The 288,358-nt window shown below is 49.8% G+C and overlaps 2 protein-coding genes across 2 annotated transcripts in view; one reads left to right on the top strand and one right to left on the bottom strand.

Moving 5' to 3' along the window:
- Positions 1–8,233, top strand: part of LOC138739709 (tripartite motif-containing protein 2-like) — a 43,107-nt gene extending 34,874 nt beyond the window's left edge. The window contains exons 10-11 of the mRNA XM_069892305.1: positions 1,621–1,761; positions 6,667–8,233. Coding sequence (XP_069748406.1) covers positions 1,621–1,761; positions 6,667–6,819 — 294 coding nt within the window. The 3' untranslated portion in view covers positions 6,820–8,233. The remainder of the gene's footprint in view (positions 1–1,620; positions 1,762–6,666) is intronic.
- Positions 8,234–95,928: 87,695 nt separating this feature from the next.
- Positions 95,929–273,843, bottom strand: LOC138740099 (protocadherin-16-like). Its single transcript, XM_069892515.1, has 32 exons — positions 273,696–273,843; positions 265,129–266,932; positions 174,939–175,127; positions 172,805–173,036; positions 167,959–168,195; positions 165,672–166,679; positions 162,440–162,627; positions 157,713–157,809; positions 153,431–153,588; positions 149,785–150,643; positions 148,552–148,791; positions 147,703–147,828; positions 146,779–146,988; positions 139,180–140,040; positions 114,115–114,228; positions 110,479–110,690; positions 109,419–109,570; positions 108,628–108,758; positions 108,153–108,430; positions 107,322–107,460; positions 106,721–106,868; positions 106,080–106,226; positions 105,463–105,650; positions 105,235–105,353; positions 104,883–105,173; positions 104,238–104,485; positions 103,801–103,996; positions 103,475–103,696; positions 102,667–102,789; positions 102,282–102,368; positions 99,650–101,216; positions 95,929–99,543 (listed from the first exon to the last, which is right to left on the bottom strand). Exons 2-32 carry the CDS (start codon positions 266,878–266,880, stop codon positions 97,058–97,060), a joined length of 13,005 nt encoding a protein of 4,334 aa, XP_069748616.1. The 5' UTR covers positions 266,881–266,932; positions 273,696–273,843; the 3' UTR covers positions 95,929–97,057.
- Positions 273,844–288,358: the final 14,515 nt, after the last annotated feature.

Genomic DNA, 288,358 nt, shown 5'->3' with positions numbered 1-288,358 from the left:
TCCTGACTGTCACCCTCTACCCTCCTCCTGCCTCCTCAGTGTAATAGTGTCCCTGTAACTCCTGTCAATCCCCTCCACCTGCCTCCAGAATGATCTGGAATTCATCCAACTCCAGCTCCGATTCCTTAATTCAGCTTGTCAGGAGCTGCAGCTGGATGCACATCTCACAGATTAAGTGGTCAGGGATCCTACTGGCTTCCTTGACGACCCACGTACTGAAAGAGGATCGTTCCCCTGCCTTGGCTGCCATTCTCACTGTTCATGACTAGAGGAACAAAATATATATCTAAAACCTGTCTTTACCTGTGCCTATCCGCTGATTCCTTTTTTTCCTCAAATAGTGTGTCCCTTTCTCACTTCAACTACTATTCCTCGCCTTTGACCTGCTCTTGCTGAAGCCTGTGAACCAAAGCCTTTCCTTCTGACAGACCCCTCTGACAATAACCACTCCCTCTTACATTCATATACCTGTTTAGGAGTCCCTATTGTACCAGCCTCCACCACCACTCTCTGTGTAAAAGATTTGCCTTTGACATCACCTTGAAACTCCTCCACTCATTTTAAACACCCCAGGATAAAGGTGCTGGCTGTCCACTCAATCTATGCCTCTCATAATCTAGTGTATCTCTATTAAGCATCACCTACCCTAAAAGCTCTCAACTCTTGAAGGCCCCTCATTTGTTTTTTTTAACCTTTTTTTTTTAACATTTTATTTATTTCTAATGAGGTAGAAACCATTTCCGGCCATTTAAACCTGTGCCACGCAATTAATTTACAATCCTGAATGTTTTGAAGGGTGGGAGGAAACTGGAACATCTGGAGGAAACCCACGTAGACACAAGGAGAACATACTAACTCCTCACAGACAGCACCAGATTTGAACCCGGGTCACTGACGCTGTAACAACACTGCACTAACCATGATGTCAACCATGACGTTCCGGTCTGTTGCACCTGCCTCCTTTCCGGACTGGCCCTCAAAGTTACCGTTGCTTGGATTTTCGTCCTTACGGGAAACAGGTGTGAAGTGTCAGAACTTCACCGTGGGACCCTGCAGATGGGGTCAAACACTAATCAAAATCAGCCAAGTCCTGTTCTAAGACATTGGAGTAGTCCAGATGCTAAATTTCTGAATCTCCCTTGACCCTTTCCGTGACTGCCATGAATCTCTCAGGCACAGTCGTTATCTTGGAGACTCTGACTGTGTGCCATCTACACCCCAAGCTTGGTCCAGCGCTGCCTGTGTCATAGTTGCTTCTGGGGCACCCTCACAGGCTGGAGCTAATCCTTGGTTCAACAGGGTGGGCACAAGGGTATCCAACCTTTCTGATGCTGCCAATGGTCATGGGCACCTGTATGCCAGCCATGCGTAGATCATTCCTCTCATGGGTTTGCTGTGCAGTGGAGTAGGTTTTCTCAATGTGAAGGATAACGACAGCTGGCTGATCCCAATCCCAGGCCACGTCCTCACTGCTCTGTAGGTCAGACCTAACCTTTTCCCAATGCACCTGAGCCTGATCTTGCAACCCATTCTCTGTCCCTGGGCTCTGCTTCACTGCCTATGTTGTGGAGTCTTCATACTGGTTAGCGCTGCTCAATGACCTTCTGTTCACCTCTGCAGGTGTATAATTCTGATGGAGAATTTCTCTTCAAGTTTGGGTCCCACGGTGAGGGGAATGGACAGTTCAATGCCCCAACAGGAGTGGCTGTGGATGGCAATGGTAACATCATCGTAGCTGACTGGGGCAACAGTCGAATACAGGTGGGTAATGTGGGCAGAAGGGTGAGCTTCACTGTGTGTGTGATGGGATGGTGTGGAGCGAGCTTCACTCTGTGTCTGACCCCGGGAGTGTGCGATGGGACAGTGCAGAGAGAGCTTCACTCTGTGTCTGACCCCGGGAGTGTATGATGGGATGGTTTGGTGGGAGCTTCACTCTGTCTGACCCCAGAAGTGTGTGATGGGATGGTGCAGAGAAAGCTTCACTCTGTGTCTGATCCCGGGATTGTGTGGAGGGTCTTCACTTTATGTCTGACCACCATGGCCTATCTGGCCGACAGACAAGGGCAAGGAAGTGTATGGTGTGTAGGACCAGTCAGTATATATCCTTCATCCCAGAATGACACGAAAGGCATCTTTTCGAGATGACTCATGCAGTGTGGGACTGGTTCCCGAGAAATAACTCTGGGCCTGGGCCCAATGAGTTCTTTCGGCCATGAGGGGGTTAGCACGGTAGGGACAACTCCACAACCATGAGCCTCTCCAACACCCTGAGGGGCAGGTTGGGTATCAGCTCCTCCACCTCCAGATCATTGTCTTCCTTCAACACAGGTACGCACACTCATCAGGGACTGACCACCATTTCTCAATGGGAAGACTCAGGACCACAGTAGGGACCCAATGTCTCCTGTTACCCCAGAAGTTTTTCAGCTTCCTCTGGATCCTCACAGCAAAGATAGGGTGTTGGATCTCAGTGACCAACTGGTACCACAACATGGAGGTGACCAGTTGATTGATAACCAGGACCCTGTCCCAATAGGAAAGTGCTCTGAGCAGACCAGACCAGATCAGTGTCCCAGCCTGACATCAACTTTTGTCTCCAACTCCTGCCAGTTCACCAGCCTCTCAGTTAGACTCAGGTGGGCTCCAAGGTAGAGGAGGTATGTGGTTCTCCATGTAAAAGATCTCATCTCCCCTGGCAGGGAGTCCACCCTCCATGGACCTACCAAAAGGCCTGAACATTTCCCCCTGTTGATTCGAGCAGAGGAAGCAGGCAAGAAAACCCTCTGGCAGTGTTGCACACTCCACAGGCCAACAAGGTCTGTGTCCATCAGGAGAACATCATCGGTGTAGGCCGAGAGGACCACCCACATGTCTGGCTCTCGCAAAACCAAGCCCCTCAGCCTCCTCCGAAGGAGACATAGGAATGGCTCTAGGCAGATGATATACAGCAGGCCAGACGTGGGGTAGCCTTGTCACACTCCTCCTGAAACTGAAGGAAACCGTTAAAGATCCATTGATCTTGACCAGTCACTCTACGGCAGCGTATAACAATCGAACCCTGGCCACAAAATGGGGTCCGAGTCCGAAAGCTTGTAAGGTGTCAAACATGGAGTCATGCCCAACCCTGTTGAATGCCTTCTTCTGGTCAAGGGAGAGAAAGGCAGCTAACAGGCCAGTCCTCTGGGTCAGGTGGACCAGGTTCCGAACCAGATGGATGTTCTCCTAGATGGATCGTCCTGGGAGCATGTAGGACTGGTCGGAGTGGATCATTTGTACTTGAACGGTTGGCTATTGCCCTGGCAAACACCTTGTAATCGGTACAGAGAAGAGAGAACGGATGCCAGTTCTTCAGTGATGGAGATCACCTTTGACTACAACAGCCCTGCGCCATGAGAGGGTCATCTCCGCTGTCACCAGCCTCTGTGTATAGTCAGTCGCTCCTCAAAATGTCCCAAAGCTCCGAGGAACTCCACCATGAGCCCATCCTCTCGAGCTGGTGAAGGGCCCCAGTCAGCTCCTCCAACGTCAGGGGAGCATCTAGATGCTCAGCCACCTCTGGGTGGATCTGAGTTAAGTCCTCCCACAAGTCATCACTCGTCTCCTTACTGGTCAGATCTGGTGAGAGTAGGTTTCCGTAGAAGGATCTACGTCATCTCAGAATTCCAGTTCTTGTTCGAACCTCTGGTGTATCTTTAGCAGAAGGATTGGATGTGGTTCTTACCCACATTCCAGCAGAGCTTGAAGGAGTGAAAGATCCCCCGTTTCCTTCTCCAAGTCCCGGAAGTGGTCATCCTCCAACAGCTGGTTATTAAAATGCCGTTGCGCAGATCCCCTCCCTCGTGCATGGTGGAGTGAGATCCATCCACACCAGGTGATGGTCTGAGCATGACTCTGGGTTCATGGAGTCTGCCTTGACACTGGGGAAGTAGGCCATTGAGATGTACAGGTGGTCGATGTGTGAGAGGGACAACTCCTCTGGGAATCCCCAGGGTCTGGCCTCGGGCTAGTATCTTCTCCCTTCCCCCTGACAAGTGTAGGTCCATTTTCATCACAGCCCTGGGCCTCTCCAACGAAGGTTGTACCTGCACCAAGGCACGAGGCCTCGACAGAGACAAAGGGTGGGGGTGCACCTCCCCAACCTTCCCCTCACATTGTCCCAATTCCCCAAGGCCATCGCCCAGTTCAAATGAGGGATATTGGTGACGTTTTAGCGTGGGGGCCCATTTAGGCTCAGAGTCCTCCATGTTGGACCATCTGGGGGTCTTTCTTCCAGGTGTTGTTTTTTTCTTTGCTTTCCTCTCCTTTGAATGATCCTCTCCACTTCCAACCCCCCCCCCCCCCCCCAATGCTTTGCCCCTGCGTCTCCTGCCACAGGAACTGGGGTATGGGGAGGAGGGTCAGCATCAGTGGTGGAACTTGCTTCCCGGAGCTTGAAACAGTCCTTCTGACCATGCCCCAGCCCCTTACAAAGATAACACCAAGGACGGTCCATGGACCAGTAGATCCGGTACACCTTCCCCTTGTACTGGACCTGGAAACACCCGTCAGTCTCATCCTCCTTTGCCAGCAACACAAATGGCTGACATCAAAAAGAATAAACTTGAACTAATAAGTTCCTGAAAACCCAACAGGAGTGGGGAGATCTCTGATTGTATCACCCCCAGAAGACGCAAGTGGGGTAGAAGGAGATCATTAGGAATCATGGGCAGGATATTGGACAGACTCATCCACTGCTTGGCAAAGTCAAAAGGGTCCACCTGCAGGATCATCCCACTCACCTCAACCCCCCCTACTGATGGCCAGGGTCACTGCCTTCCCGTCCATCTTCACAGTTTCCACTAGGGCTGAGGGGCCAACAACCCTCACCATCACCTTTATGCCGTCTCCAGCTTTGAGAGTTGTGGACAAGTAGATCTTCACCACATCTCCATCATCCAGCCATCTAAAAGGATTCTGAGTCCAAGGAAGAATCCAAGAGGAGACAAAGTTCTGTGTGGATTCAAGAGTTGGAGGGAAGTTCTCCGCCCGCTGTGTGAGCTGGCTCCCTGGTGGTCTTCCAACTCCTGCTGAAAACCCAAAGGTTAGGCCGAGACTTTCAGGCCTTTGAAATACTGCAAAGGTTAACAAACATAGGAGCAGATAGGGGAGTCGCCAACTTTGAGATGTTAATGAGCAAATTAGCCAAAAAATTTGATGTTTCTGGTGGAGGATGTCGACCCTGGAAGGCTGCCAGCCAATTCCTCAATCTGTGTCGTTCGAACACCAGGGTTAAACACCCAAAGCAGAAAACACTTCAGGAAAAGTCCTTCTGAGCCCTCCCACAACCCCAACACAAATCCTCCTTCCGTCTCCAAATTCCTTCCGGCAATGCAGACCGTGGCTTCACTCTGTGTCCGACCCTGGGAGTGTGATGAGACAGTGAGGAGGGAGCATCACTCTGTCTGTCCCCGGGAGTGTGTGATGGGATGGTGTGGAGGGAGCTTCAATCTGTCTGTCCCCGGGAGTGTGATGGGACATTGAGGAGGGAGCTTCACTCTGCCTGTTCCCGAGAGTGTGTGATGGGATGGTGTGGAGGGAGCTTTACTCTGTGTCTGACCCCAGGAGTGTGTGATGGGATGGTTGGGTGGGATCTTCACTCTGTGTCTGACCCTGGGAGTGTGTAATCGGACAGAGTGGAGGCAGCTTCACTCTGTGTCAAAGTCACGATGCCAGACACTAGTCGCTGGTAACTGGAGCAACGCACTCTCTGCTGCAGAAGCTCAGCCGGTCGAGCAATATTAGCGGGAGGAGAACGCCTGTGTTTTGGGCTGGAAACCATTATTGAGACTGGTTATGTGGAGAAGAGAGACCAGTATAAAGAGGACAGAGAGGCACAGGTGAAACAGTCCCCCATGTGGGATTGGTGAACAAATTCAGGCCGACGCAGTGTACTGGCATGTGCCAGGCATGGAGATAGGCAAGAAAAACTAAGTGTCAGGTTGAGGACAGTCAGTACCAGGGATGGACTGTGGGTTTGGCGATAAAGGCTGCCTGTGCTGGGTTCTCATGAGGTGTTATTAGTGATGAAGGGTTGGGGAGGGGGGAGATTGTGTGAGAGTTATGTGGGGACACAGTGGTGGATGGGATGGTGGAGGATGAAAACCTCTTTCTTGCCCCCTTCCTCTCTCTGTCTCTATCCTCACTCCCCTTCTCTGAACCCCACCCCTCTCTCCCCATCCCACCTCTTCCCTCTCCCCATCCCCTCTCTCTGCCTGTCCCCCTCAACCCTCCCCCCTTCCTCTGTCCCCGTCTCCTATCTCCCCTCCCTCTCCCTCCTACTCTCCCCTACCCCCTCTTTCCCCGACCACCTTTCCCCTCCTTCTTTCTCCATTTCCCTGTCCCCATGCCCCTCTCCCATGCCCTCCCACTATTCCCTCTCCCCTTCCACTTCCCATCCCCCTCTCCATCTCTTCCCTCCCTCTCTACTCCTCTCCCACCTCCCTCTCTCCCACTGTCCTCCTCACCCCTCTGTCCCTCTCTTCCACTGTTCCCCATCCCTCCTCTCCCTCCACCCTCCGCCCAGTCTCCTCCCTCTTTTCCCCGTCCTTCCTATATCCCACTTCCCTGTCCCCTAACCCCCCACTCCTCCACTTGAATGCCCACTCACCTTTGTGTTTCTGACTGCAGGTGTTTGACAGCGCTGGCTCCTTTCTGTCCTACATCAACACGGCGGCAGACCCCCTGTACGGACCGCAGGGCCTGGCCCTCACTTCAGACGGTCATGTGGCAGTGGCGGACTCAGGCAATCACTGCTTCAAGGTTTACCGCTACCTGCAGTGACCGATGGCAGCGACACAGACTTTGCCTCTGCATTCCAGTGGCGTCTGATCAGACGACTTCTGATTGTAAATACAACCAAGCCATGCCCAGGAGTGGGCACATCGAGAGAACGTCCGGGCTCACATTGCCCATCACCCACGTGCTGTCGTCATGGGCGGGGGGTGGCCAACCATCAACCCAAGATCAGTTGGATACCAGGCTCTTCCTTCATCCCGTAACATTTTAACACAACCAACTGCACAAAAAACACCGGGGGCTGACACAACAGAGGAGCGTGGTGTCACAGAGCTTCACTGTCCCCTTCCGAACGAGGGTCAGTGTGTGGTATCCGTCCCCCAGTGAGGGCCAGTGTGTGTGGGACCCGTCTCCCAATGAGGGGGTCCGTGTGTGGGACCCATCCCCAATGAGGGTCAGTGTGTGTGGGACCTGTCTCCCAGTGAGGGTCCGTGTGTGGGACCCATCCCCAATGAGGGTCAGTGTGTGTGGGACCCCCCCTAGTGACAGTGTGTGTGTGTGTGTGTGTCCGTCCTCCTGTAAGGGTCCTTGTGGGGGGGGGGTTCGGTTTGCTCTCAGCTCAGGCTTTCCTCGGGATAACATTTCAGAATTTATAATGATTGTCGACAAAACCTTCCTGCATTCCAGGATGAGCATTCCTGTACCTGCTGTATTTCCCTGGTACACAGTGGGAGGGGCAGTACTGGGGGTTATGGTCTTTGTGGAACGGGCAGTATGTAGGGAACTCTGCATTGTGGGAGGGGCAGTACTGAGGGAGTTCCACACCATGAGAAGGGCTTCCTTCAGCTCCCAGTGAAGTCTGTCCTCGGCCAGCCCCTTTGTCACAGTGAAGATGGGCAGTAAACCCTGACCCTTTGTGGGAACACAAACCCCTGTGAATGCTGCACCATCTCACTTTAGATAAAACACATCACTGGCCCTCTGTAGGACTGGATCTCCCAGCTTGTCCCTTTCTGGGGATTGGCTGGTCATTATTCCCCCTGCCTACCCCTCTCTTGGGCTAGAGGGAGTGGCCGATCTCCCCTCCCCCACTCATCTGGGGCATTGGAGGCTCTGATCTCCCCCTGTCTGCGCCCCCCCCCCCCCCCCACCAACTCCTCTGAGGCATTGGAGTGCCTGATCTCCCTCTGCTCCTTCTGGGGTCGGAGGGAGAGGTTCTGATCTCCCCATTTGCCTCTCACTGGGGTGTTGGAGGCTGTGAACTTCCCCCGTTTGCTCCTCTGGGGCTGGAGGGAGGGACTCTGAAAGGACTGTGATCTCCCCCCATGTGCCCTCTTGGGGATGATAGGGTCTGATCTACCCCTGCCTGTCCCACAGACATTGGAGGGAGGAACTTTGTGCTCTCAATCCTGGTGAAAACTTTGTGTAATATAAGGAATTAAAATGTTTGCGACTTTCAGCTCCCAGATTCTGGTGAAGTCAGAGGGAGGCTCCCTTGCCCACTTGCAACTCCCCTGCACACACTACCTGACCTCCCACACCACTCCATCCATTCTCTCCTTTGACCACTGACCCCTCACTCTCTCTTCTCCTTCACTCACCTGAGAGGGAAGGGGAAAGGCAGTGGTTGGTTTGGGTTTGCCCTGAGCAGCTATCCCGTCCACACACATTAGATTGTTGTCTAATAGTATATTAAAAATGTACATGTCCTGTACGGGAAAGAGTCGCTGTGAACATTGCTTGGCAGCCCTGGTAGGAAAGAGGAGTGAGCCAGTATTCGTGGATTTGGCTCCAGCACTCCTGCAGCCTTTGTCACCGCACAGATCCCTGTTCAATCCAAGGGCAGCATAAGCTCCAGATCCACACCTCCAACATGATCAGGAAACAGAGGCCCTTTGGGCACCCTCTGGATCCCAGTTCCAATACTTGTTCTGAGCCAGTCTCCAGCAGCCCCAACCTGTGGGGCTACCCCATTTATGGTGCCATGTGATGGTCCACTGCTCCCCTAGAGTCTGCATCCCTGCATCCCCTTGTGGTCCACCCTCTGGTTGCAGAATGTTGAATACTGTGGGCTTATCCAGGCAGTTTAAAGCAACTCTGTTAGCACTAGCATTTTTTTCATGACCCCCCCCCCCCCCCACCCAGACTCACAAGGGAAGTGTTTCATTTGGAAGGACTGTTTGGGGACCAAATGGTGGTGTGGGCCTCCTGTGGTCTCAGGGGAAGGTACGCGGGGCGGGGGGGGGGGGGGGAGAGAGAGAGAGACAATTGGTGGAGAAGGACGAGTGGAAGAGGGAGACATGGAGGCAGCAGTTGCTACGGAGGGGGGATGGAAGGGGAAGGCAAGATGTGTCCGGTGGTGGAAATTATGGAGGAGGCTGGTGGGGTGTTAAGGGAGGAAGAATCTGGTTGGACAACATGAGGACTTTAGTGTTCAGTTCTGGTCGCTCATTACAGGAAGGATGTGGAAGCTGTGAAAAGGGGCAGAGATTTCCCAGGATGTTGCCTGGATTAGGAAACTAGTCTATGAGGCAAGTTAGCAGAGCTGTGGTTTTCTGGAGTGAAGAGGGATGAGTGAAGTCTCATCAAGACTTGATAGAGGTCGACAAGATTCTTAGAGACCAGCACCTGTTTCCCAGGGAGGCAGTAACAAGTGCCAGAGGACGTGTACAAGGTGAGGAGAAAAGTTTGGGGGAGACGTCAGGGGTGTTTTATAAACAGTGATGGCTGTTTGGACTGCCTTGGCAGGGGTAGTAGTGGAGGCTGGAACAATAGGGGCATTTAAAAGATTCTTAGGCAGATGGATGCAAGAAAAGTGGAGGGTTATGGTGTGGCTGGGTTAGACAAGTAGTTCACATAGGTCAGCACAACATTGATGGCTGAAGTGCCCGTACTGTGCTGGAATCTGTTTAAATCTCATTCGGAACCAAGAGCAGAACTATGAAGGATTTTTTAAATGCTGTGAAAAATGTCCACTGGCTAATTAGCTATAGCCAATCGAAGGAGGGGAAACTCAAGTGGCATGGCCCAATGCAGGTGTGGGCGTGGCCAGGTGAAAGTATGGCCTGGTGTAGTAGAGTCCATTGAGGGTGTAGCCCAATGTGGGTGAAGCAGTAGGATTTTGAGGCTTTGACGACCAGAGGATCAAGTGGTGGTGCAGGAGTTGAACAAAAGGATTCAGCAAAGAGGTACGTCAGGACGTGTTTTTCTAACTTTTCATAGACAGTGGGAATGGCACCTAGGGCCAGGGAACACTCATCTTGCAGAATGTGGGTCATCGGGGAAGCCAGCAGGATCCCTGACCATTTCATCTGTGAGAGGTGCATCCAGCTACAGCTCCTGACAAACTGAGTTGGGGAATTAGAGCTGGGGTTGGATAAATTCCAGAACATTCACGGGACTTGATTGGGGAGCAGACAGGAGATTTTCCAGCAGCAAAAGTGATGCCAGGGTTTGTGAAACACAGAAATCTGGAGATGCAGTGATTGCACAACGCTGGAAAAACAGCAGGTCACGCAGTTTACCTTATATAGCAGAGTTAAAGATACAAAACCAACCTTTTGATCCTGCTCCCTTCATCAAGGTACAAGTAAAATGTAGGCAGGTGCCTGAACAAAATGGTGCAGGGGGAGAAGCACAAACAAGAGGTAACAGGTGGATAAAGGGCTCTTAAATGGAGGGAAAAGGGATGGAGACCTGGAGGAAAGGTGACAGGGAAGAGGGAGAACGGGGAGTGGGCAAGTAGAAACTGGGGAAGTTTGCCATCTGATTAGAGAATGCTCAGATGGAAAATTAGGTGTTGCTTCATAGGTTTGCAGGCCCATCAGTGCGGGAGTGGGGCCCAGAATTGAAATGGTTGGCCCTGCTATTGATGTGGACCGAGTGAAGGTGCTCAGTGGAGTGTTCTCCCAGTCTGCGACCAGTCTCTCCGAAATAGAGAAGGCCATTACAGGAGCATAGGATACAGTAGATGACTCCTACTGATTCACAAGTATTGCCTCACTGGAGCCCTGAATGGTGGGGAGGAAGGAGGTGTGGGGGCAAGTGTGTCACTTGCTGCAGTCACAGTGGAAGGTGCCAAGGGGGCAATTAGTGGGAAGGGATGAGGGAGTCGTGGAGGGAGGGTCCTTACGGAAGGCAGAGCAGAGCGGAGGGGAAGATATGCCTGATGGTGGGATCATGTAGGTGGATAATATCTTGGATATGGAGACTAATGGGGTGGTTGGTGAGGACGAGGAACCCTGTTGTTACACCTAGGAGCAGAGGGGGCCAAGACAGTTGTGTGGCAAATGGAAGAGATGCAGATAAAGGCTGAGTTGATGAGGACATCTTGGATGATCTGGACTGGAAAACCATCTTGGGAGCAGATGTAATGGAGAGAGGAATTGAATCTTGCTGGGGAACAAGGTGTGGGGCTAATTTTGGGAGTTGGTGGGGTTGTAGAAGATGTCTGTAGAATGCTTGTCCCTTGACATGGAGACTGAGAGATTAAGAAAGGAAGACTTGCTAGAGATGGACCTAGTGAATTTGAAGTTGGCAGCAAAGTGGATAAAGTTGACAAGCTCATCGTGGGTAGACAAGGCAGCACTAAAGTAGTCGTTAATGTAGAGGAGGAAGAGTCAGTGAGAGAGGTACTGTTGCATTCTCCTTGTCATGGGAGGTACAGAGTCAGTGGTTTCAAAGAGGAGGAACATCTTCACTGTCAAAAAAGGGAAGTTCTACATGTCCATTTGTAATGGTCACTTCATTTAACCTTTGCCTGGGTTGGCGAAATCATCGAGTGAAAATACAAGTTCCGAAACTTCCACACAAGAGGGGAATTAGTAACAAAGTCATTCGTATGAAGAAATATTTATCTGAAAGCAAATCTACAAGAATTCGTGAGTTTGAGAAGTTTTGAACAGCAGTTTTAAAGACAGTTTCAACACAAAAGATTTCTGAGACTGAATTTTAAAATCATTTCTTCAGATGTGCCTGAACTGTAATGGTTTGGGACCTGCACCCCTTCCCCCCCCCCCCACCCCACACACATGCACACACAGTCTTTCGCATTGTGGAATTAGGTTTTAAGTTAATTAAAAAATGTTATTAATAGTTAAGAATTTAAAAATATTGTTTTTGTTTAAATACCATTATCTTGATTAATTTCTTTTGTTGCTGGTCTAGGTTGTAACAAATTGGAGGATCAATCACGATTTAACCAAAATTGGAAGTTATTGATTGATTAATTTTCAATTTGTTGGGTTAAATTTTGAAAGTGAATTAAGAAACTTGTGTGTGTGGTTTTGGCATCGCCGACCCTTGCAGATTTGAAGGGGGTGACAAAGAATGAATTGTTGGTTGTCACTCAAGAGTTGGAACAGATTGAGTTAGAAAAATATAGATTTGAGAGAGAGAAAGAACAGTATGAGATCTTGGGGCAAAAGAAGAAGAGGTAAAATGGGAGGAAGTTGAAAGCAGAAGCAGTTTGAAAGAGAACAAAGACAGTTTTTTGATGGATCTAGAAAGACAAAACTGAGGAAGCCGAAAGACGAGGGGAGTTTGAAAGAGAAATGGAGACTTGGTAGGATTCTGCTAAATTTGGAGATGAGTATGCTCTCACCTACAGGGCTAAATTTGTACCAAGTAGAACTTTCCAAAAGGGTAATGTGGAATATCGAAATAAGTTAAAAAATAAATATGTATATAACAATTACAGCTCAGAAACAGGCAATTCAGCCCTTCTAGTCCATGCCAAACACCTCCCACTTGGTCCCATTAACCCTCATCTGGTCCATAATTTTCCATTCCTCTCCTCCTTCAATATTAAAATCGATCCTGCATCTACCACTTTGGCTGGAAGCTCATTCCACATTCTCACCATCCTCTGAGTGAATAAATTCCCCTTCATATTTCCCCTAAACTCTTCCCTCTTCAATTTCAATCCATGTCCTCTTATTTGAATCTCCCCCAATCTCAATGGAAAAAGCTTGTCCACGTTGACACTATCTGTCCCCCTCATAATTTTAAATACCTCTATCAAATCACCCCTCCGCCTTCTATGCTCCAGGGAATAAAGTCCCAGCCTGCTCAACCTTTCCTTGTAACTCAAACCCTGAAACCCGGGCAACATTCTTATAAATCTCCTCTGCACTCTCCATTTTGTTGATCTCCTTCCTGTAATTTGGCAACCAAAACTACACAATATTCCAAATTTAGCCTCACCAATGCCTTGTATAACTTCAACATGACAGCCCAATTCCTGTATTCAATTCTCTGATTTATGAAGGCCAAAATACCAAATGCTTTCTTCACCACCCGATCTACATGTGACTCAACTTTCAGGGAATTATGTCTTTGGCTTGGCTTCGCGGACGAAGATTTATGGAGGGGGTAAAAAGTCCACGTCAGCTGCAGGCTCGTTTGTGGCTGACAAGTCCGATGCGGGACAGGCAGACACGATTGCAGCGGTTGCAGGGGAAAATTGGTGGGTTGGGGTTGGGTGTTGGGTTTTTCCTCCTTTGCCTTTTGTCAGTGAGGTAGGCTCTGCGGTCTTCTTCAAAGGAGGTTGCTGCCCGCCAAACTGTGAGGCGCCAAGATGCACGGTTTGAGGCGATATCAGCCCACTGGCGGTGGTCAATGTGGCAGGCACCAAGAGATTTCTTTAGGCAGTCCTTGTACCTTTTCTTTGGTGCACCTCTGTCACGGTGGCCAGTGGAGAGCTCGCCATATAACACGATCTTGGGAAGGCGATGGTCCTCCATTCTGGAGACGTGACCCATCCAGCGCAGCTGGATCTTCAGCAGCGTGGACTCGATGCTGTCGACCTCTGCCATCTCGAGTACTTCGACGTTAGGGATGTAAGCGCTCCAATGGATGTTGAGGATGGAGCGGAGACAACGCTGGTGGAAGCGTTCTAGGAGCCGTAGGTGGTGCCGGTAGAGGACCCATGATTCGGAGCCGAACAGGAGTGTGGGTATGACAACGGCTCTGTATACGCTTATCTTTGTGAGGTTTTTCAGTTGGTTGTTTTTCCAGACTCTTTTGTGTAGTCTTCCAAAGGCGCTATTTGCCTTGGCGAGTCTGTTGTCTATCTCATTGTCGATCCTTGCATCTGATGAAATGGTGCAGCCGAGATAGGTAAACTGGTTGACCGTTTTGAGTTTTGTGTGCCCGATGGAGATGTGGGGGGGCTGGTAATCATGGTGGGGAGCTGGCTGATGGAGGACCTCAGTTTTCTTCAGGCTGACTTCCAGGCCAAACATTTTGGCAGTTTCCGCAAAGCAGGACGTCAAGCGCTGAAGAGCTGGCTCTGAATGGGCAACTAAAGCGGCATCGTCTGCAAAGAGTAGTTCACGGACAAGTTTCTCTTGTGTCTTGGTGTGAGCTTGCAGGCGCCTCAGATTGAAGAGACTGCCATCCGTGCGGTACCGGATGTAAACAGCGTCTTCATTGTTGGGGTCTTTCATGGCTTGGTTCAGCATCATGCTGAAGAAGATTGAAAAGAGGGTTGGTGCCAGAACACAGCCTTGCTTCACGCCATTGTTAATGGAGAAGGGTTCAGAGAGCTCATTGCTGTATCTGACCCGACCTTGTTGGTTTTCGTGCAGTTGGATAATCATGTTGAGGAACTATGTACCAGATTCCTAAATCCCTTTGTTCTACTGCACTCCTCGATTGTCCATCATTTCATGTGAATGACCTTTGCTGATCAGTTCTACCAAAATGTTGCTCCTCACATTTATCATATTAAACTCCATCTGTCAACTTTCAGCCCATCCTTCTAACCAGCCTATATCCCTCTGCAAGCTTTGAAAACCTTCTTCACTGTCTACAACACCACCAATCATCGTATCATCTGCATACTTACTAATCCAATTTACCACCCTACCATCTACATCATTAATATGTATGACAAACAACAATGGACCCAGTACCGATCCCTGAGGCACTCCACTAGTCACCACCCTCCAATTTGACAAACAACCTTCCACTCCTATTCTCTGGCATCTCCCATTCAACCACTGTTGAATCCATTTCACTGCTTCAACATTAATACCTAATGATTGAACCTTCCTAACTAGCCTCTTATGCAGAACCTTGTCAAAGTCCATATAGACAACATCCACAGCCTTCCATTTGTCACAGGCCTATAATTACCCAGTTTACTTTTGGAGCTTTTTTTAAAGAGTGGAAAAACATGAGCTACCCCCCCCCCACCCCCCCCCCCCACAATCGTTCAGCACCTCCCCCATGGCTAATGATATTTTAATTTTTTCTGTCAGAACCACCACTATGTGAAAACTAACCTCCCTCAGGGTCCTAGAGACTATCTTGTCAGGATCTAGAGATTTATCCACTTTTATTCTCTTTAAAATAGCCAGTAGAACCTCCTCATCAATCTGTATATTATCCATGACCTCTACTAGATTTTCCCACTTCACCTGACTCAATATCCCTTTCCTTAGTGAATACTAAAGAAAAAATCATTTAAAGTTTACCCCATCTCTTCCGACTCCTCACAGAGCCGACCCCTCTGATCTTCAAGGGGCCCAATTTTATCCCTCACTTGTAGTGACTGAACCACGCTAAACAGTGAACCAGTTTATGGAAGTTTGAATCAGTAAGAACAAGAAACCCTGAAGGACCAGGCTTGCTGCCAATCGGCAGGGACGACATCATTTCCAGGCCGAGCGTCGGGAGCGAGGGTGTTTTAAAAACGCGCTTCAGGGTTTAGTAAGGCCGTTAGTCTTAATTATGATGACTGGAGAGTTTAGTTCACCACTAAATGACTACAGAAGTGACCCTGACGGGCCCAAATGGTGATTTGACCCAAATGATGAAGAAAACATTCAGAGCGCGACAGTCCTTAAACTGCGCTCCTTTCAGATCTTGCAGCCTGTGGTCTGGTTTCATCAGCAAGAGGCCCAGTTCCACATTTGTAAGATCACAGTGGACTCCACCAAGTACTATTGTGAAAGAATATAGATATGTTTTTGGGAGATAAACTGGGGAAATTTTGTTAGAGTAGGTCACATACAAACACTTTAAAACAGATCTTATTTAAAATACTGGAGGTCTGCCCCATGCAAGACATGTCGGGGCCAACAATCTTTGCAAAAGCATTGGAGAGTGCCCAAGAGACTTCACTAATGGATTGTTGTTTACAAAAAGGCAACAGTTGAAAGAGCATGTCGGAGCTGCATTCTGTCTGCAGTGGAACTTGCTCTTCTAAGAGGACCATGTGGTTTTGCAAGCAGAGAGAGTAAAGGAGGCTTTTTCTCAGAGAAAGAGAGAGATCAGTTCTACAGTTTTACAGTCAGCAGCAGGAACTGGAACAGGACAAGCTGGCAAGCTTGTGGAAACCCCATTTCTGAGCTTAAACGGTTATATGGAAGACAGGTTTTGAGTGCTTAGTTCAGCCTGGTCAAAGCCCTTGTGGTTCATGCAAGAGGAGAGGACTGGCTGTCTAATGTTTCACTTGGAATAAGGGAAACAAAAAGGAACTCTGTGGTGACCTGAAAGAAAGGTTATCATCTGGAGAACCCTGATGGGGCAAGCTTCTTCGGCAAGACAATGAAGTGGCTGATTAAAAAAGGAATCAGTTGTGGGTGTTAGCATACAACGAATCTCTCTGAAAACCAACAAGAACCTTCCTGAGCGGTAATCGTTTACCTTTCAAGCACCAAAGCCTGGTGAACTTTATACATGTTCAATTCTGTGCACAGTATAGGAAATGCCTGCAATCAGTGAATTTGGAGGAATGAGAAGTGAGATTGGACAGTCCATGGGCATCTCCCTTCCACATGGTGCTGAAAGCTACCAAAGGATGAAGACCTTGTAGAGATTATCGCTGGTTAAACGACAAACCTGGATGGTGCCAAGATGTTTTCCAAAATTAACTTGGTGAGAGGATATCCTCAGATTCTGGTCCACCCGATGACATCTAGAAGACGGCGATCATCATGCCGTTCGGCCTTTTTGAATATCTGCATATGTCTTTCAGGTTGAGAAATGTTGCACTGACTTTCCAACGACTTATAGGCTCTGGGTTGTGGCCTCAATTTTCTATTTATTTACCTTGATGATATACTGATCACTGGCCGCTCTTATCAAGAGGACGACTATCACTTACAGCAACGATGCCAATGACTAAGTGACTATGGCCTGACTATCAATCCAGCTAAATGCCAGTTTGGCCTGTCTGCCATCAATTTTCTTGGCTACCGGATCGATCGTCATGGAGCGGTGCTGCTCCCCGCCAAGGTGGAGGCTGTAAGAAAGTTCTCCAGGCCAGATACAGTGGAAGGACTGCAAGGGTTTTTCAGCATGGTAGATTTTTACCATTAGTTTCAACCATCAGCGGCCCGATTAATGCGACCCCTTTTCCGATTTCTTTCCAGGCAACCCAAAGACCTGAACTGGGACAAGGAACTGCCAGCTGCTTTTGACAAAGCCAAGGAAGTGCTAGCCAATGCGACCACATTGGTTACCCTCAACTCAATGTGCCCACGACTCTCACAGTTGATGCATCCAGCCCGGCCATCAGAGGCTGCTGGAACAACCGATCAAGGGCTATTGGAAGCTGTTGGCCTTTTTCAACGAGCACCTGAGACCTCCTGAGCAAAAATACAATGCATTTGACAGGGAACTTCTGGCTCTTTATCTGGCCTCTCGGCCATTTCAGGTACTTTCTTGAAGGAAAAGATTTTGTCACATTCACAGACCACAAGCCCCTGACATTTGCCTTTGCTAAGGTTTCAGACCCATGGTCGTCAAGGCAACAGAGGCATCTCTCTTTTATTTCAGAATATACCACATCCATTTGGCATATTGTGGGGAAAAAGAATCATGTCACAGATGCACGATCAAGCACGTCAGGCCATTCTGTTCGTGCATGGTCTCTGGGTATAGACTATGCAACTTGCGCAGCAGCTCAGTGGGTGGGCGAGGACATTGTGGTTCACCGTACTGCAGTATCCGGACTTGTGCTGGAGGACTTGAGATTAGGACCTTCAGCGACGTGTCCACAGGGCAACCCTAACCTGTTGGTTGGAGACACCAAGTATTTGATGTGGTTCATGGCCTGGCGCACCCTTCCATTCAAGCCACCATGCAGCTAGTAGCAGGGAAATGTGTGTGCCATGGCCTTCAGAAACAGGTTGGACACTGGGCCAGAACTTGTGTCCAATGTCAGATCTCAAAAACACAGCAGCAGGTAAAAGTACCGGTCCAATCTTTTCCCCTAGTGCAAAAGCATTTTGACCACATACATTTAGACATTGTGGGACCACTCCCACCATCAAGAGGTGCCAGGTACATTCTGACAATGGCCAATAGGTTTAGAAGGTGACTGGAAGCTGTCCCACTCTCAGACACCTCCACCACATCATGTGCCAGAGTTTCTCACGAACTGGGAGGTTTGTTTTGGGTCAGACAGGGGGGCACAATTCACATCAACGTTGTGGATGGCACAATGGCCTTGTGGAGAGATTCTACTGCCATTTGAAATCGGCTCACATGACAGGCCTCAAAGGCCCCGATTGGATGGATGAGTTTCCTTGGCTGATGCTGGGCATTCAATTCGTACAGCACCTAAAGAGGATCTGGCCACATCTTCTGCTGAGCTGGTGTATGGCTCACTGTTCCAGGGGAGTTCATGACGGCAGCAAAAGGACAGACGGATTCATCTACTGCACTCCTAACAGCTGCATGAGAAGGCCAGCACGTTGGCACCTGATCCTACCTCAAGGTTTGCTTCAACCACTTTGTACATCCCAAAGGACCTCAAGGATTGCGAATATGTGTCTATACAACAAGGGAGGCATCATGCCCTTCTTCAGCTCTGATACAAGAGTCCGTTCATGACAGCGTAATGCGTGTAGTGAACATGGGAGGCAGGCTGATTGACCACCTCAAGCCAGCACACATGGACTTTCAGCATCCAGTGACGGTTACATGCCCACCACGGAGAGGCCACCCACCTAAGCAGGCAGATGGGGGCATATACAATGGGATCATCACCTTCTAACACTGGTTCTGGGGGGGGGGGGGTCCCTCTAGTGGGCTGAACTGCACCAAACAACGAACTGGTTCATGGAGGTTTGAGTCAGCAAGAACAGGAAGCCCTGAAGTACCGGGCTTGCTGCCAATTAGCAGGGATGACGTCATTTCTGGGCTGAATGTCGCAAAGAAATATTTCTCTGAAAGCAAATCTACAAGAATTTGTGAGTTTGAAAAGTTTTGAAGCAGTTTTAAAGACTCATTTTCAACACAAATGTTTTTGGGACTGAGCTTTAAAATAATTTAAAATGGTGCCTGAACTGTAATGGTTTTGGACCTACCCTCCCACTCCCACCCCCATACCTCCAACACAATCATGAGAGGAACTGGCCACAGTAGATTGGATGGGGGCACGAGTAGGGAAGGGGGCAGAGCAGTAATGGGTAAAGTTTCAGTAAGAAATGGGGAAAGTGCAGGATAAATACAGACCGAAAAGGGGGAATATTCAAATGGAAAAATGTCACCACGGTGGCTGATGAGGGAAGTTAAAACCAACGTGAAAGCAAAAGAGAGGGCAGACAAGGAAGCAAAAATGAGTGGGATGATCGAGGATTGGGAAGTTTTAAAAAACTTGCAGAAGGGAACGAAAAATCTCACAGGGAGGGACAAGATGAAACTAGGCTCACAAATAATATCAAGGATATACAAAAAGCTCCTTCAAGTATAAAAAGAGTAAACAAAAGGTGGGAGTGGATCTCGGGCTGCAAGAAAATGATGCTGGAGAAATAATAATGAGAGACAAGGAACTAAACAAATATTTGGCATCAGTCTTCACTGTGGAAGACACGAGCTGTGGGCCAGATTTGGAAGGGGATCAGGGAAGGGAAGTGAGTGCAGTGATTATTTCAAGGGAGAAGGTGCTCAGAAAGCTGGTGGTCTAAGGGTGGATTAGTCTCGGGGACAAGATGGATCGCACCCTCGGGTCATGTAATAGGGAGTGGTAGAGATTGTGGAGACATTGGGGATAATCTTTCAGAAATCAGTAGATTTTGGCATAGTCCCAGAGGACTGGAAAATCACAAATGTTACCGCACATTTCAAGAAGGGAGGAAATTATAGACCAATTAGCCTGACATCAGTCATTTGTCAGGGTTGAGGTTAGCGGGTATGTGGAGGCACATGAAAAGAATGGCCAAAGCCTGCATGGTTTCCTCAGGAGAAAATTTTGCTTGAAATGGGGTAGGGAGGGTTTAGTACTTTTTTTTTCTAAGGTACATGGGCAGGTAGAATATCAAGGGCCAAAGGGCCTGTACTGTGCTGTTCTAAATTCTTTGAGGAAGTGACAAGCAGGCTAGATAAAGGAGATACAGTGGATGTGTATTTGGATATTCAGACGGTCTTTGACACATGAAGCTACTGAACAAGATAAGAGCCAATGGTATAACAAGAAATGTACAAGTGTGGGTGGAGCATTTTCTCTGGAGGGTGGAAATGAAGGTTATCAAGTAGGGAGACGAGGGAAGTGCTGTGGATGTTGTCTACGTGGACTTTAGTCAGGCCGTTGACAAGGCCCCACATGGGAGGTTACTTCAGAAGGTTCAGACACGAGGTAGCCATTGTAAACTGGATTTGAAATTAGCTGTGCGGGAGAAAACCGAGAATGGTAGTGGATGATTGCTTCTCAGACTGGAGGCCTGTGACGAGTGCTGTACCTTAGGGATCTGTGTTGGGACCATTGTTGTTTGTTGTCTATATCAATGATCTGGAAGATAACGTTGTGAATTGGATCAGCAAGTTTGGAGGTGTTGTGGACAGTGAGAAGGGTTATCAAAGCTTGAAGAGGGTTCTGGACCAATTGGGAGAATGGGCCAGAAAATGGCAGATGTAGTTTAATGCAGACAAGTGTGAGGTGATACATTTTGGAAGGATAAACCAAGAAAGGACATACACGATAAGTGGTTGGGCACTGAGGAGTGCAGTAGAACAGATCTGGGAATACAGATACATAATTCCCTAAAAGAGGTGTCACAGGTGGACAGGGTTGTAAAGACATTTTTTAGAAAATTGGCCTTCATAAATCAAAGTATTGAGTACAGGAGCTGGGATGTTATGTTGAAGTTGTTTAAGACATTGGTGAGGCCAAATTTGGAATATTGGGTGCAGTTCTGGGTGCTGAAGTACAGGAAGGATATCAATAAGATTGAAAGAGTGCAGAGAAGATTTACTAGGATGTTGCTGGGTCTTCAGGAGTTGAGTTACAGGGAAATATTAAACAGGTTAGGACTTTATTCCTTGGAGCGAAGAAGAATGAGGGGAGATAGAGGTTTACAAGATTATGAGAAGTATAGACAGAGTGGATTTGAATAGACTTTTCATTTCAATTAGGGGAAATAAATATGAAAGGTCATAGTTTTAAGCTGCAAGGGGAAAGGTTTAGGGGGAACATTAGGGGAAAGTTCTTCACTCAGAGAGTGGTGGGAGTATGGAATGAGCTGCAATCTAAAGTGGTGATCTTGAGTTTTAAGAATAAATTGGATAGATACATGGATGGGAGAGGTCTGGAGGGTTATGGAATGGGAGTAGATCAGTGGGATTAGTGGAATAATGGATGCACTGGCTAGAAGGGCTAAATGGCCTGTTTTCTGTGCTGTAGTGATCTATGGTTCTATGGATCACATTCTGGTTGGCTGCCAGTTGCTAGTAATGTTCCACAGGAGTCAGGGTTGGGGCTGTTTCTTTTCATGTTGCCTATCAATGATTTGGATTGTGGAATGCGTGTCTTTGTGGCCAAGTTTGTAGATGATATAAAAGTCAATGGGGGAGCAGGTTGTGTCAAGGAAACAGGAAGGCTGCAGAAGGACTCGGACAGATTAGGAGAAGGGGCAGAGAAGTGGCAAATGAAAATGGACAGTCGTGTATTTTGGTTGAAAAAAATAAACGGGCAGATTATTTTCTAAATAGGGAGAAAATTGAAAATCTCCAGATGCAAAGGGCCCTGGGATCCTCGTGCAGGAGCCTGAAGGGAAACTTGCAGGTTGAGTCAGTGGTGAAGAAGGCACATGTGATGCTGGCGTTTATTTCAAGAGGAATAGAATATCGGAGCAGGGATGTGATATTGATGCTTGAAAAGGCCTCAACTATTGAACCACCCTTCCTGGGTAGAAATTGAATTTCTCTAAATGTTTATCGATGTTGGCTATTTTAGGTTCCTCTTTCCTCCTTTTCTAAATTGAGACATAATCCAATAATGAGAAATGAGTTGAGAATATGGACACAATTTAGGAAATGTTTTGATCTCAATAGTTTCTCTCTTGCCAGTCATATTATAGATAACCATCTTATTCAACCTTCTCTGTGGGATGCAGGATTTAAGAAATGCTTTAGATTAGGAATTAAAAGTTAAAGAGATCTTTTGTCTCTTTTGAACAATTGAAAGATAAATTCTAACTTCCGAATAGACATTTTTTAGATATTTATGAATTAGACATTTTGTTCAGTCTATTTCAGAATGAAAGCATCACTGAGAGACTCTTTGACTGGCCATTCTCCCAATTCTTTACAATAATGTATTAGACTTAAGAGCAGCTTCAATGACTGGGATGAAGGATAATTAGGTACACGATTTCAACAGATCTTTTTCGGACCAAAGTTGGTTTCCCACTCTTGATTTGATGAATGAATCTTCCTTTGGTGCATGACATGTTGGTTACAATTTGAGGTGGTGCATAGGATACACGTGCCCTAAGTTAAATTATCTTGATTTTACCCAGATGTTGATCCTTTATACAATAGAAGTTTCATTGATTCATATGTTTTGATAATGTCCTAATTTGGAAAGTTTTTGGAAAGACATCTATACCTTTGTTTGGCTTTTCTCAGGAAGAAGATACACTTATGACTTCAACTCTAGAAAATTCTTGCTTTTACCTCATTGATAGCTAGATGAGCAATTTTAATGAAATGCAAAGATTACTTCACCCACTCATGATGTGTGACCTGTTTAAGCTTGGAGAAAATTAGATCCAACATTAAAGATAGAAAATTTCATTTTGACAAGATGTGGGGCCCAGTCAGAGATTTACTATCATCATTCAAAGATAAATTTTGATGGGACTAATCAAAACGTGAAATGGTCGACAATCGAGGAGTGCAGTGGAACAAAGGGATTTAGGAGTCACGGTACATAATTCTCTGAAAGTTGAATCACACGAGGATAGGGTGTTGAAGAAGGCATTTAGTACGTTGGCTTTCATAAATCAGAGTATAGAACACAGGAGTTGGGATGTCAGGTTGAAATTGAACAAGGCATTGGTGAGGCCAAATTTGGAATTTTGTGTGCAGTTTTGGTGGCCGAATTACAGGAAGGATGTAACCAGTATAGAGAGGGCAGAGGAATTTTGCAAGAATCTTGCCGGGGTTTCAGGGTTTGAGTTACAGGGAACGGTTGAGCAGGCTGGGACTTTATTCCCTGGAGTGTAGAAGGTTGAGGGCGATTTGATAGAGGTTTTCAAAATTATAAGGAGGACGGATGGAGTTTGTGTGGACAAGCTTTTTCCACTGAAAGTGGGTGATATTCAAACAAGAAGGCATGGATTGAGAGTAAAAGGGGAAATGTTTAGGGGAAACATGAGGGGGAATTTCTTCATGCTGAGGGTGGAGGGGGTATGGAATAAACTTCAGGCAGTGATCGATGTTAATATTCAAGGATAGTTGGTTAGGTATATGGATGGGAGAGGTGTGGAGGGTTATGGGCCGGGTCAGTGGGACTGGGTGGGAGATAATGTTCAGCATGGACTAGTAGGGCCGAACTGGCCTGTTTCTGTGCTGCAAATGGGTACATGGTTCTATTATTTAAAAGGTTTGGATTATCTGTCTATTGTCTTTTTTTTTTGAAGACTTTATTTAAAATTTTATAACATGAATACAATAGAGAATTACATTTAAAGAAAAATGTAAAAAAAATAAAATGGTATGATTACAATATTACATCAGAAAACTACACAAAATAACTCCCCCCTGTTAATTGTAACACAATGTTAGTAATCTAACTTAAAATTAGTCCAGCCCTCCCCCCAAAATAAAGAGTGAAGAGTTAATAAAATTAACAATATTATATGAAAAAAACCCACTTACAAAAAAAGAGATAAAACTTAACCTAAAAAAAATTCTAACAACAAAATTTTTTTTTTATCAATACTAAAATATCACTTAAACATATATTTAAATCAAACTTAAATGCATATAATTAGCAAACGGAGTCCACTTTAACTTATAAAAAGACACCCTATCCTGAATTGAAAAAGATATCCATAGTCAAACAAAATTTCATCTCCAACTACCACTTATCTAAAGTTAATATATTTTTATCTTTCCAAGTAAGTGCTATACATTTCTTAGCCATGACTAAAGCTAAATAGATAAAGGAAATCTGATAATCCTCTAAACCTAAATCAATTAATGATTGCATGTTCTCTAATAAAAACATATCGGGATCTAATACAAGATGGATATTATATAAACTGTTAAAAATAGATTGAATACCTTTCCAAAACTGTTGCAATCGATCACAAAGCCAAACAGTATGCAAAAAAGTATTGGCCGTCTAATCATATCGAAAACAAGAATCCAACTTACTAAGATCAAATTTTTTAATTTCTCCGGCGTTAAATATAGCTTATGAATAAAATTATAATTAATAATCGCTAGTCTAGTGTTAATTAATTTCAGAATCTTTATCTGTCTATTGTCTGAAGGTCACTGCTTGTTTCATATTGTTACAATTGTTATAAGTAAATCTTGTTTAGAGTGAGGGGTTCAATTCATTCTGGTTTAGTTTTTTTGCCCTTTTTTTCTTTTTTCCTTTACAGTAATATGGACCATGGACTGCCCTTTTGGACTGTGGATTGTCATTATAAGGGATGGAGTTCTGCTAAGAATTCTGTGCAACTCGTGGTACAGCTGAGTGCTGACTCACCAATCTTTTGGAAATTTCGAGAACAAAGGGAGAATCTGGCTGTGAATCAGAGAGTGGCAGCTGGAGCCAAGTGAGGATTCGTAAGTTTACTGCAATGCAACATCAGCTATTTCTCTCTCCAACATTCAATACAGCGTCCTTTATTATCAGTTAAAGAACTGAACTTGGACATTGAAGTTTGAGATGGAATTCTGTGGAGTTTGTTTTTTTGACTGACTGACTGACCTGGGGTTTTGGGAATTTTCCTTTTTGAGTTTAGGGTACAGACAGTAATGGGTTGGGAGGTTCACACACACACACACACACACACACACACACACACACACACACACACACACACACACACACACACACACACACACACACACACACACACACAGAGTAAAGGTATGATATCTGTATATTTGCTACAGATATTTATAGTGGGTTCATTGTGTTAAGACATTATATTGTTAATAGTCATTAATAAATATAGAGTTAAAATTTAACCCTTTTGAATTGCGTCCTTCTAATGTTGCTGGTTTGAGATGTAACAACAGATAAACTGGTTAAATATGGGTTCAAGCATGGTTGTCAAGGACCACATCATCAATCAAGACAGAAATTACCCTTTGTTTAGATCAAGGGATGGTTAGTTCAGTCTCATTCAATATTATATCTGATTATGTTATGAGAAAGAGATAAATGGTTATTATCATATTGATACCATTTGGTGTTTTAAAGAAATATTATTAAATTTAGAAACTCTGAAGAGGTTTTTGATTTACGATTATATTTGAACTGTGTTTTATATAATGATATGGCCTGTTGTTTATTCTCTGAAATGACTTTGAATGTTGGATTTGTTATATTAAACTTAATAAAACATATTTTAAAAAGAAAGACAAGGCACTGACGGGTCCTCACGTGGAGTACGGGGAACAGTTGTAGGCTCCTCAGTTACGAAAAGAAGTGCTGATGTTGGAGGAGGTTCATGAGGATGATTTTGGGAATGAAAGGGTTACCAGACCGTGATGGATTGTGTTAGATTTTATATTGTATATAGATATGTTTTAAAGGAGGTCAATTGTGGCAGAGCTCTGCTCAAGCCAGACAGTCCAGGCTCCGGGTGCCTTTGCACAAACTTTGAAGGATGCCTACAGAGACTTCACAAGTGGGTGTTAATTGGACGTGCTGTGGAGTAATGGATTATTGTTTTGGAAAGCAACAGATGAACGTTTGGAAGATCAGGTCCAGAACCGCAGTATGTCTGAGTGCAGTTGGCTGTTCTAAGGTCATGTGGTTTTCTCTGAGTGAGAGAGAGAGAATTGAGGTCTATAGTCCAGCAGCAGCAGCTGGGACTGGAACAGGACAAGCTGGAAAGCTTGTGGAAAACCCCATTTTGAAGATGGGTTGTGAGTCCTTAGTTCAGCTTGGTCAAAGCCCTTGTGGTCCATACAAGAGGAGAGGACTGGCTGTCTAATGTTTCACTTGAAATAAAGGAAACAAAAAGGAACTCTGTGGTGACCTGAAAGAAAGAGGTTATCATCTGGAGAACCCTGATGGGGCAAGTTTCTTTGGCAAGACACTGAAGCGGCTGATTAAAAAGGATCAGTTTGTGTCCAACGAGCAACAAATCTCTCTCTGAAAACCAACAAGAACCTTCCTGAGCGGTAACCATTTACCTTTCAAGCACCAAAGCCGGGTGAACATTATAAATATTAGATTCTGTGCACAGTATAAGAATTGCCTTCATCCAGTAAACTTGGAGGAAGTGAGAAGTGAGAGTGTACTGTGAATTAAAGAACTTTTCTGAACTTACACACACATTACATGCATGTGCGCTTTGAATTAGAAGTGGGTTAAGTTAGGTTTGGCAGTGGCAGGGAGGACACCATCTCAACTAGGCACCAGCAGGATCATCCACCTCACCACACCATCCTCCAATCCAGGATGATGCTGATCGGCCATACACCCCTGTCCCCATGCAGCTATGGGGCATGCAGGGCCTCCTTGACCACCAGGGGCTCGCTTCAGCCTTAGGAGATGAACCCCCACCCCTCCACCCATCCAATATGACCTGCATACGTTGACCCCATCCCCCCTGGTCACCCCTCCATGCGGCACCACACCAGCCACACACACCCCTGCCGCCAGCACCCCCACTTTCCCTCTGACCAGTAACCAGGAGCCAGACCTAAGATGGTCACAGAGACCCCGGCGGCCGCCGAATCATCTCAACCTGTAAATATTGTGTGTACATAGTTGGTGCGATTCCTTGTTACTTGCCCCCTCCACCCCCGACTCCAGGACAGTTTTAAAGAAGGGGGTGAATGTGGTGGTCCACCACCAGCCTACTGCAGGGAGAAACCTCTGTACCTGCAGGAGAGTAAGGAGACAGGGCAACACCTGGCCGGTTGCCAATCAGTCGGCTGAATGGATCAAGTCCCACCCGGTCGGGTGTCAATCACCCTCTGGGATATAAGCCTGTGCCGGCCTCCCGAAGCCTTACTCAGAGTTGCTGCAGCTACAGCCAGCCTGGCTCTGTGGAAGTCTTTGTAGATTAAAGCCTGTTGTGCAGTCTTTACCTTGTGTGTGTCTGATTCTGTCTAACAGCGCACCACACAAGCGTTAGATATAAGAAACAGGAAGGGTTCAGGAGAAGGATATGGTAGCCAGGAAGGAACTTAAGAAAGGACTTAGGAGAGCTCAAAGGGGGTATGAGAAGGCCTTGGCATGTAGGATTAAGGAGAACCCCAAGGTGTTCTATGTGTATGTGAGGAACAGATGGGGTAAGGGATGAGTGTTAAGGCTGTGTGTTGTCAGGAGTGCCGGATGTGGGAGGTACTGGAGTCTTCCAGACTCCCGGATCTCCATATCTGCACTAGGTGTGTCGAGCTGCAGATTCTCAGGGACCGTGTTAGGGAACTAGAGCTGCAGCTCGATGACCTCAGGCTGGTTAGGGAAACAGAGGAAGTCATAGACAGGAGATACAGCCAGGTGGTCACGCCAGGGCCACGGGAGGATGAAAGGTGGGTAACAGTTAGGAGAGGGACAAAAAAAAGTAAGGTGCCAGAGAGGAGCCCTGTGAATGTCTTCTTTGGCTTGGCTTCGCGGACGAAGATTTATGGAGGGGGTAAAAGTCCACGTCAGCTGCAGGCTCGTTTGTGGCTGACAAGTCCGATGCGGGACAGGCAGACACGGTTGCAGCGGCTGCAGGGGAAAATTGGTTGGTTGGGGTTGGGTGTTGGGTTTTTCCTCCTCTGCCCCTTGTCAGTGAGGTGGGCTCTGTGGTCTTCTTCAAAGGAGGTTGCTGCCCGCCAAACTGTGAGGCGCCAAGATGCACGGTTTGAGGTGATATCAGCCCACTGGCGGTGGTCAATGTGGCAGGCACCAAGAGATTTCTTTAGGCAGTCCCCGTACCTTTTCTTTGGTGCACCTCTGTCACGGTGGCCAGTGGAGAGCTCGCCATACAACACGATCTTGGGAAGGCGATGGTCCTCCATTCTGGAGACGTGACCCACCCAGCGCAGCTGGATCTTCAGCAGCGTGAACTCGATGCTGTCGACCTCTGCCATCTCAAGTACTTCGACGTTAGGGATGAAAGCGCTCCAATGGATGTTGAGGATGGAGCGGAGACAACGCTGGTGGAAGCGTTCTAGGAGCCGTAGGTGATGCCGGTAGAGGACCCACGACCCGGAGCCGAACAGGAGTGTGGGCATGACGACGGCTCTGTATACGCTTATCTTTGTGAGGTTTTTCAGTTGGTTGTTTTTCCAGACTCTTTTGTGTAGTCTTCCAAAGGCGCTATTTGCCTTGGCGAGTCTGTTGTCTATCTCATTGTCGATCCTTGCATCTGATGAAATGGTGCAGCCGAGATAGGTAAACTGGTTGACTGTTTTGAGTTTTGTGTGCCCGATGGAGATGTGGGGGGGCTGGTAGTCATGGTGGGGAGCTGGCTGATGGAGGACCTCAGTTTTCTTCAGGCTGACTTCCAGGCCAAACATTTTGGCAGTTTCCGCAAAGCAGGACGTCAAGCGCTGAAGAGCTGGCTCTGAATGGGCAACTAAAGCGGCATCGTCTGCAAAGAGTAGTTCAAGGACAAGTTTCTCTTGTGTCTTGGTGTGAGCTTGCAGGCGCCTCAGATTGAAGAGACTGCCATCCGTGCGGTACCGGATGTAAACAGCGTCTTCATTGTTGGGGTCTTTCATGGCTTGGTTCAGCATCATGCTGAAGAAGATTGAAAAGAGGGTTGGTGCGAGAACACAGCCTTGCTTCACTCCATTGTTAATGGAGAAGGGTTCAGAGAGCTCATTGCTGTATCTGACCCGACCTTGTTGGTTTTCGTGCAGTTGGATAATCATGTTGAGGAACTTTGGGGGACATCCGATGCACTCTAGTATTTGCCAAAGCCCTTTCCTGCTCACGGTGTCGAAGGCTTTGGTGAGGTCAACAAAGGTGATGTTGAGTCCTTTGTTTTGTTCTCTGCACTTTTCTTGGAGCTGTCTGAGGGCAAAGACCATGTCAGTAGTTCCTCTGTTTGCGCGAAAGCCGCACTGTGATTCTGGGAGAATATTCTCGGCGACACTAGGTATTATTCTATTTAGTAGAATCCTAGCGAAGATTTTGCCTGCAATGGAGAGCAGCGTGATTCCCCTGTAGTTTGAGCAGTCTGATTTCTCGCCTTTGTTTTTGTACAGGGTGATGATGGTGGCATCACGAAGATCCTGAGGCAGTTTTCCTTGGTCCCAACAAAGCTTGAAAAACTCATGCAGTTTGGCATGCAGGGTTTTGCCGCCAGCCCTCCAGACCTCTGGGGGGATTCCATCCATACCTGCTGCTTTGCCACTTTTCAGTTGTTCGATTGCCTTATATGTCTCATCCAGGGTGAGGACCTCATCCAGCTCTAGCCTTAGGGGCTGTTGAGGGTGCTGGAGCAGGGCGGAATCTTGGACTGAGCGGTTGGCACTGAAAAGAGATTGGAAGTGTTCTGACCATCGGTTGAGGATGGAGATCTTGTTGCTGAGGAGGACTTTGCCGTCTGAGCTGCGCAGCAGGCTTTGGACGGGATGAGGGGCCGTACACAGCCTTTAGAGCCTCGTAGAAACCCCTGAAGTCGCCAATGTCCGCGCTGAGCTGGGTTCGTTTGGCAAGGCTAGTCCACCACTCATTTTGGATCTCCCGGAGTTTGCGCTGAAGATGGCTGCATGCGCGACCCTCAGCAATAAGTACGCCTCTTTGAGCACTGTTGAGGGGGACATCAAGGTTGGGGGAAGCGACAGTGGCTGTGCCTCTGGCATGAGGTCGGCCCCTGTAGCTCAGAAAGGGAGGGAAAGGAAGAGGAGGGCAATAGTGGTAGGGGACTCCATAGTTAAGAGGACAGATAGGGGATTCTGCGGACGCAGCAAGGAGAACCGGATGGTGGTTTGCCTCCCTGGTGCCAGGGTCCGAGATGTTGCTGCTCGTGTCCCGGATATCCTAAAGTGGGAGGGACAGGAGCCAGAGGTCGTGGTACATGTAGGTACCAATGACATAGGGAGAAATAGAGAAGAGGTCCTAAAAAGTGAGTACAGGCAGTTAGGTATGGAGTTAAAAAGAAGGACCGCAAAGGGGGTAATCTCTGGATTACTCCCTGTGCCACATGACAGTGTGAATAGAAATAGAATGAGGTGGAGGATTAACACGTGGCTGAAGGGGTGGAGTAAGGGGAAGGGTTTTAAGTTTCTGGATCACTGGGACCTTTTTTGGGGGAGATATGACCTGTACAGTAAGGACAGGTTACACTTAAATCCCAGGGGGACCAGAATCCTGGCAGAGGTATTTGCTAGGGCTACTCAGGATCCTTTAAACTAGAATGGTTGGGGGGAGGGAGCCCTTGGGTTTCGTTGTTTTAGGTGTGTTAGAGTCGGAGGGGCAAGAGGAGGTGGGGTTGCATTGCTTGTCATGGAAAATATTACAGCGGTGCCTAGGAAGGATAGATTAGAGGGCATATCCACGGAGGCTATTTGGGTAGAACTGAGGAGTAAGAAAGGAGAGGTTACACTTGTAGGGGTGTATTATAGACCACCCGGAGGGGACTGAGACCTAGAGGAGCAAATCTGTAGGGAGATAGTAGATATTTGTGATAAGCACAGGGTTGTAATTGTGGGAGATTTTAATTTTCCACATATAGATTGGGAAACACATTCTGTGAAAGGACTGGATGGGTTAGAGTTTGTGAAATGTGTGCAAGATAGTTTTTTACAACAATATGTAGAGGTGCCGACCAGAGGAGGAGCAGTGTTAGATCTACTGTTGGCAAATGGGATGGGTCAAGTGACGGAGGTTAGTGTTGGCGAGCACTTCGGGTCCAGTGATCATAATGCCATCAGCTTCAATGTCATTATGGAAAGAGAGAAATCAGGGCCAAGGATTGAGGTTTTTGATTGGGGAAAAGCTAGATTTGAGGAGATGTGAAAGATCAGATTTTGAGAGTGCAAAAGCTTTATGTTCCTGTTAGGTTAAAAGGAGGGGCAAAAGGTTTGAGAGAGCCGTGGTTTTCAAGGAATATTGGAAACTTGGTTCGAAGAAAAAGGGAGGCGTACATTAGATATAAGAAGCATGGAGTTAAGGGGATGTTTGAAAGATACACTGAATGTAAGAGGAATCTTAAGAGAGGAATTAGGAAAGCTAAAAGAAGGTACGAGGAAACTATGGCAAGCAGGGTGAAAACTAATCCAAAAGAGTTCTACAAATATGTTAATGGTAAGAGGAAAGCTAGAGACAAAATTGGTCCCTTAGAAAATCAGAGCGGAAAACTGTGTGTGGACCCTAGAGAAATGGGGGAGATATTGAACAGTTTCTTTTCTTCGGTATTCACTAAGGAGAAGGATTTTGGGAGATGTGAGATAAAAAAAGCAAATTGGGTAAATATGGGGAATATAGAGATTACAAAAGGTGTAGTTTTAAGGCTTTTGAAGAATATAAAGGTGGATAAGTCTCCGGGACCAGACGGGATCTTCCCCAGGACATTGAGAGAAGTGAAGGAGGAAATAGCAGAGGCTCTGGCGATAATTTTCCAAATGTCATTAGATATGGGGATAGTGCCGGAGGATTGGCGCATTGCGCAAGTGGTTCCGTTATTTAAAAAGGGTTCAAGGAGGAAGCCTGGCAACTATCGGCCTGTAAGTTTGACGTCTGTGGTAGGTAAATTAATGGAGAAAATTCTTAGAGATAGTACTTATAAACATCTGGTTAGACAGGGTCTGATCAGGAGCACTCAACATGAATTTGTGGGAGGAAGGTCATGTTTGACCAATCTGATTGAATTTTTTGAAGAGGTGACTAGGAATGTGGATGAGGGTAGCACAGTGGATGTTGTCTATATGGACTTCAGTAAGGCCTTCGATAAGGTACCACGTGGAAGGTTAGTTAGGAAGATGCAGTCTTTAGGTATAAATTTTGAGATAGTCAAATGGATTGAACATTGGCTGAAAGGGAGAGGCCAGAGAGTGGTAGTGGATAATTGTCTGTCAGGTTGGAGGCCGGTGACCAGTGGTGTGCCTCAAGGATCTGTATTGGGCCCATTGTTGTTCGTTATATACATTAATGATCTAGATGATGGGGTGGTGAATTGGATTAGTAAATAAGCAGACGATACTAAGATAGGTGGAATAGTGGATAATGAAGAAGGTTTTCAAGGATTGCAGAGGGATTTGGGCTGCTTAGAAAAGTGGGCTGAAAAATGGCAGATGGAATTTAATGCTGATAAGTGTGAGGTGCTTCATTTTGGTAAGAAGAATCAGAATAGGACATATGTGGTAAATGGGAGAGCATTGAGGAATACAGAAGAGCAGAAAGATTTAGGAGTAACGGTACATCGTTCCCTGAAGGTAGAAACTCACATGAATAGGGTGATGAAGAAGGCTTTTAGTATGCTGGCCTTTATCAATCATTGCATGGAATATAGGAGTTGGGAGGTGATGTTGAGATTGTATAAGACGTTGGTGCGGCCTAATTTGGAGTTCTGTGTGCAGTTCTGGTCGCCTAATTATAGGAAGGATATAAACAGAGTGGAGAGAGTGCAGAGAAGGTTTACCAGAATGTTACCTGGGTTTAAGCATCTAGAGTATAGGGAGAGATTGGACAGATTAGGTCTTTATTCTTTGGAGCTTAGAAGGTTGAGAGGGGATTTGATAGAAGTATTTAAGATTATGAAAGGGATAGACAGAGTGGATGTGGATAGACTATTTCCGTTAAGAGGAGGAAAGATTAAAACAAGAGGACATGAGTTAAGAATTAAGGGGCAGAGGTTTAGAGGTAACATGAGGGGGAACTTCTTTACTCAAAGAGTGGTAGCCGTGTGGAATGAGCTTCCGGGAGAAATAGTGGCGGCGGAGTCAATTGTATTATTTAAGAAAAGGTTGGACAGGTATATGGATGAGAAGAAGATGGAGGGTTATGGGCATTGTGCAGGGAGGTGGGACTAGAAAGGGGTGTTTGGTTCGGTGCGGACTAGAAGGGCCTAATGGCCTGTTTCCGTGCTGTAATTGTTATGTTATGTTAAGGTGGGGACACTAAAGGATAAAGGAGGCAACATGTACCTGGAAGCGGAGGAGGTTGGGGAGGTCCTAAATGAAAACTTTGCATCAGTATCACAAGAGAAAAGAATCTTGGTCAAGTTGAAGTCAGAATAGAACAGGCTTGTGTGCTGGAGAATGTGGAGATTAAGGAAGTGGAAGTGTTGGATCTCTTAAAAACATCAAGACTGTTGAGTCCCCCGGGGCCGGACGCGATGTAACTGGGGAGGCTGTGGGAAGTGAGGGAAGAGATTAGCTGGGGCAGTAGCTATGATCTTTGAATCCTCTTTGGCTGCAGGGGAAGTGCCAGAGGATTGGAGAATGGCAAATGTAGTCCCCTTGTTTAAAAAAGGTAGCAGGGAGAATTCAGGGAATTCTAGACCGGTTCAGTGGGGTGTAAAAACTAATGGAGATGATTCAGAAGGACAGGATCTATGAGCATTTGGAGAAGTTCAAATCATTCAAGGATAGTCAGCAGGGCTTTGTGAAGGGAAGGTCAGGCCTCACGAATCTAATTGAGTTTTTTGACGAGTTAACGAAAGGAATTGATGAGGGTCAGGAGGTAGATGTGGTTGACATGGATTTTAACAAGGCATTTGACAAGGTCCCCACAAGAGACTCATCCAGAAAGTCACAGGGTCAGTGGAACCTTGGTCGTGTGGATAAAAAGTTGGCTTGGAAGAAAGCAGAGAGTAGTAGTGGAATGAAAGTTTTCTGCCCGGAGGTCGGTGACTAGTGGAGGGGCCGCAGGGATCTGTTCTGGGAGCCCCGCTTTTTGTGATTTTTATAAATAATCTACATGAAGAGGCAGATGGATGGGTCAGTAAGTTTGTGGATGATATGAAGGTTGGAGAAGTTGTGGATAGAGCTGAAGGTTGTCAAAGGTTACAAACAAATATAGACAAGATGCAGAGATGGGCAGAAAAGTGGCAGATAAGTGTGAGGTGATGCATTTTGGAAGGACAAACCATAAGGCTGAATACAAGGTTAATGGTCGGTTACTTAGGAGTGTAGATGAACAGAGGGACCTTGGGGTCCAAATCCATACATTCTTCAAGGTCACCACACAGGTTGATAGTATGGTTAAGAAGACCTATGGGTCACTGGGCTTCATTAACAGGGGGATTGAGTTCAGGAGTAGAGAGGACATGTGGCAACTCTACAAATCTCTGGTGAGACCACACTTAGAGAATTGTGTTCAGTTCTGGTCACCTCATTACAGGAAGGATGTGGAATCTTTGGAGAGGGGGCAAAGGAGATTTACCAGGATGTTGCCTGGATCAGGAAACAAGTCTTATGGGGCAAGGTTAGCAGAGCTGGGGCTTTTCTCTTTGGAGTGTAGAAGGATGAGAGGAGACTTGATAGAGGTCGACAAGATTCTGGAAGGCATAGATAGGGTGGACGGTCAGCGCCTGTTTCCTTGACCAGGAATAGCAAACACCAGAGGACGTGTGTACAAAGTGAAGGGAGGGAAGGTTAGGGGAGATGTCAGGGGTAAGTTTTGTTTTTACAGAGAGTTGTGGGGGCCTGAAATGCCTTGCCAGGGATGATGATGGAGGCTGGGACATTGGGGACATTTAAGAGACTCTTAGACAGGCACATGGATTGAAGAAAAATAGAGGGTTACGGGTTAGGGAAGGTTTAGTATTTTTTAAGGAATATACAACAGTGAGGGCTGAAGGGCCTGTACTGTACTGTGCTGTAGTATTCTATGAGTAGATGTAGAAAGGTTGTTTCCCATGGTGGGAGAGTCTAGGACAAGAGGGTACAACTTCAGGATTGAAGGGCATCCACTTAGAACAGAGACATGGAGGAATTTCTTCAGCCAGTGGGTGGTGGATCTGTGGAATTTGTAGCCACAGGTGGTTGTGGAGGCCGGGTCATTGGGTGTATTTAAGGCAGTGATTGATGGGTTCTTGATAAAGTAGGTAGTGGGGCTGAGTGGGGAAATGGATCAGTGCATTATTGAATGGCAGGGCAGGCTCGATGGGCTGAATGGCCCTATTTCTGCTCCTATGTCTTATGGTCTGAACACAGGTCACTGAGTGACAGTGTAACCATGGGTATCATTTCACATAGGGATACAGAATAAAAGTGGGATCCAGGCCTTACTGGACTCTGGGTGATGGTGTACCCATGGGATACTGAGTCACATGGATACAGTATAACAGTGGGATAAGAACATAAAAAACAGGAGCTGGAGTTGGCCTTTCAGCCCATCGATCCTGCTTCGCCATTCAATAAGATCATGGCTGATCTCATTGACTCAACTCCACCCACCTGCCTTTTCCCCATATCCCTCCGTTCCTTTTTTATGTAAAAATCTATCTGAACCTTAAATATGTTTAATGAAGTCGCCTCAACCATTTCCCTGCGCAGAAAATTCCACAGATTCACGACTCTTGAAAAACAATTTTTCTTAATCTCCAACTTAAATTTATTCCCCTGAATCTTGAGGCTGTTTCCACTAGTTCTGGTTTCACCTACCAGTGAAAACAATTTTCCTGCCTCCTTCAATTTTCCTTCCTGATATCAATCTTATCGTTCCCTTTCATAAATTTATATGTTTTTATATGATCTCTTCTCATTTTTCTGAATTTGAGTGAGTATAATCCCAGGCGATTTAGCCTCTCCTTGTAGGTCAAGCCTCCTTTGGACTGCCTCCAAGGCCAGACTATCCTTCCTCCAGTATGGAGACCAGAACTGTACACTGTTCTCCAGGTGCAGCCTCACCAGCACCTTGTACAGTTGCAGCATGACCTCCCTGCTCTTCAATTCAGTTCCTCTAGCGATGAAGGCCGACATTCCATTTGCCTTCTTAATAACCTGTGGTACCTGTAACCCAACGTTTTGTGATTCATGCACGAGCCCTCCCAAGCCCTTCTCCATGACAGCAGGCTGCAGTTTTTCACCATTTAAATAATAATTTGCTCTTCTATTTTTCCTACCAAAATGCATGACCTCACATTGTCCTCCATCTGCCAGACCTTTGCCCACTCACCTAACTCAACTAGATCCTTCTGCAGCCTCTCTACATCCTCTGTACAATTTGCTTTTCCACTCAATTTAGTATCATCCACAAACTTGGCTACAAGACCCTCTGTCCCCTCTTCCAAATCATTGGGCTCAGTACCGACCCCCATGGCCCCCCACTTCCCACTGTCTGCCAATCAGAAAAACACCCATTTATCCCGACTCTCTGCCTTCTGTCCATGAACCAATCCTCAATCCCTGCCAATATGCTTCCCCCGACTCCATTCATCTGGATCTTATTGATAAGTCTCTTGTGTGCGGCACCTTATCAAACGCCTTCTGGAAATCCAAATATACAACATCAACCTGTTCCCCTCTATCTACTGCACCCATTATCTCCTCAAAGAAAGTTTCTCAAACAAGACCCTCCCTTTCTGAATCCATGCTGTGTCTGCCTGATGGAAACCCTTCGTTCTAAACGTCTCGCTATTTCCCTCAGTTTCCTGGGATGCATCCCATCAGGACCAGGGGATTTGTCCACTTTCAGTCCCGTTAATTTGCTCATCACCATCTCTTCTGTAACAATCATTTTATCGAGGCCCTCACCTCCCTTCACATCCCTATCACCACTCTTTCACATGTTGGACGTGTCTCCACCGTGAAAACTGACACAAAATATCTGTTCAATGCCTCGGCCATTTCCTCATGACTCAATATCAATCTCCCTTTCTCATCTTCCAAGGGACCTATATTGCGTCTAATCACCCTCTTCTGTTTTATATATTTCTAAAATTTTTTGCTATCTGTTTTTATATTTTGTGCTAATTTCCCTTCAGAATCCTTCTTCACTTCCTTATTTCCTCATTAGATGTCCTTTGTTGCCTTTAAAGTTTTCCAAATCCTTCAATTTCACACTACGCTTGGCTACTTTGTACATATGAACTTTTGATGGAGAGTCACACTGGGCTCTGGGAGACGGTGAACCCACAGGGTACAGAGTCACACTGGGTCTGGGAGACGGTGAACCTACGGGGTACAGAGTTACACTGGGCTCTGGGAGACGGTGAACCCATGGGGTACAGAGTCACACTGGGCTCTGGGAGACGGTGAACCTACGGGGTACAGAGTTACACTGGGCTCTGGGAAATGGTGAACCCATGGGGTACAGAGTCACACTGGGTCAGGGAGATGGTAAACTACGGGGTACAGAGTCACACTGGGTCTGGGAGACGGTGAACCCACGGGGTACAGTGTCACACTGGGCTCTGGGAGAAGGTGAACCCACAGGGTACAGCGTCACACTGGACTCTGGGAGATGGTGAACTCACAGGGTACAGAGTCACACTGGGCTCTGTGAGATGGTGAACCTATGGGGTACAGAGTCACACTGGGTCTGGGAGACGGTAAACCTATGGAGTACAGAGTCACACTGGGCTCTGGGAGACGGTGAACCTACGGGATACAGAGTCACACTGGGCTCTGGGAGACGGTGTACCCGCGGGGTACAGAGTCACGTAAGGACCTGCATTGCCATGTAGTACTGTGATCCACCACAAGGGGTCAGCCAATTCCCATGCCTGCTGGATTGACAGGAAGGGTTTGTGCCCCATGCAGCCAGGCTGAGAGCCGTGTGCCTGATCGGAGCGTGGGGCTGCCCCGTCTGTCCATGCTGGGACCCCCACAACCCGTTGGCTTCTCTGTGCTCTGACTGTGAAGCATTTCTCTTGTATGTGGCTCTGGGTCTCCCCGGCACTGTTGAACAAATGAACAGCCCTCCACAGCGGGAATCAGGCTGACACTCCGGGCAGCGAGCGCAACCAAGAGCCAGTGGACCATACAGCAGCACTGGCCCCAGCATGTGAACCAACTAAACCAGCGTAGGGGCCAGCAACCCCAACAGATAGGACAGTGTGTGGGGAAGAAGGGATTGTCATGTAAGAATGTACCCGTGCGTGGGAAACCTGCTATTGTTATGTAGGTGGTGACATCAGCAAATGGGGGCAAATGATGGGAACGCAAATGGCTTAAAAGTCGGGCTTCAGCCCCAATAAACCAGAGCTATACCTGACGACACTCATGTGTGTGTCTTTACTTTGAGTAGTGCACGGCTACAATTGGTGACCCCAACGGTTTAGATGGCATCTAAACCCAACGATGAGTGAACCGGCAACAGTCCATGCAGTCGCTCTCAAGCTGCCAACCTTCTAGATGAATCAACCACACTTGTGCTTTGACTAGGCTGAGGTACAGTTCCAGATCCGGCAGATCACAGCGGAGTCCACCTGGTACTACACGTGATGAGCACCCTGGACCAGGACACGGCAAGCTGGGTGGCCAATTTCATCCAGGAGCCCCTGTCGGAAGGTGTCTACACCGTCTTCAAAGATTTACTCATTGGGACCTTGGGGCTCTCATGGCACGAGAGAGGGGCACATCTGCTCCACTTGGACAGGCTGGGAACAGGCCGCCGTCAGCCTTGATGAATGATATGGTGGCCATCATTGGAAAGCATGAACCCTGCATAATGTTCAAGCAGGCATTCCTAGAGCAACTACCTGAGAATGTCCATCTGCACCTGGCGGACACTGACCAATGATTCCTGGAACGTCACAGCAAGAGCGGACATCCTACGGAAGGAGAAAAGAGAGGGCTCGGCAGCCCTGGGGCTTGTCGCAGCCAGACCTAGACCAGTCTGCTGAAGGAACACCAACCCCACAAGGGAGGTGATCCCAAAGACTAGTGGTGCTTCTATCACCAGTGATGGGGTTCCAGAGCCTACCGATACTGACCATCATGCACGTTCCAGGGAAATGCCAGGGTCAGCCCTCACTGATTACCATGACAGCTGGCCAATAAGACAGCCTCCTGTACATGGGGGACCGTCAATCCAGCAGCTTTTCCTCATGGACACAGAAGCAGAGGTCAGTGTCCTGCCCTGACCAGAAACAGGCAAGTAGGCCCCACACTGAGGGCTGACAACACGAGCATGATCAGGATCTATGGCACACGCAAGGTCCAACTGCAATTGGGAGGCAGACTCTTCATGTGGGTGTTCACACTGGTTGCAGTGGAACAGCTGCTCCTTGAGGCAGACCTCCTGTGCACCTAAAGCCTGTTCATGGATCTTAAGGATCAGAGACTGGTCCACGCAATGCCTTTCCCCCTCAAAGATGCCAGGCTCCCGGCTCCTTACCTGGACTCAGTTCAGTGATCCATGGATGAGTACACTAAGGTCCTGGCAGAGTTCCCGGCAGCGGTAACATCAGCAAATGGGGGCAAACGGTACAAAAGTTGAGCTTCGGCCCCAATAAACCAGAGCAAAACCTGACTACACTCACGGTTGTGTCTTTACTTCGAGTAGCGCGCGGCTACAATCCAATCCACCCCCTTCCCTGAGTTGCACACCTGAGAGCTGCTGCCTCCCCGCACTCGAGTCCCAGGTTTGATCCCAACCTCCGACGTTGCCTGTGTGAAGTTTGCATGTTCTCATTGACTGCATGGGTTTCCTCCCCCCATCCCGATGGGTGGTAGGGGCAAAGATTCATTGGGAATGGTTCTGGACTCTGCATTGAAGTGGCAAATGTTCAAGCTTCCTTTTACTGTAACGTAATAATAAGAACGTAAACTGCACGATCAACTTTAACTTCTGCTGACTGTAAGGCCATGACCATTAGTGTTGCCTGGTGCCCCTTACGGTATGAGAGTCGACAAATGTCCGTGGATTCACCTCCCGCAGCTTCTGCACCCACATAGACTCCTGTTCGATCCGTCGGCCGACAAGCTCCAGATCCAAACCTCCGACACAATCAGGAAGCCTTCAGCGCCCAAGGCTCTTCGGGACAGGGGAGCAGTAATAATTTTTGGATGCTGGAGCTCACCAAAAATGGCAACAAGGAGGTGCCAGAGCAGCCCCCGTGACCTCCAGCTCTGCACCCTGAGCATCATCTAGAATCCTGGCTCCGATACCTGGTTCCCATGAGCCAGTCTCCAGCACCCCATGCGGTTTCCCCAACCACAGGCCTCCGTGGGTCCTTCAGCCACTGAGCCCCTCGCTGGTGCACTGCCCATGGTCACAGTAAGGGTGTGGGTGAGAGAAGGCACTGCAAGAGCAGACATGGATCTGAATGTGTCTGGACTCTCTGTGGGGAAGGAAAGGTACTGGTTTGGCCAATTTTCCATGCAGTGACCTTTCAAGGAGTTTAAGTAACTTTTCCGCAACTCATCCAGGGAATGTTCCAGAGAAACGACCATTCAGTGGGCTCTGTGAAGGAGCAGAGGCATGGGAGAGGGTGCCCCGGGGTCATGTAAGAGTCCGCACTCCCACGACAGCCACAACAAAGAGGACAGAGTGTCAGAATCATCCGTCCTGAGCCGGGAGGCACACGGGGAGCAGTGAGAAGAGGTTGTGACCAGGGTGACGCAGGTCCTTTACGAGGTTGGCTGCCTTCCTGACCTGGATATCTGCAGTGGGACCAGGTCAGTAAACGCTCCACAGTGCAGAGAGTATTCGACGATACTCCTTAGAAAGAGTCTCCTTCTTGGTTACAATGTACTGCTGCTTTTGGGAGAGGCCTCTGAGATGTGAACTTGCAGGGACCTGACCCTCTCTCCGCCACTGCCCCCCACCCCCACCTCAATGCAACTAGTGCCGACAAATGCATGGTCCCTCAGACTCAGACTCAGACTCCCCTATCTCGGGAGAATGTCCGTGTCCAGCCACTTTATCCCAGCTTCCTATGCTCCAGGGACAGAAGTCCCAGCCTGCCTGGATTCTCATTGTAACTCGAGCTTTCCAGTCCTGGGAACGTCCTTGTGAATCTTTCCGGTGACACTCAGCAACATCCCTCCCTCAGCTGGGTAACCAGAATTGTGCCCAATACCCTGAATGGTCTCCCCAATGTCCTGTCCAGTTGTGACATGATGTCTTGCTCCTGTACTCAGGGCCTTGGCTGACAAAGGCCGGCGTGTCAAACACCTTCATCTCCCTGTGTGGCCACTTTTAGGGAATGGTGTCCCTGCACCCTTACCCCAAGTCTCTGTTCTCCAGCACTCCTCAGGGCCTCACCATTCACAGTGTAACTCCTATCCTGGTTTAACCTCCCAAAGTACACCTCGCACTTGTCCAAATGAAATTCCATCCACCATTCCTTGACCCACTTTTCCAGTTCATCCAGATCCTGCTGTCTCCTTAAACAACCCTCTATGCAATCCACACCACCATCGATAGAATATAGAACACTACAGCACAGAAAAGGCCATTCAGCCCTCAATGTTGTGTTGACCCATATATCCCTTTCTAAAAAAAAACTACTAAACCCTCCCTACCCTGTAACCTTTTATTTTTCTTCCATCCATGTGCCTGTCTAAGAGTCTCTTAAATGCCCCTAATGTTCCAGCCTCCACCACCATCCCCTGGCAAGGCATTCCAGGCACCCACAACTCACTGTGTAAAAACCTTACCCTGACATCTCCCCTAAACTTCCCTCCCATCACTTTGTACACATGTCCTCTGGTGTTTGCTGATTCTGCCCTGCGAAACACGTGCTGGCTCTTGTAAGGTAAAATATCATGATATGGGAATGTGTAGGGAGTTACCCTGTACAGGGCAGTAACAAGAAGGGGAGGTGTCCTTGTACTCCTGTTAGGTAAAACATCATGAGATGGGAATGTATAGGGCTGTAACAAGATGTGAATGCATCCTTGTACTTACAAGATAAGAGAGACATTGATGGATTGAGAGGCAGGAAGCTAGCAGGGAAAGGATAGCAACAGTTTTAGTCATTGGACAAGTAATGATATGATGATGTTCTAAGCACGTATCCAAGGGTATAAAAAATCACCATTTTGCTGATAACGGCAGAATGCATTCTCCGACTAACATGTTTAGTCGCAAGTGTTACAATCCGGTAATAAAGAACAAAGAACCCTGATTTCGACTCAGTCTGGTGTTTGTCTCACTCATTCATGAACAAAGCAGACCTAACACTCTCCACCCTACCAATGCCTCTCTTGTAGACTACAATCAATCTTTGTAACATCGACCAACTTTACCGACCACGTTAACTACATTTTCAGGGAGGAGTCCAGGTAAAACCTGCATAGTCTGCTTGTATGGAGGGGCTGGACCTCACTGACAGAGGGAGGAGAGGGGTGCAGAGTGAGGGGAAGGTGGGGCTCACGGTTCCAGTCCCCAGCTCATCATGGCCACAGCTGTGCTTGACAAACAGCATCTTCCATATCTGCCCTATATTTCCAGATGTGCTGAGGGCATCTCAACCCCAAAGAGACTCTGGTATTCGATGATATAGGGGCTGTTTCAGGGCATCTGGCAAATAAGATGCACCTCATCTTATTTGGGGTCTTAAAGAAGCCTCTATCTCAAAGACCCCACCACCCAGGCCACACCCTCTTCACTCTGTTACCATCGGGAAAAGGTACAGGAGCCTAAAGACGAGCACTCAGCGGCACGACAGCCTCCCCCCACTGCCATCAGATACCTGAATAATCAATGAACCACAGACACTGCCTGACTTTCTCCACAAATTTATTTTGTTCTAAATAATTTACAGCTTTAATTTTGCACAGTGAAACTGCCACAAAACAATGAATTTCATGTCATGTTCGTGAAAATAGATTCAGATCCCAACGATAGGGGCAAGTTCTGCAAAAAAACAATAACTCCACACCAATGAGACCTGGGATGGGAGGGCGTCTTACCCTGATGATCAATGCAGGAGCTGCCCCTCACCCTCTGGATTTAAGGGCTCTGGGTGGTCACAGGGGGATGAGGAGTGAGCAGCGGTGCTGGGTCAGACACTTCCAGAGGATTCGATCAGTAGGTGGAGTCGAAGACGGCACCAGGTCCCCCCGTTAGGGTCAGTATGTGTGAGACATGTCCCCCCCAGTGAGGGTCAGTGTGTGTAGGACCCATCCAGCAGTGAGGGTCCATGAGGGTGGGACTAGTGAGGATCAGTGTGTGGGACCCGTCCCCCAGTGAGGGTCAGTGTGTGGGACCCGACCCCCAGTGATGGTCAGTGAGCGGGGGACCCATTCCCCAGTAAAGGTCCATGTGTGTGTGGGACCCATCCACCAGTGAGGGTCAGTGTGTGTGGGATCTGTCCCCCAGTGATGGTCCTGTATGAGGGACTCATCCCCCAGTGAGGGTTAGTGTGTGGGACCCATCCCCCTGTGAGGGTCTGTGTGTGTGGGACCCATCTCCAGTGAGGGTCAGTGTGTCTGGGACCTGTACCCGTGAGGATCCGTATGTGTGGGATCCATCCCCCAGTGAGGGTCCATGTGTATGGGACCCATCCCCTAGTGAGGGTCCGTGTGTGGGATCTGTCCCCCAGTGAGGGTCTGTATGTGGGATCCATCCCCCAGTGGGGGTCAGTGTGTGTGTGATCTGTCCCCCAGTGATGGTCCGTGTGTATGGGACCCATCCCCTAGTGAGGGTCTGTGTGTAGGATCCATCCCCCATTGAGGGTCAGTGTACGTGGGACCGGTCCACCGGTTAGGCTCTGTGTGTCGGACCTGTCCCCCAGTGAGAGTCTGTGTGTGGGTCCCGTCCCCCAGTGAGGGTCAGTGTGTGTGTGTGTGGGACCCGTCCCCCAGTGAGGGTCAGTGTGTGTGTGTGTGGGACCCGTCCCCCAGTGAAGGTCTGTGTGTGTGTGTGGGACCCGTCCCCCAGTGAAGGTCTGTGTGTGGGAGCCGTCCCCCAGTGAGGGTCAGTGTGTGTGGGACCTGTCCCCCTGAGAAGATCCGTATGTGTGGGATCGGTCCCCCAGTGAGGGTCCATGTGTATGGGACCCATCCCCTAGTGAGGGTCAGTGTGTGTGGGACCTGTCCCCCAGTGAGGGACAGTGTGTGGGATCCATCCCCCAGTGAGGGTCAGTGTGTGTGGAACCTGTCCCCCAGTGAGGATATGTGTGTGGGACCCATCCCACTGTGAGGGTCTGTGTATGGGATCCATTCCCCAGTGGGGTTCAGTGTGTGTGGGACCCATCCTCCAATTAGGCTCTGTGTGTGGGATCTGTCCCCCAGTGAGGATATGTGTGTGGGACCCATCCCCCAGTGAGGGTCTGTGTGTGGGATCCGTCCCCCAGTGAGGGTCAGTGTGTGGGACCCGTCCCCCAGTGAGGGTCAGTGTGTGTGTGTGTGGGATCCGTTCCCCAGTGAGGGTCTGTTTGTATGGGACCCATCCCCTAGTGAGGGTCAGTGTGTGTGGGACCTGTCCCCCAGTGAGGGACTGTTTGTGGGATCCATCCCCCAGTGAGGGTCAGTGTGTGTGGAACCTGTCCACCAGTAAGGGTTGTGTGTGTGGGACCCATCCCCCAGTTAGGCTCTGTGTATGGGATCCGTCCCCCAGTTAGGGTCTGTGTGTGGGATCCATCCCCCAGTGGGGGTCAGTGTGTGTGGGACCTGTCCACCAGTAAGGGTCCATGTGTGGGACCCGTCCCCCAGTGAGGGTCCATGCATATGGGATCCATCCCCTAGTGAGGGTCTGTGTGTGTGGGATCTGTCCCCCAGTGAAGGTCAGTGTGTGTGGGTCCCATCCCCCAGTGAGGGTCTGTGTATGGGATCCATCCCCCAGTGAGGGTCAGTGTGTGTGGGACCCGTCCCCCAGTGACCATCCATGTGTGAGGGATCATCCCCCAGTGAGGGTCTGTGTGTGGGATCTGTCCCTCTGTGTGTGGGAGTCTCAATGGCTGGACTCATAAAACCTTTCTGAGTGTCTCAGGGTTGTTTGGAGAGGGGAGGATTCTGTCTGCTAGGAATGGGGCCTGAACTGTGATTGGTGTAGACACAGATGGTAGGGTGGGGGTGACCCTCTCTATTGTGTGGTGGGGGGCCCGAGGATGGAGGAGTCCTTGCACAGCCAGCTCTCGAACCTCAGGTTGATGGGTGAGGGTCCCTCCCCGAGCTGGTGCTGTGACAGGGTGTGACCAAGTCTTGGCTCCCAGACTGCATTCCCATCCTGGCTCTCTGTTCAACCACAGCCCCATTAACTGGCGTCAACTCGAATCTGTTTCAGCTCTGATCTCCTGCCTCAAATGTTTTCCATCATGTTTTGGAGATTCGGGAACATTGAAATGATGAGTGGGCAATAAACACACAGAAAGCAGGGCTTTGGAATGGGCGGCAGTGATCTTGTGGCCCCCTCCCCTCCCCTCCTCTCTCTGCATCCCCAGTCCCTGGTCTGGTTTATCAATCCCTGGACACAACCGCACCCTGCTCCCTTTCACACACGTAGATCAGCATGTTGGTCAGTGTTCTCTCCATCCCTGATATCTACTGGATTCATCAATGAGGAGGTGCTTGGCCACTGACACGTAGACTCAGACAGTGGGGAAATAGGCCCTTCAGCTGAACCTGCCCAAAATGTTCCACACACATCCATAACCATCCGGGGAGAAGTGGGGGGCAGAGAGGGAGAAAGAGAGGGGGGGTAGAGAGAGAGAGATGGGTAGAGGGAGAGGGGGAAGAGAGAGTGGGGGGGGGAGAGAGAGGGGGAAGGGAGAATGGGAGAGAGGGGTGGGAGAGAGGAGGGGTTAGAGATGAGAGGTGGAAAGAGATAGGATGAGAGAGGGGGCGAGACAGGGGGAGGGGAGACAGAGGAGGGGGGAGGGGGAGAGGGAAGGGGTAGAGAGAGGGGATAAAGAGAGAGAGGGGAAGAGAGAGATGAGCTGAAAAGAAAATGAGAGAGGGGAAAGAGGGGAGGGGAGAGAGGGGGAAGGGAGAGTGGGGGAAGGGAGAGTGGGAGAGAGGGGTGGGAGAGAGAGGAGGGGTTAGAGATGAGAGGTGGAAAGAGATAGGATGAGAGAGGGGGCGAGAGAGGCGGAGGGGAGACAGAGAGAGGAGGGGGGAGAGGGAAGGGGTAGAGAGAGGGGATAAAGAGAGAAGGGGAGAGAGATGAGAGGTGAAAAGAGAGGATGAGAGAGGGGAAAGAGGGGGAGGGGAGAGAGGGGAAAGAGGGAAGAGGGGAGGGAGAAAGAGAAAGTTAGGGGGAGAGGGGAAGAGGGGGGTGAGAGAGGGGGTAGAAGGGAGAGCGGGGAAGAGGTGGTGAGGGAGGGAAGAGCGGGAGAAGAGGAGAGTAAGAGGGGGTGGGAGAGGGGGAGATGGGGGAAAGGGGGTGATGGAGGGGGGGTTACTGGCTTGTCTTTCTTTTTCAATCATTTTTATTGGTTTTTGCAATAAGTACAGTTTGATGAAGAAAAGACAACAAAACTGAAAATACAAGATCATGTGAGTCTATAGTTATATAAAACTGAACTGTGTCAACTCTCCCCACCCCCTCCCCTCCCCCCTCTCCCCCTCCACTGCACTGGGCGATGACAGAAAAGTCATCAGAAATATTATATACATAGAAACCCCCTCCTAATCAACTCTATTAAAAAAAAGAAAACTAACCAAAAAATCCCATCTGAGCAGCTTATCCTGGTGGTTCCGTATATTTTGTAGCTTTGGTTCATATCGTAAATCCAGAAACAAAGATAAGTCGATCTCTCATTTGGAAAAGCGAGTTGCATCCACTCACAATCAAACCATTTACATCAACGGAAGATAAGGCATAAAAGGTCACTGTGTATCTTCAAATTTCACCAACGGCAGCTTTTCTTTGACAGAGGCACAACATTTGCCCCCCTCCAGTGTTCTGGCACCAACCCTGTACTGAATGCCAACTCGTACATCTCCCACAGTGAGCTCGGACCCATTGGCTCAGACCCAGGAGATTTGTCAACCTTCATGGGTGGCACAGATGGTGTAGCAGTTCGCATGACACTGTTACTTCGCCAGCGATCGGGACCGGACCGGGGTTCGAATCCCATACTGTCTGTAAGGAGTTTGTACGTTCTCCCTGTGTCCATGTGGGTTTTCCCCAGGGGCTCCAGTTTCCTCCCACTGCTCGAAATGTATGGGGGAGGAGTGGTAGGTGAATTGGGTGTAATTGGGCAGGCTGGGCTTGTGGGCCAAAAGGACCTGTCACCGTGCTGTACATCTACGTTAAATTCATACACCTCAGGACCTTCAACTATAACACTGACCATTCTCGAGACAGCCCCAAGTTCCCAGAATCAGAATCAGGATTTACTGTCATGAACAAGTCACTAAATCGATTGTTTCGTGGCAGCGCGAACATTCATATAAACCACCTTCCAACAATAAATAAAATAGTGTACGAAAAGTCAAAGTGAGACAGTGTCTGTGGTTCGTTGATAATTCAGGAATCTGATGGGGGCGGGGAAGAAGCTGTCTTTGTGCCGCTGAGTCCTCATCTTTAGGCTCCTCTACCTTTTCCCCAATGCAGAGTAAAGAGGGCATGGCCTGGGTGGTGGGGTTCTTTGAAGATAGAGGCTGCTTTTTTAAAACACCAATTCATGTCGATCTCCTCGATGGAGTGAAGTCTGGTGCCTGTGATATCACAGGCTGAGTTAACAATCCTCTGGAGTTTATTCTTGTCCTGAGAGTTGGTGCCTCCGTACCAGGCCGTGATGCAACCAACCAGAATGCTCTCCACAGTACACTTGTAGATGTTTACCAGAATCTTCGGTGACCTACTGAATCACCTCAGGCACCTGACAAAGTCTAGTCACTGACAAGGCTTCTTCATGATCGCCTCGATATGGAGGCTCCAGAACAGATCCTCAGAGATGTTGACACCCAGGAATTTGATGTTTTTGACCCTCTCCACTACTGCCCCTCGATGAGGACTGGGTCATGACATAGTTGAGGGGAGTTCTCTCTCGGAGTGATCACAGTGGGGTGGGAGGGAGGCAAAGTGGATCATTGAACATCTTTGTCCCAGGAAGGGGCTGAGGTTCCCCTGGTTCAGTGGAAGAGTCAAATCAGAAAGGGGGGTGTGCGTGTATGTGTTCATGCTAGAGTGTATGAGTGTGCGTGGGTGAATGTGGGTGTGTGTGGGTGTATGGCTGTGTGTGTGGGCGTGTGTATGTGTTCATGCTCGAGTGTGTGAGTGTGTGTGGGTGAATGTGGGTGTGTGTGGGTGTATAGGTGTGTGTGTGGGCGTGTGTATGTGTTCATGCTCGAGTGTGTGAGTGTGTGTGGGTGAATGTGGGTGTGTGTGGGTGTATGGGTGTGTGTGTGGGCGTGTGTATGTGTTCATGCTCGAGTGTATGAGTGTGCATGGGTGAATGTGGGTGTGTGTGGGTGTATGGGTGTGTGTGTGGGTGTGTGTATGTGTTCATGCTCGAGTGTGTGATTGTGTGTGTGTATGTGTGTGGGTGAATGTGGGTGTGTGTGGGTGTATGGGTGTGTGTGTGGGCGTGTGTATGTGTTCATTCTCGAGTGTGTGAGTGTGTGTGGGTGAATGTGGGTGTGTGTGGGTGTATGGGTGTGTGTGTGGGCGTGTGTATGTGTTCATGCTCGAGTGTGAGTGTGTGTGGGTGAATGTGGGTGTGTGTGGGTGTATGGGTGTGTGTGTGGGCGTGTGTATGTGTTCATGCTCGAGTGTATGAGTGTGTGTGGGTGAATGTGGGTGTGTGTGGGTGTATGGGTGTGTGTGTGGGCGTGTGTATGTGTTCATGCTCGAGTGTGTGAGTGTGTTTGTGTATGTGTGGGTGAATGTGGGTGTGTGTGGGTGTATGGGTGTGTGTGTGGGCGTGTGTATGTGTTCATGCTCGAGTGTGTGAGTGTGTGTGGGTGAATATGGGTGTGTGTGGGTGTATGGGTGTGTGTGTGGGCGTGTGTATGTGTTCATGCTCGAGTGTGTGAGTGTGTGTGGGTGAATGTGGGTGTGTGTGGGTGTATGGGTGTGTGTGGGCGTGTGTATGTGTTCATGCTCGAGTGTGTGAGTGTGTGTGTGTATGTGTGTGGGTGAATGTGGGTGTGTGTGGGTGTATGGGTGTGTGTGTGGGCGTGTGTATGTGTTCATGCTCGAGTGTGTGAGTGTGTGTGGGTGAATGTGGGTGTGTGTGGGTGTATGGGTGTGTGTGTGGGCGTGTGTATGTGTTCATGCTCGAGTGTATGAGTGTGTGTGGGTGAATGTGGGTGTGTGCGGGTGTATGGGAGTGTGTGTGGGCGTGTGTATGTGTTCATGCTCGAGTGTATGAGTGTGTGTGGGTGAATGTGGGTGTGTGTGGGTGTATGGGTGTGTGTGTGGGTGTGTGTATGTGTTCATGCTGGAGTGTATGAGTGTGTGTGGGTGAATGTGGGTGTGTGTGGGTGTATGGGGTGTTCATGCTCGAGTGTGTGAGTGTGTGTGTGTATGTGTGTGGGTGAATGTGGGTATGTGTGGGTGTATGGGTGTGTGTGTGGGCGTGTGTATGTGTTCATGCTCGAGTGTATGAGTGTGTGTGGGTGAATGTGGGTGTGTGTGGGTGTTTGGGTGTGTGTGTGGGCGTGTGTATGTGTTCATGCTCGAGTGTGTGAGTGTGTGTGTGTATGTGTGTGGGTGAATGTGGGTGTGTGTGGGTGAATGTGGGTGTGTGTGGGTGTATGGGTGTGTGTGTGGGCGTGTGTATGTGTTCATGCTTGAATGAATGAGTGTGTGTGGGTGAATGTGGGTGTGTGTGGGTGTATGGATGTGTGTGGGTGAATGTGGGTGTGTGTGGGTGTATGGGTGTGTGTGTGGGCGTGTGTATGTGTTCATGCTCGAGTGTATGAGTGTGTGTGGGTGAATGTGGGTGTGTGTGGGTGTATGGGTGTGTGTGTGGGCGTGTGTATGTGTTCATGCTCGAGTGTATGAGTGTGTGTGGGTGAATGTGGGTGTGTGTGGGTGTATGGGGTGTTCATGCTCGAGTGTGTGAGTGTGTGTGTGTATGTGTGTGGGTGAATGTGGGTATGTATGGGTGTGTGTGTGGGCGTGTGTATGTGTTCATGCTCGAGTGTATGAGTGTGTGTGGGTGAATGTGGGTGTGTGTGGGTGTTTGGGTGTGTGTGTGGGCGTGTGTATGTGTTCATGCTCGAGTGTGTGTGTGTATGTGTGTGGGTGAATGTGGGTGTGTGTGGGTGAATGTGGGTGTGTGTGGGTGTATGGGTGTGTGTGTGGGCGTGTGTATGTGTTCATGCTTGAATGTGTATGTATCTGTCTGTGGGTGAATGTGGGTGTGTGTGGGTGTACGGCTGTGTGTGTGGCCGTGTGTATGTGCTCATGCTCAAGTGTGTGTGTGTGGATAAGTGTGTGTGTGTATATACACAAGTGTACATGCAAGAGCCCACCTCACGAACAAAAGGCAAAGGAGGAAAAACCCAACACCCAACCCCAACCAACCAATTTTCCCTTGCAACCGCTGCAATCGTGTCTGCCTGTCCCGCATCGGACTTGTCAGCCACAAACGAGCCTGCAGCTGACGTGGACTTTTTACCCCCTCCATAAATCTTCGTCCGCGAAGCCAAGCCAAAGAAAGAAAAGAAGACATGCAAGTGTACTCTATGTATTCCAGTGAATGTGTGGTCTCCTATTTAGTAGTAAAACATGCTCAGACTCCTCCCCTCTCCACCCCACTCCTTCTTGTGCATTTCACAAGCCTGCCGTCTGCTGTTTCCTTCACCTCCCCCCCCCCCCCCACCCCCATGCTCCCACCATCCTTTGGATCACGTGTTGGGATTTTTCATAGACACTGATGCGGGTGGTCTCAAGTACAGGGAGCCTTTCAGATCCCCCCAGACATTCCGCCCCACACCCGACTGCCTGATCCAGACCTTTCCTGGACAACAGTCACTTTGACTACTTCCCTCCTGTCTCCCTCCCCAAACTTCCAGGATCCCTGATTCCAGAGTGAGGAACATCTGGGCCACACACAGCACTTGTGGACATGAGAGAGGCTTCCAGCCACATTCCTCCAGAGATGGAAACAGGATGGGCCCAGATGTGGTCTCAATGCATCAACATCAGGCTAAGTGCTTCAAGCTGTGCTCCAGCCCTGCACACCTTGATAAGACGAACCTTCACTCAATGTGCCAGCCAGATGGAGAGAGAGTTGGAGAAATGAACGGAGTCATCTGTCCCTCATCCTCCTTCAGAGAGTTACAGACCACAAAACTGTCCAGCACAGGCACAGGGACAGCGACAGGCCCAAGTGTCTGTGCTGACCACACTACTCAAATCAAACTCTTGTAGATCAGCTTTGTATGAAGCCAAAAGAGATGGGGGAGATCGTAAATGGGTTTTGTGCATCAGTATTAATTCAGAAAATGGGCAGAGGGTTGTGGGAAGGAAAGAAAACAAGCAGTGAGGTAATCGAACCTACACAGATTAAAGAGGAGGAAATGTTTGTTACCTTAAAGTGAATAAGGGTGGATTAATCCCCACGGCCTGACAAGATCTTCCCTCAGACCTTGAAGGAGGCTCATGTAGAAATTGCAAGGTCCCTGGCAGAAATATTTAAAATGTTAGATTGGAAAGTAGCTCATGTTGTTCTGACATGTGAAAAAGGCTCCAAAAGTAAACCGTGAGCCTGATGTCAATAGTAGGTTAATTATTGGAAGGTGTTCGAAGAGATTGGATATACAATTATTTAGATAGCCAGGGACTGATTAGGGATGGTCAACATGGCTTTGTGTGTGGTAGATCTTGTTTGACCAATCTTATACAGTTTTTCGAGGAGGTTACCAAGAAAGTTGATGAAAGAAAGGCTGTGGATATTGACTACATGGACTTTGACAAGGCCCCACATGGGAGGTTAGACAGGAAGGTTCAGATGTAGGGTATTCAAGGTGAAGTAGTGAACTGGATTCGACAATGGGTGGACAGGAGAAGCCAAAGAGAAGTGGTGGATGATGCTTCTCAGACTGGAGGCCTGTGACTAGTGGAGTCCCTCAGGGATCGGTGCTGGGACCATTGTTGTTTGTCATCTATATCAATGATCTGGATGATAACGTGGTAAATTGGATCAGCAAGTTTACAGATGACACTAAGATTGGAGACGTTGTGGACAGTGAGGAAGGGTTACAAAGCTTGCAGAGAGATCTGAACCAGCTGGAAAAATGGGCTGAAAAATGGCAGATGGAATTTAATGCAGACAAGTGTGAGGTGTTGCAGTTTGGGAGGACAAACCAAGGAAGGACATACACAGTAAATGGTCGGGCACTGAGGGGTGCAGTAGAACAGAGGGATCTGGGAATACAGATACATAATTCCCTGAAAGTGATGTCACAGGTGGACAAGGTTGTAAAGAGAGCTTTTGGCATATTGGCCTTCGTAAATCAAAGTATTGAGTACAGGAGTTGGGATGTTATGGCAAAGTTGTATAAGATAGTGGTGAGGCCAAATATGGAATATTTGTGTGCAGTTTTGGTCACCAATCTACAGGAAGGATATCAACAAGATAGAAAGAGTGCAGAGAAGGTTTACTAGGATGCTGTCCGGACTTCAGGAACTGAGTTACAGGAAAAGGTTTAACAGGCTAGATACTTTATTCCCTGGAGCATAGAAGAATGAGGCAGATTTGATCGAGTTATTTAAAATTATGAAGAGGATAGACAGTAAATGTAGGTCAGCTTTTTCCACTGAGGGGAGGTGAGATACAAACCAGAGGACTTGGGTTAAGGGTAAAAGGGGAAAAGTTTAGGGGGAAGGTGAGGGGGATCTTCTTCACAGAGAGTGGTGGGAGTGTGGAATGAGCTGCCAGCTGAAGAGGTGAATGTGAACTCAATTTTAACATTTAAGAAAAATGTGGACAGGTACATGAATGGGAGAGATATAGAGGGATATGGACTGGGTGCAGGGCAGTGGGACTAGGGAGAATAATAGTTTGGCATGGACTAGAAGGGCCTGTTTTCTGTGCTGGAATGTTCTATTACAGAGTCACCGAAAATGTCCTCCCAGAATCACAGTGCGGCTTTCGCGCAAACAGAGGAACTACTGACATGGTCTTTGCCCTCAGACAGCTCCAAGAAAAGTGCAGAGAACAAAACAAAGGACTCTACATCACCTTTGTTGACCTCACCAAAGCCTTTGACACCATGAGCAGGAAAGGACTTTGGCAAATACTAGAGCGCATCGGATGCCCCCCAAAGTTCCTCAACATGGTTATCCAACTGGGGAGGAGTCACGTGATGGAGTAGTGGCCGGACGGTGAACTCCAGCCCTCTCCAGAAAAGTCGGGAAAAACAAAGGAAAACACAAAGGCACAGAAATGAAAGTTACAGAAAAGTGAGTATAAAGGTGGAAAGAAGATGGCGACAAAAAAAGAAAAATCGAAAGCAACGGTAAGAAGAGAGGAAGAGAAGACAAAGGAGGAAAAAGGTGAAGGCCTTACCTGTCCGAAGAGGCCCGCTGCGGAGAGAGAAACCCGCTCCCTCAGGTCGGTAAATAATGGACTACAAAAATGGCTCGCTGAGCCGAGTAAAAGTGTGCAACCGCGCATGCGCGAGGAATCGCGCATGCGCGATGCGAATGAAAAAAAACACACCGACGGGAGGGGGGACCAGCTGGGGAGTCGATCTCCACAGCCGGCAACGACAGCTGCAGAACACCTGCAGCAAGAAGAGACCACAGAAGACAATGGAAACAAGAAAGAAGAGGAGGAAAGAAACAACAGATGGCCAACCCAGAGGAAGAGGAAGAGGAAGAGGGAGAGTACATTGAAATAGAAGAAGGGAAAGGCAAGATAAAGGATTTACTTTCTCTTATTAAAGGATACATGGAGTCATTTAAAGAATGGCAAACACAGGAATTTAAGGATTTAAGAAAAAGAATAAACAACACAGAGGAGAAAATAATTAAAATGGAGATGACCTTAACAGAAATGGGAAAAAAAATGGACAAGATGGAAGAGCGGGCAGTAGCAGCAGAAATGGAGGTAGAAGACTTAAAAAAGAAATTGGAGAAATCTAATAAAAAAACTAAAGAGACACAAGAACTACTAGCTCAAAAAATAGATACAATGGAAAACCATAACAGAAGAAATAACATAAAGATAGTGGGCCTTAAGGAAGATGAAGAAGGCAAGAATATGAGGGAGTTTATAAAAGAGTGGATCCCTAAGACCCTAGGATGTCCAGAACTACAGCATGAAATGGAAATAGAAAGGGCACATAGAGTATTGGCCTCTAAACCACAACCACAACAAAAACCAAGATCTATTGTAGTAAAATTCCTAAGATATACTACAAGAGAAAATGTACTGGAGAAGACAATGGAAAAAGTAAGAGAGGACAACAAACCACTGGAGTATAAAGGGCAAAAAATCTTCATTTATCCAGATATAAGTTTTGAACTCCTAAAGAAGAGAAAAGAGTTCAATGCAGCAAAGGCGATTTTATGGAAGAAAGGGTATAAATTTATACTAAAGCATCCAGCGGTATTGAAAATATTTATTCCAGGACAACAAAACAGACTATTCTCGGATCCAGAAGAAGCACGAAAATTTGCAGAACAATTACAAAAATAGACTGAGGGAGGAAGACGGGTAATGAGAGTAAAAATGATCACGATTGATATGTATGTGGGTAAAGACAAAAATAGACTGAGGGATGAAGACGGGTAATGAGAGTAAAAATGATCACGATTGATAGGTATGCGGGTAAAGAGGTATAAGAGTGAATAGATACAATGTGCATACGTGAATGTATCTGTACTTAGAGGAAAATATAGATAGTATAGACAAGAATTAATAAGGGAAGGTAATGGAATAGAGAGAATAAGGAGGGAATTAAAAGAGTGACCTTTGTGACATATGAAAAGTGAAATCTTTTCTGGGGGAGGCGGGGTGAGGGTAAATAGCGGTCACTGCAAAATCAGTTGACGCTTGCGAGTGGATTCGCAAACCCAAATGGAGAGGGGAGATGTGGTTGTCCGACAAGGGATAAAGGACAACTCAGGAGGGGAAGGGGAGATTGGGGATAAAGAAGATAGAAATAGGAGAATAAGGAAAATGTTGGATGTTGTAGGAATGTTGTCTGGTAAAGAGTTGAAAATAAGAAAACAGAAATGGAAAAGGAGGAAAGGTAATGATGGAAAAACGGAAAGAGAAGATAAACAAAATATAAAAGGGCTACGCTGAACTATATGACTTTAAATATTAATGGAATACATAACCAAATTAAAAGGATGAAACTACTAAATTTAAATGTATAAATGTATTCCATTAGAAAAAATAACATATAGGTTAAGAAATAATATTGAAATATTCGAACAAGTATAGGAGCCTTACATTAAATACAATAGCGAAAACCTACCGGGGACAAACATTACCTAAGTTGATGGAAGGAGAAGGAAAGAAAAGAATGGACTCAGTAGAATTTCTGGTGTATTTTTGTTGAATGACAACATTGTCTGACTGGCTTAATGCAACCTAGATTGTATACCTAAAATGGATGAGAGAGGGGGGGTGGGGGGGTGGCTTGGGAGGAGGGGGGGGGAGAAAAAGTCACTGTATATGTGTGAAAAAGAAATAGTGTATATCATGGCTAATGTGATTTATGGTGTGAAAAATAAAAAATTTAAAAAAAAAAAACATGGTTATCCAACTGCACGAAAACCAACAAGGTCGGGTCAGATACAGCAATGAGCTCTCCGACCCCTTCTCCATTGACAACAGCTTGAAGCAAGGCTGCGTCCTCGCACCAACCCTCTTTACTATCTTCTTCAGCATGATGCTGAACCAAGCCATGAAAGACCCCAACAATGAAGACGGTGTTTACATCCGGTACCGTACGGATGGCAGTCTCTTCAATCTGAGGCATCTGCAAGCTCACACCAAGACACAAGAGCAACTTGTCCGTGAACTACTCTTTGCAGACGATGCCGCTTTAGTTGCCCATTCAGAGCCAGCTCTCCAGCGCATGACGTCCTGTTTTGCGGAAACTGACAAAATGTTTGTCAGCCTGAAGAAAACTAAGGTCCTCCATCAGCCAGCTCCCCACCATGACCACCAGCCCCCCCACATCTCCATCGGGCACACAGAACTCAAAACGGTCAACCAGTTTACCTACCTCGGCTGCAGCATTTCATCAGATGCAAGGATCGACAAAGAGATAGACAACAGTCTCACCAAGGCAAATAGCGCCTTTGGAAGACTACACAAAAGAGTCTGGAAAAACAACCACCTGAAGAAACACACAAAGATCAGCGTGTACAGAGCCGTTGTCATACCCACGCTCCTGTTCGGCTCCGAATCATGGGTCCTCTACCGGCATCATCTACGGCTCCTAGAACGCTTCCATCAGCGATGTCTCCGCTCCAGCCTCAACATTCATTGGAATGACTTCATCACCAACATTGAAGTACTCGAGCTGGCAGAGTCCGCAAGCATTGAATCCATGCTGCTGAAGACCCAACTGCACTGGATGGGTCACATCTCCAGAATGGAGGACCATCGCCTTCCCAAGATCGTGTTATATGGTGAGCTCTCCACTGGCCACCGAGACAGAAGTGCACCAAAGAAGAGGTACAAGGACTGCTTAAAGAAATCTCTTGGTGCCTGCCACATTGACCACCGCCAGTGGGCTGATATTGCCTCCAACCGTACATCTTGGCGCCTCACAGTTCAGCGGGCAGCAACTTCCTTTGAAGAAGACCGCAGAGCCCACCTCACTGACAAAAGACAAAGGAGGAAACACCCAACACCAACCAACCAATTTTCCCTTGCAACTGTGCCTGCCTGTCCCGCATCAGACTTGTCAGTCACCAACGAGCCTGCAGCAGATGCGGACATAACCCTCCATAAATCATCGTCCGCGAAGCCAAGCCAAAGAAAGAATGTTCTATCATTTGTGTGAAAACACCAATCCCTGTGGAATACCACTGGTCACAGGTGTCCAGCTGGAGTAACGCCTGTCCACCACTACCCTATGTCTTCTCTGGGACAGCCAATTCCAAATCCAAGCAGTCCATTTACTGAGGAATTCCACACATCTGTACTTTCAGAATCAGCCAATTATGGGGGACCATGTCAAATGCCTTTACTAAAGTTCATGCAGACAGCATCCACTGTCCAACCTTCATCAACCATCTCAAAACTCAGTCAAATTGGGAAGATGTGAGCTGCCCCTCACAAAGCCACGTTACTGTCCCTAATCTGACCACATTTCCTGGACAAGCACTCTTCTTGAACAAAGAAATATTGATCACCCCCCCCACCCCAAGTCCTCCCATTGTAGGTGAGCCAGAGTGGGTTGAGGGATACTGGGGTTAACGTAAGCCATGGCCGACCTCTTGGAGCAGATGCGATGGACGTCAAAGCCACCAGTCGGAAGCTTAGACCCCATTATTATGTTTTCCTTCAGTACTGGGATAATGGAGACCTTTTTGAAGCTGGTCGACCCTCAGCGTTTTGGGGAGACAGAGAACACAGAACACTGCAGCACAGTACAGGGCCTTTGGCCCTCGATGTTGTGCCAACCCATATATTCCTTAAAAGTACTAAACCTTCCCTACCCTGTAACCCTCTATTTTTCTTCCATCTATGTGTCTGTCTAAGAGTCTCTTAATTTCCCCCAATGTTCCAGCCTGCACCACCATCCCTGGCAAGGCATTCTGGGCATCCGCAACTTTCTGTGTAAAAGCACTTTCCCCTGACGTCTCCCTTAAACTTCCCTCCCTTCACTTTGAATACACGTTCTCTGGTGTTTGCTGATCCTGCCCTGGGAAACAGGTACTGGCCGTCCATCCTATCAATGCGTCTCAGAATCTTGTCGACCTCTATAAAGTCTCCTCTCATCCTTCTCTCCAAAGTGAAAAGTCCCAGCTCTACTAACCTTGCCTCATAAGACTTATTTTCCAATCCAGGCAACATCCTGGTAAATCTCCTTGGCTCCCCCTCCACAGCTTCCACATCCTTCCTGTAATGAGGTGACCAGAAATGAACACAATTCTCAAAGTGTGAACCCACCAGAGATTTGTAGAGTTGCAATGTGACCTCTCTACTCCTGAACTCAATCCCCTTATTAATGAATCCCAGCGTCCCATAGGCCTACTTAACTCTCCTATCAGCCTGTGCGGTGATCTTGAGGAATGTATGGATCTGGACCCCAAGGTCCCTCTGTTCATCCACACTCTTAAGTAACTGACCATGAACCCTGTACTCAACATTGTGGTTTGTCCTTCCAAAATGTAACACCTCACACTTATCCAAACTGAACTCCTTCTGTCACTTTTCCGCCCAACTCTGCACCCTGAACAGGTAGAAATGTGTGTGAATTCTCTGCCTTTGGCAGCATGTCCCACAGAGATGAGGATTGGAGTGAATGGTTTCCCTGGGATGATCCAGCCTTGCTCCCATTTGATCCCATACTGATCCCAGAGTGATTCTGGTTCTGCTGCGGAATCCCCTGTCTTCAGGTGCCCAATGGGTCAGACCTCGAGAGCTGGCATCAGGCAGAAGACTGGCAGTGTTGGTGGAAGGAGAGGTTGGCACCAGGCCACCACCTCTGAGAGCACAGATTTATTACACAGGATGTTTCATGTCAAATTCGTACTTCCTGCCAAAGCTTTATTGAAGGAGAGAGCTCTGGCAGGGATGTGGGAACAATCCATCAAACCAGAACTTGACAGATAACCACTCTCTCAACTGGTCTAATCCAGTCTGGTGTGGGTTCATCAACCTATTGTGGTTCGTCCACTGCAGCCTGGTCCAGTGTGGCTCCACTCTGCTAGTTTCCAGATAAACACTGATGCAAAAAGATGATTTACGATCTCCCCAATCCCGTAAGGCTCCACATGTAGACGACCACTCTGACCCTCTAGGGGATCAATTTTGTCCCTTATTACTCTTAATGTATTGTAGAAACCTTTCAGATTTACCTACCAAAGCCCCCTCGTGCCTTCATTTTGCCTTCCTGATTTCCTCCTTGAGTATTCTCTTACATTTTCTATACTCTCCAAGTACCTCATTTGCCCCTTGCTGCCTATAACCGGTTTTACACCTCTCTCTTTTTAATCATATCACCAATATCCGTTTCAAACCAAGGTTCCCTACGCCTGTTGATTTTGCCTTTAATCCTGGTAGGAATGTGCAAACTCTGTACCCTCAATATTTCGCCCTTTAAAGGCCTCCACTTGCCGGACATGTCCTTGCCAGAAAACAGCTTATTCCAAATGACTTTTCCGAGATCCTTTCTAATTTCTCCAGAATTGGCTTTTCTCCAATTTAGAATTTCAGTTCGAGGACCAGACCTATCCTTCTCCATAATTCTTCTTTCTTTGGCTTGGCTTCGCGGACGAAGATTTATGGAGGGGGTAAAAGTCCACGTCAGCTGCAGGCTCGTTTGTGGCTGACAAGTCCGATGCGGGACAGGCAGACACGGTTGCAGCGGCTGCAGGGGAAAATTGGTTGGTTGGGGTTGGGTGTTGGGTTTTTCCTCCTTTGCCTTTTGTCAGTGAGGTGGGCTCTGCGGTCTTCTTCAAAGGAGGTTGCTGCCCGCCAAACTGTGAGGCGCCAAGATGCACGGTTTGAGGCGTTATCAGCCCACTGGCGGTGGTCAATGTGGCAGGCACCAAGAGATTTCTTTAGGCAGTCCTTGTACCTTTTCTTTGGTGCACCTCTGTCACGGTAGCCAGTGGAGAGCTCGCCATATAACACGATCTTGGGAAGGCGATGGTCCTCCATTCTGGAGACGTGACCCATCCAGCGCAGCTGGATCTTCAGCAGCGTGGACTCGATGCTGTCGACCTCTGCCATCTCGAGTACTTCGACGTTAGGGATGAAAGCGCTCCAATGGATGTTGAGGATGGAGCGGAGACAACGCTGGTGGAAGCGTTCTAGGAGCCGTAGGTGATGCCGGTAGAGGACCCATGATTCGGAGCCGAACAGGAGTGTGGGTATGACAATTAACTTGAAACTAATGACATTATGGTCACTGGACCCAAAATGCTCACCTACGCAGACTTATGCCACCTGACCTTCCTGGTTCTCTAATAGGAGATCCAGTATTGGATCCTCTCTCATTGGCACCTCTACATATTGATGTAGAAAACTTTCCTACACACATTTGACAAACGGCAAGCCATCCAGGCCTTTTACAGTGTGGGAGTCCCAGTCGATATATGTAAATACCACAACTTTGTGTTTCTTTCACTGGTCCACAATCTCTCTACAGATTTGCTCCTCCAATTCTCTCGGACTGTTGGGCGGTCTATAATACAACCCAATTAGTGCGATCATATCTCTCCTATTCCTCAGCTCCACCCATATGGCCTCTGTAGGTGAGTCCACAGTGCTGTCCTGTCTATGCACAGCTGTGATAATTCCCCTACTATGTAAAAATCTCTCCAACCTTGTCTTAAATAGATTTACTGAGGTCACCTCTACTTCTTCAATGGGCAGAAAATTCCACAGATTCACCACCCTCTGGGAAAAGCAGTTCCTCCTCATCTCTTTCCTAAGTCTACTGCCCTGAATCTTGAGGCCATGTCTCCCCCAGCAATGGAAACAACTTACCTCCCTCTATCTTATCGATGCCTTTCATAATTTTATATGTTTCTAAAAGATCCCCTCTCATTCTTCTAAATTCCAGCAAGTAAGGTCCCAGACAACTTAATCTCTCCTCATAGGCCAACCCCCTCATCTCTAGAATCAACCTGGTGAACCTCCTCTGCACCACATCCTTCCTCAAGGAGACCAGAACTGCATGCAGTCCTCCAGATGCAGCCTCACCAGTTGCAGCAGAAGTTCCGTGCTCTTAAATTCCATCCCTCCAGCAATGAAGGCCAACATTCCATTTCCCTTCTTGATAACCTGCTGCACCTGCAAACCAATTTTTTGTGATTCATGCACAAGCCCTCCCAAGTCCTTCTGCCCTGCACCACGCTGCAGTCGCTGGTCATTTAAATAATAACCTGATCTTCCATTTTTCCTTCCAGAGTGGATAACCTCACCTTTACCAACATCGTACTCCATCATCCAGACCCTTCCCACTCACTGAACCTATCTATATCTCTCCGTATCCTCTGCACAATTTGCTTTTCCACTCAATTTAGTGTCATCTGCAAACTTAGATACACTCCTCTCTGTCCCCCTTCCAGATCGTTTCTATACGTATATTGTGAACAGCTGCGGGCCCAGCACCAGCCCCTGCAACACCATGTTCACCCCCTATTGGCAACTAGAAAAACATCTCTGTACCCCATCTCTCTGCTTTCTATTGGTTCACCAATCCTCTCTCCGTGCCAATACGTCACCCCCCCCCAACTCTATGCATCCTTATCTTCTGTACATCTTTCATGTGGCACCTTATTGAATGCCTTCTGGAAATCCATAAACAACATCCACTTGCTCCCCTCTGTTTACCACACTCATTATATCCTCAAAGAACTCCAGTGAATTGTCAATCAGGACTCATCTTTGCTGAACCCATGCTCCGCCTGCCTGATGGATTCATTTCGCTCCAGGTGCCACACTGTTTCTTCTTTAATGACAGTTTGAGCATTTTCCCACCTATAGACGTTAAAGTATCTGGGCTGTAGTTCCCTGTCTTTGGCCTGCATCCTATTTTTAAATCATGGTGTGACATTCACCATTTTCTAGTCCACCGGGACCTGCCCAGGGAATTTTGACAAATTATCACCAAAGCCTATAAAGAACTATAACTTCTGCCATTTCTTTCGGTACTGTGGGATGCAATCCATCAGGGCCTAGGATGTGTTCCATTAGGGCCTGGGATGCGTTCCATCAGGGCCTAGGATGTGTTCCATCAGGGACTGGGATGTGTTCCATTAGGGCCTGGGATGCATTCCATCAGGGCCTGGGATGTGTTCCATCAGGGCCTGGAATGCGTTCCATCAGGGCCAGGCGATTTGTCTGTCTTTAGACTCTCAAGTTTCTGGAGTACGCTATTACATCCAGGTCCTCACCTCCTAACACATCCGTGTTAGATGTGTCTCCAACATGAAGATCAAACCAAAATAGTCATTCAAAGCCTCAGTCATTTCCTCATTACACAATATCAATTCCCCCTTCTCATCCTCCAAGGACCCGACCTTCACTTCAGCCACCTTTTGTGCTTTATATAATTATAAAATCTCCTACTGTCCATTTTTATATTTTGTGTTAATCTTTACTCAGAGTCTCTTTATCTCTTGCCTTGTGGTTCTTTGTTGCTACTTAAAGGTTTCCCAATCTTCTCATTTCCCACCACTCTTGGCAGCTTTGTATGACTTTCAACACAATTAATTTACCGTACACAACTGGTAGCATTTTTCACCCATTCCACCTCTCTGCTAGTCCCTCAGACTTACCCAGAACCATATAACCATATAACAATTACAGCACAGAAACAGGTCAGTTCAGCCCTTCTAGTCCATGCTGAACACCTCCTCCCATCTAATCCCATTGATCCACACCCAGCCCATAATCTTCCATATCTCCCTCGTCCATATACCTATCCAACTTTTCCTTAAATATTAAAATCGAACCTGCATCTACCACTTTGGCCGGAAGCTCATTCCACACTCCCACTACCCACAGAGTGAAGAAAATCCCCTAAACTTTTCCATCTTCAATCTCAATCCATGTCCTCTTGTTTGAATCACCCCCATTCTCAATGGAAAAAACCTGTCCACTTTGACTCTATCTGTCCCCCTCATAATTTTAAATACCTGTCAAATCACCCCTCAATCTTCTAGCTCCAAGGAATAAAATCCCAGCCTTTCCCTATAACTCAAACCATGAAACCCAGGCAACAAATCTCCTCTGCATTCTCTCTGTTCTGTTAATATCCTTCCTATAATTTGGTGACCAAAACTGCACACAATATTCCAAATTTGGCCTCACTGATGCCTTACACAACTTCAACATAACATCTAAACTGATAGAACATATAGAGATTAAGGAGGAGGAGGGACTTGCTGCCTTACAGCGAATGAAAGTAGATAAACCCCCCCCAGGGCCGGATATGATCTTCCCTTGGACATTGAGGGAGATAAGTATTGAAATTGCAGGGGCCCTGGCAGATATATTTAAAATGTCCTTATCCATGGGGGAGGTGCCAGAGGATTGGAGGGTAGCTCACGTTGTCCCATTGTTTAAGAAAGGCTTCAAAAATAAACCAGGTAATTATAGGCTGGAGCGCCTGACGTCAGTAGTAGGAAAATTATTGGAAGGAGTTCTGAGAGATATATAGGTATGTGGACAGTCAACATGGCTTTGTGTGTGGTAGGTTGTGTTTAACAAATCGTACAGTTTTTTGAGGAGGTTACCAGGAAGGTAGATGAAGGAAAGGCTGTGGCAGTTGTTGACATGGACTTTAATCAGGCCTTTGACAAGGTCTCACATGGAAGATTAGTTAACACACGAGGTATCCATGGAGAGGTTGTATACTAGATTTGAAATTGGCTGTGTGGGAGAAAACAGAGAGTGGTGGTGGATGATGCTTCTCCGACTGGAGGCCCGTGACGAGTGCTGTGCCTCAGGGATTGGTGCTGGGACCATTGTTGTTTGTTGTCTATATCAATGATCTGGATGATAATGTGGTCAATTGGATCAGCAAGATTTCTGATGATACAAAGATTGGAGACGTTGTGGACAGTGAGGAAGATTTTAAAAGCTTGCAGAGGGATCTGGACCAAATGGAAGAATGGGCCAAAAAATGACGGATGTAGTTTAATGCAGACAAGTATGAGGTGATGCATTTTGGAAGGGCAAACCAAGGTAGGACATACACAGTAAATGGTCGGGCATTGAAGAGCGTGGAGGAGCAGAGAGATCTGGGAATTCAGATACATAATTCCCTGAAGGTGGCATCGCAGGTGGACAGGGTTGTGCAGAGAGCTTTTGTAAATCCAAGTATTGAGTACAGGAGTTGGGATGTTATGTTGAAGTTGTTTAAGACATTGATGAGGCCAAATTTGGAATATTATGGGCAGTTTTGGTCACTGAACTACAGGAAAGATATCAATAAGATAGAAAGAGTGTGGAGACTTACTAGGATGTTGGCAGGTCTTCAGGAGTTGAGTTAAAGGGAAAGATTAAACAGGTCAGGAATTTATTCCTTGGAGCGAAGAAGAACGAGAGGAGTTTTGATCGAGGTTTACAAGATTATGAGAGGTATAGACAGAGTGGATGCGAGTAGGGTTTTTCCACTTAGATTGGGGGAGATAAATACGAGAGGTCATAGTTTTAAGCTGAAAGGGGAAAGGTTTAGGGGGAACATTAGGGGGAAAGTTTTTCACTCAGGGAGAGGTGGGAGTGTGGAACAAGCTGCCAGCTGATGTGGTTGGTGGGAACTCAATCTTGAGTTTTAAGAATAGATTGGATAGGTGTATGGATAGGAGAGGTCTGGAGAGTTATGGAATGGTAGCAGGTTATTGGGACTAGCAGTACAATGGTCAGCACAGACTAGAAGGGCCGAATAGCATGTTTTCTGTGCTGTAGCATTCTATGGTTCTAATTAAGGGATCTGGAGAAAAGGCAGGTAGGTGGAGATGAGCCAATCATTTGATCAGCTGTAATCTCATTGAATGATGGAGCAGGCTCGACAGGCCAAATGACCAACTCCTGCTCCTGTTGAAAGTTGATAGATCTCCAGGACCTGATAGTCTGCACCCCAAAGTTTTTAAGAAGGGGGCCCAAGAGATAGTAGATGCAATAGTGATTATTTTCCAACATTCTCCAAACTCTAGATCAATTCCTTTCGATCAGAGGGTTGCTAATGTGACATCACTTTGTTAGAAAGGGGGGGAGAGAGAAGCCAAGTAATTATCAACCAGTTCGCCTGACATCAGTGGTGGGGAAAATGCTGGAGCCACTTCTTAAAGATGTTATTGATGGGGATATGGAGAGGAATGACCGGATTTGTCCAAGTTCAGCATGGATTTATGAAATATTTGATAAAGCTTCCACAATATTTAGAGGATGTAACCAATAGTGGGTGGACAACAGTGACCCAGTTTATATGACGTATTTGGACATTCTAAAGGCCATTGCTATCCACTTGCAAAAGAGATTGTTGTGTCAAATTAGATGACGTGATACAGGAGATAATGTACTGATGTGGATGGAACATTGGTTAACAGGTCACTTTCAGATTGGCAGGCAGTTAGTAGTGGAACACCACAAAGCTGGGTGCTGGGACTCCAGATATTTATTGACGATCTCGACAAAGGAATTCAAAGTAATATCTTCTGCAAATGCAGAGAACTTAAATCTGTGTTTGCAGATGACACGAGGCTGGGAGGAAGATTCCAAGAGATTGCGGAGTGACAGACAGATTAGGAGAATGAACAAATGCTTGGCAGATGGAGATGAAATGGGGATAAATGTGAGGTTCTCCAGTTTGGTGATAGTAACAGGAGGCAGATTCTTAACTGAATGGTGGGAAATGAGGATGGGGGAGAGGGGATCCTGGGGATCACTGGGTGATGAGACCTTGGAGTCATGGAGCAATGAGACCTGGGGAGGGGTCATGGGGCAATGAAACCTGGGGTTCATGGAGCAATGAGACTTGGAGGGAGTCACAGAGTGACAATTCCTGGGGTTCTTGGGGTGATGAGATCTGAGGGGGGTCATGGGGCAATGAGACCTGGGGTTTGTGGGGTGATAAGACCTTGGGGGGGGTCATTGGGGTGACAAGGCTTGGGGTTTTTGGGGTGATGAGACCTGGGGGTCATGGAGCAATGAGACCTGAGGGTCATGGAGCAATGAGACCTGGAGATCACTGGGTGATGAAACCTGGGGGTCATGGGTCGACGAGATCTGAGGGTTGTGGGGTGACACAACCTGGGGGTCGAGAGGCGATGGGACCTGAGGATCACTGGGAATCAGTCAGTGAAGAGTGGAATGCAGGTACGGCAGGCGGTGAAGAAAGAAAATGTCACATGAGAGGCTTGAATATAAAAATAGGGAGGTCTGACTGCAGGTGTACATGACCTTGGTGAGGACACATCTCGAGTATTGTGACCAGTTTTGGTCTCCTGATCAGAGGAAGGATGTCCTTGCCATTGAGGGGGTTCAGTGAAGGTTCACCAGATTGATCCCTACAATGGCAAGATGGATGGATGTAGAAAGACTGGATAGACCAGGGATGTACTCACTGGGATTTAGAAGAATGAGAGGGGTTCTTATTGAAATATAGAGCACTCTGACAGGTCAGATGCAGGAAGAATGTTTCAGATGTTGTGGAAGCCCAGAACAAGAGGTCACTATCTAAGGGGAAGGGGGAAACACTTGAAACTGAGATGAGGAGAAACGTCTTCACTCAGAGAGTTGTGAACTTATGGAACTCTGTTCCTCAGAAAGCTGTTGAGGCTGGTTCATTGGATAGATTCAAAGGGGGGGGGGAGGGTGTTGGGGAACCAGAGGGAAGGAGCGGAGGAAGAGGTGGTTGGTTGACAATTGGGGACAGTTGGAGGGTAGTTTGTGTGGAAGGACAGGCAGAGAGGGCACCATTACAACCAGTGGGGTTGGGTTGTAATGCCACAGGGTCACAGTCTAATGTAACAAATACTGGGATAAAGGTTTATATTAAAATGCACATGGCAGAAGGAATAAAGTGGATGAGCTTGTGGTGCAGCTACAGATCAGCAGGTATGATGTGGTCATCACAGAGTCATGGCTAAAGGATGGATGTCATTGGGAACTGAATGTCCAAGGATACACAGGGTATTGAAAGGATAGGCAGGTAAGCAGAGGGGGCAGTGTGGCTCTGTGGGTAAGGGACACCGTTAAATCATTATAAAGAGGTGACATAGAAGACACTGAATATTTGTTGGTATGAAACAGCAGGTCTGAAGGACACTGTTGGTTTATAGACTTCCAATCAGTAACTGCAGATCGAAATGGCATGTCAGAAGGGAGGCAGCAGGAAGGAAATTATAGACCAGTTCACCTGATGTCAGTCGATTGTCAAGGATGAGGTGACCGGGTACATGGAGGGACATGACAGGAGAGGCCAAAACCAGCTTTGGATCCTCAAGGGAAAATCTTGCTGGACCAACCTGTTGGAATTCTTTGAGGAAGTGACCAACTGGCTGGATAAGGGAGATGCAGTAGATATTGTGTATTTGGATTTTCAGGCCTTTGACAAGGTGCCGCACATGAGGCTACTGAACAAGATAAGAGCCCAAGGTCTAACAGGAACCGTTCCAGTGTGGGGAGAGCATTGGCTGATTAGCAGGAAGCAGAGAGTCGGAATACAGGGATCATATTCTGGTCGGCTGCCTGTTGCTAGTGGTGTTCACAGGGGTCAGGGTTGGGGTCATTCCCTTTCATGTTGTATATTAATGATTTGGATTATGGAATGAATGGCTTTGTGGCCAAAATCTGAAGATGATACGAAGGGAGGTGGAGAAGCAGGAAGTGTGGAGGGAACAGGGAGGCAGCAGAAGGATTAGCCAGATTAGGAGATGGGTAGAGAAGTGGAAAATGTCAGAATTTGGATGGTCGTGCACTTTGGTGGAAAAAAATAAATAGGCAGATTATTTTCTAAATGGGGAGAAAATTGAAAATCCCCAGATGCAAAGGGCCCTGGGATCCTCGTGAAGGGAAACTTACAGGTTGAGTCGGTGGTGAAGAAGGCAAATGCGATGCTGGCGTTCACTTCAAGAGGAATGGAATCTAAGAGCAGGGATGTGAAGTTGAGGGTTTATAAGGCCCTGGTGGGACCTCACGTGGAGGATTGTGAGCAGTTTTGGGCTTCTCATTTAAGAAAGGATGTGTGGACATTGGAGAGGGTTCAGGGAAGGTTGGTATGAAACAGGGCTGATTCCGAGAATGAAAGGGTTATCGTATGAGAAATGTTTGACAGCTCTTGCCATGTACTTGTTGGAATTTGGAGAATAATGGGGGATCTCATTGAAACATTTTGAATGTTGAAAGGTCTGGACAGAGTAGATGGAGAAAGGTCATTTCCCACGGTGGGAGAGTCTAGGACAAGAGGGCACAACTTCAGGAGTGAAGGGCGTCCGCTTGGAACAGAGATGCTGGTGAATCTGTGGAATTTGTGGCCTCAGGTGGTGGTGGAGGCCGGGTCATTGGGTGTATTTCAGGCAGAAATTGACAGGTTCTTGATAAGCCAGGACATCAAAGGTTATGGGGAGAAGGTCGTGCCATGGGGGCTGAGTGGGGAAATGGATCAGCTCATGATTAAATGGTGGGGCAGACTCGATGGGCAAATTAGCCCATTTCTACCTCTATTTTTAAGGCTTGATCGACGTATTCACAAGGCAGTTGGATGTGTCCCTCAGGGCTAAAGTGGGGAAAGGGGTGAGGAGAAAAAGTAGAAATAGGGTATGAAGTCACATGATCAACCTTTATGGTGGAGCAGGTTTGATGGGCTGAATGGCCTTCTGCTCCTGTTTTCTATGTCTATTTGTTGAGGCAACAGCTCGACACCTCGAATCACTGTTGCAAACCCTTCTCATCTGGTGCCGTTACACAGATGTGTGGAAGGCAAGATTATCGGCAACAACGGAAACACAGGAGATGGTTTTCTACAAATTGGTGGATTTAATGAAACATCCGTTTATAATAACTATTGCGAGCTGGTGTGAAAACTCACCAGAGCTTGGTCCCGGTGTCTGCCACTGAGCAGCAGATTCCATTATTACAAACTCATGCCCTTGCATTACATCTGAATACAAAACAGCTCTTATATTACAAAGTGTAAAAATAAATATTGCCCTGGAGTCTCCTGCTCACCGCGGAACCAGTTCCTGGTGAAAACTGGCCCCCTTGCACTGGGGTCCATGCCCAGCCTACCCTCCCCCACCCAAGGTCAGCTACCCCTCGTGGGTGGGGGGAGCTGCAATCACCATATCATCCACCCCTCTGCTGGGAAATTAACCCCTGGATGTGGGTCACTTGCCTAGCAGAAAATATCTGATGGGGTGAGGGATGGGAGGAGGGGTACCAGTACCTTATGGGGGAAGGAGGGACAGTGAGAGAGAAAGAAGAGAAGAGAGTGATGGGGGGGAGGGGGTTTGGAGAGAAACACGTTTACCTGGTGAGGATCAGTGTGTGTGGTACCCGCCCCTCAGTGAGGTTCAGTGTGTGGTACCCAACCCCCTGTGAGGGTCAGTGTGTGTGGGTCCTGTCCACCAGTAAGGGTCAGTGTGTGTGGTACCCATCCCTCAGTGAGGGTCAGTGTGTGTGGGACCCGTCCCTCAGTGAGGGTCCGTGTGTGTGGGACCCGTCCCTCAGTGAGGGTCAGTGTGTGTGGGAGGGATCCATCCCCCCAGTGAGGGTGTGTATGTGTGTGTGGGATCAATCCCCCAGGTGAGGGTGTGTGTGTGAGGGACAGTGTGTGTGGGACCACACTCCCTTTTCATGGATGACCCTCCCTCCTCTCCACTGATGATCTCCCCTCTGCCCTGTCCCTCAACCCAGGGAGTTCAGGACCGTCTGCAGGAGCTGGCTGGCATGGTTACCGTGGAAATACAGTTGTTAACCAATCATCGTCCAACTTTTGGTAACAATTGAAACCCAGACACAGGTTGGCAGTGAGGAAGTCAAGCAGTGCCCAAGTTAGCGAAGTATTATCCGGCCAACCTGACTCGGTCTATCCCCAGGCGTGTCTGCTCTGTCAGTTTACACATCACTTGAAAGCACTATTTACACAATACTGTGCAAATTAACAAAAGTGAGTTCGGAATCTCATGTGTCCTTAGTTCTGAATTCCTGCAGTGAGCCAGGGCCTGAGTTAACCCTGGGCAGTGCGGGGTAAAGGTCCCATTGGGGTGTGAGTGCCCCACTCACTGTCTCCACTTTAGTTCATCGTGAGGAGTCCGTCACAGTCACATTCTCACTGGGGTCAGTAACGAGACCCCGCTCCACTGTCCCAACCATGCCTGTTCCTGACCAGGTCCACGTGGAGCTGGAACTCAGTCGCGCCGGACACTTTCCGTTTAACAAAAAACTTCAGTTCTTGCAGCAAAGTAATTCGATTCAGTCTGAGGTGGGCAGCAGGTTGCGGGCAGAGCCCACGGTTCAGAGGGAGTGGAGCCAATCTCAAGGGAGATGAGACCAATGACATGATAACCACCTCCATTCGACAAAACTGACCATGTCTTCCAATTCAAAGTTGTTGAGAGGACATCTTGAAGACAACTGCGTCGTACCACTGAGCCACACAAGTTCTGGATTTATCCTGGAGACCTCCCGATCACAGAAAAACCCAGCTCCTCAAACTCTTCCCAAGTTCTGGCCGGGTCCTACCTTGACTGGTTTACATTACACAACATGCATCCAAACAATTGTGTTGTCCATTAAATCACGTCACCACACATGCGGGGGACAGACACAGAACGAAGCTCCCTCCAAACCGTCCACTCACACACTCTCAGGGTCAGACACAGAACGAAGCTCCCTCCAAACTGTCCCATCACACACTCCCGGGGTCAGACCCAGAGGGAAACACCCTCCACTCCGTCCCATCACACACTCCCAGGGTCAGACACAGAGTGAATCTCCCTCCACACCGTCCCATCACACACTCCCAGGGTCAGACACAGAGTGAATCTCCCTCCATACTGTCCCATCACACACTCCCAGGGTCAGACACAGAGTGAATCTCCCTCCATACTGTCTCATCACACACTCCCAGGGTCAGATACAGAGTGAATCTCCCTCCACACCGTCCCATCACACACTCCCAGGGTCAGACACAGAGTGAATCTCCCTCCATACTGTCCCATCACACACTTCTGGGGTCAGACACAGAGTGAAGCTCCCTCTTTACCGTCCCATCACACACTTCTGGGGTCAGACACAGAGTGAAGCTCCCTCTTTACCGTCCCATCACACACTCCCAGGGTCAGACACAGAGTGAAGCTCCCTCTTTACCGACCCATCACACACTCCCGGGGTCAGACACAGAGTGAAGCTCCCTCCATACCATCCCATCACACATTTCCGGGGTCAGACACAGAGTGAAGCTCCCTCTTTACCGTCCCATCACACACTTCTAGGGTCAGACACAGAGTGAAGCTCCCTCTTTACCGTCCCATCACACACTCCCAGGGTCAGACACAGAGTGAAGGTCCCTCCATACCGTCCCATCACACACTCCCAGGGTCAGACACAGAGTGAATCTCCCTCCACACCGTCCCATCACTCAGTCCCAGGGTCAGACACAGAGTGAAGTTCCCTCCACACCGTCCCATCACACACTCCCAGGGTCAGACACAGAGTGAATCTCCCTCCAGACCGTCCCATCACACACTCCCAGGGTCAGACACAGAGTGAATCTCCCTACGCACCGTCCCATCACTCACTCCCAGGGTCAGACACAGAGTGAAGTTCCCTCCACACCGTCCCATCACACACTGCGAGGGTCAGACACAGAGTGAAGGTCCCTCCACACCGTCCCATCACTCACTCCCAGGGTCAGACACAGAGTGAATCTCCCTCCATACTGTCCCGTAACACACTCCCAGGGTCAGACACAGAGTGAATCTCCCACCACACCGTCCCATCACACACTCCCAGGGTCAGACACAGAGTGAATCTCCCTCCATACCGTCCCATCACACACTCCCAGGGTCAGACACAGAGTGAAACTCCCTCCACACCGTCCCATCACACACTCCCAGGGTCAGACACAGAGTGAAGCTCCCTCCACACCGTCCCATCACACACTCCCAGGGTCAGACACAGAGTGAATCTCCCTCCATACCGTCCCATCACACACTCCCAGGGTCAGACACAGAGTGAAGCTCCCTCTTTACCGTGCCATCACACACTTCTGGGGTCAGACACAGAGTGAAGCTCCCTCTTTACCGTCCCATCACACACTTCTGGGGTCAGACACAGAGTGAAGCTCCCTCTTTACCGTCCCATCACACACTCCCGGGGTCAGACACAGAGTGAAGCTCCCTCTTTAGCGTCCCAACACACACTCCCGGGGTCAGACACAGAGTGAAGCTCCCTCCATACCATCCCATCACACATTCCCGGGGTCAGACACAGAGTGAAGCTCCCTCTTTACCGTCCCATCACACACTTCTGGGATCAGACACAGAGTGAAGCTCCCTCTTTACCGTCCCATCACACACTCCCAGGGTCAGACACAGAGTGAAGGTCCCTCCACACCGTCCCATCACACATTCCCAGGGTCAGACACAGAGTGAATCTCCCTCCGCACCGTCCCATCACTCACTCCCAGGGTCAGACACAGAGTGAAGTTCCCTCCACACCGTCCCATCACACACTCCCAGGGTCAGACACAGAGTGAAGGTCCCTCCATACCGTCCCATCGCACACTCCCAGGGTCAGACACAGAGTGAAGGTCCCTCCACACCGTCCCATCACACACTCCCAGGGTCAGACACAGAGTGAATCTCCCTCCGCACCGTCCCATCACTCACTCCCAGGGTCAGACACAGAGTGAATCTCCCTCTGCCCCGTCCCATCACACACTCCCAGGGTCAGACACAGACTGAAGGTCCCTCCATACTGTCCCATCACACACTCCCAGGGTCAGACACAGAGTGAAGCTCCCTCCGCACTGTCCCATCACGCACTCCCAGGGTCAGACACAGAGTGAAGGTCCCTCCACACCGTCTCATCACACACTCCCAGGGTCAGACACAGAGTGAAGCACCCTCCGCACCGTCCCATCACTCACTCCCAGGGTCAGACACAGAGTGAATCTCCCTCCGCACCGTCCCATCACTCAGTCCCAGGGTCAGACACAGAGTGAAGTTCCCTCCACACCGTCCCATCACACACTCCCAGGGTCAGACACAGAGTGAATCTCCCTCCATACCGTCCCATCACACACTCCCAGGGTCAGAGAAAGAGTGAATCTCCCTCAGCACCGTCCCATCACTCACTCCCAGGGTCAGACACAGAGTGAAGTTCCCTCCACACCGTCCCATCACACACTCCCAGGGTCAGTCACAGTGAATCTCCCTCCATACTGTCCCATCACACACTCCCAGGGTGAGACACAGAGTGAAGGTCCCTCCACACCGTCCCATCACACACTGCGAGGGTAAGACACAGAGTGAAGGTCCCTCCACACCGTCCCATCACTCACTCCCAGGGTCAGACACAGAGTGAATCTCCCTCCATACTGTACCGTAACACACTCCCAGGGTCAGACACAGAGTGAATCTCCCACCACACCTTCCCATCACACACACCCAGGGTCAGACACAGAGTGAATCTCCCTCCATACCGTCCCATCACACACTCCCAGGGTCAGACACAGAGTGAAGCTCCCTCTTCACCGTCCTATCACACACTTCTGTGGTCAGACAGAGAATGAAGCTCCCTCTTTACCGTGCCATCACACACTTCTGGGGTCAGACACAGAGTGAAGCTCCCTCTTTACCGTCCCATCACACACTTCTGGGGTCAGACACAGAGTGAAGCTCCCTCTTTACCGTCCCATCACACATTCCCGGGGTCAGACACAGAGTGAAGCTCCCTCTTTACCGTCCCATCACACACTTCTGGGATCAGACACAGAGTGAAGCTCCCTCTTTACCGTCCCATCACACACTCCCAGGGTCAGACACAGAGTGAAGGTCCCTCCACACCGTCCCATCACTCACTCCCAGGGTCAGACACAGAGTGAATCTCCCTCCGCACCGTCCCATCACTCACTCCCAGGGTCAGACACAGAGTGAAGGTCCCTCCACACCGTCCCATCACACACTCCCAGGGTCAGACACAGAGTGAAACTCCCTCCACACCGTCCCATCACACACTCCCAGGGTCAGACACAGAGTGAATCTCCCTCCACACCGTCCCATCACACACTCCCAGGGTCAGACACAGAGTGAATCTCCCTCCATACTGTCCCATCACACACTTCTGGGGTCAGACACAGAGTGAAGCTCCCTCTTTACCGTCCCATCACACACTTCTGGGGTCAGACACAGAGTGAAGCTCCCTCTTTACCGTCCCATCACACACTCCCAGGGTCAGACACAGAGTGAAGGTCCCTCCACACCGTCCCATCACACACTGCGAGGGTCAGACACAGAGTGAAGGTCCCTCCACACCGTCCCATCACTCACTCCCAGGGTCAGACACAGAGTGAATCTCCCTCCATACTGTCCCGTAACACACTCCCAGGGTCAGACACAGAGTGAATCTCCCACCACACCGTCCCATCACACACTCCCAGGGTCAGACACAGAGTGAATCTCCCTCCATACCGTCCCATCACACACTCCCAGGGTCAGACACAGAGTGAAACTCCCTCCACACCGTCCCATCACACACTCCCAGGGTCAGACACAGAGTGAAGCTCCCTCCACACCGTCCCATCACACACTCCCAGGGTCAGACACAGAGTGAATCTCCCTCCATACCGTCCCATCACACACTCCCAGGGTCAGACACAGAGTGAAGCTCCCTCTTTACCGTGCCATCACACACTTCTGGGGTCAGACACAGAGTGAAGCTCCCTCTTTACCGTCCCATCACACACTTCTGGGGTCAGACACAGAGTGAAGCTCCCTCTTTACCGTCCCATCACACACTCCCGGGGTCAGACACAGAGTGAAGCTCCCTCTTTAGCGTCCCAACACACACTCCCGGGGTCAGACACAGAGTGAAGCTCCCTCCATACCATCCCATCACACATTCCCGGGGTCAGACACAGAGTGAAGCTCCCTCTTTACCGTCCCATCACACACTTCTGGGATCAGACACAGAGTGAAGCTCCCTATTTACCGTCCCATCACACACTCCCAGGGTCAGACACAGAGTGAAGGTCCCTCCACACCGTCCCATCACACACTCCCAGGGTCAGACACAGAGTGAATCTCCCTCCGCACCGTCCCATCACTCACTCCCAGGGTCAGACACAGAGTGAAGTTCCCTCCACACCGTCCCATCACACACTCCCAGGGTCAGACACAGAGTGAAGGTCCCTCCATACCGTCCCATCGCACACTCCCAGGGTCAGACACAGAGTGAAGGTCCCTCCACACCGTCCCATCACACACTCCCAGGGTCAGACACAGAGTGAATCTCCCTCCGCACCGTCCCATCACTCACTCCCAGGGTCAGACACAGAGTGAATCTCCCTCTGCCCCGTCCCATCACACACTCCCAGGGTCAGACACAGACTGAAGGTCCCTCCATACTGTCCCATCACACACTCCCAGGGTCAGACACAGAGTGAAGCTCCCTCCGCACTGTCCCATCACACACTCCCAGGGTCAGACACAGAGTGAAGGTCCCTCTTTACCGTGCCATCACACACTTCTGGGGTCAGACACAGAGTGAAGGTCCCTCCACACCGTCCCATCACACACTCCCAGGGTCAGACACAGAGTGAAGCTCCCTCTTCACCGTACTATCACACACTTCTGGGGTCAGACAGAGAATGAAGCTCCCTCTTTACCGTGCCATCACACACTTCTGGGGTCAGACACAGAGTGAAGGTCCCTCCACACCGTCCCATCACACACTCCCAGGGTCAGACACAGAGTGAAGTTCCCTCCACACCGTCCCATCACACACTCCCAGGGTCAGACACAGAGTGAATCTCCCTCCATACCGTCCCATCACACACTCCCAGGGTCAGACACAGAGTGAATCTCCCTCCATACTGTACCGTAACACACTCCCAGGGTCAGACACAGAGTGAATCTCCCTCCATACCGTCCCATCACACACTCCCAGGGTCAGACACAGAGTGAAGCTCCCTCTTCACCGTCCTATCACACACTTCTGGGGTCAGACAGAGAATGAAGCTCCCTCTTTACCGTGCCATCACACACTTCTGGGGTCAGACACAGAGTGAAGGTCCCTCCACACCGTCCCATCACACACTCCCAGGGTCAGACACAGAGTGAATCTCCCTCCATACCGTCCCATCACACACTCCCAGGGTCAGACACAGAGTGAAGCTCCCTCTTCACCGTCCTATCACACACTTCTGGGGTCAGACAGAGAATGAAGCTCCCTCTTTACCGTGCCATCACACACTTCTGGGGTCAGACACAGAGTGAAGGTCCCTCCACACCGTCCCATCACACACTCCCAGGGTCAGACACAGAGTGAAGTTCCCTCCACACCGTCCCATCACACACTCCCAGGGTCAGACACAGAGTGAATCTCCCTCCATACCGTCCCATCACACACTCCCAGGGTCAGACACAGAGTGAATCTCCCTCCGCACCGTCCCATCACTCACTCCCAGGGTCAGACACAGAGTGAAGTTCCCTCCACACCATCCCATCACACACTCCCAGGGTCAGTCACAGTGAATCTCCCTCCACACCGTCCCATCACACACTCCCAGGGTCAGACACAGAGTGAAGCTCCCTCCATACCGTCCCATCACACACTCCCAGGGTCAGACACAGAGTGAATCTCCCTCCGCACCGTCCCATCACTCACTCCCAGGGTCAGACACAGAGTGAAGTTCCCTCCACACCGTCCCATCACACACTCCCAGGGTGAGACACAGAGTGAAGGTCCCTCCACACCGTCCCATCACACACTCCCAGGGTCAGACACAGAGTGAAGCTCCCTCTTCACCGTCCTATCACACACTTCTGGGGTCAGACAGAGAATGAAGCTCCCTCTTTACCGTGCCATCACACACTTCTGGGGTCAGACACAGAGTGAAGGTCCCTCCACACCGTCCCATCACACACTCCCAGGGTCAGACACAGAATGAAGGTCCCTTCACACCGTCCCATCACACACTCCCAGGGTCAGACGCAGAGTGAAACTCCATCCGCACCGTCCATCACACACTCCCAGGGTCAGACACAGAGTGAATCTCCCTCTGCCCCGTCCCATCACACACTCCCAGGGTCAGACACAGACTGAAGGTCCCTCCATACTGTCCCATCACACACTCCCAGGGTCAGACACAGAGTGAAACTCCCTCCTCACCGTTCCATCACACACTCCCAGGGTCAGACACAGAGTGAAACTCCCTCCACACCGTCCCATCACACACTCCCAGGGTCAGACACAGAGTGAAACTCCATCCGCACCGTCCATCACACACTCCCAGGGTCAGACACAGAGTGAATCTCCCTCTGCCCCGTCCCATCACACACTCCCAGGGTCAGACACAGACTGAAGGTCCCTCCATACTGTCCCATCACACACTCCCAGGGTCAGACACAGAGTGAAACTCCCTCCTCACCGTCCCATCACACACTCCCAGGGTCAGACACAGAGTGAAACTCCCTCCACACCGTCCCATCACACAGTCCCAGGGTCAGACACAGAGTGAATCTCCCTCCGCACCGTCCCATCACACACTCCCAGGGTCAGACACAGAGTGAAACTCCCTCCACATCATCCCATCACACACTCCCAGGGTCAGACACAGAGTGAAACTCCCTCCACACCGTCCCATCACACACTCCCAGGGTCAGACACAGAGTGAAACTCCCTCCACACCGTCCCATCACACACTCCCAGGGTCAGACACAGAGTGAAGCTCCGTCCGCACCGTCCCATCACACACTCCCAGGGTCAGACACAGAGTGAAGCTCCCTCCACACCGTCCCATCACACACTCCCAGGGTCAGATACAGAGTGAAGATCCCACCACACCGTCCCATCACACACTCCCAGGGTCAGACACAGAGTGAAGCTCCGTCCGCACCGTCCATCACACACTCCCAGGGTCAGACACAGAGTGAAGATCCCACCACACCGTCCCATCACACACTCCCAGGGTCAGACACAGAGTGAAGCTCCGTCCGCACCGTCCATCACACACTCCCAGGGTCAGACACAGAGTGAAGCTCCGTCCGCACCGTCCATCACACACTCCCAGGGTCAGACACAGAGTGAAGATCCCACCACACCGTCCCATCACACACTCCCAGGGTCAGACACAGAGTGAAGCTCCGTCCGCACCGTCCATCACACACTCCCAGGGTCAGACACAGAGTGAAACTCCCTCCACACCGTCCCATCACACACTCCCAGGGTCAGACACAGAGTGAAGATCCCTCTTCACCGTCCTATCACACACTTCTGGGGTCAGACACAGAGTGAAACTCCCTCCACACCGTCCCATCACACACTCCCAGGGTCAGACACAGAGTGAAGATCCCTCTTCACCGTCCTATCACACACTTCTGGGGTCAGACACAGAGTGAAACTCCCTCCGCACCGTCCCATCACACACTCCCGGGGTCAGACACAGAGTGAAACTCCCTCCACATCATCCCATCACACACTCCCAGGGTCAGACACAGAGTGAAACTCCCTCCACATCATCCCATCACACACTCCCAGGGTCAGACACAGAGTGAAACTCCCTCCACATCATCCCATCACACACTCCCAGGGTCAGACACAGAGTGAAACTCCCTCCACATCATCCCATCACACACTCCCAGGGTCAGACACAGAGTGAAACTCCCTCCACATCATCCCATCACACACTCCCAGGGTCAGACACAGAGTGAAACTCCCTCCACACCGTCCCATCACACACTCCCAGGGTCAGACACAGAGTGAAACTCCCTCCACATCATCCCATCACACACTCCCAGGGTCAGACACAGAGTGAATCTCCCTCCATACTGTACCGTAACACACTCCCAGGGTCAGACACAGAGTGAATCTCCCACCACACCTTCCCATCACACACTCCCAGGGTCAGACACAGAGTGAATCTCCCTCCATACCGTCCCATCACACACTCCCAGGGTCAGACACAGAGTGAAGCTCCCTCTTCACCGTCCTATCACACACTTCTGGGGTCAGACAGAGAATGAAGCTCCCTCTTTACCGTGCCATCACACACTTCTGGGGTCAGACACAGAGTGAAGGTCCCTCCACACCGTCCCATCACACACTCCCAGGGTCAGACACAGAGTGAAGTTCCCTCCACACCGTCCCATCACACACTCCCAGGGTCAGACACAGAGTGAATCTCCCTCCGCACCGTCCCATCACTCACTCCCAGGGTCAGACACAGAGTGAAGTTCCTTCCACACCGTCCCATCACACACTACCAGGGTCAGTCACAGTGAATCTCCCTCCACACCGTCCCATCACACACTCCCAGAGTCAGACACAGAGTGAAGGTCCCTCCACACCGTCCCATCACACACTCCCAGGGTCAGACGCAGAGTGAAACTCCATCCGCACCGTCCATCACACACTCCCAGGGTCAGACACAGAGAGAATCTCCCTCTGCCCCGTCCCATCACACACTCCCAGGGTCAGACACAGACTGTAGGTCCCTCCATACTGTCCCATCACACACTCCCAGGGTCAGACACAGAGTGAAACTCCCTCCTCACCGTTCCATCACACACTCCCAGGGTCAGACACAGAGTGAAACTCCCTCCACACCGTCCCATCACACACTCCCAGGGTCAGACACAGAGTGAAGCTCCCTCCACACCGTCCCATCACACACTCCCAGGGTCAGACACAGAGTGAAGCTCCCTCCTCACCATCCCATCACACTCTCCCAGGGTCAGACACAGAGTGAAGATCCCACCACACCGTCCCATCACACACTCCCAGGGTCAGACACAGAGTGAAGATCCCACCACACCGTCCCATCACACACTCCCGTGGTCAGACACAGAGTGAAACTCCCTCCACACCGTCCCATCACACACTCCCAGGGTCAGACACAGAGTGAATCTCCCTCTGCCCCGTCCCATCACTCACTCCCAGGGTCAGACACAGAGTGAAACTCCCTCCACATCATCCCATCACACACTCCCAGGGTCAGACACAGAGTGAAACTCCCTCCACACCGTCCCATCACACACTCCCAGGGTCAGACACAGAGTGAAACTCCCTCCGCACCGTCCCATCACACACTCCCGGGGTCAGACACAGAGTGAAACTCCCTCCACATCATCCCATCACACACTCCCAGGGTCAGACACAGAGTGAAACTCCCTCCACATCATCCCATCACACACTCCCAGGGTCAGACACAGAGTGAAGATCCCACCACACCGTCCCATCACACACTCCCAGGGTCAGACACAGAGTGAATCTCCCTCCACACCGTCCCATCACTCAATCCCAGGGTCAGACACAGAGTGAAACTCCCTCCACACCGTCCCATCACTCAATCCCAGGGTCAGACACAGAGTGAAACTCCCTCCACACCGTCCCATCACACACTCCCAGGGTCAGACACAGAGTGAAGCTCCCTCCACATCATCCCATCACACACTCCCAGGGTCAGACACAGAGTGAAACTCCCTCCACATCATCCCATCACACACTCCCAGGGTCAGACACAGAGTGAAGCTCCCTCCACACCGTCCCATCACTCACTCCCAGGGTCAGACACAGAGTGAAACTCCCTCCACATCATCCCATCACACACTCCCAGGGTCAGACACAGAGTGAAACTCCCTCCACATCATCCCATCACACACTCCCAGGGTCAGACACAGAGTGAATCTCCCTCCACACCGTCCCATCACTCAGTCCCAGGGTCAGACACAGAGTGAAACTCCCTCCACACCGTCCCATCACACACTCCCAGGGTCAGACACAGAGTGAAGATCCCACCACACCGTCCCATCACACACTCCCAGGGTCAGACACAGAGTGAAGTTCCCTCCACACCGTCCCATCACATACTCCCAGGATCAGACACAGAGTGAAGCTCCCTCCACACCGTCCCATCACACACTCCCAGGGTCAGACACAGAGTGAAGCTCCCTCCTCACCATCCCATCACACTCTCCCAGTGTCAGACACAGAGTGAAAATCCCACCACACCGTCCCATCACACACTCCCAGGGTCAGACACAGAGTGAAGATCCCACCACACCGTCCCATCACACACTCCCGTGGTCAGACACAGAGTGAAACTCCCTCCACACCGTCCCATCACACACTCCCAGGGTCAGACACAGAGTGAATCTCCCTCTGCCCCGTCCCATCACTCACTCCCAGGGTCAGACACAGAGTGAAACTCCCTCCACATCATCCCATCACACACTCCCAGGGTCAGACACAGAGTGAAACTCCCTCCACACCGTCCCATCACACACTCCCAGGGTCAGACACAGAGTGAAACTCCCTCCGCACCGTCCCATCACACACTCCCGGGGTCAGACACAGAGTGAAACTCCCTCCACATCATCCCATCACACACTCCCAGGGTCAGACACAGAGTGAAACTCCCTCCACATCATCCCATCACACACTCCCAGGGTCAGACACAGAGTGAAACTCCCTCCACATCATCCCATCACACACTCCCAGGGTCAGACACAGAGTGAATCTCCCTCCACACCGTCCCATCACTCAGTCCCAGGGTCAGACACAGAGTGAAACTCCCTCCACACCGTCCCATCACTCAATCCCAGGGTCAGACACAGAGTGAAGCTCCCTCCACACCGTCCCATCACACACTCCCAGGGTCAGACACAGAGTGAATCTCCCTCCACACCGTCCCATCACACACTCCCAGGGTCAGACACAGAGTGAAGATCCCACCACACCGTCCCATCACACACTCCCAGGGTCAGACACAGAGTGAAGTTCCCTCCACACCGTCCCATCACACACTCCCAGGGTCAGACACAGAGTGAAGCTCCCTCCTCACCATCCCATCACACACTCCCGTGGTCAGACTCAGAGTGAAGCTCCTTCCACACTGTCCATCACACACTCCCAGGGTCAGACACAGAGTGAAGATCCCACCACACCGTCCCATCACACACTCCCAGGGTCAGACACAGAGTGAAGATCCCACCACACCGTCCCATCACTCACTCCCAGGGTCAGACACAGAGTGAAGGTCCCTCCACACCGTCCCATCACACACTCCCAGGGTCAGACACAGAGTGAAGGTCCCTCCACACCGTCCCATCACACACTCCCAGGGTCAGACACAGAGTGAATCTCCCTCCACACCGTCCCATCACACACTCCCAGGGTCAGACACAGAGTGAATCTCCCTCCGCACCGTCCCATCACTCACTCCCAGGGTCAGACACAGAGTGAAGGTCCCTCCACACCGTCCCATCACACACTCCCAGGGTCAGACACAGAGTGAATCTCCCTCCACACCGTCCCATCACACACTCCCAGGGTCAGACACAGAGTGAAGTTCCCTCCACACCGTCCCATCACACACTCCCAGGGTCAGACACAGAGTGAAACTCCATCCGCACCGTCCATCACACACTCCCAGGGTCAGACACAGAGTGAATCTCCCTCTGCCCCGTCCCATCACACACTCCCAGGGTCAGACACAGACTGAAGGTCCCTCTTTACCGTGCCATCACACACTTCTGGGGTCAGACACAGAGTGAAGGTCCCTCCACACCGTCCCATCACACACTCCCAGGGTCAGACACAGAATGAAGGTCCCTTCACACCGTCCCATCACACACTCCCAGGGTCAGACGCAGAGTGAAACTCCATCCGCACCGTCCATCACACACTCCCAGGGTCAGACACAGAGTGAATCTCCCTCTGCCCCGTCCCATCACACACTCCCAGGGTCAGACACAGACTGAAGGTCCCTCCATACTGTCCCATCACACACTCCCAGGGTCAGACACAGAGTGAAACTCCCTCCTCACCGTTCCATCACACACTCCCAGGGTCAGACACAGAGTGAAACTCCCTCCACACCGTCCCATCACACACTCCCAGGGTCAGACACAGAGTGAAACTCCATCCGCACCGTCCATCACACACTCCCAGGGTCAGACACAGAGTGAATCTCCCTCTGCCCCGTCCCATCACACACTCCCAGGGTCAGACACAGACTGAAGGTCCCTCCATACTGTCCCATCACACACTCCCAGGGTCAGACACAGAGTGAAACTCCCTCCTCACCGTCCCATCACACACTCCCAGGGTCAGACACAGAGTGAAACTCCCTCCACACCGTCCCATCACACAGTCCCAGGGTCAGACACAGAGTGAATCTCCCTCCGCACCGTCCCATCACACACTCCCAGGGTCAGACACAGAGTGAAACTCCCTCCACATCATCCCATCACACACTCCCAGGGTCAGACACAGAGTGAAACTCCCTCCACACCGTCCCATCACACACTCCCAGGGTCAGACACAGAGTGAAACTCCCTCCACACCGTCCCATCACACACTCCCAGGGTCAGACACAGAGTGAAGCTCCGTCCGCACCGTCCCATCACACACTCCCAGGGTCAGACACAGAGTGAAGCTCCCTCCACACCGTCCCATCACACACTCCCAGGGTCAGATACAGAGTGAAGATCCCACCACACCGTCCCATCACACACTCCCAGGGTCAGACACAGAGTGAAGCTCCGTCCGCACCGTCCATCACACACTCCCAGGGTCAGACACAGAGTGAAGATCCCACCACACCGTCCCATCACACACTCCCAGGGTCAGACACAGAGTGAAGCTCCGTCCGCACCGTCCATCACACACTCCCAGGGTCAGACACAGAGTGAAGCTCCGTCCGCACCGTCCATCACACACTCCCAGGGTCAGACACAGAGTGAAGATCCCACCACACCGTCCCATCACACACTCCCAGGGTCAGACACAGAGTGAAGCTCCGTCCGCACCGTCCATCACACACTCCCAGGGTCAGACACAGAGTGAAGATCCCACCACACCGTCCCATCACACACTCCCAGGGTCAGACACAGAGTGAAGCTCCGTCCGCACCGTCCATCACACACTCCCAGGGTCAGACACAGAGTGAAGATCCCACCACACCGTCCCATCACACACTCCCAGGGTCAGACACAGAGTGAAGCTCCGTCCGCACCGTCCATCACACACTCCCAGGGTCAGACACAGAGTGAAACTCCCTCCACACCGTCCCATCACACACTCCCAGGGTCAGACACAGAGTGAAGATCCCTCTTCACCGTCCTATCACACACTTCTGGAGTCAGACACAGAGTGAAACTCCCTCCACACCGTCCCATCACACACTCCCAGGGTCAGACACAGAGTGAAGATCCCTCTTCACCGTCCTATCACACACTTCTGGGGTCAGACACAGAGTGAAACTCCCTCCGCACCGTCCCATCACACACTCCCGGGGTCAGACACAGAGTGAAACTCCCTCCACATCATCCCATCACACACTCCCAGGGTCAGACACAGAGTGAAACTCCCTCCACATCATCCCATCACACACTCCCAGGGTCAGACACAGAGTGAAACTCCCTCCACATCATCCCATCACACACTCCCAGGGTCAGACACAGAGTGAAACTCCCTCCACATCATCCCATCACACACTCCCAGGGTCAGACACAGAGTGAAACTCCCTCCACATCATCCCATCACACACTCCCAGGGTCAGACACAGAGTGAAACTCCCTCCACACCGTCCCATCACACACTCCCAGGGTCAGACACAGAGTGAAACTCCCTCCACATCATCCCATCACACACTCCCAGGGTCAGACACAGAGTGAATCTCCCTCCATACTGTACCGTAACACACTCCCAGGGTCAGACACAGAGTGAATCTCCCACCACACCTTCCCATCACACACTCCCAGGGTCAGACACAGAGTGAATCTCCCTCCATACCGTCCCATCACACACTCCCAGGGTCAGACACAGAGTGAAGCTCCCTCTTCACCGTCCTATCACACACTTCTGGGGTCAGACAGAGAATGAAGCTCCCTCTTTACCGTGCCATCACACACTTCTGGGGTCAGACACAGAGTGAAGGTCCCTCCACACCGTCCCATCACACACTCCCAGGGTCAGACACAGAGTGAAGTTCCCTCCACACCGTCCCATCACACACTCCCAGGGTCAGACACAGAGTGAATCTCCCTCCATACCGTCCCATCACACACTCCCAGGGTCAGACACAGAGTGAATCTCCCTCCGCACCGTCCCATCACTCACTCCCAGGGTCAGACACAGAGTGAAGTTCCTTCCACACCGTCCCATCACACACTACCAGGGTCAGTCACAGTGAATCTCCCTCCACACCGTCCCATCACACACTCCCAGAGTCAGACACAGAGTGAAGGTCCCTCCACACCGTCCCATCACACACTCCCAGGGTCAGACGCAGAGTGAAACTCCATCCGCACCGTCCATCACACACTCCCAGGGTCAGACACAGAGAGAATCTCCCTCTGCCCCGTCCCATCACACACTCCCAGGGTCAGACACAGACTGTAGGTCCCTCCATACTGTCCCATCACACACTCCCAGGGTCAGACACAGAGTGAAACTCCCTCCTCACCGTTCCATCACACACTCCCAGGGTCAGACACAGAGTGAAACTCCCTCCACACCGTCCCATCACACACTCCCAGGGTCAGACACAGAGTGAAGCTCCCTCCACACCGTCCCATCACACACTCCCAGGGTCAGACACAGAGTGAAGCTCCCTCCTCACCATCCCATCACACTCTCCCAGGGTCAGACACAGAGTGAAGATCCCACCACACCGTCCCATCACACACTCCCAGGGTCAGACACAGAGTGAAGATCCCACCACACCGTCCCATCACACACTCCCGTGGTCAGACACAGAGTGAAACTCCCTCCACACCGTCCCATCACACACTCCCAGGGTCAGACACAGAGTGAATCTCCCTCTGCCCCGTCCCATCACTCACTCCCAGGGTCAGACACAGAGTGAAACTCCCTCCACATCATCCCATCACACACTCCCAGGGTCAGACACAGAGTGAAACTCCCTCCACACCGTCCCATCACACACTCCCAGGGTCAGACACAGAGTGAAACTCCCTCCGCACCGTCCCATCACACACTCCCGGGGTCAGACACAGAGTGAAACTCCCTCCACATCATCCCATCACACACTCCCAGGGTCAGACACAGAGTGAAACTCCCTCCACATCATCCCATCACACACTCCCAGGGTCAGACACAGAGTGAAGCTCCGTCCGCACCGTCCATCACACACTCCCATGGTCAGACACAGAGTGAAGATCCCACCACACCGTCCCATCACACACTCCCAGGGTCAGACACAGAGTGAAGCTCCGTCCGCACCGTCCATCACACACTCCCAGGGTCAGACACAGAGTGAAGATCCCACCACACCGTCCCATCACACACTCCCAGGGTCAGACACAGAGTGAAGCTCCGTCCGCACCGTCCATCACACACTCCCAGGGTCAGACACAGAGTGAAACTCCCTCCACACCGTCCCATCACACACTCCCAGGGTCAGACACAGAGTGAAGATCCCTCTTCACCGTCCTATCACACACTTCTGGGGTCAGACACAGAGTGAAACTCCCTCCACACCGTCCCATCACACACTCCCAGGGTCAGACACAGAGTGAAGATCCCTCTTCACCGTCCTATCACACACTTCTGGGGTCAGACACAGAGTGAAACTCCCTCCGCACCGTCCCATCACACACTCCCGGGGTCAGACACAGAGTGAAACTCCCTCCACATCATCCCATCACACACTCCCAGGGTCAGACACAGAGTGAAACTCCCTCCACATCATCCCATCACACACTCCCAGGGTCAGACACAGAGTGAAACTCCCTCCACATCATCCCATCACACACTCCCAGGGTCAGACACAGAGTGAAACTCCCTCCACATCATCCCATCACACACTCCCAGGGTCAGACACAGAGTGAAACTCCCTCCACATCATCCCATCACACACTCCCAGGGACAGACACAGAGTGAAACTCCCTCCACACCGTCCCATCACACACTCCCAGGGTCAGACACAGAGTGAAACTCCCTCCACATCATCCCATCACACACTCCCAGGGTCAGACACAGAGTGAATCTCCCTCCATACTGTACCGTAACACACTCCCAGGGTCAGACACAGAGTGAATCTCCCACCACACCTTCCCATCACACACTCCCAGGGTCAGACACAGAGTGAATCTCCCTCCATACCGTCCCATCACACACTCCCAGGGTCAGACACAGAGTGAAGCTCCCTCTTCACCGTCGTATCACACACTTCTGGGGTCAGACAGAGAATGAAGCTCCCTCTTTACCGTGCCATCACACACTTCTGGGGTCAGACACAGAGTGAAGGTCCCTCCACACCGTCCCATCACACACTCCCAGGGTCAGACACAGAGTGAAGTTCCCTCCACACCGTCCCATCACACACTCCCAGGGTCAGACACAGAGTGAATCTCCCTCCATACCGTCCCATCACACACTCCCAGGGTCAGACACAGAGTGAATCTCCCTCCGCACCGTCCCATCACTCACTCCCAGGGTCAGACACAGAGTGAAGTTCCTTCCACACCGTCCCATCACACACTACCAGGGTCAGTCACAGTGAATCTCCCTCCACACCGTCCCATCACACACTCCCAGAGTCAGACACAGAGTGAAGGTCCCTCCACACCGTCCCATCACACACTCCCAGGGTCAGACGCAGAGTGAAACTCCATCCGCACCGTCCATCACACACTCCCAGGGTCAGACACAGAGAGAATCTCCCTCTGCCCCGTCCCATCACACACTCCCAGGGTCAGACACAGACTGTAGGTCCCTCCATACTGTCCCATCACACACTCCCAGGGTCAGACACAGAGTGAAACTCCCTCCTCACCGTTCCATCACACACTCCCAGGGTCAGACACAGAGTGAAACTCCCTCCACACCGTCCCATCACACACTCCCAGGGTCAGACACAGAGTGAAGCTCCCTCCACACCGTCCCATCACACACTCCCAGGGTCAGACACAGAGTGAAGCTCCCTCCTCACCATCCCATCACACTCTCCCAGGGTCAGACACAGAGTGAAGATCCCACCACACCGTCCCATCACACACTCCCAGGGTCAGACACAGAGTGAAGATCCCACCACACCGTCCCATCACACACTCCCGTGGTCAGACACAGAGTGAAACTCCCTCCACACCGTCCCATCACACACTCCCAGGGTCAGACACAGAGTGAATCTCCCTCTGCCCAGTCCCATCACTCACTCCCAGGGTCAGACACAGAGTGAAACTCCCTCCACATCATCCCATCACACACTCCCAGGGTCAGACACAGAGTGAAACTCCCTCCACACCGTCCCATCACACACTCCCAGGGTCAGACACAGAGTGAAACTCCCTCCGCACCGTCCCATCACACACTCCCGTGGTCAGACACAGAGTGAAACTCCCTCCACATCATCCCATCACACACTCCCAGGGTCAGACACAGAGTGAAACTCCCTCCACATCATCCCATCACACACTCCCAGGGTCAGACACAGAGTGAAGATCCCACCACACCGTCCCATCACACACTCCCAGGGTCAGACACAGAGTGAATCTCCCTCCACACCGTCCCATCACTCAATCCCAGGGTCAGACACAGAGTGAAACTCCCTCCACACCGTCCCATCACTCAATCCCAGGGTCAGACACAGAGTGAAACTCCCTCCACACCGTCCCATCACACACTCCCAGGGTCAGACACAGAGTGAAGCTCCCTCCACATCATCCCATCACACACTCCCAGGGTCAGACACAGAGTGAAACTCCCTCCACATCATCCCATCACACACTCCCAGGGTCAGACACAGAGTGAAGCTCCCTCCACACCGTCCCATCACTCACTCCCAGGGTCAGACACAGAGTGAAACTCCCTCCACATCATCCCATCACACACTCCCAGGGTCAGACACAGAGTGAAACTCCCTCCACATCATCCCATCACACACTCCCAGGGTCAGACACAGAGTGAATCTCCCTCCACACCGTCCCATCACACACTCCCAGGGTCAGACACAGAGTGAAGGTCCCTCCACACCGTCCCATCACACACTCCCAGGGTCAGACACAGAGTGAATCTCCCTCCACACCGTCCCATCACACACTCCCAGGGTCAGACACAGAGTGAAGGTCCCTCCACACCGTCCCATCACACACTCCCAGGGTCAGACACAGAGTGAATCTCCCTCCACACCGTCCCATCACACACTCCCAGGGTCAGACACAGAGTGAATCTCCCTCCACATCATCCCATCACACACTCCCAGGGTCAGACACAGAGTGAAGGTCCCTCCACACCGTCCCATCACACACTCCCAGGGTCAGACACAGAGTGAATCTCCCTCCACACCGTCCCATCACACACTCCCAGGGTCAGACACAGAGTGAAACTCCCTCCATACTGTCCCATCACACACTCCCAGGGTCAGACACAGAGTGAATCTCCCTCCACATCATCCCATCACACACTCCCAGGGTCAGACACAGAGTGAAGGTCCCTCCGCACCGTCCCATCACACACTCCCAGGGTCAGACACAGAGTGAATCTCCCTCCACATCATCCCATCACACACTCCCAGGGTCAGACACAGAGTGAAACTCCCTCCACACCGTCCCATCACACACTCCCAGGGTCAGACACAGAGTGAATCTCCCTCCACACCGTCCCATCACACACTCCCAGGGTCAGACACAGAGTGAAGGTCCCTCCGCACCGTCCCATCACACACTCCCAGGGTCAGACACAGAGTGAATCTCCCTCCACATCATCCCATCACACACTCCCAGGGTCAGACAGAGTGAAACTCCCTCCACACCGTCCCATCACACACTCCCAGGGTCAGACACAGAGTGAATCTCCCTCCACACCGTCCCATCACACACTCCCAGGGTCAGACACAGAGTGAAGGTCCCTCCACACCGTCCCATCACACACTCCCAGGGTCAGACACAGAGTGAATCTCCCTCCACACCGTCCCATCACACACTCCCAGGGTCAGACACAGAGTGAATCTCCCTCCACATCATCCCATCACACACTCCCAGGGTCAGACACAGAGTGAAGGTCCCTCCACACCGTCCCATCACACACTCCCAGGGTCAGACACAGAGTGAATCTCCCTCCACACCGTCCCATCACACACTCCCAGGGTCAGACACAGAGTGAAACTCCCTCCATACTGTCCCATCACACACTCCCAGGGTCAGACACAGAGTGAATCTCCCTCCACATCATCCCATCACACACTCCCAGGGTCAGACACAGAGTGAAGGTCCCTCCGCACCGTCCCATCACACACTCCCAGGGTCAGACACAGAGTGAATCTCCCTCCACATCATCCCATCACACACTCCCAGGGTCAGACACAGAGTGAAACTCCCTCCACACCGTCCCATCACACACTCCCAGGGTCAGACACAGAGTGAATCTCCCTCCACACCGTCCCATCACACACTCCCAGGGTCAGACACAGAGTGAAGGTCCCTCCGCACCGTCCCATCACACACTCCCAGGGTCAGACACAGAGTGAATCTCCCTCCACATCATCCCATCACACACTCCCAGGGTCAGACACAGAGTGAAACTCCCTCCACACCGTCCCATCACACACTCCCAGGGTCAGACACAGAGTGAATCTCCCTCCACACCGTCCCATCACACACTCCCAGGGTCAGACACAGAGTGAAGGTCCCTCCGCACCGTCCCATCACACACTCCCAGGGTCAGACAGAGTGAAACTCCCTCCACACCGTCCCATCACACACTCCCAGGGTCAGACACAGAGTGAATCTCCCTCCACACCGTCCCATCACACACTCCCAGGGTCAGACACAGAGTGAAACTCCCTCCACATCATCCCATCACACACTCCCAGGGTCAGACACAGAGTGAATCTCCCTCCATACTGTACCGTAACACACTCCCAGGGTCAGACACAGAGTGAATCTCCCACCACACCTTCCCATCACACACTCCCAGGGTCAGACACAGAGTGAATCTCCCTCCATACCGTCCCATCACACACTCCCAGGGTCAGACACAGAGTGAAGCTCCCTCTTCACCGTCCTATCACACACTTCTGGGGTCAGACAGAGAATGAAGCTCCCTCTTTACCGTGCCATCACACACTTCTGGGGTCAGACACAGAGTGAAGGTCCCTCCACACCGTCCCATCACACACTCCCAGGGTCAGACACAGAGTGAAGTTCCCTCCACACCGTCCCATCACACACTCCCAGGGTCAGACACAGAGTGAATCTCCCTCCATACCGTCCCATCACACACTCCCAGGGTCAGACACAGAGTGAATCTCCCTCCGCACCGTCCCATCACTCACTCCCAGGGTCAGACACAGAGTGAAGTTCCTTCCACACCGTCCCATCACACACTACCAGGGTCAGTCACAGTGAATCTCCCTCCACACCGTCCCATCACACACTCCCAGAGTCAGACACAGAGTGAAGGTCCCTCCACACCGTCCCATCACACACTCCCAGGGTCAGACGCAGAGTGAAACTCCATCCGCACCGTCCATCACACACTCCCAGGGTCAGACACAGAGAGAATCTCCCTCTGCCCCGTCCCATCACACACTCCCAGGGTCAGACACAGACTGTAGGTCCCTCCATACTGTCCCATCACACACTCCCAGGGTCAGACACAGAGTGAAACTCCCTCCTCACCGTTCCATCACACACTCCCAGGGTCAGACACAGAGTGAAACTCCCTCCACACCGTCCCATCACACACTCCCAGGGTCAGACACAGAGTGAAGCTCCCTCCACACCGTCCCATCACACACTCCCAGGGTCAGACACAGAGTGAAGCTCCCTCCTCACCATCCCATCACACTCTCCCAGGGTCAGACACAGAGTGAAGATCCCACCACACCGTCCCATCACACACTCCCAGGGTCAGACACAGAGTGAAGATCCCACCACACCGTCCCATCACACACTCCCGTGGTCAGACACAGAGTGAAACTCCCTCCACACCGTCCCATCACACACTCCCAGGGTCAGACACAGAGTGAATCTCCCTCTGCCCCGTCCCATCACTCACTCCCAGGGTCAGACACAGAGTGAAACTCCCTCCACATCATCCCATCACACACTCCCAGGGTCAGACACAGAGTGAAACTCCCTCCACACCGTCCCATCACACACTCCCAGGGTCAGACACAGAGTGAAACTCCCTCCGCACCGTCCCATCACACACTCCCGGGGTCAGACACAGAGTGAAACTCCCTCCACATCATCCCATCACACACTCCCAGGGTCAGACACAGAGTGAAACTCCCTCCACATCATCCCATCACACACTCCCAGGGTCAGACACAGAGTGAAGCTCCGTCCGCACCGTCCATCACACACTCCCATGGTCAGACACAGAGTGAAGATCCCACCACACCGTCCCATCACACACTCCCAGGGTCAGACACAGAGTGAAGCTCCGTCCGCACCGTCCATCACACACTCCCAGGGTCAGACACAGAGTGAAGATCCCACCACACCGTCCCATCACACACTCCCAGGGTCAGACACAGAGTGAAGCTCCGTCCGCACCGTCCATCACACACTCCCAGGGTCAGACACAGAGTGAAACTCCCTCCACACCGTCCCATCACACACTCCCAGGGTCAGACACAGAGTGAAGATCCCTCTTCACCGTCCTATCACACACTTCTGGGGTCAGACACAGAGTGAAACTCCCTCCACACCGTCCCATCACACACTCCCAGGGTCAGACACAGAGTGAAGATCCCTCTTCACCGTCCTATCACACACTTCTGGGGTCAGACACAGAGTGAAACTCCCTCCGCACCGTCCCATCACACACTCCCGGGGTCAGACACAGAGTGAAACTCCCTCCACATCATCCCATCACACACTCCCAGGGTCAGACACAGAGTGAAACTCCCTCCACATCATCCCATCACACACTCCCAGGGTCAGACACAGAGTGAAACTCCCTCCACATCATCCCATCACACACTCCCAGGGTCAGACACAGAGTGAAACTCCCTCCACATCATCCCATCACACACTCCCAGGGTCAGACACAGAGTGAAACTCCCTCCACATCATCCCATCACACACTCCCAGGGACAGACACAGAGTGAAACTCCCTCCACACCGTCCCATCACACACTCCCAGGGTCAGACACAGAGTGAAACTCCCTCCACATCATCCCATCACACACTCCCAGGGTCAGACACAGAGTGAATCTCCCTCCATACTGTACCGTAACACACTCCCAGGGTCAGACACAGAGTGAATCTCCCACCACACCTTCCCATCACACACTCCCAGGGTCAGACACAGAGTGAATCTCCCTCCATACCGTCCCATCACACACTCCCAGGGTCAGACACAGAGTGAAGCTCCCTCTTCACCGTCGTATCACACACTTCTGGGGTCAGACAGAGAATGAAGCTCCCTCTTTACCGTGCCATCACACACTTCTGGGGTCAGACACAGAGTGAAGGTCCCTCCACACCGTCCCATCACACACTCCCAGGGTCAGACACAGAGTGAAGTTCCCTCCACACCGTCCCATCACACACTCCCAGGGTCAGACACAGAGTGAATCTCCCTCCATACCGTCCCATCACACACTCCCAGGGTCAGACACAGAGTGAATCTCCCTCCGCACCGTCCCATCACTCACTCCCAGGGTCAGACACAGAGTGAAGTTCCTTCCACACCGTCCCATCACACACTACCAGGGTCAGTCACAGTGAATCTCCCTCCACACCGTCCCATCACACACTCCCAGAGTCAGACACAGAGTGAAGGTCCCTCCACACCGTCCCATCACACACTCCCAGGGTCAGACGCAGAGTGAAACTCCATCCGCACCGTCCATCACACACTCCCAGGGTCAGACACAGAGAGAATCTCCCTCTGCCCCGTCCCATCACACACTCCCAGGGTCAGACACAGACTGTAGGTCCCTCCATACTGTCCCATCACACACTCCCAGGGTCAGACACAGAGTGAAACTCCCTCCTCACCGTTCCATCACACACTCCCAGGGTCAGACACAGAGTGAAACTCCCTCCACACCGTCCCATCACACACTCCCAGGGTCAGACACAGAGTGAAGCTCCCTCCACACCGTCCCATCACACACTCCCAGGGTCAGACACAGAGTGAAGCTCCCTCCTCACCATCCCATCACACTCTCCCAGGGTCAGACACAGAGTGAAGATCCCACCACACCGTCCCATCACACACTCCCAGGGTCAGACACAGAGTGAAGATCCCACCACACCGTCCCATCACACACTCCCGTGGTCAGACACAGAGTGAAACTCCCTCCACACCGTCCCATCACACACTCCCAGGGTCAGACACAGAGTGAATCTCCCTCTGCCCAGTCCCATCACTCACTCCCAGGGTCAGACACAGAGTGAAACTCCCTCCACATCATCCCATCACACACTCCCAGGGTCAGACACAGAGTGAAACTCCCTCCACACCGTCCCATCACACACTCCCAGGGTCAGACACAGAGTGAAACTCCCTCCGCACCGTCCCATCACACACTCCCGTGGTCAGACACAGAGTGAAACTCCCTCCACATCATCCCATCACACACTCCCAGGGTCAGACACAGAGTGAAACTCCCTCCACATCATCCCATCACACACTCCCAGGGTCAGACACAGAGTGAAGATCCCACCACACCGTCCCATCACACACTCCCAGGGTCAGACACAGAGTGAATCTCCCTCCACACCGTCCCATCACTCAATCCCAGGGTCAGACACAGAGTGAAACTCCCTCCACACCGTCCCATCACTCAATCCCAGGGTCAGACACAGAGTGAAACTCCCTCCACACCGTCCCATCACACACTCCCAGGGTCAGACACAGAGTGAAGCTCCCTCCACATCATCCCATCACACACTCCCAGGGTCAGACACAGAGTGAAACTCCCTCCACATCATCCCATCACACACTCCCAGGGTCAGACACAGAGTGAAGCTCCCTCCACACCGTCCCATCACTCACTCCCAGGGTCAGACACAGAGTGAAACTCCCTCCACATCATCCCATCACACACTCCCAGGGTCAGACACAGAGTGAAACTCCCTCCACATCATCCCATCACACACTCCCAGGGTCAGACACAGAGTGAATCTCCCTCCACACCGTCCCATCACACACTCCCAGGGTCAGACACAGAGTGAAGGTCCCTCCACACCGTCCCATCACACACTCCCAGGGTCAGACACAGAGTGAATCTCCCTCCACACCGTCCCATCACACACTCCCAGGGTCAGACACAGAGTGAAGGTCCCTCCACACCGTCCCATCACACACTCCCAGGGTCAGACACAGAGTGAATCTCCCTCCACACCGTCCCATCACACACTCCCAGGGTCAGACACAGAGTGAATCTCCCTCCACATCATCCCATCACACACTCCCAGGGTCAGACACAGAGTGAAGGTCCCTCCACACCGTCCCATCACACACTCCCAGGGTCAGACACAGAGTGAATCTCCCTCCACACCGTCCCATCACACACTCCCAGGGTCAGACACAGAGTGAAACTCCCTCCATACTGTCCCATCACACACTCCCAGGGTCAGACACAGAGTGAATCTCCCTCCACATCATCCCATCACACACTCCCAGGGTCAGACACAGAGTGAAGGTCCCTCCGCACCGTCCCATCACACACTCCCAGGGTCAGACACAGAGTGAATCTCCCTCCACATCATCCCATCACACACTCCCAGGGTCAGACACAGAGTGAAACTCCCTCCACACCGTCCCATCACACACTCCCAGGGTCAGACACAGAGTGAATCTCCCTCCACACCGTCCCATCACACACTCCCAGGGTCAGACACAGAGTGAAGGTCCCTCCGCACCGTCCCATCACACACTCCCAGGGTCAGACACAGAGTGAATCTCCCTCCACATCATCCCATCACACACTCCCAGGGTCAGACAGAGTGAAACTCCCTCCACACCGTCCCATCACACACTCCCAGGGTCAGACACAGAGTGAATCTCCCTCCACACCGTCCCATCACACACTCCCAGGGTCAGACACAGAGTGAAGGTCCCTCCACACCGTCCCATCACACACTCCCAGGGTCAGACACAGAGTGAATCTCCCTCCACACCGTCCCATCACACACTCCCAGGGTCAGACACAGAGTGAATCTCCCTCCACATCATCCCATCACACACTCCCAGGGTCAGACACAGAGTGAAGGTCCCTCCACACCGTCCCATCACACACTCCCAGGGTCAGACACAGAGTGAATCTCCCTCCACACCGTCCCATCACACACTCCCAGGGTCAGACACAGAGTGAAACTCCCTCCATACTGTCCCATCACACACTCCCAGGGTCAGACACAGAGTGAATCTCCCTCCACATCATCCCATCACACACTCCCAGGGTCAGACACAGAGTGAAGGTCCCTCCGCACCGTCCCATCACACACTCCCAGGGTCAGACACAGAGTGAATCTCCCTCCACATCATCCCATCACACACTCCCAGGGTCAGACACAGAGTGAAACTCCCTCCACACCGTCCCATCACACACTCCCAGGGTCAGACACAGAGTGAATCTCCCTCCACACCGTCCCATCACACACTCCCAGGGTCAGACACAGAGTGAAGGTCCCTCCGCACCGTCCCATCACACACTCCCAGGGTCAGACACAGAGTGAATCTCCCTCCACATCATCCCATCACACACTCCCAGGGTCAGACACAGAGTGAAACTCCCTCCACACCGTCCCATCACACACTCCCAGGGTCAGACACAGAGTGAATCTCCCTCCACACCGTCCCATCACACACTCCCAGGGTCAGACACAGAGTGAAGGTCCCTCCGCACCGTCCCATCACACACTCCCAGGGTCAGACAGAGTGAAACTCCCTCCACACCGTCCCATCACACACTCCCAGGGTCAGACACAGAGTGAATCTCCCTCCACACCGTCCCATCACACACTCCCAGGGTCAGACACAGAGTGAAGGTCCCTCCACACCGTCCCATCACACACTCCCAGGGTCAGACACAGAGTGAAACTCCCTCCACCCCGTCCCGTCCCAAGTTGCTGGTGGTCGCTCCAGTGGGTGGACGGGTCTCAGTCCCGTGTGGCCAGTGGTGGACGAGGGCTCCTTGGTGGTGACGGGCGGCATCCGTTGGACATCAGGACTCTCCCTGGTTGTCGGAGGCCGGTGGCCCCGTCGTGCCCGCGCGTTGCTTTGCTGCAAGTCCTCGGCGCGGCCCCGAAGGCGCGCTCCCGCTGCCCGTGCGCCGGGCGCGCTCCGCCCGGGGGCCGTCAGATGCGCAGCTCCGCGTCGTCGGGGCCGTCGAGCGGGTGCTCGGTGCTGAGGAGCGAGGCGGCGGGGCCCTGCGACACGTCGAAGGGGGAGACGGCGGGCGAGCGGGCGGCCAACGGCGACAGGGACGGCGAGAAGCTGGGCGACATGGCGGCCGAGGCGAAGCAGGGCGCGCCGGGGATGGGCGAGCGCGGCGCGGCGGGGGCGGGGGCGGGGGCGGGGGCGGGGGGCGCGGGGCCGGGCTGGCGGCCGACGGCGAGGCGCGGGGGCACCGACATGGCGCTGGGGTGCGCGACGGCCGTGAGCAGCGGCGGCGGGTCGAGGCAGGGCTTGGGCTCGCCGCCGGCCTTGGCGGGGGGCGCGCGGCGGGGCGCGCTCTCGTCCTTGAGGCGGCCGATCTCGGTGAAGACGCTGGCGAGCGGCTGGAACTGCGGGCACCAGTTCAGCAGGTAGTCCCAGTTGTAGCTGCCCCGCAGCTCCTCGTCGCTCGCCACGATGGCGGTGAGCGCGCCCGGCGCGCACGGCCGCCCGTCCTCGGCGAACGCGGCGGGGCCGCCCCCCAGCTCCGGGAAGAGCGCGCCGCTCGCCGCCGCCGCCGCCTTGCGGGGCTTCGGCCACTCGCCGCCCGGCTCGGTGGACGCGTCCGACAGCCGGTCGGCGTCCTGCTGGATGCCCGAGTCGGGGCCGCGCGGCGGCGCGGACGAGGCGACGCTGCTGCCCCGCGGGTGCTCGTTGATCATGCGGATCTCGTCGTCCTCGGCCGCCTCCGCCGAGCCGCGGCCGCTCGAGTGCGACGGGTCGAGGGAGTCGCCGCGGCCGTACGGGGCGCCCAGCGCCGGGGGACGCGGCGTGTAGCCGGGCAGCGCCTGGTGGTAGATGCGCTCCCCCGCGGCCTCGGGCGCCAGTTTGGCCGGCAGCGCGCGCCCGTCCGCCGCGCGCTTCCTGCGGGCGCGCAGGACGACGAGCGCCAGGCCGAGCACGGCCAGCAGGCCTCCGACGGCCAGCGAGGCGGCCAGCGCGCCCACCAGCACGGGGCTAGCCGCGGGCGCCAGGCCGAAGGACGTGCGGCTCACATCGAGGCGGGCCTGGGTCTGCGCCGAGCGGGAGGCGGGGAGCGGCCCGCGGGCCTGGATGTTGAGCGTGAGGGTGCGCGCCCGGCCGCCCGCGCTCGCCCCCGCGCCCTGGCTGTCCACCTTCAGCACCACGTGGCCCGTGCTCCGGTTCACCGAGAAGTACTGCGATGGGCTGAGCAGCGAGTACACGACCACCCCGTCCAGGCCGCCGTCCTCGTCCGTGGCCAGCACCCGGCCCACGCTCCAGCCCCGCCGGCCGTCCGCGGGCACCGAGAAGGCGTAGGCCGGCTGGCTGAAGACGGGCTCGTACTCGTCCACGCCGGTCACCAGCACGTGCACGGTGGCCGTGGCCGAGGCGTTGCCCGCGTCCGTGGCCGCCACCAGCAGCTGGAAGGAGCGGCGCTGCTCGTAGTCGAGCGGCCGGGTGGAGCGGAGCTGGCCCGTGCCCGGGTGCAGCGAGAAGGGCCCGGCCCGGCCCAGCAGCGAGTAGGTGAGGCGGCCGAAGGCGCCGCCGTCTCGGTCCACCGCCCTCACGGTGGCGAGCAGCGTGCGCGCCGGCCGGTTCTCGGCCACGCTGGCGCTCAGGCGGCCGACCGGGAACTCGGGCCGGTGCTCGTTCTCGTCGGCGACGCGCACCCGCACCTGGGCCAGCGCCACGTGCGCGTCGGCCGCGCGGCCGTCGCGGGCCTGCACGGTGAGCCGGTGCTCGGAGCGGCGCTCCCGGTCGAGCGGCGCGCGCAGCCGCACGGCGCCCGTCGCCTCGTCCACGGCGAAGAGGGAGCCGCCCCCGTCGGCCGAGCTCAGCGAGTAGCGCAGCTCCGAGCCCCGGTCCGCGTCGCTGGCCCAGAGCCGCAGCAGCTCGCTCCCGGCCGCCGCCGCCTCGCTCACCGTCACGTCCCAGCGGGCGCGCCCGAACTGCGGCGCGTGGTCGTTCACGTCGCGCACCGCCACCAGCGCCGAGACCGTGGCGCTGCGCCGGGGACGGCCGCCGTCCCACGCCGCCACCGTCACGTTGTAGCTCGGCACCAGCTCGAAGTCCAGGCCGTGGGCGAGCACCAGGCACCCGCGGCTCCGCCAGCCCCGCGGCCCCCGCTCCAGCCGCCGCTCCACGCGGAACGCGTGGGCCGTGTTGCCCGCCACGAGGCTGTAGTCCACGCCGCCCTGCTCCGGCCACGCGTCCGGGTCGCGGGCCCCGAACCACAGCACCGTGCTCCCGGGGCGCGCGTCCTCCGCCACCTGCGCGCGGTACTCGGGCCGCTCGAAGGCGGGCGCCCGCTCGTTCACGGGCCGCGCCTGGATCCGCACCGTGGTTCGCGCCTGCAGCGCGGGGGCTCCCCGGTCCCGGGCCTCCACCACCAGCTCCAGCGGCTCGGCCGGGCTCAGGGTCAGCGCCGGGCCCGTGAACAGCGTTCCTGCAAGAGAACCCAGGGTCAGCGGCGGCCCGCACACGTGTGACCCCCCCCCCCAGATACCCCCCGGACCCCGAAATCCCCCCGGACCCCGAAATCCCCCCCGGACCCCGAAATCCCCCCCGGACCCTGAAATCCCCCCCGGACCCCGAAATCCCCCCAAACCCCGAAATCCCCCCCGGACCCTGAAATCCCCCCAGACCCCGAAATCCGCCCGGACCCCGAAATCCCCCCCGGACACAGAAATCCCCCCCGGACCCCGAAATCCGCCCGGACCCCGAAATCCCCCCCGGACCCTGAAATCCACCCCGGACCCTGAAATCCCCCCGGACCCCGAAATCCCCCCGGACCCCGAAATCCGCCCGGACCCCGAAATCCCCCCCGGACCCCGAAATCCCCCCCGAAATCCGCCCGGACCCCGAAATCCCCCCCGGACCCCGAAATCCGCCCGGACCCCGAAATCCCCCCAGACCCCGAAATCCCCCCCGGACCCCGAAATCCGCCCGGACCCCGAAATCCCCCCCGGACCCTGAAATCCCCCCCGGACCCTGAAATCCCCCCGGACCCCGAAATCCGCCCGGACCCCGAAATCCCCCCCGGACCCCGAAATCCCCCCGGACCCCGAAATCCCCCCGGACCCCGAAATCCCCCCGGACCCCGAAATCCCCCCGGACCCCGAAATCCCCCCCGGACCCCGAAATCCCCCCCGGACCCCGAAATCCCCCCCGGACCCCGAAATCCGCCCGGACCCCGAAATCCCCCCGGACCCCGAAATCCCCCCGGACCCCGAAATCCCCCCGGACCCCGAAATCCCCCGGACCCCGAAATCCCCCCGGACCCCGAAATCCCCCCCGGACCCCGAAATCCCCCGGACCCCGAAATCCCCCCGGACCCCGAAATCCGCCCGGACCCCGAAATCCCCCCCGGACCCCGAAATCCCCCCCGGACCCCGAAATCCCCCCCGGACCCTGAAATCCCCCGGACCCCGAAATCCCCCCCGGACCCCGAATATCCCCCGGAACTCGAAATCCCCCTTGACCTCGAAATCCCATCCCCACGAGATACCCCCGGACCCCGAAATCCCCACGGACCCCGAAATCCCCCCAACCCCGAAATCCCCCCGGAACTCGAAATCCCCCTTGACCTCGAAATCCCATCCCCCCGAGATACCCCCGGACACCGAAATCCTCCCCCCAGATACCCCCGGACCGAAATCCCCCCCAGATACCCCCGGACCCCAAAATTTCCCCCCGAACCCCGAAATCCCCCCGGACCCCAAAATCCCCCCGGACCTCGAAATCCCATCCCCCCGAGATACCACCGTACACCGAAATCCCCCCCCCCAGATACCCCCCGGACACCGAAATCCCACCCCCAGATACCCCCCGGACCCCGAAATCCTCCCACGGACCCCAAAATCCCATCCCCCCAGATACCTCCCCGGACCCCGAAATACCACCCCCTGAGATACACCCAGACCCCGAAATCCCCCCCCAAGATACCCGATCAGACCCCAAAATCCCCCCCAGATACCCCCGGACACCGAAATCCCCCCCCAGATACACCCGGACCCTGAAATCCCCCCCCGGACCCCGAAATCCCCCCCCCAGACCCCGAAATCCCATCCCCCCAGATACCCCCCGGACCCCGAAATCCATCCCCCCGAGATACCCGATCTGACCCCAAAATCCCACCCCCCATGAGATACCCCCGGACCCCGAAATCCCATCCCCCCCCGAGATACCCCAGACCCCGAAATCCCATCACCCTGAGATACTCCTGACACCGAAACCCCCCCCCCCTGAGATACCCCCGGACCCCGAAATCACCCGCCACCTCGAGATACCCCAGGATCCCGAAATCCCATCCCCCCCAGATACCCCCTCGGACCCCGAAATCCCACCCCCTGAGATACCCCTCGCACCCCAAAATCCCACCCCTCCCGAGATTCTCCCTTCAGACCCCAAAATCCCATCCCTCCCGAGATACTCCACCGGACCCCAAAATCCCACCCCCCCTGAGATACCCCCTCGGACCCCAAAATCCCCCCCCCCCGAGATACCTCCCGGACCGCAAAATTCCACCCCCCGAGATAACCCTCTGGCCCCACTGAGATACCCCCAACTCCAAAGTACCCCCCAGCTCCACCGATATACCCCCTCAGGCCCCAAAAAACATCCGAGAACTCTCCCTGCCCCACCGAGATCTCCCTCAGGCCCCATAATACCCCGGAGATGCCCCCTTGGGCTCCAAAATACCATCAGAGATACTCCTCGGGCCCTGGCCCCATGCTCTAGAGACCCTGGATGGCTTGACATCCCCTCAGGCCCTGGACCCCCAGATTCTCCTTGGGCCCTGGATCCCCATGGATATCCCCTCAGCCATCCCCTTGGTCCTGGACCTCTGGGACACCCCCTCAGGCCCCAGACTGCACGAGATACCTTCCAGCCCATTCCCCCTAGAGATGCCCTCTTAGGCTCTGGATCCCCATAGATACCCCTTCAGCCTCAACCACCCCTGCCAGTAACTCCTCAACCCTGGACCCCTAGAGATAGCCCCTCAGCCCTGGACAAGTCATAAGGGTCAGGTCTGGCACAGAGACAGGACTTTCAGCTCAAAAGGGAAGGGGGAAGAAGAGGAGGGTTGCAGTGAAGGGTGATTAGATAGATGAACAAATAGGAGGTTCTGTGAACAGATAGAGGCTCCCAGGTGCCAGGGTCAGGGCCGTCTCAGCTCGAGACCACAGGATTCTCAGGTGGGAGGATGAGCCGCCAGATGTTGTGGTCTACGTGGGGACCAATGACATAGATAGAAAGAGGGATGAAGCCCTGAAGTGGGAATGTAGGGTGTTCAGAAGCAACAGGAAGTTTGGGCATGGGTTCAGATTCCTAGATCATTGGGATCTCTTCTGGGTGACCTGTACAAAAAGCACCTGAACTGGAGGGGAACCAATATCCTGGCAGGGAGGCTTGCTGGAGCTGTCAGAGAGGGTTTAAACTGGTTTGGCAGTTGAGAGGAGAGTGAATAGGGCAGAGTAGATACACTGTGTGGTGAGATTGTGAGGAAGGGCAGGCAGCCAATAGGGCAAAATTGCAAGCGCAAGATCAAGGCTTTAATCTGTGGTACCTTGGAAACAAAATTGAAAGGGTGATGAATGCAGCTCCGACAGCCATGAGTCATAAGACTGATGATCTGGCAGCATGGCTGGAAGTTGGCAGGGGTGGCATTTTTACCATCACTGGGTTGTGGCTGAAAGAAGATCACAGCTGGGTGTGATTCTTAATTAATTTTGTGCCTGTCTCTTTAAGAAAACTATTGTAAGTGACTATGATGTGTAATACGTTGTAATATCCACCCAGACTATCTGCCTGCTCTCATTCCATAAGATGTGAAGGAAGCGTGAGCACGAGAAAGTTTTTTTAAAATTTTAACTCTAGTTTTGGTATCTCTATATATTTTTGTAGTTTTTAGCTAATGCTTTTGTTATGACAGCTTCTCAGTAAATAAAGTCCAAAGGACTATCTTCATACAGTAAATGCTTTGTTATTCATCGTTGTGAAGTCTTAATGTGAAGCTATGCAAAATGTTTATCCATTTTATCAACAAAACGACATAAAGTAACAGCCACAGAGTTTGATTTGTTGGATTAAAGTGATTGAAATTTGGGACTAAATATTCATGGAAACACTGCATCGGAAGGACAGAAAGGGTGGGGGGGGGGGGGCGGTTCTATTGGTAAAAAAAAATGGAATCAAATCTCTGGATAGAGGAGACATTGGATCAGAAGATATAGAATCCCTGTGGGTAGAATGAAGAAACTGTAAGGGTAAATCAACCTTGATGGAGTTGGAAACAGGCCCCCAAATAGTTGCTAGGATGTGGCATGCAAACTGCAGAGGGGGATAGAGAAGTTGTGCAGAAAGGGCAAGGTTACGTCGTCACGGGGGATTGCAATATGCAGGTTGAGTGGGAAAACTAGGTTGTTGCTGGATGCCAAGAGAAGGGATTTATTGAATGGTGGGTTGTTCGAACAGCTTGTGGCTGAGCTGACCACAGAAATGGGAATTCTGGACTGGGTGTTCTGTGACGAACCAGAGTTGATGAGGGAACCCTTCATAATATGATAGGATTCAGCCTGTAGTTTGGGAGGGAGAAACTAAAATCAGAAGTGTCAGCGTAGCAAAGGAGTAAAGGGGACGGCAGAGGTTCGAGGGAGGAGTTGGCCAACGCTGATTGGGAGCGGAAAGGAGCAGGGATGACGGTGGAGCAGTGGCAGCTGGCATTTCGGAGATTAACTTGGAAGGTACAGGACAAATTCATCCAAAAGATGTTCATTCCAAGAGTGAAGAGGTGTTCTGAAGGGAGGATGCCAATGGAGGGAGCAGAAATGCAACAGAGATGAAGCAGAGAGGGAAGAGAGAGGCTTGGGGAGCTTGTCCAAGCCAAGGGAAGGCAGCTAAAAGAGAAAGGGAAGATGAAATGGGAGTGTAAGGTAGCCAACAACACAGAAGAGGTGTGAAAAGTTCCTTCAGGCAGGTTCAGGGGAGGGTGGACATTGGAGCGCTGGAAAACTATACTGGCGAGGTAGAAATGGGGGTCAAATCTAGTATTTTAATTTAGACATGCAGCTTGGTAACAGGCCTGTTACCTGAGCCCATGCCACCCAAATACACCAATTGACCAACAACCCCCGGTACTCTTTGGAGGGTGGGAGGAAACTGGAGCCCCCAGGGAAAACCCATGCCGACACGGGGAGAACGTCCAAACTCCGTATAGACAGTGGTGGGTTCGAACCCTGGCACTGTAGTAGCACCGTGCTACCTGCTGCACTAACTGTGGCCGTCCTGTGCTTGTCTTCACTTGGGAAGACCCCAGCGGTGTGCCAGAAGGTCAAGGCTGTCGAGGGGCAGGACTGTGCCTCATTGATATTACCAAGGAATAGATGCTGGGAAAGATGAAAGGTTTGAAGGTGGATAGATCACCTGGATCCGATGAACTATACCCCAGGGCGTTGAAAGAAGTCACTGAAAAAGTTGTGGAGACATTGTGATCTTTTGGGAATTGTTGCATTCTGGAATGGTTCAGGGGGACTGGAAAACTGCAAATGTCAGTTCCCTTTTTGAGAAAGAAGAGAATAAAGAATTATCCGCCGGTTAGCCAGACCTCGGTGGTTGGCAAGATGTTAGAATCTATTACTAAGGATGAGGTTTCAGTGAACTTGGAGGCACCCAGTAAAATAGACTGAAATCAGCACAGTTTCCTGAGGGGAAATCTTGCCCAACAAACCTGTTGGAATTCTTTGAGGAAGGACAGGCAATGGTGAGTCAGTGGATGTGGTTTACTGGATTTTCAAAAGGCCTTTGACAAGGTGCCGCACGTGAGGCTGCAGAGCAAGATGAGAGCCCCTGGTATTCCGGGAAAGATACTGGTGTGGATAGATTAGTGACCGGCAGGAGGCAGAGAGTGGGGATGAAAGGATCCTTTTCTGGTTGGCCAGTGGTGTCCGCAGGGCTTGGTGCTGCCCGTGACCAGTGGTGTCCACAGGGCTCGGTGCTGGGAGTGATGGTGACCAGTGGCGTCCACAGGGCTCGGTGCCTGATCTGACGGTGACCAGTCACTGGCAGCACCGAGCCCTGTGGACACCACTGGTCACTGTCAGTCCCAGCACTGAGCCCTGCGGACACCACTGGTCACGGGCAGAACTGAGCTCTGCGGACACCACTGGTCACGGCAGCACTGAGCTCTGCGGACACCACTGGTCACTGGCAGCACCGAGCCCTGTGGACGCCACTGGTCACTGGCAGCGCCGAGCCCTGTGGACACCACTGGTCACCGTCAGTCCCAGCACCGAGCCCTGCAGACACCATTGGTCATTGGCAACTCTGAGCCCTGCGGACACCACTGGTCACTGTGTCCCAGCACCGAGCCCTGTGGATGCCACAGGGCTCAGTGCTGGGACTAACGGTGACCAGTGGTGTCCACGGGGCTCGGTGCTGGGACTGATTGTGACCAGTGGTGTCCACAGGGCTAGGTGTTGGGACTGCCGGTGACCAGTGGTGTCCACAGGGCTCGGTGCTGCCGGTGACCAGTGGTGTCCACAGGGCTCGGTGCTGCCAGTGACCAGTGGTGTCCGCAGGGTCCGGTCCTGGGGCCACTTCTTTTCATGTTATATGGATTTAGATGATAAAATTGATGGTTTTGTGGGCAATACATAGACCGGAGGAGGGACAGGTCATGTTGGGGAAGCATTGAGTCTGCAGAAGGACTGAGACAGGTTGGGAGATCGGGCAAGGAAACAGCTGATGGAGGAGTATGGAGAAGTGTATGATCAGGAGGGTGTGGACAACTTTCTAAATGGGCAGCGAGTTCAGTGATCAGAGGGACTTGGGAGTCCTCGTGCAAGACTCCCTAAAGGTCAGCTTGCATGTAGAGTCGGTGGTGAAGAACGCAAATGGAAGTGCAGCTTTCATTTCAAGATAGATGGAATATAAAGGCAGGGATGTGATGTTGAGGTGGTTCAAGGTACTGGTGAGACTTACATGGGATATTGTGAGCAGTGTTGGGCTCCATAACTAACAAAGGAAGAGTTGGCATTGGAGAGGGTCCAGAAGAGGTTCACAAAAATGATCCCCGGAATGAAAAGGTTTTCATAGGAGGAGCGTTTGAAGCCTCTGGGATTGTACTCGCTGGAGTTTAGAAGATTGAGGGGAGATTTGGTATGTTACTGAAGACTCTTGAAAACTTCTACACGTGGACCGTGAAGAGCATTCTTGCTGGTTGCGTCACTGCCTGGTATGGAGGCGTCAACTCTCAGGACAAGAATAAACTCCAGAGGGTTGTTAACTTGGCCTGCAACATCACAGGCACCAGACTTCACTCCATCGAGGACATCTACGTGAACTGGTGTCTTAAAAAAGCAGCCTCTCCTCAAAGACCCCACCACCTTGGCCATGCCCTCTTCGCTCTGCTACCATCAGGGAAAAGGTCCAGGAGCTTGAATACAAGCTCCCAGTGCCACAAGGACAGCTTCTTCCCCGCTGCCATCAGATTCCTGAATAATCAATGAACCACAGACACTGCCTCACTTTGACTTTTGGAGCACTATTTTTATTTATCTTTGTAAGGTGGTTTATATGAATGTTCGCCCTGTGACGTTGCCGCAAATCAACAAATTTGTGACTTGTTCATGATAATAAGTTCTGATGCTGAGATCTTATTGAAACCTATGGAATACTGAATGACCCGGATAGAGTGGACGTGGAGAGGATGTCTCCTGTGGTGGGGGAGTCCGGGACGAGAGGACACAGCCTCTGAATGCATAAACATGCCTTTAGAACAGAGATGAGGAGGAATTGCTTTACCCAGTGAATCTGTGGAATTAGTTGCTGCCTACGTCTGTGATCAGGGAGAGAATCAAGGGAGAGAAGGCAGGAGAATGGGTGAAAAGTATAGTACATCAGCCATGAGAGACTGATGGGGCAGACTTGATGGGCTGAATGGTTTAATTTTGCTCCCTATGTTTGATGGAATGCTTTCATTGGGTGGGGGGGGGTAGAGTTTGCAAGGGATGGAGGAGGCAGAAACTCTCGCTACAATGAGATGGGGACCTGAATCACCACAGCACAGAGGATCACGGACAAATGGTGAGAAATGGGTTAGTATCGTGGGCTGAAGAGCCTGGTTCTGGGCTGTATGACCTTATGACACTGTGATTTCCCCCCCCCCCCCCCCACCGAGTCCCCAATCTCCCCTCCCCAATAACAGCAGCCCTAGACACTCACCATTGTAAGGGTCGATAGTAAATGGGCTCCTCTCTGAGATCAGGCGGTAACGGAGCTGTCCATTGGGCCCGGAGTCTCGGTCGGTTGCTGTCACTGTGACGATACTTGTGCCAGGGGGAACAGACTCTGTGAGCAACACCTGGCAACAGACAAACCATTCGTTTCAGGCAAATGCACTGGGTGATTGTGTGTGTGTGCAATCTACTCACGGCTGCTTCACCATGTCAGCACCTCTATACCCATGGGGGGAGGGGGACGGTGCACGAGGGAGCTTGGGTCTGCGCGTCCAAGAGAGTTTGTGTGCATCCGAGAGAGTGCGTGTGTGTGAGAGCATGTGTGCATGCGTGAGAGTATCTGTGCCTATGTGTTTGAAAGAGAATGTGTGTCTGCGCATATGTGTGTGAGTGTGTTCATGTGTATGTAAGTTTGTGCATATGTTTGTGTGTGTGTTCATGTATGTGTGAGTTCGTGCATGTGTGTGCACATGTTCGAGTGTGTGTGAGAGCACGTTTGAGAGTTCATGCGTGTGTTCATGTGTGTGTGTGGGAGAGTGTGTGCAAGAGAGAGTTCGTGTGAGAGAATGTGTGTGCAAGAGATGGTGAGAGTTTGTGTATGTGTGTGTGAGAATGTGTGTGTGCAAGAGACTTCATGCATGTGAGAGAGTTTGTGTTTGAGAGCGCTTGTGTGAGAGTTTGTGCAAGATGCGGTGAGAGTTCGTGCGCGTGAGAGGATTTGTGCACGTGAGAGTGCGCGCGCGAGAGTTTGTGTGTGTACAAGATGCAGTGAGAGTTTGTGCGCATGTGCTGTGTGTGCCAGCTGCTGCACACTGACCTGGTACAGATCCTGCACAAACACGGGTGGGTTGTCATTGACGTCCTGCACACGGATGGTGATGTTGGCAGCCGTGTGGTGCTTGGAGTCAGAGGAGAGAACGGTGAGCAGGTACCAGGTGTGCAGCTCATAGTCCAGCCCCGACACCAGGGAGATAATGCCATGGTAATGGTTGATGCTGAATACACTGCTCTCGGTTGCCAGGGTGTAGGTGAGCACTGGACCTGAGTCCACGTCATTCCCCGTCACTTTGGTGATCTCTGAGCCAATCGCCGCATCTGCGGGCAATGCAGAAACCATCAGTCGCACCAATGCCAGGCTGGTGATCATGCCTATACCAAGCTGGGGAACCACGCCATGCCAGGGGACTGCGCTGACTCACGGCCAGGGAATGTGCCCAAACTCAGTGTGGCAGTACTGAGGGAGGGGCAGCAAGGGAATGCCGAGCTGTGGGGAACGGGCCGTGTCTACTTACCTTCTGATACTAGGACTTCAAGGGGTAATGGAATGGTTGGGCTGTTGTCGTTCAGGTCCAGTACGATGATGGTGAGCGTGGCTGTCCCCACGAGTCTTGGCGTCCCCCGGTCGGTCGCTGTCAGACGCAACCTATCACCACAGCAACAGTGTGTGGTCAGTCTTTGCTGAACAGTGACCAATTGGTGCCTGCAGTGGTCGATGCTGTGGTCAACAGTGCAGTCAGTTCCCACTGTGGCCAAATGGTGCGGTCAATGCCCACTGTGGCCAAATGGTGCGGTCAATGCCCACTGTGGCTAAATGGTGCGGTCAATGCCCACTGTGACCAATGGTGCAGTCAGTGCCCACTGTGACCAATGGAGCAGTCAGTGCCTGCTGTGACCAATGGTGTGGTCAGTGCCTGCTTTGGCCAATGGTGCAGTCAGTCCCCATTGTGGTCAATGGTGCAGTCAGTCCCCACTGTGGCCAATGGTGCAGTCAGTTCCCACTGTGGCTAATGGTGCAGTCAGTCCCCACTGTGGCTAATGGTGCGGTCAGTCCCCACTGTGGCCAATGGTGCGGTCAGTCCCCACTGTGGCCAATGGTGCAGTCAGTCCCCACTGTGGCCAATGGTGCAGTCAGTCCCCACTGTAGCCAATGATGCGGTCAGTGGCTGCTCTGGTCAGTAGCCACTGTCATGTGGCTGGGGGCATGCTAGTGTGGCCAGTACCTGCTGTGGCCATCTGTACAATCAGTTCCCACCTGTGTTGTGCTGGGTGTGATCAGGCCACAGCCTGGACGTGTGATACTTACTGGGTTTGTGGCCAGATCTCTCTGTCCATGATGGCAGCTGTGCTGACGTCTCCGCTCAGTGGGTTGATGTGGAAGAGGTCACTGTGAGGTGAAGCAGCAATGGAGTAGGTCACCTGGCCATTCTGGCCCTGGTCCAAGTCGTTTGCCAAAACCTATGGGATGTAAAGCAACAATGGGGACAGCATCGCAGGATATCCAGTCCCCCAGACCCCGTTACATCACGGCTGTAACCGTTGCCCAGATGGCGTATCCAGTCCCCTGGATCCACAGAACCCATGACATCACGGCTGTAACCGTTGCCCAGATGGGGTATCCAGTCCCCTGGATCCACAGAACCCATGACATCACGGCTGTAACCGTTGCCCAGACTGGGTATCGAGTTCCCCGGACCCCCAGACCTCATCACATCACGATTATAACTATCACCCAGACGGGTTCTCCAAACACCATCATAGCCAGATGGGTACAATCCCACTGCCAGGAACACTGCAGAGCCTCGGGGACAGCCAGGAGGGATGAGGACTATGAGAACCTGGCGTGCACTTCCTGATAGGGTGGATGCAGCCTCCAGGATTTGACAGTACTTGAAATTCCAGCTACAGGTTATGGATAATGGAGAAGGCCAGTGTCTTATAGAGGCCTGGACTTGGTTCAGTGGAACACTCTCAGGATCCAATTCTACACAGGATGGAGAGACTAGTCAGTGTAAACTTATCCCTGAAAGAGATCTGCTGCCTGTGTCTGGGGCCTGCGTTGAGCAGCACCCTGCTGCCTGTGTCTGGGGCCTGCGTTGAGCAGCACCCTGCTGCCTGTGTCTGGGGCCTGCGTTGAGCAGCACCCTGCTGCCTGTGTCTGGGGCCTGCGTTGAGCAGCACCCTGCTGCCTGTGTCTGGGGCCTGCGTTGAGCAGCACCCTGCTGCCTGTGTCTGGGGCCTGCGTTGAGCAGCACCCTGCTGCCTGTGTCTGGGGCCTGCGTTGAGCAGCACCCTGCTGCCTGTGTCTGGGGCCTGTTAGAAGGGGGTCCTGTTCTGTGTGATGACTCCGATCATGAGTTCCCTACCTGCATTATGGGTGTGCTGTAGCCCTGGGCTTCCCAGATGAAGGCCACATAATTCTGCTGCTGGAAGAGGGGCAGGTTATCGTTGACATCCTGGAGGACAAGAGTGATGGAGGTGTAGATGGCAGATGATGGTGCCTCAGCTTTCACCACCAGCCGCTGCCTGGGAGCTTCCTCAAAGTCCAGCCCGGCCGAACTCTGAATGGAGATGTCACCTGCATAAAAAGCAAGGATATCGGGAAGATAGAAAGATGCAGAGAAGATTTACTAGGATGTGGCCCGACTTCAGGAACTGAGTTAGAGGGAAAGGGTAAACAGGTTAGGACTTTATTCCCGGGAGTGTAGAAGAATAAGGGGATAAAGAGTAAATGTAGGTTGGCTCTTTCTACTGAGGGCAGGTGAGATACAATCCAGAGGACATGGGTAACTGAGAAAAGTTTTGGGGAAATGTGAGGGGGGCAGCACCTCACTTGATCAACAGCAGTGGTCCCAACACCGACCCCAGCGACACTCTGCTTAACCCTGCTCGCCCACCAATGTTGATGTAATGGGCCTTACACCTGGAGTGAAGGAGATTGAGGGGTGACCTGACAGAGGTGAATCAAAGGAGACAGTTTCTCACCATTATTGGGTACCAAAAAGGTTTCATGTGAGAGGGCATTTTAAAAGGGAATTGATTGTGAGGATATGTGGCACTCACTACCAAGGAACTGATGGAACCAGATCCAGACACTAAACTGATGCGATGAGATGCCCAATTCAATGGGCCAGGCAGAGAAAAGGGTCCCACTGTGGGCATGTGGCACCAGTCCTCATCAGTCAGCATGGATATACTGTGTGGTAGCCAGGAAGGAACTTAAACTTTATTTTTAGGAAGGAATATATGGGTCAGTACAACAGTGAGGGCCAAAGGGCCTGAATGTGCTGTATTGTTCTATTTTCTGAAGGACTTAAAAGAACTCTTGGGGGGGGGGGGGCGCATGAGAAGGCCTTTGCATGTAGGATTAAGGAGACCCCAAGGAGTTCTAGGCATACGTAAAGAAAAGAGGATGAAGGTGGGGCCGCTAAAGGATAAAGGAGACAACATGTGCCTGGAGGCGGAGGAGTCCTGAATGAATACTTTGCTTCAGTATTCACAAGAGAAAAGGAACCTTAGTCAAGGTGAGGTCAGAATTGAACAGGCCTGTGTGCTGGACCATGTTGGAATTAGGAAGGAAGTACTGGATCTTCAAAACATGAAGATATATACCCCAGGTTGCTGTGGGAAGGGAGGGAAGAGATAGCTGGGACAGTAGCTATAATCTTTTAATCCTCTTTGGCTGCAGGGGAGGTGTTGGAGAATGGCAAATGTAGTCCCCTTGTTTAAAAAAGGTAATGGAGAATCCAGGGAATTATAGACCAGTTCAGTGGTGTATAAACTAATGGGGAGGATTCTCAAGGACAGGATCTATGAGCATTTGGAGATGTCTAGTCAACTCAAGGATAGTCAGCAGGGCTTTGTGAAGGGAAGATCATGCTTCATGAGCCTAATTGAGTTTTTTGAGGAGTTAACAAAAGAAATTGATGAGGGTTGGGCGGTAGATGTGGTCGACATGGATTTTAACAAGGCGTTTGACAAGATCCCCATGAGAGACTCATCCAGAAAGTCACAGGATCAGTGGGAAATTAGCTGTGTGGATAAAAAATAGGCTTGTCTGCAGAAAGCAGAGTAGTAGTGGAAGGAAAGATTTCTGCCTGGAGGTCGGTGACTAGTGGAGGGGCCGCAGGGATATGTTCTGGGACCCCTGCTCTTTGTGATTTTCATAAATGGCCTGAATGAAGAGGCAGAAGGATGGGTCAGTAAGTTTGTGGATGATACGAAGGTTGGAGGAGTCGTGGATGGAGCTGAAGGTTGTTGAATGTTACAAGACGATATAGACAGGGTGCCGAGTTGGGCAGAGAAGGAGCAGATGGAGTTCAATCCAGATAAGTGTGAGGTGATGCATTTTGGAAGGACAAACCAGAAGGCTGAGTACAGGGTTAATGGGTGGTTACTTAAGAGTGTGGATGAACAGAGGGACCTTGGGGTTCAGATCCATATATCCCTCAAGGTCACGCTCAGGTTGATGGGATATTTAAGAAGGCCTATGGGATGCTGGGCTTCATTAATAGGGGGATTGAGTTCAGGAGTAGAGAGATCATGTAACAACTCTACAAATCTCTGGTGAGACTACATTTAGAGAATTGTGTTCAGTTCTGGTCACCTCATTACAGGAAGGATGTGGAAGATGTGGAGAGGGGGTAGAGGAGATTTACCAGGATGTTGACTGGATTGGGAAACAAGTCTTATGGGGCAAGGTCAGCAGAGCTGGGACTTTTCACTTTGGAGTTAGAAGAATGAGAGGAGACTTGATAGAGGTCTACAAGATTCTGAGAGGCATAGATAGGGTCGACAGCCAGTGCCTGTTTCCCAGGGCAGGATCAGCAAACACCAGAGGACAAGTGTACAAAGTGAAGGGAGGGAAGTTTAGGGGAAACATTAGGGATGTTTTTTTAAAAACAGTTGTGGGTGCCTGCAATGCCTTGCCAGGGGTGGGGGTGGAGGCTGGAATATTAGGGGGTATTTAAGAGTCTCTTAGGCAGGCACATGGATGGAAGAAAAATAGAGGGTTACAGGGGAGGGTTTAGTGTTTTTTAAGGAATATATGGGTCAGCCCAACATTGAGGGCCAAAGGGCCTGTACTGTTCTGTGATGTGTAGGGCTGAGGAACCTGTTAAGTGCTGTAAAACTCAATTTCTGTGTCCATGTGACTCCTCAGTCCTGCCCCTCCTAGTGTGACCCCCACAGTGTGACCACCCACACAGTACAAACCCTCCCACAGTGTGACTCCCTCCCACAGAGCTGTGTGATTCCCCCTCATTCATGTGGGGGGGAGGGGGCCAGTGCTGGTGCCCCATGGGTTGTTCAGCATGTGCTGCTGAAGGAGACGCAGCTCATGATGTGCTATTTACTGATTCCCAGTCTGCAGCCTGCAGTGGCCCAGCCAAACCTCAGAGCCGAGGCTAGGCTCCATGCAGTGTCTCCGGAGGGGTGACTCACTGCTGCCCGACCCTGGCTAGGAGGGGGAGAGAGTCACGGAATGCGTGAAGCTGCTCTCCACTCAAAGCGAGGTGTTAGAGGAAGCTGCTGGGGTGAGGGATGGAACTGATTAGAAGTGACCATCAAACCCTGTGGCAGAGTAATTCCACACGCAAACACTTGTCATATGCATCACATGCACTAGATTGGGTTCCCACACTCGCTCGCTTGGCTCAATCCTGCCTCAAACACAGAAACGACTATGTCATATCCAAAGGGATTCATGTTTCACACAAGGTCTGGGCTGCACAGTCATCTCAGAAACATGCATCCATAACCAACCTCAAAGCCTCACTGACTGTCTAGCCTCACCCCATCCCTCCCTCCCCCAATCTCAACTTCTTTGTCACCCCTCTAAATCCTCCCCTGCCTCTCTCCCCCAGAACACCTACTCCCTCACCCTCCTTCAACCTTTCCCCCACCTTCATCTCCCCTCATCCTCCCTCAGAAGGGCCAGATGCAGCAGCACCCAGCCTCTCTCCGCCAGCCTCCCCCTCCCCATCTCCCTCCCCTCCACTTACCAGTGTGAGCACGGATGGTGAAAGCACCTCTCTCGTTCCCACTGAAGATGCTGTAGATGATCCCTCTGTTGGAGCCATTCTGATGCTGGGCTTGGACCTTCACCACAGAAGTGCCTGGACAGCAGTAGGAGCAGAATTAACCATTCAGCCCATCAAGTCTAGTCCACCATTCAAATTATGGCTGATGTAATTTTCCACACAACCCAATTATCCTTCCTGTTCTCCATAACCTTTAACATCATAGAACAGAACAGCACAGAAACAGGCCCTTCTAGTCCATGCCAAACTATTATTCTCCCTAGTCCCAATGACCTGCACCCAGTCCATATCCCTCTATATCTCTCCCATTCATGTACCTGTCCACATTTTTCTTACATGTTAAAATTGAGTCCACATTCACCACTTCAGCCGGCAGCTCGTTCCATACTCCCACCACTCTCTGTGAAGAAGATCCTCCTCACCTTCCCCCTAAACTTTTCCCCCTTTCACCTTTAACCCATATCCTCTGGTTTGTATCTCACCTCCCCTCAGTGGAAAAAGCTGACCTACATTTACTCTGTCCATCCCCTCATAATTTTAAATACCTCAATCAAATCTCCCTCATTCTTCTATGCTCCAGGGAATGAAGTCCTCACCTGTAGAACCTTTCCTTGTAATTCAGTTCCTGAAGTTCATGCAACATCCTAGTAAATCTTCTCTTCACTCATTCTATCTTATTGATACTTTGGTGACCAAAAATGCACATAATATTCCAAATTTGGCCTCACCAAACTTTACCATAACATCCCAACTCCTGTCCTCAATAATTTGATTTATGAAGGCCAATATGCCAAAAGCTCTCTTTACAACCCTGTCCACCTGTGACACCACTTTCAGGGAATTATGTATCTGTATTCCCAGATCCTTCTGTTCTACCACACTCTTCCATGCCCAACCATTTACCATGTATGTCCTTTCTTGGTTTGTCTTCCAAAATTCAACACCTCACCCTTGTCTGCATTTAATTCCCTGCCATTTCAGCCCATTTTCCCAGATGGTCCAGATCCCTCTGCAATGCCTCCAATCTTTGTCATCTGCAAACTTGCTGATCAAATTTACCACATTATCATTCAGATCATTGATACAGATGACAAACAACAATGGACCCAGCACCGATCCCTGAGGCACAGCACTAGTCACAGGCCTCCAGTCTGAGAAGCAATCTTCTATCACTACTCTCTGGCTCCTGTGTAGCCAGTGCCAAATCCAGTCGAAGACCTCCATCAATACTGAGTGTCTGAACCTTCCTGATTAACATCGCATGTGGGACCTTGTCAAAAGCCTCACTAAAGTCCATGTAGACAACATCCACAGCCTTTCCTTGGTCAATGTTCTGGTAACCGCCTTGAAAAACTCTAAGATTGGTTAAACACAACCTACCACACACAAAGCCATATTGACTATCCATTCTCAGTCCCTCTCTATCCAAATAATTGTATATCCAATTCTTAGAACAGCTTCCAATAATTTACCTTCTACTGACGCCAGGTTCACCAGCCTATAATTTCCAGGTTTACATATGGAGCCTTTTTTAAACAATGGAACAACGTGAGCTACCCATAGCAAAGGGCATTTTAAATACTCCTGCCAAAGCCCCTGCAATTGCTACATGAGCCTTCCTCAAGGTCCGAGGGAATATCTTGTCAGATTTATTCATCCTTATTTGATTTAAGACAGCAAACACTTCCTCCTCTTTAATCTGTGTAATGGTAGTGATTGTGGTTGAAAGCAACTAGCAAGACCTCACTGTTGGATTAGACTTGGCTGCCACCAGGGGCTGACACAGAGCAGGAGACACACAGTCTGCAGATCTGTAATGGAGATGCAGCCTCATGGTGCTGTTTACAACAACTTTAAAGTAAAGAACCTTTTCCTTCATTATTGTGTTGTCTAAGAACTCACACATACGAATACAAGATGAAACATGGTGTCAGAAGTGGGATGAAGGAAATTAGAAGGAAATGCTTTAGAAGGTAAAATCTAAAGCCAGCAACTGATCAGTGAAGAGAAGTGAACACAATGAAAAATGGAAGGATTATATCCACCAGCGAAACTTCAGCTGATGGGTAATGTGTCTGAAAATTGGAACAGATTTAAACAGCATTTTTTGATTGTATTTAGTGGCAGTTGGAGCTGATGAGAAAAGTGAAAGTGTCAGTTTTCTTACATCATGGGTGATGAAGCCCTGGACATGTAAAATAACTTCACATTTGCTGCTGAAGGAGACAAAATGAAACTGGAAAAAATAGTGGAACATTTGAGGCAAACTGCATCCCTAAACGTAATGTGATGTTTGAGAGGCACAAATTTTTCACGTGTATACAGTATGTGACTGAATTGAGAAACAGAAGTAAAACGTGTGAATTTGGTGGACTGATTGTCTCAATGATAAAAAGATATGTTTGTGGTATTCTGGATAATAGTTTAAGGGAAAGACTGCTATGAGAGCAAAATCTAGACTGGAAAAAGCCATAGCATTCCGTAGGGCTACAGAAACTGTAAAAATGTAGGCAAAACAGCTGTTCAGTGAAACTGGCTGCAACGTGGATGCAGTGAGGAGGAACGGACCTAAACCATTTAACAAAAAGTGCACTAAGGTGGAAAGAGAGGCATGGCCAGCGAACAAAAATGAAAGGGACAATCGAAAGCCATGTCGTCGATGCGATTCACAACACCTCCCAAAAAGGTGTCTAGCATATGGTAAAACATGCAATACGTGCAAAAAAAGCAACCGTTATGTCTGTTGCTGTAGGAACCATGTACAACAAAGCAAGGTTCATGCAGTAGATGAAAGGGAGATAGAGGAATTCTATGTAGATGTTGTGACTGAAAACAAGAAAGAAAACAGAGACTGGATGTTGAGATTAAAAGTGAATGACATTTACATTTCAGTTAAATTGGATTCGGGAGCACAAATTAATGTAATCTCAGAGACTGATTTTAAGAAGATTAGACCCAGACCAAAAATGTTTGGAACAAAATTGAAGGTGACGGGATATTCAGCTATCAATATACCAGTGCAAGAAGAATGCAGGGTCAAAGTGAAACACAATGACAAAGAGCACATGCTAGCATTCATCGTGGTTCCAAAGGATGAACAGGCCATAATAGGTTTAACAGCTTGTGGGAAACTGAACCTGGTAAAAAGAGTCCTCGTTGTGGAAAGCAAAGGAGAGACAGTCTATGATGAACTCATGAAAGAGTATTTCACGGTCTAGGCTGCCTTCCAGATCACACGATCAGAGTGGATAAATGTGTGCCACCGATAATACATCCATGAAGAAAAGTTCAATTGGCTCTTCAAAAGCAACCAAAGGCAGAGTTGGACAGGATGGAAAACCTGAACGTGATTCAGAAGATAGATGAGTCAACAGACTGGGTGAGTTCACTTGTCGTTGAGGACAAAAAGAATGGAAAGCTTAGAATTTGCCTGGATCCAAGAGATTTAAACAGAGCAATAAAGAGAGAACACTTCCGACACGTGAAAAAAATCATGTCACAGTTTGTAAATGCAAAGTTTTTCAGCAAGTTTAGATGCATCATCAGGGTTTTGGCAGTTAAAATTGGATGAAGCAAGTTCAAAGCTGTGCACATTTTATAGTCCATTGGGCAGATACAGATTCCTAAGGTGACCATTCGGAATTGTCTCAGCTCCTGAAGTGGATCACAAAACTATCCATATGGTCTATGAGCACCTGGACGGAGTTGACACCTCAATGGATGACATCATAGTCTGGGAAACCATGAGAAGGGAGCATGATGAGAGACTAAGGAAAGTGCTGGAAGCAAGAAGGAAAGCAAACCTGAAGCTGAATAGAGAGAAATGCCAGCTCGGGGTGACAGAACTAACATTTGTCGGAGATATTATTGGCAGTGAGGGAATCAGACCAGATCCCAGAAAGGTGTCCGCCATTGGGAACATGCCAAGGCCACAATGAAAAGAGGACGTACAGAGGTTTAATGGAATGGTCAACTATATGGGTAAATTCATATCCATCCTCTCAGAAAAGATGGCTCCATTGAGAAGACTAACAGAAAAGAACATTGAATAGGAGTGGAATCATGTGCATGAAAAGTCATGGAGCGAACTAAAGAAACTGTTCACAGAGGAACCAGTTCTGAGGTTTTACGACCCAGTGAAACCCATCATGGTATCATCTGATGCATCACATCGTGGGCTCAGTGCAGTTCTTCTGCAAAAATATGATGACTGGCAACCCATTGCATATGCATCGCGCTCAATGACAGGCGCGGGGATGCAATTCACTCAAATGGAAAAGGAGCTGCTCAACATCACATTCGCCTGTGAAAGATTTCCTCAGTTTGTGTCAGGACAAGCAATCAGGGTAGAGACTGACCATAAGCCCTTGACTGCATTGTTCCAAAAGCCATTAAATGAACGTCCACTGAGAATCCAAAGAATGACGATTAGGCTGCAACTCTATACACTCCGGGTAAGCTAATGTACACAGCAGGCATGTTGTCTAGAGCTGTTGATACGAGAGAGCCCACAAACACCAAAATGGATGAAGATTTGAATGCCTTCATGGACATGATCACATGCACTGCCCATATCGGATGCAAAAATGGAGCTCATAAACAAACAAAGATGAAACACTGAGACAACTGAGAAAAAACATCTTGGATGGATGGCCCAACATGAAGCAGGATTGCTCACCTGACATTTCAGAGAACTGGAACTGCAGGGCGGAACTATTCTACAAAGGAAGCAAAATCCTTATCCCAAAGACTCTGACTGGCCAAGAATCAACAATGATATAACAAATGAAGTGTCAAACTGTACAATATGCCAGAAATCTCAAGCAAGCCATCCTGCAGAACCATTAAAGCCACACTCAGCACCATGAAGACCTTACCAGAAGGTAGACGCTGACCTATTTGAATGTCAAGGAAAGGACTATCTTGTAGTCACAGATTATTACTCCCTGTATCCAGAGGTGTATAGTCTGAAAACCACCACTGCAGATGCTATAATAACAGATATGAAAGCCATATTCTCCAGACATGACGTAGCAACCGAGGTCTTCACAGACAATAGACCCCAGTTTTGCAATTTAAAGTTCCGACAGTTTGCCAGAGTGGGACTTTGTACACATCACGTCAAGTCCTCATTTTCCACAGTCCAATGGTCTAGTGGAAAAATTGGTTCAGACAGTGAAAAGCCTGATGTACAAGGCAAAAGACAGTGGACTGGACTTCTACCAGAGCATGCTAGTAAACTGCACAACGCTGCTCAATTGTGGTCTGTCACCAGCACAACTCCTTATGCGACATAAGGTAAGATCAAACCTACCCATTCAGGAGAACCTCCTAAAAACAAAAGAGGGGGAGAAAGTGAGAAAGTTCAAAGAACAAGAGAAAGAAAATCAAAAGACCAAGTAAGGCTAAAAGACAAAACAAACTTATGGACTCAGAAAGGAACTGTCCTTAGTGAAGTCCAACCAAGATTATACACCATTCAGAAAGATGAAGGTGCTGTTCTGCAAATCGTCGAGATCTTCAAATGGAATCAGCCAGTAGATGGAAAGACAGATACTGTTGAACAACCTGAATGCACATCTGAGAAGACATCGTCTGAGACAACAACTCAGATTCGAGGACAATCAATCAGGAGATCAACAAGACATGTGAATCCTCCTAAGGGAGTCATTGAGCAAATTTAAAGACTCCTGTTCTCAAATGAAGTAGTGCAATTTTATTCACTCTTCAAGTTTTAGTGGATGTGAATATGAACACACAAAACAAGTTTAAAAATGTTAACAATGTTGATAATAATGAAAATGTAAGTTCCTGGTGTTAAAGTTAAAATTGCCGAGTTATACAAAAAAAATGTTAGTTAAAAGGAAGCTACTTTTGTTTTAAGAAAGGGAGATGTAATGGTACTGATTGTGGTTGAAAGCAACTAGCAAGGCCTTACTGTTGGATTAGACTTGGCTGCCATCAGGGGCTGACACAGAGCAGGAGACACACAGTCTGCAGATCTGTAATGGAGACGTAGCCTCATGGTGCTGTTTACAACTTTAAAGTAAAGAACTTTTTCCTTCATCCATTTGTTGTCTTACGAACATATATTCACACATATGAATACAAGATTAAACAATCTGTACAGGTTCCATGACTTCACTGCTTGTTTTCGTTGCTTCCCATGACTCTGCCCATTTCCTGAGTGAATACTGATGAAAAAAAAATTTAAGATCTCCCCCCCCCCCCCCCCCCATCTCTTTTGGCTCCAGACAAAGCTGATCTTCAAGGGAACCAATTTTGTCCCTTCCTATCCTTTTGCTTAAGATACCTGTAGAAACCCTTAGGATTTTCCTTCATGTTGTCTGCCAAAGCAACCGCATGTCTTCTTTTAGTCTACCTAATTTCTTTTTGAGGATTTTATTGCATTCTCTATACTCTTCAAGTACCTCATTTGCTCCATGTTGCCTCTACCTGTTATACACCTTCCGAACCAGATGTCCATTATCCCTTGAAAACCAAGGTTCCCTGTGCCTGCGAAACTTGCCTTTAATCCTGACAGGAACATACAAACTCTGTATACTCAACATTTCACCTTTAAAGATTCTCCGCTCACCTCGCCTGTTCTTGGCCAAAAACATCCTATGCCAATCCATGCATTCTAGATCCTTTCTCATTTCCACAAAATTGACCTTTCTCCAATATAGAATCTCAATCCGGGGCCCAGACCCATCCTTCTCCATAATTAACTTGAATCTAATGGCATTATGTTCACTGGACCCAAAATGTTCCCCTACACAGACTTTTGTCACCTATCCTGTCTCGTTCCCTAATAGAAGATCCAGTATTGAATTCCCCCTCATTGGTACCTCTATATATTGATTTAGAAAACATTGAGCTGCCAGTCCTGCCCCTCCTGCAACCACATTTCACTAATGGCCACAATGTCATGCATTTATGTGCCAATCCCTTCTCAAAGCTCGCCTGCCTTCCTTACGATATTCCTTGCATTGAAATAGCTGCACCTGACATTTCCACCACATCAACCTGTTGCATGTAATCTTCACATCAGTTTTTCCCTCCTCCACTCCTCTATCTGCTCTGGTCCTCTGGTTCCCCTGCCCCTGCAAATCTACTTTAAACCCCCCGGAGAAGCACCCGCAAACCTGCCCACGAGGATATTAGTCCCCCTCCAGTTCAGGTGCAAACCGTCCCTTCGGAACAGGTCCCACCTTCCCTGAAGAGCCCAGTGATCCAGAAATCTGAAGCCCTCCCTCCTGCACCATCTCTTCAGCCACGTGTTCAGCTGCATTAACTTCCTGTTTCTACCCTCACCAGCCCCTGGCGTGGCACCAATCCTGAGATCATAACCTTGGATATGGGGACCAAAATTGTTCACAGTGCTCCAGATGTAGTCTGACCACTGTCTTATAAAGCCTCAGCATTACATCCTTGCTTTTATATCCTTTCAAAAGGAATACTGGCATTGCATTTACCTTCATTACTGCTGACTCAACCTGCACGTTAACCTGTAGGGAATCCTACATGAGAACTCCCAAGCGCCTTTGGACCTCCGCTTTCTGAATTCTCTCCCCATTTAGAAAAGTCTCAGGCCAACCCGGTTGGCGTAGTGGTTCGTGGCGTTCCGTTAGAGCACCAGTGATTGGGACTGGGGTTCAAATCCCGCGCTGTCTGTAAGGACTTTGTACGTGAGGAGGATTTGCAGAAATTGAAAGACTTGCTGATTATTTTGATGGGAAGGGTTAACTGTGTCAAAATGAAAGTGGTGCCAAGACGATAATATATTTTCCATGCTGAAAAATTTCTTTAAATTATTAAATAATCATATTAGGGAATTCCTACAAAATAATAAGGTGCCAAGAATTTTACTGGAAAAAATAACATAGGATTATAAGACAGGAGGACTTAGGCTACCAGATTTTAGAAAGTATTATTTGCAGCACAAGCCAGATTCTTTGAGGAAGGCAGCCCCCACCTCTTGGATTTGAATGGGACTATACTCAGTGAAAGGGGAGGGGGGGGGGCAGTGAAGGATTTTATCTAGAAGTGATATCTACACAGATGTGTAGTAACACATGTGATTAGAGCATGGCAATAAATCAATGAGGGTTGGGATAAAATCAGGGATATCATTAATGGCTCCATTACATAAGAATGTGTTGTTGCCGATGATCGAAGTAACAATATTAAACTCCTACTGTGACAAAGGAATAAGACACATTGAAGACTGTTATACAGAGGGGACTCGTGTCTTTTGATCAACTAAAACAGAACTATTGGAGTAGCTAATGGGACTTTCTTCAGTTTTTTCCAGCTCAGATCATTCCTGAGAGAAAGAAGGGGGCCAGCAACAGTCCCACCTGAAATTAGTGAAATGGAATGAGCAATCTGGCTGGGGAGTACAATGCTCTCCAGAGTGAAAATGCAAAACCAGGTTCCCAGAGGTCGAGGGAGAGATGGGAGTCGCATTTAGGTGCTGTAATATCAGAAAGATGTTGGTCTGATGGGATAGTATGACATCAATTATCAATGTGAGTTACAGACTGGTTCAGTATAACTTCCTACACCGATTATAACTTATGTCACAGAAGCTATATAGGTCAACATCTGAAATATCGGAGATGTGTCTTAGATGTGGGATTGAAACAGGAATGCTTTTACATGCTACGTGACCGTGTGTGAAGGTGAGGCCCTTTTAGCAGGATGTTGTGGAAATGTGAACAGGGATAACGGGGTGCCCTGTTTCCTCAACCCTGCCCATCATCCAAGAGGTCCCAGTGCCACAAGACTCACACCACCAGGTTCAGGAACAGCTGCTACCCTCCACCATCAGACTCCTCAACGACCAACTCAATCAGGGACTCATTTAAGGACTCTTGCCTTACACCTTTTTTATGACTGAATATTTATTTTCTGTATCACACTTTGTTTGCATTTCTATCTTTTGTAAACATATCTTTTATTGAGAACCGTTTTTTTTGCATTACCGTTTGTGTATAATAAAGAACTACATTTCCCAGCAGGCAATGGGTGCGGTTGGTGCAGGAACAACAAGTACAACAGATTGAATGCATTGTTGGTTCAAGCAGCTCCAAAAATAAAATTGTTTAAGCGTTAAACCCATGCAAGGTTGTTCTTCTTCAAGGAACAGACGTAACATGATGTCAGAAGGTGTGTTGAGGAAGAAAAGTCAACAGTTCCCATCATGGATAAGTCAAGTCCTCCCACACCGATACAGTTTACCAGCCATCCAACTGATGATTGGAAGTGTTCAAACAGTGATTCAACATTTATTTAGGCTGGTGGAGTGGGAGAAACTGATGGAGAAAAGAAAGCATCTATATTTCTACACATGATGGGTGAGATCTGTAAAAGTTTTCAAATTGATGAGACAGTGTTCATGTTGGACACTCTGATCACAAAATTTGAGAGTATTGTGTTCCAAGTAAAAACACGTTCAAGAGATTCAAGTTTTTCTTCTGTGACCAGAAACAAGATATGAACTTCCATCAATACCGCTGATCTTCACACACTGAGTAAGTCCTGTGAATTTGGAGATTTGGAAAAATAACTAATTAGAGACTGGATAGTTTGCGGAATCCCAGATGGACTTAGATGAAAAAAGATTTGACACTGGAAAAGGCTGTGAATATGTGTAGGGCAGCAGAGGCCAAACAAACACAAGGAAAGGAACTGCACAGGATAGACACAACAGTGCATGTGGTGAACAAAAAGAAGTAGAGAGCCAGGAGTTTCCCAAATCTACAGTAAACCCAAGAGGTGGGCTCAAGCAGCAGATGCAGCAGGTGTGGAGGAAGACACATTCCAAAGATGTGTCCTGCCTATGAAAAGTTCTGCCAATAAATGTGAGAAGAAGAATCATGTTGCAAAGTGCTGCAAAGCAGGGGCTACCAAGAGTGGGCGAGGAAATGGAGGGATTCTTCATGGATTCACTGTAGACCGCTGTTGGTAAAATGGAATGGACCGTTCCAGTGACTGTGAATGAGAGAGTAATTCCATTTAAGCTCAACACCGGAGCCCAGGTGAATCTGTTATCTATGGATGATTACAGGACCCTCACCATAAAGAGCAAGATTCATCCTGTGAAATTAAAAGTGACAGGCTACACTGGAGAGAATGTTCCAATAAAAGGGGGCTGTATGGTGGCCTTCAAACACAAAGGGCAGCATCTAAAGGCACAGCTGTTGATTGTAGAGAGGAGCATACAGCCAGTAGTCGGTTTGAGTGCATGTGAAGAGCTCACCCTGGTGAAAAAAGTACTTATGGTGGCTTCACAGACCAAAGATGAGCACACAGCATCCATGGAAGAGTATGCAGATGTCTGAGGATGTCTACCTAGTGTAGACAAGATCCACGTAGATGAGGCAGTGGCTCCTATTGTCAATGCCTGCAGGAAAGTTCTGTTTCCACTTAGAGACAAACTTAAACAAGAACTAGCTGCATGAAACAGATGAAAGTCATCCAGAAAAGTGAAGAGCCTACCTGATCATCGTGCAACAGAAAATGGAGCTTTGCATCTATGTCTGGACCGAGAGATCTCAATAAAGCCATTGAGAGAGAGCATTTTAAATGCTGACATAGGAGGAATCATGTCCAGGTTTGCAGGTGCCAAGTGGTTTACCCAACTCGACACATCATCGGGTTTGAGGCAGATGAAGCAAGTTCGAGACCATATACTTTCAATACTCCACAAGGAAGAGACCACTTTCTTCGACTACCATATGGGATCGTGTCCGCACCAGAAGTGGAACATAAAACCATCCATATGATCTTTGAAGGTAAACCCAGAGTTGAGACCATGATGGACGACATCACTGTATGGCGTCCACTAAGGATGGACATGAAACACGACTAAGGCAAGTGCTTGTCATGACACTAAATGTCAATTTAAAATTAAATAAAGAGAAATGTGGGTTTGGCGGAAAGACTCTGACCTTCATAGGAGATGTCATACCCGAACAGGGAGTGAAGGCTGATCCGAGAAAGACATCCGCCATTGAGAATTTTGTGAGGCCCCAAAACAGAAGAGGTGAGACGTTTGTTGGGGGATGGTGACTGAGCTGGCTGAGTTCATCCCTCGTCTGTCGACTGCGTCAGCACCACTTAGATCACTCCTTGAGTAGAAAATGAGTGGATCTGGTCAGACCAGGATGAAGAGTGCTTCCAGGCCCTCAACAAAGTCCTAACAGAAGACCCTGTACTAAAATGTTATGGTCTGGATTGGCGTACCAGGGTCTCAGCTGATGCATCCCGGCATGGCCCTGGAGCAGTACTAGTGTAGTAAGATGAGAGCACATGGTAACCTGTGGCCTGTGCAGCCAGGGCTTAAACAAGTACAGAAGCCAACTATGCCCAGATAGAAGGAGCTTCTTGCCAGCACTTGAAGAGGAGACAGACCAGAAACCACTGGTCTCAATTATGTCCAGACCACTGAATGTCTGTCCCACAAGAGTACACTGCACGTTGATAAGGCTGCAGAAATACCATGTGAAAATTATCTACACGCCAAGAAAATACATGCTTGCAGCTGATGCACTGTCTTGAGCAGTTGACAAGAAAGAAAAGAGCGACTGAGAGGTTAATGAGGAGATCCAGGCCTACGGAGACATGATTATCACCTCGTTGCCAGTGTCCTGGGGTAGAGATAGTGGATTGGGAAGTCAGCAGGAGCGGAGAAACAATGAAAGAGCTCGAGGATACAATGCAGAGGGGATGACCAGAAGCTGGGGGTCTTCAGAGGGAATTTGTTTGTGATTCCAGTTTTGCTCCAAGGAGAGGGTCTCCAGAGGATGCACAAGAGATGTCTTGGTGATGAACGATGAAGATGTCGAGCTTGAGAGGTGATGTGGTGGCCAGGAGAGAACCAAGATATGGGCCAGACCACTGCTTCATGCCAAATATGCTTTAACTAGAGACCGAAGTAGCAAGAAATTCTGCTTCCACCACATCCTGTACCAGACAGGCTGTACTTCAAAGTTGGAATGGATTTGTCTGACTGTAATGGGAAGAGTCATATAGAAGTAACAGACTATTTTTCCAATTACCCAGAGGTAAAAACACTGCAGTCAACATCCAGCAAAACCAGTTACCACTTTCATGAAAAGTGTCTGTGAGGCGTGGAGTTCCTTGTGAAGTCGTATCAGACAATGGTCCACAATTTTCGAGCCGTGAATTTGAGTCCCTTGCTAATACGTGGGGGTTTCGACATATCACTTCAAGCCCATACCGCCCAAAGCCCACTGGCCTAGCAGAGAGTCCATGATGGACGAGAGCATTTCCACGGAGGTCTGATGATTTTCAGAAGGGCGTCATTACAGAGTAGCCTTTCTCCAGCCCGAATGCTGATGGGTCAACACATACACACAAACTTTCCAATGCGTGAAAATCTGTTGACACCTAAAGGAGCAACACAAGGTCAAACTGGCTAAAGTGGAAGGGAAACAGTATCATGACAAGACGGTGAAAAGCCAACCAGTCCTGAAGCCTGGAGCTCAAGTGCGAATCTGAGCTCACAATTCTGGCACATGGTCCATGCTCCACGTTCCTGCCAGATCCAGATGGAGGAGGGACACCTCGGAGAAGGAACCACATGGATCTATGACCACACGCTCCAGCCCATGGTTGTGACCCATCACTTGTCAGTACATAAAAAGCTTCAGCGCACGTAGAAAAGGGTCCAGCGCATGTAGAAAAGGAACATGTTGTTCAGAGTTCACAGAAAGGCCCAAATACTAACGCAGCAAATTGAAGTAGTACACCGGTGGAAACATCGCAGGCCAAAAAGGACAGTTAAACCACGTCAAAAACAATTGAAAGCTGCTGAGTGGAATGAGACTGGCCACGGAATGTAGACATTCTTGTTATGTGGACATAGTACCGTGCTTGTGGTTTTTTCCCTTATTTTAGAGCGGGGGAAAGATGTGTTATTATGCGTGTGTAATAAAGGACAGAGCCGTTGTCATACCCACACTCCTGTTCGGCTCCGAATCATGGGTCCTCTACCGGCACCACCTACGGCTCCTAGAACGCTTCCACCAGCGTTGTCTCCGCTCCATCCTCAACATCCATTGGAGCGCTCACACCCCTAACGTCGAGGTACTCGAGATGGCAGAGGTCGACAGCATCGAGTCCACGCTGCTGAAGATCCAGCTGCGCTGGATGGGTCACGTCTCCAGAATGGAGGACCATCGCCTTCCCAAGATCGTATTATATGGCGAGCTCTCCACTGGCCACCGTGACAGAGGTGCACCAAAGAAAAGGTACAAGGACTGCCTAAAGAAATCTCTTGGTGCCTGCCACATTGACCACCGCCAGTGGGCTGATAACGCCTCAAACCGTGCATCTTGGCGCCTCACAGTTTGGCGGGCAGCAGCCTCCTTTGAAGAAGACCGCAGAGCCCACCTCACTGACAAAAGGCAAAGGAGGAAAAACCCAACACCCAACCCCAACCAACCAATTTTCCCTTGCAACCGCTGCAATCGTGTCTGCCTGTCCCGCATCGGACTGGTCAGCCACAAACGAGCCTGCAGCTGACGTGGACTTTTTACCCCCTCCATAAATCTTCGTCCGCGAAGCCAAGCCAAAGAATAAAGGACTACATCTCCCAGTAGGAAATGTGCACGGTTGGCGTGGGAACAGCAAGTTGACTACGGCAGAGTGTGTTGTTGGTTCAAGCAGCTCGAAAAATAAAGTTGTTTAAGCGTTAAACCCACACAAGGTCATTCTTCTTCAACGAACAGATGTAACACCGGTAAGTAGAAATCCTGCCTTGCCTGTGGGGAAAAGAATCTCGGGGTTGTACGTGATGTCACGTAAGTCATTGACAATAAACCTGAACTATGAAACTTGGCCACAAAGACATCAATTCCATCATCTAAATCACTGACACACAATGGGAAACATAGCAGACCCAACACCGACCCCTGTGGAACACCACTGGTCACCAGCAGCCACCCAGAAAAGGCCTCCTTATTCCCACTGTACACCCTCTGCCAGTCGCCTAGTCTTCCACCCACATCAGATTTTCCCATAATAACCCCTATCTTGTTTAACAGCCTCATGAAAGTTCACTTCAACAACATCCACTGACTTTACACTCTCTGCCCTGTTACTTCCCCAATGACCTCCAACAGTCAAGATCTCCCTGAAGGAAACCGTGCTGACTTTGCCCCTGTCACCTTGTGCTGTCATATATTCAGAAACCTCATCTTTAATGATGGATGCTAGAATCCTGCCAACCACTGAGGCCAGGCTAATCGGCCTATAGTTTCCAGCCTGCTCCTTCGAGGGAGGAGTGACGCTTGCAGTTTCCCAGTTGTCTGGAACCATTCCTGATTCAAGTGATTCCTGAACGATCATTTCTAGTGCATTCACAATCCCTTCAGCTCCCTCCTCCAGATCCCTGGGTTGTCGTCCACCTGGTCCAGGTGAGTTGTTCAACTTCAGCCCCTACAGCTTCCCCAAGGACCTTCTCCTTCATGGCAACTGGATTCACTCCTGCCCCCAACTCATGCACTTCTGGCACAGGGTCTTGCCAGCACAGTGAAGATGGACACGAAAGACTGGTTGAAGCATCCACCATTTCTTTGTTTCCTATTAGCACTTCTGCAGTGCCGTGACCAGCCGTCTGATGCCCACTATTGCTTCGCTCTTACTCTTAATACATCTGAAAACTTTTGCTGTCCTCTTTTATGTTGTTGACGAGCCTCCCTTCTTGTTCTGCTGCCTTTTCCCCAGTGGCCTATAGCACTGTGGCTCTGTACCCGAGCCAGCTCCAGTCTGCAGAACAGATGCAGGCACGACCCCAGCTTCAGAGAGGAAGGCTGGGACGATGGGACAGAATAATGGAACAAAGGATAGGGAGGGTGTGAGGGGGGGGGGAGATGGAGGGAGGAGGAGACAGAAGAAAGAGTGAGATGGGGAGTCAAAGAGGGAGATGGAGATGGGGAGAGACAGAGAGGGAGGGGGAGAGAGAAGAAGATGGAGAGGCAGAAATCAGAGGGAGGGGGGATTTGGGGTGGAGAGACAAGGAGGAGAGAGACAGAAAAGGGGAGATTGAGAGGGGGAGTCAGAGAGGGAGGAGAGAGATGGGGAGATGAGGGAGTGGGATGGTGGGATGGGCAGATGGGAGATGGGGAGGGAGGGGAAGGAAATGGGAAGGAGGTAAGGTAGAGGGAGGGCCAGATGGGGAGGGGGGGGGGAGACGGGAGGAAGGGGAGATGGGGGGGTGAGGGAGACTGATTCCTGCAGAAAGCAGACAGGGGTGGGGAGTGGAAGTTGTGGCTGGTTCTGGATAATGCTGAAATCCTGGAGGATATTACAGACCACCAAATGGGCCAAGAAAATTAGAGGAACAAATTTGTAGGGAGATAACGTATATGTGTGAGAATCATAAGGTAGTGATCATGGGAGATTTTAACTTCCATATAACCATAACCATATAACCAGTTACAGCACAGAACAGGCCAGTTCGGCCCTACTAGTCCATGCTGTAGCAAATCCCCACCCTCCTAGTCCCACTGACCAGCACCCGGTCCATACCTCTCTAGTCCCCTCCTATCCATGCAACGATCCAGTCTTTCCTTAAATGTAACCAATGATCCCCCCTCGACCACGTCTGCCAGAAGCTCATTCCACATCCCCACCACCCTCTGCGTAAAGAAATTTCCCCTCATGTTCCCCTTATAATTTTCCCCCTTCAATCTTAAACCATGTCCTCTAGTTTGAATCTCCCCCTTTCTTAATTGAAAAAGCCTATCCACATTTACTCTGTCTGTCCCTTTTAAAATCTTAAACACCTCTATCAAGTCGCCTCTCAATTTTCTACACTCCAGAGAAAAAAGCCCCAGTCTGCACAACCTTTCCCTGGAACTCAGACCCTGAAATCCTGTCAACATTCTCGTGAACCTTCTCTGCACTCTCTCTATTTTGTTTATATCTTTCCTATAATTTGGTGACCAAAACTGTACACAGTACTCCAAATTTGGCCTCACCAATGCCTTGTACAATTTCATCATAACCTCCCTACTCTTGAATTCAATACTCCGATTTATGAAGGCCAACATTCCAAATGCCTTCTTCACACCATCTACCTGAGTATCAGCCTTGAGGGTACTATTTACCATCACTCCTAAATCCCTTTGTTGCTCTGCACTCCTCAATTGTCTACCATTCAATGTATATGACCTATTTAAATTTGCCTTTCCAAACTGGAGCACCTCACATTTATCTGTATTAAATTCCATCAGCCATTTCTCAGCCCACACCTCCAGCCTTCCTAAATCACCTTTTAATCTACGGTAATCTACCTCACTGTCCACAACACCACCAATCTTTGTGTCATCCGCAAACTTGCTTATCCAATTCTCCACCCCTACTTCCAGATCGTTAATATATATAACAAATAATAGTGGACCCAGGACCGAACCCTGAGGAACTCCACTAGTCACTGGCCTCCAATTGGACAAACAATTGTCTACCACTACTCTCTGACACCTTCCATCCAACCACTGCTGAATCCATTTCACTACCTCCTTATTTATACCTAATGCCTCCACCTTTTTTCCTAACCTCCTGTGGGGAACTTTGTCGATAGCTTTACTAAAGTCCAAATAGACAACATCCACAGCTTTCCCTTCATCAACCTTTTTTGTAACCCCCTCGAAGAACTCAATCAGGTTTGTCAAGCATGATCTACCCCTGACAAAACCATGCTGATTACTCCCTATCAATCCTTGTACCTCCAAAAATTTGTAAATAGCATCCCTCAGAACACTTTCCATCAACTTGCCCACCACAGACGTCCGACTTACAGGCCTATAATTCCCAGGTTTGCATTTGGACCCTTTCTTAAATAGAGGAACCACATGCGCCACCCTCCAATCTTTTGGTACCACCACCTTGGTCAATGACATCCTAAATATCTCTGTTAATGGCCCCACTAACTGTCCACTAGCCTCCCTGAGTGTCCTAGGGAATATTTTGTCCGGTCCGGGAGATTTATCCACCTTTATATTTTTTAACACAGCCATCACTACCTCCTCGGTTATCCTTACATGCTTCATGACCTCCCCACTATTTTTCTTTATTTCAACTGGTTCAACATTTTTTTCCCTAGTGAATACCGAGGCAAAGAAATCATTCAAAATTTCCCCAATTTCCTCAGACTTCTCACTCAGCCTACCCTCGCTATCTACAAGGGGTCCAATTTTATCTCTCACTAATCTTTTACTTTTAATGTACTTGTAGAAACCCTTTGGATTTATTTCTACTCTGTCAGCCAAAGCCTCTTCATGCCTTTTTTTGGCCTTTCTCATTTCTTTCTTAAGATTCCTTCTACACTCCTTGTAGTCCTCCTTCAACTTCTCAGCTCCCTGCTCTTTATACCTCTTGTACACCTCCCTTTTTCTCCTAACCAAATTTCCAATATTCCTCGAAAACCAAGCCTCCCTATGACTTCCAGCCTTTCCTTTGATCCAAACTGGGACATAACTACTCTGTACCCTCAAAATTTCTTTTTTGAATATCCTCCATTTTTCATTAACATCCTTACCTGAAAATATCCTGTCCCACTCAATACTCCCCAAATCCCTTCTTATTCCTACGAAATTTGCTCTTTTCCAATCCAGAACCTCAACTTTAGGCCTCTCCTTGCTCTTCCCTAAAACTACCCTAAAACTAACAGAATTATAATCACTAGACCCAATTGGTTCTCCAACATTAATGTCTGCTACCTGACCTAGCTCGTTCCCTAACAGGAGATCCAGTATTACACCACCCTGAGTCGGTTCTTCTACTAACTGATTTAGAAAACAATCCTGAACACATTTAACGAACTCCAGCCCATCCAGCCCTCTAACCGTATGGGTATCCCAATCAATGTGTGGGAAGTTAAAATCTCCCATGATCACTACCCTATGATTTTCACACATATACGTTATCTCCCTACAAATTTGTTCCTCTAATTCCCTTGGCCCATTTGGTGGTCTGTAATACACCCCTATTAGCACCCTCTTGCCTCCTCCACCCCTCAATTCCACCCAAACAGCCTCACTGGTCAATCCCTCCATACCATCCTGCCACCTCACGGCAGTAATGTCCTCCCTAACAAGCAGAGCAACTCCTCCTCCTTTTTTACCCCCTGATCTATCACATCTAAAACAAATGTATCCTGGAACATTAAGTTGCCAGTCCTGCCCCTCCTGTAGCCAGGTCTCACTAATTGCCACAATATCGTGACCCCAAGTATCTATCCATGCTCTCAGCTCATCTACCTTGTTCACTATGCTTCTTGCATTAAAATATATGCATCTCAGAGAATGACCCTCACATATATTCTCTTTTTTACCTTCTACCCTAATCTCCATCCTACCTTTGTTATCTTTTTTATTCCTAGCTAGGTGGCCATACTCCCTGGACACTGCTCTCACCCTCTGTTCCCCACCCCCCTGCATTGATTGGGATACCCATACAGTTAGAGGGCTGGATGGGCTAGAGATCGTTAAATGTGTTCAAGATTGTTTTCTGAATCAATTAGTAGAAGAACCAACTCAGGACGGTGTAATACTGAATCTTTTGTTAGGGGACGAGCTAGGTCAGGTATCAGACATTAATGTTGGAGATCCAATTGGGTCTAGTGATCATAATTCTGTTAGTTTTAAGGTAGTTTTAGGGAAGAGCAAGGAGGGGCCTAAAGTTGAGGTTCTGGATTGGAGAAGAGCAAATTTCGAAGGAATAAGAAGGTATTTGGGGAGTATTGAGTGGGACAGGATATTTTCAGGTGAGGGCGTAAATGAAAAATGGAGGATATTCAAAAAAATAAATTTTGCGGGTACAGAGTAGTTATGTCCCAGTGAGGATCAAAGGAAAGGCTGGAAGTCATAGGGAGGCTTGGTTTTCGAGGAATATTGGAAATTTGGTTAGGAGAAAAAGGGAGGTGTACAAGAGGTATAAAGAGCAGGGAGCAGAGAAGTTGAAGGAGGACTACAAGGAGTGTAGAAGGAATCTTAAGAAAGAAATTAGAAAGGCTTTGGCAGACAGAGTAAAAATAAATCCAAAGGGTTTCTATAGGTGCATTAAAAGTAAAAGATTAGTGAGGATAAAATTGGACCCCTTGTAGATAGCGAGGGTAGGCTAAGTGAGAAGTCAGAGGAAATGGGTGAAATTTTGAATGATTTCTTTGCCTCGGTATTCATAACATAACATAACATAACAATTACAGCACGGAAACAGGCCATTAGGCCCTTCTAGTCCGCACCGAACCAAACACCCCTTTCTAGTCCCACCTCCCTGCACAATGCCCATAACCCTCCATCTTCTTCTCATCCATATACCTGTCCAACCTTTTCTTAAATAATACAATTGACTCCGCCGCCACTATTTCTCCCGGAAGCTCATTCCACACGTCTACCACTCTCTGAGAAAAGAATTTCCCCCTCATGTTACCTCTAAACCTCTGCCCCTTAATTCTTAACTCATGTCCTCTTGTTTTAATCTTTCCTCCTCTTAACGGAAATAGTCTATCCACATCCACTCTGTCTATCCCTTTCATAATCTTAAATACTTCTATCAAATCCCCTCTCAACCTTCTACGCTCCAAAGAATAAAGACCTAATCTGTCCAATCTCTCCCTATACTCTAGATGCTTAAACCCAGGTAACATTCTGGTAAACCTTCTCTGCACTCTCTCCACTCTGTTTATATCCTTCCTATAATTAGGCGACCAGAACTGCACACAGAACTCCAAATTAGGCCGCACCAACGTCTTATACAATCTCAACATCACCTCCCAACTCCTATATTCCATGCAATGATTGATAAAGGCCAGCATACTAAAAGCCTTCTTCACCACCCTATTCACGTGAGTTTCTACCTTCAGGGAACGATGTACCGTTACTCCTAAATCTTTCTGCTCTTCTGTATTCATCAATGCTCTCCCATTTACCACGTATGTCCTGTTCTGATTCTTCTTACCAAAATGAAGCACCTCACACTTATCAGCATTAAATTCCATCTGCCATTTTTCAGCCCACTTTTCTAAGCAGCCCAAATCCCTCTGCAATCCTTGAAAACCTTCTTCATTATCCACTATTCCACCTATCTTAGTATCGTCTGCATATTTACTAATCCAATTCACCACCCCATCATCTAGATCATTAATGTAAATAACGAACAACAATGGGCCCAATACAGATCCTTGAGGCACACCACTGGTCACTGGCCTCCAACCTGACAGACAATTATCCACTACCACTCTCTGGCCTCTCCCTTTCAGCCAATGTTCAATCCATTTGACTATCTCAAAATTTATACCTAAAGACTGCACCTTCCTAACTAACCTTCCACGTGGTACCTTATCGAAGGCCTTACTGAAGTCCATATAGACAACATCCACTGCGCTACACTCATCCACATTCCTAGTCACCTCTTCAAAAAATTCAATCAGATTGGTCAAACAGGACCTTCCTCCCACAAATCCATGTTGAGTGCTCCTGATCAGACCCTGTCTATCCAGATGTTTATAAGTACTATCTCTAAGAATTTTCTCCATTAATTTACCTACCACAGACGTCAAACATATAGGCCGATAATTGCCAGGCTTCCTTGAACCCTTTTTAAATAACGGAACCACATGCGCAATGCGTCAATCCTCCGGCACAATCCCCATATCTAATGACATTTGGAAAATGTCACTAGGGAAAAAAATATTGAACCAGTTGAGGTAAAGAAAAATAGTGGGGAGGTCATGAAGCATATAAGGATAACCGAGGAGGTAGTGATGGCTGTGTTGAAAAAGATAAAGGTGGATAAATCTCCGGGACCGGACAAAATATTCCCTAGGACACTCAGGGAGGCTTGTGCACAGATAGTGGGGCCATTAACAGAGATATTTAGGATGTCACTGACCACGGGGGTAGTGCCAAAGGATTGGAGGACGGCGCATGTGGTTCCGCTGTTTAAGAAAGGGTCCAAATGTAAACCTGGGAATTATAGGCCTGTGAGTCTGACGTCTGTGGTGGGCAAGTTGATGGAAAGTGTTCTGAGGGATGCTATTTACAAATTTTTGGATGTACAAGGATTGATAGGGAGTAATCAGCATGGTTTTGTCAGGGGTAGATCATGCTTGACAAACCTGATTGAGTTCTTCGAGGGGGTTACAAAAAAGGTTGATGAAGGGAAAGCTGTGGATGTTGTCTATTTAGACTTTAGTAAAGCTTTTGACAAAGTTCCCCACAGGAGGTTAGGAAAAAAGGTGGAGGCATTAGGTATAAATAAGGAGGTAGTGAAATGGATTCAGCAGTGGTTGGATGGGAGGTGTCAGAGAGTAGTGGTAGAAAATTGTTTGTCCAATTGGAGGCCAGTGACTAGTGGAGTTCCTCAGGGCTCGGTCATGGGTCCACTATTATTTGTTATATATATTAACGATCTGGAAGTCGGGGTGGAGAATTGGATAAGCAAGTTTGCGGATGACACAAAGATTGGTGGTGTTGTGGACAGTGAGGAAGATTATCGTAGATTAAAAGGTGATTTAGGAAGGCTGGAGGTGTGGGCTGAGAAATGGCTGATGGAATTTAATACAGATAAATGTGAGGTGCTACATTTTGGAAAGGCAAATCTAAATAGGTCATATACATTGAATGGTAGACAATTGAGGAGTGCAGAGCAACAAAGGGTTTTAGGAGTTATGGTAAATAGTACCCTCAAGGCTGATACTCAGGTAGATGGTGTGGTGAAGAAGGCATTTGGAATGTTGGCCTTCATAAATCGGAGTATTGAATTCAAGAGTAGGGAGGTTATGATGAAATTGTACAAGGCATTGGTGAGGCCAAATTTGGAGTACTGTGTGCAGTTTTGGTCACCAAATTATAGGAAAGATATAAACAAAATAGAGAGAGTGCAGAGAAGGTTCACGAGAATGTTGACAGGATTTCAGGGTCTGAGTTCTAGGGAAAGGTTGTGCAGACTGGGGCTTTTTTCTCTGGAGCGTAGAAGATTGAGAGGGGACTTGATAGAGGTGTTTAAGATTTTAAAAGGGACAGACAGAGTAAATGTGGATAGGCTTTTTCAATTAAGAGTGGGGGAGATTCAAACTAGAGGACATGGTTTAAGATTGAAGGGGGAAAATTATAAGGGGAACATGAAGGGAAATTTCTTTATGCAGAGGGTGGTGGGGATGTGGAATGAGCTTCCGGCAGACGTGGTCGAGGCGGGATCATTGGTTACATTTAAGGAAAGACTGGATCGTTACATGGATAGGAGAGGACTAGAGGGGTATGGACCGGGTGCTGGTCAGTTGGACTAGGAGGGTGGGGATTTGTTACGGCATGAACTAGGAGGGCCGAACTGGCCTGTTCTGTGCTGTAAGTGGTTATATGGTTTTATGGTTATAATGGTGAGTAGAAGAATAAATGGCTGATGGAATTTGATTCAGACAAGTGTGAAGTGTTGCACTTTGGCAGAGCGAATCAGGGTAGGACGTACACGGTAAATAGTTGGCCATTGAGGAGAGCGGAGGAGCAAATGGATCTGGGAATACAAGGTGGCGTTGCAAGTGGACAGGATTGTAAAGAAAGCTTTTGGCATCTTGGCCTGTATTGAGTATAGGAGTTGGGATGTTATGTTGAAGTTATTCAAGTAATTGGTGAGGCTATAGTTAGAATATTGTGTACCGTTCTGGTCCCCCAGCAGCTGGAAAGATACCAATAAGATTGAAAGAGTGTGGAGAAGATTTATGAGGATGTTGCCGGGTTTCCAGGAGTCGAGTTACCGGGAAAGATTAAACAGGTTAGGACTATACTCTTTGGAACGAAGAAGGATGGGGGGAGACTTGAACAAGGTTTATAAGATTATGAGGGGTATAGACAGAGTAGATGTGAGTGGGATGTTCCCATTTAGAGTGGGGGAGGTCAATACGAGAGGTCATAGCTTTAGGCTGAAAGGGGAGGGGTACAAGGGGAACATTAGGGGGACATTTTTCACTCAGAGAGCAGTAGGAGTGTGGAATGAGCTGCCATCTGGCGTAGTGAATGCAGATTCAATCTTGAGCTTTAAAAATAAATTGATAAATACATGGATGGGAGCAGGTCAGTGAGACTAGCTAGTTTTATTGGTTAGCACAGACCAGAAGGGTCGAATGTCCTCTTTTCTGTGCTTCAACTTTCTATGGTTCTATCCTGATGCACATCATCATGTGAAAGAGGAGATGCAGAGAATGTTAGAGCAGTTAGTGAGAAGGAGGAGGATAAAGGTCATGTGAGGACTGCAGGTATAGACAGGAATCAAAGGGTGGTACGGGACAGAAATGTTCTCAGGTGTATTTATTTCAATGCGAGGAGAATTGTTGGAAAGGCAGATGAGCTTAGGGTGCGGATTGGCAGGTGGGATTACGACATTATTACGACTTGGTTGTAGGAGGGGCAGGACTGGCAGCTCAATGTTCCGGGGTTCTGTTGTTTCAGATGTGATAGAGGGGGAGGGATGAAGGGGGGAGGAGTGGCATTGCTTGTCAGGGAAAATATCACAGGTGTGTTTAGTCAGGACAACCCAGAGGAGGCCATGGGTGGAGCTGAGGAATGGGAAAGGTGAGACCACAGTGATAGGGTTGTATTATAGACCGCCCAATATCAGAGAGAATTGGAGGTGCAAATCTGTAGAGAGATAATAGTCCAGTGTAAGAAGCAGAAAGTTGTGGTTGACAGAGATTTTAACTTTACAAATATCATCTGGGACTCCCATACTGTAAAAGGGCTGGATGGCTTGGAATTTGTCAAATGTGTTCAGGAAAGTTTTCTGAATCAATATATAAAGATACCAGCTGGAGAGGATGCAGTACTTGATCTCCTATTGGGAACAAGACAGGTCAGGTGACAGATGCATGTGTAGGCAAAGGTTTCGGGTCCAGTGACCTTAATACCATTAGTTTCAAGTTAATTATGGATATGGATAGATCTGGTCCTCGAGTTGAGATTCTAAATTGGAGAAAGGCCAATTTTGTGGAAATGAGAAAGGATCTAGGAAGAGTGGATGGGAATAAGTTGTTTTCTGGCAAGGATGTGTCCGGCAAGTGGATGGCCTTCAAAGGTGAGATCTTAGAGGGCAGAGTTTGCATGTTCCTGTCAGGATTAAAGGCAAAGAGAACAGGCACAGGGAACCTTGATTTCAAGGGATATTGGCGATCTGGTTAAGAAGAAGAGAGAGGTGTGTGGCAGGTATAGGCAACAAGGAGCAAATGAAGTACCTGAAGAGAATAGAAAATGTAAGAAAATACTCAAGAAGGAAATGAGGAAGGCAAAAAGAAGACATGAAGTTGCTTTGGCAGATAATGTGAAGATAAACCCGAAGGGTTTCTACAGGTATGTTAAGAGTAAAAGGATAGTAAGGGACAAAATTGGTCCCCTAGAGGGTCCGAGTGGTCGTCTACGTGTGGAGTCTCACGAGATGGGGGAAGATCGCAAACAGTTTTTTTGCATCAGTATTTACTCAGGAAACTGGCAGAGTGTATACGGATGGAGAACCTTTGCAATCATTGCTGAGGCCTGCATACTGGGTAGGATCTCGTGTTCCAGTGCTACGAGTGTTGTGCGTAGTTCTGTTCAGCACAGGGTATTGAGCCAGACATGGTATCAACATGATGGACTGAGGGCTGGCTGGGCTGGAGGACTGGAGTGGATGCTCTGGGATTGCTTCTCCCGAGAGGCACAGGTGGGTGTGGCTCGATAGAAGTAGGAAGCTTGTGAGAAGCAGAGATGTCAGAATCAGTTTACCATGGTGGGATGTGTGGCGTTTCAAGGTGGGGTGTGTGGCGTGTCATGGTGGGGTGTGTGGCGTATCATGGTGGGGTGTGTGGCATGTCATGGTGGGGTGTGTGGCGTGTCAAGGTGGGGTGCGTGGCGTGTCAAGGTGGGGTGTGTGGCATGTCATGGTGGGGTGTGTGGCGTGTCAAGGTGGGGTGTGTGGCGTGTCATGCGTGATGCGCAGCTGCAAGGTTTGGGCCGGGACCATTACCTGGTGTGGAGTTCTCGGCCAGCACCACATCGCTGATGCTGCGTCTGAAGCGAAGGCCCCGGTAGCGCTCCTCCCTCAGGTGAACCATCACGACGCCGGTGGCGGAGCGAGCGGGTGAGCCTTGGTCCGTCGCTACCACAAACAGTGTGCGCTCACGCAGGCTCATGGTGCCAGCTGACCTCATCAGCCGGATCTCCCCAGTGAAGGAGTTGATGCCAAATCCAGCCACCATGGCAGAGAAGCGGTAGAATATAGAGGCATTGGCACCAAAGTCCTTGTCCTCTGCCTTCATGGTCGCCACCACCTGGTTGACCGGAGTGTGTTTGGAGATGTTGACGATGAGTGGGTCAGTGAGGAAGTGCGGAGAATTGTCATTTACGTCCTTCACGATGACTTCCACCCAAGTGCTGGAACTCCTCGGATCGGAGGGCGCAGAGTCCACAGCTTGTACCAGGAAAGTGTACGCTGTCTGCTTCTCCCGATCCAGGGGCATGGCCGTGCTGACCTTCCCCACCTTGTCAATGCTGAACATGCCCAGCGACTCCCTGCTCAGGTAATAGAAGACCTCTCCATTGGAGCCCACGTCAACATCAGATGCAAACACCTGTACAACCACAGACCCAACAGCACTGTTCTCCGGGACCTCCGCCACATAGCTGGACTCCTGGAAGGTGGGAGAATTGTCATTGATGTCCAAGACGTGTACCAGCACTGAGACAGAGCTGCTGCGTTGAGGATTTCCATGATCCCACGCAACAACGGTCAGGGTGTAGAGTGCAATGGATTCCCTATCCAGACCACCATTTGTGGATAAGATTCCACTGTTCCGGTCAATGGTAAAGTGTCCGTTCACATCACCTTCTGGAAGGAGAAGCGGCAGTTATTGCAGAGCAAGTGCATGGATGTAAAGTGCTTGTCCCCATTGCATTCTCCAGCCCCAAGACCTCCCTCAATGTTCCCTCCCGTACGTCCTTCATGCTGAAGTTCATCCTTGTCTCCAGTTTCTCTTCCCAGTGAAACATCTCCTCACGGCTCACCCTTCCACTTTTAAAAATTTATTAACTTTAGACATGCAGCGGGGTAACAGGCCATTCCAGCCCATGTACCTATGCTGGCCAATTACCCCAATTAACCTACAACCTCCTGTACATTTTGAAGGGTGGGACGAAACCGGTGGAAATCCATGCTGACACTGGGAGAATGAACAAACTCCTTATAGACAGGGCTGGAATTCTCTACAGAATCTTGTCAGTTTCAATGAGACCATTCCTTTTTCTGAATCCATAAAGGGTATCGGAGTGGCCCGCTCCACATTCATCAACCCCTCATCCCAGAGCTTGTCCCATGTACCTTCTCCACAGCTTCCAGTGTGAGCACACTGGAAGCTCCAGACACATGGAGCATGACTTCCCACCCTTTCTGCAGGAAGGGCCACATTGCATCTGCCAATATGCGGACACCATTCCTTCTGCAGCCTCTCTCCCTTCCACTAATGTCCTGCTCTCTCCGTTTGCCGTCTAGCGGAGACACCATGTGGGGTATCTTGTCCCTTTCCCCACAGATCAACTTGGACACAATGGATCTGGTCTCTTCCCTCAAGGTGGAGTAATGACCCTTTGCGACACAGCCTGAAAAAAACCTGCTCCCACCCATCACTCTCTCCTTTAACCAATCCTGTCCCAATCAAACACAATGTTCAAAACCAGAGCTCCTTTTATTAGGAAGAATCTTTTCTGCCTAGTTTGTACAAAATATGAATCAGATCACAATGGGGCATTGTGTTCAGTTCTGGTTACCACCCATCAGAGATGGGCCAGTGCCAACTGGCGCCGAGAGATTTATTGGCACGGCTTTGGATGACATTTCACTCCAGGGTTGATTGAGTTGGTCTACAGTTTGGGGAGCACATCACAGAAGGTGCAGACGTGATCCCACATAGCAGGCTGGTAAAGTTGTAAAGATTCATTTGATCCATGGCAGAGGGTGGAAATGGGTTCAGCACATCACCCTGCGATAGTTCCACCAGATGCAGCTAGACCCCACTACCAGATACATCTAATCCTCCCACCACTTCCCTTCTGCAGGGATCCCTGACATGATTCCCTTGTCCGCTCGTCCCTCCCCATCTCTCCATAATCCCCAGTACTTTCCCATGCAATTACAGGTGAAACACTTCCTCCTCCCCCCCCAATGACCATGCAGAGTCCCAACCAACCCTTCCAGATGAGGCAAAGAGTCATCCCGTCCAACCTCACCAACTCCACTCGGTGCTCCCGGTGTGGCCTCCTCAACGTCGGTGAGACCAACGGAGACTTGGGGTCTGTTTCACAGAGCAACTGCATTCTGTCCACAATGACCATCCTGATCTTCCAGTTGCTGCCATTTCAACCCCCCTCCCGTTCCCACCCTGACCTGTCTGTCTTCCACTCCCAGAGTGAGGTCCAATGTAATAATTATTTATTAATAATATTTATTTTAATATCTGTACATATGTGTGTCATGCGTGTCTGCGAATTCTGCCCTGTGGACCAGAGAACGATGTTCTGTTGGGTTCTACTGGTAGTCGAATGAAACATTTGAATTTGTAAACTGAGGAACAACACCTTATATTTGCTGTGTTTATTGGCAGTTTCCCAGGGAAACACTGTGTGTAATACAGTGCAGACGTCCCACTGGTTTGGACACAGAATGTTCCAATTTCCGGTAATGAGCTACTCTCATCTCTGTTCCCCTTCTGCTCTTCCCCTTTCCCACCCAGACCCCACTCATTTTCATCCTCCTTCCTATTTGATGACATCCCATCCCTACCCCTTCCTCCCCACTGGATTCTTCCACTGTCTCATCTGCTCCACCTCCCTCTCTCTGTCCCACCATCCTCGCCTTCTCCACAGATCAGATCCAGACACCAGCATCCCGTTCCCCCATGTGGGATTCCTCTTGCCCCTCTCCCTTCTGCAACTTCCCTGCCTCTGCCCCTGGTTCACCAGTCCCACTCGGGCCCCTGTGCTATGTACACCAGCTTCTCTATGACATTTCCACAGCCTCGATGAAGGGGTCTGGCTCAAAACGACGACCTTGCTGCCATTGACGCTGGGTTCCCCTGGCAGGCTGTGTGTTGATCTGTAAGTTCCACATGTGCTCAAGGCTGGATTTAATAGTGGCTCGGTGGGATGGTCGTCTGGAACCTAGTTGGAAGTCACCTCAGCTGCCAATCAAAGTCGAGTCCTGCCCACAGGTCAGTGAACACCTGGTTATTGGCTCCTTATCGATACCTGAGCCGGACCTTCCAGCCGATGCCTCTATAAAGCCTACCACATGTCGACCATTTCCCTCTTTCTCTTCTGGGACGAAGTCGAACTCCAGTCCAGGATGGGAACCATGGGCAATGCTGGAGGACCGTTGGAAAGATGTACGCAGACAAAGGGCTGGGAGCTGTGGTATTGTGGGCCTAGTGTCCCTAGTTTCATTAGATCAGAGCCGTGCCTGCCAGGGATATCAGGGGCTGGCGGGTATCGCATGCAGTAACTTGATTGTAAAGCCTTCTACCCGCGAGTGGTTGTGAGTGTATTGTTTAATCCGACAAGTGTGTGTATGTGAGTATCTTTTACTCGTTATGACCCCCCCTACACATGTAAATAAAAATTACTGTTCAATCAGCTGTGCTCACACTCGTTACCCTTGGGACCCATTCACACACACACACACACACACACACACACACACACAGTCACACACACACACACCCACACCCACTCACTCACAGAAAACACACACACGCATACACATATCCACACACACCCCCACCAAGTCCTAGTGATGGGAGAACGTGGAGGGAGGGATAGAGGCACATGGAGGGCTACTTGCGTCAGTAAGTGGATCAGATGATAACAGGACCCTTCCCTTCACTGGCAGGAGTGGGAATAAAAGGCTGGGGAGACACTCTGGACCGAGAAACAAAACCTCTGGGGAAACTCAGTGGGTAGAGCAGCATCTGTGGGGGGAGAAATTGTCCATTTTTGGGTTGGGGACTGACTGTGGAGAGGGGAGATGGCCAGTATAAAGAGGAAAGATGGGCCAGCAGGTGTTAGGTGAGGGGATGGGGTGGAGTTGTGGGGGGGGGGGGGGGGGGGCAGAGAGACAAGTGGGTGATTGAGCCAGGTGAGAGTGGAGTGGTTGCGGGTGTCAGACACCAGGGGTGTTTGGCAGAAGGGGCTCAGGGGACGAGCTTGGCCACAGATGGAGCCGACAGACTGGGAAGGCATATCACAGGACACAGAGAGAGAACTGGGGAGGGGCAGAGGTCATCCAGCAAAATGTTGGAATATTTCACTAGTGTTGAAAGTTCAGGACAAATGAACAGATCAGTTGGAGAAAGGTCCACATTTCCTTGTGTCACAGGAGAGCCACTGAGTGCATGAATTCTGGGCAACAAGAAATCTCACCAACAGGTTTAAAATGTGGGTAAAGATGGGTTTCTCTGCCCAGGCTAAAACAAAGAAAGTGGTTCCACAGCAGGTTAAGGATCTGAAGGGGTGGGAGGGAGTGTGGGGAATGTTTCCAGACATCAGCGATCTGGGAACACAGATAAACAATTCCCTGAAAGAGGCATCACAGGTGGACAGGGTTGTAAAGAGAGCTTTTGGCATATTGGCCTTCAAAAATCAAAATATTGAGTACAGGAGTTGGGATGTTATGGTAAAGTTGTATAAGACATTGGTGAGGCCCAATTTACAATATTGTGTGCAGTTTTGGTCACCAAACTACAGGAAAGATATGAATAAGATAGAAAGAGTGCAGAGAAGATTTACTAGGATGTTGCCCGGACTTCAGGAACTAAGTTACAGGGAAAGGTTCAACAGGTGAGGACTTTATTCCCTGGAGTGTAGAAGAATGAGGGGAGATTTGATCGAGGTATTTCAAATTATGAGGGGGACAGACAGAGTAAATGTAGATTGGCTTTTTCCTTTGAGTGGATGCGAGATACAAACCAGAGGACATGGGGAGTTAAGGGTGAAAGGGGAAAAGTTTAGGGGGAACATGAGGGGTATCTTCTTCACACAGAGAGGGGTGGGAGTGTGGAACGAACTGCCAGCTGAAGTGGTGAATGTGGGCTCAATTTTAAGATTTAAGAAGAATTTAGGCAGGTACGTGGATGACCCATCTTGCCCATGCCAACAAGGTTGTCGATTCAAGCTAGTGTGAATGTTGAACCTTGTAGCACAGTTGATGATGTTGCTCTGAGTCATGAAAAGGCTGTTCCATTACAGTCTAATCCTTGCGTACATTAAACCCAGAACCCTCTATTTTTCTTGCATCCATGTGTTTGTTGAAGGGTCTTTTGAATGTCCCTATTGTTCCAGCCTCCACCACCACCCCTGGCAATGCATTCCAGGCCCCACCATCCTCTGTGTAAAACACAACTCATCTCCCCTAAACTTTCCTCCCCTCGCCTTGTACAGATGTCATCCTGGGAAACAGGTGCTGACTGTCCACCCCATCTATGCCTCTATAAAGTCTCTTCTCATCCTTCAATGCTCCAAGAGAAAAGTCCCAGCTCTACTAATCTTGCCTCATCAGACTTGTTTCCCGATCCAGGCAACATCCTGGTAAATCTCCTCTGCCCTTCTCCACAGCTTCCACATCCTTCCTGTCATGAAGATGTAATGGGAGGGTCACATTATCTTTCCAGCCGGCCAATCTGCCCACCTATGAGGCTGATGTGTTATTGGCCCTCACAGCTGATGTGTGATTGGTCCTCCAGGTGCCAATCACTGGTTAGATCTGCCCACAGTTAGGCTGATGTGCGATTGATCCTCTCAGTTCAAATGCGTGGACCCTGCATTGTAAGAGATCACCACGTGGAGCAAATCGCTCTACCTGCTGCTCCCCCAAGACCACTGGAGGACAGGCTGCATTGGGCCTGCCCCAGATCCCAAGCCATGGACCATGAGGAGACCAGGTTCATGGGATATACTAGTTTGGTGCACCATGTACACTGTGGTATAGGACGACCCAGCATTTCCATCTAAAATGTTCATTTTGATCAATGCCTCCCTCCAAAATCTGGCACTTACCGGTTGACTCTGTTAAAAGCAAATCGCAATATTTTAATAACCAATTATCATTTAAATTTTATTCGGATATTTTAAAATAAACCACTGTCGGCTCCTGTATCGGGCAGTTTAAAGCTTGTATAGAGCCGTCAGCAGTCAGACTGGGTAGATCGATCCCACGGAGGAGCACTGAGACTTCGCAAATAATTAATGGGGCATGCGCGAGATTGTGTCGGAGCCAGTGGGAAGATGGAGGCCGTGTGGATACCTTCATCAAGGTAGGAATTTTAGACCATTTGTATGGGATGACCCCGACTTTAAGGTGAAAATTTTAAGTTTCAGGTTGTCCTAAACAACATGGTGATTAGGTTCCTGTTTATTAGTGTGTCATGACTGCTAAGAGAGAGGTGGGGGGTGGTGGGGGGCTGTGTGTTTAACCCTCCTGTTAATCTCTGTTCTTAGCCTATGTTCAGATTCGTTATCTCTCGGACCTGCTGAACTCTCTCCTCCCAACACAGAGGCAACCAGAAATTAAAGCAACACACCGGAGGTTATTAGTGCTGCAACAGTACCTCCTGGCTCCTGAACTCAATCCCCCAACTAATGAGGGCCAGGGTACCGTGCATCTCCTGTCAACCTGCGTGGCAACCTTGAGGGATTTCAGGGACCTGGACCCCAAAGGTCCCTCTGTTGTTTCACATTGTTATGTCCATAAGAGATAGGAGCAGAAATAGGCCACTGAGCCCATCAAGTCTGCCCTGTCACTCAGTCTTGAGCCGATCCATTTCCCCACTCAACCCCACTGCCTGGCCTTCTCCTCATAACCTTTGATGTCCTGGCTAATCAAGAACCTATCAATCTCTGACTTAAATACACCCAATGACCCAGCCTCCACCACCACCCGTGGCAACAAATTCCACAGATTCACTGCCCTCTGAATGGAGAAATTCCTCCCCATCTCTGTTCTGAGCGGACGCCCTTCACTCCTAAAGTTGTTCCCTCTTGTCCTGGATTCTCCCACCATGGGGAAACAACCTTTCTACATTTTCTCTGTCCACAACTTTCAACATATGAAATGTTTCAATGAGATTTAGTCGTTTAGACATATAGCACGGTAAAGGGCCATACGGCCCATGAGTCTGTGCTACCCAATCTCCTAAATTCCAACAAGTACAGGCCAAGAACTGTCAAATGCTACTTGTGAGAACCCTTTCCATACCTGTGCCTTAGTTCCATTTGGTTCATATCCCTCTAAACATTTCATATCCACAGACCTAGGCAATGTTTTTTCAACGTTGTAGCTGTCCCTATCTCTCCCACTTCCCCTGGAAGCCCCTGCAGCCTTCCAACCCCTCAGGTCCCCAAAATGATTTCCCGATGAGCTTGACAAGCCTCTGTGTATCGGAAGAAGCACTGGAAATCGCACAACTTCCTCTCAGGGACGTTCACATCTGCTTGACGTTAATCACATAGTTCTGGGTTTCTTTCACAAGCTGGGTGCCCATTCACACCACATCCACAGCCTCTTTCAGACACACTTCCTCACCAATTAACCCATATTCCACACGGCCATTTTCACCCGAGTCTTGGTCAGTGGCCTTAATCGTGAACAGCGTCACACGATGCTGGTTTTCTGGGACCTGCAGCTGATACACGTCCTTATCAAAGCGGGGGCTGTGGTCATTTTCATCCTCAACCCTGATGGAAACTGTCACCGTGGCAAAGTTTGGAGGAATTCCACCATCTTTAGCATAAACTGGAAAATAAATGCACTCAATCAGAGGTAGGAGAGAGAGAGAGAGAGAGAGAGAGAGCAAGAGAGTACAATGGGGCAGGGACAAGAGCGAGGGGTGGGGTGTGAGGGGGCGGGGACAAGGGCAAGGACGGGCGAGGGGGCAGGGACAAGGGCAAGGGGCGAGGTGCGAGGACAAGGGTGAGGAGCGAGGCATGAGGGGTGGGGTGTGAGGGGGTGGGGAGAAGGGTGAGGGGCGGGGACAGGGGCGAAGACAAGGGCAAGGGGCAGGGCACAACGAGGTGCGAGGGGGTGGGGACAAGGATGAGGGGTGGGGTGTGATGGGGTGGAGACAAGGGTGAGGGGTGGGGTCAAGGCTAAGGGGTGGGGAGAAGGTGGGGGAGCGAGCGAGGTGGCGTGAGAGTGAGTGACAGTGTGCAGGTGAGAGGACCAATTATCTCGTTGAAAAGACAGTCAGTGTGTGAGAGAAGGATGGCGTATGAGAGAGGGAGAGAGAGAGAGGAGATGGAAATAAAGGGAGTGAGTAAGAGAAAGGGGAAAAGAGTAAGGGAGAGAGGGAGAGGGAGGGGGAGAGAGAGTGGGAGGAGAGAAAGATAAGGATAAAAAGACTGAGGGAGGGAAAAAGGATGGATGGAGAGACAGAAGGATGGGGTGGGGAGAGATGGGAGAATGGAGAGTCCAACCTCTTTTCCCCCTCTATTCCCCAATGCTCTTTACCTGTGATTAAATAGAAATCCTGCTCTTCTCTGTCCAAAGTACAACTGGTACTGATAACCCCTGAGGCAGGGTCAATGGAGAAGCTCGGATCCACGACCCCACCGTACGTCAGGAGCCCGTTGGAGCCTGGGGTCATAGAAAACACAACCCTCCAATGTCACCACTGAGGATTCATCCCAAACTCCTCCCTGCCAAGGATTCATCCTAAACCGCCCCCCCACCAAGGATTCAACCCACACCCCCCCAACCGAGGAGTCAACCCAAACTCCCCCCACCTAGGATTCATCCCAAACTCCCCCCCCACCAAGGATTCAACCCAAACACCCCCCCACCTAGGATTCATCCCAAACCCCTCCTCCACTGAGGATTCAACCCAACCCCACCCCCACCGAGGATTCAACCCAAACTCCCACCATTGAGGATTCAACCCAAACCCCCCCCACCGAGGAGTCATCCCAAACCTCCCGCCGAGGATCCGTCCGAGGCTCTGCTCCCCGTCATGAGCCTCCAGTTTGGTTAACGCACCACTCAGGCACTGTGGTAGCATTTATTCCCCATCCCCACTGCCCCAGAGTTTGGCCAGGTAGTTATGGGTCCCTATTACTGCTGGGTTTCCGACAGGCCAGGCTGGGTCTGCGAGTAGTTTGCTGAAGCCCATCTGATGACGGATTCAGTGACCTGTTTTCTGTTCCAGACTCCAAATTCCTCGCTGATTGACTCTGCGTGAAATGGTCTCTCAGTGAGACAGCCTCCAGCACTGCTGGACGGGACCATCACAACACGACAGAGCCCAGTGCCCAGTAATTGTCAGACCCAGGAGCTGTCGGTTTGGAAGCTGTCACCACGTACCTTGGTCTCTGTCATTCGCTTGCAGCTGGGAAACCAGCGTGCCCGGTGGTTGGTTCTCGGCAATCCGGGCCTCATATGTTTCCTGCTCAAACTGCGGTCGCTCATCGTTTATGTCGATCACCTGAACGTGAAGGAACTGAACGGTAGTGCGGCTGAAGGTGCCGTGGTCCGATGCTTCCACCGAAAGATTGAACGAACATTGCTCTTCGCAATCCAATGCCTTGACAATGGACAGGGCCCCTGGAAACACACAGAGAGGTGACCCCTAACCCAGGCCCCTAGAAACACATGGAGTGGTGACCCCTAACCCAGGTCCCTGGAAACACATGGAGTGGTGACCCCTAACCCAGGCCCCTGGAAACACACAGAGAGGTGACCCCTAACCCAGGCCCCTAGTAACAGTGGTGACCCCTAACCCAGGCACCTGGTAACACACAGAGTGGTGGCCCCTAACCCAGGCCCCTGGTAACACATAGAGTGGTGGCCCCTAACCCAGGCCCCTGGTAACACACGGAGCAGTGACCCCTATCCCAGGCCACTTGTGAGAGAGTATATAGAGTATATAGAAATGTTTTTGGGAGATAAATTGGGAAACGTTTGTTAGAGTAGGTCACATGCAAACACTTTAAAACAGATCTAATTTGAAATATTGGAGCTCTGCCCCATGCTAGACATATCAGTTCCATGGCTTTCGCAAGAGCTTTGAAGAGTGCTCAAGACTTCACTAATGGATTGTTGTTTACAACAGATGAAAGATCTTGTTGGAGCCGCTGCTGTCTGGGAGAGAGCTTGATGTTCTGAGAGGGTCATGTGATTTTGCAAGCAGAGAGAGTCAAACAGGCTTTCTCTCAGAGAGTCAGAGAGAGAGAGGGAGAGAGAGAGAGAGACAGAGATCAGTTCTGTAGTGTTATAGTTGGTAAGAGCAGCTGGGACTGGACAAGCTGGAAAGCCCATTCGGAAGATAGCCTGGTCAAAGCCCTAGTGGTTCATGCAAGATGAGAGGACTGGGTGTCTAATGTTCCACTTGGAATAAGTGAAACAAAAAGGAACTCTGTGCTGACCTGAAAGAAAGAGGTGATCATCTGGAGAACCCTGAGGGGGCAGGTTTCATTAGCAAGTCACTGGTATGGGGATTCCCAGTGTTGGGGAGGGTCCTGGTGTTGGGGGGAATACTGGTGTGGGGGGTCCTGGTGTTGGGGGGTCACGGCCTTGTGGCCCCGGCGCTGCACTCACCGGTGTCGGCGTCCACCTGGAAGTGTTCGTGTCCGGCAGCCGAGCCCAGCCGATAGCTGACACGCCCATTCTCGCCCTGGTCAGCATCCTGGGCTGCCAGGTGGGTGAGCAAGGCCCCAGGTGGCCGGTTCTCCAGCACGCTGACGGAGGCCGGTGATACCCAGCGTGGTGCATTATCATTGTCGTCGGCCAGCAGCAGTCGCGCCGTCACGGCTGAAGAGCGACGCTGGCTGGGCACGGCCGCCTGGTCGCTGGCCTGCACCACCAGCACAAAGGAGGCAGCCTGCTCACGGTCGAGGGGAGCCAAGGCAGACAGCACCCCAGTATGCGGATGCAGGTGGAGCCGGGGCTGGCCGGGTGCCTGGTGCAGCAGTGAGTATTCCACCCGGCTGTTGGGGCCATGACCATCGGCATCCGCCGCCCGGAACGTGTAGAGGGGCACGCCTGCCGCAGCCTCGGGCACCACCACGGTGAGTGGGTCGTGGGCGAAACGCGGCGCGTGCTCGTTCTCGTCCTCCACCTCCACGTGCACGAGCAGCAGCGTGCGGCTGGGCATGTCCCCACTCCACGTCTCCACCGCCACCTCGAGTCGGTAGCGCGGGCACGTCTCATAGTCAAGTGGCAGAACAACACGCAGCCGACCTGTCAGGCGCTCCACGAGGAAGTGGCCGCCGTCATCGGTGCCTCCGACCATGGTGTAGGTGAGTCCAGGGCCTGGGGACCCCGCTGCTGACAGCGAGGCTGGGACTGGGATCCCTGCCGCCGCCAGTGAGCCCACCACCGCGCCCAGTGGCACTCCCTCACTGCATCGGAACACCAGCGTCTTGGTGAAGTGCGGCCGGCCAGGCGACGCCAGTACCTGTGGGGTGAAAAGGCAGCCAGTTAACACGGGGGCGACAACGTGAGGGAGGGAAGGGCGAAGGTGGGGAGGGGAGGGGAGGTTAGGGGGTGTTTGGGGCGGGGAGGGGGAAGGTGGGGAGGGGAGGGATGGTTGGGGAGGTGGTGGGTTGGAAGGGGAGGAAGGGATGGGTGGGGGGGGAGGAGGTGTTGGGTGGGGTGAGGGGACAATGTGTTGGAAGGCCAATGAGATGAGAGGAGGAAAGTGAGGGGAAGGCAGGGCAGGGAATGAGGGAAGGGGGCAATGATCTACTCTGGACAGAACATTCTGGATCACATCCTCCATGCAACAACAACCTGTATTTACAGAGCCATTTCCACCTTTGCAGACTGTTCCCAGCGGAGAGGAGAGGCGGATTCCCTGTTTAAGGGTTGAACCTTAGCTCTGGGTCACAGGGAAACCTTCCCACTCCTGTCAACCCTCAGCGTGGAACCTTTCTGGGAAAGAACCTGCTTTATTGAAGGCAAGTGGCCATGCGAGTGAACATGGGAGAAGTTGTGTTTCTCCACCAATCAGGTTACACTCTCTCCACCCCAATTACTTGGCTCAGCTGGGCGAGGGTGTGTACACAGTGGTCCAGGAGAGAAACAGCTCCTTTGGCCCACCATGCTGCCTGCGAGCCCTACATCCCTCTGCTCTTGTGCATCTCACGAGCTGGTGCAGGGAACTGTGTGTCTGACATTTCAGTGACTGGAATCTCTCTTGCGACATGACGGCAGGGGTGGGGGGAATGTCCTGGTGGTTTAAATGAGCGGGACAGGAGCCCGGGACCCAAAGTGACAAGGACATGGTAGCAGGACAGAGAGGTTTACAACACAGACACTCCTTCGTGCCAACCAAAGTCCCACTTTGTCTGCGTTTGGCCCATGTCCCTCGAACACCGTCCCATCCATGTATCTGTCCAACTGTGTTTCAAACATTGTAGTTATCCCCACTTCTACCACTACCTCTAGCTCCTTCTCCTCTCACCCACCTCCCTCTGTGTGGAGCAGTTGCCCCTCAGGACCCCTTTAAATCGCTCCCTTCTCAACTTAGGTTGATAAACGTTAACCATTTACTGTTGACCCACTGAGTTCCTCCACAGGTTGTGTTTCCCTAACCTGTGTCCATCCACCTGATCTACATTCCCCATGTATTTATCACCACCCCTCCATCTAAAAAACCACTCAGTTCCGGCAACATCTTGTGAATCTTTTCTACACCCTCTCTGCCCAGGTAGGAGGCATCATGGTCGGCATGCACAGGATTGGCTGAAAGGCCAATTTCTCCAATCCATGATAATGCCCCCTGGGCCGGATGCTCTCTATCCCAGGGTGTCAGGGAAGGAAAGGCCGATGCTGTGGGAACTCTGACAGAGATTTCTGCATTGTCTGTATCCCAGGGTGGAGGGTCCAGGAGACTGTGGCAGCTATCGTCGTGGTGGGATCAACCAGGACGCTGCAGGGTGGTGAGCCTTACCTCAGTAGTAGGGAGACTGTGGGAAAATGTTGGTGGGGATGGGACGTGATCTCTTGGAAAGGCCAGCACTGATTGGGAATCAGTGGGGTTGTACGCAGGGAACTCCCTTAAGAATATTTTTGTGGAGGTTACTGAGAAACGTGGATGAAGATAGTCTTCGATGAGGCTCTTGTTCAGGTTCCTCATGGAAGGCTGGTCCAGAAGGACAGGGCACAGGGGATCCAATTTATTGTCAGAGTACATACTCCTCATCACATATAACCCTGAGGTTTTTTTCTCCTGTGGGCCAGGCAGAATCACCACTGATTGGTAGCACAATATTAACTACTCCACCTTTGGCTTGGTGTTGGGACGCAGCTTTAGCCACTTTGTGGGAGATGGGCTGCATCAACTCCTCCATGACATGGAAAGTCAACGTCAGCCCCTGCAATGTCTGCCTGTGAACAAGAGGCTCTCTGGGGGCAGGATACCTGTGGGGAGACCCACTGAGGTCACTGGGCTCAGGGCACCTGGACAGATGCACCATATCACAGGCAAAACCCTCCCCACCATTGAGAACATCCACAGGGAATGTTGCTGTCGGAGAGCCGCAGCAATCATCCAGGATCCACCCCACCCAGCACACGCCCTGTTCTCACTGCTGTCATCAGGAAAGAGGTGTAGGAGCCACAAGACTCACCCCACCAGGTTCAGGAACAGCTGCTACCCCTCCACCATCAGACTCCTCAACAGCAAACTCATTTTCGGACTTAATTGTGCATTTAATTGTCTGTTTTTCTCTCTCTCTCTCTCTCTCTCTCTGTATTGAACAGTCAGTTTGTTACATATTTACACTGAGTCCGTTTTTTTTGTACTACCGATAAGTGGTGATTCTGCCGCGCCCCCAGGAAAAGGAATCTCAGGGCTGTACGTGATGTCTTGTATGTAATCTGAAATTAACATCTGTGCTCACTGAAGGTTCAAAAACATCGTAGACAAAGAGGCAGTAATTTTCGTCAATACATTGCAAACAAATTTGTTTTAAAAACAACAAAATCAACAACATCGAAAAGGAGGGGTCAGGGTTAAAAGCCATAAAGGTGATGGTTAGCTGTAGAATATTGTGGCCTCCACACTGCCCTGCCAGTCACAATGATTGTGGGAAGATTCACCCTTCCCGCCTGACAGACCTACGCCCTGCCCGGAGAAGGTGCACTGGGAGTGTCAGGGGACACCAACACACAGCTTGCCTCTGGGAACTCTCATGCAGTGATGACAGGTCACAGTGCCCAGTGCGAGAAGAGGACGTACCTGGATATGGATGGTGAGAGCTGTGGTCTGAGGGGGCTGGCCGCGGTCGTGTGCCAGCACCATCAACTCGTACTCTGGCCTGTCATGCTGATGGAGTGCAGCAGCTGCTCGGAGCTCACCCGTCGTCGGGTGGAGAGAGAATCGCTGGGCCCAGGATCCTGCAGTGAGTGAAGGAAGGAAATACATGTATCAGGTACTACATTACACACAGATACCCCACCATCAGCACTGGATTACCCACCATCAGACATGGAAATCCTACCATCAGCCCTGGTTAACCCACAATAAGACATGTAACTCACCATCAGACATGGATAACTCACCACCAGACATTGATAACCCACCATCAGTCATCGATAACTCACCATCAGACATCGATACCCCACCATTAGCCCTGGATTAACCACCATCAGCCCTGCAGAACCCACCATCAGCCCTGCAGAACCCACCATCAGCCCTGCAGAACCCACCATCAGCCCTCCAGAAGCCACCATCAGCCCTGGTTAACCCACCATCAGACATGGTTAACCTACCATCAACCTTGGATAACCAACCATCAGCCCTGGTTAACCCACCATCAGACATGGATAACTCACCATCAGTCATCGATAACCCACCATCAGACGTCGATAACCCACCATCAGATATCGATAACCCACCTTCAGACATCGATAACCCACCATCAGCCCTGGATAACCCACCATCAGCTCAGTGATTACACAGGTGGGTGATATTCTAGAAACACTAAGACAGCGAGTGGCCACTAGCTCCTTGAGTCCATTACACTGGGACAGTCTCCTAAACCCATGACACAGGCATAGGAAGAGGCCATTCAGTCTTGAGTCTGTTCCACAGGAGCAGGTCAGAGCTGTCCCACCAGCTGAGACATTTCTTCATTGACGTACTGAGGCCCCTCTTGTCAATAGGGAGACCTCCATGTGGCATTGAGGCAAGGATAGGAAGTTGGCACAGTTGAATGTGTGGCTAAAGAGCTGGTGCAGGAGGGAGGGCTTCACGTATTTGGTCACTCAGATATATTCATGGGCACGTGGGACTTGGACAAATGGGCTAGGTTGCACCTAGAATGGAGGGGGAGCCGATATCCATGCAGGGTTTGTGTGTGCTAATCAGGGGAGGGTGCATGGTAGATCCCAAGTACGGCCATTTAAACCCGTGCCGCTCAATTACACCCAAATTAACCTGCAGCCTCTCACAGTTTAGAGCACACATGTCAAACTCTGGCCCGTGGGCCCTTATATTTGGCCCGCAAGATCATTTCAAAAATGTATTAGAGGTGGCCTGCCCTGCAGCGAGAGCCGATGCTGTTTTTTGGTAATGTCACCCCCACCATCCTCCCCCTTCATTGCACATCCTTCCCCATTGTAACACGAGAAATTGTAACACAAGAAGTCTGTCGATGTCATCAGCCGGCAAGCCGATTGGAAGGCTCCCCGCACAACCAGTCACTTCTCCCACCTGTCGAGCGGTGCGGCGGATGGGCGAGCGCCTGTGATTTCTTGTCGACGCGACAGACATGGCAGGCTGCGCACGGCCCCCGGGCAGCGCGAGCCCCGCGCGACTGGCACCGGACGGCCCTTCCACAGCACGAGCGCACTTCTCCCGGTCGCCACGGCCTTCAGCGCTTGCACCCGCGCGGACCCCAGGGACAGCTGGTTCGGCCCTGCACGTGAAGAGAGAGATGGTGGCTGTCCGCAAAGGCTGATCGGCAGCGCGCTGGGCCTGAGTGGGTGGGTAAGCAGTGGTGGGCAGAGGGTGTAGGTGAGGAGTAATGGGCAGGGGAAGTTATGGTGGTGCGAAGGGCAGTTAGAGGGAGGGATGAGTAGAAGGAGGGGTGGATAGGGAAGAGGTAAAAGGGGAGGGGCAGGGCGAGTAGGGGAGGGGTGATTAGAGGGTGAGAGACGGGTAGAGGGAGGAACAGGTTGAGGGGAGAGGCAGTAGAGGGGCATGTATAGGATGGGGTGGGTAGAGGCAGAGCGAGTGGAGTGAGGGGTGAGTAGAGGTTGGGTAAAGGACTGGTCAGGTAGAGGGATGGTGGGTCGAGGGTGAATAGAGGCCTAGAGTCTGAGGAGTGAGCAGGAAATGTTGAGTCCTGATGCAGGCCAAAATGGACACAGCCTGTGAATGCCGACTACATCTCCACAGGGACCAAATAGGTTTCCCTCAGGTCAAGCAAAGGGTGAACTTGAGCTACCTACTCCTGACCTGTAACATTATCCTCCTAAAGTTATATCCTAAAGTTTAACATTACATATGTTGAAAGAAGAGAAAACATGCAGATGTTGTTGAAAATTTTCAATAAATATTTAGTTCGGCCCTCAACTTAGTCCAAGTTTTTAATTTTGGCCCTCCGTGAATTTGAGTTTGACACCCCTGGTTTAGAGGGTGGGTAGAAACCGGAGCCCCAGGGAAAACACATGCAGACACGGGGAGAACATACAAACTCCTCACAGACAGTGCGGGATTCAAATCTGGCTCGCAGGTGCTGAAATGGCGTCATGCTAATTGCCACACTAACCAAGCTGCCCAACTGTGGCAGGAGGTGGGCACAAGGCAGCTGGCAGAGGAGTAAAGGTTTGGTCAAGTAATAGCAGAGATGGACAAGGCCCAGTCAGTGAACACAGTGGGCCTGATGAGCAGGTCCATTCATTTTAATGCAAGATGTATAACAGATAAAGACAGATGAATTTGCAGCCTGGATTAATAATTTATAAAATTTACATTTCGATGTACAGCATGGTGATGCCCTTCTGGCCCATGATGCCTTGCCGGCCCATGAGTCCATGCCCCCAATTAACCTACAACCCCTGTTACATTTTCAAATGGTGGGAGGAATCCGAAGCCCCCGGGGAAAACCCATGCAGACACAGGGAAAATGTACAACTCCTTACGGACAGCACGGGATTCGAACCCCTTTCTCAATTGCTGGCGCTGTAACAGCATGGAACTAATCACTGTGCTAACCGCATCGCCCCAATTATTGTGCGTGTGTGTATTGAACAGCATTGAGGTGGACAAATCCCCAGGCCTGATGGGATCTAAGCTGGGATAATGAGGGAGGAGGGAGGAGGTTGGTGGTGATTGACAGAGATCTTTGTATCCTCTTTCCCCACAGGGGAAAGAGCTAGAGGTATAGATAGGCAGACAAATCATGGACAGCTGTCATGAACCCATATTACCAGTAATAGAGGTCCCACCTGTGGTCCTTGCAGAAGCCACTGGTCACAGATCTCCAGTCAAGCACACTCCACCTCATGCTGCATTCCTTGGATCCCATGTGCCCCAATCATAGAAACGTAGAAGATAGGAGCAGGAGTAGGTCATTCGGCCCTTCGAGCCTGTTCCGCCATTCAACGAGATCATGGCTGATCTTAAAGTTCAGTACCCCGTCCCCGCCTTCTCTCCGTAACCTTTAATACCCTTATACTGAAGAAATAGATCTAATTCCCTCTTAAATAGATTTAATGAACCTGCCTCTACTGCCCTCTGTGGCAATGAATTCCACAGATTCACCACCCTCTGGGTCAAGAAATTCCTCCTCATCTCGGTCCTAAATGGTTTGCCTATTATCCTCAAACCATGGCCCCGGGTTCTGGATTTTCCCATCCTTGGAAACATCCCATCTGCATCCATTCTGTCCAGTCCTGCCAGAATTTTATAGGTCTCTATGAGATCCCCTCTCAATCTTCTAAACTCCAGCGAGTACAATCCCAATTTGCGCAATCTTTCCTCATAAGTCATTCCTGCCCTTCCAGGTATCAGCCTGGTGAATCGCCTCTGCACTCCCTCCATTGCAAGAACATCCTTCCTTAGATAAGGTGACCAAAACTGCACACAATACTCCAGGTGGGGTCTCACCAAGGCCCTGTACAGCTGCAGTAAGGTATTCTTGTTCCTATACTCAAACCCTCTTGATATGAAGGCCAACATACCATTTGCCTTTTTAACCGCCTGCTGTACCTGCATGCTCGCCTTCAGAGACTGGTGTACAAGAACCCCTAGGTCTCTCTGCACTTCCCCATCTCTTAATCTATTGCCATTCAAATAGTAATCTGCCCTCCGGTTTGTATTACCAAAGTGGATAACCTCCCATTTATCCACATTGTAGTGCATTTGCCATGTATCTGCCCAGTCCCTCAATTGATCCAAATCGCACTGGAGGTCCCTGACCCCCTCTGGGTCTTTTACGGAAGCAGGTTCAGTGTAATTCTGCACTGTTTTTAATGACATGGCAATAAAGGAATCTTGAATCGTCCCCACTTACCTGAGAGGGAGAACACCACTGTCCCATTCTCCCCTTCATCTGGATCCTCGGCCTGGAGGGTCGTCACCAGATTTCCCGATAAATTCCCTTCAAAAATCTGCAGGAAGACGAGGTGAGAATGAGGTCAGCCAGGACTGGAGAGTCTGTAAACAACTTTGAGGGTGTCTTTGTGTTAACGTGCCTTGCATTCTGACAAAGCACAAATTAAAACAAAAGCTCCAACCTCAATATTTACTGGGGACAGCAGGCACGGAGATCAAAGTGGATCCTGGCTTGGAACACATCCACAGAAGTTGGAACAAGTTGGGGAAAAGATAGCTGAGCAACTCATGGCACAGACCCAGACCAGAAATCCAGGGGCTTGGATTAATGAACTAGATGCAAGAGTTCAAATCCCTCCTCTGCACCTGGGGAATTTCAAATTAATAAATTCAATAAATCTGGAATAAAAAGCAAGTGTTGCCAACAGTGAGTATAAAACAGCCCAACTGCGGAAAAATCAATCTGCTTCACTTCAGAGGAAGAAATCTGCCATTGTTCATTTTGGTGAAACCACAGGAGATGTTCTCTAAAAATACTCAGAGGCCTGCCGAACTGAAGCAGGCAGTGGCAATTTGCCCATCTGCAAGCTGGCCGGTGCAGCCCCTGCAGCCGGGACACTCAATGACATCGACAAACACAAGATCAGGATTCCTCTGTTGTCATCTACGTGAGGACATGGCACGAAGGCACACAAAACATTTTGGGAGCAAAGAATTGCTGGAGAGGGTGAACCAGGAAGGTCTGTAGACACTGTGGCTGCAGTAAAACAGAGAATTGCTGGAGGAACTTGGCTGGTCTCACTACCTTGAAGAAGGGCTCAGGCCCAAAACATCGGCTATATATCTTTCCCTCAGTGCTGGTCAACAAGCTCCAAACCCTGGGTCAACGTAACTTCCCCCCCCCACCCCCCCCACACCCGCAACTGGAGCCTTGACTTCCTCATCGGAGACCACGGTCAGTACGATTTGGAAACATCTCCTCCTCACTGATCAGGAGCACCCCAAGGATATGTGCTAGCCCACTGCTCTACTCCTTATTCACCCATGACTGTGTGGCCAGGCACAATTCCAATGATATCTACAAGTTTGCCGATGTCATCGCAGATGTCACTAGAATCACAATTGGCAATGAGGAAGCAAACAGGAGAGAGATAGATCAGCTCGTTGAGTGGTGTAATGACAACCACCTTGTGCTCAATGTCAGCAAAACCAAGGAGATGATGGTGGACTTCAGGAGGAAGTCAGGGGAACATGACCCAGTCCTCATCAAGGGCTCAGTAGTGGAGAGGGTCAAGAACTTCAATTCTTGGGAATCAACGTCTCCGAGGATCTGTCCAGGAGCTTCCATGTTGATGCAATCATGAAGAGGGCTCACCAGTAGCTGTACTTTGTGAGTGTCTGAGGAGATTCAGTAGGTCACCGAAGACTCTCATAAACTTCTACAAGTGTCCCCTGGAGAGCATTCTGGTTGGTTGCATCACGGCCTGGTACGGAGGAGCCAACTCTCAGGACAAGAATAAACTCCAGAGGGTTGTTAACTCGGCCTGCAACATCACAGGCACCAGACCTCACTCCATCGAGGACATCAAGAAGAGGTGGTCTCTCAAGGGAGAGGCCTCTTTCCTCAAGGACCCCCACTCTGCTACAATTGGGAAAAACATACAGGAGCTTGAAGACGAGCACTCAGTGGCCAAGGAAAGCTTCTTTACCACTGCCATCAGATTCCTGAATGATCAATGAACCAGACACTGCCTCACTTTGACTTTTTGTACGCTATTTTTATTTATTGTTGGAAGGTGATTTATATGAATGTTTGCCCTATGAATCGATGTATTTCGTGGCTAGTTCTTGACAAAAGTCCTGATTCTGATTTCCTACGGGCGCCGTGAGACCTCCTTCTGGGTTTTGAGAAAACTGGTTAGAGCTCAGTTTCATTTAATAAATGTCCACTGTGACCTCTTTGCTCCTGTAACCCAGAATCCCATTCCCCCCCACACCTCCCCCCCCTCGACCTGCCTCCACATTCTGCTCTCAGGTGCACCATTACCCTTGTTAATTTACAATTCTTTGTGTTAACTGTCACTGGCCACCTTCTTACTACGTCATTGACACTTCAGCCCGTTTGGCTTCCATGTAATACAGTTAGTACCACACTGTGTTTGTGTGTCCCCAGGACTCATCTAATGCATCGTGGTCTTCTCGACACCGGAGATCACTGAGCACCTTCATTCTGTCCATATCAGTGACAGGGACCTCCCAGTGGCCAGCCCCTTCAGTTCTGCACTCAGCTCCTGCACCGACCTGTCTGTCCATGGCCTTGTACACGGCCAGACCAAGGCCACCCGTAGATTGGAGGAGCGACACCTAATCTTCCCTCTGGGCCCCCTCCAACCAGACGGCATTAACACAGACTTCTCAGTTTCCCCCTCCCTTCCCCATCCCTCTGTCGCCTTTCTTCCAGCTCTCCATCTCTTTCTCCATTCACAGAGCCGTCCCCCCATCCCTGTTTGCTGCTGTGTCCTCCCTCCCTTCTCCACCTATTATCTCCTGCCTGTGGGACCGTGCTCCTCCTCCTCACCATTTTGTTCAGGCAACTGCCGACATTTTTTCACACCTTGATGAAGGACTCAGGCCTGAAGCATTAGTTCTGTATCTTTATCTTTACTGCTTGAAGTTTGACCTGCTATCGTGTTTTCACTTCAACCATGGTATCTGCAGACTCATCCATAGTTTTACTCCCATCATTGGTACTGAGCACAATTCTGGAATTCACCTCTCGGTTTCTCAGTTCAAACGCAGTTGACCTGACCCAGTCATTTCCAGGCACTGTCCCACAGACTTGACGGCCAGAGCCTGTTGTGCTTGTCCACAGGGCATGTTCAGGAGGCCAGAGGCACCTTCAAGTGCATCATACCACACAGGTACAGGCTGTTCAGCCTGTTGCATCCACTCCATCCCAGCACCTGTTCCCCAGGACAGGATCAGCAAACTCCAGAGGACGTGTGTACAAAGTGAAGGGAGGGAAGTTCAGGGGAGACATTAGGGGTAAGTTCTTTTACACAGAGAGTTGTGGGGCCTGGAATGCCTTGCCAGGGATGGTGGTGGAGGCTGGAACATGAGGGGCATTTAACAGACTCTTAGACAGGCACATAGATGGAAGAAAAATAAAAGGTTTGGGGTAGGGAAGAGTTAGTATTTTTTTTAGGGAATATATGGGTTGGCACAACATCAAGGGCCGAAGGGCCTGTACTGTATTCTATGTTCGACTCCAAGGTGACCATGTAGATACTTCTTCAGAGCTGACGGTGACTCCATTTCCAGCACTCTCCGACAGTGTTCCAGACAGTCTGCGCTCTTCAGCTGACCCCCTTCCCCCCTCTCCCAGATCTGTTCCCTCTCTTGTTTGTCACTGCCACAGGCAAGATCCCTTCAGCCTCCTGTTGAGAACCCGTCACGTCTTATACACCGATATCATAAGGTGAGAGGGACTGAGGGATGACTTTTTCACTCAGAGGGAGGTCCGTATCTGGAACCAGCTGCCAGAGGAAGTTGTAGAAGTGTTGGCATTCAAAAGACATTTGGACAGATTTCTGGACGGGAAGGTTCAAAAGGAGATGAACCAAAGGTAGACAAATTGGACTTGCCCAGAATGCCAATGTGGTCAGCATGGATGGGATGGGCTCTCATTGTCCCCACCAAACCTCTCTCTCACCCGGCCACCCCATCCCTCCCTCCCCCAGCCACCCCTCCCTCCCTCTCCTGGCCACCTCTCCTTCCCCCAGCCACTCAACCCCTCCCTCTTCTGGTCACCCCTTCTTCCCCCAGCCACCCTACCCCTCCCTCCCCGGCCACACCTGAACATCTTTGATGAGACCGTCTTTGAAGATCTAATTGAAATCGTCGAGGAATGAGTGAATTCCTCTGACAATACAGGAGAGAGTTAAACATAAGGATCGTCATGACTAACCATGCAGAGTTTATTTCTGCAAATGCTCTCAGGTCATGGATTGGATGACCAAGTAAATATGTGCCAAGCTGGCTGGATTTTATGGCCATTTTTCTTTTACGTTGCAGCCATGGAATCTTGGCAACTGCGGTGTTTATCAGGACCCAGCTGTGTTGATTGCAGAGAGGATCCCGAGATTATGTGTGCCGAAATTTATTTGCCACTTGAAGTGACTTTGGAAAGCATTGACGAAAAGCATTCCTCTCCACTTTGGTCGGCCATTGACTGATGTAGCCGTTCATGATTTGCTCACCCCCTATCAGATCATCAAGTCCAGAAGTACATGTCAGAACAAGAAAATCTGCAGGTGCTAGTGTGAGTACATCACACAAGGGTGATGAAATCCTCAGCAGGCCACACACCATATGAAGGAAGGAAAAGGGCAACCATTGTTTAAGGTTCTCCAAAATATTGGGTCCTCTCACCTTCAAACCCCTGGATCCCCTCAACTGAAAACATTGTAATCTTCCCAGCCCTAAAACCTTGTGGGTCCTCAGCCCCAAACTGGGCAACAGGGCAGCTTCACCCCGCCACATTGAGATGCTGTGCCCTGTCCCGAGGGAAGGCTTCATCTAGCCTGGGTACCTGGCTGGGGACATTTTTCAAACCACTAAAGGCAGTGTGTCGGGGCAGCGCAGATGTGGTTCGATGATCTCCAGGCTCAGGGCGACCGCCTTTACCTGAAGAACGAGCTCCTGTCCCGTTGGAACGTTGGTGAAGACAGGAGCGTTATCATTCTCATCCCAGACCGTCACGTAGACAGAGCCAGTGACGCTGCGTGGAGGCGAACCTCCATCCTGAACGAGCACGGCCAGCTGGTAGGTAGCTTGAGTTTCCCGGTCAAACTTCACCACTGAGCTCAATTCACCTGCAAGAGGAGATGACAATCACTTAAAAAAATGGCCACATCTTGCTGATCTTTATACCTGGGACAGGTTCCCCACAACAGGGAGAAGAGCCCCAATCCCAGGCTTACCCAGTCCAATCTCATTCTGATCCAGAGCCAGTGAAACAAGAACTTCTGCAGGGACAGGTGAGAATTGATCAGTATGAAAAAGGAGGCAGGGAAAAGGGAGAGAGACAGATCTGGGAAAGGCGACGGGGGGGGGGGGGAAGAAGTGAGTGGGGGAGGTTTAATGAAAGCTGGAGGAGTCAATGTTAATGCCATCTGGTTGGAGGGGGCATTTTTCAAACCACTAAACCTGCAAATTGGAGGAACAACACCTCATCTTCCGACTGGGCCCCTCCAACCGGGTGGCATTAACGTTGATTTCTCCAGTTTCTGTTAAACCACACATCCCCCCCCCCCCCCCGACTTCTTTACTATCACCTTCCCCCAGCTCTGTCTCTCTTGTTTTTCCCTGCCTCCTTTCACACAGACATGATAAATTCATACGTCCCTTATCGTATTCAATTACCACCTTTTGTTGGTCTGGACTCCTCCCCCAGCCGGCACTGTCGGAATTCTGAGATTTCCAGTTTCTGACTCATGTAACTTATTCCTTGAAGAAGGGCTCAGGCCCGAAACTTCGGCAATATATCTTTGTTTCCTACGGACGCTGAGAAGACTGGCTGAGTTCCTTCAGCATTTCAGTGTGTTTTTACAGATCCAGTCCCATCCCAGGCTGACCCAGTCCCAACCCAGACTGACCCAGTCCCATCCCAGTCTGATCTTGTCCCATCCCAGTCTGTCCCAGTCTCATCCCAGGCTGACCCAGTCCCAACCCAGACTGACCCAGTCCCATCCCAGGCTGATCTTGTCCCATCCCAGTCTGTCCCAGTCTCATCCCAGGCTGACCCAGTCCCAACCCAGACTGACCCAGTCCCATCCCAGGCTGACCCAGTCCCAACCCAGATTGACCCAGTCCCATCCTAGTCTGACCCAGTCCCATCCCAGGATGACCCAGTACCAACCCAGACTGACCTTGTCCCATCCCAGTCTGACCCAGTCCCATCCCAGGCTGACCCAGACCCAACCCAGACTGACCCAGTCCCATCCCAGTCTGACCCAGTCCCATCCCAGGCTGACCCAGTCCCATCCCAGTTTGACCCAGTCGTATTCCAGTCTGAACCAGTTCCATCCCTGCCTGAACCAGTTCCACTCCTGGCTGTACTATTCTAGAGATGATCATGATCCAAGAGATTCTGATGTTCCTCAGTTTTAAATAAGGTTGTGGTAGTCGGAGATTTTAACTTTCCACATATTGACTGGGACTCCCATACTGTAAAAGGGCTGGATGGCTTGGAGTTTGTCAAATGAGTTCAGGAAAGTTATCTAAAACAGTATTATAGAGAGAGTGCAATATAGTGAGGGGGAACAAGACAGGACAGGTGACAGAATGTACAGGGGAACATTTTGGGTCCAGTGATCATAATGCCATTAGTTTCAAGTTAATTATGGAGAAGGATGGGTCTGAGCCTTGGGTTGAGATTCTAAATTGGAGAAAGGCTAATTTTGAGGAAATGAGAAATAATCTAGAATGCGTGGATTGGGGTAAGTTATTTTAGGACAAGGACATGCGAGGTAAGTGGAGAACCTTCAAAGGTAAAATGTTGAGAGTACAGAGTTTGTATGTTCTTGTCAGGATTAAAGGCAAAGTTTGCAGGCACAGGGAACCTTGGTTTTTGAGGGATATTGGGGATCTTGTTCGGAAGAAGAGAGAGGTTATAGCAGGTATCGGCAACATGGAGCAAACGAGGTACTTGAGGAGAATAAAAAATGGAAGATAATCCTCAAGAAAGAATCAGGAAGGTAATAGAAGACACGAGGTTGCTTTGGACTTCAGTAAGGCCTTTGACCAGGTCCCACCCGGAAGGTTAGTTAGGAAGGTTTAATCATTAGGTGTGAATATGGAAGTAGGAAAATGGATTCAACAGTGGCTGGATGGGAGATGTCAGAGGGTGGTGGTGGATAACTGTCAGGTTGGAGGCCAGTGGCTAGGTGGGCCTCAAGGATTGGAACAGGGTCCATTGTTGTTTGTTATATACATTAATGATCTAGATGATGGGGTGGTAAATTGGATTAGTACATATGCAGATGATACTAAGATGGGTGGCGCGTTGTGGATAATGAGGAAGATTTTCAAATCTTGCAGAGAGATTTGGGCAAGTTAGAAGAGTGGGCTGCAAGTTGAAAATGGTGTTTGAGGTGCTACATTTTGGACGGACTCATCACAACAGGACACACATGGTGAATGGTCAGGTGTTAAAGAATGCAATTGAACAGAAAGATCTAGGAATAATGGTCCACAGTTTCCTGAAGGTGGAATCTCAGGGAGATGGGGTAGTAAAGAAGGCCTTTGGAATTCTGACCTTTAGAAGAGAATAGAAGAGTTGGGAGGTCATGTTAAAATTGTACAAGGCATTGATAGGGCCAAATTTGGGTTTTGGTGTTCAGTTCTGGACACCACATTATAGGAAGGAGGTGAACGGAATAGAGAGGAGATTCACCAGACGATCCCTGGGTTTCAGCACCTAAATTCTAGAGAAATGTTAAACAATTTTGGTCTTTATTCCTTGGAGCGTAGAAGGCTGAGGGGGGGTTTGATAGAGGTCTTTAAAATGTTGAGGGGGACAGATAGAGTAGACGTAGATAGACTTTGACAGCTGAGGAGAGGGGAGATTCAAACAAGAGGAAATGAGCTGAGAGTTGGGGGCAAAAGTTTAGGTGCAGCACAAAGGGAAGCTTCTTCACTTAGAGAGCAGGGTCTGTGCAGAACGAGCTTCCAGTGGAGGCAGGTACAATATTATCTTTCAGAAAAATGTGGATAGGTATGTGGATGTGCAAGGTATGGAGGGTTATGGGCAGAGTGCAGGTCAGTGGGACTAGGAGAGTACAAGTGTTTCAACACGGACGAGAAGGGCCGAGATGGCCTGTTTCTGGGCTGTAATTTTTATATGGTTAGCTATTACCGGTCTGTGGGTTGAGGTGGAAGCTGCTGTGCGCTGGCTGAAGTCTGTAAATCAGCTTGCTGTTGAGCCCATGGTCACGATCGGTTGCCAGGACGCGTCCAATAGTGGTATCCGGTGCCGCGTTCTCCTGCACGGTGAAGAAGTAGCGGTCCTCACTGAGCTTTGGTGTATTGTCATTCTCGTCGGTGACGCAGATCCTGACTGTGGTGGTCCCAGTCTTCGTCTGCTCCCCCTCGCTGCTGGAAGCCACCACTGTCAGGCTGAAGAGGTCTCTGTTCTCCCGGTCCAGAGCGCTCCTCACAAACAGCCATCCACTCTCAGCGACGATGCCAAAGTTAGCAGAGTCTTCAGCAGGCAGCAGGTGGTAAGTGACATGGCCGCCTCCCGAATCCTGGCGCAGCGCACGCACTTGGAGAAAGCGGCGATTGATGGAAGTGCTTTCCTTCACTTCCACCCTATAGGTGAGGGTGTCAAAGATGGGGGCGGTATCACTCTCATGCTGCACGTGGACAATGAGGGTCAATGTTGAGCTGAGCTGTGGAGCACCACTGTCCTTGGCCACCACTGTCAGCTCGTAGCGAGGTGCCAGATCATAGCTCAAGGATCCAATCAGACGCAGCTTTCCAGAAGTTCGATCGATGCTGAAGGTTCTCTCTGAGCCCGTGATGAGGTCAAACTGTACGTGTCCATTAGCACCACTGTCTTGGTCCCGTGCACTAGAAGTGTAGATGACAGAGCCAATCTCCGTGGTCTCTGGCACAAGAATAGACTCGGAGGAGGTGGGAAACGTTGGCTTGTTGTCATTGATGTCAGAGATGGTGACCTTCACCTTGGTGCCACTGTAGGCAGGCGGAGAGCCGCTGTGAGCCTGGACATCCAACACCACGACTGGATGAGACTCATGATCCAGTGGGATGTTGGTCCGAATCACTCCTGAGCTGAGTCCAATGGCAAAGTATCCGTTGGGGTCTCCCGAGGATATGGTGTAAGAGACGGAGTCCAAGTGACCTGCCCATGTAGAGGGAGACGTGGCAGTTAGTTTAAATGGGAGGTCTCCAGCCCCTCCAAACCCTCAGTCATGGCTTGCCATCCATCCCAAGGTCAGGGTCCAAGGCCTGGGGAACGGAGAGATGGTCAGGGTCCAAGGCCTGGGGAACGGAGAGATCGGAATCCCCACGGGACATTGTTTCCACCCTCCTTCACCTCCCCCTTTTTCACCCACACATCCTCCCCTTCACACTTCTGGTACTCTGGAAGGTTGGCTCTTTTCCCCTCCACCCTGCTGAACATTTTGAGCAATTTCTTAAATTCTCATGTAATCGTCAAATTTTTTGCAGCACTTTTTCAGGCCAAAAAAGGGAAGGGGGGTCAACTTTTACACGGGTCAAAGCTTCAGGGGTTTGGATGGATGGGACTGGGTGGTAAATCCGCAGTCAGGGTGTTGGGGGCTCAGACGGGTGGGACCAGGTGGTAAATCTGCAGTCGGGGTGTCGGGGCTCGGACCGGGTGGTAAATCCGCAGTCGGGGTGTTGGGGCTCAGATGGGTGGGACCGGGTGGTAAGTCTGCAGTCGGGGTGTCGGGGCTCAGATGGGTGGGATCGGGTGGTAAATCTGCAGTCGGGGTGTCGGGGCTCGGACCGGGTGGTAAATCCACAGTCGGGGTGTCGGGGCTCGGACCGGGTGGTAAACCTGCAGTCGGGGTGTCGGGGCTCGGACCGAGTGGTAAATCTGCAGTCGGGGTGTCGGGGCTCGGACCAGGTGGTAAATCTGCAGTCGGGGTGTCGGGGCTCAGACCGGGTGGTAAATCCACAGTCGGGGTGTTGGGGCTCGGACCGGGTGGTAAATCTGCAGTCTGGGTGTCGGGGCTCGGACGGGTGGGACCGGGTGGTAAATGTGCAGTTGGGGTGTCGGGGCTCGTACAGGTGGTAAATCCACAGTCTGGGTGTCGGGGCTCGGACGGGTGGGACCGGGTGGTAAATGTGCAGTCGGGGTGTCAGGGCTCAAACAGGTGGGACCGGGTGGTAAATTCGCAGTCAGGGTGTCGGGGCTCGGATGGACGGGCGGTCAGGGACAAAAATAGGGGAGTTGACTTTTACATGGGTCATACAAAACCACCCAAATTTTGGGCCAGTAGAGGGGGGGGTCGACTACGACGCAGTACTAATGATTACACGAGTAGATACAGTACTCGTTCTGTGTGCGATCTGAAGGCCCCACGGTAATGTCCCATCAGGGTGTTCTGGGAGTGATCCTGATCCCGTTACCAACTCATGGGAGGGCCTCTCACCTGGAGGGTTCAAAGCCCTGACATGACCAATGGTCGAGCCACTCCTCACGTCCTCTGCCACTGTGAAGAAGTATTGAGCCTGCTCGAAGATTGGAGGGGAAATGGAACCCGAGACAATGCTGATGTTCACGACAGCGTTGATCAGGGATGTGAGACCACCCTCGTCCTGGGCAGAGATGACCAATCGCTGGACCGAGTCCTCTCCAGAGATCAGGGAAGACGCAAGTGAAATTACTCCTGTGAAACGATTGATCGGAACAAAGGAGAAACCAGTGAGAGATCAGGGCCTGAGCAAGCCTTCATTCGCAGGGTCCTGACCAGGTGCATACCTCACCAGGTCAGAGGTCACGTGACTAGATGCACCAGGTGAGGGGGGACAGATAGGTCCATGGGGGGGGGGGGGTGGGAAGTCTGTGTGGGGGACAGGAGGGTCCATGAGGGTGCGCCTCAGCCTGGTCTGTGAGCGAGGGCCTGAAGCTAATCTTGGCAGCAGGTTCCTACATCCTGTTGTACTGTAAAACTTTTATCAGTGCCAGGAAAAGGAAGAGAAAGGGAGATATGAGTACTCTCACAGCTGTGGGTGACCCCACTGCTCAGCACCTGCAGCCCAGCATCCACTGCCCAGCACCCACGGCCCAGCACCCACAGCCCACTGCACTGTGACCCACAGCCAAGGACCCACTGCCCACTGCACTGCGGCTGGATGGTCCGTACTACCCTGACTGGTACCACTGGGATGGGTGAGGAGTGGGGACTCAGCCCCCACCGGTACCACTGGGATGGGCGAGGGGGAGGGGTGCTAGCATGTGGCCGTGTGGATTCCTGGACTTTCGGGCATCCCCTGTTGGGTTACAGGAGGAGTTGTGGCTCTGGGAAAGGTCAGAATTCCACCTCTCCTCACTATTTACGGCTGTCAGGAAATGGAGGCTACAGGTTCCCAGGCAGGACACGATCATCATCAACTTGCTCACAACTGACCGAGGACTTTCCTGAACACTGAGCAATACAATGGCTGGTTGCAGCTGCCCCACGGATCCGGCAGTTGAACAGGAAGTTCCCACACTGCCAGAAACTCCCAGCCGAAGACAATGAAACTTGTGGAGGGAGCTCCTGAATCAAGAATGGCTCAGATCTCCCGGCCACGGAGAGGAGATAAGCAGTAGCTGGTGATCCCGGCCACAGGACAGTGAGCAGAAGCAGTTGGGGCTTCTGGTGGGTTATTTAAAATTTTGCAACCACAGGATCTGGGCCCAAGATGTTCGGAAGCAGCCTTGAGGGGTTGCGGACTCTGGGGAAGCTGAGGACTGGCGCAGGGCACCAGAAAGTAGGGAGATCACCAACCCACCCCAGTTTGCGAAGGACCAGCAGAGGAGACCACCAACAGGGTGGTGACCATGGCAGCGGCCCAGCAAAGAGTTCTGAGGCGGAAGGACCCACTCTGGCAGCGGGGCTGTTGGCGACACGAGGCGAGGAACTCGCGCAGGTTGCGGGCTGCTGGCGACTGTGGTTAAAGGACTCGCACCAGGTGGCTGACAGACGGAGACGGGCTCCAGACTGGATGAATGGGCACCAGGTGTCGCAACCGGGAGGCGAGAGGGTGACGAGTGCGCCGAAGGGTCCCAGATTGTATTGGAGGTCGGATCTGGAGCTCGGGCTGATGATGGTTTGGACTGAAGTCTGTGCGGCTGAACTTGCTGTGGAAGCGATGGAGGCGAATCCACGGACACTCAGTGATACTGGGGATCCTCTTTGGCATTTTCTCTAAATCTAAGGGGGACCGGGCAATTGCTGCCGATAGCAGACAAAATGGTGTCAATATTACACCTATTTAATGGCGTAACAATAAAGGAATTTTAAAACTTCGTCACAGAACCATGGAGTTCGGGGGTCCCAGCCACAGAACCAGAGAGCAGAGGAGTTTGAGGGGTTTCGGCCACAGAACCAGGGTGCTTTTGGGACTTCTGATCACAAACTCATCCCTCGAATAAGGGCAGGTAATGAGCCTGGGCTCAACCCTCGCCTGCCCACTGTCTGGACCCATGAATAACAAATGGCCAGGCCAAGGAGCAAACAGACCAGGAGATCCCTGAGGGGATTGGACGTCAGTCATGTGGTGCAGTGTTTAACCTCCCACCCTCTGTGTATACATAGTACAACATCATCTCCCGGCTGCAAAGATAACAGGTGGTCAGGAAGTCCGTCAACCGACTTGAAAATCTTGTAAACAGTATAGCTTTTGTCCTTGGGACACGACACTGCCTGGATCAGAGAAAGAGGTTTGGATTCCCCGTCATTAAGAGGATATTCCCCTTCTGTTGGACATGTGACTTGGGGCTGTACTGGATCCCCCTTCAGTCAGACAAATGACTGGAGGCTGTACTGGATTCCACATCAGTCAGACATGTGACCGTGGTCTATAGTGGATTTGCCATTAGTCAGATGTGTGATTGGAGGCTGTACTGGATCCCCCTTCAGTCAGACGTATGTCTGGAGGCTGTAGTGGGTCCCCCTTCAATCAGATGAGTGGCTGAGGGCGGTACTGGATTCCACTTCAGTCAGACGTGTTTATGGAGGCTGTACTGGATCCCCATTCAGTCAGATGCGTGGCTAAGGGCTGGACTGGATTCCGAATTAGTTGTACGTGTGACTGGGGTCTGTACTGGATTCCCCGTCAGCTGGAAGTGTGACTGGAGGCTGTACTGGATTCCCCGTCAGTTGGAAGTGTGACTGGAGGCTGTACTGGATTCCCCATCAGTCGGACCTGTGACTGGAGGTTGTACTGGATCCCCCTTCAGTCAGACATGTGACTGGGGGCTGTATTGGATTCCCCTTCAGTCGGACATGTGACTGGGGGCTGTACTGGATTCCCCGTCAGCTGGAAGTGTGACTGGAGGCTGTACTGGATACCCCGTCAGTTGGACGTGTGACTGGGGGCTGTACTGGATTCCCTTTCAGTCAGACGTGTGACTGGGAACAGTATGGGATCCCCCTTCATTGAGACATGTGACTAGGGGCTGTACTGGATCCCCCTTCGGTCAAACATGTGACTGACTGGGGGCTGTACTGGATTCCCTTTCAGTCAGATGTGTGACTGGAGGCTGTACTGGATTCCCCTTCAGTCGGACATATGACTGGGGGCTGTACTGGATTCCCCGTTAGCTGTAAGTGTGACTGGAAGCTGTACTGGATACCCCATCAATTGGACGTGTGACTGGGGGCTGTACTGGATTCCCCATCAGTCGAACCTGTGATTGGAGGTTGTATTGAATCCCCCTTCAGTCAGACGTGTTACTGGAGGCTGTACTGGATCCCCATTCAGTCAGATGCGTGGCAAAGGGCTGTACTGGTTTCTGCATCAGTTTGACATGTGACTGGCAGCTGTACTGGATTCCCCGTCAGTTGGATGTGTGACTGGAGGCTGTACTGTATTCGCCGTCAGTCAGACATGAGACCATGGTCTATACTGTTTTCCACGTTAGGCAGATGTGTGACTGGTGGCTGTACCTGTACCCCCTTCAGTCAGACGTGTGACTGGGGCTGTACTAGATACCCCATTAGTTAGAAACGTGACTGGGAGCTGTACTGGATTCCCCTTCAGTTGGATAGTGCCTGGGCGCTGTACTCCATCCCCCTTCAGTCAGACGTGTTTCTGGAGGCTGTACTGGATCCCCATTCAGTCAGATGCATGGGTAAGGGCTGTACTGGATTCTGAATCAGTTGTACATGTCACTTGGGTCTGTACTGGATTCACCGTCAGTCAGACATGTGACCATGGTCTATACTGGGTTCCACGTTAGTTGGATGTGTGACTGGAGGCTGTACTGGATTCCCCATCAGTCAGACATGTGACTGGAAGCTATATTTGATCACCCTTCAGTCAGATGCGTGGCTGAAGGCTGTACTGGATTCCCCATCAGTCGGACATGCGATTGTGGGCTGTACTAGATTCCCCTTCAGTCAGACACGTGACTGGGGGCTATACTGGATTCCCCTTCGATCGGACGTATGACTGGGGGCTGCACTGGATTCCCCATCAGTTGGATGTGTGACTGGGGGCTATACTGGATCCCCCTTCAGTCAGTCATGTGACTGGAGGCTCTACTGAATCTCCCTTCAGTCAGACGCATGGCTGAGGGCTGTACTGGGTTCCCCTTAAGTCGGACGTGTGACTGGGGGCTGTACTGGATTCCCCTTCAGTTGGACGTGTGACTGGGGGCTGTACTGGATTCCCTTCAGTCAGACATGTGACTGCGGGCTATACTGGATTCCCCTTTGATCGGACGTGTGACTGGGGGCTGTACTGGATTCCCCATCAGTCAGACATGTGACTGTGGGCTATACTGGATTCCACTTCAGTCAGACGTGTTTCTGGAGGCTGTACTGGATCCTCATTCAGTCAGATGCGAGGCTAAGGGCTGGACTGAATTCCCCATCAGTCGAAAGTGTGACTGTGGTCTGTGGTGGATTCCCTGTCAGACAGACACGTGACTGGAAGCTGTACTGGATTCCCCTTCAGTTGGACATGTGACTGAGGGCTGTACTGGATTCCCCATAAGTTGGATGTGTGACTGGCGGGCTGTACTGGATTCCCCTTCAGTCAGACGTGCGACTGGGGCTGTACTGGATTCCCCTTCAGTCAGCCGTGTGACTGGGGTCTGTAATGGATTCTTCATCATTCGGACACGTGACTGGGGGCTGTACTGTATTCCTCGTCAGTCGGACGTGTGACTGGGGGCTGTACTGTATTCTCTGTCAGTCAAACATGTGACTGAAATTTCTGCTGGGGCCAGTGGAGGTCACATAGTGGGGGATTTTGGAAGTGGTGTGGGTGGGGGAAACCACTTACCTGTGTCCCTGTGCAGGGTGAACAGAGCAGGCACGTTGCCAGCCATGATGTGGTAGGCCAGCTTGCTGTTGGGACCTCCATCCTTGTCGTAAGCGTGGACTCTGAGCACCACGGTCCCAGGTAGGCTCTGCGAGCTCAGGCTGGCCGCGTACTGGGCCGGGTAGAAGTACGGCCTGTTGTCATTGATGTCTTCCAGGTACACTTTCACGTACGCCATAGACTTCAGTCCGCCCTACAGATGACACTATGTCAGCTAATCCCAAGAGCACCTACTCCCCCTCCCCTCCTCTTTCCTTCTCACAGTTCCCCCGCCTCACCTCCATCCCCACTCTCCCAACCTTCCACCTCCCCATCACCCTCCTCTCCACAACCCCCATCGTCCCCTCCCCTCTCCTTCCTCACCTCCAATCCCATCCCCTCCCCTCCTCCTCCCCATCCACCTACCCTCCTCCTTCCCATTCCTCATCCCTTCAATCTCCCCCACACCCTCTACTCCATCCTCTCCTCCTCACCCACTCCCCTCCCCATCCCTGCCACCTCCCCTACCCTCCACTTCCTTACCCCCTTGACCTCCCCATACCATTATTCTCCACTTCCCTCCTCTCTCTCCTCCCCTTGTCCATCCCTCCTCCACCTGCACAGCCTCACCCCAACCTGGGGTCGCCACTCTCACAATACAAACATTCCTACTCACAGCCTGAGGAAGTGAGGTTGGGTGTCAGGCAGGAGCACCCTGGAGGCATGGAGCACCCTGGGTTCATACAGCACCCTGGAGGAATGGAGCACCCTGGGGTCAGACAGCATCCTGAAGGCATGGAGCACCCCGGGGTCAGACAACACCCTGGGGGCTGGGAGGGCCTGTGGTTGAGGGGACACTGTGTTGGAGGAGGGTGCAGATGACGGGCACCAGCAGGGTACCCATGGTGAGGGCAGGCCAGAGCAGTGGGTGATCCCTCCTGTTACTCACAGTGGGATTGCCATCCGGCTGCACCTCCAGAGCAGAGGGGTGGTTGCAGCAAGGAGCAGGGTGACTCATCAGGGGATGGCGAGAGGGTAGGGGTACCCCTGCCACAGCAGGGAGATGGGTGACCCTTGGGGGAGGGCATCCTGGGGGATCTGCATGACCAGCTGAGGGGGTAGAGGGGTGGGCAGAGTGGTTATTGGTGCCCGTGAACATTCCCCTCATGGACACGTGGACCGGTGTAGATTCTGTGCTGGGGAAGGGCCAGAGCAGGGAAGGGTGGAGACAAGGAGAGGGGCAACAACAAAGTGAGGAGCTGGTGCATGGGACACTCAGTGGCCACAAACCAGACCATGGGACGGGGTGTTGCCTGCCAGGAATCAGGATGTCTCCAGTAGTTCCAGAACATTTTAAAGGGGAGGGGGAGCAGCCAGAGGCCATTGTCCACATTGGTTCCAATACCTGCGGTAGGAGAAGGGACGGTGTCCTATGGAGAGAACATGGGGAGTTGGGGAGAAGGACCATAAGAGTCTGGATTAGTCCTGGCGTCCAGTACAAGAGAGGGTGGAATTGCGGAATGGGGCAGATGAGGAGATGATGCAGGAGGTAGGGGTTCAGCTTCATGGACCATCACGACGGCTTCTCCCCTGTACAGGGGGACAGGTCTGAACTACACACATTACAGCACAGAAATAGGCCCTTTTGGCCCTTCTCATCTGTGCCAAACCATTTTACTGCCTAGTCCCACTGACCTGTACCCAGTCCATGTCCCTCCACATTCTCCCATCCATGTACCTGTCCAAATTCTTCTTAAATGTTCAAATTGAGCCTGCATTCACCACTCAGCTGGAAGTTCGTTCCACACTCCCACCCCTCTCTGTGTGAAGAAATTCCTCCTCAAGTTCGCCCTAAACATTTCCCCTTTCACCCTTAACCCCCCATGTTCTCTGGTTTGTATCTCACCCACCCTCAGTGGAAAAAGCTGACCTACATTTACCCTGTCTACCCCCTTATAATTTTAAATACCTCGATCAAATCTCCCCTCATTCTTCTACGCTCCAGGGAATAAAGTCTAAACCTGTTTAAACTTTCCCTCTAACTCAGTTCTGTACCCATGACTTCCAGACCTCAGCGAGGGGTGGACGTAGCTGGGAGCTTGTGGACACTTCTTACCCCATCCACTGCAGTCACTGTGAATTCATAATGGTCAGGCTCCTCATCCCTGTCCAAAGGTCCGGAGGTGCAGACCAGCCCCGAGTGCGGGTCAATGCTGAAGAGAGTCGACGGGGAACTCCCAATGCCCAATCCAATGGAGTAGGTGATACTTCCAAAACTTCCACTGTCAGAGTCGGTAGCTGAGACCTGTGGAGAGGAAACGAGGCCAAATGTGAGATCCAAAGGCCTGGAGGGCTGGTGGGATCTTGTGCTGTAACTGGCAGGGTGACTCTAATCTGGTCGCAGTGGGACAGCCCATGTTATCCTTACACACCAGCTTACACAAGCTTCAGGGGAGTTGACAGACACAAACATTGAACATAGAGGAGGAGACCACAGTAGAAGGCCCTTCGGCCCCATCAGAGACTGCAGGCGCTGGACCCATAACATAAACTGGTCAGGCAGTCTCCACGGAGGGAAGAGGCGAGTTGGCATTTCGGGTGGGTAGCCAGCAGAGGATGGAGAGAGGAGGGGATGAGGCAGCAATGCTGAGGGGCAGCAGCTGGGAGGTGGGCTGAGGAAGGCTGGACTGTAACGGGCAGATGAGGAAAGCTGGAAGACTGTGATGGAGGGAAGCTGACTGGGAAACTTGGGGAGTGGGAATGTAATCCAAGCCAGGAACACGGGGGTAGCAGGGAAAGGGTGGCAGCTGCTCACAACTAAAACACAACAGTAGTTGCAATATGTTGGAGAAACTCAACAGGTCACACAGTGTCCTTTAATATAGCAACGATAACCAATGTTTTGGGCTTGAGCCCTTCATCAAGGGGCCAAGGGGTAATCTGTGTGGAGCCGGGGGATGTGGTTGGATACCAGTGAGAAGGGCGTGAGCTCACAAAGGGGTATGTGGATAATCTGGAGTGGGTCAGTATGGAGGAAGAGGGGATAGATGTCATGGAATGCATTGAGTGTTGCTCCGCAGGGATCTACTGTCCGGTCCAAATGCCATAGCCTGTTAAAGGGGCTGACAATGTTCTTTTTATAAAATCCAGTGACCATGGTGGTTGGTACATAAGATGGTGGGGCCTGTGCTGGGCAATGGATCACGAGGGGTTGCAGACTCTAGTGGAGCAGTGGGCCAGCGCAGGGCACCAGATATGGGGAGAACATCCCTCATTGAGAACGTGAAGAAGAGGCAATGACCCTACAGGGCACTGACCACAGCAGAGGCCCAGTGAGGGAACCACCCAGGCTGTGGGGCTGCTGGAGACTGGCTCATAAGAACCGGAACCAGATTTGAGGGGGCACTGAGAGCAAGAAGGGCTCCAGAAGGGGCCTTGGGCGCTGAAAGCTTCCTGATTGTGTCGGAGGTTTGGATCTGGAGCTCGGGCGGCCGATGGATCGAACAGGAGTCCATGCAACTGCTGAGGCTACAGGAGGTGAATCCTCGGACACTCAGTGTCTCTGAGGAACTCTCTTTTGCTTCTCTTTCTCCTACTGTTAGGGGCACCAGCCAATGCTCACAGAGAAACTTTGCCTTACGTGGACAAACACTGAAAGATGTCATGTATGTTACATTTTTAATGCATTATTATGTGACAATAAAAGAAACGGTTGAACCTTAGAATGGATAAAACCCTAGGACCAGATGAGGTCGATCCTAGAATGCTGTGGGGACCTGACTGATAATTTGTCTCTTTGTTAGCAATAGGCAAAGTCCTAGAAAACTGGAGGCGAACCAGTGTCGTTCCAATATTTATGGAAGGACAGTGGAGATAAACAAAGTAACTGCAGGCTGGTGAGCCCTTACTTCAGTGGGACTGGGAACAAGTTTATTTTCAGACAGTTGTACAATGTGCATACTCCCAAAATTCTTGTTCATAAACTCCTGGAAACTTCTACATGTTGACTGTGGAGAGCTTCTTGCAGATGAATTGTGGAGACCTTTCTACATGTGGACTGTGGAGAGCTTCCGACAGGTGAATTGTGGAGACCTTTCTACACGTGGACTGTGGAGAGCTTCCTACACATGTACCGTGGAGAGCTTTCTTCAACTGTACCGTGGAGAGCTTTCTTCAACTGTACCGTGGAGAGCTTCCTACAGGTGTACCATGGAGAACTTCCTACAGGTGTACCATGGAGAGCTTCCTACAGATGTACCATGGAGAGCTTCCTACAGGTGTACCATGGAGAGCTTCCTACAGGTGTACCATGGAGAGCTTCCTACAGATGTACCATGGAGAGCTTCCTACAGGTGTACGGTGGAGAGCTTTCTGACCAGATGCATCACTGCCTGGTATGGAGTCGCCAACTCTCAAGATAAGAATAAACTCCAGAGGGTTGTTAACTCAGCCTGCAACATCATGGACATCGAGGAGATCGACATGAGGTGGGGTCTTAATAAAGCAGCCTCTACCCTCAAAGACCCCACCACCCAGGCCATGCTCTCTTCATTCTGCTACCATCAAGAAAAAGGTACAGGAACCTAAAGACGAGCCCCCAGCGGGACAAGGTCAGCTTCTTTTCCTCCGCCATCAGATTCCTGAATAATCAACGAACCACAGACACCACCTCATTTTCTCTTCTTGGCACTAATGTATTTATTTTTTTAAAATGTAATTTATAGACATTTTTCACCTGTCAAACACTGCTGCAAAATGACAAATTTCGTGATACGTTCAAGACAATAAACTTTAATTCTGATGCTGTAACTTTTTTGTTAAAAAAAACTGCATAAACAATTCCAAAAGTATACGTAATTAAATGAAAACGAGAATATTTGCAAAAAAATAGATGATAAATATTTACAGTTCAAAAAAATTGTCTTGCAATCATGCAGACAAGTCCTTTTGTGGTGCTAAAGGAGCCCCTGATCAAGGGCTGGTTCAACAGCTTTTGAAAAGAAACTGTTTTTGAATCTAGATGTTTTCTTTATCTTTTCTGGGCTTCATTAACAGGGGGGATTGAGTTCAGGAGTAGAGAGGACATGTTGCCACTCTACAAATCTCTGGTGAGTCCACACTTGGAGTATTGTGTTCAGTTCTGGTCACCTCATTACAAGAAGGATGTGGAAGCTGTGGACAGGGGACAGAGGAGATTTACCAGGAAGTTGCCTGGATTGGGAAAGAAGTCTTGTGAGGCAAGGTTAGCAGAGCTGGGGCTTTTCTCTCTGGAGTGTAGAAGGGTAAGAGGAGACTTGATCGAGGTCTACAAGATTCTGAGAGGCAGATAGGGTGGACGGCCAGTGCCTGTTTCCCAGGGCAGGATCAGCAAACACCAGAGGACGTGTGTACAAAGTGAAGGGAGGGAAGTTTAGGGGAGATGTCAGGGGTAAGTTTTGTTTTTACACAGAGAGTTGTGGGGGCCTGGAATGCCTTGCCAGGGATGGTGATGGAGGCTGGAACATTGGGGGCATTTAAGAGACTCTTAGACAGGCACATGGATGGAAGAAAAATAGAGCGTTACAGGGTAGGGAGGGTTTAGTAGTTTTGTTTAAGAAATATATGGGTCGGCACAACATCGAGGGCCGAATGGCCTGTCCTGTGCTGTAGTGTTTCTATATAAAGTGCACTGTTCAACTTGCTGAGTTTCTCCAGCATTGTGTTTTAACTTGAAACTGGAGTCACTGATCGTCAGGCTTCTAAACCTTCGGCCTGAAATAGGTTCATTTGGAAAGATCAGGGAGAGTCAGCATGGCTTAGTGTGGGGGAATCCTTCCTCACTAGTCGGTCTGGGTCCTGTGCTGGTAACTGAGGGTTGATCAGGATGGGAGACACTGTCTGTGTGGGCTTTAGTAATGGGCTAGATAAGGTCCCGCATGGTGGGCAGATCCAGGGGGTAAGATGGCCTGGGTTCCAAGTGAATTGCCAAATTAGATCCAAAGCAAACACCTGCTGGGGTAGGTTTTGGATCAAGTAGCTTCTGGAGAAGGAGTTGCCAGTGTTTCACGTCAAGACCCAGAACAGGACTAAACTGGATCAAAAAGTAACTTGGTAATAGGAGACGGAGGGTGGTGGTGAAATGATGAGGGCAGCTCATGATGGAGACTTGGATGTGAATGATGGGTCACCATCACAGGTTACTGCAGGATACAAATCATGTGGGTGGAAAATTGGCAGAAGGAATTTAATCCCAACATGTGAAATGATGCATTTTGTGAAGTCAGGAGGGATGGGATATACCCACTGAGTGATGTCGAACAGAGGGTTACAACAGGATCCCACCACCAGACACATCTTCCCCTCTTTGCCTTCCATAGGGACTGATCTCTCCATTATTCCCTCATGCACTCATCCCTCCCCACCAGTCACGCCCCCCCCCATCCCACCCCCCTCCCCCCCCCCCACAGGAGGTGCCACACTTGCGTCCACATCTCCTCCCTCACTATGGTCCGGGGCCCCAAACAGGCCGTTCAAGTGAAGCAACACTTCACTGTGTATGCGCAGGACTGATTTAATGCATCCGATGCTCCCTTTATGACCTTTTCTACATCGGAGAGACTGGGCGCAGATTGGGAAATTGCTTCACTGAGTACCTTCGCTCCATCCGTACCAGTGACCGAGACCTTCCAGTAGCCACCATTTCAGTTCTGTGTCACACTCCCACACTCACATGTCAGTCCATGGCCTCATGTACTATTCCACAAAGACGACCCACACATTGGAGGAACAACACCTGATTTTCCGTTTGGGTACTCTCCAGCCAGATGGCATTAACATCGACTTTACCGTTTCTGTTGACCTGCCTTCCTCTCCAACCTCCTTTCCAGTTCTCCTCCCCCTCTTCCCTCTCTCTTCACCCAGTTATCCCTCCTCCCCTTGCTTGCTGCTGTCCTCTCCCTCCCTTCTCTATCTATCACCTTTTGCTCTTGCGACCACGCCATCTCACCTCTACTCTTTAATTCGGACACCTGCTGACATTTTTCCATATCTCAATGAAGGGCTCAAGCCCAAAACATCAGTTATGTATTTTACCGTTACTATATAAAGGACACTGCTTGACCTGAGTTTCTCCAGCATTGAGTTTTTACTTCAACCACGGCGTCTACAGATTGCTTGAACAGAAGGAACCTGTGGTTCAAGGCCACAGTTTCCTGTGAGAGGTAACACAGATAGAGTTGGTGTAGAGGGAAACTCATCTTCATAGCTCAGGGCACAGAATATAAAAGTTGGGATTTAACGTTAAAAATTTTAATGATACAACCCAGTGAAAAGCCCTTCCAGCTGACGAAACCCACGCTGCCCAATTACACCCAATTAGCCTACTGACCTGGTATGTTTCAAAGGGTGGAAGGAAACCGGAGCACCCAGAGGAAACCCACACAGACACAGGAAGAAGAATAATTTTCCCCAGGACATTAATTTTGAGAGGAATGTGAATGGGAGGTTGGAGCAGCCGCCGACGATGGGGCTAAACTGGACAGTCCAGACACTGGGATTGTGGTGCAAAGCACAACTCCTTACAGACAGTGGCAGGTTCGAACCCGGGCTGCGTGGCACTAACGCCCACTATGTTAACTGTGCCACTGCATGTTGTGTTTGAAAACCCTTGTGTGGAGGTCTGGTTTCCACACTGCAGAAAGAATGTGGCTGCACTGGAGAGTAGGCAGAGGAGGTTCACCGGGGGTCTGGACACCCGATCTGCGCAGGAACCTTTGTTGTTCATTCTGCAGATGCACCAGGATGTTGACTGGACTGGAGGGGGAGAGATTGGGGAGGTGGGCGTGTTCTCCCTGGGTGAAGAAGACTGAGAGGTGGCCTGACTAAGGTGGATACAATCTCCACTTTATCTACCTTATGAGAGGCAAAGATGGGTAGAGGGTGAGAATCTTTCTCCTAAAAACCAAAAGAGCTCAGGTTTAAGGTGAGAGGGAGGATATGTAAAGGGGACCTGAGTGGTTGGAGTCTGCAATTCACTGCCGGAGGACTCTGTGGCATCAGATACAGACGCCACTCTCAACATGGTGACTGTATCGAGCAGCGCCTGTATCTGACCCCTGCTAACATTCCCAGAATCAATCACTTCCCTAATGGTGGCCTATACTTTTACGAGCACTGAAGTGGGCAAGGCAGAGAAGGGCAGAGACATCCTGTGGGCAAAAGGGCCAGTGTAGGGCAGGTGGGCCTGGAGATCCACCATGTTTCTACCGTCTCACGGCAGGGCCAGGACCTGTGTGTTCTCCTCAGTCCAACATGTCTGAGGCAGAACAGAAACAGGCTGGAGTTGGAAAATCAGGAGACCACAATCCTGCCATCGATGTCTCCGGAACCGACATGCGATCTTCATGAGTAATCTCCCCTCCAATCTGGCACTTCACAGTGATCCCTGGCCCTCTCTGAAGCAATGCTGGGAGAGAGGAGGGGAAGAGAGAGGGAGAGAAATAATCATGAGAAAGAGGGGGATAGAAGGAAAAAGAAAGAGGGAGAGGCAGAAAAAGGAAAGAGGGAGAGAGAAGGGGAAAGAGAAAGAGGCAGGGAGAGAAAGTGAAAAGGAAATAGAAAGAGGGAGAGAGGGGGAGAAAGTGGAAAGAGTGAGAGAGAGGCAGAAAGAGGAAAGAGAGAGAGACAGAAAGAGGAAAGACGGAGAGAGAAGGGGAAAGAGAAAGAGGGAGAGAGAGTGAAAGGGAAAGAGAAAGGGAGAAAGTGGAAAGAGGGAGAGAGAGGGAGAAAGAGAAGGAAAGAGGGTGAGGGGGAGAGAGGCAGAAAAGAAAGAGAGAGAGAGAAGGGGAAAGAGAAAGAGGAAGGGAGAGGGTAAAGGTGATTAGGACAGACAGACATGAAAGGGAAAGCCAGGATTTTGGGGCTTTTGCTAACTTTCCCCAGGACATTAACTTTGGGAGGAATGTGGATGGGAGGTTGGAGCAGCCGTCGACGATGGGGCTGAACTGGACAGTGCAGACCCTGGGATTCTGGTGCAAAGGAGAAACTCTGCAGGAAGCAGAGCCGGGTGAGGGGTTTCTCTGAGTGCAGAGGGAAGGGCTCCTCCGTCTAACTTTCCTCCAGCAACTTTCCCCCACTTCCCTCTTCATTCAGAGGGATACCCCTCCCTATCACTTCTCTTCTACCTTCCCATCCATGCTCCTTCCTCTTTCATCTCCTCCGTTGGCTTCCTAAGTGAAGACTGTGGAGAGCTACGGTCTGGGCAGAAGAGCTTGATCTTTGCTTATTAATGACAGATTAAAAACACTAGGTGGGTGGGTGAGTGAGTTTGCAGATGATACAAAGATCAGTGGAGTTATGGACAGTGCAGAGGGTTAACAAAGGATCTACAGGATCAGTTCCAGATATGGGCAGAGAAAAGGCAGATGGAGTTTAATCCTGACAAGGGTGAGGTGTTGCACTTTGGGGATGATAGGCAAGGGGAATAATGTAGAGTTAATGGTGAGGGCTTTGGAAAAGGGAGAGAAGAGGTTCACCAAGGTGTTGCCTGGTTTAGAGGGAATGGGTTAAGGGGAGAGAAGAGGTTCGCCAGGATGTTGCCTGGTTTAGAGAAGATGGGTTAAGGGGAGAGAAGAGGTTCGCCAGGATGTTGCCTGGTTTAGAGAAGATGGGTTATGGGGAGAGAAGAGGTTCGCCAGGGTGTTGCCTGGTTTAGAGGGGATGGGTTATGGGGAGAGAAGAGGTTCACCAGGGTGTTGTCTGGTTTAGAGGGAATGGGTTAAGGGGAGAGAAGAGGTTCGTTAGGATGTTGCCTGGTTTAGAGAAGATGGGTTATGGGGAGAGAAGAGGTTCACCAGGGAGTGGCCTGGTATAGAGGGGATGGGTTATGGGGAGAGAAGAGGTTCACCAGGGTGTTGTCTGGTTTAGAGGGAATGGGTTAAGGGGAGAGAAGAGGTTCGTCAGGATGTTGCCTGGTTTAGAGAAGATGGGTTATGGGGAGAGAAGAGGTTCACCAGGGAGTGGCCTGGTATAGAGGGGATGGGTTATGGGGAGCGAGGAGGTTCACCAGGGTGTTGTCTGGTTTAGAGGAGATGGGTTATGGGGAGAGAAGAGGTTCACCAGGGTGTGGCCTGGTATAGAGGGGATGGGTTATGGGGAGAGAAGAGGTTCACCAGGGTGTTGCATGGTTTAGAGGGGATGGGTTATGGGTAGACGAGAGGTTCACCAGCGTTTTGCCGGATTTAGAGGGGATGGGTTATGGGGAGTGAAGAAGTTCACCAGGGTGTTGCCTGGTTTAGAAGGAATGGGTTAAGGGGAGAGAGGAGGTTCACCAGGGTGTTGACTGGTTTAGAGGAGATGGGTTATGGGGAGAGAAGAGGTTCACCAGGATGTTGCCTGGTTTAGAGGTGATGAGTTATGGGGAGAGAGGTGGTTTACCAGGGTGTTGCCTGGTTCAGAGGGGATGGGTTATGGAGAGAGAAGAGGTTCACCAGGGTGTGGCCTGGTTTAGATGGGGTGGGTTATGGGGAGAGGAGATTTGTAGGGTGTTGCCTGGTTTAGAGCGGATGGGTTGTGGGGAGAGAAGAGGTTCACCAGAGTGTTGCCTAGTTTAGAGGGGATGGGTTATGGGGAGAGGTCGGACAAACAGGTTGTTTTCTCTGGAATGTTGGAGGCTGAGGGGAGGTTTATAGTGGCATCGACAGGGTGGGCAGTCAGAATCTTGTCCCCAGGTTAAAAGCGTCACACATTGAAGGACATTTGTGGAAGGTGAGGGGGAGGGTGTTTAAAGTTGTGTGGGATAAACTTTTTCACACAGAGAGTTGGGTGGGGAGTCACATGAATGAACTGCCAGGAGTAGTAGTGGAGTTTGAGTGTTAAATTTTTAACATGTTAACTTTGCACATACAGCACGGTGACAGGCTCTTCCGGCCCACAAGCCCATGTTCCCCAAATATCCCAATTAACCTACAACCCCCATACCTTTCAAATGGTGGGAGGAAACCAAAATACCAGAGGAAACCCACTCAGACACATGGAGAATGTGCAAACTCCTTACAGACAGCGTGGGATTCGAATGCCGGTCCCAGTTGCTGGCACTGTAACAGCGTTGCGTTAACTGCTATGCCAACCGTGCCCGCCCTTCTTGATAGGCCTGTGAGTATGAAGGGATGGTCGGGTGCAGCCTGTGTGTGGGCAGATGGGATTGCTTTTGATTAACATCGTGGCCCGGCACAGATACGTGTGCGGGAGGGCCTGTCCCTGTGTCATGTTCTCTGTCTGTTACTGCATCTTACAGCAGCGACTCCTGTGCACAATATTCCCCATGATGCCTCAGCAGGGCCCTGTATAATGAGGATTTAATCCTCCTGCAGTAAAGGCCTTCTGCTTTCCCAAGGTGCTGTGCAGGCATGGTCCACTTCAGTGTTCCCTGTCCAGGGCCCCTATGAACACCAGCTGCTTTCAAATGGACTGTTCACAAAATACTCCGCTGTTTCGACCAAGATGGACCTCGAGTTCCATCTGTAAAGGTTCAGTCTGGATGTGACCCTGTGCACCCACACCCCCCCCCCACCCACCACCACCCCGAGGTGTCCCTGCATCTTCTCACAGCCCACCCTGCTCCTCAGGGTTGGATAAATGGCCCCTGACCCCAATCCAATCCCTGATCAAGATGCGAGAGCCCAGGATCCCAGCAGAGAGACTCCGCGTGTCCCCCTTCACCATCCATCCTCCCCAACTGTCCGTCCTCTGGTCTGGAGCCAACTCCTGCTGTGATTCTCTGTTAGTTCTAGGGGCCTCCAATTCCAAACACTGAAAGTATCTACAAACATTGACTGCATTCTCTTCAATATCATAAATAACCCAAACAGCCAAAACAAAGCCTGGCCTCAGTAAACCCAGGCTGGCTCTCCTCAAACCTCCTCCAGAGCTTGTTCATTTTTTTCTTGATTCAAGTTTTGAGTTCCCCACAGCCGAGATTGGTCTGTATTTGCTAGACTTTCCTTCCTCCCATTTCCCCGTCTTCTGGCAGCTGAAGAATAGGAAAAAGGAGGCGTTCTCCACCTCTCAGCAATTCAGGCCTGGGGACCCAACATATCGTTGAACAGGAGGCCAATAGAGCACAGCACAGGCCCTTCAGCCCACCATGTTGTGCTGACCCATAGGTACCTACCAAAAAAACCAAAACCCTCCCGACACTGTAATCGTCTATTTTTCTCAATCCATGTGTCTACCTAAGAGTCTCTTAAATGTCCCTAATGTTCCAGCCTCCACCACCACCCCGGCAAGGCATTCCAGGCCCCCTCAACTCTCTGTGTTTTAAATAAAACCCTATCCAGATATGTCCCCTGAACTTCCCTCCCTTCTTTTTGTACACGTCCTCTGGTGTTTGCTGATCCTGCCCTGGGAAACAGGCACTGACTGTCCACCCAATCGATGCCTCTCAGAATCTTGCAGACCTCTATCAAGTCTCCTCTCATCCTTCTCCGCTCCAAAGAGAAAAGTCCCAGCACTGCTAACCTTGCCTCAAAAGACACTTTCCCAATCGAGGTAACATCCTGGTAAATCTCCTCTGCACCCTCTCCACAGCTTCCACATCCTTCCTGTAATGAGGTGACCAGAACTGAACACAATTCTCTAAGTGTGGTCTCACCAGAGATTTGTAGAGTTGCACCATGTCCTCTCAACTCCTGAACTCAATCCCCCTATTAATGAATCCCAACGTCCCATAGACCTTCTTAACTATCCTATCAACCAGTGCGGCAACCTTGAAGGATGTATGGATTTGGACCCCACAGTCCCTCTGTTCATCCACACTCTAAAGTAACTGACCATTGACCCTGTACTCGGCCTTCTGGTTTGTCCTTCCAAAATGCATCACCTCATACTTATCTTCAGTTCTTCCAGAACCTTCTTCTTATCACATTTCATCATTTCCATCATCTCTACTGCATCCAATTTCACGCAGTGTGGCCGCCTCCTCCTCGGGAAAGACCAACACAAGGTGTGTGTGTATATTCAGGATCGAGCCTCATACCTCATCCCTCTCAAGGCTCCCAACAGTTTGGCGTGTCCAGGGTGTGGCATACAGGGTTGGGATAAATGAGTCACTTTCAGGGAGGAAATTAGCAAACCGTGGTGTGCCACAGGGATCAGCACGGCGCACAACCCATCATCTGGATGGGGAGACAGATGGAATTTCAACCACAGTGATCCAGAGCCCTCTGTAAGCCCATGGCCCTTTGTCAATGAGCTCAGTCCCAGGATGGGTGTGTAATCACGATGAGGGAGGGCTCAGCGAGTCTGTGGCCAGGTGCAGGTGGGAAGGCAGGTGGAGCAGCGGAGGGAAATATTCACCAGCAGGAAGAATGAAACACTCATTTAAAGCAGTGGGGTGCTCATGCAGGGTCGGGATTAACGAGGGGTGAGGGTGCAGCGACACAGACAAAGTCGGCAGGTTAATGCAACATTGGAGTGGAGGCAGAGGGTGTAGAAAGGAAGGGCAAAGACGATATGGGGCAACCTGATGAAACATTGGGCTGCCACATGTCGACTACTCCATCTACACACTTCAGGAAGGTGGGAGAAAAGGTGTGTGCGGTGCTGAGCTTCATGCTGAAGCGATAGAAAAGTAACAGCAGACAGGAGTCCCGTCTGTGGTTGAAGGAGAAACACAATATTTCATCAGACTTTGATGAAAGATTCAAGCCCAATACGTCAATTATACATTCCGATCAGCATAAAAGACACTGTTTGACCTGCTGAGTTTCTCCAGCATTGTGTTGTCAGGTTGCAGCGATATAAACTCTGGTTAGGCTGCACACGGAATACTGAGAGTAATTCTGGCCGCCCCATTAAAGAATGAGGGGGCTTTGGAAGGATTAGAGAAGAGTTTCACCATGGTGTTGCCTGGTTTAGAGGCGATGAGTTATGGGGAGTGAAGAGGTTTGCCAGGGTGTTGCCTGGTTTAGAAGGGATGGGTTATGGGGAGAGAAGAGGTTCACCAGGGTATTGCATGGTTTAGAGTTGATGGGTTATGGGGAGTGAAGAGGTTCGCCAGGGTGTTGCCTGGTTTAGAAGGGATGGGTTATGGGGAGAGAAGAGGTTCACCAGGGTGTTGCATGGTTTAGAGTTGATGGGTTATGGGGAGTGAAGAGGTTCGCCAGGGTGTTGCCTGGTTTAGAAGGGATGGGTTATGGGGAGAGAAGAGGTTCACCAGGGTATTGCCTGGTTTAGAAGGGATGGGTTATGGGGAGAGAAGAGGTTCACCAGGGTGTTGCCTGGTTTAGAGTTGATGGGTTATGGGGAGTGAAAAGGTTCGCCAGTGTGTTGCCTGGTTTAGAAGGGGTGGTGGAGGCAGAGAATCCACAGTCCCCTTGTTTCAAAAAGGAAATAGGGAGAATCCTGGGAATTATAGACCGGTGAGTCTTATGTCTGTGGATCGATGAGCATTTGGAGAAATGCAGTTTTCTCAGGTATAGTCAGCAGGACTTTGTGAAGGGAAGGTCGAGCCTCATGAGCCTAATTGAGTTTTTTGAGCAGGTAACAAAAGGGATTGATGAGGGTGAAGTATATATGGATTTGAGTAAGGTCATTGACAAAAATTCCCCATGAGAGTCTTGTTAGAAAATGATGAGGCACGGGATTAGTGGAACCTTGGCCGTGTGGACTCAGAAATGGCTCATTGTCTCCCACCCCCACCCTGCTCGTTTCTACCTTCTCCCCGAGATACACAAACCCAACCATTTGGCCAGACCCATTGTTTCTGGATGCTCCTGTCCCACCAAATTAGTTTCACCTTTCCTTGACTCTATCCTTTCTCCCCTGCTCCAACCCTTCCCCATCAACATCTGCGATACCTCATATGGGCCCTATCTCTTCAAAGACTTCATAATCCCCAAACTGGATCACCTCATCTTGATGATGGATGTCCATTCCCTGTATACCTCTATCCCCCACACCGAAGGTCTTAATGCACTTCACTTCTTTCTGGACCAGACACCCCACCAGTCACCCTCAACCACCACCTGGCAGGAACTTGTCCTCACTCTAAACAACTCCTTTAACTCATCTCACTTCCTCCAAATCAAAGGAGTAGCCATGGGTACCTGCATGACCCCCAGCTACACCTACCTGTTTGTGGGCTTTGTGGAGTAATCCATGCGGCAAGCCTATACAGGCAAGACCCCTCAACTTTTCCTCCGGTATATCGATGACTACATCAGGGCTGCCTCACGATGAACTTGTCAAATTCATCAACTTTGGGGACAACTTCCATCCTGATCTTAAACTCACCTGGTCCATGTCCAGTAACACTCTCCCCTTCCTGGATCTCTCTGTCTCCATCTTGGGAGACAAGTTTTCCACCGACATATATTACAAGCCCAATAACTCCCACAACTACCTTTCCTACACTTCCTCATACCCTTCTCCCTGCAAAGATTCCATCCCCTTCTCCCAATTTCTCTGTTTCTGCCGCATCTCTTCCCAGGTTGAGGTCTTCCAGTCGAGATCTTCTGAAATGTCTGCCTTCTTCCACAAACTCGGCCCTTACCTGCATCTCCTCCATTTCCTGCTCATCTGCCCTGGCCCCCTCTGCCCCCAGACCCAACAAACATAGAATCCCCATTGTCCTCACATATCACCCTACCAGCAAATACATCCCACACGTTATCCTCTGGAATTTCTGGCACTTACAACAGGATCCCTTTGCTCGACACATCTTTCCCTTTCTGTCTTCCATAGGGAATGCTCCTTTCGTGCCTCTCTCATGCACTCATCCCTCCCCACCAATTCCCCCACCCCTGCACCTTCCCCCTGTGGTCACAGGAGGTGCCACACTTGTACCCATACCATCTCCCTCACCACAGTCCGGGGCACCAAACAGGCCTTTCACGTGAAATAACACTGTATCCACAGGAATGATTTACTGCATCCGGCCTTCTCTACATTGGAGAGATTGGGTGCGGATTGGGGGATCGCTTCGCTGAGCACCTTCACTCCGACTGTACCAGTGACTGAGATCTCTCAGTAGCCAACCATTTCAGTTCTGTGACACACTCCCATACTCACACGTCCATCCATGGCCTTTTGTACTATCCCACAAAGACCACCCTCACATTGGAGGAACAACACTTGATTTTCCATCAGGGCACCCTCCAGCCAGATGGCATTAACATCAACTTTTCCAGTTTCTGCTAACCTGCTCTGCTCTTCCCCCTCCTCCTTCCCTTCATAGTTCTCCTCCCTCCATTCCCCCTCAATTCACCCAGCCATCCCTCCTCCCCTTGATCGCTGCTGTTCACTCCCTCCCTTCTCTACCTATCACCTCAAAGGCAAGAGACCACATCTTCCCCCCCTACCCTTTTGTTTGGACACCAACCGACATTCTTCCATACCTGATGAAGGGCTCAAGCCTGAAACATCAGATATGTATTTTTACCTTTGCTATATAGAGGAAACTGGTTGACCAGCTGAGTTTCTCCAATACTTCAAAATTGGCTTGCCTGTAGAAAGCAGTGGAAGGAAAGTATTCTGCCTAGAGGTCGGTGACTAGTGGAGTTCTGCAGGGATCTGTTCTGGGACCCCTGCTATTGGTGAGTTTTTATAAATGACCTGATGAAGAGGTGGAAGGATGGGTCAGTAATTTTGCGAATGATACGAAGGTTGGAGGAGTTGTGGATGAAGCTGAAGGTTGTCGAAGGTTACAAGAGGATACAGACAGTGCAAAGTTGAGCAGAAAAGTAACAGATGGAGTTCAATCTGGATAAGTGTGAGGTGATGCATTTTAGAAGGGCAAACCAGAAGGCAGGGTTAATGGTCGGTTACTTAAGATTGTGGATGAACAGATCCAAATCCATACATCCCTCAAGGTCGCTGCACAGGTTGATAGGATAGTTAAGAAGGCCAATGGGATGCTGGGCTTCATTAACAGGGGGATTGAGTTCAGGAGTAGAGAGGACATGTTACAACTCTACAAATCTCTGGTGAGACCTCACTTAGAGAATTGTGTTCAGCTCATTTCAGGAAGGATGCGGAAGCTGTGGAGAGGGGCAGAGGAGATTTACCAGGATGTTTCCTGGATTGGAAAACAAGTCTTATGAGGCAAGAGCTAGGACTTTTTTTGTTTGGAGTGAAGAAGGTGACTTGATTGAGGTCGACAAGATTCTGAGAGACATAGATAAGGTGGATGGCCATTGCCTGTTTCCCAGGGCGTGATCAGCAAACACCAGAGGACATGTGAAGGGAGGGAAGTTTAGGGCAGATATCAGGGGCATTTAAGAGACTTTTAGATAGGAAGAAAAATAGAGGGTCACGGGGTAGGGAGGGTTTAGTGTTTTTTTGGTAGGAATATATGGGTCAGCCCAACATTGAAGGCTGAAGGACCTGAAATGTTTTATGTTCCAACACCCCAATGTTTTGAAAGTGGTAGCTTTGGAGTTGTTTGTAATCTTTTGGGAATCGCTGTATTCTGGAATGGTTCCAGGGGATTAGAAAACTGCAAATGTCACTTCACTCTTTGAGAAAGGAGGGAATAAAGAATTATCAGCCAGTTAGCCAGACGTCGGTGGTTGGCAAGATGGTGGTACCAGATGGCCGACACCCCAGGGTGCTGAAAGAGATAGCACATGAAGGATGGTCAAGGATTGGATAGTGATCTTTCACTGGATTCCAGAGTGGTTCTGGAGGACTGGAAAGTTGCAAATGTCACTCCATTCATAAAAAGGGGAGGAAGGCAAGACAGGGAATTATCAGCCGGTTAGCCAGACCTCGGTGGTTGGCAAGATGTTAGAATCTATAACTAAGAATGAGGTTTCAGTGAACTTGGAGGCACCCAGTAAAATAAACTGAAATCAGCACAGTTTCCTGAGGGGAAATCTTGCCCAACAAACCTGTTGGAATTCTTTGAGGAAGGACAGGCAATGGTGAGTCAGTGGATGTGGTTTACTGGATTTTCAAAAGGCCTTTGACAAGGTGCCGCACATGAGGCTGCAGAGCAAGATGAGAGCCCCTGGTATTCCGGGAAAGATACTGGTGTGGATAGATTAGTGACCGGCAGGAGGCAGAGAGTGAGGATGAAAGGGGCCATTTCTGGTTGGCTGACGGTGACCAGTGGTGTCCGCAGGGCTCGGTGCTGCCGGTGAACAGTGTTGTCCATGGGGCTCGGTGCTGCCAGTGACCAATGGTGTCCACAGGGCTCGGTGCTGCCAGTGAATAGTGGTGTCCACATAGCTCAGTGCTGCCTGTGACCAGTGGTGTCCGCAGGGTCTGGTGCTGACGGTGACCAGTGGTGTAGTGCTGGGACTGACGGTGACCAGTGGTGTCCACAGGGCCCAGTGCTGGGGCCATTTCTTTTCATGTTATAAGGATTTAGAGGATGAAATTGATGGTTTTGTGGACAATACAAAGATCGGAGGAGGGGCAGGTCATGTTGGGGAAGCATTGAGTCTGCAAAAGGACTGAGACAGGTTGGGAGATCGGGCAAGGAAATGGCCGATGGAGGAGTGTGGAGAAGTGTATGATCAGGCAGTTTGCTGGAAGGTGTGGACGACTTTCTAAACGGGCAGTGAGTTCAGCGATCGGAGGGACTTGGGAGTCTTCATGGTGGACGGCCAGCACCTTTATCCCAGGGTGACAGCAGCAAACACCAAGAACTTGGGCTCAAGTTGAGGGGAGGTAAGTTTAGGGGAGACCAGAAGATGTCCATTCTCCCACTCACCTTCATCTCCGGCCTTCTCCCCATAACCTTTGAAACCCTGACTATTCAGATACTGATCAATCTCTGCTTTAAATACCCTACAGCCACCTGTGGCAGCAAATTCCAGAGGTTCACCAATCTCTGTCCAAAGAAATTCCTCCCCATCTCTGTTTTAAATGGGCGCCCTTCAACCCTGAAGCTATGCCCTCCTGTCCTGGACTCCCTCACCACAGGAAACAACTTTCCCACATCTACTCTGTCCAAGCCCTTCAATGTTCAAAATGCTTCAATGAGGTTCCCCCCTCATTCTTCTGAACTCCAAGGCGTCCAGTCCAAGAGCCATCAAATGTTCCCCATCTGCTGATCCCTTCATTCCAGGAATCATTCTTGTGAATCTTCTCTGAACCCTCTCCAACGCCACCCCACCTTTTCTTAAATAAAGACCCCAAAACTGTCCCCGTTCTCCAAGTGAGACCTCACCAGGGCCTTTTAAAGCCTCAATGTCACATCCCTGCTCTTGTATTTTATCCCTCTAGATATGAACATCAACATTGGATTCACCTTCTTCACCACCAACTCAACCTGGCGAGCTGATCTATCTCTCTCTTGAAAACATTCCTCAATACTATTTGTGATTCTGCCAACAAGTCATCTGATTGTACAACGAAACATCGTCTCCGGTCCTCGATGCAAAAACACGCAATCGCACAACTGGACAGAACAGACATACAGACAAACAATACATATGGAGGACAGGTATTTCATCTCTACAAATAAATAAATGTTGTTTCATGAATATGAGAGTTTTGGAGGGTCAATGTGAGCAGTTCCTTTGGTCGTTCAACGTTCTCACTGCCCGTGGGAAGAAGCTGTTCCTCAGCCTGGTGGCGCTGGCTCTGATCCTCCTGGATCTCTTCCCCAATGGGCGTAGCCGAGAGAGGCTGTGTGCGGGGTGGAAGGGGTCCTCAATGATTTTGCACGCCCTCTTCAAACAACAATCCTGGTAGATCATGTTGATGGAGAGGGGGAGACCACAGAGATCCTCTCTGCCACTCATGGCCCTGTGGATTGACCTTTGATCTATTTCCCTGCATCAACCATTTTGTGGTATCATTGACCAGATTGTAGAGAGCATTGGAATCGTGGCCTGGCCGCACAGTGATGGGTGTAGAGTGAGTGGAGCAGTGGGCTAAGTACGCATCCTTGGGCTGCGCCCGTCTTCCATGGGCTCTCAGTCTGTGAAGCAGCCTTGTGCAGCATCTTGCCAAAGGCTTTTTGAAAGTCCACATGTTCACCATCCACTACGTTCATCCAGCCTGCTTGTGGTTTCCTCTAAAATTGGCCGTAGGTTTTTCAGGCAAGACGTTGTCTGAGGCAACATCTCAGATTCAAGGACAATCAATCAGGAGATCGTTAAGACACGTGAATCCTCCTAAGGAGCTCATTGAGCAAATTTAAAGACTCCTCGAATGAAGTAGTGCGATCTTATTCACTCTTCAAGTTTTAGTGGATGTGAATATGAACACACAAAACAAGTTCAAAAATGTTAACAATGTTGATAATAATGAAAATGTAAGTTCCTGGTGTTAAAGTTAAAATTGCCGAGTTATACAAAAAAAACATGTTAATTGAAAGGGAGCTACTTTTGTTTTAAGAAAGGGAGATGTAATGATAGTGAAAGCAACTAGCAAGGCCTTACTGTTGGATTAGACGTGGCTGCCACCAGGGGCTGACACAGAGAAGGAGACACAGAGTCTGCAGATCTGTAATGGAGATGCAGCCTCATGGTGCTGTTTACAACTTTAAAGTTAAGAACCTGTCATCCATGTGTTGTCTTACGAACTCACACATACGAATACAAGATGAAACAGAGACGTTCTGGATCAGGAGGGGAATCAAGGGTTGGGTGAGAAGGCAGGAGAACGGGGTTGGAAGCAGAGTAAATCAGCCATGATGGAATGGCGGGGCAGACCTGATGGGCCAAATGGCCTAATTCTGCTCCTCTCTCTTATCGTTGAAACCAGACATTCTCTACCATTTTTTGGCTTCTGCCCCCTTAGGGTCAGTTCATGGGGCCCCTTCCCTGTGAAGCAGTCAAGTTCAGTTAGTTTCTTCGGCACGTCTCTCCTACTGACTACATAAAAAACAAAACATTTTTTACAATTTCAACCTATGGGCCCCCCAGGGTGGGGGGGCAAGGAGTATGGTCCCCATGGAGAACGGCTGGTCTACCTTCATGACTCGAATGTAGGACAATAACACACAGGAATGCCCTGAGAGTGCTGCAAATTCTTCCATGAGTACAGGGCCCTGGTGAGACCTCACCTGGAGTATTGCGTCCAGTTCTGGTCTCCAATTTTGAGGAAGGACATACTAGCTCTAGAGGGTGTGCAGTGCAGATTTACAAGGTTAGTTCCAGGGATGGCGGGGTTGACATATGCGGAAAGGCTAGAAAAACTGGACTTGTATCCGATGGAGTTTAGAAGGATGAGGGGGGACATGATTGAGGTCTACAAAATCATCAGGGGGATAGACAGGGTGAAGTCGGATTACTTGTTCCCAATGATGGGGGAGACGAGGACTAGAGGGCATAGTTTAAGAATACAGGGCCCTTTAGGACGGAGATGAGAAAACATTGTTTTACCCAGAGAAGTGTGAATCTGTGGAATGCTCTGCCACAGAGGGTGGTAGAGGCAGATTCGCTGATGATGTTCAAAAGAGAGTTAGATAAGACTCTAGTGGGCAAAGGAGTTACGGGTTATGGAAAGGGGTACTGATGGTAGTGATCAGCCATGATCTGTAAAATGGCGGTGCTGGCTCGACGGGCCGAAGGACCTACTCCAGCTCCTATTATCTATTGTCCATTGAAACACGAGTGTCTGCAGGCGCTGTAATTGTAGTAGGAACAATGAAATGCTGGAGGATCTCGGCTGGTCCTGCAGTGTCCACGGGGGGCTGAAAGCCCTGCAAATTTTTCCACGTCTATGTCCTTGATGGTTCACTGAGGATCTGAATTCTGCAACAACTTCTGCATATCCTATTAATTGACCTGTAGACGTGTTCCTCACTCTCCTTCACGCTAATTGGTGGTCTTGTCACTTGCTTTTTAATCCCACCTGATAGGGTTCCACTTGAGACCCTGCAGGACCACCTCTCTCCACCCTTTCATCAATAATTCAGCACCCTGCTTCTTCTGTACTTTGCATCTTTTCCGTGCACTACAGCGTCGATGATCGTGGAGCACAGAGTCACGTTTACAGCAGAATACGCAGACCCGACTGCAAGCACTGGGGCTGTGGTGAGCGCAGAGGTACAGGGCACCCTTGTTAGGTTACTGGGGTCCATGTTCGGCTCCCCCTGCTGCTGCCGACGCTAGGTCAATGAAGTCTCGCGCATGGAGCGTGGGGTCTCCGTGACCTCACGGAAGCGCCGGTCCGTGGGAAGCTGAGAAGTGGTGGAGCAGCAGCAGGCCCTAACCCTGACTTTGACCTCGGTGCATAGGGCAGTGAAGGTGGATGTGTGCGGTTTAATTTGACAAATTGATCACAGATGTCGGTGGTGTTGGGGACGAGTTTGAACTCTGAGCCTTAAAGTGGCAACTTGCTGGAGAAAGCGTTTGTAGAATCTGCTTCTCCCAACAGTAAACAAAAATTGTAATGTTCCTAAGCACTGAGATCAGAAATTAGGCCAGGACAAATTTTAGACCTTGCGTTCCTGTTAACGTGATCTGGGGGAGTATTTTGCCAGTTCTAAATAAAAGCCCGCTGGACAGTATGGCTGGTATCTCTCTGTAGGCACAAGCCCATGATCGGGACAGCATTGCCTTCATATGGATGAAGCAACATTCGACCGTACTACGCTACAACACAGAAACACGCCCTTTGGCCCATCTTGCCCATGACAAAGTATTTATTCTGCTTAATTCCATCGACCTGCACCCAGAACACAGCCCTCCATAATCCTCTCATCCATGTACCTGTCCAATCTTCTCTTAAATGTCGACAATGACCATCACCTCCGCTGGCAGCCCGTTCCACACTCCCACCACTCTCCGAGAGAACAATTTCCCCCTCATTCCCCTTAAATATCTCACCTTTCACCCTTAACCCATGTCCTCTTGACTCACCCAAGCTCAGTGGAAAAAGCCGATCTCCATTTACCCTCATTTTAAATATCAAATCTCTCCTCATACCTTTATGCTCCAGGGAATAAAGTCCTAACCTGTTTATCCTTTCCCTGTAACTCAGTCCCTAAATCAGGGCAACATCCTAGTAAATCTTCTCTGCACTCTTTCTATCTTATTGATATCTTTCCTGTAGTTTGGTGACCAAAATTGCACACAATCCTCCAAATATGGCCTCACCAATGTCTTATACAACTTTACCATAACGTAAAGGGTGGGTGAATCCAGGGCAAGAGGGCACAGAATTTAAAACAGAGGTGAGGAGATATTTCTTTAGCCAGAGGGTCGTGGATTTGTGGAATTCGTTGCCACATCCAGCTGTGGAGGCCCGATCATTAGGGGAGTTTAAGGGGGAGATTAATAGGTATCTAATTAGTCAGGGTATCAAGGAATATGGGGAAAAGGCCAGAACTTGGAACTAGTAGTGAGAACAGTTTAGCTCAGGGTGGACTTGATGGGCCAAATGGCCTGCTTCTGTTCCTTTATCTTGTGATCCCAGATCTTGTGATTTATGAAGGCCAAGATGCCAAAAGTTCTCTTTACAACCCTGCCCACTTCTGACACCACTTTCAGGGAATTTTGTATCTACCGCACTCCTCAGTGCCCGAACATTTACCGTGTACGTCCTTTCTTGGTTTGTCCTCCCAACATCTCACACTTGTCTGCATTAAATTCCATCGGCCATTTTTCGGCCCATTTTTCCAGCTGGTCCAGATCCCTCTGCAAACTTTGAAAACCTTCCTCGCTGTCCACAACACCTCCAACCTTAGTGTCATCTGCAAACTTTCTGATCCAATGTAGAATCATAGAACCATGGAAACAGGCCCTTTGGCCCTTCTAGTCAATGCTGAAACATTGTTCTGCTTAATCCCACTGACCACCCAGACCATAGCCCTCCATTCTCCTCCCATCCAGGCCCCTGTCCAATGTTTTCTTAAATGTCAAATTTGACACTGCATTTTCCGGTTTTGTACCCCATTATCATCCAGATCTCTGATCTAGATGGGAAAGCACTGCACAGTGTTGTTTGAAGTGTGCAGAGGAATTGCTGACCGTTTAATCCTAATGTCTGATGTACCTGCCCTTGTTCAACTGTGTTTGCAGTATCACCTCCCCAGTTTATCTCTGTGTGGCAACGTGTGTTTGCTAGTTCAGCCCCGGCGAGCTGTGGAGGGGCAGAGGACAGAGAGACCCTCTACACCACTGCATTATATCCACCTGTTGTGACCATCAACACCGATGTCACTGGCCTGTATTAGGGCCAGATCTTTCTTTGGTTTGCTATTTGAAGTATCCGTCTAAATATCTCTTAAACACAGTTAAGTAGTTTAAACGTTGTTGTCCCCATGAGAGTCATGGATCCAAGGAATCTTGGCTGTGTGGATTTGGAATTGGCTTGTCTGCAGAAAGCAGAGGGTTGCAGTAGACAGAAAGTATTCTGGAGGTTATATGGTTAGGGTTATAGGTCGGTGACCAGTGGAGGGGCCGCAGGGATCTGTTCTTAGACCCATGCTCTTTGTGATTTTGATAAATGACCTGGATGAAGAGACAGAAGGACGGGTCGGGAAATTTGTAATGGCACGAAGGTTGAAGGAGTTGTGGGCAGTGTTGAAAGCTGTTGTTGGTTACAACAGGCTATAGACAGTGGGAGGAACAGTGGCAGATGAAGTTCAATCCAGATAAGTGTGAGGTGCTGCATTTTGGAAGGACAAACTTGAAGGCGGAGTGTGCATTAGGATTCTAACAGAGCGGAGTAACAGATGGATCTTGGGTGCCATGTCCGTAGATCTCTCAAGGTTGCCATGCAAGTTAATAGGGTGGTTAAGAAGGGGTTTGGTGTGTTGGCCATCATTAGTCGGGGGATAGAGCTCAGGAGCCTTGAGGTAATGTGGCAGCTTCTATAAAACAGTGATGATCCCACATTTGGAGCATTGTGTTCAGTTCTGGTTGCCTCATTGCGGGAAGGATGTGGTAGCTTTGGAGAGGTGCAGAGGAGATTCACTAAGGTGATGCAGGGGTGGGAGAATATGTCTAATGAAACAAGGTTGGGAGAGCTGGGCATGAAGAATGATAGATGACATAAAAAAAGGTGTGAAAGATTATGAGGGGCATAGGCAGGACATTTTACCCGAGGTGACAACAGCAAATACCAGAGAACATCTGTTAAAGGTGCATGGAAGAAAGTTTAGGGGAGACGTCATGGGTACGTTTTAATATAGAGAGTGGAATTACATGTAACTTGGAAGATAAGTATTCTTTTTTTGTTAAAATGTGGTCTTCTTATTTGGAATATATGAATTTGGAAATACTTTGAAATATTGTATATATCTTGTTCTTTTTTATATTTTTTATATTTTTATATTTGGCTGGTGGCTGGAATGCATAGCCAGGGTGGTGGTGGAGGCTGGTACAATGGGGGCATGTGGATGTAAGAAAGTCAGAGGGTTATAGGTATGAGATGGGAAGGGTTAGATAGATGTGGAGAAGGTTTAACTGAATGCTTTATGTTCTGTGTATCAGACTCCGACCACCTGCTCTGTGTGAGTTCCAGATATGGACCTCTCTGTGGAACAAAACTTCTCTGATGGATCCCCGTTAAAACTCTTCCCTCTCACCTAAAACCCATGACCATTTGTTTGTGGAACCCTAACCATGAGGAAGATTATTTAGACTCCTGAATTACCCTAAAACAATGTTGTCTTTGCACCGGACCATCTGATCTCTCCCTGCAACTGCACTCCGTTCTTGAACGATGTATAGGATGTCTACTGGTCTGCTCGCAGAACAACCAACCTTTCTCACAGCATCTTCCATACATGTGATGATGAACGTGAACTTGAGCTCCCCTGTGCCTCACTTCCATACCAGGCACCTCTGCGCTCTCCTCGAACAACTTTCTCTCTGCCACTCTCCAATCCCTGGCCCCAATCTTGTTTAAACGGTCCTGGTTGTCAATGTGAGGCAAGGATGAGTGATCTCTGCCTTTTGGAGAGTGGAGCCTGGCACTTCCTGACGGTTACGGTTGGGCCATTTCCAACGGGAGATCTGGACCCATTCACACTGGAACAATCACCTCCAGATGGGAATTTCAGGCCGGTTTTAGCAGGGCTGCATATCTGAGTGTTGGAGTCACTTTCAAACGGTGGGCCATCTGTTTCCAGTTAGGGGAAAGCGTTTCTTGCCAGAGAGGAAATTTTATGCAGTCCTATAATCAGCCAGGCCAATTAGTGTTTCTGTGGAATGGTCGACGTGTTTGCATTTACGAATAGTGCACGCAAGCCTTCCCCTCGCTCACATCCCCAACCCCACCCCACCCCCACCCGCACGTGCCCCACCCCTCCTGCAAACGTATTGTGAACATCACTGGTTTAGGGGAAGGGTATTTCCATTAACCATCTCAGACTGTGAAATTATGGGATGTCTGCAACATGCTGACACACCAGGACGGACACCACTGCTGCCCATGTTCCAAGATTAAAGACAATTTGCAAAGATTATTTCAACACATTCTTCAACATCAATGCAGCTGATACAAAACATCCGCAAAGTAGTTCTTGGAATCAACCAATCGCATCACCAGGGCCTGAACTCTGACCCACTCCCTCCGCTCCAATCCCATCGCCAGGGCCTGAAATCTGTCCAACACCCTCCGCACCAATCCCATCGATAGGGCCTGATCCCACATCCTGCATGAATCCCATCACCAGGGCCTGAAATGTGACCAATGCCCTGGTTTAGAGGGGATGGGTTATGGGGAGAGAAGAGGTTCACCAGGGTGTGGCCTGGTTTACAGGGGATGGGTATTGGGGAGAGGAGAGTTTCTCCAGGGTGTGTCTGGTTTTGAGGGGATGGTTTATGGGGAGAGAAGATGTTCAACAGGGTGTTGCCTGGATGAGAGGGGAGAGGTTATAGGGAGAGAAGAGATTCACAAGGATGTTGCCTGGTGTCGAGGGGTGGGTTATGGGAAGAGAAGAGTTTCACCAGCGTGTTGCCTGGCTTAGAGGGGATGGATTATGGGGAGAGAAGAGGTTCACGAGGGTGTTGCCTTGTTTAGAGGGGATGGGTTATGGGGAGAGAAGAGGTTCGCTAGGGTGTTGCCTGGTTTAGAGGGATGGGTTATGGGGATAGAAGAGGTTCACCTGGGTGTTGCCTTGTTTAGAGAGGATGGGTTGTGGGGAGAGAAGATGTTCACCAGGATGTCCCTTGGTTTTGAGGGGATGGTTTATGGGTTTACCAGGGAGTTGCCTGATTTAAAGGGGATGGTTCATGAGGAGTGAAGAGGTTCAACAGGGTGTTGCCTGGTTTAGAGTGGATGGGTTATGGGTTCACCAGGGTGTTGCCTGGATGAGAGGGGATGCGTTATGGGGAGAGGAGAGTTTCTTCATGGTGTTGCCTAGTTTAGACGGTATGTGTAATTGGGAGTGAAGTGTTTCACCAGGGTGTTGCCTGGTTTAGAGGGGATGGGTTATGGGTTCACCAGGATGTTGCCTGGTTTAAATGGGATGGGTTACGGGAAGAGATGATGTTCAGTAAGGTGTTGCCTGGTTGAGAGGGAATGGGTTATGGGGAGAGAAGAGGTTCACCAGGGTGTTGCCTGGTTTAGTGTGGATGGGTTATCGGGAGAGGTCGCTCAGACGGGTTGTTTTGTCTGGAGCGTAGGATGCTGAGCGAAAGTTTATAGAAGCATCGACAGGGTGGGTAGTCAGAATCTTATCCCCAGGGTAAAAACGTCATACACTGAAGGACATGTAAGGTGGGGGGGGGGGGGGGGCGGGGGGATGTGTTTGGGGGAGTTGGGGAGTTTACGCGGCAGATATTTTATACTGTGGGTGCCTGGATCGGGCTGCCTGAGGTAGTGGAGGAAGTATTTATGGAGCTTCTGGATGGACCCAGAATATGAAGGGGGTGGTGGGATCTCTATTGTGCAGCCGAGAGTTAGTTTGATTTGGACTCCATGTTCAGCACAGACCTGTGGGCTGAAGGGCATGTTTCTGTACTGGACTGGAGTGTATTCCATGGATATGGTTGCAGGGGAGGGAGTAGTTTGTCAGATTATCCTTGGGATGGCAGGTTTGGGTGCCCAACAAGGATCGATTCCATTGGTGCTGAGCTTCCTCAAGCGTTTAAGAATGAGAGGTGATCCCATGATACGTGGAACATTCCTCTCCAGATGTGGACAGCAGGAGCAGGGTTGCTGTTCCCTCAGTCGGGGTTCTGGAATTTTCATATGAGGATTGGCCATTCACACAGACCTGGGGTAGTCATGCACTGGAGATCTCTGCAGGAGACCTGTGGAGTCTCTGTCACTAGACAGATTGAAGTCAGTGCTGAATAGAATCCAGCAGCATTAAGGGAATTAGGATAAGTACTGTCTATAAGATAGGACGTGATGGCAGGACAGCCACTGGGGAGACCAGACCTGTTCCAGCTTCTTGTCCTCAACAACCAAACATGCCTCCAAGTGCCTCATTATCCCAACACCTGATCATGACCCTGACTCTCCCCACCTGACTCCTGCAATCCTTTCCAGCAGTGACGTCACCAGACAACACGACCTTGTTCCACCTGCTGGATCCTTACTCCTCACCCATTCCAGCAGGATCCCAACTCTCCCTCAGCCACAAATTCTCCCATCTGCCCAATGTGCCTGACTCCCATCCCAGCAAACTCATTGGTTAAAGTGTCAGGAAGCCCATCTAGATCCATCCCTTCCCTGGGGAAGGACATCCTGTTGTTAGCCACCATCAATCCCAAATCCCCCATTCCTCATCTTCCATGAATTCCGTTTTGACGTCCATCTCCACATTATATCCCCCTCCAATCCCTCTCTTTAATAACATCATGAAGGACCCCCATGTCACTGGTCACCACCTCTCCACACTGCTACCTTCGAGCAGAACTGACCACCACCTCTGGCTTCAAGGATAGTTGCTCTCCAACAGCTATTAGGCTCTTGAACCTCCCCCTGAGACACTAAATCACAACAGCAAAAAAGCTTTTTAGACAGGATTTATTGGCACATTATTGCATTCACTTTTTTCAATGAATTAAATTAGTGTTCAGTAATACGTCTCATTTTATATCTTCCTGACAAGCTTCAGCAAGAGGGAATTCGGCGAATGTGTACATTACACACTGTATGTGAAAATAAACACGAGGTCTCAATATCATTCATCCCACCTTGTCCTTAACTCATCCACTGACCTCCCCAACTCTCCCATCTTATCCATCAACCCCCCATCTCATCCATCAACCCCCCAACTCCCCCATCTCATCTACCAACTCCCCCATCTCATCCTCCGACTCCCCCAACTCTCCCATCTCATCCACCAACTTCCCAACTCTCCCATCGACTCCCATCTCATCTCCCAACTCCCATATCTCATCCACTGATCCCCCCATTTCATCCACAAACTGAACAATCAACTCCATCTAAGACTACACTATTGATTCAATGACATCCCCTCTCTATCTCTCATCAATCCTGCTTTGCCTCAAACTCTCCCAATGTTGCCATCTCCCAACGATAGGTTTCCATCTCTATCATCTCTGCTCTCTCTCTCTCTCACCTCCCCCAGTCACTGTCCAATCACTCCCAGCTCCACCCCTGTTGTGCTGGTGTCTCTCCCAGTTCTTTGTATTCCACTTGACAACATACCTGAGGTTGCTTGTCTAGTACACTGACAGGACCAGGAATGTACCTTCAGCAGGGGACTGCAGTCATTCGAGGTCGTACAACCGGCTACTCCTCATGGACGAAAACTCAGCCTTCAACACCATATTTCCTCCCTGCTGGTCAAGAAGCTCCAAACCTTGGGCCTTGGCACCTCCCTCTACAACTAAATCCTTGACTTCCTGATCGGAAGGCCAAAGTCAGTACGAATTGGAAACCTCTCCTCCTCACTGACAATCAAGACAGGTGCACCTCAAGGATGCATGGTTCACCCACTGCTCTACTCCCTCCACACCTATGACTGTGTGGCCAGACACAATTCAAATGCTGTTTACAAACTTGCTGATGACACTATGGTTGCCGGCAGATTCGCAGAACAGAGATAGATCAGCTCGTTGGGTAGGTGTCACCACAACAACCTTGCACTTAACGTTAGCAAAACTAAGGAGCTGATTGTGGACTTCAGGAGGGAGAAATCAGGAGAACACGAACCAGTCCTCATTGAGGGGACAGCAGTGGAGAGGGTCAAGAACTTCACATTCATGGGTGCCAACATCTATCCTGGGGCCTCCATGTCGATGCAATCGTGAAGAAGACTCGTCAGGAGGCAAGGTACGTGAGGAGTTTGAGGAGATATGGTACATCATCAAAGACCGATGCAAATTTCTATGGAGAACATTCCGGCTGGTTGCATCACTGTCTAGTAGGCACAGGGCAGGAAAAGGGTAGAGTTGCAAACCCAGCCAATGCCATCATAGTCCTCATCGATGTCTGAAGAGGGTGCGCAAAATCATTGAGGACCCCTTCCACCCTGCACACAGCATCTTTCAGCCTGCTCCCATCGGGAGCCCTTCCAGATGCCAGGCTCTGCCACTTCCACACTGGCTCACTGCCCTTCCAGATGCCAGGCACTTCCACACTGGCTCACTGCCATTCCAGATGCCAGGCACTGCCACTTCCACACTGGCTCACTGCCCTTCCAGATTCCAGGCACTGCCACTTCCACACTGGCTCACTGCCCTTCCAGATGCCAGGCACTTCCACACTGGCTCACTGCCCTTCCAGATGCCAGGCACTGCCACTTCAACACTGGCTCACGGCCCTTCCAGATTCCAGGCACTGCCACTTCCACACTGGCTCACTGCCCTTCCAGATTCCAGGCACTGCCACTTCCACACTGGCTCACTGCCCTTCCAGATGCCAGGCACTTCCACACTGGCTCACTGCCCTTCCAGATGCCAGGCACTGCCACTTCCACACTGGCTCACTGCCCTTCCAGATTCCAGGCACTGCCACTTCCACACTGGCTCACTGTCCTTCCAGAGTTTGGCAGAGTTCTGAGACCTGGCGTTGCTGTGGTGAAGTGTTCCCTCCCCCCATCTCAGCCCAGACCTCTCCCATGTCACGTGTTACGTGTATCTACCACACTTTCTCCCTAGAACCAGCGTCACGTGCTGCTGACACCAGCCCTCCTCATTCCCACTGAACATTGACAGAAGGCAAAAGCAGCGAGAAAGAATGAAAAATGATCAAAGCTCAATTCTGGCTTGTTTGAGTTAGAAACAGCTGTATAATTAAAATTCCTTATTAGTGGAAAAATCTCATAATTTATTGACTAAAAAAACCTTTCTCAAGGTTCAGCTCCCTATCAGCACCTGTCCAAGATAAACACTGGGCATACTTTCTGATTAGGATCAGTGGCCAGTGGTGGGGTGAGGGAGAGGGATGTTCCAAAGGCACAGCAAGGCAGAGGGAGGGACGCAGAAAGAAAAGGCCCCATCAGCGGCGAGATCAACCTTGGGGGGATGGAGATGGAGAGGGAGCGAGGAGAGAGAGGGAGACAGGGATGAAGAGAAAGAGAAGAGAGAGGAAAGGAACGAGGAGTATGGAGAGAGGGAAGGGGGAGGAGAGGGAGGGATGAAGAAGGAGGGGAGAGGGAGAGAAGAGGAGGAAAGAACCAGGCCAGACAGACTGTAAAAAGTAGAAATGAATCACCTGTGAGTAATAACAGGAGGGACTGGGCAGGAGCAGAGGGGGTAAGGAGAAGGAGGAAGCAGAGGTGAGTGGGGAGAGGGAATGGGGGCAGAGAGGAGGGGGAGGGGACTTGAATGTCAAGGTGTGAGGAGTTAGTCAAAGATACTCCTACCACTAGCCCCCTGGACTCCAGCTGATGTTCTCCCAGTGGTTTCTAGAGGAAGTTTAGTTACTTCATTACCCACTGAAGTTATTATCAAAACCAACGTTACATTTACTGCATTAAACTTTTGTCATAATTTTCAGCTTGTGTGTGACTGAACTAAGGCAGCAGAAAAGTGAGGGGCAAAGAGAACGAGAGCCATGTGATATTCACGAATGGTCAGTCCTTGGCCCTAACCCTCACTCTCTCTAGATCTCTCCTCCATTCAGACCCTACCTCCCGCCACCCGAACCCCTCTCTCTCTCTCTCTCTCTCTCTCTCTCCTGCTCTAACTCCCTCTTCTCTCTCTCTCTCTCTCTCTCTCTCTCTCTCTCTCTCTCTCTCCTGCTCTAACTCACACTGTTCTGAGCTATAGGTCTGGAGATTTCAGGTTTATTGTCAGAGTAGACACATATCACATACAACCCTGAGATTCTTCCTCCTGCAGGTGAGGCAGAATCACCATTAATTGGCAGTGTAAAAATACACATGTAAACAGATAAAGAAAAAGTAAACAATCTGACTGCGGCTACAGAGAGAGAAAAAAATCAGTAAAGTGCACAAGTCAGAGGCCTTAAACGAGCCCCTGATTGAGTTTGTTGTGGAGGAGTCTGATGGTGGAGGGGGAGCAGCTGTTCCTGAACCTGGTGGTGCGAGTCTTGTGGCCCCGAGACCTCTTTCCTGATGGCAGCAGCGAGATCAGAGCGTGTGCTGGGTGGTGGGGGTCCTTGATGATCGCTGCTGCCCTCCGACGGCAGCATTCCCTGTAGATGGCCTCGGCAATGCGGAAGGTTTTACCTGCGATATCCTGGGCTGTGTCCACTTGCTTTTGCAGGGCTTTACTCTCGGGGGGTATTGGTGTCCCCGTACCAGACCATGATGCAACCGATCAGCACACATCTATAGAAATTTGCCAGGGTTTCTGGTGTAATACCAAACCTCTGCAAACTCCTGAGAATGTAAAGGTGCTGATGTACTTTCCTCACAATGCCATTGTTGTGTCGGGTCCGGGAAAGATGCAAGCAGAAGGTATGGAGATGTTGACATGAGCTGAGGGTGTGGAGATGTTAGCTGTAGGGGTGGAGACGACGTGAGCTGTGGGGGTGGAGATGTGAGCTGTGGGGGTGGAGTTGTGAGCTGTTGGGATGGAGATGTGAGCTGTTGGGGTGGAGATGTGAGCTGTGGGTGTGGAGATGTGAGCTGTGGGGGTGGAGTTGTGAGCTGTTGGGATGGAGATGTGAGCTGTTGGGGTGGAGATGTGAGCTGTTGGGATGGAGATGTGAGCTGTTGGGGTGGAGATGTGAGCTGTGGGGTGGAGATATCGTGAGCTGTGGGGGTGGAGATGTCAATGCAGACAGTTGCTGATCGGCTGTTGATGAGACGTCAGTCATCCAGCCCAGAAACTCAGCCTTCAGCACTGCATGTCCAGGGTCACAACCAGCCAACACTTACACCAGCAAACAAAGGAGGGCTGGAGGAAGTTCGCATTCCTGTGGAGAATTGGTCTGTAAAGGCCCAGGTCAGGAGTGTTTATCGACACTTGGATAGCACCGGTAACTTTACATTTCTAAAGGGGGTAGGAAGTTATGGGAGGGGCCCAGTGATTGGTCAGATGGTGGGAGAGGTGCGGAGACAGGTAGAGGGAGAAACTATTAGGAATGGAGGGGAAAGACATTTGAGATTAAAAAAAATAAAGACCCCCACCATATGATCCTACTGCTTCCATCTCTCCTCTATCTCCTCAGGTACTTTGTTCTATAACGATCTCGTGAGATGTAAAAAGGAGAGGGATGTGTCAGAAATGGCCCGTGAATTTCACAGCGATTTCCTCATGGGTGCTGGGACAAACACCGATACAGTCGCTGATGTACTAGGGGGTGGGGCTGGCTTGGTTCAGACAGACTAGTCCAGGTAGACAAGGTCAGCAGGGCTGGGACCCTTGCCGTGCCCATGGCTACACCAAGGATTTGAAAGAGAAGTGGTTCAGGGTGAGGACAATTTGTGCCAGGTGGAGGGACAAGGCAGTCAAGGCGTGACGGAGGATTCCGGATGAAAACATCCACCATTCTTCTTCTCCACTGCTACTGACTGGCAATCTGAGCTCCTCCAGCGATTCCTCCTTAGCTCATCCTTCACTGTATTTCATAGAGTATTTCCAGCACAGTACAGGCCCTTCGGCCCAGCATGTAGTGTTGACCTATATAAACCTACTCAACAATCTCACCCTTCTCCACCTCACACACCGTAACCTCTGTCTTTCTTTGATCCATCTGCCTGTCTAAGAGTTGTTTAAATGACCCTATTGTACCAACCTCCTCCACCACCCCTGGCAATACATTCCTGGCACCCACCCCTCTCTGTGTCAAAATTTATCATAGAAGCAGAGAACATTACAGCACAGAAATAGGCCCTTGTAGTCTGTGCTGAACCATTCTTTTTTGCTTAGTCCCACTGACCTACACCCAGTCCATATCCCTCCATACCTCTCCCATCCATGGACCTGTCCAAATTCTTCTTCAATGTTAAAATTGAGCCCACATTCACCACCTCAGCTGGCAGCTCATTCCACACCCCCATCACTCTCTCCATTCATCTCACTGCTCTGGGGGTTTGGAGGGAGCTGCACTATCTGGACCACCCTCTTCTTCCACCAATCTCCAGCACACTGAGCAGAGGTCTCCTCTCCACCCTCTTCCCCGCACACAGAGTGTCTGATCTGACACCCCAAGGGGACACCTTGGGTACTTATGATCCAGTCTCCTCACTCAGTCCTCCCAGCCTCACCCCGTCGTGGGGCCGTTAGACAGGACAGTGTGGAATGGGGCGCTTCTCTGTGCTAACCTACAAACAGGAGGTTACTCTGACTCCCAGCTCCATTTCCACCTGAAAGGTTGGACATTGCTTTATTTTCCTGAATATTCTTTTATGTTTATTGCCCAGGTTCCAATTCCAAGGTACAATGTTGCTATACCCCCTTGATATGACTTGATAGAGGTCAACAAGATTCTGCGAGGCATAGATAGGGTGGACAGCCAGCACCTGTTTCCCAGGGCAGGATCAGCAAACACCAGAGGATGTGTGTACAAAGTGAAGGGAGGGAAGTTTAGGGGGGACATCAGGGGTACGTTTTTTACATGGAGAGTTGTGGGGGCCTGGAATGACTTGCCAGGGGATGGTGGTGGAGGCTGGAACATTAGGGACATTTAAAATACATAGTTCATGTAACAGCACAGTTCAGGCCCATGAGGGTGTGCCAACCCGTACATACCCACTGAACAAACCAACCCCTCGTCCCATCACACACACAACTCTCCATCCCCTACCAGATCCATGGACCTGACCAAGAGTCCCCCAATTATCCCTATTTGGACTCAGACTGGTATTTGGATACAAGGATATAGAAGATTGTGGGTGTGAGGTAGGGAAGGGTTAGATTGTTAAACAGGTTCATACAGGTCAGCACAACATCATGGGCTGAAGGGCCTGATGTTGCCCCAAAACCTTCTTCCCCTCACCCTATACACATGTCCTCTGGTGTTTGCTGATCCTGCCCTGGGAAACAGGTGCTGGCCGTCCACCCTATCTATGCCTCTCAGAATCTTGTCGACCTCTATCAAGTCTCCTCTCAACTTCTACGCTCCAAAGAAAAAAGTCCCAGCCCTGCTAACCTTGACATGTTCTTCAATCCAGGCAACATCCTGGTAAATCTCCTCTGCCCCCTCTCCACAGCTTCCACATCCTTCCTGTAATGAGGTGACCAGAACTGAACTCAATTCTCTAAGTGTGGTCTCACCAGAGATTTGTAGAGTTGTACCATGGCCTCTCGACTCCTGAACTCAATCCCTCTGTTAATGAATCCCAGCATCCCATAGACCTTCTTAACCATCCTATCAACCTGTGCGGCGACCTTGAGGGATGTATGGATTTGAGCCCCCAAGGTCCTTCTGTTCATCCACACTCCTAAGTAACCAACCATTAACCCTGTACTCAGCCTTCTGGTTTGCCTTCCAAAATGCATCACCTCTTATCTGGATTGAACTCCATCTGCCACTTTTCCACCCCACTCTGCATCCTGTCTATAACCTGTTGTCAACTACAAGCATCAAGCACCGTCCACAACTCTCCCAACCTTCACATCATCCACAAACGTATTGGCCCATCCTTCGAAAAATATTTGGAGGGGTAGCGCAGGAGCAGTAGCGCGCTGTGACAGGGGTAGCCACCCAAATCGAGAGGCAGTACTGAAAGGGTGTTGCAGTGGCAGGCAGACAACACTTCTCAGTGTGATAATAGTGAGGGGCACAGACTGAGGACAGAACCCCCAGTGACAGAGGCCATGGTGTGGCCACATTAGTGGGGCATTACTTTGAACCCAGGTTTACCAGGCTCTGCCACAGATGCAGCACCGAACGAATGCCTCTGTCTGAGGAACTGGGTTTTCTGCATCAACATTTACTCAGAGTCGAGGGAAGTGAGGAACCTGCACCGATTAAATGGGAGAAGAAGTCTTGAGGCAAAGAAGGGTGGATAAATCCCCAGGGCCTGATAAGATATATCCTCAGACTTTAATGTGGCTGGTGCAGAAATTGTAGGGCTCCTGGCAGAAATATTTAAAATGTCCTTAGCCATGGGTGTGGTGTCAGAGGATCACGTTGTTCCATTGTTGAAAAAGGGTTCCAAAAATAACTCAGGAAATTATAGTCCAATGAGCCTGTCATCGGTGGTAGGTAAATTATTAGGTGGTCTAAGAGATCGGATATACACTTATTTGAATAAACAGGGGCTGATTAGGGATAGACAACATGGCTTTGTGCATGGTAGATCGTCCTTAACCAATCTGTGTGTGAATGTTTAATGCAGACAAGTGTGAGGTGTTGCATTTTGGAAGGACAAACCAAGAAAGGACGTACACGGTAAATGGTTGGGCACTGAGGAGTGCGGTAGAACAGAGGGATCTGGGAATTCCCTGAAAGAGGCATTATAGGTGGATAGGGTTGTAAAGAGAGCTTTTGGCATATTGGCCTTCGTAAATCAAAGTGTTGAGTACAGGAGTTGGGGTGTTATGGTAAAGTTGTACAAGACATTGGTGAGGCCAAATTTGGAGTATTGTGTGCAGTTTTGGTCACCAAACTACAGGAAAGATATCAATAAGATAGAAAGAGTGCAGAGAGGATTTACTAGGATGTTGCCTGGTCTTCAGGAACTGAGTAACAGGGAAAGGTTAAACAGGTTAGGACTTTATTCCCTGGAGTGTAGAAGAATGAGGGGAGATTTGATCGAGGTATTTCAAATTATGAGGGGGACAGACAGAGTAAATGTAGATTGGCTTTTTCCTTTGAGTGGATGCGAGATACAAACCAAAGATCATGGGTTAAGGGTGAAAGGGCAAAAGCTGAGGGGGGAATGTCTTCACTCAGAAAGTGGTGAGAGTGTGGAAGGAGCTGCCAGCTGAGGTGGTGAATGTGGGCTCAGTGTTAACATTGAAGAGGAATTTGGACAGGTCCGTAGATGGGGGAGGGGTGTGGAGGGCTAGGGACTGGGGGCAGGTTTTGCGGGGGTGGGAGGTTTATGGTGGAGAATGGGGTTTGGGAAAGGCCAGTTTACTGAGGATGAGTGAGGTTTATGATAGGAGAGTTAACAGTGGGGGAGAGGGAGGGGGATATGACAGAAGAGAGAAGGAGGTTTGTGATGTGGGGAGTGTTGCTAGTGGAAGAATAGGTTTTACAGTGGGAGGGTTGTTATGCGGGCATAACCCCCCGGGAGGGGGGGTTGATGTATAGAGGGTTCTGGTTGTGTGGGCTGCCATACCCTTGCAGGGGTCGGCGTGGCTCGGTTGGATCGGACCGCACTCCAACAAGCTCCTGATGGGGCCCTCGTCAAGGGGAGAGGCTAGGGCTGTCAGGGGCTGGGTTGGTGGGCACTGTGCCCTACCAGTGGGTGGGGGGGGAAGCTGGGACAGAAGGTGGAGGGGATGGAGGTGGGGGGGTGAAAGTGGGGGCAAAGGAGAGGGGGAAGGCGGGGGGAGAAGGTGGGGGAAGTGGAGGGAAGGTAGGGGAAGGATGGGGGGAAGGTGAGAAGGATGGGTAATGCCTCAGGAATATCAGGTGAAACTATATAATTTGGGCACCAGTGAAACGTGCGTGTGTGCATACATGTCTATACACATGCATATGTACATGTATGTGTGTGTACATGTGTATGTACACGTGTGTGTTCACAAGTGTGTCCTTCCGTGTGTGTGTGAGTCCATCAGTCTATGCGTATGTGTGTGAGTGTGTGTGTTGCCATGTGTCCGTCGGGGTGTGTGTCTCTCCATGTGTGCATCCATGGGTGTGTGTGCGTCTCCATGTGTGCATCCGTGGAGGGGTGTGTGTGCGTCCGTGGAGGGGTGTGTGGTGTCCGTGGAGGTGGTGTGTGTGTGTGTGTGTGTGTGTGTGTGTGTGTGTGTGTGTGTGTGTGTGTGTGTGTGTGTGTGTGTGTGTGTAACACGCCCCTCAGCAGGCCTGCCGTGTCGAGGTGACAGGTGAATGCCACAGAGTGTGTCAGGCCAGTCGGCCACACAAGCACGTCGTGACTATAAGCGTTAACACCTTGCCTTGATACATGTTCTGCAGCTCACATATTCACTCATGAAATGCACATTTATTTCCTCCTGAAGCACATAACACAAAAAGCCACAATCGCAAACAAAGGCACACGTGACCCCACAGGGAGACCACCTCACACAAGTGCACAACAAGCATGCAAACTCCTTGTGCAGGGGCATCACCTCGTACTTGTCATCGCGATCACCTCAAGGGACCCCCCGATGGATGACCATGCTCAGAGCTGACCTTTGACCAGGGCAGTGAGCAGCAGAGGGAACTGTCTCCACCAGCGTTCCAACAACTGGATTTGATAAGTGTTGGAACACTGTTTCATTCGCTGCCAAACCCAGATCTGACTTGGCAGCGCCCACGCTCAGGATTTGTGTTTAAAATAGTTTGCCTGCTTTTTTCTAACCAACTGCGTGCAAGCTGAGCAGGAACAAAAGAAGCGTGTGGGATGAATCCAGTCACAGAATGGAAACAAAGCTTGTGAGGGGAACAGCTCCTGTGCTATCGATCTGACAACAGGGCCGACTCAGGTCAGGGACAGGGTCACTTGGCAGGGTCAGAGGGCAGTAGAAAAGTGCAAATAAGAGGAGTGATCTCCACCGCTGGAGTTCTGTGCAGAAAGGTCAACTCGCCACACTTCCATCGCGAGACCGCGGTCGCCGCATTTCCTGCCACAAGGCCGCAGTTGCCGTGTCTCCGGCCACAAGGCCGTAGTTCCCATATTTCCAGCCACAAGGCCGCAGTCGCCACGTTTCCAGCCACAAGGCCATAGTTGCCATGTTTCTGGCCACAAGGCCGCAGTCACTGCTTTTCCTGACAATAGATTGGTTTCGGTTTGATTCTGCTGCATGGTTCATTGAATTTTGTCTACGTTAGTGGTGGGGCTTGGAATTCAGGGCTGGGGATGGTGGTGGGGCCTGGAATTCAGGACTGGGGATGGTGGTGGGGCCTGGAATTCAGGGCTAGGGATGGTGGTGGGGCCTGGAATTCAGGGCTGGGGATGGTGGTGGGGCCTGGTGCAACAGGGACTTAAGAGACTCATAGACAGGCACATGGATGGAAGAAAAATAGAGGATTTAAATTATAAATGTAGGTGTACATCACAATTACAGGCCCTTCTGGCCCACGAGCCCGTGCCACCCAATTCACCTACACCCCCGTACGTTTTGAAGGGTGAGAGAAAACTGGAGCACCCAGAGGAAACTCACACAGACAAGGGGAGAATGTACAAACTCCTCACAGACAGCGTAAGATCAAACCCCGGTCATTAGTGCTATAAGGGCGATGCATTAACCACTACGCAAATGTCCCTGTTCTGGGCGTGAGGGGTTGAAGTTAGTGGAGAATGTGCTGTAATGCTTTATGCTGCAGTCTGATTTGCACGAGGCATCCCGCAACACCAGACCACATGGATCTCCTCTGCTCATTTTACAAGTTCTCTCAACAACCATCAACTGCATTGATTTCTTGATCAGATAAAAACCTTTCTCAAACATCACGTATCCCCAGCAGGTATTGACAGACAGAGTCCCGGAACAGCCTGATACCTTGCTGACGGATGGTGTTACAGACATCTCTAATCTCTCCCTATAATGGCCCAAAGACCCCACGTGCTTGAAGGAGGCCACCATTATACCAGTCCTGCTTCTCTTTAAGACCAGAGGAGCATAAATAGGCCATTCAGCCCATGAGCCGATCCATTGCCCCACTGCCCAGCCTTCTCCCCATACCTTTGATGCCCTGGCTAATCAAGAACTGATCAATCTCTGATTTAAATACACCCAATGACCCGGCCTCCACAACCACCTGTGGCAACAAATTCCACAGATTCACCACCCTCTGGCTGAAGAAATTTCTCCGCATCTCTGCTCTAAGGGGTTGCCCTTCATTCCTGAAGTCATACCCTCTTGTCCTGGACTCTCCCACCATGGGGAACAACAATAAATATCTACATCTCCACCAACTGGCTGCCTCTGACATCCATCGTTGGGAAGTGCTTTGAGAGGCTGGACACCACTTCCCGCCAAATCAAGTTTATTCTCTTCTGATTGTAAAAGTATGACCTGACGAAACAGTGTTCTCCAGTCCTCAGAGTAAAACACGTAGACACACAACCAGACAGAACACACATACAGACAAAAAGTCCTCATGCTGTTCAGGAATTTCATCGATACAAATAAATAAATATTGTTTCATGATTATGAAAGTTTCGGACGGTCAGTGTGAGCAGTTCCTTTGGTCGTTCGCCATTCTCACTGCCCGTGGGAAGAAGCTGTACCTCAGCCTGGTGGCGCTAGCTCTGATCCTCCTGGATCTCTTCCCCGAAGGGAACAGCTGGAAGATGCTGTGTGTGGGGTGGAAGTAGTCCTCAATGATTTTGCGCACCCTCTTCAGTCAACGATCCCAGCAGATCATGTCGATGGGGTGGGGGAGGGAGGTAGACCCCAGAGATCTTCTGTCACTCTTAAGATCCTGTGGATTGACCTCCAATCCATTTCTTTGTAGCAACCAAACCGCACGGTGATGCAACCGGCCAGAACGCTCTCGATGAAGCTCCTGCAGAAGGTTGGTGTGATGGAGGCCGGTAGCCTTGCCTGATTCAGTCTTCTCAGGAAGTGCAGTCACTGTTGCACCTTCCTGATAAATGAGAAGATGTTGTGTGTCCATGATAAGTCGAACACCAAGGAATTTGGTTTTCTTCACTCGCTCCACCACAGAGTTGTTGATGTGTAGCAGAGGGTGGTCTTTCCTGGTCCTCCTGAGCCTCAGCGCCGCCTCCTTAACAATCACACTGAATACCAGTATTCCTTGAGGATGTGTCCTCATTTCCCTGCAGCACTCCCTCCACACCAACCCTCTTCTTTTCTTTGGCTTGGCTTCGCGGATGAGGATTTATGGAGGGGTAATGTCCACGTCAGCTGCAGGCTCATTTGTGGCTGACAAGTCCGATGCGGGACAGGCAGGCGCGGTTGCAGCGGTAGCAAGGGAAACTTGGTTGGTTGGGGTTGGGTGTTGGGTTTTCCCTCCTTTGTCTTTTGTCAGTGAGGTGGGCTCTGCGGTCTTCTTCAAAGGAGGTTGCTGCCCGCCAAACTGTGAGGCGCCAAGATGCACGGTTTGAGGCGATATCAGCCTACTGGCGGTGGTCAATGTGGCAGGCACCAAGAGATTTCTTTAGGCAGTCCTTGTACCTCTTCTTTGGTGCACCTCTGTCACGGTGGCCAGTGGAGAGCTCGCCATATAACATGATCTTGGGAAGGTGATGGTCCTCCATTCTGGAGACGTGACCTACCCAGCGCAGTTTGATCTTCAGCAGTGTGGATTCGATGCCGTCGGCCTCTGCCATCTCGAGTACTTCGATGTTGGAGATGAAGACGCTCCAATGAATGTTGAGGATGGAGCGGAGACAATGCTGGTAGAAGCGTTCTAGGAGCCATTGCACACCCACCACTGCACAGCGAAATACCACTCCACTCCATCTTTAAACTCACCGATGACACCACAGTCGTGGGCCAGGTATCCAACCATGAAGGGATGGAATCCAGGAAAGAGACTGTGTTTAGTAGGGTGGTGCAAATCCCAGTACATTACATGGTGGCCTTGGGCAGATTAAAGTGATCACATCCCCAGGGCCCGGTGAAGGGCATTGTCGCTGCTTGTGAGAATATGGGGAAAGAACTGCAGAGGCCACACGGAGATTTTTCCACCATCTCTGTCCTTGAGTGGGGCTGGGGGACTGGTGTTGGTGTTGGGGTGGGGTGATGTGTGGTTATGTAACGAAGGTCGCAAGGACAATGCAAGGACCACAGGCTGATGAGTCTGATGTTGGGAACGTTGCTGAGGGACAGGATCTCCCAACGTTTGGAGAATCAGGGACTGACGATGTCGTCAGAGTGGATTCGTGCATGGGAGGTCATGTCTCACTGATTTTTAAATATCACATGTAATTTTTAAAATATTTAGATATAGACCCTGGTTACAGGCCCTTCTAGCCTGTATCTAAACACTTCTCCCTAAACTGTTCTCCCTTCTGCCGTCTGGTAGGAGATACTGCAGCACTCGAGCCCATAAGACCAGACTGGGCAACAGTTTTCCCCCAAGCCACCAGGCTCCTGAACTCCCAGAACAGATATGGATAGTGAACCATGGACTTACTGTATATGTCTTAATATTTTAACGTGCTGAACTTCCACTCTAACTTATATTTATGTAAGTCTGCTCCATGGTCGTGGAAAAATGCTATCTCGCTTTTACCGTGCAAATGATAAATAAAGGTGATTTGACTTGACTAGCCCAAATACCCCGGCATTGTCAAGCCCACCCCTCGAGGTCGAGGATGACGGACTTAATTCTGTTGATCTGTTTATAGGCTCTTGTGTGGCTTGTGAGTCCAATCATGGCTTTGAAAGCTCTTCCGCATCCAGGACAGGCCGTTCCAGATTGGGCTTTGGTTGTTGCTGCCCCTCTTTCCATTCACTTCTCGTTCTGCACATCTGTTGGCTCCAAAAGTTGCTGCTCCTTCTCAGGTGATGGTTTTGCCAGACTTTCCTAACCTTGGCGTTGATTTCCCAACGATTGATGTCGAGGTAGCATTTCTTCATGTTGGATTTTGAGGCGTCTTTGAATCTCTTCTGTCATCCACCTCGTTTACTTTTGCCTTCTTTAAGGTGGGAGTAGAAGCTTTGTTTCTTCCATCCGAACAATGTGACCACTCCATCTTAGTTGGTTCTTAATGACATCGGCTTCAATGCTTGTTGTTTGGCTTCATTTAACATTAGTTCTCAGCTGATATTGAAGATGTTTTCATGTCCCTTCAGATGTCGTCGGTATGTTGTCCAGGTTTCCGATGTATACAGAAGCGTTGGCATCACCACTGCTTTGTACACTAACATTTTGGGGTGTGTTCAAGTATCAGGATCATAAAAGCCTTTTGTTCAGAGATGTCCAAAAGCTGTTCCAGCGCATTTAAGGTGATGTTGGATCTCGTCATTAAGATCAACGTTGGAAGAGAAGTGGCTTCCCAGATACAGAAAGTGGTCCACATTTTCCAGGGTTGTTTCGCCAAGTTGAATTGATGGTTCTATCCAATTTGTTTTCATTGGTGATGGTTGGTAGATGATTTAAGTCTTCTTGGATTTGATGGTAAGTCCACATTTCGTGTATGCATGGTCAAAGGCCGCCAGAATCTGTTGTGAGTGGAGTTCTGAGAGAGTGGCAAACCGGCGTATTGGAACTCGATGAGGGAATTCGTGGATATCCTATTTTTGGACTTGAGATGGGCAAGATTGAAAAGTCTCCCATCAGTTCTGTAGACCATTTTGACTCCTGGAGATGGATCATCCTTGATAATGTGGATGAGGCCGCGGTAAAGATGGTGAACAAAGTTTGGGCCACCACACATCCCTGTTTTACTCCAGATTGGATCACCGCTACTGTTGGTGACCATGACTGTGGCAAACGCACCATCGGGCTGGAGTCTCAGGATTCAAATGTACCTTTCAGGACATCCATAGGTGGACAGGACATCCCATAGTTTATCTGATACCGATTCACAGGCTTTGGTGAGGTCGATGAATGCCATATACAAAGGTTGAAGTTGCTCATGACATTCTTCTTGCAGTTGTCATGTTGTTAAGATCACGTTGATCGCTCCACGTGATGGTCTAAAACTAGCTTGTGTCTCCGGAAGGATCTTCTGCACTAAAGGCTTGAGCTGGTTATTCGTGATCCAGGTGAGGACTTTTCCTGCTGATGCTGACAGGGAAACTCCACGATCGTTTCCACATTCAGATCGATCGCCGTTCCCCACCCCTACCTAATAGGGTGACCACGAGGCTTGATGAGGACAAGGCAGCGGATGTTGCAGTGTCAGATACCCAGTGTAGGGGAGATATCATTGAATCGGGAAAGATGCAGAAGCAGTTTGCAGGAATGTTATTGGGACTCGTGAGCTCGGGCTCTGGTGAGAGGCTGGGACTTTTCTCCCTGGAGTACATGAGACTGAGGGGGGACCTTAGAGAGGTTTATAAAATCATGAGGGGTCAATAAGGTAAACAGACTTTTCCCCAAGAGAATCTAAAACTCGAGGGCACAAGTTTAGGATGACTGGGAGAGAGGACCTGAGGGGCACCTTCTCCACACATAGGGGATGGTGGGTGTGTAGAACAAGCTGCTGGAGGAAGTGGGAGGGGTAGAGGTGATTACACCGTTTAAAGACATTTAGACAGATGCATGGGCAGGAAAGATTTGGAGGGATATGGGTCAAGCGCAGGCACATAGGACTCGCTTGAGGATATTATTTAGTTGGAAGGGACCCTGATCCGCGTGAGCTGGTTCACTTTGGGAGACGCAACAGGAGCAGGAGCTGCAGGAATAGTCGGGGCCTGGGGACCCAGAGGAACATGGGGAACCTGGTGGAATGTAAATGGCCAGCAAGCATCAACACAGGTCTATAGAGTGACTGAGGACAAGCATCAACACAGGCCTAGAGAGCGGCTGAGGACAAGATTCGGCACAGGTCTAGAGAGGGGCTGAGGACAAACATCGGCACAGGCCTATAGAGGGTCTGAGGACAAACATTGGCACAGGCCTATAGAGGGGCTGAGGACAAGCATTGGCACAGGTCTATAGAGGGGCTGAGGAAGCAGTCAGGTAGCTGGGGTACAGAACACATAACCACTAGTGGTTATTGCCAGCTTTGTGAGCACATCGCAGGGAGGAGGTTATTCCCTGAAAGTGGCGTCACAGGCGGATAGGGACATACATTGAGCTTTTGGCATCTTGGCCTTTATAAATCGAAGTATTGAGCACAGGAGCTGGGATGTTATGGCAACATTGTGCAAGACATTAGTGAGGCCAAATTTGGAGTACTGTGTGCAATTTTGGTCACCTAACCACAGGAAAGATCTCAATAAGATAGAAAGAGTGCAGAGAAGATTTACTAGGATACGGCCGGACTTCAGGAACTGAGTTACAGGGAAAGGTTCAACAGGTTAGGATTTTATTCCCTGGAGTGTAGAAGAATGTGGGGAGATTTGATCGAGGTATTTAAAATGATGAAGTGCTTAGACAGAGTCAATATAGGTCAGCTTTTTCCACTGAGGGGAGGTGAGATACAAACCAGAGGACGTGGGTTAAGGGTGAAAGGGGAAAGGTTGAGGGGGAACATGAGAGTGGTGGAAGTGTGGAACAAGCTGGCAGCTGACGTGGTGCATGCAGGCTTGTGAGGGGCTCAGAGGCCGAGAATTCACACCAGGCTGTGGGCTGCTGGAGACCGGCACGTGGGAAGCAGGGACTGGGATCTGTGAGGGTGCCGATGGCAAGCAGGTCACGGGTGCAGACAGCTCCCTGACCGTCTCAGTGGTTGGGAACCGGGTGCCGAGGAGAGAGGCTTGGTCACCTGGAGTTCGGAGTTACCACTGGAACAGACAGGAGACTGTGTGCCTACAGAGGTTACAGACACACAGGAGGGGAGTCCATGGTCACTGGGTGTCTCTTTGTGTGACTAGTAGGGACCCTAGACAATGGGGCCTCGTGGGGTGATTTCACGACAAGCAGACGTGGCTGAATTTTGTGCATTAGTACATGACACTAGAGGAAGTGGGAATTTTGGACTTGATAACCCATAGTGTGACGCCTGGGCTGGAGGGCTTCAGATGTGAGGTGAGAATGGGTGTACTTTCCTGAGTGCAGAGAAGGTCATGGACAGACCTGAGTGAGTTTCTCAATTCAGCAGGGACACAGACACGAGATCGCAAGAAAAGCTTCCCCTCCGCAGAGATGTCCCGAACCAGATGGCGTCAGGGTCAGAGGTTGAGAGGGGATTTAGAATATCTTTTGTTCACCTTGGGGGTGGATGGAATCTGGTCTGAAGTGTAAGAGGGGATTGTGGAGAGAAGTCCTCCCACCACATGCAGGAATGTTTGGCAGTCGGAATGCTGAGGTTCAGACAGCGATGGTCATAGTGTGAAACACAGGATTAGTGCAGTCATGTATTAATTGTGGGCTCGTGCTCCGAAATCTGTGACCCCGTGAAGCTCCAGTTACAGAGACAGGGGACGGAAATGCTCCAAACCTACAGCGCTGCTCCCAGCAAGCAGGTAAGGAGACACCAGGAGGGGAGTACACATCCCCATCCCGTCTCCAGCTCCAACTACTGAACACTCTGGGGTCACTGGGGGCTCTGCCACTGGTTCTCAGCTGCAGATGTTGAGGCTTTGTCCAGGCCATTCTCAGGGTGAGGAGTTTAGCATTCTGGACACTCCTCCACCAGTGAGGGACGGTTGTGGACTTCATCCTGCTCCCACTTACCCCCAGAGGCCCCTCCTTGCAGCAACTCTCATCTGCTGGCCAAATGAAGGAATGTGAGCAATGTGATTGTAAATCTCACTGCTCTGGGGAAAGATTTGAAACTCTGCAAAGTTCTGCAATTGCCAGAGACATGCATTCCCTTCTCTTCAGCTACATTTCAAAGGGCGCTGCCAAACCATGACATTGACGAACACCGCCAGCTGCAATGACTGTTCTCGGGGGAGCACCAGACACCAGTGATCACAGCCATCGCCTGGGAAGGCCGAGCACAGGGTCGTGGGGAGGAAACGAGCATGGGCAAAGGGTGAAGTGTCTTTCGAGGAAGACTTTGGCTGCTGTCCATAAAGGAGCATGTTCTCCCCGTGTCTGTGTGGGTTTCCTCCCATCCTTCAAAACGTACCAGGGTATTTGGTATTAACTGGGGTATTTGGGAAGCGCGACCTTTATTTATCATTCATATCTCGCTCACACGGTAAAGACGAAATTGCATTTCTCTAGGACCACGGAGCAGATTTACATATCAGTCAGAGTAGAAGTTTAACACGTGCGCAGGTCAAAGGGCATAGTGAAACCCCAAGTTTGGCGAGAGCCGACCATTTATTAATCCCTGGAGCCCAGGAGGTCGAGGGGAGATTTGATAGAGGTTTTCAAAATTATAAGGGGGATGGATGGAGTCAACGTGGACAAGCATTTTCCACCGAGAGTGGGTGATATTCAAACAAGAAGGCATGGATTGAAAGTAAAAGGGGAAATGTTTAGGGGAAACATGAGGGGAAATTTCTTCATGCTGAGGGTGGTGGGGGTATGGAATAAACTTCAGATAGTGATGGTAGAAGCAAGATTGATGTTAATATTCAAGGATAGTTGGTTAGGTATATGGATGGGAGAGGTGTGGAGGTTTATGGGCCGGATCAGTGGGACTGGGTGGGAGATGATGTTCAGGACAGACTAGTAGGGCTGAACTGGCCTGTTTCTGTGCTGTATATGGGTACATGGTTAAGTTCAACACATTGAAATATTAAAATATTAAAACATATATACAGCAACAGTTCACTCTCCACATCTGTTCTGGGGATTCAGGAGCCTGTTGGCTTAGGGGGGAAAGCAGTTGCCCTATCTGGATGTCCGGGCCTGAGTGCTACAGTACCTCCTACCAGATGACAAAAGGGAGACGGGTGTGTGGACCCCTCCACAATGTTTATTACCTTTTGTCTGCATTGAGTGTTGTCGACGTCCTTCATGGTGGGAAGAGACCCCCCAACGATCTTTCCCACTGACTTCACTCTCCTCTGCAGGGCCTTGTAGTCCGAGTAGGTTCAGCTTCCAAACCAGGCGGTGATGCAGTTACACAGAATGATCTCAATACATCCTCTGTAGAATGCAGTGAGGATGGAGGGTGGGAGATGGACTTTCCTCGGCCTTTGCAGGAAGTCGAGGCGCTGCTGGGCTTTCTGGGCCATGGAGCTGGTGTTAAGGGACCAGGTGAGCTTCTCCGCCAAGTGCACTCCAGTGAACCTGATACTCTTGATGACCTCAATGGTGGAGCCATCAATGGTCAGTGGAGCATGGGTCCCCCCACCCCCCCACCCCCGGCCCTCGTGAAGTTGACAACCATCTTTTTTGTTCAGATACAGGTTGTTGGCTCTGCCCCAGTCCATTAGCGACTGCATCTCAACTCTGTGCTGACTCCTCATTCTTAAAGCTCGGGCCGGAAAGGCCTGTTTCTGTGCTATACAGCTAAATTTAAATTACAGGGAGATATGGAAAAAGAGAACTGGTCCTGGAGTCAGGGTCTTCATCTGAGGAAGGGTTGACTTCAACAGGCAAGAGCAAATCTTGGAAGCTGTCAGACACAGGAACAACATTCGCCAGGTGGGATGTGTTCAAAGGTGAGAGGGTGAGGGCTTGGGGCAGCACATCCCTGGAAGATCAGGAAGAAGAAATAGAGTTTAATCTGGAGAAGTGTGAGGGCCTGCACTTTGGCAGGTCAAATGTATGGGAAATTTAAACAGATAGTGGTGGGTTCAAGCATTAACGTACGGGGAATGTACACAAACAGTGGCGGGTTCAAACATTAATGTGCAGAGGGATCTGGGGGTCCAATCCACAGCTGCTTGAAAGTGGCCGTGCACCTAGATTGGGTGGTCAGGAGGGTAATCAAGGGCAAAGGGGAGGCAGGAGAACAGGGCTGAGAAGGATAGTATATCAGCCATGAAGGAATGGGGGGTGGACTCAAGGGATGAAAGGCCTCATTCCACACGTGTTCTAAGGAAGGCGTGTGGTCTGCTGGGCTTCATTGGGTGTGGCATTGAGTGTAAAAAGTGAGGAGGTCAGGTTGCAGCGATATAAACTGTGGTTAGGCTGCACGTGGAACACTGTGTGTAATTCTGGTCACCCCATGTACAGGAAGCACGTGGGGGCTTTGGAAAAGGGGGCGGAAGAGAGGCATTGTTAAGGGGGACAGTCAGAATCTTTTCCCCAGGTTCTCGATGAAACTACAGGCCAACCTTGTTCTTCACTGTCACAGGGAGACATTTTCCCTCAACACTCACTCACTCTCTCTCTCTCTCTCTCTCTCGTTTAAAAGTCTTTCCTCTGTCAGATGTTCCCTTCACCTCTACCAGCCTCTCCCATGCAAGGGAAGTGACAGGAAAATGGACTGGAAGTACATGGGTCTCCTTGGCTACAAACTCTAAATCTCTAGGAAGCTACAGGCTACCAACTCACAAATGCTTGATGGAAACTATGGAAACAAAAACCTTTGAAAGGAAATGATTTATTCTTACTTTGAAAGGCAGGGATGAGGGTCAGACATGGGATGTCAAGGAAATTCAGGCTCTGGTCAAGAGCGAGGTGGTGGCATGGGGCAGGTAGAAGCAGCTGGGATCAAGACTTCACCTGGAGGGATTTCAGCAAATGAGGAGGAGGCTGAAAGAGGAAATCAGGAGGGCAAAAAGGGAACAGGAAATAGTTCTGGCAGAAATCGAAGGATGATCCCAAGTGTTTTTAATGAACAGAAAGGGGAAAATAGTGACCAGAGGGAAAAACAGAAGCCCTTAGGAATCAATGCGGACGCTGTGGGTCAAGCCACAGGGAACGGGCAAAGTTTGTCTTTACCGTGGAGAAAGCCATGGGAGTGTCCTGAGAACAGTCAGTGTTATGGTTGAGGAGGTGCTGGTGTATGAAGGTTAACAAATCTCCTGGGCCTGAGCAGACGGTTCTGAGCTCACTGTGGGAAGTGAGCAGGTGCCCTGACTGATATGTACGAGTTGGCATTAAGTACAGGGTGGGTGCCAGAACACTGGAGGGGGGAAAAAGTTGTACCGCTGTTCAAGAAAGGCTGTGGGGAATATCCTGGGGGCGACAGGCCAGAAATCCCAATGCCTGTGGTTGGTAAGTAACTGGAGAGCAGTCTGAGGGAGAAGTTACACGTGCACGTGGACAGACAAGGGCTGGTTCTGTATAGTCAGCACGGCTCTGTAACTGGGAGGTCACGGCCCACAACTCAGATCGAGTTTTCTGAAGATGCCATTTGCTTCAAGTTAATTACGGAAAAGGATAGGTCTGGTCCTCGAGTTGAGATTCCAAATTGGAGAAAGGCCAATTTTGTGGAAATGAGAAAGGATCTAGGAAGAGTGGATTGGGATAAGCTGTTTTCTGGCAAGGATGTGGTCAGTAAGTGGAAGCCTTCAAGGGTGAAATTTTGAGAGGGCAGAGTTTGGATTTTCCTGTCAGGATTAAAGGCAAAGTTAACAGGCAGAGGGAACCCTGTTTTTCAAGAGATATTGGCGATCTGGTTAAGAAGAGAGGGTGTATAACAGGTATAGGCAACAAATGAAGTACCTGAAGAGAATAGAAAATGTAAGAAAATACTCAAGAAGGAAATGAGGAAGGCAAAAAGAAGACATGAAGTCGCTTTGGCAGATAATGTGAAGATAAACCCGAAGGGTTTCTACAGGTATATTAAGAGTAAAAGGATAGTAAGGGACAAAATTGGTCCCCTAGAGGGTCCGAGTGGTCGTCTACATGTGGAGACTCATGAAATGGGGGAGATCAGTATTTTGCAGTATTTACTTAGGAAACTGGCAGAGTGAATACAGATAGAAGGGAAACATATTGAGATTAAGGAGGAGGAGGTGATTGCTGCCTTATAGCGAATAAAAGTAGACAAATTCCCCGGGGCCGGATATGATTTTCCCTTGGGCCTTGAGGGAGATAAGTGTAGAAATTGCAGGGGCCCTGGCAGATATATTCAAAATGTCCTTAGGCACAGGTGAGGTGTCGGAGGATTGGAGGAGAGCTCACGTTGTCCCATTGTTTATAAAAGGCTCCAAAAACGAACCAGGTAATTATAGGCCAGTGAGCCTGACGTAGTAGGTAAATTATTGGAAAGAGTTCTGAGAGATAGGATATATAGGTACTGGACAGTCATAGGCTGATTAAGGACAGTCAGCATGGTTTTGTACATGATAGGACGTGTTTAACAAATCTTCCAGAGTGTTTTGAGGAGGTTACCAGGAAGGTAGATGAAGGAAAGCCTATGGCTGTTGTCTACATCGACTTTAGTAAGGTCCCACATGGGAAGTTAATTCAGAAGATTCAGACACGAGGTATCCATGGAGTGGTTGTAAACTGGATTTGAAATTGGCTGCGTGGGAGAAAACAGAGAGTGGTAGTGGATGATGCTTCTCAGACTGGAGGCCTGTGATGAGTGTTGTGCCTCAGGGATCTGTGTTGGGACCATTGTTGTTTGTTGTCTATATCAATGATCTGGATGATAATGTGGTCAATTGGATCTGCAAGTTTACTGATGACACTAAGATTGGAGGTGTTGTGGACAGTGAGGAAGATTTTCAAAGCTTGCAGAGGGATCTGGACCAGGTGGGAAAATAGGAAAAAATATGACAGATGTAGTTTAATGCAGACAAGTGTGAAGTGATACATTTTTTAAGGACAAACCAAGGTAGGACATACACAGTAAATGGTCGGGCATTGAGGAGTGTAGAGGAGCAGAGATCTAGGAATACAGATACATTGTTCCCTGAAGGTGGCATCACAGGAGGACAGGGTTGTTCAGAGAACTTTTGGAACCTCACAATTGTTAGGTCTGCTTTGTTCATGAATGAGTGAGTCAGACACCAGACTGAGTCGAAATCAAGGTTCTTTGTTCTTTATTACCGGATTGTAACACTTGCAACTAACAGTGTTAGTTGGAGAAGGCGCATTCTGTCGTTATCAGCAAGTGGTGTTTTTTTATACCTTAGGATACGTACTTAGTAAATTATCATACCATTACATTGTCCAATGAATAAACTGTTGCTATCCTTCTCTGTTAGCTTTCTGCACATCAATTTGTCATCACCACTCTTATCTTGAGAGTACAAGGTCACATCTGCATTCTGTTACTCCTTAGTACTGGGTGACTCCTTCTCCGGTCCCATCTCATGATGTTTTTACCTTACACCCTTTATAAATCCAAGTATTGAGTACAGGAGCTGGGATGTTATGTTGAAGTTGTTTAAGATGTTGGTGAGGCCAAATTTGGAATATTGTGTGCAGTTTTGGTCACCAAACTACAGGAAAGATATCAATAAGTTTGAAAGAGTGCAGAGAAGATTTACTGGATGTTACCGGGTCTTCAGTTGAGTTTACAGGGAAAGATTAAACAGGTTAGGACTTTATTCCTTGGAGCGAAGAATGAGGGGAGTTTTTATAGAGGTTACAAGATTATGAGAGGTATAGACAGAATGGATTTGAATAGACTTTTTCCACTTAGGTTGGAGGAGATAAATATAAGGTCATAGTCTTAAGCTGAAAGGGGAAAGGCTTTGGGGGAACATTAGGGGGAAAGTTCTTCACAGAGAGTGGTGGGAGTGTGGAATGAGCTGCCATCTGATGTGGTGAATGCAGGCTCGATCTTGAGTTTTAAAAATAAATTGGATAGATGCATGGATGGGAAAGGTCTGGAGGGTTATGGAATGGGAGCAGGTCACTGGGACTAAAGGAATAATGGTCAGCACGGGCTAGAGGGGCTGAATGGCCGGCTTTCTGTGCTTCAGCATTCTATGGTTCCATGTGACCAAGAAGGTTGGTGAGGGAAGAGCTGTAGATGTTTATATGGAGTTCTGCAAGCCATTCAATAATGTTCCACACATTAAGCTGCTCTGGAAGGGTAGATCACAGGGGATCCTAGGTGAGACAGCAAAATGGACAGAAAATTGGCTTCATGAGTGAAAGAAGAGGGTGATGGTGGAAGGATGTTCCTGAAGACTGGAGGCCTGTGACTAGTGGGGTCACAGGGGTCGGTGCTGGGCCAATTGCTGTTTGTCATCGATACCGATGATTTCGGTGAAAATGTCCATGTCATTAGCATGTTTGTGGACAACACTGAAGTGACTGTTATGGTAGACAGTGAAGTTGGATGTCAGAGATCGCAGCAGGATCTTGATCGGTTGGGCAGCTGGGCAGAATAAGAGTATCCTGGGACAATCATATTAGTTAGTTGTTAATCAGATAGTTAATGCTCTCTGTGGTCTCCTTGTGATTTTATAAAACACCTAGATGAAGAGGTGAAAGGATGGGTCAGTAAGTTTGTGGATGGAGCTGAAGGTTGTGGAAGGTTACAAAAGGATATCGACAGGATGCAGACTTGGGCAGAGAAGTGACAGATGGAGTTCAATCCGGATAAAGTGTGAGGTGATGCATTTTGGAAGGACAAACCAGGTGGCTGAGAACAGGGTTAATGGTTGGTTACTTACAGCGTGGATGAACAGAGAGACCTTGAGGTCCAAATCCATCCCTCAAGGTTGCCGCACAGGTTGATAGGATCGTGTAGAGGGCCTACGGGATGCTGGGATTCATTAATAGGGGGATTAAGTTCAGGAATAGAGATGTCATGTTACAGCTCTCTAGTGAGACCACACTTTCTTAAGTTCAGTTCTGTTCACCTCATTATAGGAAGGATGTGGAAGCTATGGAGAGGGGGCAGAGGAGATTTACCAGGATGTTGCCTGGATTGGAGAATAGGTCTTATGAAGCAAGGTTAGTAGAGCTGGGACTTTTTTCTCTGGAGTGAAGAAGGACAAGAGGAGACTTGATAGAGGTCTACAGGATTCTGAGAGGCATAGATAAGGTGGACGGCCAGCACCTGTTTCCCAGGGCGGGATCAGCAAACACCAAAGGACGTGTGTACAAGGTGAAGGGAGGGAAGTTTAGGGGAGATGTCAGGAGTAAGTTTTGTTTTTACACAGAGAGTTGTGGGGGCCTGGAATGCCTTGCCAGGGGTGGTGGTGGAGACTGGAACATTGGGGGCATTTAATAGACACTTAGATGGCCACATGGATGGAAGAAAAATAAAGGGTTACAGGGTAGGGAGAGTTTAGTATTTTTTTAAAGTAATATATAGATCAGCACAACATCAAGGGCTGAAGGGCCTGTCCTGTGCTGTAGTGTTCTTTCTATGTTATTTAAGGACTCTTTATTTTGAACTCTTGATTTTTTCCTCTGTATTGCAGTTTGTTCACATTTCTTTACTAGTTTACATGTGTACGGAGAGTGGTGGGAGAGTGGAAGGAGCTGCCAGCTTAAGTTATGAATGCACGTTCAAATGTACCAATTAAGATTAGACAGGTATGTGGATGAGGGATGTGGTCTGGGTGATGGAGAATAGTTCAACACGGACTTCAAGGATTCTAACCCGAAACAGTGGTTCTATATCTTCACCTCCTATGGACACTTCGAGACCAGCTGAGTTCCTCCAGCATTCCTAAGTTTTCACTAGGCAGAATAGTAGTTCAGCGTAGAGTAGAAGGGCTGAAGGGCCTGTTTCTGTATGGTTCTAATACTGATGAAGGATTATTGACGAAGACATTAACTGCTTCCCTCCCCGGGGGTGTTGGCTCGGTTCAGTATTTTGTTTTGAGGTGTTGATTTCCTAGTATCTACAGTGTTCTCCTTGTGGCAAATTTTTCTAATATCTTCACTTTCACCTGGGATGCAGGTAAATGATCCTCTTTCAACACGGGCAGGTGATTTGGGGCAAGGTCCAATACGATCCCTCTTCTGGTTGGATTATCCCTGCAATGTTTCAAGAAACCCTCTTGGATGCACCAAAGAAATTCTGCTCCATCTGAGCCCAGAACTTTCCAGTCAATATTCGTGAAGTTCAAGTCTTTCTCTATAATAACCCTGCTGCTTTTATATCTTCCCAATAACCTGTCTCTGTATCTGTTGCTCCAACTCCCAACAGCTACTGGAGGCTGATAGTACGGCCCTATCAGAGTGAAAACACAACACTGGAGAAACCCGAACCAGGCCAAGCCGTGCCAAACCAGGCACCTGCCTACATTTTGCTCACACCTTGATGAAGGGCTCAAGCCCAAAACGTTGGTTCAGTATCTTTATCCTTGCTCTGTAAAGTACACTGTTTGACCTGCTGAGTTTCTCCAACATGGTGCTTTTTCTTCAAACACGGTGTGTGCGGACCCCTTAACACAGTGATTGCATAGAACCAAAGAACACTACAGCATAGAAAACAGGACATTTGGCCCTTCTACTCTGTGCTGAACCATCATTCCACTAGTCCCATTGACGTGCACCCAGTCCATGACCTTCCAGGCCTCTCCCATCCATGTATCTATCCAATTTATTCTTAAAACTTGAGTGAGTCTGCATTTACTACATCAGATGGCAGTTCCTTCTACACTCCCACCACTCTCTGTTCCCCCTAAACCTTTTTCCTTTCACCCTAAAGCCATGTCCTCTTCTATTTATCTCTCCTAATCTCAGTGGAAAGAGCCTACTCGCATTTTCTCTGTCTATACCCCTCATAATTTTGTAAACCTCTATCAAATCTCCCCTCATTCTTCCACGCTCCAAGGAATAAAGTCCTGACCAGTTTAATCTTTCTCTGTAACTCAACTTCTGAAGACCCAGAAACATCCTAGTAAATCTTAACATAACAATTACAGCACGGAAACAGGCCATTAGGCCCTTCTAGTCCGCACCGAACCAAACACCCCTTTCTAGTCCCACCTCCCTGCACAATGCCCATAACCCTCCATCTTCTTCTCATCCATATACCTGTCCAACCTTTTCTTAAATAATACAATTGACTCCGCCGCCACTATTTCTCCCGGAAGATGATTCCACACAGCTACCACTCTCTGAGTAAAGAAGTTCCCCCTCATGTTACCTCTAAACCTCTGCCCCTTAATTCTTAACTCATGTCCTCTTGTTTTAATCTTTCCTCCTCTTAACGGAAATAGTCTATCCACATCCATTCTGTCTATCCCTTTCATAATCTTAAATACTTCTATCAAATCTCCTCTCAACCTTCTACGCTCCAAAGAATAAAGACCCAATCTGTCCAATCTCTCCCCATACTCCAGATGCTTAAACCCAGGCAACATTCTGGTAAACCTTCTCTGCACTCTCTCCACTCTATTTATATCCTTCCTATAATTAGGCTCTTTCTATCTTATTGATATCTTTCCTGTAGTTCGTTGACCAAAACTGTACACAAGACTCCAAATTTTGCCCTCACCAATGTCTTGTACAACTTTACCATAACATCCCAACTCCTGTACTCAATACTTTGATTTATGAAGGCCAATATGCCAAAAGCTCCCTTTACAACCCTGTCCACCTGTGACCGCACTAACAGGGAATTATGTATCTGTATTCCCAGACCCCTTTGTTCCTCCACACTCCTCAGTACCCGACCATTTCCTTTCTTGGTTTGCCCTTCCAGAATGCAACACCACACACTTGTCTACCTTGAATCCCTCCTGCCATTTTCTGACCCATTTTTCCATCTGGTCCACATCCCTCTGCAAGCTTTGAAAACCTTCCTCACTGTCCACAACGTCTCCAATCTTAGTGTCACCAGTAAACTTGCTGATCCAAGTCACCACATTATCAACCAGATCATTGATATAGACGACAAACAACAATGGTCCCAGCACCGATCCCTGAGGCACAGCACTTGTCACAGGCCTCCAGTCTGAGAAGCATCATCCACCACTACATGCATTCAGCCAATTTTGAATCCAGTTTACAATCTCTCCTTGAATACTAGTGTTTGAACCTTCTAAACTAAACTCCAATGTGGGACCTTATCAAAGGCCTGACTAAAGTCCATATAGACAACATCCACAGCTTTTCCTTTATCTACTTTCTTGGTAACCTCCTCAAAAATCTATAAAATTCATTAAATATGACCAATCACACACAATGACCATTCTTGATCAGCCCTTGGCTGTCCAAATACCTATACATCCTATCTCTCAGAACACCCTCCAATAATTTACCTACTACTGACATCAGGCTCACTGGCCTGTAATTTCCTGGTTTATTTTTGGATCCTTTTTTAAAACAACAGAACCACATAAGCCCCCCTCCAATCCTCTGGCACCTCACTCGTGGCTAAGGACATTTTGAATATTTCTGCCAGGGCTCTGAAATTTCTACACATGTCCCCCTCAAGGTCTGAGGGAATATCATATCCATCCCTGGGGGATTTATCTACCTTTATTTGCTGTAAGGCAGCAAGCACCTCCTCCTTCTCAATTTCCATCTGTTCCATGTCTCTTCTGTATGTTTCCCTTCCATCCATATTCATTCTGCCAGTTTCCTGAGTAAATACTGATGCAAAAAAACTGTTTGCGATCTTCCCCCATCTCGTGAGACTCCACACGTAGACGACCACTCTGACCCTCTAGGGGACCAATTTTGTCCCTTACAATCCTTTTACTCTTAATATACCTGTAGAAACCCTTCAGGTTTATCTTCACATTATCTGCCAAAGCAACTTCATGTCTTCTTTTTGCCTTCCTCATTTCCTTCTTGAGTATTTTCTTACATTTTCTATTCTCTTCAGGTAACTCATTTGCTCCTTGTTGCCTATATCTGCTACCTGTGCCTGTTCTCTTTGCCTTTAATCCTGACAGGAACATGCAAACTCTGCCCTCTAAGATTTCACCTTTGAAGGCCATCCACTTGCCGGACACATCCTTACCAGAAAACAACTTATTCCCATCCACTCTTCCTAGATCCTTTCTCATTTCCACAAAATTGGCCTTTCTCCAATTTAGAATCTCAACTCGAGGACCAGACCTATCCTTATCCATAATTAACTTGAAACTAATGACAATATGGTCACTGAACCTAAAATGTTCACCTACACAGACTTCTGTCTTGTTCCCTATTGGAAGATCTAATTTTGCATCCTCTCTCTACTTAGTACTTCTATATATTGATTTAGAAAACTTTCCTGAGCACATATCACAAGCTCCAAGCCATCTAGCCCTTTTACAGTATGGGAGTCCCAGTCAATATGTGGAAAAATCTCCTACTATCACTTCTTACACTGGACTATTATCTCTCTACAGATTTGCACCTCCAATTCTCTCTGATATTGGGCGGTCTATAATGCAACCCTATCACTGTGGTCTCACCTTTCCCATTCCTCAGCTCCACTCATGCCCTCCTCTGGGTTGTCCTGACTAAACACAGCTGTGATATTTTCCCTGATTAGCAATGCCACTCCTCCCCCCTTCATCCCTCCCCCTCTATCACATCTGAAACAACAGAACCCCGGAACATTGAGCTGCCAGTCCTGCCCCTCCTACAACCAAGTCGTAATAATGTCGTAATCCCACCTGCCAATTCGCACCCTAAGCTCATCTGCCTTTCCAACAATTCTCCTCGCATTGAAATAAATATACCTGAGAACATTTCTGTCCCGTACCACCCTTTGACTCCTGTCTATACCTGCAGTCCTCACATGACCTTTATCCTCCTCCTTCTCACTAACTGCTCTAACATTCCAGATCCCCCTAACCGGAGCAGCACTAGTAAACCTTCCCGCAAGGATATTAATCCCCCTCCAGTTCAGGTGCAAACCGTCCCATCGGAACAGGTCCCACCTTCCCTGAAAGAGCCCAGTGATCCAGAAACCCGAAGCCCTCCCTCCTGCACCATCTCTTCAGCCACGGGTTCAGCTGCATTAACTTCCCATTTCTACCCTCACCAGCACGCAGCTCGGGCACCAATCCAGAGATCACAGTCCAGAAGGTCGAGTCCTTCAACTTTATACCTTTCTTCTTTTCTGATCTCTAAGTAAAGTCGAGAGAAGATGAGCACCCTGTAAATATCAGAAACATTCATTCCTTTCACACTGTGAACCAACATTACTGTCCAAGCTGCATCTCTCCACCACTCCCACCAAGGTCAAGACTATGTGGTCAGGCTCCAAGACATTGATGAGCTGCTCTGGAAATGTTTCACGGTTGGGTCGAAACCCCAGCCTTCCCTCCCAGGTGCACGGTAGGAGCATCTTTATCTGGGAGGCATGGTTAGTGCGACACTCTTACACCACCTGTGACCCAGGTTCAAATCCCACGCTATCTGTCAGGAGTTTGTACGTTCTGCCCGTGTCTGCGTGGGTTTCCTCCAGGTGTTCTGGTTTCCTCCCACCCTCGTAAACATATGGGGCTGTAGGGTAATTCAGGAGTAATTGAGCAACAAGGGTTTAACTTGCTAGAGTGAAACACAAAAGTCTGCAGACACTGTGATTGTTGTAAAAACCCACCAAAACGCTGGAAGAACTCAGGCGTCTCACAGAATCCAATAGAAACAAAGGTACGTCACCAATGTTTTGGACCTGAGCCCTTCTTCAAGGAATAAGCAGAAGCTGGAAATCTCCGAAAGTCTCGGAATTCAGACAGTGCCGGCTGGGGGAGGAATCCAAACCAACCAAAGGGGCTCATTGGATACCATAAGGGACAAGGGAAGAATTCATCATGTCTGTGCAAAAGGAGCTGGAAGGGAGAGACAGAGATAGGGAAAGGTGACAGGGAAGGAGGAGGGTGGGGGTGGTTTAATGAAAGCCAGAGAAATCCATATTAATTCCATCTGGTTGGAGGGGCCCAGTCGGAAGATGAAGAGTTGTTCCTCCAATTTGCAGGTGGTCCCAGTCTGCCCGTGCATGAGACCATGGACAGACATGTCTGGAAGGGAATGGGTCAGGGAACTGAAATGGGTGACCACTGGGAGATCCAGGCTATCACAGCGGACAGAGCCGAGGTGCCCAACAAAGTGATCTCCCAGTCTGCGTCCAGTCTCCCTGATGTAATGGCATCGATAGAATTGGTTTCTTATGAGCTGTAAACTTTTAAAATTAAAGACTGCAGTGGGTTGGGAAGGTAGCCCATCCCATCCTTGCAAAGACAATTGGGGATTGGGAATAAATACTCACCTTAATTCAATATCCTGTTATAATGAACACAACAAATATACAGCCCTGGAGAGTGGTGCCAAACTGAGAGAATCACAGGAACACAGTCCTCTGAAAGTGGGGACACAGGTAAACTGGGTAGTGGAGAAGGCGTTTGGCACTCTGGTCTTCATTGGTCAGGGCACCGAGTATAGGAGCTGGGACGTCACGTACAAGAGGTGGGGGAGACCACACCTGGAGTGTTGTGTGCAGTTCGAGTTGCCCAGCTACATATTCCAAGTAGGGTCTAACTAAGATCTTGTATAGCTGCAACGTTAACTCATGGCTCTTGAACTCAATCCCATGGTGAATGAAGGCCAACAAACCACACCCCTTCTGAACAACACTACCAACCTGTACAGTAGCTTTGACTGTCCTATGGACATGTCCTCGAGATCCCTCAGTTCATCCCCACTGCTCAGAGTTCTCTCATTAACACAGAATTCTGCCTTCAGATTTGGCATAATGAAATGAACCACTTCACACTTTTCTGGGTTAAACTCCATCTGCCACTTCTCAGCCCAGCTCTGCATCCTATCAATGTCCCTCTGTAGCCTCTGGCAGCCCTCCTGACTATCCACAACTCCACCAATCTTTGTGTCATTTGCACACTTACTAACCCACCCTTCCACTTCCTCATCTGGGTCATTTATAAAAAGCACAAAGAGGAGGGGTCCCAGAACACATCCTTGTGGACCACCACTGGTCATTGACCTCCATGCAGAATATGAACCTCCTGCCTTCTCTGGGCACCGATTCTGTATTCACAAAGCATCTCTGTAGATTCCATATCTCCTTACTTTCTGAGTGAGCCTTTCATGGGGAACCTTATCAGATGACTCACTGACACCCACAAACACATCCACCACTCTAACTGCATCAATGAGCTTAGTTACATCCTCAAAGTATTCAATCAAGTTCGTGAAATATGACCTTCCCCTGGCGAAGCCATGCTGACTATCCCTAACCAGATTAAGCCTCTTTAAATGCTTGTAAATCCTATCTCAAGAACTTTTTCAACAGCGTCCCCTCACTGGTCTGTAATTCCCTGGGTTATCTCCACTCCCTTTCTGGAACAGAGGAACAACATTTGCACTTCCCCAATCCTCTGGCACTTCTCCTGTCCCCAGTGCCAATGGGTCAGGAATCTCCTCCCTCGCTCCCCACAGTAGCCGTGAGTAAATCTTGAGTAAACCTCTTCTGGTCCTGGCCACATCCAACTTCATGCTTTTCCAAAGCTCCAACACATCCCCTTTCTTAATGTCAACATGCTCTGGTGCCTCAGTCCACCACAAATCATCCTCACAATTACCAAGGTCCTTGTCTCTGGTGAATTCTGAAGCAAAGTATTCATTAAGGACTTTTGCGACCTCCATACACGTGTTACCACGATCCCCCTGATGGCTCCATCCTCACCCGACGCACCCTTTTGTTCTCCACATACATGCAGAACGTCATGAGGATTTCCTTCATCCTGTTACCAGGGCTTTCTTATGGCTCATTCCATCTCTCCCAAGTCCTTTCTTAAGTTCCTTCCTGGCAATCTTGTAATTCTCTCAAGTTCTATCAGTTTGTATCTTCTTAAACCTTTCGGAAACTTCTTCTTCATTTTCTGCCTTCCTTGTACATGTGGATCTTTCACCTTTACCATCCTTTCCCTGCCTCTGTGCTATATACAGAGAGCCCTGTAAATGCTCTCTGAACATTTCCCACATTTTTTGCTGCATTCCCCAACCCCCGCCCTCCCCCCAGTACATCTGCTCCCAATTTATGCTCCCAAGCTCCTGCCTAATAGCATCCCCCACCCCAGATTGTCTATTCCTGACCCTCTCCAGTGCTAGGGTAAAGGAGAGGGGGTTGTGACCTGGTTCCTTTCCTAATACCAGGTTAGATTTAGCCTTTCCTCTCGTTGGCTGATCTACATATTGTGTCACGAGACTTTCCTGAACACACTTTACAAATTCCATTCCATCCAAACCCTTCCGTCTGAGATGGGGCCGATCAATATTGGGAAAGTTAACATCACCCATCACTTTGGGACAACACGGCTGGCATAGTGGTTAGTCCAATGCCTTTACATCGCCAGCGATCAGGACCGGGGTTTGAATCCTGTGCTGTCTGTAAGGAGTTTGTATGTTCTCCCTGTATCTGTGTGGGTTTTCCCCGGGGGCTCAGGTTTCCTCCCCCGTTCAAAAATGTAGTGGAGGTGTAGGTTAATTGGGTACAAATTGGTCAGCATCCAGCTCATGGGCCAGAGGGTTTGTAACCATTGCTGTATATCTACATGTAAAGATTTAAATTTACTACAACCTTATTATTTTTGCACCTTTCTAGAATCTGCCTCCCTAGCTGCTCCTTGACGTCTCTGTTACAGTTGGAGGTCTACAATAATCAGGTCCGTGAGATATGAGCAGGTGGGTTATTGCCCTGTTTCTGACCCACCCACACTGGCTCAGTAGACAATTCCTCTTCTTCCCCCTTTTCTGCATCTGTGACAATATCCCTGATCAGGTCCCTGGTCCTTAGGAGGCTGCGGGGGAACCGTAGAGGTTTATAAAATCACAATGGCACAGATAAGGTCATTGGTCACAATCTTTTACCCAGTGTGGGACAGCCTCAAGCTAGAGGCACAGGGTTAAGGTGAGAGGGGAGAGGTTTAAAGGGACCTGAGGGCCCCAGAGTGTGTGGAACGAGCTGCCGGAGGAAGTGGTAGAGGCGGGGACAGTTAAACATTTGGTCAGGTCTGTGGGCAGGACAGGTGCAGGAGATTTGGCTTGAGCTCCATCAACTGAGACGAGCTCAGAGAGGCAACATGGTCAGCATGGATGAGTTGGGCTGAGCGGGTGCTTCAAAATAAGAAATATCATGGAGGGGCCTTGGCCTTGCCTTTGTGGTTGATACCCTTGCCTCCCTGCCCTGTCCGTGAGTAGCTCCCAGTCCTGCCCCAATGACAGGCACAAGGCTCCACTCTGCAGGGAGAAGGTTCAACACGTGGACTGAGGCCTAGTGAAATTCTATAACAGACGAGGGTTACAGGGCACAGCTAACAAATAAATTAAATCTCACAACGACCTCTGAACGGAATGGGAACCAGCTGTTGCTCACTGCAGTTCTATGCAGACAGCTCCTCAGCACAGGGAGAAAACTTCAAGCTGTTAGCAAAATATTTTTGGTTCCGGCAAGCTCCAGATGATTGGTGTACTTCGCTGCCTCAGGTTCTCCTTAGCCTGGTTGCCAAGGCGATGACATGGTGATTTACAGACAATGAACTCTTTTCAAACTTCCCCGAGAAGACCCACCGACTCCTCCTGGAGTGGCAGAGGAGTTGCAACTGGACCAAACACTGGGAGATGGCCTGCAGAGCTGAATTACAGCAACCTCACCTCGGGCATCAGGAGACGAGGAGGTGAGACACAGGTCAACTCCAACGCCAATTCCCAGTAGGCCATTGTCTCCATCTGGTGCGGTAGCAGGCAACTCCACGGAGCTCAAATCAAGAGCTCCCCAATCGTTATTAAAAACAATGTAATAAGGTAGAACAGAAAAATCTACAGCACAGTACAGGCCCTTCAGCCCACCATGTGTGTCAACGTCACTACCTGCTCTAACAACTGGCTAGAACTTCCCCACTGCATAATCCACTATTTTTCTCAGGTCCATGTTTCTTTCTTTGGCTTGGCTTCGCGGACGAAGATTTATGGATGGGGTAAAAAGTCCACGTCAGCTGCAGGCTCGTTTGTGGCTGACAAGTCCGATGCGGGACAGGCAGACACGATTGCAGCGGTTGCAAGGGAAAATTGGTTGGTTGGGGTTGGGTGTTGGGTTTTTCCTCCTTTGCCTTTTGTCAGTGAGGTGGGCTCTGCGGTCTTCTTCAAAGGAGGTTGCTGCCCGCCAAACTGTGAGGCGCCAAGATGCACGGTTTGAGGCGTTATCAGCCCACTGGCGGTGGTCAATGTGGCAGGCACCAAGAGATTTCTTTAGGCAGTCCTTGTACCTTTTCTTTGGTGCACCTCTGTCACGGTGGCCAGTGGAGAGCTCACCATATAACACGATCTTGGGAAGGCGATGGTCCTCCATTCTGGAGACGTGACCCATCCAGCGCAGCTGGATCTTCAGCAGCGTGGACTCGATGCTGTCGACCTCTGCCATCTCGAGTACTTCGACGTTAGGGGTGTAAGCGCTCCAATGGATGTTGAGGATGGAGCGGAGACAACGCTGGTGGAAGCGTTCTAGGAGCCGTAGGTGATGCCGGTAGAGGACCCATGATTCGGAGCCGAACAGGAGTGTGGGTATGACAACGGCTCTGTATACGCTTATCTTTGAGAGGTTTTTCAGTTGGTTGTTTTTCCAGACTCTTTTGTGTAGTCTTCCAAAGGCGCTATTTGCCTTGGCGAGTCTGTTGTCTATCTCATTGTCGATCCTTGCATCTGATGAAATGGTGCAGCTGAGATAGGTAAACTGGTTGACCGTTTTGAGTTTTGTGTGCCCGATGGAGATGTGGGGGGGCTGGTAGTCATGGTGGGGAACTGGCTGATGGAGGACCTCAGGTCCATGTACTTACTTAATAAAACACCTTGTTGTCCAAGCCTCCACTGCTGTTGCCAGCAGCACATTCCGTGCACCCACCGCTCTCTGAGTGATAATTGTAACTCTTATATCCCCCTGGACTTGCTCCCAAGCGACTTAAAGCTATGTCCCCTTGTGTTGGCCATTTCAGCCCCAGGGACAAAGCCTCCGGCTGTCCACACGATCACTCCCCTTCATCATCTTGTGCACCTCTAACAGGTCTCCCCTCATCCTCGGTCACTCCAAGGAGAAAAGACCAGAGTCACTCAACCTATCCTCACAAGGCACAGTCTCCAGCATCCTTGTAAATCTTCTCTGCGATCTTTCTATAGCGCCCACATCCTTCCTGAGGTGAGGTGACCAGAAGGGAACACAATATTCCAAATATGTTCCAACTAAGGTCTTGTATAGCAGCAACATTACCTCGCGGCACCTGAACGCGACCCTACAGTTAATGAAGGCCAACGCACATATCCCTTCTGAACATGATCAACTTGTACAGTAGCTTTGAGTGCCCAGTGGACATGGAGCCCGAGATCTCTCAGTTTGTTCACACTGCTCAGAGTTTTCTCAATAACCAGAACTGAACACAATACTCCAAGTAGGGCCTAACTGTGGTCTTATTGAGCTGCAACAGTGCCACATGGCACTTGAACTCGATCCCACGGTTAATGAAGGCCCACACACATACCTGTACAGTAGCTTTGAGTGTCCTGTGGACACGGACCCCAAGATCTCTCAGTTCGCCCCCACTGCTCAGAGTTCTATCCTTAACACGGAATTCTGCCTTCAGATTTGATGTACCGAAATGAGCCACTTCACACTTTTCTGGGTTAAACTCCATCTGCCACTTCTCTGCCCAGCTCTGCATCCTATCAACATCCCCCTTTAACCTTGGTTAATGACTCTGCTTTCTTAACAACAGTAGCAACCTGTGCAGCAGCTGAGACTGCCCTATGTAACTGACCAGAACTGTGAGTAGTATTCAAGTTGAAGTCCTGTCCAGACTCCCTGCCTGACATTCTGAGCTTCAAACAATATAGGACAGTGTTCAATATGTTGCTGGGCTTCAATTAACAGGGAATTGAGTTCAGGAGTAGAGAAGACATGTTGCAACTCTACAAATCTCTGGTGAGACCACACTTGGAGAATTGTGTTCAGTTCTGGTCACCTCATTACGGGAAGGATGTGGAAGCTGTGGAGAGGATGCAGAGGAGATTTACCAGGATGTTGCCTGGATTGGGAGACAAGTCTTATGAGGCAAGGTTAGCAGAGCTGGGACCTTTCTCTCTGGAGCATAGAAGGATGAGAGGAGACTTGATAGAGGTCGACAAGATTCTGAGAGGCATAGATAGGGTTGACGGCCAGTGCCTGTTTCCCAGGGCAGGATCAGCAAACACCAGAGGACGGGTGTACAAAGTGAAGGGAGAGAAGTTTAGGGGAGATGTCAGGGGTAAGTTCTTTTATACAGAGAGTTGTGTGGGCCTGGAATGCCTTGCCAGGAGTGGTGGTGGAGGGTGGAACACTAGGGGCATTTAAGAGACTCTTAGACAGGCATTTGGATGGAAGAAAAATAGAGGGTTATGGGGTAGGGAGGGTTTAGTATTTTTTTAATATATGGGTCAGCACAAAATCTAGGGCCGAAGGGCCTATACTGTGCTATGTTCTGGGTCTTCTGTAATCATTTTATTTCCTCATTCCACTCCCTTTAATTTGTGGACATGAGAGGGCTTCAGTGAGAAAACAAGCCACATCATTCAAACCAGTCCGACATCAACCCAGGTCTACTCTCCTCACATTCCCACCAACGTTGCTGCCATTCCCACCATATCCGTCATGGAAAGAGAAAGGAGCGGTCCAGTCAAAGTCCTCAAGGCTCCTTTTGATGACATTACACCGGAACTTCAGAGCGTGATTGGGTGTGGGCTGTTGGCAGGAGAGGAGACATCTGGGAAGTGGAGGCTTTGAGAAGTGGGAGGGTGAGAGTTCAGGGCTAACGAGTTCCTGAGGGAGTGAAGGTCAAGGCTGGCAGTGGTAGGAAACCCTGGATGATGAGGGATGTTGAGGTGCAGGTCAGGAAACAGGAGATGCAAATCGGGTATAGGCAGATGGACAACACAATAGAAACAGATCAGAGGTCAATTCACAGGGCCATAGGAGTACCAGAGAGGACCAGGAAAGTCTCCCTCCGCTCCCTCCTCATCAACGTGATCTACTGGGATCGTTGTCTGAAGAGGGTGCGCAGAATCATTGAGGACTCCTTCTACCTTGCACACAGCATCTTTCCAAAGAAAGCTCCATCTCCCCCTGATGAACGGGCCCCCCACATAGCTGTGGCCAAGGTGAGGAGAACCCTACCCAAGGTGAACCCACACAAGGAGGCGGGACGAGACAACGTACCTGGCCGGGTACTGAAGGACTGCGCAGACCAATTGACAGAGGTCTTCACGGACATCTCCAACACTTCCCTGCAGCAGTCCATCATTCCCGCAGGGTTCAAGATGGCCACCATAGTCCCGGTAGACAAGAGGGCGACAATAACAGGCCTCTATGACTCTGCCCTGAGGCACTGACCTCCACCATTATGAAATGCATCAAGCATTGTGCCCAGAGGCACAACCTCCCAGAGACGCTGGATCCATTTCAATTTGCATTGTGCCCAGAGGCACAACCTCCCAGAGACGCTGGATCCATTTCAATTTGCCTCTGGAAGAAACTGTTCCACAGATGATGTCCAGCGTTGTCGCTTCACTCCGTCCTGACCCACATAGCGAACAACTCCTCATACGCCAGGCTCAGCATTTAATACAATCATTCCCCGGAGGCTGGTGGAGATGCTGTCCTTGCTGGGACTCAACACCTCTCTCTGTTACAGATTCCTTGACTTTCTAACGAAAAGGCCACAGTCTGTCAGGGTCAATAGTAGAATATTGAACAACACCACGCTGAGCACTGGCGCAACTCAGGGCTGCATGCCCAGACTGCTCCTGTTCACGCTACTGACCCACAACTGTGTCACCAGATCCAGCTCCAACAGTGTCATCAAGTTTGCAAATGATCCAACAGACGTCGGCCTCATCAGCACTAACGAAGCGTCACACTGCAGAGAAGAGGTGGAAAAACTTGTGAAACAGTGCAAGTCTCAATGTGGACAAGACGAAGGAGAAGATCATGGGCCTGGACATCTTCTCACTGGCCTCCACTCTGCGTTAGATCACCTGGGCCACAGGAACACCTCCATCAGTGCCCACCACCATCAAACCAACAGCACTCACCGCCAAGCTAAAGGATCCGGTACTTCGCCCGTCCGTCTGCAGCCAGATTCTCAACATCCTCATTGGCAGACCCCAAAAGGAGGGGATTATGTGAAAGGGAAAATGGGAGCGAGAGAGAGAGATGGAGCCATAGGAAGGAAGACGGGGGAAGAAGATTGGTGGGGGGGGGGGGGGGGGAGGTTTCTAATGGAAACCGGAGAGGTCGGTGTTAGTGCCATCTGGCTGGAGGGCCCCCTGGCTCCCCTCAAGGAGCCAAAATCAATTCTCACCTTCCCTCTTACCACATCCAATTAAAACCTTCTGAGTGTGGTCTGGAACCTCCCCTTCCCCCCTTCCCCCCTTCCCCCCCACCAGCCTTTAACACCGACACCTGTCTTTTTTCACTCACGCCTTGAGGAAGGGCTCAGGCCAGAAATGTCGGAAATTTATCTTTACTTCCTCTGGATGCTGTGAGACCAGCTGAGTTCCTCCGGCATTTCTGTGTTTTGAGCTCAGTATTCCAGGTGGAGGGGCAGGTAAGAGATAGAAACAATGAAAACTTGCAGCACAATACAGGCCCTTCAGCCCACAAAGTTGTGCCGAACTAGAAATTACCAGGCTAACCTATAACCCTCCATTTCCCTAAACGCCATGAACCTATCCAAAAGTCCCTTAAAGGACCCTATCATCTCCGCCCCCAGCACCATTGCCGACAGCCTATTCCTTCCACCCACCGCTCTCTGCGTAAAAAACCCTACCCCTGACATCTCCTCTGCCCCTATTCCACAGAAACTTAAATCCGTGTCCTCTTGTGGCCACCGGGGAAAAGCCTCCAACCATCCACACGATCAATGCCTCGCATCACCAGGGATTGCATTTTTAAACATGTATTTACAACACAGCAACCCATGCCGCCCAATTACACCGAATTAACCTGCAAACCTGAACGTAGGGTGGGAGGAAACTGGAGCACCTGGGGAAAAAAAAACCACAAACTCCCCACAGACATAACCACAGTGTTGAGAGAGGAGACTCTTGGTGGGTGAGGGAGAATCCTTTGAAGCTACACGAGTAGAACAGAAATGAGAAGGGAACAATCACTTTGATGGGGCTGTAATTATTGGGCCCACAAATAGTCAACAGGAATTGGAGGAGCAGATGTAGAGGGAGATGCATGAATAACCGGGCCCCATTACTGGGGAACTTTAACTGCCCGGAAATCGACTGGGAAACCCACCATACACAGGGTCTGGGCGTGTATGTTGTGTCCACGAGAGCTTCCTCAGTCAGAATGTTGAGGGCCCAACGAGAGAGGGACAACCCTGGACCTCCTGTTGGGGAGCGAGACAGGGCAGGGAATAAAGTGGCAGGGGTGGGGTGGGTAGTGCTGTGGGTCCGGTGACCACAGCTCCACTGGTTGTAAACCAGTTCTGGAGAAAGAAGGGACTAGTCCCCAAGTAAATTCCAAAATCGAGACAAGATGGATCATAGGGCAATGAGGCAGGGAGTTGCAGAGGTTGAATGGGGGAGGATGTGTGTAGGTGAGGAGTGGAGGGTCCATGAGGGGAGAGGAAGGGGCAGATGGGATAGAAAGGGAAGTGGGTTGTGCTTAGAGCAAAATGGGGAGAGTTTAAGCTCTGCGTGTTCCTATCCTTCATTTCGAGAGGAATAGAATCTAAGAGTAGGGATGAGATGTTGAGGCTTTATAAGGCCCTGGTGAGACCTCACGTGGAGGATTGTGAGCAGTTTTCAGCTCCTCGTTTAAGAAAGGATGTGGTGACATTAAAGAAGGTTCAAAGGAGGTTCATAGGGATGATTCCGGAAATAAAAGGGTTATCATATGAGGAGTGTTTGACAGCTCCTGGCCTGTACTCTTTGGAATTTGAGAGAATGGAGGGCGGGGTGGGGAGGGGGGGGGTGGGTGTTCTGATGGAGGCCTGGAATTAAACACAAGTGCACCCTAACCAATGTTTTATGTGGCTGAAACTTTTCCTCCTTGTGTTTATACTCAATGCACCCCCCCACCGCCCCATGAAAGCATGCAGTATGCTATCCATGTGTTTCCACTTTCAGGGAGCAGTGGACGCACCTCAGATCACTGCACCCATGGGTGCTGCCATTAACTCTACCCTTCCTCCTTCCACCTATCTCCCAAAGTGCAACACCTCACATTTGTCTCGATTAAACTCCATCTGACATTTCTCTGCCTGCATCTTGCTCTATCCTCCATCAACCTTCCTCACTCAAGTCATCTTCAAAATTACTCATCAAATCTACATTTTGCTTCCAAATCTAAAACAGGTTTAGTATGACACTAGAAACCCTGGCAAGTTTTATACAGAGGTGTGGTGGATATGGGGACATCTATACCCCTGAGCATAAAGTCCTGCAAAAGGTAGTGGACACAGCCCAGGACATCACAGGCAAAACCCTCCCCACCATCGAGCACATCTACAGGGAACGCTGCTGTCGGAGAGCAGCATCAATCATCAAGGATCTACACCACCCAGCACACGCTCTGTTCTTGCTGCTACCAATCAGGAAAGGAGTATCGGTGCCACAGCTGCTCCCCCTCCACCATCAGACTCCTCAACAACAAACTCAATCAGGGACTCGTTTAAGGACTTTATTGATTTTCTTATTTTCTCTATATTGGACAGTTTACATGTGTACATTGTGGACAGTTTTTTTTAAAACTACCAATTCATGGTAATTCTGCCTGGCCTGAAGGAGAAAGAATCTCAGGGTTGTACGTGATGCTGTGGATATCCTCTGACAATAAATCTGAAATGTCCACATCACAAACAAGAGAGGTCCCAGCACAGACCTCCAGTCCCAGAAGCCTCCTCCATTATTCCCCTCTCTCTGTCTTTTCCGCGGCCAGGCACATCTGTATCCAACTTACTAACTGCGACCTGTTGGTATCTGGAGGGATTGGTTTATCCAGGTAGATGTGGAAGATGGATGATTCAGGATATTTAGATACCAAGTGCGTTGACAGGGGTTACGATTGGGGAGAACTGGGACTGATGTGCAGCGTCTCTGAGGTTGCCAACTCCGAGCACCGTGACTGGCTCTGATCCATTTGCTACAGTTATACAAAATAATTATCTCCAGGTTGCTCACAGACAAATTCCTTCCTGAGCCCTGCTTTCTGCAGCTCGATGTATGAAATTAAAGATTACCAGCATGAAATGGGATGTTTGGAATCTCAGTCAAGTTTTATTTGCTTTTTTTTCATCTTAAATCAAGGCAGCCTTAAACAGGCTCTGGAGTGGTTTAAGTTCTGCAGAAGTTGGAAGGAGCTAGTTTGTTTCATGTGGAGTCTGTGGGAGATGGATGGAGAGAGGGTACTCGGGAGAACTCCCGTTTACCCGCCACTTTGAAAGAAAGCTCTGTTAGGCCTTGACGGAAAGAACTGCTAGGATTTCAGTTGCTATGGAGACTCAGCCTGAGGCCCAGGAAGCAAGAGGTTTATTTAATAAAAGCGAGGTACCATTGTGACCCAGCTCATGAATAAAAAGTACCGCTCACTGTTTGGATGTGGATGTGCAGCCAAGCCTTTGTCTGCTTCACACGGTACACTTGTGGGGATCAGGGCACAGGGAGGAATCATGGAGGGGGGTCAGAGAGTGCCGTCAAACTCCCCCAGCAATGTATTGAGAAGCAAACGCACTGCAGATGTGGGCAATCAGAGAGTGGGCACAGCTGAACTGCCCCTCACTCAGCACACCCACGTCCCCCCCACTAATCCCCCCCACTAATCCCATTGCCCACGTCAGGGCCAGATCCTTCTATCCCTTGCTTCCTCCAGCCTAAATACAGTCAGCGAATCACCCAGCCCAAAACAGTCCCTTCAGCCCATCTTTTCTATCCTGACCCAGTCAGCATTCTGGGCCAGTTTCTTATGCATGCATTTGGTCCATATCCTTCCAAACCCTCCCTGTTCACATATCCATCCAAATGTCTTTTGAACATTTAATTGTTCCCCCTTCTATAGCTTCTGCTGGCAGCTCATTCCAGACACCGACCTCATTCAGAATAAAGGTGCCCCTCAGGACCCTCTTAAATCACTCCCCCCCCCCCCCACCTTAAACCTGTGCCTCTAGTTCTAGAATCATCTACCCTGGGAAATAGACCGTGACCATTATCTTTATTCATGCCTCTCATGATGTAATAAAACTCTATACAATCACCCCTCATCCTCCCACACTCCAGGGAATAAAGACCCAGCCTGTCCAATCCTCCCCAGCAACATCCTGAGGAATCTCCTCTCCACCCCTTCCAACTCACTGGTGTCCTTCCTACAGCTTGGTGACCAGAACCACACGCAGTTCTCCATGTGGTCTCACCGACACCTCAAACACCTGGATCGTCTGTACTCTATACCCCACCCAGTGAAGGTCACCACACCAAACACCTTCCTCCCCACCCTGTCCACCTGAGTCACCACTTTCAGGAACCCTGCCCCTGTACCCCTCAGTCTCTCTGTTCTAGACCCTGTCCAGGGCCCTGCCATTCACCGTGCAACTCCGTTTCCCACTCCTTCGTAGAAAAATTAGGGGAAATTTGATGGAGGTATTTAAAATTATGAGGGGGACAGACAGAGTAAATGTAGGTCGGCTTTTTCTACTGAGGGTAAGTGAGATACAAACCAGAGGACGTGGGTTAAGGGTGAAAGGGGAAAAGTTTAAGCGGAACTTCAAACAGAGAGTGGAAGGGGTGTGGGACGAGTTGCCAGCTGAGGTGGTGAATTTGAACTCAATTTCAACATTTAAGAAGTATTTGAACAGGTCCATGGATGGGAGAAATATGGAGGACTATGGACTGGGTTGCAGGTCACTAGGAGTTGGCAGAATAATAATTTAGCACAGCCTAGATGGGCCAAAGGGCCTGTTTACTATGCTGTGATGTTTTCTGGTTCTATGGTTCCTTGGCCCACCTTCCCAACTGATCTCGATCCTGCTGTAAATTTCGATACCCTTCCTCACTGTCAACCATTCTCGGTGTTACTCGTGTTGACTAATCACGTTAACAACATTGTCATTAAATCAAGTGACATACGACAGTGGACACAGCACCAGGGAGAACAAGACCAGCCACTTCAATCTCTCCTTGTCTGAACCTCCTCATCACTCCTCTTCACCACGTCTTCCCTCCGTGTGGAGCACACGGTACTCCCAGTGCAGTCCAACGCAGCTACACCATTCTCTGACCTTTGGACTCTATGCTTCAGCTGAACAAGGGCTGGTTTGATGGAGGATCAGGAGTGAAATTCCACAGCCGTCTTGGGTCGAGGATTTCAAAGGTTCACCTTGTCAGAATCACAAGATACTAGCCATCGCTCGCTGACTAGCTCTGTGCTCTCTGCCCTCCCTTTGAACACAAGGTCAGGAAGTCTGCATCATCCACCATGGCAGCCTCAGGCACTCTGCACCCACGGTGACCCTCACTGGCCTCACACCAGCCTTCCTCAGAGAGAAGCCCAGCAACGTGACCCGCTCATATTCCTCTGTGCCGGCACAGACCAGCTGGCAGGAGGATTCACACACATCATTGACCATCTCCCCAAAAGGCTGAGGGTCTAAGCTTCCGACCGGTGGCTCTGACATCCATCTTGACTGCTTCGAGAGGTCGGTCACAGCTCACATTAACCCCAGGCTCCCATGACCCACTCCAGCCAAAACAGGTCCACAGCAGGCCCCACCTCCCTGGCCCTACATTCAGCCATGGATCATCTGGAGAACAAGGGCACCCACGTCAGACCACCACTCATCGTCTGCAGCTCCACCTTCTATACCATCGTCCCAAACCAATTCACCTCTAGGTCTCATCAACCTTCTCGGCAACTGGATCCATGATTTCCCATCCACAGACTGCAAGCAGCTAGAATCTCCTCCATGATCACTATGGCCCCACATAGCTCTGTACTCAGCCACGACCGTGTGACCAGGCCCTGTTCCATCGACAGGTCTACAGATGACACCTCCATTGAAGAGTGCATCTCGGGGAGTCACGTGATGGAGTAGTGGCCGGACGGTGAACTCCAGCCCTCTCCAGAAAAGTCGGGAAAAGCGAGAGAAAACACAAAGGCACAGAAATAAAAGTTACAGAAAAGTGAGTATAAAGGTGGAAAGAAGATGGCGACAAAAAAAGAAAAGTCGAAAGCAACGGTAAGAAGAGAGGAAGAGAAGACAAAGGAGGAAAAAGGTGAAGGCCTTACCTGTCCGAAGAGGCCCGCTGCGGAGAGAGAAACCCGCTCCCTCAGGTCGGTAAATAATGGACTACAAAAATGGCTCGCAGAGCCGAGCAAAAGTGCGCAACCGCGCATGCGCGAAGTTTCGCGCATGCGCGATGCGAATGAAAAAAAACACACCGACGGGAGGGGGGACCAGCTGGGGAGTCGATCTCCACAGCCGGCAACGACAGCTGCAGAACACCTGCAGCAAGAAGAGACCACAGAAGACAACAGAAACAAGATAGAAGAGGAGGAAAGGGCAACAAAGAAACAACAGATGGCCAACCCAGAGGAAGAAGAAGAGGAAGAGTATGGTGAAATAGAAGAAGAAAAGAGAGGCAAGGTAAAGGATATACTTGCTCTTATTAGAGGATACATGGAATCATTTAAAGAATGGCAAACACAGGAATTTAAGGATTTAAGAAAAAGAATAAACAACACAGAAGAGAAAATAAATAAAATGGAGATGACCTTAACAGAAATGGGAAAGAAAATGGACAAGATGGAAGAGCGGGCAGTAGCAGCAGAAATAGAGGTAGAAGACTTAAAAAAGAAATTGGAGAAATCTAATAAAAAAACTAAAGAGACACAAGAACTACTAGCTCAAAAAATAGATACAATGGAAAACCATAACAGAAGAAATAACATAAAGATAGTGGGCCTTAAGGAAGATGAAGAAGGCAAGAATATGAGGGAGTTTATAAAAGAGTGGATCCCTAAGACCCTAGGATGTCCAGAACTACAGCAAGAATTGGAAATAGAAAGGGCACATAGAGTATTGGCCTCTAAACCACAACCACAACAAAAACCAAGATCGATTGTAGTAAAATTCCTAAGATATACTACAAGAGAAAAGGTACTGGAGAAGACAATGGAAAAAGTAAGAGAGGGCAACAAACCACTGGAGTATAAAGGGCAAAAAATCTTCATTTATCCAGATATAAGTTTTGAACTCCTAAAGAAGAGAAAAGAGTTCAATACAGCAAAGGCGATTTTATGGAAGAAAGGGTATAAATTCATACTAAAGCATCCAGCGGTATTGAAAATATTTATTCCAGGACAACAAAACAGACTATTCTCGGATCCAGAAGAAGCACGAAAATTTGCAGAACAATTACAAAAATAGACTGAGGGAGGAAGACGGGTAATGAGAGTTAAGATGATCACAATTGATATGTATGTGGGTAAAGACAAAAATAGACTGAGGGATGAAGACGGGTAATGAGAGTAAAAATGATCACGATTGATATGTATGCGGGTAAAGAGGTATAAGAGTGAATAGAGACAAGGAGCATACGTGAATGTATCTGTACTTAGAGGAAAATATAGATAGTATAGACAAGAATTAATAAGGGAAGGTAATGGAATAGAGAGAATAAGGAGGGAATTAAAAGAGTGACCTTTGTGACATATGAAAAGTGAAATCTTTTCTGGGGGAGGCGGGGTGGGGGGAAATAGCGGTCACTGCAAAATCAGTTGACGCTTGCGAGTGGATTCGCAAATCCAAATGGAGAGGGGAGATGTGGTTGTCCGACAAGGGATAAAGGACAACTCAGGAGGTGAATGGGAGATTGGGAATAAATAAGATAGAAATAGGAGAATAAGGAATATGTTGGATGTTGTAGGAATGTTGTCTTATAAAGAGTTGAAAATAAGAAAACAGAAATGGAAAAGGAGGAAAGGTAATGATGGAAAAACGGAAAGAGAAGATAAACAAAATATAAAAGGGCTACGCTGAACTATATGTCTTTAAATATTAATGGAATACATAACCAAATTAAAAGGAATAAACTACCAAATTTAAATGAATAAATGTATTCCATTAGAAAAAATAACATATTGGTTAAGAAATAATATTGAAATATTCGAACAAGTATAGGAGCCTTACATTAAATACAATAGCGAAAACCTACCGGGGACAAACATTACCTAAGTTGATGGAAGGAGAAGGAAAGAAAAGAATGGACTCAGTAGAATTTCTGGTGTAATTTTGTTGAATGACAACATTGTCTGACTGGATTAATGCAACCTAGATTGTATACCTAAAATGGATGAGAGGGGGGGTGGGGGGGTGGTTTGGGAGGAAAGGGGGGGGGGGGAGAAAAAGTCACTGTATATGTGTGAAAAAGAAATTGTGTATATCATGGCTAATGTGATTTATGGTGTGAAAAATAAAAAAAATTAAAAAAAAAAAAAAAAAAAAAAGAGTGCATCTCAATCCATGACGAGGTGGAGCAGGGGAAGGAAGTGGCAAGGAGAGGTAGTGCTGTGGTGAGAATTAACCCTCACTGTCAACAAAATGGAGGTGCTGGCCATGGACTTCAGGAGGTGGGTGGAGAAGGCGCCCCTGGTCTGTAGCAACGGTAAGGAGACAGACGTGGTTAAGAGCTTAAAGATTTTAAATGTAACATCACCAAAAATCTGTCCTGGCCCAACCACGTTAATCCCACAGCCCAGAGAATGCAGCAACACCTCTGCTTGCCCTGGTCATTCTCGTGTGAGAAATCATGTCTCATTCACTCGGTTGAGGTTTTGAGATCAAGAGGACTAATGAGGGCATGGTAGCAGGTATGGTCTATAGTGACTTCAGCGAGACCTTCGATGAAGTCCCACAGGAAGGCTAATCTGGAAGGTCAGATCACAATCTGACTCGATGTTGGGTGGCAGAGGCGGGTGTGGAGGGTGTGCGGCAGGGATCGGAGCTGGGTTCAATGTTGTTTGTCATCTCTATTAACCACCTGGAGGACCATGTAGTTAATACGACATCCTACAGACCTACCTCCTTACTTAATGTCGACATGAAAATCTTATCAAGGATCTTAGCTCATAGATTAAAGAATATTCTGCTTGGAAGAATAAATCTAGATCAAATTGGATTTATCAAAAATAGTTATTCTTATTATAGCATTCATAGACTATTGAATATTCTACACTCTCCTTCCACTCATTCTAGTGAATGCTCCTCTCTTTAGATGCAGAAAAGGCATTTGACAAGGTAGAATGGGAATATCTGTTTGCTACCTTAGCAAGATTTAATTTTGGCCCAGTTTTGATTCAATGGATGAAACTTTTATATGCATGCCCAATAACTTTAATTTGTACTAATTTTCAACAATCAGTTTTTTAAATTACATCAAGGTACTGGACAGGGTTATCCTCCAAACTCCATGCTCTCTGATCTAGTGCTAGCTGTTGCTTTACATGCAAATGAAGATTTTAATGGGTTATTTAGAGGGACAATTGAACATAGGTTAATCTTTATATGCAGATGATCTTTTACTTTTTGTGTCCAGCTCAGAGACCTCAATTCCAAATATATACTGTTATTACTTACACATTTTGGTAAGCTTGCCAACTATAAACTTAATTTACACAAGAGTGAATTGTTACCATGAAAGGGCACTCTTACTTTATACTCTAATTTCCCTTTCAAGATAGTGAAAGAACAGTTTTGATATCTAGGTATCATTAAAGAAAATTTTGCAGCTCTATTTAATCAAACTAAGATAATATTATCTGGACGGTCACCACTCTCTCTGACTATGATCGGTCATATTAATTCAGTCAAAATTAACATCTTACCAAATTTTTTATATTTATTCCAGTCATTACCAATATTTATTCCTAAATCTTTTTTTGACACATTGGAATCATTTATTATGTCATATATATGGCAAAGGAAAAAAGCTCGATTAACTAAAGTTTATCTTCAGAAGACAAGACATGATGGAGGTTTGTCGTTACCCAATTTTAGATTCTAATATTGGGCAATAAGTATACAAAATATGTTATTGTTGTTCCAATTTGATAAATAGACGATCATCCTAACTGGGTTGAAATGGAGTTGAAATCTTTCAAAAATACCTCCACGTGGGCAGTTTTAGGCTCATCCTTCCCTTTTTCAATTCCAAAATTAACAAAGAATTTAATAATGAGACAGACTAAGAATTTGGGTTCAATTCAAGACATTTTTTTTGGATTTTGAGGATTTTTGTTTACTAGTCCAATTCTGTCTAATCATCTTTTCCAGCCCCCCATTTTAGGATTAAAACTTTTAAAGATCTTTTAATTCAACAAAATTTTGCATCTTTACAACAATTGATGGTGCAATTTAATTGACCAAATAGACATTTCTTTAGGTATTACCAAATAAGACATTTTATTCGATCTAAACTTCCAGAATTTCAACTTCTTCCTGATCTGAATTTTATAGATGAACGTTTTGAACTACATTTGTACCTAAAAGTATAATATCCATTTTATATTATAAAATATCGAATATAAAAAGTTTCCTTCATCAAGATCAAAACTGAATGGGAAAACCATCTTAATTTATCCTTCTCAGAGGAAGATTGATCCACAATTCTAGACCTTATTAATAATTCCTCTCTGTGTGCTGGACACAGTTCCATTCAAAGTGGTACACAGAGTGCACTCTTCTAAAGTTAAACTCTCTTGAATTTATCCTGATATCAATCCATTCTGTGATAAATGTAAGATTTTTGAAGACCCATTTTGTCCCAAATTGGAAAATTTTGGGAAGATAAATTTAAAAAAAAAAAATTTTTGGATATTTTCAGGATCAATCTTGAACCCTTTCAGTTAATGGCAATATTTGGTTTCTCCAAGGATGAGAATGTAAATTTAACGTCAAATCAAAGAGAAGTTTTAGCATTTTCTATGTTATAGACAATAGACAACAGGAGCTGGAGTAGGAGCCAGCACCGCCATTTTACAGATCACGGCTGATCACTACCATCAGTACCCCTTTCCAGCCTTATCCCCATAACCCGTAACTCTTTTGCCCACTAGAGTCTTATCTAACTCTCTTTTGAACATAATCAGCGAATCTGCCTCTACCACCCTCTGTGGCAGAGCATTCCACAGATTCACACTTCTCTGGGTAAAAAAATGTTTTCTCATCTCCGTCCAGAAAAGAGATCCTGTTGAAATGGAAAGTTGAATTCCCACCTAACCTGTCTGCAATGATTACAGACCACCATGTCCTTTATGAGTCCACAGAAAATTAAACAATGTCAGGAAAATTAAGGCCACGTTTAAGAAGACATAGGCTCCATTTATGTTTATTGCCACAATTTGATTAATTAAGGTACATGGATGTGATAGATGGGTGGGCTTTGTTGGACCTCCGGAGGTCGACTCCAAGGCTGCTAACAATATTAATAAAACCTTGTTTAGTCGGAGGGGTCAGAGCAACAGGGGTTTCTTCATTTCGACTTTTTTTTCTCTTTTCTCGGGATAATATTTATGGGTTTGATGTGATGTCATGTAACTATCATTAACGTACAATATGATCGTCAATATTAATATAGATTGGATTTGGTTCTCTACATACCTATTACGTTCATGTTCTCAATTAAACTCAATCAAAATATTTTAAATACAAACATGCTTAGTACCAAGGTCAATAATGGAGGGGCTGCGTAGAGGGTTGTTTAAGGAGACAGCAGGATCTGAATGAACTGAAAAAGTGGGTCAAGGAATGGTGGATGGAATTTCACTCCGACAAGTGTAGGTGTTGGACCTTGGGAGGGCAGAACTGACATGGTGAATGGTAGGGCCCTGGGAAGTGTTGTGGATCAGGGAGGCAGGATAAAGTGTAGAGCTCCTGGTGTTGCATGGTTGTTGGAAGGGGATAGAGCCACACAAAATCACACTTTAATAAGCAAGGCAGAGAGGGGGGTAGGGAGCCACTGTGGGCAAGTGGATTCCTGGATGGGCAAAAAGGTTAGTATGTACATGTTGGGCCAAAGGACTGGTTCTGTGCCATACAACTTGATGACTCTACATGCCCCTGGTTCTAGACTCATTATTCCTGTGTCCTACATTTAAATTTCCGGAAAAAATTTGTAAGATTCAGTGAGATGTACTCCTTCAGGCCTCATGAGTCTAATAGAGATTTTTAAGGAGGTAACAAAAAAAATTGATGAAGGTCGGGCGGTAGATGTGGTCGATATGGTCGATGTGGATTTTAACAAGGCATTTGTCAAGATCCCTCATGAGAGACTCCCATCCAGAAAGTCATTATGCACAGGGTCAGTGGAATCTGGCTGTGTGGATACAGAATTGGCTTGTCTGAAGAAAGCAGAGAGTGGTAATGGAAGGAAAGAATTCTGCCTGCAGGTCGGTGAATAGTGGAGTTCACAGGGATCTGTTCTGGGACCCCTGCATTTTGTGATTTTCATAAATGACCTGGATGAAAAGTGGAGGGCTGGGTCAGTAAGTTTGTGAATGAAAAATGGCAGATGGAGTTTAATGCAGACAAGTGTGAGGTGTTGCATTTTGGAAGGACAAACCAAGAAAGGACGTTTACGGTGAATGGTCGGGCACTGAAGAGTGTGATAGAGTGGAGGGATCTGGGAATACAGATACATAATTCCCTGAAAGTGGCGAAAATGGCATCACAGGTGGACAGGGTTCTAAAGAGAGCTTTAGGCATAAATGGCCTTCATAAATCAAAGTATTGAGTACAGGAGTTGGGATGTTATGGTAAAGTTGTCTAAGACATTGGTGAGGCTAAATTTGGAGGATTGTGTGTAGTTTTGGTCACCAAACTACAGGAAGGATATCAATAAGATAGATAGAATGCAGAGAAGATTTACTAGAATGTTGCCCAGACTTCAGGAACTGAGTTACAGGGAAAGGTTAAACAGGTTAAGAATTTACTTCCTGGATCGTAGAAGAATGAGGGGAGATTTGATCGAGGTATTTTAAATTATGAGGGGGACAGACAGAGTAAATGTAGGTCGGCTTTTTCCACTGAGGGCAAGTGAGATACAAACCAGAGTTCATGGGTTAAGGGTGAAAGGGGAAAAATTTAGGGGGAACTTCTTCACACAGAAAGGGGTGGGAGTTGGAATGCTGATGAACATGGGGTCAATTTTAAAATTTAAGAAGAATTTGGATAGGTACAAGGATAGGAGGGATATAGAGGAATGTGGACTGAGTGCAGGTCAGTGGGACTGGGCAGCAAAAAGGATTGGAACAGACTAGCATGGCCATGGTTTGTTTCTGTGCTGTAATGTTCTCTGGTTCTATGATACAAAGGTTGGAGGAGTTGTGGATGGAGCTGAAGGTTGTTGAAGGTTATAAGAGGATATAGACAGGATGCAGGCTTGGGCAAAAAGTGGCAGATGAAGTTCAATCCAGATAAGTGTGAGGTGTTGCATTTTGGAAGGACCAACCAGAAGGCTGAGTTCAGGTTTAATGGTCTGTTACTTAAGAGTGTGGATGAACAGAGGGACCTTGGGGGTTCAGATCCATACATCCCTCAAGGTCACCGCACGGGTTGATGAGATATTTAAGAAGGCCTATGGGATGCTGGGATTCATTAATAGGGGATTGAGTTCAGGAGTAGAGAGATCATGTGGTAACTCTACAAATATCTGGTGAGACCCCACTTAGAGCGTAGAAGGATGAGAGGAGACTTGATTGATGTCTACAAAATTCTGAGAAGCATAGGTAAGGTGGAGAGCCAGCACCTGTTTCCCAGGGCAGGATCAGCAAACACCAGAGGACGTGTGTACAAAGTGAAGGGAGGGAGGTTTAGGGGAGATGTCAGGGTAAGGGTTTTTAAACATAGAGTTGTGGGGGCCTGGAATGCCTCACCAGGGATGGTGGTGGAGGCTGGAACATTAGGGGCATTTAAGAGACTCTTAGACAGGCACATGGTTGGAAGAAAAAATAGAGGGTTACGTGGTAGGGAGGGGTTTTTTTTTAGGTAGGATTATATGGGTCGGCACAGCAACAAGGGGCCAAAGGGCCTGTTCTATGTTCTAATGACGCAGCCACAAAACAACAAATTTTGTGACATGTTCATGACAATAAATTCTGATTCACCTGGATACCTGCCAGCTCTGGAACCAATTTCATGTTTTCTTGTTGCACCCCCTCCAGGCCATATGCTTTCTCAGGTGAGGGGGCCAGAAGTGCACACAGGAACCCAGACTCAGGCTTAGCACAGCCATGTCCAACTGCAGTCAACCCGCTCCTCATAAATCAGTTGTCAGATTGCTTGTGCGCCTGCAATATGCCTCCCAGTGACTTATGTGCAAGCTCACCTCGCCTGCTTTGACTATCAAGGCTGTCCGATCTCTCAGGGTTGGACAAATCTTCCCCTCCCCCCCCCCCCCCCAACGAAATGAAGGAACTCACACCATGGACAATGTGGTGTGATCACACACTGATGACACAAACTTCATCGTAAAAATAGGTTTAACAACCTGTCAGCACCACTTTTACCCATACATTAAAACAATCAGTGAAAAGAGTAACCAAACAATCTCTTGGAATAGGGACCAGGTCTCGCCAGGCGGCTGGGACACCTGCCTCTCTGTCACTGCACCAGTAATTGCTGGCCTTGGAGGCGGTGCAGAGGAGGTTCACGAGATTGATTCCAGAGATGAGGGGGTTGGCCTATGAGGAGAGATTGAGTCGTCTGGGACTGTACTCACTGGAATTTAGAAAAATGATCGGGGATCTGATAGAACCATATAAACATATGAAAGCCGTGAATGAGATAGAGGTGGGCAAGTTGTTTCCAGTGGTAGGTTAGACAAGAACTAAGGCACATAGCCTCATGATCCAGGGGAGTAGATTTAGGACAGAGATGAGGAGGAGCTGCTTTTTCCAGAGGGGGGTGAATCTGAAGAATTCGCTGCCCGTTGGAGGCAATCTCAGTAAATATATTTGAGAGAAGGTTGGGTAGATTTTTACATAGTAGGGGAATTGAGGGATATGGGGAAAAGGCAGAGAGATGGAGATGGAACCATAGAACACTAAAGCACAGAAACAGGCCTCTTCGGCCCTTCTAGTCTGTGCCGAACCATTAATTTTGCCTAATCCCACTGACCTACACCCAGTCCATAGCCCTCCATGCCTCTCCCATCCCCAAATACAAGCCACATCTCTCCCCTACCTCCCAAGTGAAAAAGTAACACAAAAGCCTGCAGACACCGTGGTTGAAGAAAATCACAACGCTGGAGAAACTCCACAGGTCAAACAGCGTCCTTTATAGAGCAAAGATAAAGATACAGAACCGACGTTTCGGCTTGGGCCCTTCAAGGTTTGAGCAAAACATGGGAGCCTACCTCCATATTGCTCATACCTTGATGAAGGGCTCAAGCCGAAATGTCGGTTCTGTATCTTTATCTTTGCTCTATAAAGGACGCTGTTTGACCTGTGGAGTTTCTCCAGCGCCGTGTTTTTATCTCCAAGTGAAGAGACCAAAGGTCACTGGGATAAGGTGAACAAGCGTTTCTTCGATCCATTCCCAGGGACTCGAGGTGCACATTACCCGAGCCGGGAAACATTTCGGCTGAGTTAATGGATCAGCTGAGCTGGCTGGAGGTTTGTTCGTTCCGAGTCTCCGGAACTGCCGAGAGTTATTAGCTTAGGGTGAGAATAAACACCTGGGGGTCTTGGCAGCACTTCCAGCACTGTTCTCTCATTTTATGTAAATCACATGGAACTGGGCCCCCTTACATCCCATTGACTGGCCTCGTGCCAGAGAGCTCAGAGTGCAGGCACTGCACATCCCTCAAGCTGCAAAAGAATCCGCTCTCGACAACCAAATCAAAGGTGAAAGGGTATTCAGACCATCACATCTCCCGTAACTTTCAAACAAAATCGACCTTTTACCTCTCCACTTCACACACAAAAGCCTATTAAAGAAATGTTTCCACACCTTGAGGAAGGGCTCAAGCCTGTACAAAGTATCTAAAGTTCTTTACATAAAGCCACTCTCCAGCCGATGGTATCGACATCGACTTCTCTGCTGCCTGCTAACCCACTCTCTTCTTCTCTCCCTTCCCTCCACTCTACACCCCTCTCTATTCACCAAGCCATCCCCCCCCCTTACTATTTTGCCCTCCTTCCCTTCTCCACCTATTACCTCCTGCCTGCGGGACTGTGCTCCTCCTCCCACCCCTCCCCCCAACCATCTTGTTCAGGCATCTGCCGACATTTTTCCACACCTTGATGAGGGGCTCGAGCCCGAAACGTCGGTTCTGCATCTTTACCGTTGCTCTATAAAGGACACTGTTTGACCTGATGAGTTCCCATTGTTTTAAATTTAAATGTCAACATACAGCCGGGTAACAGGACATTATGGCCCACGAGCCCGTGCCCAATTCACCTGCACCCCCGATACGTTTCGAACAGTGGGAGGAAACTGGAGCTCCCAGGAAAAACTCAGGCAGACACGTGGAGACACATACAATCTCCTCATAGACAGCACAGAATTCAAACCCCGGTCCCGATCGCGGGTGCTCTAACAGCAATGCACAAACTGCTTCGCTAACCAGTGCAGCACATACACACATTCCAAATAATTGTCTTTAAAGGAGTTTCTCCAGCGCCGTGTTTTCACTTCAACCACAGTGCCTACAGACCTTCGTGTGCTACTTTTTCCTGGAAGTAGGGGTGAGATGTGGTTTGTATTTGGGGAGGGAAGGGGTGTAAGAGATGGGAGTTTGATGGAACCTCTCCAGCAGCCTTTCATGAGTCAGTCAGCTGACATCAGCGCCTTCAAATGAGTGGCTCATCCAAGCAGAGAAGGAGCAGATCATAAGCTGAATGAAAATTTTAAAAATGTCGATCTGGAGGTTCGAGGGAAAGAATGAAATCAGTCACCAGATGAAGCAGGCCTGAGTCGCTGTGAAACACCATGATTTAGTTCAGAGCTTTTTCTGTGTTTAGGCAAACATTTTACAGCAATGATCATAGGTTGTAGAACATTACAGGACAGTACAGGCCCTTCAGCCCTCAATGTTCTGCGAACCCATATATTCCTTAAAAAAAGTACTAAACCCTCCTTACCCCGTAACCCTCTATTTTTCTTCCATCCATGTGTCTGTCTAAGAGTGTCTTAAATAAATGCCCCTGACATCTCCCCTGAACTTCCCTCCCTTCACTTTTTACACAGATCCTCTGGTGTTTGCTGATCCTGGCCTGGGAAACAGGTCCTGGCCGTCCACCCTATCTATGGCTCTCAGAATCTTGTCGACCTCTATCAAGTCTCCTCTCATCCTTCTTCGCTCCAAAGTGAAAGGTCCCAGCTCTGCTAACCTTGCCTCACAAGACTTGTTTCCCAATCCAGGCAACGTCCTGGTAAATCTCCTCTGCCCCCTCTCCACAGCTTCCACATCCTTCCTGTAATGAGGTGACCAGAACTGAACACAATTCTCTATGTGTGGACCCACCAGAGATTTGTAGAGTTGTAACATGTCCTCTCTACTCCTGAACTCAATTCCCGTTAATGAGTCCCAGCATCCCATAGGCCTTCTTAACTATCCTATCAACCTGTGTGGTGACATTGAGGGATGTATGGATTTGAGCCCCCAAGGACCCTCTGTTCATCCACACTCTTAATCAACCGAGCATTAACCTTGTCCTCAGCCTTTTAGTTTGTCCTTCCCAAATGTAAGGATGTGTCACCTTTGGAGAGGATGTGGAGGAGATTTACCAGGATTTACCTGGATTGGAGAACACATCATATGAGGCAAAATTTATAGAGCTGGGACTTTTCTCTTTGGAGCAAAGAAGGCTGAGAGGAAGGCTGAGAGGTGACTTAGATGAGGGCCTTAGATAGCGTGGACAGGCAGCACCTTTCTCCCTTAGGCAACAGAATCAAACACACCATGGTACATCTCGACAAGGCAATGGGAAGAAAATTTAGGGGAGTTGTCATGGTAAGTTATTTTGTTCCCCACACACACACACGGTAGTGGGTGCATAGAATGCGTTACCAGGGGTGGTGGTGGAGACTGGTACAATAGGGACCTTTAAAATATTCTTAGACAGGCACATGGATCTAAGATAAATAGAGGGTTACTGGTATAAGATAGGGAAGCTTTAAATAGTGGAGTAGGTTTACACAGTTTGGCACAACATGGGGGGGGGGCCGAAGGCCCTGTACTTTTCTGGAATGTTCTATGATCTAGTATTCCAAGTACAGTCTAACCAAAATTTTATATAGCCACAACACAACTTCACAATTTTATATCCAATGCCCTCCCAATGGAGTCAAGAAAATCACATGCCTTCTTTCCCACCTTGTCAAGAGAGGTGCGGCAAGGCAGCAGAAGGTTTTGAGGAGTTGTGAGGAAGAGCGTTTACCACCCAGAGGTGAGTGGAACCAGGAACACGTTACCTGTACACTGGGAGATCAGAGACTCAAACATTCAGGAATATCTATCGCCTGCACTGACAAGGCAGAGGAGATGGATGAATACAATTAGTGTAGAGGAGAATGAGGGTTTGACACCCACTCTTCTTCCCTGTGGATATTGCCTGGCCTTCCAGGTTCCTTCAGCAGATTGTGTTTGTCTCCAGATTCCGGACTGTCATTGCAACCCGGAGAAACACAAGAACTATGGATGTAGGAATGTCGAGCAGCAGAAGGCCAGGCAGCGTCCACAAAGAGAAATATTTCAAGTTGCTCTAATCAAAGCCAATCTGGTTCCGTCATCTCCTTCAGGGAAAGATGTGCTAGTCAGTGAGCGTGGGAAGCCAGCCAGCCGCCATGCAGTGAAAAGCCCTGCCAAAGGTAGTGAACACAGCCCACTCATCCCACTTTCTTCAGGTTAAAGGGGTGGCCATGGGTACCCATATGGGCACCAGCTGTGCCTGTCTTTTTGTTGGCTGTGTGGACCAATACATGCTACAAGCCAAAACAGACAAGGCCCCTCAACTCTTCCTCCTCTACATCAACGACTACTTTGGTGCTGCCTCGTGCCCACGATGAGCTCGTTGGCTTCATCCACTTTGCTGCCAACTTCCTCCCCAACCTCAAATTCACTTGATCCATCTCTCGCAACACTCTCCCTTTCCTCGATCTCTCTGTCTCCATCTCGGGAGACAAACTCTTGTCAAACCCACCAACTCCCACAGCTACCTCGTCTACACCTCTTCCCACCCTGTCCCCTGTAAGGATTCCATTCCATTCTCTCAATCCCTCTGTCTCCATTATATTTGCACCCAGGATGAGGACGTCCATGCAGGTCATCAGAGATGTCCTCCTTCTTCAAACAACGTGGTTTTCCCTCCACCACCATCAACTCAGCCCTCACCCGCATATCCTCCATTACCCACACTATCTGCCCTGGCCCCCTCCGCTCCCACGCACAAGGACAGGATTCCTCTTGACCTCACCTACCACCCCACCAGCCTCTGCATCCAACACATCCCCCTCTGCCATTTCCACCACCTACTACATGATCCCACCACTAGACATATATTCCCCTCTCCTCCTCTCTCCACCTTCTGCAGGGACCACTCCTTCTGTGACTCCCTCATCCACTCCTCCCTCCCCACCAATTGTCCCTATGGGACCCACCCCTGTAACCGCAGGAGATGCTCCACTTGTGTCCACACCTCCTCCCTCACCAGCATTCAGGGCCCCAAACAGTCCTTCCAAATGAAGCAACATTTCACTTGTGAATCTGCAGGGATCGTCTACTGTATCCATTGCTCCCGCTGTGGTCTCCTCTACATCAGAGAGTCTGGGCGCAGACTGGGAGATCGCTTTGTTGAGCATCTCGGCTCTGTCCACCACAATAGCACGCATCTCCCAGTGGCCGCCCATTTCAATTCCCCGTCCTTTGGACAGCTAGACTGAGATCACCTATAAATTGGAGGAACAACACCTCATCTTTCGACTGGGCCCCTCCATCTGGATGGTATTAACATCGACTTCAACTTCTCTGGCTTTCATTATAAAACCACCCCTTGCACCCACCTCTCCCCTCCCCACACCCCCTATTGTGTCTCCATTCTGGCTCCTTTCACACAGACATGATAAATTCAACCTAGTCCCTTATCATACCCAATTAACACCTTTTGTTGGTCTGGATTCCTCCCCTATTGTTTGAATTCTGAGACTTTCTGAGATTTCCTCCATCTGCCCTTTTTTGATTTTTCCTTGAAGGGCTCAGGCCCGAACCATCAGCGATATATCTTTGTCTCCTACGGACGCTGAAAAGACTGGCTGAGTCCCTCCAGCATTTCGGAGTTTGTCACAGTGTCGGCAGCTTATTATGCTTCACACAGCCCAGGACATCACATGCAAACCCCTCCCCACCACTGAGAACATCTACGGGCAACGCTGCCGTCAGCGAGCAGCAGCAATCATTAAAGACCCCCACCACCCTGCACACGCTCTGTTCTCGCTGCTGCCATCAGGAAAGGGGTATCGGTGCCACAAGACTCGCACCCCCAGGTTCAGGCACAGCTGCTCCCTCTCCACCATCAGACTCCTCCACAATAAACTCAACTGTATTGCACAGATCATTTACATTTCTTTATTTGTTTACATGTGCGTTGAGTACAGTTTTTTTTGCCCTACTAATAAGTGGGAATTCTGGCTGGTCTCCAGGAAAAGGAATCTCAGGGTTGTATGTGATGTCGCGCATGTCCTCTGACAACAAAGCTGAATGTGGTTGGTGTGTAATGTATGAACTGTTTACTCTCAACTCCAGTTGTGTTCAAAAAGAAACAGAACGAATTCAGATTGACCACCCACAGCTCCAGTTCAGGTACAGCTAATTTACTCCAGTTGAGTCAATATTGAAACAGTCTCAGTAAATCGGAGCAGAGTGTCCACATTTGCTTCTGAGTTCCTCCACAGGACAGTAAAACAAAAGCCCATTATTGCCTCACTGATGATCACAACACGGCTCCCCCCGGTAATCCCGGGGGGTCTCGGTCTCTGCAGAATATTAATGCAAGGGAGGGAGAGCCCCTTGGGACCCGAAAGTCTGGAGATAAAGCAACAGGTGAAAAGAGTGGAAGGAAAGCTTCTCCTGAACCTCACCGACACCCCTTGCCTCACTCAAAGGAGGGGGAAGCCTCTCGGACTGAGAGTATGGAAGGTTGTGGAGGTCAGTTCATGAGATATATTCACAGGGGAGTTGGATGAGGGTAAAGAGGGTCAAGTGGTGTGGAGAGGCAGCAGGAATAGGGGACTGAGGTCCCATGATCAATTATGATAATGTGGGGTTGAAGGACTGAATGGCCTTCTGTTCTATCAATTCTTGGAAAGTTGGACCCCTCTAATTTGAGGTAAACACAAAGTGTCCAGATGCTGGGGAACCGAAGCGAGCCAGAGAAAGCACCAGAGGGACTCAGCAGGTTACGCAGCGTCAGTGGGGAGCAGCCGACAGTCGGACTCAAGCACCGTTCCATGCAGACCCTCTAATCCCAGTTCACTCCTGTCAGCACTCTGTGACCTTTCCCAACTCCGTTCAGAGAAAAGGGTGATTTCCCAAGAGGGCCCAGGGCAGATGGCAGAGGAAGGAGTAGGGGAGGGAGTGGCTGAGGTCAGGAATCTGCTGTATAAACGAGGCCCATGCACAGCACAAGACTGGGGTGTCATGGGGTGGAGGGTCCAGGAGGGAGATCTTTGCTGTCATATTTATCGTAATGGTTCTGTTACCTGGCCAACAGCCACCACAGATTTCCCAGCATGGCCATTCAAATTCCACAGGGACAGGTGATGTTAGGGAGGCAGGCCACTGCAATCCCCATCATGTGGCCCATCATCCAGCACTTGGCCCATTCATTTCTTCCTCTGGGCAAGTCAGGTACTTGTCGAGATGCTTCTAAAACGTTATCAGTTGGGATACCTTTGATCTGGTTGATGTAGGTTTCAGATAAGGTCTGAAAGAGGAGATGGTTCAAACAATCCTGCCCCCCACATCTCCATAAACTCCATCCTCCCACCCCACTTTACATACACGTACCCCAGTGTGTGACACTTTAACCCTGGAGACAAGATTCTGACTGCCCACCCTGTCGATGCCTCTATAAACCTCCCCTCAGCCTCCAATGCTTAACCCGTCTGTCCGACCTCTCCCCATAACCCATCCCCTCTAAACCAGGCAACACCCTGGCGAACCTCTTCTCTCCCCATAACCCATCCCCTCTAAACCAGGCCACATCCTGGCGAACCTCTTCTCTCCCCATAACCGACACCTGCCTATGTTTGGCCCTTAGCGCACAAACCCATCCTATCCATGAAGTTGTACGTTTATCTTAAAGATTGCACCAGTCCCTTCCTCCACCTCTTCCTCTGGAGCCCGTTCCACACACACACCATCCTCTGTGTAAAAACATTACCCCTCAGGTTCCTGTTACATCTGCCCCCACCCCACCCCACCACCCCACCTTAAGCCCATGTCCTCTGGTTACTGATTCCCCTGCTCGGGGATAAGACTCTCTGCGTTCACCTGATCTACCCCTCATGATTCTGTTCTCCCCTCATCCTCCTGCCCTCCAGGGAATAAAGCCCTGGCCTGCTCCACCTCTCCCTGTAGCTCAGGCCCCCGAGTCCTGGCCACATCCTCGTAAACCTTCTTTGCTCCCTCTCCAGCTTGACAACATCTCTCCTGTAGCACAGTAAAGAAAAACGGAACACAGTGCTCCAAATGGGGCCTCACCAACATCTGGGCCAATTGCAACATTCCCCCACCAACCCCCCTCCCAATGTCTACACTCAGTATTCTGCCTGATGAAGGCCAATGTGCAGAAATCTGCCCTCAACAACCTTCTGGTCACAGCTTCAGCAAACTCGATCTGAGTTGGGGGCCGTGACCTCCCAGTTACAAAGCCAAGCTGACCATCTTGGAACAGCCCTTGTCCGTTCACGTGTATCTTCTCCCTCAGACCGCTCTTCAGTTACTTACCAACCACAGACAATGGGGTTTCTGGCCTGTAGTCTCCAGGATTTTCCCTTCAGCCCTTTTCAAATAGAGGCACATTGGCCATAATTCACCGCTGAATTAGGTTCTGCCTGCTCTGCACAATGTATCAAAGAGCCCTACTTGACTCTGGACTCTGAGGTGCAGACTGGTGTCAAAATCTCAGCTCAAAGTTTCTGCATTGATAGCATTTCCCACAACACATTCTTGTCCACGCTTTAGAACAGTAGTTCTCAACCTTTTTCTTTCCACTCACTTACTACAGTAAGTAATCCCGATGCCATCGGTGCTCTGTGATTAGCAAGGGATTGGTTAAGGTGAGGTGTGAGTGGGAAGGTAAGGTTGAGAATCACCCAATTGTTACTGAAATATTTTGCTTGAGAAAAATTGTCATTGGGCCATTTCCTTTGGAGTTCTGAAACCGTGCACATAACGAGTCAATGAGGGACGATTAAAATAGGGGTTTTCAAACTTTTTCTTTCCACCCACATCCCACCTTAAGCAATCCCTTACTAATCACAGAGCACCGATGGCATAGGGATTACTTAAAGTGGGATGTAAGTGGGAAGGGAAGGTTGAGAAGCACCGTCTTAGACAAAGGCTGATATTCCATCAGGCCATTTGAGAGCCAGTCCTCATCGAGAGCTCAGTAGTGGAGAGGGTCAAGAACTTCAAATTCCTGGGCGTCAACATCTCGGAGGATCTGTCCTGGAGCCTCCATGTTGATGCAATCACAAAGAAGGCTCGCCAGCGGCTGTACTTTGTGAGTGTCTGAGGAGATTCGGTACATTACCAAAAACTTTTGAAAACTTCTACGGTGGACCGTGGAGAGCATTCTGGCTGGTTGCATCACTGCCTGGTATGGAGGCGCCAACTCTCAGGACAAGAATGAACTCCAGAGGGTTGTTAACTCAGCCTGCATCACAGGCACCAGACTTCACTCCATCAAGGACATCTACACGAGGCAGCCTCTATCCTCAAGAACCCCCACCACCCAGGCCATTCCCTCTTCACTTCTGCCACCATCAGGGACAAAGTCCAGGAGCCTCAAGACAAGCACTCAGCGAGACAAGGACAGCTTTTTCCCCTCTGCCGTCAGATTCCTGAATAATCAGTGAACCAAAGACACGGCCTGACTTTTCGTGCAAGATTATTGTTTTTTTTTTAATAGTCATGTTGTAAGATGGTTATAATATGAACGTTTGCTCTGTGACGCTGCCACAAAATAGCGAATTTCAAGACTTATTCAAGACAATAAATCCTGTTTCTGATTCTTTCATACCCGTCGTGAAGCAAGCTTTACAACTGCTGAGATGGTTTTGGACGTTTGAGCTTCACTCTGGAGGAGAACACAAACTCATAACCTTCCTTTCTCATTCAGTCTCCAATTCAGCATCCTGCTGGACATGCAGCTCGAGATTTGCTGCCCCCGAGGAACATTAGTTGATTATCCCCAGAACCGCGCTATTCATCATCCAAACTTGGATATAAACCCCTTTACCTCCTTACTGCCAGTGTAATCATTCCCACCAATGTGGCCCTCGCTTTCGATCAGCCCCACATGGCCAGCCCCTCTCACCTTCCTGAAACATTCCCAGGCCAGCAAGCTGTAGTAACCGGGGCCCCATCAGTGTGGAGCTGCCTACCTTCAGGAAACAGGTCCCTGCTGGCTCACTCTCCTTGATTGATGCATTGTAGAAATTCCTGCTGAACACTGGCTCATTATCATTGATATCCTGAATGGCTATGGTGACGGTCACTGAAGACGACATGGGGATGTTCCCTCGATCAGTGGCCACCACCGTCAATGTCGGAACTGGATCCGTTTCATAATCCAGCGTGGCTGCTGTGGTAATCACTCCAGTGTCCCCATCTATGGTGAACCAATCAGCACGAGACTCTGGGCCGTCAATTATGCTGTACACCACTTCGCCATTCATGCCTTCATCTTTGTCACGGGCTGTTACTTGGAGTACAAAGCTCCCACGGTAGAGGACCTCTGGAATGGACTGCCTGTATCTTGGATGGTCAAAGACTGGTGGGTTGTCGTTGACATCGGTCACGTGAATGGTGAACGTGGACTCGGCCCGCAGAGGTGGTGTTCCAGAGTCAGTCGCCATTACGCTCAGCTGGTAATGATCTTGCTCCTCTCTGTCCAACATCTGATCCACACAGATCAAATAAATGATATTGTCCTTAGTCGTCAGTCCAAATTTACCATCTCCACCATCCAGGGACACGTTGACTTTGGCGTACTCTCCATAATCAGGATCGGACACGGAGATCCTGGCCACAAAGTGGCCGGGCTGAGCCCCCTCGGAGATGTGGGGCGAGCCATCCTCGCTGAGGAAGATGATGGTCAGCGTGGGCTGGTTGTCATTGTAATCCTTGACCTGAACGGTGACGAATGCAGTGGTGACTTCAGGGTGCGTGGCGTTGTCTCGAGCTTGGACCACCAGCTCATGAACTCTCTTCATTTCGTAATCCAGCCCCTTGTTCAGTTTGATCACGCCAGTCTTTGGATCAATGGCAAAGTACTGGCTGGGATCGCTCTGCCTCTGGTTGATCTCATAAATGACCACTCCATTATCTCCTTCATCTTCATCAGTGGCAAAGACCTGCAGGAAGCTGCTGCCTGGTTGTAGGCTTTCAGAGATGATGGCGTGGTATCGCGTCTGGTTAAATATTGGCGCGTTGTCATTCACGTCAAGGATAGAGATGGACAAGGTCATCTGACTCATTTTGCGGGGAATTCCCCCATCAAAGGCTTCAATCACCAGAGTGTACGTGGACCTCTCTTCCCTGTCCAGGGGGTTATTGACCACGAGTTCCAGGTCCAGTGTCTCCACGAGTCTTTTAGTTTCCAACCTGAAGGACTGGCCCACATTACCGCTTTGTATAAGATATCCTTGGGTGCTGAACTGGCCTTCGTCTGCATCGATAGCAGAATCTAAACGAAATCGCGTTCCCACTGGCGTTTGCTCGGGGATCTTCAACTGCATTGTACTGCTGGGGAACACTGGAGTGTTGTCGTTTATATCATTGATGAGTATCACCACTTCCACCGTGTCGCCTTCCAAATTCACTGCCACAAACTTGTACCTGTCCCTGGACTCGCGATCCAACACCCGGGCTGTCTTAATGATCCCCGTCGTCTCGTCAATGATCAAGTCAGCAGACATGCCAGACCCATCAGTCTCGTGTGTAAAGAAGCTACTGGTTATGTGTCCCGGTGGAAGGCCTGCGTTTATATCACCAATTATGCTGTAAGCTGGCTGTTCCTCATCAATATGGAGGACCAGAGGTTCACCTAAGCCGGTCGTAGCCCATCCAAGCAGGAACCCCAACGTCACCCGAAGCCACTGAGACACAGCTGGCACTCTCCGCACTGAATCCATGATTCCAGTCCGCACCCCTCCAGCTCCCTCTCTTCAATCAGTCACTTCAAATCTGCAAAAATCCAACGTTAGTCACAGGGATTAGATTTGGAAAAGACGGCTGTTACACATTCCCAATCTTTGCTGCAGAAATGAAGCCTTGCTTAGCACAACACGAGACTGACTACTGGCCGTGAGGGCAACGGGGAGTTTCTGTCGAGACCGTACATCAGGACTGAGAGCGTGAGGCCGTACTTAGTCTCGCTGAGCGAGAGGCCGTCATGTTGCGACCCCTGAAAACAGAGTGGCTCAGCCCACCACAATAACGTGGATCTCCCAGTGGCCACCCACTTCAATTCCCCACTCCATTCCCTTCCTTACATGACGGAGACCACCCGCAAATTCTGTCTGGGCACACTCCAGCCGAATGGCATTAACATCGAAGTAAAAACGATGCTGGAAAAACTCAGCAGGTCAAACAGTGTCTTTATGTAGCAAAGATAAAGGGATAGAACCAATATTTCGGGCTTGAGCCCTAACCTCCTGTCTGTGGGACTGTGCTACCCCCGCCCCCCCACCCTTTACCCCACAATTTTGTTTGGGCACCCACCGACAATTTCCATACCCCTGATGAAGGTTATGTCATCTTCATCTTTGCTTATGTAAAGTCCACTCTTTGCCCTGTGGAGATTCTCCAGCTTTCTGTTTTTACTACAACCTTTAACATCAACTTTTCCGTTTTCCATTAACCCCCAACAATCTTTTTCTTCATCTCTCTTCAGTGGGAACAGAGAGGTTTATGCAGTTGTTGGCAGGAACGGGGAATTGAGTTATTGTGAGAAAGTGGAAAACCTGGGCATGTTCTTCTTAGAACGTAGTAGGTTGAGAAGATTTTATAGATAAAGAGTGAATGTAGGGAGTGTGGAAGGAGTCTAAAAGGCAGGACTTCGGGGGTCGTGGAGCCACCTGCTTACTCCAGAACTAGTTTAAACTCATAGAGTGACCAGTCTCTGCTAATGTCATCTTCATCTTTGCTTATGTAAAGTCCACTCTTTGCCCTGTGGAGATTCTCCAGCTTTCTGTTTTTACTACAACCTTTAACATCAACTTTTCCGGTTTCCATTAACCCCCAACAATCTTTTTCTTCATCTCTCTTCAGTGGGAACAGAGAGGTTTATGCAGTTGTTGGCAGGAACGGGGAATTGAGTTATTGTGAGAAAGTGGAAAACCTGGGCATGTTCTTCTTAGAACGTAGTAGGTTGAGAAGATTTTATAGATAAAGAGTGAATGTAGGGAGTGTGGAAGGAGTCTAAAAGGCAGGACTTCGGGGGTCGTGGAGCCACCTGCTTACTCCAGAACTAGTTAAACTCATAGAGTGACCAGTCTCTGCTAATGTCATCTTCATCTTTGCTTATGTAAAGTCCACTCTTTGCCCTGTGGAGATTCTCCAGCTTTCTGTTTTTACTACAACCTTTAACATCAACTTTTCCGGTTTCCATTAACCCCCAACAATCTTTTTCTTCATCTCTCTTCAGTGGGAACAGAGAGGTTTATGCAGTTGTTGGCAGGAACGGGGAATTGAGTTATTGTGAGAAAGTGGAAAACCTGGGCATGTTCTTCTTAGAACGTAGTAGGTTGAGAAGATTTTATAGATAAAGAGTGAATGTAGGGAGTGTGGAAGGAGTCTAAAAGGCAGGACTTCGGGGGTCGTGGAGCCACCTGCTTACTCCAGAACTAGTTTAAACTCATAGAGTGACCAGTCTCTGCTAATGTCATCTTCATCTTTGCTTATGTAAAGTCCACTCTTTGCCCTGTGGAGATTCTCCAGCTTTCTGTTTTTACTACAACCTTTAACATCAACTTTTCCGGTTTCCATTAACCCCCAACAATCTTTTTCTTCATCTCTCTTCAGTGGGAACAGAGAGGTTTATGCAGTTGTTGGCAGGAACGGGGAATTGAGTTATTGTGAGAAAGTGGAAAACCTGGGCATGTTCTTCTTAGAACGTAGTAGGTTGAGAAGATTTTATAGATAAAGAGTGAATGTAGGGAGTGTGGAAGGAGTCTAAAAGGCAGGACTTCGGGGGTTGTGGAGCCACCTGCTTACTCCAGAACTAGTTTAAACTAATAGAGTGACCAGGCTCTGCTAGTATTGGAGAAGGATTAGACTGGTCCATATTGAAGTCCAAGGTCCTGGTAAAAGGCATCATTGCACCTCACTGGAAGCGGAGGATGTAAGTGCAGAGGTCCTCACTAAGATATAAACATCATCTTTTACATTTTCATTTATTTACAACACCGTCGAAGCCTATTCCAGCCATCAATCCTGGTGCCACTGTGAGCCACCTGAGGGACAGGATCTCCCGACATTTGGAGAGTCGGGGATTGACGAGGTCACCAGGGTGGATTCGTGCGAGGCAGGCCGTGTCTCACAGATTGGATAGAGCGTTTAGAAGGGGTGAACAAGAGGGTTGATGAGGGTGGGACAGTAGATGTGGGCTTTAGCAAGGCCTTTGACAAGGCAGATTAGTCTGGAAGGTTCAATCACACAGGATCCAAGGGGAACTGACCCATCGGATTCAAACCCTGCTCAGGTGAAGGGGGCAGAGGGGAATGGTGTTCCGATGGAGGCCTGTGCCCAGGGGTGTGGTGGAGGGATGGTGTTCTGATGGAGGCCTGTTCCCAGGGGTGTGGTGGAGGTTTGGTGTTCCGACAGAGGCCTGTGCCCAGGGGAGTGGTGGAGGGATGGTGCTCTGCTGGAGGCCTGTGCCCAGGGGAGTGGTGGAGGAATAGTGTTCTGATGGAGGCCTGTGGCCAGGGACGTGGTGGAGGGATGGTGTTCTGATGGAGGCCTGTGCCCAGGGATGTGCCACAGGGCTCGGTACTGGGTCCACGGCTCTTTGTCATATACATTAATGGTTTGGATGGGATTGTAGTTACCTGATTGGTAAATTCACAAATGACACCAACATTGGTGGTGGAGTGGACAGCGAGGAAGGATATCGAAGTTTACAGCAGGATCTAGGTCCGTTGGGAAGGTGGGCCAAGGAGTGGGAAACAGAGTTTAACTCTGGCACGTGGAAAATCAAATCAGGGCAGGACTTGCACGGTGAATGGTCGGGCCCTGAACAGGGTTTAGAACAGAGAGACAGAGGGGGACAAGGACAGAGTTCCTGAAAGTGGTGACTCAGGTGGACAGGATGGGGAGGAAGGTGTTTGGCGCAGTGACCTTCACTAGGTAGGTGTAGAGTAGATGATCCAGGTGTATGAGGTGTTGTGAGACCACTTGGAGAGCTGTGTGCGGTTCTGGTCACCCAGCTGTAGGAAGGGCACCAGTGAGTTGGAAGGGGTGCAGAAGGAGATTCCCCAGGATGTTGCTGGGACTGGAGGGGTCGGCCTGCAGGGAGGGGTCGGCCTGCAGGGAGGGGTCGGCCTGCAGGGAGGGGTCGGCCTGCAGGGAGGGGTCGGCCTGCAGGGAGGGGTCGGCCTGCAGGGAGGGGTCGGCCTGCAGGGAGGGGTCGGCCTGCAGGGAGGGGTCGGCCTGCAGGGAGGGGTCGGCCTGCAGGGAGGGGTCGGCCTGCAGGGAGGGGTCGGCCTGCAGGGAGGGGTCGGCCTGCAGGGAGGGGTCGGCCTGCAGGGAGGGGTCGGCCTGCAGGGAGGGGTCGGCTGCAGGGAGGGGTCGGCCTGCAGGGAGGGGTCGGCCTGCAGGGAGGGGTCGGCCTGCAGGGAGGGGTCGGCCTGCAGGGAGGGGTCGGCCTGCAGGGAGGGGTCGGCCTGCAGGGAGGGGTCGGCCTGCAGGGAGGGGTCGGCCTGCAGGGAGGGGTCGGCCTGCAGGGAGGGGTCGGCCTGCAGGGAGGGGTCGGCCTGCAGGGAGGGGTCGGGCCTGCAGGGAGGGGTCGGCCTGCAGGGAGGGGTCGGCCTGCAGGGAGGGGTCGGCCTGCAGGGAGGGGTCGGCCTGCAGGGAGGGGGTCGGCCTGCAGGGAGGGTCGGCCTGCAGGGAGGGGTCGGCCTGCAGGAGGGGTCGGCCTGCAGGGAGGGGTCGGCCTGCAGGGAGGGGTCGGCCTGCAGGGAGGGGTCGGCCTGCAGGGAGGGGTCGGCCTGCAGGGAGGGGTCGGCCTGCAGGGAGGGGTCGGCCTGCAGGGAGGGGTCGGCCTGCAGGGAGGGGTCGGCCTGCAGGGAGGGGTCGGCCTGCAGGGAGGGGTCGGCCTGCAGGGAGGGGTCGGCCTGCAGGAGGGTCGGCCTGCAGGGAGGGGTCGGCCTGCAGGGAGGGGTCGGCCTGCAGGGAGGGGTCGGCCTGCAGGGAGGGGTCGGCCTGCAGGGAGGGGTCGGCCTGCAGGGAGGGGTCGGCCTGCAGGGAGGGGTCGGCCTGCAGGGAGGGGTCGGCCTGCAGGGAGGGGTCGGCCTGCAGGGAGGGGTCGGCCTGCAGGGAGGGGTCGGCCTGCAGGGAGGGGTCGGCCTGCAGGGAGGGGTCGGCCTGCAGGGAGGGGTCGGCCTGCAGGGAGGGGTCGGCCTGCAGGGAGGGGTCGGCCTGCAGGGAGGGGTCGGCCTGCAGGGAGGGTCGCCTGCAGGGAGGGGTCGGCCTGCAGGGAGGGGTCGGCCTGCAGGGAGGGGTCGGCTGCAGGGAGGGGGTTGGACAGGCTGGGTCTTTATTCCCTGGAGTGTGGGAGGACGAGGGGTCATCGTATAGAGGTTTATACATCATAAGGGGCACGAATAAAGAGAATGGTCACGGTCTATTTCCCAGGGTAGATAATTCTAGAACTTGAGGCACAGGTGAGAGGGGCAGGTTTTAGAGGTACCTTAACTCAAAGGGTCGCCTCTATCTGGCATGAGCGGCCAGAAGAAGCTGTAGACACAGGCACAGTAACAACATTCAAAGGCATTTGGACAGGTGTGTGGACAAAGGGTTGAGAAAGATCAGGATGAAATACAGGCAAGTGGGAGTATACCAGAATGTCAACTTGGCCAGCATGAATGATTTGGGCCAAAGGGCCTCTTCTCTGCTGAACATCTCTGCCTGTTGTTTTGAGGTGAGTGAGATGGAAAATCACACTGGAGATTGATGTTTGGACATTTACTTGCCTTCGGAATCATTTCAGATTGTACAATGGAAAAAGATGCAGTTTGCAAATGAAGATGGTTCTAAAGTGTCCATTCTTTTCCCTAAAGCATCAGGAGAATCCGAACTGGCTGCAGATTCAGCCTGTCCTGGGAGATGGTGCAGCGTCGAGATTTGGGAGTTCTGTGAAGGAATTGCGAGTTCATCACCATGAACCGAAAGAGGGCAGATTCCGGGGATTCGGCCAAATGCAGCTCTATCAGTTGATGTGCCAGAAATGGAAGTTTATTCACAACTCGGCAGAAGCCAATTCCAGCCATTGAAACCTGTGCCGCTCGATTAAACCCAATTAACCTGCCAACCTCCTACTTTTTGGAGGGTGGGAGCAAACTGGAGCACATAAGGAAAACCCACGTAGGTGTTGAGGAGACCATAAAAACTTCTTATAAACAGCGGCGGATTCAAACCCGGGTCACTGGCGCTGTAACAGCGTTGGTTCACTGCGAGGCTAACCAGGGCTGTTCTGTGGAGCCAGTAGCTCAGTGGCAAGATCTGTGGAGCTCCAGACCACAATGAAGATCAGCATAATTACAGCTCCAGAAACCAGGGTTCAAATCCCGCGCTGTAAGGAGTTTGTACATTTTCCCCATCCTGAGTGGGTTTTCCCCATGTTCCAAAGAAATTCCAGGTTAGTAGGTCACATAGACATATTTGGGCAGAAGGGTCTGTTACCATGTGGGGTTTCTGAAATGAAAGACTTCACAGTCTTTTGTTCCAGGACTGTGAGGACATTAGTGATATTGGCCTTGTTCAGAAGGTCCTGGGCACAGTGTTCATGGACATTCTGATACCAGTCGGTCCCACCAGGATACAACTGGAGCCCTGTCCTCAGTTAAAACACAGTCCAGTCCTTACAGGCAGCAAGAAGACCCTCCACTCTCTTCCACCTACCCCCCCCCCCCACAGACCCTCCTCTCTCTCCCCCTCCCACCCCACACAAACCCTCCGCTCTCCCACCCCCCTGCTCTTCCTATATAGACCCTCCACTCTCTCCCACCCCCTCCCGCAGACCGTCCATACCTTCCCTCCACTCCCTCCCCTCCTGCAGACCCTCCGCTCTCCCCCGACACTCCGCTCCCACCAAACCCGACCCTCTCCCTCCCCTTTCGCAGACCGTTTTCCCCGACCCTCCGCTCCCCTCCGCCCCAGACCCTCCGCCCCTTTCCTCCGCTACCTTCCCTCGACCCCGATACATCCCCAGACCCTCCGTTGTCCCCCCGACCCTCCGTTCTCCGCATCCCCCGACCCTCCTCTCCCCTCCGCCCCAGACCCTCCATTGACCCCCACCCCGCAGACACATACACCCCACCCCGACCCTCCGTTCTCCGCATCCCCCGACCCTCCTCTCTCCTCCACCCCCAGACCCTCCGTTCCCCCGTCCCCCTTCCCTCCTCCCCAGACCCTCCGTTGCCCCCAACACACCCCTCCATTCCCATCCCCCAGACCCTCCGCTCCCCACCAAACACACTCCCCTAAGACCCTCGTCTCCCCCCCCCAAGACCCTCGTCTCCCCCCCCCCAAGACCCTCGTCTCCCCCCCCCCCCAAGACCCTCGTCTCCCCCCCCCCCCCCAAGACCCTCGTCTCCCCCCCAAGACCCTCGTCTCTGCGGCGCTGATCTGCGCCTCTCTCCGCCCTGCATTGTCCGCTAGCGGAGCCGCAGCGCCAGTCCCGGCGCCGTCCCCCAGCCTCTCCCCCCGTCCCCGGGCTCCCCTCACTCACCCCGGTGCCTCCGGAGCCTCCTCGCCTGGGTCCGGAGCGGCTGCTCGGGCAGCGGGGACCGGCTCAGCCGCTTCACATCCCGGAGTGGAGCGGAGCCGCACACACGTCAACGCCGGCCAGCCCTCTGCCCGCCCCCCGCCCGCAGGGAAGACCCCAGCCCGAGGGGGAGGGGGAAAGGGGGGGAGGGGGAAAGGGGGGGAGGGGGAAAGGGGGGGAGGGGGAAAGGGGGGGAGGGGGAAAGGGGGGGAGGGGGAAAGGGGGGGGAGGGGGAAAGGGGGGGAGGGGGAAAGGGGGGGAGGGGGAAAGGGGGGGAGGGGGAAAGGGGGGAGGGGGAAAGGGGGGGAGGGGGAAAGGGGGGAGGGGGGTGGGGGAGTTTGGGGAGTGTGGGTGTGGATTGGATGGAGAGAGGAGAGGAAGGGGAAGTGGAGGGGAGAAGGGGAGGGAAGGGGAGCTGAGGAGGGATGGTTATGAGGGGAAGTTGTTGAGGGAAGGGAGGGGATGGATAGGGCAGGGAAATTGGGGAGGGGAGGGAGGGAAGGAAGAGAAGCATGGTCAGGATGGGAGGACAAGGATGGGAGGGAGAGGAGGGGAGAGAGAATATGGGGAAGGAGTTTGGACAGAAGAGAGGATAGAGAGAGAAGATAGAGAGTGGAGGTGAGAGAGGTGGGGATTGTGGGGGGAAGAGAAGGCAATGAGGAAGGAGAGGGTGTGTTGGGTATGGGGAGAGGGAGAGAATATTTGGTGGAATGCGAAAAGTTTATGGAGGGGAGGTGAGATTGTGAGAGGTAGAGAGAGGTGAGGTTGGTGAAGGCAGTTAAAGGGCAAGGTTAGAGTGGACAGGTCAGGGAGAGTGGGACAGGAGGTGGAGAGGCAGAGAGGGTTAGAGGGAAGGGGAATGGGGAGAGTGAGAGGTGACAGGATAAATTAGAGATCACAGGAGAGAGACTGGAGGGATGGTGAATGGATGGAGGAAAGCATAGCAATGGGGGATAGTAAGGGGAGGGATTTGGAGGAGGGTGGAAATGAGGAGATAGAGGTGAGGGGAATGGATGAGGGAAAGGAGGAGAGGACTGGGAAAGAGGGGAGTGGGTGAGGGAGTAATTGTAGAGAGGGGAGAGAGGGGAGAGAGAAGTGGAAGGGTGAGAAATGGGGAGGTTGGTTGGGAGAGAAGCGGAAGGGGATGAGGTGAAATTTGTCGGGGGCAGAGCAGGGGTGGGTAATGGGTGGGTGAGGGAAGGGGGCTGGAGGGGAGGGGAAGAGGAGGAGGGTGATGGGAAGAGAGGGGTAAAGAGAGAGAGAAGGTGGAACTGGGTGATAGGGAAAGGGGGTGAGGGTGAGGGGAGGGGTTGAGGGGAAGGGGAGGAGGGTGATGAGGAGAGAGGGGTAAGGAGAGGGAAGGTGGAAGTGGGTGCTAGGGAAAGAGGGTGAGGGGAGGGTGCTGGAGGGGAAGGGGAGAAGGGTGATGGGGAGAGAGGGGTAGGGAGAGTGGGGGAGGGAGCTGGAGAGGGAGTTCGAGGGGAAGGGGAGGGGAAATATGGCAGGGAAGGTGGGTGGGTGGGTGGGGAGTGTGTTAAATTTTAAATTTACTTTTTAAATCTAGACGTACAGCACGGTGACAGTCCATTTCGGCCCACGTGTCTGTGCCGCCCAATTACACCCAATTAACCTATGACCCCGGTATGTTCCGCAGATGGCAGCGACACGAGAAGGGGTGTGGGATCCACGGACACTCTTCTCAGTGAGGACATCAGTGTTGCAGTGCCTGTCTGCGTACCGGTATGCATAAACACAAGGGGAGAGATGAAATCGCAAGGAGCATTGATTAGCGATCACCTTTTCCCTGAGGTAGGGGAATCTAAAACGAAAAGCTGTAGATTTAAGGTAAAGGGGATCTGAGGGTGGAATGAACTGCCAGAGGAAGTTGTGGAGGTTGTCATGTCCAAAAGATATTTAGACAGGTACGTGGATAGGAAAGGTTTAGAGGGACATAGGTCAAACATTGGGCCAGGTGGAAGACATTGGTGAGGCTAGATTGGGAGCATTGTGTGTAGTTCTGGTCGCATAACTACAGGAAAGATATCAATAAGATTGAAAGATGCAGAGAAGATTTACTAGGATTCAGGAACTGAGTTACAGGGAAAGGTTAAACAGGAGGGGGAACCCCCCCCCCCCACACCCAGGCCATGCCCTCTTCACTCTGCTACCATCAGGGAAAAGGTCCAGGAGCCTGAAGATGTGCTCCCAGCGGCACCAGGACATTTTCTTCCCCAATGTCTTCAGATTCCTGAATAATCAGTGAACCAAAGACACGGCCTCACTGACTTTTGTACACTATTTTATTTTTTGTTGGAAGGTGGTTTATATGAATGTTCGCGCTGCCACGAAACAATCGATTTAGTGACTTGTTCATGACGATAAATCCTGATTGCTATTGCGGCCAGTTTGTTTGGCATGGACAGGATGGGATGAAGGGCCTGTTTCCCGCTGTAGAACTGTATGACTCTGATCCTATATTCAGCAGAGACATTCATAAGAATGTGAGAAACAGGAGCAGGAGGAGGCCATTCAGCCCATCCATCCTGCTAGATTATAGCTCCACCAACCCACCCGTTCCCCAGGATGAAGTTGTTGAAACGAGGAGCGGGCAAGAGGGGGTGAACTGGAAGGATCTGTCTCCTCTGGCGGGTGTGTCAGTTAATCATTGATGGAAGGGTTAGAGGGGAATTGAGATTTGATCCAGAGCTTAGTGGGAGTCTGAAGCTGATCGCTGAAAGGATGTTGAAGGCAGAAATGTTCATCTCACTTAAAACGTATCTGGATGAGCACTTGGCAAGCTCTGACCTGCAATTTTGATTGAATCATAAAATCATGAGTAGTCTCGACAAGGTGAATGAAGAGCAGATGTTTCCTCTTGTGGGAGTATCTTGGACGAGTGGTCGGTGCTTAAAATAAGGGGTTGCCCATTTCAGACAGAAATGCGTATGCTTTCCCTGAGAGAGTCATCTGTGATTGGAGCTCTTCCTCAAACAATGGCTGAAGTAGAATCTTTGAAGATTTTTAAGAAAGAAGTAGAGATTCTTGGTAAATAAGACGACGAGTTTACTAGGGTAGGGAGGAAGGCAGAAATAAGGTTACAAACTGATCATTCACCATTTCATTCAATTACTAGAGCAAGTTTGAGATGCCGTGGCCAACTCTAGCTCCTGTGTAAGAACGTGAGCAATGGGCAGGACTCGGCCATTTGGCTCGTCAAGGCTGCTCTGCCATTCCATGAGATCACCGCCGATCCTGGACTTAGCTCCACCTCCCCAGCCTTTCCCCCTAAAGACAGGAGCTTCAGAGAGAAAGTCTCCCTTAAAAATCAGGAGGCAGGTAGCTGGGTGACTGTTAGGAAAGGGAAAGGGAACAGGCAGACATTGCAAATCAACCCCATGGCCATTCCCCTCAGCTGTTTTGGATACTGTTGGAGGGAGGGGGGGAGGAAACATCCTTCCAGGGACAAGCCATGGTGGTCACATCTCTGGCACAATCTGGCCCTTTAGCTCAGAAAGGATAGGGGGAGAAGAGGAGAGCTGTGGCGAATGGGGATTTGATAGTTAAGAGGTTCTGTGACTGAGATCAAGGGTCTCGGATAATACGTTGCCTCCCAGGTGCTAGGGTCAAGGATGTCTCTGACTGAGTCTATGTTCTATGTTAATCTCCCTGCTGTACAGAAATATATCTAAGTGTCTTAAGTGTTAAAGAGGCAGCCTCAGGCAGTGAATTCCACAGATTCACTACCCTCTGGGAGAACCAATTCCTCCTCATCTCCTCACCCCCGGGGTCTATAACTGTGTCCCCTGGCTCTAATCTCACCTTCCAGTGGAAACAATCTCCCTCCCTCTGGTTTCTCTCCCCCTTCCATAATTGTCAACAAGATCCCCCCCCCCATTCTTCTGAATCTATGTGCCCACATCTGGAAAGAGGGGTGTAAGCTGAATAATTCATGCCCATCACAAATGTGAAGGGCAGAATGGCCTATTTTTGGCCGATCTGCGTGCACAACCTACTTCAATTTTCAAAAATGGTTTCAATTAGTTTGTGGATTCCATGAGCTCTCAGGCAGTAGGGTTGCTATTAATATTCCTGCTGGACCTTTTTTATAGCTTTTAGTTCCTTAGTTCCTGCATGAAATTTAGTTTAATGTGTTTCAGACCTAGAACAGAACATTCCAGCACAGTACAGGCCCTTCAGCCCTCAATGTTGTGCCAACCCATATATTCCTACCAAAATGTACTAAACCCTCCCTTCTATGTAACCCTCTATTTTTCTTCCATCCACGTGTCCATCTAAAAGCCTCTTAAATGTCCCAATTGTACCAGCCTCCACCACCACCCCCGGCAACACCTTCCTCTGATGTCTCCCCTAAACCTTCCTCTCCTCACCTTAAACAGATATTCTGCTATTTGCTGCCTCTTAATGATCATTTGGCTTCAGGAACGAAGATCCAGGGAGGATTTGTAGACATGGGCATGTCCTTTGAGCCTGCGCAGTGGATTTTTTAGGGGAGTGCAGTGTGCAGAGTACTAGCCCCACCCTTTACACCCGGGGTTCATCTGCCATGGCCCAGCATGCTGGGACGGTGACAGCCAGGTCCTCGGTGTTACGTCAGAGGGTCCTTCTCCTAGACTGATTGCCTGACGAGCCCCATCTGCCCAGGTTTGAAATCAGAGTCGTCCTTCTCTTAAACTAGCTGCCAACCAAGGCTAATGAGCCCAGCCCACCCGTCCAGTTATACCGCCGGACATTCGGTCACACCAAGACAGAACAAGCTCGGTGAAAATGGGGGACACCAGCAAGAAGGGGTTGCTAGGACGCAGTAATGCATTTGCAGTGGTCTCCTGCCTGGTGAATCCACTACACCGAGAAAGGAGAGGCAGTGGATGACGCGTGCACTTTCCCGAGGTGAGCGGGATATCAGGCCCAGATCTCCCCCCACCCAAACCACTGCTCCTATATATTATGGTCTTATTATCACCCCGGGAAAAAGGTTCTGAATGTCCACCCTATTCACGCCTCATGTAATCATATGCACCTCTCGAAAGAGAAAGACCTTAGTCCTCTCAACCTTTTCTCATGACTTGTTCTCCAATCCAGGCAACAATCTGGTCAATCTCCTCTCCACCATCTTGTAATGAGGTGGCCAGAATTAAACACAAGCCCCGAGTCTAAGTCACCATCTTGTCTACCGTTCCTTCTTATCACAGAGGGTTCATCCTTCCTCGGTCGAAATCCTGACATCATGTGTTTATTTGATATCAGTCTTGTAATTAAAGACCGTCAGAAGAGTCTAAAGGGGAAGCACTTTCTCTTGTACAGGCACCCAACCAGTTGTTCTTCACTAATGCCCTCATTTGCCATTGAGGTGCCAGAGGTACGAGTTTTACACAGAGGGTACTTAGAATGTATTGCTGGGGGTGGAGGCTGGTAAACTGGGAACATTCAAAAGACTCCTAGACAGGCCTGTGAATGGAAGGAAAGTCGAGGGCTATGGGGGTGTGATGTAGGGAAGGTTTAGATTGTCGTCAGGTAGCTTTACATTCATCAGCGCAATATTGTGGGCTGACGGGACTGTACTTTGCTGGAATGTTCTATACAGCTCATGGGAGAGTGCAGAGACATCGAGGACATTGCATTCAGAGCATGCACTCACCTTGGTGAGCAAAATCGTTGCGTATTCCCACCAGAAACCCCAGACTGCAGGGGAAACAGTGGGCTTGACGGAGGGGGGGGATGTGATTCTCCCAGCTCTTGGCGTCCATGTTAGGAGCCCTCTAAATGCCATTGGCAATCAATGGTGCAGCTGTGATGGCTAGAAGGGACTTGTCCAGAAGTTGGAATGCGCCGGTGCTTCTGAGGATGTCAGATATGGGCCTGCATATCGTGATGCCTGCTATTTTTCAAAAAGGTGGTTCGGGAATACAGTGGGAGATCGTTCAGACTGGGTGCGTGTGTTCATCTCAGCTCTTCCATGGGTTCAAATACAGTTCCTTCCACCCCACCACGGAGGGCTCTGAGGTGGCCGCTGAGGCAACACTTCTCTGGCTGGGTGAAGAACGGCTTCTATCCTTCCACAGGTCACTGGATGGGAGTAAAGGAGCAGAAGGCCATTCAGCCCTCCTGATTTCTTGAGGTTTTTCTTGCATTTTTTATATCCTCAAGTACATCGTTTGCTTCATGTTGTCTGACCCTGTTATACACCTCCCTCTTCTTCCAAACTAGATCCCCAATATTCCTCAAAAACCAAGGTTCCCTGTGCCTGTGAACCTCACCTTTAATCCTGACTCTCAACATTTCATACTTACCTCACACGTCCTTGCCCGAAACAACTTATCCCAATCCACACATTCTAGATCCTTTCTCATTTCCTCAATTGGCCTTTCTCCAATTTAGAATCCTTCTCCATAATTAACTTGAAACTAATGGGATTATGATCACTGGACGCAAAATGTTCCCCTACACAGACTTCTGTCTCCTGTCCCATCTCGTTCCCTAATAGGAGATCCAGAACTGCATTCTCTCTAGTTGATAACTCTATATATTGATTTAGAAAATTTTCCTGAACACATTTTTGAAAACTCCAAGCCATTCAGCCCTTTAAGCCTGTTCTATACCCCCTCCATAAATCTTCGTCCGCGAAGCCAAGCCAAAGAATACTAGCATGTCTGATCATATGATCTCTGTGCTTATTCCTGCTTTCTCCAGGCACCTGCCTGATTCTCCACATTCCCAAGGAAGGGCCCAGGCCCAGATCTTCGACTGCCTTTCACTTCCTATGGATGAGAAACTATTGTCGGCTCTTGGATTGGTCTCGTTGGGGTACAGAAGGATGAAGGTGGACCTCAGAAAGACATTTTGAATGCTGAAAGGCCTGGACAGAGTCGATGCAGCAAGTTTCCCACGATCATGGGGTCTATGACGAAAGGGAACAACTTCAGGATAAAAGGGCAACTGACATGCGGAAAAATTGCTTTAGTCAGAGGGTCATGAGTCTGTGGAACATGTTGCTACAGGCGGCTGAGGAAGCCAGGTTATTGGGTGTATTTGAGGCAGAGATCGACAGGTATTTGATTAGTCAGAGCATCCAAGGGTTACGGGGAGTGGGGCTGAGAGGGAGGATGGTGGGGCTGATTGGTCTCTTCTGCTCTGAGATCTTGTAATGCAACATGACCTGAGTTTCTCCTTCCCTAGCAGTGGGGAAGGCCAACGATGGACAGATTGGTGTGGGAATGGGGAGGGAGCTTGACAGGAGAAGCAACCAGAAGCTCAGGATGACCTCTAAAGGATGTGAAACCATGGCCTCATCTACCTTGGTCTGGCCAATGTGGATGCCACAACATGGACACTAGCTGGAGGAAAGTCTCTGCCTTGCCTGGATGATGGTGAGACCGGAGGTGTCAGAGCAAGTAATGCACCTGCTACAGAAGGTGATTGGTGGGTGGGAAAGGAAACCATGGTCCCTGCAGATGAGGGGAAGACGAGGCTGGTGGTGGCGTCCCACTGGAGCAGAGGGGGACCAGGGAAACTCTGCCTGTGTTCTGTGTGGGGAGGGAAGTTGGGTGAGAGACCAGGATGGGCGGGAAATGGAGGAAGGATGTGAAGATCAGAAAGTGAACTCATGTGGGAAACGTCTGCAGATGGGGGTAGCACAGAGGGATTTAGGTACGACTGGCAAAAAAGTCAGAATCTACTACAGAAGCACCAGGCTGAGGACCAACTTCCTCACCCGGGCAATGAGAATGGTGTATGACCAAAGGATCTGCTCACACTGACCATCTGAGACCCTCATACTCAGGAAACAATATCTATTTATTTGTGTACTTGTCCCACATATGTATGTTTGTATCTGGTTGTGTGTCTGCCTGTTTTGCACCGAGGACAGGAGAACACTGTTTTGTACTGAAACAATCAGATGACAATGAACTTGACTTGACAGCAAGTAATTAATTGGCATAGGGCTGGAGGTCAATAAGGGAGAGAGATTTGTAGAGGGTAGGTGAGACCACGCCTGGAAACGTTGTTTCAGTACATATGCCAGCATTGTCTAGAAAAGGCCCACAAGCCTAATTCCTGATTGTCCATGACCCGAAGACAGATGTTGAGATGTTTCCAGTTGTGAGAATCTCAGATGAAGGGGTCATTGCAACATATGGAGGGGTGGCCCATTTAAAACTGAGGGAGGTAGGAATTTCTGGCCTCAGGGAATGGTGAATCATGAAGTGTTATAATTGTAGGCCTACAGCATGGTAACAGGCCTTTTTGGCCCATGAGTTCGTGCTGCCCAGTTACACCCATTTTACAACCCCACCCCGGTACGTTTTGAAGGGTAGGAGGAAACCGGAGCACCTGGAGAAAACCCACACAGACATGGGGAAAACGTACAAGCTCCTTACAGACAGCACGGGATTTGACCACGAGGTCACGTTGCACCAACAAATATTCTAACCATGGTCCTGCAGGCCAGATGAGTGTAGGTTTTCAAAGTGGGGGTTAACATATTCTGAAGGATAAGGAATTTGGGGGCTGTGGGAAATGGAATGGAAGAGGAGTGATGCCTGAGATAGACCAACTGTTCTTGATTTGATGGTGGCAGAGCTTTAAAGAGCCATCTTATTACGGATTTTGCAGTCTGAATCTTTTGTATTGTAGTCATAGAGGTGTCTAGAGCACTGGACCCACACCTCTGTGCCAACCACGTTGTCCATCCGTTTCCTTTGGACATCATATTTCAGCACAGACTCGTGGGCTGAGGGGCCTGTTCCTCTGCTATGTCTGCATTCAGATTACATCCCTCTAAACCTTCCCTCTGCACACACCTAAACAGGGTCATTGTCCCCGCCTCTACCACTTCCTCCGGCAGCTTATTCCATACACCCATCACACACTGTGTGAAGCAGGTTCCCCTCAGGTCCCCTTTAAATCTCTCCCCCCTCACCTTAAACCTGTATTCCCTTGCTTCAGACTCCCCTACCCTGGGGAAAGGAGAGGCCCCTTCCCCTTATCTACACCTCCTGCGATTTTATAAACTGAGGAGATCACCTCTCAGCCTCCCGCTCTTTGGGGAAAGAGATTAGATGTTAAAGTAATGAAGGGGTACGGGAGTGAGCAAGGGAGAGTGCAGATGCTGGAGGAACTCAGAGGGTCGGGCAGATCCGTGAAAGGTGACAGACAGTCGCCGTTGGGCTCTGGAGTCCTTCAGGAACACAAAGATGGTGTAATTGAGGTGCGGGCCCTGACAGGCCGATCTGCACAACGTTGCTGCCATCTAGTGAGTCTCTGCTCTCAGGTGCAACATGATAGCTGCAGATTGTATCAAACCCACCGAAATGCCGGAGGGTCTCAGCCGGTCTTCACAGCATCTATAGGAGACAAAGATCTGTCGCCGACGTTTCGGGCCTGAGCCTTTCAAGGAAAAATGAGAAAAGGCAGAAACGGGAATTATCAGAAAGTCTCCAATTCAAACAATGGGCCAACAGAAGGTGTTAAATGGATGTGATAAGGGGACTGTTTGGGGGCCCCGAATGGTGGGGAAGGAGGAGACTCTGTTCAGTCTCCAGTGTTTCTTCCACTGCTGCTCTATTGACGTTTGAAAGTATTATTTTGATTTTCCATATCCTCCAATGTCGGGTGAACTGAATCACGGGCACTGAAGGGACTCTCTTTTGCTTCCCTTTCTCTTATTGTTATGAGCGACGGGCGGCACTAATGGTGACTCTTTTTCGGCCTTACAGAGGCAGATTTGTGTAATATTACAAGTTCTGTGCTATTACATGACAATGAAGGGAACTTGAAGAAGAGAGTGAGATGTGGATCCCAAGGACAGACTTCCTGCTCAGGGAAAACACACTCGCTGCCCCTTCCTGATCACGGGGATCAGAGGTGGAGGGTTGGAGCACACTTAGGTTTTTGGGAGTCACTATTTCGGAGGATCTCTCTTCAATCCAACACACCAATGGCAACGGGAAGAAAGCTCGTCAGCGCCTCTACTTCCTCAGGAGTTTGTGGACGTTTGGTGTGACACTAGAAACCCAGGCAAATTTCTAGAGGTGTGGTGGAAAGTGCAATGGTTTGCATTACAATCTGGTGTGGGGACACCAATGCCCCTGAGTGAAAAGACAGCCAAAAGATAGTGGATACATTCATGGACATCACAGGCAAAACCTTCCCCACCATCGAGAATATCAACAGGGAACGCTGCCGTCGGAGAGCAGCAGCAATTATCAAGGACCCACACCACCCAGCACACGCTCTGTTCTCGCTGCTGCCATCAGGAAAGAGGTCTCGGTGCCGCAAGACTCGCACCAGCAGGTTCAGGAACAGCCGCTCCCTCTCCACCATCAGACTCCTCAACGACAAACTCATTCAATCAGGGACTCATTTAGGACTCGTACTTGTGCACTTTATTGATTTTCTTTATTCTCTCTGTATTGCACAGTCAGTTTGTTTACATTCATTATCTGTTTACAGGTCTTTATTTGTTTACATGTTTTCACAGTGTACAGTTTATTTTGCACCACCAATAAGTGGTAATTCTGCCTGGCCAGCAGGAAAAAGAATCTCAGGGTTGTATGTGATGTCATGTATGTACTCTGACAATTAATCTGGAATCTGACTGTGGGTACTGGGGTGTGAGATCACATAGAGGCAGGCAGTGGCCTGCAGGGGACAATTAATTTTCTTTTTAATACTGATTGGCTTGGTGATTTGTTTAGAGGGTGGTGTGTACGATTAGGAATCAGGTTGGAGGCCTGTGACCAGTGGTGTGCCGTGGGGTTTGGCGCTGCATGCTCTGTTGTTACTTATCTCTATTCTTTTTCTTTGGCTTGGCTTCGCGGACGAAGATTTATGGAGGGGGTAAAAGTCCACGTCAGCTGCAGGCTCGTTTGTGGCTGACAAGTCCGATGCGGGACAGGCAGACACGGTTGCAGCGGCTGCAGGGGAAAATTGGTGGGTTGGGGTTGGGTGTTGGGTTTTTCCTCCTTTGCCTTTTGTCAGTGAGGTGGGCTCTGCTGTCTTCTTCAAAGGAGGTTGCTGCCCGCCAAACTGTGAGGCGCCAAGATGCACGGTTTGAGGCGTTATCAGCCCACTGGCAGTGGTCAATGTGGCAGGCACCAAGAGATTTCTTTAGGCAGCCCTTGTACCTTTTCTTTGGTGCACCTCTGTCACGGTGGCCAGTGGAGAGCTCGCCATATAACACGATCTTGGGAAGGCGATGGTCCTCCATTCTGGAGACGTGACCCATCCAGCGCAGCTGGATCTTCAGCAGCGTGGACTCGATGCTGTCGACCTCTGCCATCTCGAGTACTTCGATGTTAGGGATGTAAGCGCTCCAATGGATGTTGAGGATGGAGCGGAGACAACGCTGGTGTTAACTACTTAGATAACAGTGAAGTTAATATGGTTAGATGCAAAATAGTACAGGGCCTTCAACCCACAATGTTGTGCCGGTCTATAGAAACAGCACGACCCTGTTACAGTGCCAGCAACACAGGTTTGAATCCGCCGCTGTCTCGAAGGAGTTCGTACGTTATTGCCATGTCTGCCTGGGTTTCTCCAGGGGCTCCGGTTTCCTCCAAAATGTACCAGGGTTGTAGGTAAATTTGGGTGTAATTGGTCGGCACGGATCTATATGTCCAGAATCGGCTTCTACCCTGTTGTAAATATTTTTTTTAAATTTCAAATTAAAAAATAAACCTATCCCACGATCTAACCCTTCCTCACCTCACACCCGAAGCCCACTATTTTTTATTACATCCGTGTGCCTGTCAAAGGGTCTTCTAAATGTCCCTATTGTACCAGCCTCTTCCAACACCCCCAGGCACCCACACTCTCTGTAAAAAAAACACCGTCACCTGCCCTAGATTTTCCAGCATCAATGTCCCCTTATATTTGCTACTGTCACTCTGGGGAAAAGGTGCTGTCTGCCAGCCTGCCTAAACCCCTCATAATCTTATACACCTCTATTAAATCACCTCTCATCCTTCATCACTCCCCAGAGAAAAGGCTTACTCTGTCAAACTTGCCGTACACCCAGTGACTGAACCCCTCCCATCCTCTAGGGAGAGAATTCCCACCGAGATCTGTCTCTGCAGAGAGGCTCATGCTTTGTTCTACTGTGACCGTTGCTTGTTCAATTTATTATGAGATGGGAGGTAGCGATGTGGCCCACTGATTCTCTTCCGCCTTTTAGAACAGCCCCTTTGGAACACTCCCTATTGACTTCTTGGCTCTGGAGATGGCCGATGAAAGCATTGACTATGCCTTCTCCCCTCAAGCTCCCAAAGAGTTTTGTACTTCAGGAACTGAGTTACAGGGAAAGGTTAAAAAGGTTTGGACTTTATTCCTTGGAGTGCAGAAGAAAGAGGGGAGATTTGATGATTTGATGGAAGTATTTAAAATTATGGGGGATGGAGTAAATGTAGGTCAGCTTTTTCCACTAGGGAAGGTGAGATATAAACCAGAAGACATGGGTTAAAGGTGAAAGGGAAAACATTTAGGGTGAAAGTGAAGGGAAACTTCTTCACACAGAGAGTGGTGGGACTATGGAACGAAGTGGCGAATGTGGGCTCAATTTTCACATTTAAGAAGAATTTGGACAGGTACATAGATGGGGGAGGTATGGAGTGATAGGGACTGGGTACAGGTAGTGGGACTAGGCAGAAAAATTATTGGCACAGACTAGAAGGGCCGAAGGGGCCTGTTTCTGTGCTGTGATGTTCTATGGACTTTTCAAAGAGATTGTCTCTTGGAACAGTGAGCTACAGTACCTTGTTTTCCACTCAAGCTCCCAGCCCAAGGCCAGCCACTGGGACAACATGAATGCTTTCAATGGCAGATCTCTTCGGATCATCCGTCTGAAGAGCGGAGAGCAAGGGAGGTGGCCCACCACAGGCAGAGACAGGGATTCATCCATCCCACTGAGGACCCAAAGGTAGCTCATTCAGCCCAACAAGGCTATCCCTCCATCAGCGAGGCCAGAAATGATGTTGAACAGATGTCTTGATGTGTGTGTTCCCCATTTTGGTCTGTGGACTTTGTCATGTAATCATACAGAACATGTAAAGTTACGTGAAATTGCCTCTGCCTGCTGTAAAGCAAAGAGTCGCCGTTAGTGTCACCCAGAGGCCCCCACAGTGCGAGAGAAAGAGAAGTAAAAGAGAGTCCCTTCAGAGACATTGAGTCTCCGTGAATTCGCCTCCAGCGAATTCTGCAGCTGCCCAGACTCCTGTTTAATCCACCGGCCGCCCGAGCTCCAGATCTGAACCTCCCACACAATCAGGAACCCTTCAGCGCTCAAGGCCCTTTGAGAGCACATCTTGCCCTCAGCATCCTCTCAAATCTCAGCTCTGATACCTGGTTCCCATGAAACAGTCTCCAGCAGACCATGTGAGTTACTCAGCGGCTGAGCCCCTCATTGGTCTTCCCTTGTGATAACCTGCCCCATAGGGTAATCTCCTCTGCTTCTCCTTCTCAATTGGGGGGGAGGGGGATCTCCCCTTTTCTGGTCCCCTGCACTGCTCTGCTGCTCCTCTGATCTTGGTGTCATTCACAAATGTACTAACCATGCTAACTACACTGACCTCCAAGGTTAACATAAGACCTAGGCCATTCAGCCCATTGAGTCTGCCCTGCCATTTCCCCACTCAGCCCCACTGCCCGGCCTTCTCCCCATCACCTTTGATGCTCTGGAACCCATCAATCTCTGCTTTAAATACACCCAATGACCTGGCCTCCACAACTGCCCAAATTCCACAGATACCCCTCCCTCTGGCTGAAGAAATTCCTCTACGTCTCTGTTCTAAGCAGATGCCCTTCAATCCTGAAGTTGTTCCACAACAATTCATGCAATCTGGACATGTGAGAAAGTAGAAAAATTTTGGGAAGATCTCAATCAGATATTAAATAAAATAACAGAAAACAATATACCAAAGAATCCAGAGATCTTTCTCCTAAGTAACATAAAAAACAAAGAATTTGGAATTGATTTGGAGGATGCACAAAAAAGATTTGTTAAGATAGCTCTAGCCGTAGCAAAAAAATGTATTATGTCAACCTGGAAATCGGAAGATAATTTGAAAATACAACAATGGTATATAGAAATGAATAAATGTATTCCATTAGAAAAAATAACATATAGTTTAAGAAATAATATTGAAATATTCGAACAAATATGGGAGCCTTACATTAAACACAATAGCGAAAACCTACCGGGGACAATCATTACCTAAGTTAACGGAAGGAAAAGGAAATGAAAAGAATGGACTCAGTAGAATTTCTGGTGTATTTTTATTGAATGACAACATTGTCTGACTGGTTTAATGTATCCTAGATTTTATACCTTAAATGGACGGGAGGGGGGAGGTAGGGAGGGTGGGATGGGAGGAGTGGGGGGGGGGGAGAAAATGGCACTGTATATGTGTGAAAAGGAAAAAGTGTGTATCATGGTTGATGTGATTTATGGTGTGAAAAATAAAAAAAATTTTTTTAAAAATCCTGAAGTTGTTCCCTCTTGTCCTAGACTCTCCTACCGTGGGGAACAACCTTTCCACATCTAGTCTGTCCACACCTTTCAACAGCCAAAATGTTTCAATGAGATTTCACCCCCCAGCCCCGCCCCACTCCTT

The sequence above is a fragment of the Narcine bancroftii genome, chromosome 7 (assembly GCF_036971445.1).
Source record: "Narcine bancroftii isolate sNarBan1 chromosome 7, sNarBan1.hap1, whole genome shotgun sequence".
Classification (NCBI taxonomy): Eukaryota; Metazoa; Chordata; class Chondrichthyes; order Torpediniformes; family Narcinidae; genus Narcine; species Narcine bancroftii.
The sequence above is the reverse complement of the archived record's forward strand: the minus strand, read 5'-3'. Positions and strand labels throughout refer to the sequence as shown.

Excerpts from the sequence above, each read along its gene's own strand:
- LOC138740099 (XM_069892515.1), bottom strand. The coding sequence starts at position 266,880 with ATGGATTCAGTGCGGAGAGTGCCAGCTGTGTCTCAGTGGCTTCGGGTG. Across the intron at positions 103,997-104,237 it reads TTCCTCCCACCCTCCAAAGA|CTGCCTTCCCTTGGCTTGGA; the intron begins GTACCGGGGGTT and ends TTTCTCTTTTAG. Across the intron at positions 101,217-102,281 it reads TCCCACCTGAGAATCCTGTG|ATCGGGTATCTCGGGGGGAT; the intron begins GTCTCGAGCTGA and ends TTTTGGGGTCAG.